The sequence below is a fragment of the Geotrypetes seraphini genome, chromosome 12, assembly GCF_902459505.1.
Source record: "Geotrypetes seraphini chromosome 12, aGeoSer1.1, whole genome shotgun sequence".
Lineage (NCBI taxonomy): Eukaryota > Metazoa > Chordata > Amphibia > Gymnophiona > Dermophiidae > Geotrypetes > Geotrypetes seraphini.
Genome location: NC_047095.1, coordinates 92,210,983 through 92,497,786, shown reverse-complemented (window position 1 = coordinate 92,497,786; position 286,804 = coordinate 92,210,983). Strand labels below are relative to the sequence as shown.

Here is a 286,804-nt window from a genome sequence, read left to right as displayed (position 1 = left end):
ATGATTTTAATACTTATTTTTGCTGAATTATAATGGATAAATGTTCTAGCTTCATTGTTTGAGAGCATGGAGTATGCTACAAAACTGTGAGTAACAGGATTATATTCAGATTCTGTCCCATCCTCCATAGTCTCCAGACTTCACCTCCATTCAGAAGAATTCACTGAAACATGTTATCGTATAATACAGGTCCTCGTCGACTTACAACCTATGCAACTTACAACGGTTCGACTTTGTGATGCGTTTCCCCCATCTCCCATCCCAGCCCATACTAACTATTTTTTACCCCTCACTGCTGGACCACCAGGAAAAAGGTATGTGGGGAGGGATAAAAAAATACTGTAGTTAGTATAGGCCGACTTACGTCCAGATCGACTTGCGACCTGTCAGTCGGAACCAATTGTGCTCGTAAGTCGACGAGGATCTGTACTTAATTTACTGGGTAGCTGAAACTGCTTAAGTGGTTTCTAAGGCCTTTGGAGAGTCTTCTAGTATCTTTTCTAGCTAATTTGAAGGTGGGGGAGAGGAGTGCTGTGATGAGCAGAAATGGCACTTTGGCTTGCTCTCCTTCTCCCCCCACCCACCAAATTTTGTTTAATGATGCTGCTCCCTTTGTTCTTCCACCAGGTGGCAGGTAATAACTACAACTCCCTGCCTCTTTATTTGTGGGGGGTGTAAATGGTATACCTCATGGTATACCTGAGTAGGGTTACTATATTCTGAGATGCAAAAACCCGGACACATAGCCCCACCCTGTTCCGTCCTGATCCCCGCCCAATTCTACGTCAAGCCCCGCCTCCCAGAAAACCTCATCTTTTCTTCCCCAACCTCCAGGCCACATCTGGAGGGCCTTGAGCATGTGCGGATGTGTGTGATATCATCTGCACATGCTCAGAGGCCCTCCAAATGTCAGGGCTTTCTAAAACACGGACTGTCCTCTAAAAAGAGGACATGTCCGGGTTTTCCCGGATGTATGGTAACCCTATACCTGGGGAGAAGGCCCCACTAGGGAATTTAACTTACATAATAGGTCTTTGAAGGGCAGAGATAAACTACAGTTACTACTACTAAAGGGCGTTTTGTTTTTGATTGAGCTCCACTGTCTTCATGTCCATTTGCAGCCTATTATTACTAGACATAAGCAGTGCTGTACATCAAAATGTAGAAGAGACAGTCCCTGAAAGAGCTTACAATCTAGTCAAGACAGACAGAGAAACTGGACAAGAAAGTGCATCACACAGTACATAGAGAATAAGACAGATATTGATGCTTGGCAGGTAGGGGAATTACAAACAAGGGATTTTCTTTAGGATTCTTGGCCCCAGACAGAAACAGAATTGTCATAGAGCTTGATTTCAACAGAGATATTTTTCCCCTCTTATTGAGAAAGGTGCCAAAACAACAGCAAAGTGAATACAAGACTGAAGGCCAGAGGCACAAAGCTCACTGTGTGTTTAACGATCGTCACTAAAGTTTTAGCGATGAACTATTGCATCTGTCAGTGCACAAAATGGCAAATCGTGGTCTTTTCCGTGGTTTGCAGCAGCCTCTGATAATCGTAGGTAAATACATTACAAGCGAGCTCATCGATATTAAAATGAGCACTTCAATTGATGCCCACATGATGCACAAAATGAAGTGCTAGTTTTTAATGCTCCGAAATCTTCAACAGGTCTGGAGGTGCCGGTAGCATTAAAAAAGCCAGTTAAAAAAAAAAGAGCATAGATATGTGTGTGTTACACATGCACAATATCTGTCCCCATTAAAAAAAAGTTGTTCTGTCTCCCCCCCCCCCCCCGACGACAACCCAAATAATTAGCTTAGGTTCTTGATAAGCTGATGGTAGTTCATTAATTTTCTTGCTCTACTTTACACAGGTGATGGAGAGTGAGGAGTTCATGCTGCTTCCAGCCAATCAACTAATTGATATAATATCCAGTGATGAACTAAATGTGCGTAGTGAGGAGCAAGTATTTAATGCAGTGATGGCCTGGGTCAAGTACAGCATCCAGGAAAGACGCCCTCAGCTGCCACAGGTAAAATTGCCAGAGATTTTCTTACACATGCACTAAACTGAGTGATGGGAAGAGGAAGAAATACCAGTGTTTATTTGGAGAATAAAATCAAAATGTTGGTATTACAAATAAATATAAAGCAATACAATAAAACTAAATTTCTATATAACACAATATCAATACACAATAATATAGAAAAACCAGTCACTTTTTTTGCGAGCTCGTGGTTTTAACCTCCTTTAAAACCCGCGGGTTAAAACTACAGGCTCGCACTGTCGGGGGAGGGGGAGAGGAGGAGGCAAGGAGAGTCAGGCTAGAAGCAGGGCGGTGATCATGGCAGAGAGCAGGAGAGTTGGGGCAGAAGCAGGGTGGCAATCGGGGCAGAAGAACACTTCAGAAAAGGACATTTTAAGCATCTGACAAGGGAGACAGACTCTGGGGAAAGGCAGGATTTCAGGGTGGCAGAGAGCAGGAAAGGACAGTTGGGGCAGAGAGCAGGGCAGTCGGAAAGGGCCTGATCGACTGGTCCTCAGCAGTCGCTTATTTTTTGATTGGCCAGCCCAGTTGGTGTCCCTCTTTTTTTTTGTGAATCGCTGCCTGCCTATATTTGTACGCCGTTCCCCCTCATTTGCATATGTGGATTGGATCAGACACGAATCGGATCTGGAGTAAGGTTAGTGAATTGGGTCGGCTTGAGACTTGATCGGTGGGCTTAGTGAATCTAGCCCATAGTCTCCAGGTTTCAGCATACAAAGGGAAAGCTGGAATTTAACAGATATCTAACCTGCAACAGGACTATGGACCTGAATGATTGTCACAGAATCTGTCTGCACTTTCTTGATCAACTCTTGACCAAGAAAACTGCTACACAGGTGGATAAAATGTCTCTGAGAGCCCACTCAGTTCACAATCACAAGCTTGCAGAGCATTTGGTGGTGCAAAAGAATCCGTCAAAACCTAGGTAGGTAATGAATGTTCCCCATAGAAAACAGGATAAATAGTATACAGCCCCTCCTATTTTTCTGACAGGTGATGCTAAGTTGTGATAACTGAGGTACCTGTGCCAGGGGTTCAATGTGATACACATGTTCAGAAGTTGTTTCCGGTAGAGTTCTAAGAGAGCTAGTTCATCCTGTTGCCATTGGATGATATCATCCACTTTATTTTGTCTAATTTATCCTGCTATCTATGAAGAGCAGGATAAATTGCTACAGGCAAGTAATCAGTGTTCATCTTAACAATCCATTTATTTCATAGTCCTCAGATTGTCTCTTTAAAGAGGAGCAATATTTAATTAAAGTGTAATTACATTTTCTCCCCTGCCTGGATCATCATTGCAAGGAGTATGGGAGGCCTGGCTGTTATCAGCATAGTTCTGGCATTCATCTCAAATAAGTTTGGAGACAAAAATTGCAGATCCCTTCGATCTCTATCTCAAGATCTATTATCAGTCCCTTCTTTAAAAATAATAGGCACAAGAAGAAACAAAATGTTCTCCCTTTTAGCACCTCAAACTTGGAATGCCTTGCCCCTCTATATAAGAAAAGAAAAAGACCTCAATTCTTTTAAAAAATCTTTGAAAACCTTTTTATTTAAAGATGCTTTTATTATTTAAATATTTAAAATTCTGTTTAAAAATTTCTGTTTTTCAAGCTCAAAATTTTAATCTTCTAAACATATTTTGCCCCTTCCCTATATGTTTACCTTTAATGTTTCTTCCATTTTAGACTGAGAAAATTGTAACTATGCCCCGTTTTCCCACTGTATCTAGTTAGTGATGTAACCCCTCAAGTTCTAACATTGTATGTTATAAATTTTTGCTTTTTAAAAATTTGTTAAGAAGTTTTGTTTTTAATATTGTTTGTTATCCTATATGATGTTTTAAATTGTACATCGCTTAGAAAGTGTTATAGGCGATTCATCAAATAAAATTGAACTTGAACTTTTGAGAAAAAGATCGCTAAATATCCAAGATGGCTACTGCTAAGAACATGGGGGGACATGTAGAAACATTCAAATGTGTGAAGTTCAGACCCCCCCCCCCCAATTCAGCCTTTATTCACTATGACCTGTGCTGAAATGCTGGAAATGTGCTGCAGCCTACCACAGCTCTCTTATAGTAGCTGAAATCAGAGAACCACTGCCTCATGCTTGGAATACCTCCATGATACTGATCTTCAGGCTTCCAGTCAGACTCCATGCCTCGCTGCACTTCCACCCCTGCGGATTGACAGACATACTCGGGAACAGGCGGAGGCATGGAACACAGCCAGCACCCTACAAGACATTGCCAAGTCTCCTAGGTATGCCCAAAAGCCTGTGCCGAACTTTGTTGGCAGTAGGAGAAACTGGGTTGGCCCGAACGCCTCAGAAGCAGATGCAGACTGGCTGACAGGGGCTTACTGGGATTGGCCTGTCACCTGCAGACCAAAGTCTGTGTGTTCTCCATGCAGGCAAAGCTGAATAAGCACTCCGAGCACAAGAAATCTTGAAAAAAGGGACAAAAAACACTGAATAAAATAATAAAAAGGAGGGAACAGAACAAACACATTCCTGCTGGCACTCATGCAGAAGGAAAAATATGTAGGTGGAGCTAGAGAGCACACTGAAGTAGAGCAGAGTCATAGAGAAAAAAATCCGGATTGGATTCCTTTGGCATATGGCACGCAGCCATTGGGATACTACCCACTTGTCTAGAATGTCTCCCCTATCCACTGCTGCAATACTGTGTGTGTGTATGTATATATATATATATATATATATATATATATACAGTGGTGCCTCACACAACGAACTTAATCCGTTCCAGGAGCAAGTTTGTTATGTGAAACGTTCGTTGTGTGAAACGCGTTTTCCCATAAGAATACATGTAAAACAAAATAATTCGTTCTGCAGCATAAAATATGCTAAGATGACATAAAAAAAGATAAATTTTTGGTTATTATTTTTATTTAGATACATCTAAAAACATAATTGTTTTTTAAAACAACACACATTTTTTAAATTTAAAGACAGACTAAGTAGAGTCTAATTTTACAGTGAGAGGGCAGAGTCTCAGCGGCAAAAACTGGGACTTAACTGTTCATTTTTTTTTTTTTTTCTACCGTGTTTCCCCGATGATAAGGCAGGGCCATCAAATAAGACAGCCCCCCCTTTTTAGAAAAAAATGTAAAATAAGGCACCCCCCCGCAAATAAGCCACCCACCGATACCTGCGCTTACCCGAATCGGGTGGTACGGTGGGTGACTCCGTGTGGTCCCTGGCACCCCCGACACGATCGGGGCAAGAGGGAGCTCAAGCCCTCTGGCCCCCCCGACTCCCCGACACGATCGGGGCAAGAGGGAGCTCAAGCCCTCTTGCCCCCCCCCCCGACTCCCCGACACGATCGGGGCAAGAGGGAGCTCAAGCCCTCTTGCCCCCCCCGACTCCCCGACACGATCGGGGCAAGAGGGAGCTCAAGCCCTCTTGCCCCCCCGACTCCCCGACACGATCGGGGCAAAAGGGAGCTCAAGCCCTCTTGCCCCCCCGACTCCCCGACACGATCGGGGCAAAAGGGAGCCCAAGCCCTCTTGCCCCGCCGATTCCCCAACTCCCCGACAATATCGGGCCAGGAGGGAGCCCAAGTCCTCCTGGCCACGGCGACCCCCTAACCCCACCCTGCACTACATTACGGGCAGGAGGGATCCCAGGCCCTCCTGCCCTCGACGCAAACCCCCCCTCCCCCCAACGACCGCCCCCCCCCAAGAACCTCCGACCGCCCCCCCAGCCGACCCGCGACCCCCCTGGCCGACCCCCACGACACCCCCAACCCCCTTCCCCGTACCTTTCTGTAGTTGGCCGGACAGACGGGAGCCAAACCCGCCTGTCCGGCAGGCAGCCATCGACGGAATGAGGCCGGATTGGCCCATCCGTCCCATAGCTCCGCCTACTGGTGGGGCCTAAGGCGCCTGGGCCAATCAGAATAGGCCCGGGAGCCTTAGGTCCCTCCTGGGGGCAGGGCCTGAGGCACATGGTCGGGTTGGGCCCATGTGCCTCAGGCCCCGCCCCCAGGAGGGACCTAAGGCTCCCGGGCCTATTCTGATTGGCCCAGGCGCCTTAGGCCCCACCAGTAGGCGGAGCTATGGGACGGATGGGCCAATCCGGCCTCATTCCGTCGATGGCTGCCTGCCGGACAGGCGGGTTTGGCTCCCGTCTGTCCGGCCAACTACAGAAAGGTACGGGGAAGGGGGTTGGGGGTGTCGTGGGGGTCGGCCAGGGGGGTCGCGGGTCGGCTGGGGGGGCGGTCGGAGGTTCTTGGGGGGGGGCGGTCGTTGGGGGGAGGGGGGGTTTGCGTCGAGGGCAGGAGGGCCTGGGATCCCTCCTGCCCGTAATGTAGTGCAGGGTGGGGTTAGGGGGTCGCCGTGGCCAGGAGGACTTGGGCTCCCTCCTGGCCCGATATTGTCGGGGAGTTGGGGAATCGGCGGGGCAAGAGGGCTTGGGCTCCCTTTTGCCCCGATCGTGTCGGGGAGTCGGGGGGGCAAGAGGGCTTGAGCTCCCTCTTGCCCCGATCGTGTCGGGGAGTCGGGGGGGCAAGAGGGCTTGAGCTCCCTCTTGCCCCGATCGTGTCGGGGAGTCGGGGGGGGCAAGAGGGCTTGAGCTCCCTCTTGCCCCGATCGTGTCGGGGAGTCGGGGGGGCAAGAGGGAACCAGGCGGAGAGAGGGCAGTTAAGCGCAGTGCCTGCGCGGAAGGATGCAGCTCGGGCGACTTCGTTGTGTGAAACGAAGTTCGTTGTACGGATCAAGACATAAAGTTCGTTGTGCGCAGCGTTCGCTGTGCGAGGCGTCCGTTATGCGAGGCACCACTGTATATATATATATAGCTGCAATACTGTGTATGTATGTGTATATATATATATATATATATATATATATGTATATATATATATTTATATATACATATATACATACATATATATGTATGTATGTATGTATATATGTATACATATATGTATGTATATATGTATATTTATATATACATATATATATACAGTATTGCAGATAATGTCACAACCTTTATACAAACCAAGGGACAGTCTATGTTCGGTTAACACTCCTTCATCAGGGGTCCCTAGTTTGTAAAGGTCTGAAAGCAAACCACAACAAAAATAAACGTGAGGGAAGTGACGTCATCCCAGCGCATGGCTGCCTGAATCGGGAGCTCCGTATGGGCCGTTGAGAAAAAGAGCTTTTTCAGCTTCTAGCACTAAAACGCGCTTCTTATTAGGATCGCATTTCGCGGGTGAAGCCATGGCGACACGGAAGAAATTAGATAAATTTAAATATTTCGGCGATGGAGGAGAGAAAACAGCGAGTGAGACACAGGGGAGTGCGGGAGACGCGCTTAAAATGGCTTAAAAGGGCCGTCAGCACCGGCAGAGCTGATTGAAGCCGGGACTATTGCGATCTCGGGGGAGCTCAGTGAGACGGTGCACAAATCTTTCCAAATGTGGTTCCAGGACCTGAAGGATGAAATGGTAGGAGTGCGAGTGGATGTAAAAGCTGCCCTGGCGGAGCTCCGTGCGGATGTGGGGGAGCTGGGAGCCAGAGTGTTAGCCTCTGAGGAGCACGTGGAGGCCCTGTCTGCCACAGTTACTGGGGTCAAGGAATCCACAGACCATTTAACCTCTGAGCTACAGGAACTACAGGCGCAGGTGGAAAATCTTGAGAATAGGTCACGCCGGTGTAACCTGCGCTTTAAGGGAATCCCGGAGGGGGAGGCATATCGTGATTGCAAGGCAGTGGTGCGAGAGTTCTGTCAGAGCCTCCTAGGTGTGGATGGAGCTGAGATGCCTGAGGAGATTAAACTACAGAGAGCGCATCGGAGCTTGGGTCCTGTGAGAGGTCCTGGCTTTAAAGATATCATTGCTTGCTTTGTGGATTATTCCCTTAAAGAAAAGATTTTGCAGTTGGCACGGCAACACCCCCGGTTTCGTTGGAAAGAGTTGGAAGTGGGTGTCTATCAGGACCTAGCATGGTCTACACTACAGAAGCGCAGGGCGTTCAAAGAGGTCACGCAAGTGCTGAGAGATGGTGGCCACAAGTACCGCTGGCTGTTCCCCTTTGGGGTCTGGCTTACTGTCAATGGGAGGTCTCGAAAGGTGGCTACGGTCACGGAAGCCTGGTTAGCTATGAAAGAGCTGGGTTGTGTGAATGTTCCTGAGACGGTGCCAGTACCTGCTACAGCTAGCACTTCGGGAGTACCTGGTGCTTGGTCTACAGTTTTGCGCTCTGGCAAGCGAGCAGCTAAACAGGGGACCTGATGATAAAGAAGACTTACTATCTAGACTACTCTTTGACAGGGCCACTTTGATTGGCATGGACTGGGAGAGGTGCTGAGTGGTGTGCCGTCTCCGGTCTGGCTCTTGGAAAGAGACTCTGCACTTACTGATGTTTCGCTTTAGCTTTGTTAGCGGCTTGTTTTGCTGCAGTTTTTGGTTTTGTGTTGTTGTCATGGGGAGCTGCTTGGGCTAGTCGCCTGGGGTACTTTTCACTTTCTAAGGGTTGGCTACTTTACTGAGGGGGTCAGCTTTGGGTAAGGGGGGAGGGGGGGGTTGGGTGGGAGTACGAGTAAACTTCTCACTATTGGATCATGGAATGTAAACGGTCTAAACAGTCCGGGTAAACGTAGTATAGTATATCGTGAATTGAATAGATTAAAATGGGATATATGTATGCTGCAGGAAACCCATTTGAGACCCAGGCATGTGGGGGTCTTGCGGTCCTCTCACTTTGAGAATGTATGGACGCATCAAAGTGCCCAGTCTGTTAAGAAGGTGGGAGGGCTGGCAATACTTATCCGCAAGGGCTTGGGTTTTACTGTTCAGAAGGTATATAGAGATTCTGGGGGAAGATGTCTGGCATTGCAGGGTACAATACAGGGCCGTCCTATCACTGTTATTAACATTTATGGTCCTAGCGGGGGTCAGGCGGCCTTCTATGGTTCTCTTACAGATGATTTAGTCAACTTTGTTGGAGGGTCTGTATATTTGGGGGGGGACTTTAATGTCACTCCTGATGTGCTGCTTGATCACTCTCAGGGAGGGTTTCGATCATCGTCCCGAGCTTCTCGCAAGGCTTTTCTTGCCCTGATGTCCTCCTTGGGCTTGATCGACAGTTGGCGCTTACACCACCCTTCCCAAAGGACGTATACCCATTATTCATCTGTGCATGGTTCTTATGCTAGGATTGACAGTATTTGGACTCATCGTAATCAGTGGGGGGGAATCAGAACTGCTGAAATTGAAGCTATACATATCTCTGATCATGCACCTGTCTGGATAGCTTGTGAAGGCTATTGGGATGTGGGGCATCATCGGACCTTTTGGAGGCTTAATGAATCACTGTTAAAGCATACGGAGGTGGACAGGGAGGTGGGAGAGGCTATTACCAATTATCTCCATGACAATGATAATGGCACGGTGGATGACTCCATATTGTGGGATGCCCTTAAGGCTGTGATTCGTGGGGTCTTTATTAAATGGGGGGCGCGCTTTAAGCGACAGCGGGAGCAAAGAACTATATCCCTTCGGGAGACTTTGATATCTTTGGGGAGGCAACACCAGTGCTCTCCTGACCCAGGAGTGTTTGCACAGCTTCTGAGAGCGCGACATGAACTTTCTCTTCTACAGATGGAAGAGATTGACTTTTATAGACTAAGATTGCGCCAGACGATATATGAATATAGCAATAAAGCGGGCTCGCGACTTGCTCGATACATTAAATTGAAACAAGCCCGAACTGCTATTACCCGAATTAGGGATATGGAGGGGAAAATGCAGTGTACTGATGGGACCATTAAGAAGGTTTTTCTATCCTACTACACCAAATTATATGGGAAAGTGGAAGGGGTACAATTGGACTCTATCACGGCGTATTTAGATAAAGTGACGTTGCCACACCTGGGAGACTCTGATATAGTATATCTTAATAGTCCTGTTTCCTTGGGGGAAGTAATGGGGGTTATCACCAGATTGAAATTGGGAAAGTCCCCAGGTTTAGATGGGTACACTGATAGTTTTTATAAACAGTATCGGGTTAATCTAGCTCCTCTATTGGTACGGGTTATTAATGGGGTGAGGGAAGGGAATTCAATACTGCCATCGATGGGAGACGCGGGTATTTCGATATTGCTTAAACCGGGGAGAGATTCTGATAGTTGTGGTGCGTATCGGCCCATTTCATTATTGAACACCGATGCAAAAATTTTGGCTAAAGTTTTGGCCCTCAGGCTGGGGAAATGCTTGCCTAACCTGATCCATATGGATCAATCGGGGTTTATTCAACGACGCCAGGTTGGCGACAATATTCGAAGAACGCTGCATCTTCTCTGGGAGGCGCAGCACACTTTGGATAAAGTAGCTCTCTTAGCAGTTGATGCGGAGAAAGCTTTTGATCAGGTGGGTTGGGACTTTTTATGGCAGGTCATGGAGCGGACGGGATGTGGGGATTTCTTTCTGGCTTGGGTGCGAGCATTCTACCGGTCACCGAGGGCGACTATTAGGGTGAATGGGGACTACACTGTGTTTTTTTCAATTGAACGGGGTACACGTCAGGGGTGCCCTCTCTCTCCGCTTCTGTTTGCACTGTATATTGAACCCTTAGCTATCCATATACGGGATCATCCAGACTTGAGGGGTTTATGGATTGGGGCTCAGGAACATCGGCTTGCGTTATTTGCTGATGATGTTTTGTTATATGTGCGTGATCCTGAACTTTCCCTCCCTATCTTATTAGACATTTTTGCTGAATTTGGTCTGGTGTCCGGTTTTACGGTTAATCCGGATAAGTCGGAATTGTTGGGAATCACCTTGACTGCCGATGAAGAAAGGGGATTGTCGGGGAGATTTCCGTTTCGTTGGGCTTCTGGGGCGCTGAAATATTTGGGGATTCATATCTCTCGGGATCTGTCTCAATTGTACGCTTTAAATTATACCCCCATTATTAGGCAAGTCAAGGTGGACTTGCAGCGGTGGTCTGGACTGTGGTTGTCTTGGTGGGGACGGATAGCGGTTATTAAAATGAATATTTTGCCTCGTTTATTATTTCTTTTTCAAACACTGCCTATACCGCTCCCGACTGTGGTGTTAAAAGAACTTCATGCTCTCTTCTTCCGGTTTTTCTGGAAGGGGAAACCGCCTCGGATCTCTCGTCAGTGTTTGTGGTTGCCTCGTGAATCTGGGGGACGAGCGCTTCCCAATCTGTTCTGGTATTATAGAGCTGCGCAATTGCGAATTTTGTTGGATTGGGATATAGCGGAACAAAAATGTGTAGTACAATTGGAACAGCAATTAATGGGTAACCGGGTTTTACGATCCTTGATTTGGTCCTCTTTATCTGAATGGGGGTTTTTAGAACTTTGAGAAACCCTATTTTGACTCACCTTTTGCGGATATGGTGGGAGACGCGGAAGAAATGGGGAGCAGGGATGGTGCCTTCGCTGTTGGGGGCGTTGGGGGATGAACCATTTTTTCCGGCGGGTAGGGAGAGCTCGGTTTTTCAGCGCTGGGAGCGTCAGGGCCTCCGGACGTTCTCGGATGTCCTTCATAAGGGGATCCTGGTGTCCTTTGAGGCTTTTCAAAAGAGTGCAGCTTTGCCTAAGGGGGATTTTTTAGCTTACTCCCAAACCCGACATTTTATTCAATCACAGGGCTGGACTGGGGAATCGATCAAGACGAGGGCTCCCTGGGAACATCTATGGCTTACACTTCGTAACCTGCCCAAACCCATTTCAGTTCTCTATCAATATTTCAGGGGCTCAGTTGTCTTTCACCCTAAATACAAAGGTCTTTGGGAACGGGACTTGGGGTGTTCTTTCTCAGAGAGGGAGTGGACCCAACTTTGTCTTGAGGTGGGAAAGGCATCCTCTTGTGTTCTTATATAGGAGAATGCCTACAAGGTGTTTACCAGGTGGTATTATACCCCTGCTAGGTTACATAAAATGTTTCTGGGATCTTCTGCACTGTGTTGGAGGTGTGGGGGGGCCGTTGGCACCTTTTTGCATATTTGGTGGGATTGTCTTCCTTTACAAATCTTTTGGAAACATGTTGTTGGCTGTTTATCCCAATTGTTACAAATTGTGCTCCCGTTGGTGCCAGTGGAATGTTTACTGGGCTTCCATAATGTGTGTGAACACACTTGGCAAACTAAACTCCGACGGTGGGGATTGGCTGCAGCTAAATGTTTAATTGCTAAATCCTGGAAAAGATCCGAGGCACCTGTTATGTTAGAATGGTATTTGAAGTTTCATCAATTGTGTACTATGGAACTTTCCATTGCTAAACGACATGGGCACTATTTTTCATCTATCCGAACTTGGACTGTTATTATGGATAAGATTGATACTTTGGTTTAAGTTTACTGGGGTTGGGGGGTTTGGGGGGATTGTTGATGTGGGGACAACTGCCTGAAGGAACAACAGGGAGGTGTCCACTTTGAATATTTCAGTTTCCTTGGGAGGGGTGGGGGGATTTGTGATTCATTGCAGGGGATATCTGTTTGGCAATGATGTTTTCTTCTTGCTGTATTGTGACTATTATGGAGTGCTTGAGCCTTGATATCCCTATTTTGCTTGTATAATACAAAACTTTTAATAAAGATTTTCAAGTTAAAAAAAAAAAAAAATAAACGTGAGCCTGTATGACACCAAAGTAAATCACCGAGAAAGTCTCTTGGTAGAAAAATCCAGCTTTTCAACTAGGGACAGATAAAGTGCTTATACATAGGCTAACACAGGAATTCAACTGCTGGATGAGGAGGGATGTTTGAAAAGCATTACAACCCTGCAGGAAAATTACCCTAATCTCCTCTGGATAGCTTTGGGTACTTCCAACTGAAACATTATGTGCATGCACTTCCCCAAGCAAGCTTATCAGAAGTAAATGAGGCTCTCAATACAACATATACATATAACTTGCAAAATCGAGTGCTTCTAACTACCCTAGTGGGCCTTGCTTGCCTAGTGGGATTTGGACTTGTATCCCACCTTTTTGTAGTTTTACAACCACATTCAAAGCACAGGTACTTCAAGAATTTTTCCCTATCTGTCCTGGTGAGCTCACCTGGGACAGTGGAGGATTAAGTGACTTGTCCAGGGTCCCAGGGAGCAGCGTGGTCAGCGGAACTACATATTGAGATAACAGGATCACCTCAGAGAGTGCTTTGGGATTATTGCTTTGGTTTCAAGCAGCGCTCTCCTTATGTCTTTCCACATATCACTTTTTCCATATATCTACCACCATAGGACTTTCAGGGACCCCTGAAGAAGACTATCTTGTCGAAATGCAGATCTGTTGGGTCCTACTCTTTCAGCAGACTAGGTCCGTTAGATTTTTATGTGGATCATTTTATTTTCATGTGGCTTGCTCAGAATGCAGAGGAGAGTTAGAAGGTGAAAATGAATGACCAGTTAACCAGCATGCAATGATCTAGTGTAGTAGTTGTCATACCTATCCTGAGGGTCCCCAGTCAATAGGGTTTTCAGGAGATTCATAATGAATATTCATGAGAGAGATTTGCATGCATTGGAGGCAGTGTATACAAATCTCTGTTATGAATATTCATTGGGAATATCATGAAAACCTGACTGGCTGGGGTCCCCCAGGACAGGTTTGAGAACCACTGATCTAGTAGAAAGGAGGATGGCAAGACAGTAAAGAGTTAACCAGCAATTACACAGGCCAACAAAAAAAACTTTTTCCTGGTGTCTTGGGTTTTGACCTGTTCCTGGGATTATTTGGGGCGCTGATTCAGAAAATTTCATTGGATAGACCGCTTCGGCTCTAGTTTCTTAGATATGGTTGAATTTATGCCTTTGGGATAGTAGAGCCAAACATGAACATTGGCAGCCGAGGGAATATATGGTGGGTGGAGGACAAAATGTAATCAATGAACCTTTGGTAGCACAAGAGAGAATCATACTACCACCACTACAATATAAAGCTAGGCCTGATGAAGCAATTTGTAAAGGCTTTGAATAAAGACGGTTTGTGCATTGAATACATAGCGCGTATGTTACCTGGACTTACCATGGAAAAACTGAAGGCAGGAATTTTCGATGGTCCACAGATCAGACAACTTATAAATGACCTACATTTCATAGCATCAATGAATGAAATCAAATCATGTGCCTGGTCTTCATTTGTTCTTGTGAAAAACTTTCTTGGCAACAAGAAGGAAGACAACTACACACAATTAGTAGATGATATGTGCTTTCATTTCAGCAGGCTTGGCTGTAACATGAGTTTTAAAGTCTATTATCTGCACAGTCACTTAGATCGCTTTCCAGAGAACCTTGGTGACTTAAGCGAAGAGCAAGGTGAAAGATTTCACCAAGACATAAAAACAATGGAAGCCAGATACCAAGGAAGATGGGATGCACACATGATGGCAGACTATTGTTGGAATCTTATGCAGGATTGTCCTGGCAGATCCCACTCTCAAAAGTCTTACAAAAGGAGCTTCTTGTGTGTCAAATGACTGGAAACTTTGTATCATAAACTTGTGTTTTTGGTATGAATTAAGTAGATTTTCATGTTATATACTTTTCTTTTAATTTTAAATATGTTTTCCTTCATTTATCCTGATTTTTTTAATGGGCAAGCAGTGAAGAGTGGTATATGGCACATGTTCTGTTTCTCAAAAACTAGATGTGATAGGAGAAAACTGCTTTCTTTGGGATCATCGAGTGAAATACACCCAGAAACAGATCTGGGCACCAAAATGAGTGTTGGCCAGTGTTATTAAAGAGGTGATAAGGAACAATGCCAGATTCCTCTTTCAAAAATCTTGTACATGGTATTTTATCCTTTTTCAAATGATGGTTCTGAATTAAATGCAGTTGTCTCCAGTGACATCAACTTGGTGACATCAGAAGTTTTGTCCAGCTTTGCTTTCACTTCTCAGCAGGTTTTCTTTGAAGCTGCACCTTCTTCAGGGTCTTGTTGTTGATAATCTGTATACTTTCTCAAATGTTCTGCACTAAACACATCTTCTCATACTGCTGATGGGCATATTCTACTGGTATAATATAACAGCAAATGTGAAATGCACATCTTGAATGTGTTTATCTGATTGCTTTCAGCGGCTTGATCATGGCTTGTGGGTCCCTTCCTTCCTGAGCATTGCTCATTTTCCCTTTCTTCTGTCCTGTTACCCCAGCTATCTTCTCTTCCTCCCCCTTCTAACTTATTTATTTAATTTATTTATTCACAAAGCTTAATATTCCGCTCAAGACTGTGAGTGGTTTCTAAGTAGCTTACAGAACAAGAGCATCCTCCTGCTCTGGTACCTGGCTACCTACCTATCCCCCTTTCACTCTTTCCTCCTACCTTCTCTCCCCCTGCAAATTCACACTCGTACATCCATTACTGTTTCACCTTGTTTTCTATTCTGTTTATTCTCAACTATGCTTTTCATTCACTCTCTTGCCAGGCCCATCCACCTCTCTCATACTCGCATCCACACTCGCACTCTATTCTCATTCCAGTCACAAGTTACTATTCCTTCCTTTCAAGAATTTGAAGAAAAAAATGATTACAAAGACTGACAAGGGACAAATTAACAAACACACTCAAATTTACTCCAAACATACAAAAAAGACAAATAGAATGGGATAAAAATAGGTAACACAAGCACAAAAGGCATAGCACTCAGGAATCAAATAAACCTCTTCAAGTCTTCTTTCAGAAAATCACCTGTAACATCTCTAATCTAGCAGATAATTGCACTCTTAGCACTGATAAAATACTTTCTGCATGATAAGAGTGCTGGTTTTTTTTTTTAAATTAGGAATGGGCTTGGGGTGGAGCCTGACGAACGAGTCGAGCAGATGCATGCAGTGATTGCTCCTTCGCAACGGCTTCTAAATAAAGATTATAGTTGTGTATTCGAGCCGATTTCTACTGTATTCCTCTTCAACATCATCGGATCTTATCCTACCTATGACTTCGCCGAAAACTGCAAAAGGAGAGTCTTCGGTCTTTTACCACACTCCAGTGATAAAAAAACGAAGACCGATCCCTAACGCCTGAAAAAATGGTGCCTAAACATGAGGAATTGCAGCTCGATACTCTCATCAAAGAGCTGCACTCGGTTAAACATGTTTTACAGGAGCAAGTTGAAGAAACTAAATTGCTACGTGTTGAAATTGAAGTTATCAATGCTCAATTCGTGGATGCCAGACATTGACTCGACAAACTCGAGGAACAGACAGCCTCACTTCCACCTAAACTTTTGATTGACTAACATGAAAAACTCATCTTAGCTCTGCAACGAGATCTTGAGGATTTATCGAACCGTAGCAGATCCCGGAGACTTCTGAGGGCCCTGATATGATCAAATTCCTCACTGACTTCCTCCCGAAAGCTTTGAGTCTATCTTTTTCAGCGCCCCTAGAATTTGAACATGCACACCGCGTTCCTTCTTGGCCTTCTCCACACCTAACTACTCCAAGACCCATCGTTGCGAAATTGCTGCGTTATCAGCATGCTTTCCAACTCATCTCTGCAGCAAAATCTCATCCACAACTTTTATATCAGGGCAGGAAATTTTTTATAGTTCCTGACCTAGCCAAGACCACCGCATTGAAGCGCAAAGAATTCCTTTCTCACCGCCAAGAATTGAGGGACATAGGTGCGACATATGGTCTCATGTACCCGGCCAGGATGAGGGTAACGTATAACAACAAAACCTCTTCATACACTAATCCGAATGACCTGAAAGTTTTCTTGGACTCTTTAAAAATGCAATGACTTATTTCTCTTGGAATGGCTCTTTGATGTTCTTTTTATATTCTGCTTGAATACATGATAGAATCATTACTACTTATATTGTAGAGCTGCTGCACGCTACTTGTGTTTCTCCCCTGTGTTCTGCAGGTACACCCACAAATTGTGTGTCTCTACCTCACTTGCATGGCTTCTTTCACAGCCCTGCAGTGGGTTCTTTTCTCTGATTTTCTGTCTCATCTTTTGTTTTCTTATCTCTTCTATTTATCTATCAGAAGTGGTCTCCTATACACTTGGTATTATATACTCATTTTCACTGATCATTGCTCTGATTCATATTTTACAACATCTTATAATATGAACCATGGCTGATTTGCATATCATATCTCACAATGTTAATGGGCTTAATCATCCCATTAAACGTCAGAAAATATCTCATTATATCTCTGCAAAATGCCCTGATGTCATCTTTTTACAGGAAACCCATCTTCCCTCCGCAGCTGCATCTAAATTCCACATTCAGGGATTCACATCCCACTTGTGTTCGCCAGCTACCCATAGAAAAAAAAAATGTTGTCTCCATTTTTTTTAACACCAAATTACCTATTCGAGCACATAAAACAGATGCAGAGGGCAGATAGTGTTTGGTACATGCTGTGTTGCACTCAGTTGAATATGTTTTTTTGAATATCTATGCTCCAGTCTCTGATGACCCAGACTTCTTCAGGAATCTCCAACAAATTCTCTTAGATTTTGACTCTTGCCTCCTTATTATAGGTGGTGATTTTAATCAAATTCAAGATTTATTGTTAGATAGAACATCACTATGTAAGCTTGCCAAATCCAAAACTTATCTAGAACTTCATAACCTCATAGACAATTTCTCCTTAATCGATCCATGGAGACTCCTCAATCCCAAAGGTAAGGAATATTCCCACTATTCCTCCCCCCACAACACATACACTAGAATCGATTACTTTATCCTCTCTTCTCCTCTCATTCACTCTGTGACGGATGTCATCATACATCCAATCACCCTCACTGACCATGCATCCATTTCCCTTCTTTTCACAATATCCCCTTAAAAGACACAAACTACTTCTTGGAGATTTAATAATCACCTTCTTCTGGTTGATGATATTGTCAGAAAAGTTTGAGATTTCACTGCGGAATTTTTTACCTTTAACACTAGTGATCCGGAGATCTGCCCCTCCACTATCTGGGAGGCCTATAAATCTCCCTCTGCGGGGAAGGCTTTCCCTCTGCGGGGAAGGCTTTCTTCTTGGAAGAAAAAAAAAAATTAATGAAGAAGGAAAAAAAACTAGAAATGACCATCAAACAATTAGAATCGAAACACATCCTCGATCACTTCCGACCCTCTTGCCTACCAGCATCTCCTGAAACTTAAATATGAACACAACTCCCTCTCATCCTATAAAGCTAGACAAGATCTTTTTTTACATGCATCTGGTCACTATTTAGGAGACAATCTTATGGGTAAACCTCTTGCTAGATATCTTAAAACAAGATAAAAAAAACAGAATATCTCTTCCATACAAACCTCCTCTGGTCAAATTGTAACCTCTAATGCAGATATTGCTTCTCAATTTGAATTCTTCTACACTAACCTATACAAATCTGAAGCTACATCTTCTGATTCTGACATTGACTCATTTCTAGCTAACATCGACCTGCCTCTTCTAAGTGATTCTTCCAAATCGGACTTGAAATCTCCCATATCTTTCTCCAAAATTCTCCTCGCCATATCTTCTCTAGCCAATAATAAAGCTCCTGGTCCTGATGGATATACCAATGAATTCCTAAAAAAATTTAATGACCTCCTGACCCCTCATCTCCTTGACTATTACAATTTCATCCATAGCTCCCCTGAAAAACAGCTTAAATTTGCTGAAGCTACTTTAGTGGTCTTTCTGAAACCGGACAGAGACCCCACTTTTGTTAAAAACTTTAGACCAATATCCCTCCTCAATTTGGATTATAAAATTTTGGCTAAAATACTCTCACTCCGACTTAACAAGATTATCTCCTCTCTAATCCATAAAGATCAAATAGGATTAATTAAAAATCGTTATATTGGTGATAACCTATGGCTCTTTCATCACATTAATGCTCATGTTAAACATCTCTCAGAACCCGTCTGGCCATTGATGCTGAAAAAGCCTTCGACCGTGTTGAATGGCCATTCCTACTATGGGTTTTACATAGATTTAATTTCGGTACTATTTTATCAAATGGATCAAAACTATTTACTGGCAACCTTCTTCACGTATCCTCATTAATAATTCCCTTTCTAATAGTTTTTCACTCTTCAGGGGTACCAGACAGGGATGCCCCCTTTCACCACTCCTATTTAATCTCACACTTGAACCCCTTCTAGCATCCGTTCGAGACTGCACTTCAATCTCAGGTATACCTTCTCACCCCAGACATATCAAACTTGCTGCTTATGAAGATGATGTCCTTCTCTTCATCAGGAATCCTTTCACCTCCCTTTCTGCCCTCATCAATCTAGTCGCACACTATTCCCCTTTCTCAGGATACCTTGTCAACTGGGATAAATCGGAAATTTTCCCACTAAATAACCTCATCACCATGACGGACTTGTCTCTTTTTCCATTTACATGGTCATCTAAAGCAATTAAATATGTAGATATACTGATTCACAAAGATCCGTATTACGTCATGGAGCTCAATGTGGATAGGATTAGACATATTATTACCAACTCTACAACCAAATGGCCCCCTCTGTTCTTATCTTGGTGGGGTAGAATAGCATCGGTTAAAATGACTCTTGCCCCACAAATTCTATATATAATGTCCATGTTACCCTTTCCGATGTAAGAAATTTCTATTTGAATGGATTAATGGGAAATTGTCTACCTTTATTTGGAATAACAAAAAACTTCGTATCATTTTATCTAAATTGATGGCCTCCAAATTAAACGGTGGTATGAATCTTCCTGACTTTTCTTTATATCAAACAGCATCTCTGGCTAAATACGGCGCTTATTGGATCCATACCCCACCCCCTAAGAATTTCCCTACCTGGCTGGAATTTGAGACATTTATATGTGCTCCTTATCCTCTACGCATTTTAGGCACTATGAACATTCCTAAAAAACTTAAGACGTATTCCTTACTGAGTGCAACACAGCAAGTTCTTCGTATTGTAGATGCAATGGCTGATGTTTCCTTTTATAATTGCCCAGATATGTCTCTTTGGGACAATCATAAACTTAAGCATAATGGAAAAACTTTCTCTTGAAAGAAATGGCAGAGGGACGGTCTTTGGTCTGTATCTCAGCTCTTTTGTAACGACCAAGTGACTCCTTTCTTGCAATTAAGTATTTAATACCTCTCTCTTCAAGCTCGTCATCCACAATGGATCACTCTCACTACGACTCTTGCTACTGTGACCTTACTCCCACACAACAAAATTTTTGAGTCCTCTTTAGCCCATTGGACTACCTTAGTCGTCTCTTCAGGAAAAGCGATTTCCACCTTCTACCATATCCTGAGAGATGGTCGCCATTCTTTCTCGTCTCAATCTATGCATCACTGGGAAACCTTGCTGACCATTCCTCCCTCGGAAGTTGATTGGAACTCTTTTTGGTCCACGACTAACCGTCCTCTCCTCTCTGCCAGAGTTTCACAATCACTATACTTCCTCATGTGGCATGCAATATGGACTCCCCTTCGTATGTGGAAAGCCAAGTTAAAATACAATTCGAAGTGCTGGCATTGTTCTGAAGATGAAGGTTCCTTGGATCATATGTTATTTTCCTATTGGCCCATTCGACTCTTCTGGTCTCGCATTTGGACTACTATCTTGTACTGAAGACATTTCATTAGACATTGTCATCCTTCGATCCCAACATCCTTGTTTTGCCTCATCGATCTGCCTTTCACGATTTATAGTTGTGATGATCACCACTGCCATTATGCACATACTCAAGAATTGGAAATTGGCCGATCTGCTGGATTATACCTTCTGGTGGAACTCTCTTTGCTTATATCAAAAATATGAATGCTTTTGAAAACCGATGTATATCCAAATTATCTTCATACTACTCAAGTCCCTCTTCACCTTGGAAATTTCTTGACTAATTTATTCATTCTACTTAGCTGACCACTTCTATTTTTTCAATTCTTTCCTTTCAGACTTTCCTCTCTCTCCTTTTCCTTTCTCTTCTTCATTCTTTTCCTTTCCTTCTCTCCTATGCAAATACTGTTGTTCCTATACTTCCTTTCTGACCTTTCCTTGTTATGAAGAGCATTTAGTTTGATTTATTGGATCGTTTATATTGACACTTAAGGAAATTCACTTTATCTATGTATATGAACAGAAGTTCATTGTTTCATTTTATATTCTTATTTATGTTCTGTTCATTTATATAAAACCTAATAAAAATCTTTTGAACTAAAAAAAAAAAAAAGGAATGGGCTTGTCCAGGAAGGATGAGTGAGTAGCAAAATCCTCTGTCCTGGTATATTGTTATATTTTAATTACCATATATATTCAAATATAAGCTGAGCCAAATATAAATGGGGGTGGGATTGTTAATATTCAAGTGCCCTCCCCTGGCAGGCTCTGCACCCTAGCCCCCTCCCTCCCTCCCTAACAGGCTCTGCATTCTGTCACCCTTCCCTCCTGGCCCTGTACCCTGTCTCCTCTCCTTCCCTCCCTCCCAATGCCTTGTAGGCCTCCACTGGGCCTGCTGTAAGTCCTGGTGGGCCAGTGGTGGGCCAGGACAGGAGGGATACTTCCCGCCTCCTGTCCTGGCTGACTGTAACAACTTTTACCTCCCTCCTGCCTCTCCAACATACCTTTCAATTCCCTGGAGACAGGAGTGATCTTTCCGCATTCCTGCCCTGTGCAGATCCGCTCTCTGAATGGCTGCCATGAGTTCTCGCGGCAACCGCGAGACCACAGGAACTTGCAAAGTGTATACAAACTCCAAATTAGATAGAATTGTGTTTGGTTTCCTAACTCTCAGCCAGTAAAAATCAAAGGCTTTTAACGCAAAAATCAATTTCACTTTCTTTTCAGCATACAATTCCAGTGTATGTGAGGTTAACTTCAAATTTAAGCAGAAGTGAAAAATCTGTCACTAACCCCCCCTTTTACTAAACTGCAATAGCGTTTTTAGCACAGGGAGCTCCTATGAGCTTCTGGAGTAGCGTGGCTCCCTGTGCTAAAAAAACGCTATCACGGTCTAGTAAAAGGGGAGGGGGTAAATATTTAAATGCATAGTTATCAATATGAGCTACAGTTAAGACATTCTTATTGTGGGCTTTAAGATGTAACAAGGTCTCAGTGCATAAAACAGTAGCCCACATTAATAACTTCCTCACCTCAATTAATATGTTTGCCACATTCTTATTTACATTGGCCTGATTTGTTTTGGACTCATACCCATCCAGTCTCTCCTGAGTTAGCATACAATATACTTTGATTCTCAACACCACATGGCTTTCCCACTTCTGGACCCAACATGATTTTTGCCTGATTCTGGTTCAGGTTTCCTAAAATAATCATAGCTTTAATGCATTAACCAAATAAGAATCCAAATGTCTCTTCAGGCAGTTGTTCATGAGTCACAATTAAATTTAAAAGAGGTCTGAGGACACAAACAATACTAGAATTTTATTTCCTTCTTCCCCACTCCCTAGCCATGGTACTTTAGTTGAACAAATAATATATAATCTTTATATCTAGAAAAATGTGAGGATATAAATGTAACAGATAATTCCTTTTGTATCTTAGGTGCTTCAACATGTTCGTCTGCCACTACTTAGTCCTAAGTTTCTGGTTGGAACAGTCGGCTCCGATCCTCTCATTAAAAGCGATGAAGAATGTAGGTATGTTTGCCCGATCTCTGAAAATCATGTCTTCACATGATTACAGTTTGATAAGATCTGCATCAGGACTGAACTTTGTAATCCTCATCCACTTGGGAATCACTGTTTGCCTGAAATGACAAATTTTGGTTGGAGAGGGGAGTATGGAAAATAATTTTCTTTACTGAAAGATGGTGCTATTATTGTTTGTTGTTCAATGTGGGCACCTATCAAGGTTAGCTGGTTGTGAGGCAGACTCTGGGAATTAATTGGAATTAATTACATTCAATGTGAGGGATGACTTTAGTATACAAACCTGTTGAAAGCCTGAGCCAAAAGCCCAAACTAGTTGTTTAGAGAGAGCCCAAATATCTGAACATAAATTGAACTTCAGGGCATTACTGCTTCAGTATTATATGCTCCTAGCAGGAGATAGCATAATAGAAAACCACATTCTGTAGAAAGTGGTAATAAGAACATAAGAATTGCCGCTGCTGGGTCAGACCAGTGGTCCATCGTACCCAGCAGTCCGCTCATGCGGCGGCCCTTAGGTCAAAGACCAGTGCCCTATGAGACTAGCCTCACCTGCGTATGTTCCAGTTCAACAGGAACTTATCTAACTTTGTCTTGAATCCCTGGAGGGTGTTTTCACCTATAACAGCCTCCAGAAGAGCATTCCAGTTTTCTACCACTCTCTGGGTGAACATAAGAATTGCCGCTGCTGGGTCAGACCAATGGTCCACTCACACGGCGGCCCCAAGGTCAAGACCAGTGCTCCAAATGAGTCCAACCTCACCAGTTAGGCATGAATATGTCCAACTTTGTCTTGAAACCCTGGAGGGTGTTTTCCCGTATAATAGACTCCAGAAGAGCGTTCCAGTTTTCTACCACTCTCTGGGTGAAAAATAATTTCCTTACGTTTGTACGGAATCTATCCCCTTTCAACTTTAGAGAGTGTCCTCTCATTCTCCCTACCTTGGAGAGGGTGAACAGTCTGTCTTTCTCTACTAAGTCTATTTCCTTCAGTATTTTAAATGTTTCGATCATGTCCCCTCGCAGTCTCCTCTTTTCAAGGGAGAAGAGGCCCAGTTTCTCTAATCTCTCGCTGTACGGCAACTCCTCCAGCCCCTTATCCATTTTAGTCGTCCATCTTTGGACCCTTTCGAGTAGTACCATATCCTTCTTCATGGATGCAGTACTCCAGGTGAGGGCGCACCATGGCCCGGTACAGCAGCATGATATGTATAATTGGATGAGTGAAGCTTTTTCAATACCTGATGCTGTATGTAAGATTGAGATTCACATTAGACTTTCTATAATGTAGCAGAAACATATATAGTAAAACCTTGGTTTGCGAGCATAATTCGTTCAAGAAACATGCTTGTAATCTAAAACACTCGTATATCAAAGTGAATTTCCTCATAAGAAATAATGGAAACTTAGGGCCCCTTTTACAAAGGTGCGCTATCGTTTTTAGCGTGCGCTAACCCCGCGCTACACAGAAAATACCAACGCCAGCTCTATGGAGGCGTTAGCATCTAGCGCGCATGCGGCATTGTAGCACGCGCTAAAACAGCTAGCGCACCTTCATAAAAGGAGCCTATAGACAATTCATTCCACAACCCAAAAACTTTAATACAAAATACTGTATAAAGTAAAAATATATATAGTAAAACAAATTAACCTGCATGTTACTTTTGAAAAGAATCGTGGCTGGTATGAGGGAGACTAGAGGGAGGAGAGATGAGGTTTCTTCATAGGGGCCATTGTTGCAGTACAGTTACAGTACTATAGAACAGTCACTACTCTCGGATTAAGTACAATCCCACAGCGTCAGAGAGAGAAGAACCATTGGCACAGTTGGGATGATGTGATGCATGTATACTGTACATACTCATATTGCAAGACTTCGCTTGTTTATCAAGTTAAAATTTAATAAAACATTTTGCTTATCTTGTAAAACACTCACACACTAAGTTACTCGCAAAATACAATGTTTTACTGTATCTTTATACCAAATATCCCTGAATTCCACAATAAATGACATCCAGTGGCAACACCGAGCTCTCTCTTACTTTCTCAGTGACCTGTCTCTTTACAAAATATCATATTTGTTAGCTCTGTTGTTCTCAACTGGTGTATGTGTGTGTGTGTTGCAAGCACCCACAAGATATGTCTCAGTGCCAGCACCCAAAGCAGTGGGTGGAGGTGGGGGGGGGGGGTTTACCCAGCATCTACTTTTGCCCTCAGCCCCCTTCTGGACTCCAGCACCTCACCTACTTCTGCTCTCAGGAATGCAGCCCCAGCACTCCCTGCAGATCCAGAGCTTCATCCTCTTCTGACCTTAGCTCCTTCTCCCCCAACATCTTTGCCAGCCCCTTCCACCAGTGGTCAAACCTTACCTCTTCACTGGCAGTGGCAGTCATAACAAACTGCCTGGGTTGAGCCGTAGTTTTTCCTCTGCAGCTGTCCCCACCCTCTGACACAATTTCCTATATATGTGAGGGCAGGACACGCTTCAGCTGGCCCAGGCAGTTTGTTATGACTGCTGCTGCTGGCTAAGAGGAAGAGTTTGACTGCTGAAGGAAGGGAACTGGCAAAGGAGAGGTTCTGAATTTGTTGTGGGGGGAGGAGCTGAGGTCAGAAGAGGGTGAAGCACTGGATCCATAGGAGGGGCTAGGGCATTGGAGTCATGGGACGGGGGGCTGAGGGCGGAAGTAGGTGAGGTATTGACAATGTCCCTGTAGTGGGAAGAAAGAAACTGGGGCCTGTATGCTTTGAAAAAGAAAAATTCCCAGACCACAAAGGTAGAAAAAAGTTTTATTTTAAATTTATTAGGTGGAATATATTTAAGTTTAGGAAATGTGTATTTTGTTTAGTAGAAGTGGAAATGCATTTCTGTTTTTATTTCTCCCAAGTTGTGGTACAAGGGACGTTCAATAATTTATCTACCTGAGTATGAAAAAAAAAGTAGTAAGTGTGTTGCGGCTCAGTGTGAGTCTAACATTCCAAGAAACAGGATGTCAGAAGAGTCCACATGCGAATCAAGTAAGAAACTACTAGATTTGGCGCACCATTCAGTGATAAAATTTCACACAAAAGAAGGGAAAAAGCCAAAGGAGATCCATTACTGAAAATTATGGCAAGTCTGTCCCTTCACACTACAAAGTAAAATGTAAGTTTAAGTGGGGTAGAGAGTCCATTGAAGATGACCTGTGGAAGCAACTTCCATAGAAATGTTGCGAGAAAGTCAAAGATTTCATTTTGTCAGACACAAATTCTCGGCAGGTACAGTTTGGAAATTAATTCATGAAAAGTTGAGCATATCCAAAGTTAATGCAAGATGGGTTCAAAGAATGTTGAGGCAATGTCAGAAGGCCGTGAGGCTCCAGTATTGTAGGAAAACGTGGAGATGCTCTGTAATAACCAAGTGAATTTTTTTTCATCATTTGATGATTGGAGATGAGACTTGGGTTTATTACATAGATCCTGAGTCCAAAATGGAGTCAAGGCAGTGGAAACTCAAGTCATCCCCCACCCCCAAAAAGTTCAAGACAGAAAACTCTGCAGGCAGGCAAAGTCATGGCAACTGTCTTCTGGGATGATTACATTAGTGAAGACTTTTGCTTCTGGATTTCACACAAGACAACCATACCTGGAGAGAGTTATGCCAATACAATGATCGCTTTGTGGAAGTCAAGGTGAAAAGACGAGGAAAACTCACAACAGGCATGCTGCTGCTTCATGACATAAGAATTGCCGCTGCTGGGTCAGACCAGTGGTCCATTGTGCCCCACAGTCCGCTCGCGCAGCGGCCCTTAGGTCAAAGACCAGTGCCCTATTTGAGTCTAGTCTTACCTGTGTACGTTCTGGTTCAGCAGGAACTTATCTAACCTTTTCTTGAATCCCTAAAGGGTGCTTTCCCCTATAACAGCCTCTGGAAGAGCGTTCTAGATTTCTACCATTCTCTGAGTGAAGAAGAACTTCCTTACGTTTGTACGGAATCTATCCCCTTTTAACTTTAGAGAGTGCCCTCTCGTTCTCTCCACCTTGGAGAGGGTGAACAATCTCTCTTTCTCTACTAGGTCAATTCCCTTCAATATCTTGAATGTTTCGATCATGTCCCCTTTCAGTCTCCTCTTTCAAGGGAGAAGAGGCCTAGTTTCTTTAGGTTCTCCTTGTATGGCAACTCCTCCAGTCCCTTAACCATTTTTGTCACTCTTCTCTGGACCCTTTCGAGTAGGACGGTGTCCTTTATCATGTACGGTGACCAGTGTTGAAAGTAGTATTCCAGGTGGGGGTGTACCATGGCCCGGTACAGTGGCATGATAACCTACTCAGATCTGTTTGTGATCCCCTTCTTAATCATTTCTAGCATTCTGTTCGTCCTTTTTGCCGCCACGCATTGCGCGGTCGGCTTCATTGATTTGTCTACAAGTACTCCCAAGTCCCTTTCCTGGGGGCTCTCTCCGAGTACAGCACTGGACATCTTGTATTCGTGCATATGATTTTTGTTACCGACATGCATCATCTTGCACTTATTCACATTGAACTTCATTTGCCATTTCGCAGCCCATTCCTCGAGTGTGTTTGTCTCATTGTAGGGTTTCGCAATCCTTCTGTGTCCTCGCTACTCTGAATAACTTTGTATTGTCCACAAATTTAATCACCACACTCATCATACCAATTTACAGGTCGTTTATAAATATGTTGAAGAGCACCGAACCCTGCGGCACTTCACTCGTGACACTTTTCCAGTCCGAATATTGTCCATTTACCCCCACTCTCTGTTTCCTATCCGCCAACCAGTTTTTAATCCACGTGAGTATATCACCCTCGATTCCATGGCTCACAATTTTTCGAAGTAGACATTCATACGGGACCTTGTCGAACGCCTTCTGAAAATCTAAATAGACAAGGGTGACCTGGTTGAGATTGTATATCTGCCTGTTTACTCCCTTGAAGAAGTGCAGTAAATTTGTCAAGCAAGATCTTCCTTTGCTGAAGCCATGCTGGCTGGTTCTCATTGTGTCCATCAAGGTGATCAATGATGTGGTTCTTTATCAGCGCCTCTACCATCTTTCCCGGTACTGAAGTCAGACACACTGGTCTGTAGTTTCCTGGATCTCCCTTCGAACCTTTCTTGAAGATCGGCGTAATATTTGCCACTTTCCAGTCTTCCAGAATCCTTCCTGATTTGATCGACAGATTGGCTATTAGTTGAAGCAGTTCAGCTATAACCCCTTTCAGTTCCTTGATTACCCTCGGGTGGATGTCATCTGGTCCTGGGGCATCGTCATCTGGTTTCGGGGCATTGGTTCACATGTCATGATAATCATAGGCTGCCATCCAAGAATGTGAGTTTCAGCAGCTTAACCATCCACCCTACAGTTCTGACCTGGCTCCCTCGCATTATTTCCTTTTCCGAGTTTTGAAGAAATCTCTCCGTGATTTTCAAGTGATGAAAAAGTCAAGGAAGCTGTGACGTACTGGTTTGATGGACAAATAGAAGAATTATTTTCAAAGAGGTTAAAGTCATGGCAGGAAAAATGGATGAAGTGTATGGAGCTTTCGGGAGACTATATTGAAACCCAAACTGTTTTTGAAAACTCTTTTCTTTCCTACTGAGGTAGATAAATTATTGAACGCCCCTCATACATGCCTAGTTTGACTTCTTTGGATTCTCAGTTCAGTTTTTTGTATTTCATATTTGTATTTCAAATTTGTAATTCCTTGCTTTTTATTTGTTGTGGGTTTGTCTGTGTTTTTTGTGTTAAGGTGTGATATTCTGTTAGTATGTAGATATCTGTAGCAGCCACACTTTTTCCGATTTACTTGTAGTGGGTGTATTCATATTCTAAGGCCCTGTGTAATATTTGTAGTGCTGCTTGTTCTTAGGTTAAGGTTCATGTTGTTTTGAATCATAGAAATCAGTGTTATTGCTGTATGGTACATTTGCTATATAGTTAGTATTTTTTTCAGGATTTATATTTCTCAACGTGCTTGGTTTTGGAGAAAAATTGCTATTACACTTCAAATGACGTACAAATCATTGTTTTATTTATTTCTAGATGGTCACTTTCCTGGAGAAAATGTGCTAATTATGATCTGTACCAGTTATTTTGGGTAGATAGAATATCTGGGGGTGCAGAACATGTTTACATTTAATTCAAAGGAATTGCCTTACTGTATCAAACCAAAGTCTATGATGGTCATATATGCAGTGTGTTACATATGTGAGCATCATCAGGTCTGTCCCTACCGAAAAATGGTTGAGAACCACTGGTTTAGCTGTAGTGGCAGTTTATCTGTAGAAGACTGGAATCTTGGTTTTTCCTGCTTGGGCAACTGATTGTTAAAAGGCTTCATAGCTGAGGAGGTCAAGCAGTCTCTTTAGACAGTTGGTCATCACTTGGACTCATTGAGATTCATTAACTACCCCAAATAACACCATGGAACTGTCACAGCTCCAGTACTTTGGAGCCATGCTATGCATTTGAGCCAATTAAGAGCTACCACTCTGGTAGCTATCATCAGAAATCTTATGAATAGATTATGTTCCTTAGCTCATTTTATCAATACATTGCTTAGACATGTGCTTTTTAAAGTGTATGTCATGCCTCTGTATTTGTTGGCTTAATGGATACTGAGATTCCAGTGTGATCAGTTAATATACTCCCTCTGTCAACAGATTACAAGGGTGCTTTCTTGTAATTATTCAAGATCTCATTTCATTAGCCTCAACACCAATTAATGCTGACCTTAGTTCTTCTAATATGGAATACGATAGGAAGCGTGTGCTTTTTTTGTAAGGGAGTAGAGGTAGGGGAGTAAAGAGAGATAATAAAATCCCTTCATTTGAAGGGAAAATTGTCTGCTGAAATTACATCTGAGTTAGACACAGTATATAGTGATGCGTCTCCTTCATTTTCAATGGTGAAAGCGTCCGAGTTTAAACGTGGCCGGACAAGCATTGTTGGTGAAGGATGCTCCGGACATCCAAAAACGACAACAACCAATAAAATGGTTGATGAAGTTCATTGAATTGTGATGGGAAATCACCAATTGACCCTAGAGGAGATTACAGAGGCTGATGGCATTTAATCTAAACATGTACACACCGTTCTACACAAATATTTAGGCATGAGGAAGTTGAGTGCATGATGGGTGCCGCGTGTCTAACCATCAACCAAAAACTAGTTTGACTGAGCATTTCAAAAACATGTCTTGAGCGTTTTAAGCGCAATGAGAATGAATTTTTGTTGTGTTTTGTGGCTGCTTATGTGTGCACATACTCACAAAAATGTCTATAATGTGCCTAAGCACTGTTCTGTAAATACATGAACTATCTTGCATAGCATGTGTTTCCAAGTGGGGATGGAGCATGGGTAGAACATAGGCAGGGATCCCAATTATACAGGTAACTTACAGATATTATTAAATTGGGTGGGCTGATGATACCAGGTTATATTAATATTCTATAATGGAACTTTGGATCCATTATAGTATAGACTTCTACCACCAGCATAAAATGATATTTGCTTTTTTTTGGTGCCTCTGAAAGGATATAGACAGAGTAGAGGCAGAATGAGGATGGTTTTCAGTGGAATTGGCCTGGATAACTAAGCAATAACCTTGGCAAATTCTCCAATTTGAATTTTTCTCTACTCAGTGGCTAAAAGTGTATGAGTAGCTTTTACTACTCATGTAGTTGTGGTGAAAAAGGCAATTTCAGGAAATTACCCAAAACGCTGTTATTTGTAAAAGCTTTTTTCTAGATATTGATCCCCCATGACTGCTGACGTTTGAAAATTTTTTCATGATTGTTTGTATAAGCTTTATCTGGCTTTTATACTTTCACTGCTGATTTTCTGAGGATTATTTGTTTTATAGAATTATTTATGTAACATTATGTAAACCGTTTAGATTTTAAACAGTATAGAAATTTTAAAAATAAAATAATAAATAAATAATTTCTTTTGTGATATAATCTGGATTTATGCAGCATATCTGAATGTATAGTTTTCTGACTGAGAAGCCTTGATTCCTGGTGTGGGTAATGTTGATGTGAATTTTGAAAACATGAAAACATTTTGAGCAATGCCTAGTATTGGTATGAACTTTAAGAAAAACCATTTATCCTTCCATACAGAGACCTGGTGGATGAAGCAAAAAACTACCTCCTCTTGCCCCAGGAGCGCCCTCTGATGCAAGGACCAAGAACCCGCCCACGTAAACCTATCCGCTGTGGGGAAGTGCTGTTTGCAGGTACATCAATTCTGCATTTAGAGCAATGAGAAATGTTTTTATTACACCGTTTGAGCAACCACATTAGCTCTCACAAAAAATCACGGTACTGCCTGCAATCACAATAAACATCACTCCTTATAAAAATGAAATCTTTTCTTCCAGCAGACTGCAAATGATCCATTAAATGTCTTTCCTGTTTCATTTTACTCTCTTATGATTTACTGGCTTCCAGTGGCTCAAAACAAATATTGGTAAAGTTTTATAGGTCACTACTGATAAGCCCAAGGGTTAAAAAGGTACAGTGTGGGGAGGCAGTTCTATATTGAGTTCTACCATTTAGGCACCCCGATTCCTGGTGAAAGCCTATTCTGTAATGATATCTTGACACCTAGATTCCATTATAGAAAGCTAACTTAACCCAGCATTGACATATCTGCAGTTACATCAGCCACTGACCTGGCAAAACAGCAGTCATGTAAATGTGGCAGGTACACATGTAATATGCATATAAGTTGGAGCTCTATCCAGGTATACACTCCTTGCATTTCCACACTATATACCACTTACATGCACTCTTACGGCATAGCACTTAAGTGTCCTGCCCCCCCCCCCCATCTTCACACGCTTCTTCCCCACCAATCTCCTGCTGCGCGCGCCACTTCCCTTCCTCCATACCTCTGTAACGTTCCTGGCGTGAGCAGCAACCCCCAAGCTGCAATCACGCCAGTGTTGGCTCTTCCTCTGATGTCACTTCCTAGGCACAGACAGGTCCAGGAAGTGACATCAGATTAAATATTGAACTAAGGCCAGTACTGGGCAGACTTGCACGGTCTGTGTCTGTATATGGCCGTTTGGTGGAGGATGGGCTAGGGAGGGCTTCAATGGCTGGGAGGGTGTAGATGGGCTGGAGTAAGTCTTAACAGAGATTTCGGCAGTTGGAACCCAAGCACAGTACAGGGTAAAGCTTTGGATTCTTGCCCAGAAATAGCTAAGAAGAAAAAATAAAAAAATTTAAATTGAATCAGGTTGGGCAGACTGTATGGACCATTCGGGTCTTTATCTGCCATCATCTACTATGTTATGTTACTATGTTATCAAAGGAAGAGACGTTGCGGGTTGTTGCTCACACCAGGAACATTACAGAAGTACAGGGGAAGGGAAGTAGCGCACTTGCACACCAGTGAGGGGGAGTGGATGGAGCATGGGAGGTGGTGGAGGACAGGTACCAGCGCCCGGGGTGGTCCGTCCCCTCCTTACTACACCACTTCATACCAGGGGTGTGAAATTGCAGTTATAGCATTGCCTCTTATAAGTCTACTCTGTGATTTTCCAGATCATAGATTACCTGTGGGCTGTTTTTACAGTCAGATTATTACATACTAAAATTCTTCCATTCCACAAAATTGTATAATCATTCTAAATTTTTTGCTAGCTTTGACCTTGTTTGTCATTCTATAATATAATAAAGCATAATGTACCTGAATTTTATTCCTGGGAGAATTTGGACAGTTAGATCAAAAGAAGCATAAGCCAAGAGGTGGGAGGAGCCCTCACCAGTTCATTTGCTCCCACATTGCTGCACTGCCATGGAACAGCTGATAAGTTCTATCAACAGGTGTCTTCATGTTGGAAACATGGGATGCCTCTTATTTGGTTCTGTTCTCATGAAAGTGAGATTGAAAGCTTGGCACTGCATGGCTCAAATTCCCTAAGAAGAATACAGTGCTGGAATATATCTGCTGTGCTGGAGCAATGCAGGAAGATTGCTGCTGTTATAGGAGTTAAGAGTGGCCACCTCTCTGCTTTGGGTGGCCAACTGGGTGTCTGCATATTTGGTTGCTGGGAGAGAGACAAACTGACTGGCTGCTTGTGTGAATGGGGAAGCAGGCTGGCTGGCTGGATGCCTGCATGGTTCCTACCCTTGCTACACCACTGCAAGTTTCATCAGTATTTTAGAACAGAATACAAAAGAACTTCACTGCATGCATACAGAATAAACATCCATGTTAGAAAAATAAATATATAATATCAATGGGTTCTAAGCCATCAAATAACAAGTTATATGCCAGTAGATCACCATTTATGTTACACAATGGCAATACTGGTTAAAGAAATGTGGTAGCAGGAAAGGGAACAGTGCAATCTGAATTTGCTGTAACATACATGTGTATCTGTATTTTTCTTAATTTCATTTTATAATTGTAAACCGCCTTGACTTGCCCTGCAAATAAGGTGGTATAGCGAATTTTAATAAAGGATAGCTTTGTGACCTTTGAAACATAACTGGTTATTATCCCAATGCTGCCACAAGTTCCTAGAGAAAAAGTTCATAGTCTGCTATTGAGTCATTCATGGGGGAAGTCACTGCTTGCCCTGGGATCAGTAGCATGGAATGTTGCTACTATTTGGGATTCTGGAATCTTGTTACTCTTCGGAATTCCAGAATGTTACTACTATTTGAGTTTCTGACAGGTACTTGTCACCTGGATTGGCCACTGTTAGAAAAAAGATACTGGGCTAGATGGACCATTGGTCTGACACAGTATGGCTATTCTTATATTCTTATGTTGCAGTTGCACATGGTGCAAATATCTGCTCCAGCACAGATGGTCTCAGCCCAGTCAGAGCAACTTCCTAAGGCTTCATCGAGGGACCATTCTTGGACTCCACACCATCAGTGTTCTCCGAGGAGATATCCTTCATCCTCCATGGAACAGAATTCTTCACATTCTCGGCATTCTTCTAGAAGATCACATTGACGCTCTCCTCCATTCTGTGCCCTGATGCTCGGCCTTACACCTGTCTTGATGCTCTACATGTCCGAGGCCTGATTTCAAGAAGCATGATTCTGATTTATCTCCTCGTTCATTGTCTGATTACCTAGAAATTTCTGCAGAATCCTTCAGACCTGACTACCTCCTCGTAGAAGATCCCAACCAAAAAGCCTGTCTTTCATAATATACATCAGACAAATAGGGCATACTCTTCCTATAAATATGGAATTGTAGACGGAGCCTAGAGCAGAGCTAATGGAAACTCTGGAGTACAAAGAGTAGCCCAAGGATTGTGTCATATTACCTCTTCATAATTTAATGACAGAGGCCTTGTTTAAAAATTGAGAGTAACTACTCTCCATTCCAGTAGCCCCACACAAATTAGACACCTTATATAGGATCTGATCTTGCCCAGGCTTTGACAAACTACAATTACAGCACCAGTACTTGGTTGTGGAGTCAGCATTGAAAAAGGCAAATAGTTCCAGAACTTATGCCGGCACTTCACCAGGAAGAGAGGGTAGAACTCTGGATAGATCCTTAGAATGCTTTACATTCGAATTTGTTAGCCAAGAAAATTCTGAATTATAATTTCTATATGATATTCTACATGAAATCTCTTGTTTAGAAAATCTCTCTATGAGCAATATATTATCTCAGAATATCTAATTTCCTACCAACATCTCTCCAATGATCTTATGGAGACAAGGAAATACATGGTGTGGTCTATTTTTGACACTTTTGATTTATCCATTTTCATGCATTGACAAGGTATGACTTAGAATCTCTGACCTTGATGCCAGTGACAGGATTGCCTTTTCAACATCTCTTGCTTAAGAGATAATCTCTTTGGAGACCGTATAGAGCAGGGGGTGTCCAACTTGTCCCTTTCAGGTGGGATTTCAGGATTTCCACACTGATCATTCATGAGATCTATTTGCATATAATTGAGGCAGTGCATGCAAATGGATTTCATGCTTATTTTTTTGGAGAAATCATGAAAAACTGATTGGATTATGGCCCTTGAGGACCAAGCTTGGACACCCCTGGTATTGAGGAAGCTACACAGAAATTTAAAAAAACATATGGATTGCATGACTACTCTATCCTCTTCTAAGTCCACGTGAACTCAGATGTGTAAGAAATACTCCACCAGCTCCAGATGTCCCTAGTATTATATCAAGTGTGGATACACCAACCTTCCATGTCCTCTTGAGCACCTACTCATAGATGCCCCAGGCAGCAGAGAATGCAAAAGCCTCAATCACAACTATAGTCCAAACAGCAGCAGTCTTTTTGACCCATCCTACAGATCCTAGCCAGTGTTTCCTAACCTCTTCTTCAAGCTCTCCCCATAGGAGGTCAGATTGCCCACTATTGCCATCACTGGTCCATAATAACATCAGACCACTGGGTCCTTCAAATATTGAAACAAGGATATGCCCTTCATTTACAGAAAAATCTCCAAGAGATTCCTGTTTCAACTCTCATCAGAACACCTTCTTTCACCAGGAACTCTCATCCCTCCTGCTCACTGTCTTAGAACCAGTACCTCTGCAGGAGAGGGCCTGAGGATTCTACTTAAACTATTTCCTCATACCGAAAAATACTGGAGGAATTAATCCAATTTTAGACCTCTGCGCAATTGGTAAAGGAGAAATTTTGAATGGTCTTCCTGGGAACCCTATTACCACTGTTGGAAAAGAACGACTCTAGAGTTTGAAGAAGCCTACATACACATTCTCATCCCCCAGAGGAAATATGTACCTTCACCTTCAAATGGGAACATGCCACTTCCAGTACAAGGTACTTCCATTTAGGCTAGCATCAGCACCCAGATATTCACAAAATGTTTAGTGATAATGGCTGCAACCCTCTGCTCATACAGGTTCCACATCTTCTCTTATTTGGATGACTGATTGATCAAAGCTGCAAAGCCTCATCAAGCTCAACAGGCTGTGACTTCAACAGTAGAGATAACACAGTGACAGAATTTGTCACCGTCCCTGTCCCTGTGGATAACCTCGGGAAATTATCTGTGTCATTCTTTAGTGTCTCTCTCAACCTCAGTCCTTCTACATCAGCATTCTTCAAATCAAGGCTTGAGGGTCAATGGTTGTGCCCATTCATATTCTGATTCTTCCCTCTCTCCTTAAAGAATTACATAGGGATGGTTTCCCGCAGTGACAAATTCTGTCACCATGTCATTCTCTATTAACAGTAAATCTACTAGCCCTTCTTGGATTTGCAATCAATTACGAGAAATCCCTTCTCCAACCCACTCAAATTCTAGAGTTCATTGGAGCACTTCTGGACACAGCTCAGTCTTGTGCCTTTCTACCACAACAAAGGCTCCAAACTCTCTAATCCAGATCTGCCAGAAAGTCTTCAGAGCATAACTGCATGTCAAATGCTCCGACCTTCTGGGCTACATGGCATCCACTGTTCATGTGACTCCATTTGCCCTTCTTTATCTCAGGGAACCTCAGTGAACATTCTTGACCCAATGGTCTCAAGCCACCAGAGCACTTTCCCAATGCTTACAAGTGACCTCAGATCTTCATCAGTCCCTTCAGTGTTAGTTATCACAGGCCATTCTATCCAGGGGCCTTCTATTCCATATTCCACCACATCAAAAATATTTACAACGGATGCTTCCATGCTCGGTTGCAGAGCCCTTCTTGATGTTCTACATACACAGCTGGAATCCTCATAGGAAAGCTGTCCACATCAATCTCCTTGAGCTTTGAGCATTCGAGCAATCTACAATGCTGTATGCACATTCCAAGATTGCCTTCTCAATCAAATTCAAACAGACAACCAAGTAGCTATGTATAGACAGACAACCAAGTAACTATGTGCTTACATGAACAAAAAGGAGGAACAGGGACTCACCCATTTTACCAAGAGGTGTTTCGAATTTGGTCCTGAGCGATACCTCACAACATATTTCTGAAAGTGGTTTAGCTTGCAGGGAAACAAAGTATCTTAGTGGACAATTTGAGCAAACTTCTATAACCTCACGAGTGGTCACTCAACTGTTCTACGCCAGATATTCAAGGACTGGGGGGACTCTATTAGTGGATTTCTTTGCTTCCAAGTTTATTAAAAATATACTATCCCGTACCTAGTAGGTTGTCTTCAGGCTGGCTTACAATCTAAAATCCTTATATAATAAAGCAAAATTCAAATTCACAAAAATGACGGGAAAAGGAAATGAACTTCAACTTATGATAGAAAGCACAATCGCAAACTTCCAGTCTTCTGTTCCAGACTCTACATTTCCAGTCACTTGGAATCAAATGCCTTTCTCCTTGACTGGCAATACACATTTCTTTATGCTTTTCTTCCAATACCTCTACTCAGAAAGACTTTACTCAAACTTCATCAAGAACAGGCCACCATGATTTTCACAGTATCTCAGTGGCCGCTTCAACCCTCTACTCCTACAATTCTGTGTAAGGGGAACTCATCACACTGCAAGTCTTCCCAGTGTTGCTCACACAGAAGGAAGACTCTCTTCCCCATCCCAATCTACATTCATTAGCTCTCACAGAGTGGTAGCTCTCTCTGTTAATAGATGCTTTTCAACTATCTATACCAGTGTCAGATATTATTGAAGCCTCTGGTATTGCTATTATTTCAAGTGGACACATTTCTCAATCTGGTGTAATCTTAACTCACTCCAACCAATCACTTGTCCTCTCCCATTGGTTCTGGATTATCTTCTGCATCTCTCTATCTATGGTCTCAAAACTACTTCAGTTGGAGTTCATCTCAGTGCTATAAGTGCTTTCCATACAATCCAACCTTTACGTAGTTTCAATGTGGTTTAACAGTTAAAATTAGCAGATTGTTTTACAATAACCAACACATTTAATAACAATAAACATGATATATTGATTTACTTGAACAGTAGGATAAGCGGGGAAAGAAACAATTAGGGTAAAAACAGAAGGTAGGATAAAATAAAAAAATTAAAAGAGGTCTTAAAAAAAGACAGATCTCAGTAGGTTAAATAAATACCAAACTACCAATCAAGCCTCCTCCATTTACATGAGATCTCAATGTTATCCTTTCTGCACTAATGAAGCCTCCTTTTGAACCAGGGTTGTGGAGTTTCTGATACCCATGACTACGACTTCTTTGTATTTAATATGCTACTGTATTTTCCACATTGATTGAAGGAAGGCAACATACATGCCATTTAACAACAGAACTACTGGCTAGGAAGCTGACGCTCTACTGTATTGGCCAGTTTAAACAAATGACAAAAAAATGAAAACAATAAGGTTTTATTTATTGTTTTTTATCAAGTGGCTATAAAGTAGTAGTATAGAATGCATAAAAATCAGGAACAGGAACTTTACCAGTTTAAAAATATGAACCACATTCTTTGGTAGTTTTAAAACAAAAACAAAAGCTGGAAAACCTAAAACATATTAAATATATTAAACTATAAAATATATTAAACTATAAAATATAAAATATATTAAACTTGGAATATAGTTGTAGAGTAGAATAGCTGTTAAAATGCAATCCAAAACTAACTCGATGTAGTGTTGTTCTAAGAAACAGAATTGTTTCTGCCAGATCCTCTTTCATAGAAGCTCTTAAATCTGACTTGATTATTTTTAGAGCTGAAAATAGTCTTTCAACACTGACTTGCTGTTACGGTTCTAGCCACATCACTGATAATCTTGGGATAAACAAGGATGATTTCTACTGTCAGTTTCGATGAGTGTTCATTTCTACTTCTTTTAATTCTTAAAAAAAACTCCTGCTGGAATCTCTTTATTTGGACATTTTCTGGTCATTTATCTTTCATGCATATGCAACCTCACTTGATTGAATTCAATATAAGAAAAAAACCTAAAAGTTTTATTCAAAAATAAGCAATGGTTCAGAAGTTATATCTATTTTATGTGAAACGTAATTTCCCATGCAACATTTAAAAAATTTGCCCAGTTTTCGGCATAGATCGGCAAAAAATGCTCGCAAACAATGTGTTACTTGTGACTATTGTTTGTGAAATGGGAATTTGAACTTGCTGTATTTTTTAAATTATAATTTAAATTTATCAGGCGTCAGAGTCAGTACATTTTTATCAACTCTGACTCCAGGTATCCAAAATTGTCTCCGACTCCACAGCCCTGTTTTGAACTACTCGTATCTTCATTTCTCAAACATCTCACTTGGAAAGTAGTATTTCTCATATCTATCACATCTGCATGCCTAGTCCATGCACTTCAAGCACTTGTGTCAGATCCACCTTATATAACATTCTACCATGATAGGGTAGTTCTTTGCACTTATCCCAAATTCCTCCTAAAAGTTGTCTTGGAATTTCATATTAACTAATCTGTAGTGCTTCCTGTCTTATTTCCATGACCACACTCTTACCCTAATGAAGCAGCACGTCACACTTTGGACTGTAAGCATTCTCTTGCTTATTACTTGGATTGTACCAAACCTCACACATGTTCCACACAGCTGTTCCTGTCATTAATCCAAACAGACTAGAAGCTTCTGTCACCAAGAGAACCATCTCCACATGGTGGACTGTATCTCCTTTTGTTCTGCTTGGGCAGGGCTGATGTTGAAGGTCATGTCACTGCACATGAAGTTCAAGCATTGACAGGAGGGTACAATTGTTAATATTTGTTCATCTGTGTTTGTGTTGCTTATATGGCTGCCTTGTTGTTCACTGTTGAATATAAATAAGCAATTACAAAAAAAGTTCAAGCGATAAGTTCCACTCCCATTGAGGACATCTATAAAGCAGCCATCTGTTTCTTAGTTCATACATTCACATCACATTATTGTTTGGAGAATCATTCCAGATGGGCTAGTCCAGGGGTCTCAAAGTCCCTCCTTGAGGGCCGCAATCCAGTTGGGTTTTCAGGATTTCTCCAATGAATATGCATGAGAACTATGTGCAAGCACTGCTTTCAATACATATTCATTGGGGAAATTCTGAAAACTCAACTGGATTGCGGCCCTCAAGGAGGGACTTTGAGATCCCTGGGCTAGTCAGTTTGGTCAAGCAGTTCTACAAAATTTTATTTTCTACTTAAATTCCAACTTCCTTACCAATCCATTAGTTAGCCAGGTTCATGGTCATTATTAGTAACCCTCTTCTCAGAGACATGACCCTGGCAGCTAGGGAGTCCCATGTGTGAGAATAGGGTACCTACCTGCTTGTCCTTGGATAAATCATAGTTACCTGTAGCAGTTGTTATCCGAGGACAACAGTCAGATATTCTCACAACCTTCCCACCTCCCCTAGTTGGCTTCTTAGCTTTTTTACTGAACTGACGGCAGGTGGAAAGGAACTGGCATATGTGGTATGAACGACCTTCAAAAGACTTAAAAGTTACAGCACACTTTTTGACTGTCTGTACCAGGGCTCCATACATGATGTCACCCATGTTTCAAAATATATGCCTACTGTCTTCGGATAATACTTACTACAGGTGAGTAACTAAGTTTGGTCAAACTTACTATCTTTTAAAACCTCTGCTGACATCTGTGTACATCTGCTGTCTCTACAGAATGAGAAGCCTTTGCCTTCACTGCTAATGTCTCTCTTAGGATCTAAAGCACCCAGCACTATTCCAGTGCTCAGTCCTTATCTAACTCTTAGACACACATGACCTGGTTCTGGACCTTCAGCACATTGCTACCCAATCTTTGGCTTAGCATTGAATTATTTTCTGATTTTAGATCTGAGGTCTTTCACATGTCTGCAGTGTTGCTTGCTCTGAACTGGGTGTTCTCCCTTAAAATCCCTTTTATAAATGTTGTGTAATAGTATAGCATTTTACAGTCAGTAGTACTGCTGCCCGATACAGGAAAAAAATTTTTGATTCGATTAAGCCTATTGAATTGATTTTCCAAATTGATTTGATTCTCCTGCCCAATTGGGTATATTTTCAAACATCCTGGTGGGTTTATTTTATAGACTTTTCACCCACCCCACCCCCTTTGCCCTTTCCTACCACAAAAAAAAAAGACTTCTCCTCTCTGTAAAATCCTAGCTCATGTTTGCGGTCTAATGTGTACCAGCTCGGGCAGGGTACACATTTCAAATCTGACATAGTCATTATTCAAATCATGTTGGTCCCAGGCTCTGCGACAAACATCTTCTGATAACTCGCTTGTCAGGGTCTCCTGCCCATTTGTTGTTTTCTTCTTTCTCCGTGCTAACCATCCATCTTCTGTCTCTGTCCTCCCCTTCCGTTTCCCTTCCCTTCCCCAGAGGTCTGGCATCTTTCCTTTTTTTCATCTCCATCCCCACCACCCCAGGGTCCACCATCTCTTCCTTTCTCTTCCCAACTACCCTCCTATCCAGTATCTCTATCCCCTTCCCCAACCATCCCATGTGTCCAACTTCTCTCCTGTTGTCCAACTTTCTCCCTCTCTAATGTTTTTAGATCCATTATTTCTTTCCCCCCTCCCCCCCAGTCCGCCATATGCACATCTCTTTGGACCCCCCTCCATGTACTTCTATACCAGGGCCCCCCCCGAAGGCCTGCATATTCTCCACTTCTTTGTAGCGTCTTCCAGCCTCACTGTTTCACCTTCAGCTAATTAGGGCAGCCTGCAGAGGATTGCTGGTGCTGTAGCGATCCTAGCAGGCTGCTGTCAGCCTCTGCAGCACGTTCCCTCTGCCGCAGTCCCGCCTCTCCTCTGACCTCAGAGGCGAGATCGCGGCAGAGAGAATGTGCTGGGGAGGATGATGGCAGCCTGCTAGGATCGCTGCAGCACCGACGATTCTCTTCAGGCTACTCTAATTAGCTGAAGGTGAGTCAGGGAGGAAGCCGGAAGACACTACAAAGAGCACCTATGCACTGCAGCACTTCCTGACTGACCCTCCCCCCTCACCCCCTAAAGCAGGAGCAGCAGCGGCAGTGGAAGGCCAGCAAGAGGCAGCACTGCTGCTCCTGCTTTAGGAGATTGAATGAATTGACGAGCCCAATTAAAAAAAAAACAACAAAAAAAACCCCCTGAATCAATTAAAATTGGCAAATCGGGCAGCACTAGTCAGTAGATGATAGGGTCAATCTCTAGCTGCTCTGAGAGTGGTTGACATCTGGAATACTCTCCCAGGGGAGATTATTGCAGAATCGACAGTCCTAGGCTTCAAGGGCAAACTAGATGCATATCTCCTTGAGAGAGGCATATAAAGATATGGTTGGCTATAGGGTAAGCCAGGTGTATACCTGGCAGGGCCTCCGCGTGTGCGGATCACCGGACTTGATGGACCGAAGGTCTGATCCGGAGATGGCGCTTCTTATGTTCTTATGTTCTGAGATAGTGATGTGATGCTGAGAGACAATTCAGTTGCAGTTAGAACATAAAAATAGCCTTACTGGGTCAGACCAATGGTCTATCAAGCCCAGTATCCCGTTCTTATGGTGGCCAATCCAGGTCACTAGTACCTGGCCAAAACCCAACGAGTAGCAATATTCCATGCTACCGATCCAGGGCAAACAGTGGCTTCCCCCATGTCTTTCTCAATAACAGAGTAGGGACTTTTCCTCCAGGAACTTGTCCAAACCTTTCTTAAAACCAGCTACGCTATCCGCTCTTACCATAACCTCTGGCAATGCGTTCCAGAGCTTAACTATTCTCTGAGTGAAAAAAATTTCCTCTTATTGGTTTTAAAAGTATTTCCCTGTAACTTCATTGAGTATCCTCTAGTCTTTGAAATTTCTGATGGAGTGAAAAATTGATCCACTTGTACCCGTTCTGCTCCACTCAGGATTTTGGAGACTTCAATCATCTCTCTTCTCAGCCATCTCTTTTCCAAGCTGAAGAGCCCTAACCATTTTAGTCTTTCCTCATATGCACCGAGTTAACTGGGCACCAATCTGAATATCAGCCAGTGCCCTGTTAACTTCTGGATCGGGCCACATACCCAGATATTCAATTCTAGGAGCTTCACATGACCCAGTATTGAATATCTGGAATTAGTTTAGCCTTCAGCTGTGAGCAGCTTACAAGTCGCTTTCCACCCCAGGCTGGATATTACACCCTATATTGTTTGCACTGTGTTGATTTAGTGATCCAAATGAGATTCTCTTTGTGATCTCAGGCTTTTGGGTGTGTGGTCTGAGTGCCTTTTTTGGGATCTGTTTGAGGTCAGGTTCCCCATAAATCATTATAAAATAGCTTATGGGAAGGGTGTTTGCCCAGAAGTAAGCAGCAGTCAGTGGAAGTGTGGCTACCAGGACAGACACATGTGTAGACATTGCTGGAAGGTGATGCCTACACAATGTTTGTCACCACTTTCAAGTGGCAAAGGGTGTTGGGGTAACAGAGGTATTAGATGACAAGATTCTTGGAGATACGGTAGAAGATCAATGCTTCTTGTGTCAGGCTCTGCTGTACCAGTGCTGGGGTTCCAAAGTGTAGGTTACTGTTGACCTACAGCATCTTTATATATATTCTAGCCATGGGAATACTTTGGATCAGTAAAATGTGCTGTAAAAGAGACACTATAATGAGAGTACATATTTATCTTAATTTTTATTATTTTTATATTCAATAAACTGAATGCAACACCCAACTATAGTGCATCAAAATGACTGTAAAAAGCACTAAACAAGTGGAGAGAGGACCTCAGCAGAAATCACAGCAGCTTAAAAGGACATATGACATCATTGGTTCAAAAAACTCTATAATATACTAATCCTTGATTTTAATAAGTTTTCTCAAAAGACAATTTTTAATAATGCATTTTCAAAACATGGTCACTCACATCCTATGCCTCATGTAACAAAGCATCATATTAAAAAAAAAAAAGCACTTAACGTGAAGAGTTTCCAGATATGTGCAGCAAAACAATGGAGCCAGTAACTTCCAAATCTCCAAAGAGAGCAGTCCCTACCAATGTGGTTGTCATTATCAAACAGTCTTTAAAGAAACTCATCCATTCCTGACTTTAAAAAAACTCATCCATTCCCGACAAGGGTCTCTTGTTTTCTCAATTATGGCTGCTTCAGGGGATGTATGCTTTAGTTCTGCAAATGGTTCCAGCTGGATGGCCCTATATCTATCAAAAGCTAGAGCAGTGGTAGATGATTTAGATCTTAGTGCCATAAGCAGATTTACTTTGCAAGATAATCCACTCTGAATATGCATGAGATGCATTTGCTTACACTGCGTCTACTCTATAAAAATGAAGGTCATACATATTTATTGTTGATATGTTGAAATCTTGTGACCCACATGTGATACTCAGACTGGACTTGCCTGCCCTGGACTTATATAGTTCCTCTAAACTTTTGTGTCTTGAACCAAAGTGTAAGTTACTCTAGGTAAACTACTTGGAGTTTTTCAGTTTTAAGAAACTAGAAGGATTCTACTATCCAAGCACTTTAGGCAGTGGCATGGATAAACCAGTAAAAACATTCATAGCCCCTCCCCCCCCCACACACATACACACCAAAAGTGATCAACAAAGCTAAAAATGTATTTTATCACAGTTGATGGGTTAGGTATTTCTTGGGTAGGCTCTGCAATGGAAAGAAAACACATTAATATTTCCAGTTGTGTAGCTATCAACAATCATTAAAGTCCCAAAAATGTTTTCCCTGCTAAAATGGATATAAGTATCCCTTTTAAATCACTATTTTGTTGATTTCTGTAGTAGGGGGCTGGTGTAGCGGTGATGCCATTTCTAGTGTGGAGCGCTATGACCCACAGACCAACGAGTGGCGGATGGTGGCTTCCATGAGTAAAAGGCGTTGTGGAGTTGGAGTCAGCGTCCTAGACGACCTGCTGTATGCTGTCGGAGGCCATGATGGTTCGTCCTACCTTAACAGTGTAGAAAGGCAAGTCTGTGACTGGCATCCTTCACTACCACCCTACCAAATATTGCTTTCTGACTAATTTACAAACAAATAAACTGTGAAAATGGATGTAAGCATATGCCATCTGTATGATTTGCTTCTCATTCCTGCATAAAATTGTGGGAATTAGCCCAGATAAGTCAATTTTATAGACAATATTTTTCTAGTTTTTGTTGATTATAATTTATGTAGAGATTAGGTGGTATTTTTTTCTAGAGTTTCTGAAGGAAAATAATTTCTTGAAGGCAGGAAGGTGACATGGGGAGAGATTATTGTGGGAAAAAATGTCAAGTTTGAGACCTTCATTTATTAGACTGTGGTTATGGAAGCTTAACCTGCTTTCCTCCTTTTTTTTAAACCATTAATCTGTAGTTCTTTTTGACTTGGGTTTCTTCCCTACCCACTTCTCATTGCTCTATGACTTGCAAGACATTACTTTGTTCTTCATTGCTTTAGTTTCTATTCTATGGGCAGGCTGTGATCTGATTATATTGTTCATTTCTAGCTGAGGCCACTCTCTTTTTGCCCATGAGATTGACTTATTTATTAATTGATCAGCTATGCTGCATTATCCCTCAGCATTTCTGACTAGTGGAATGATCTCTACTGGTCACTGCTGCCTTCTGACTACCATTCAAAGGTATACCTGCTATTGTGGGATTTCCAATTTTTTTTTTTCGTAGGGTGGCACTGGCTTTGTGAGGAACAAATTAGGTGTTAAGAAAGTTTATCATTTTTTATTCTGACTTAATCAGCATTAAATTGACAAATTACACAGGTTCCAATTTTGGAGCCAAATGGAAGAACAATCAAACCTGGGACATAGTAAACAACCAAAATAATTTTTCAATTTTACCCTTCTTCCATGTCGTCTTCCATGCAAGACCTCAAGGAGGACTGGAGTTTCTTTGACTCCATACTTGAAATGCATAATCTACTAACCACAAAACTAAGTTTGCCCCTTATAGCACCTGTACACGCAGTTTGTACTTTTTAACTAGTAGCAAAGCTTGTCATTTGTCTTGTGCCCATTAGACTTCTTTCCACCTACCCAGTAGTTTCTTAGATTTGTTTTCACACAAGTTATGAGAGGAAATAATATGTGCTGTACTGTCTAGAACCTAAATTGAATAGCAGTTTACAACCACAGTCCATGGTTATTTTTGCCTGTTTTCTCTCTTTCTCCAAGATCTATACTTAGTATCTGCATTTCTCAAAATTTTGAAATCAAAATAGGGAATCAAAGATTTTAGAGAAAATAAGTAAGGTAGTATCTATATTCTCTTGTGAAGAACTTATTTCTTCTCTATCTGTTGGAAATTTGGCTCTGAAATAAAGAAGCGAGAGACAGCAAAAGGTGAGGGACATTGTGCTTGACTAAGCTTCAAAGTAACAGTCTGACAAACCATTACAGGTATGATCCAAAGACGAATCAGTGGAGCAGTGATGTTGCTCCGACCAGCACATGCAGGACCAGTGTTGGCGTGGCAGTTCTTGGTGGGTACCTGTATGCTGTAGGCGGCCAGGATGGGGTCTCCTGTCTCAACATTGTAGAAAGGTATTTATACCCCCCAAAATTTTACAAATGAAAAAACCCCCAATACAAATAAGAATTTTAAAAAATGAGCATACCATTCTGTTAAAAAAAATCTATAAATTTAATCAAATGATGAGTAAGTCCAATGCTATGAATGCCCCTGCAGTTCACAGATGGTTTCCTATAACATTTGACAAATATGTGCAATAGAGTATCTATTGAGTACCCATGTTAATAGTGTTGCAATGCAAACTTGTGTCTAGCAGTTAATTTTACCTGTTCTTTTATTCATATAGGTTCTGCGCTTCAATCTGTAATTCTGTTAGTAGGTGCTAAACTTTAGCAAAAGGGCCCCATCGCCAGCACTAGAGGCAATTAGCGCTGCTGTTATTCTGCAGACAGTGTTCAGAGAGGAACAGCATGGGCGCTGAATATCAGCGCAAATAGTATATAGATGTAGTCAAACAGATGTAAACAAGGTACTTAGCTATTCCCTCCCATTGCTTCAACACAGCACACAAATCAAATTCTGCCCTTAAGCAGGAAACCTAATGACAGCTCAGAGCGGTTTGGATAGTATTTCCAGGGAACATGTGTGTTTAACAGCTGCAGCTTTAGGAGCCCGTTATAGTCACTCATCAATATTTTATTTTATTTATTTATTTGGTTTTATATCCCATCCTCCCAAGAGAGCTCAGAATGGGTTACAAATTTACATACATAACAAATCCTGGTAAAATATAACATGACAAATGTGGCACAGTGTGACACAGCATGACAAACATAGGATGGCAACTTAACATGGCAGACAGTCATATATACAAGCAGAGCATGATAAGCATAGTATTACAAGTGTGGCAAACATAGCATGGCAGACATAGTAAACTAAACTAAACCTTAAGTTTGTATACCGCATCATCTCCATAAAGATAGAGCTCGGCACGGTTTACAGGTAATTCAATAAATGAGGGAAGGACATAATAAGAAATTTAAGGTTATGAAGAGGATAGCTAGCTTTGCATTTTAAATAGATAGCTTTACATTTTGGAGAAAAGCCAGGTTTTCAGATGCTTTCGGAATAATTGGAATGAGCCTAGGTTACGCAGCGGGGCAGGGAGGTTATTCCAAAGCTCAGTGAATTTGAAGAAAAGGGATTTCCCTAATTTACCTGCATACATGACCAATGTTCCCTCTAAGGATTGATGAGGTGTGTGCAAAAAAAAATATGCATGAGCGACAAGTTACATACTCCACAAATTTATGAGCAGGCACGGAGGATGCATTTTTAAACAAATGTAGTTTATCCTTGTACTCCTTATGTATTTTTAATTATCTATGGATATGTTTGTATGTTTATTGTCCAAATGGTTTTATTTATTTCCCCAAATTTATTTTTGTTATACGCATTGAAAATATTTGATATTGCGTTTAAATCAAAATCTCAATAAACTTGAAACGAGTGCCCATGAGATTGTGGGAGGGTTAAATACTCAAAACTTAGAAGAATAACAATTTACTTAAAGTTTTTGCTTCGCCAGCTTTCTGGTATCTTTACATACATTGGCGTACCTAGCATATGTAACACCCGGGGCCCATCATTTTTTGGCACCCCCTCCACCATCTGTATGAAAAACATGATTTTTAGTAACAAGCCACACGTCGCACATGAGTACCTAGGAAAAGGCAGCAATCTTACATATTGCAGTGAGCAGCACATCAATACACCCATTGTAAAACTAAACAAGCCAGACCAGCACAGGTCAATCCTACACCGTCAATCCTAAAAGAAAACTATGTCTTTCGAACACACAGAATACAGAAAACACCTTCGCCTAATATGGAATATGTCGTCACAAACTAACCCCTCCCCCTTTTACAAAACTGTAGTGTGGATTTTAGCCACGGTGGTAATAGCTCTGACGCTCATAGAATTCTGAGCATCAGCGCTGTTACCACTACGGCTGGTGCTAAAAATCGCTCCACAGTTTTGTAAAAGGGGGGATAAAATAGAAATACACAGTTTCAACGCTCTAGCTCAGGGGTGCCCAAACGTTTTGGGCTTGCGAGCTACTTTAAAATGACCAAGTCAAAATGATCTACCAACAATAAAATTAAAAAACACAAAGCACACTATACGCTGAGAAAATGTTAATTATCATTCCTATTCTGGGTTTTTTTCAAAGAGGTCAAGGCAGATGACTCTATGCATTGTCACCTCAGTAACAACCATACAAAATTAGACAAATATACCCCCCTCCCTTTCTATTAAACCACAATAGCAGTTTTTAGCACAGGGAACTGCGCTAAATGCCCAGCGCTGCTCTTGACGTTCATAGGCTCCCTGCGCTAATAAACATTATTGCAGTTTAGTAAAAGGGGGCCATAGTGAAAAATATAGACAGCATATATAAATTCAGACACATTTTGATCACTAAATTTAAAATAAAATCATTTTTCCTACCTTGTCTGGTGATTTCATGAGTCTCTGGTTGCACTTTCATCTTCTGACTGTGCATCCAATCTTTCTTCCCTTCTTTCAGCCTGTATGTTTCCTCTCCTCCAGACCTCATTCCCTAACCCAACTTTTTCTTCCTCTCTCCCTGCCCTTTCTTTCTTTTTTCTCTCTTGATGCCCCCTTTCTTTTTTTCTGTTTCCCTTCTGTCTCCCTGCCTGCCCCCTTTCTTTCTCCCTACCCTCCACAAAGCTACTGCTGCCACCATCGGGGGAAACAGGCCCCAAAGCCACCGCAGCAACCATCGGGGGGAAACAGGCCCCAAAGCCACCGTCGCGGCTGCCCCAAGCTCTCTCTGCTTCCCACCGGGCCGACCAGCAATCCCCCAACGTCAGTTCTGCCGTCGGAGAGGAAGTTCCGCCCAGCCAGGCAGCGATTGGCTGGCCCGAACTTCCTCTCCGACTGCAGCCTTAGGGCGGGTGCACAACCGGGGCAGACCGCCCCCCCCCCCCCTTGATACGACACTGAAGACATGGCAGCGGCTCCTTTCACGAATCCCCACCTGCGTTAGAAGTCCGATGCAGTCGGGGATCTTGAGAGGAGCCACCGCTGCATCTTTCAACTTTAAAATACAGGCCGCCGCCGCTTCCTCTCACCTCCGCCCGCCCTCGAGTGAGCGACAGGAGAAAGCGTATGAGCGACGCCACTGAAAATAGTGAGCGATCGCTCATGCACTCACCTTAGAGGGAACACTGTTAACATGACGCCTTTTAACGAGGGGAAAGATAGTTTAAGTTTGTGGGCGGATCTGATATTGTCAGGTCTCGAAGAATTCCAGGATAGTGGAATTGGGGGAGGAAGAGTGCCATGTAGGATCTTGAATATAGGCAGGTACATTTTAAAGTGAATCCTAGAAATCACCGGAAGCCAGTGAAGTTTTGACAGAAGTGGGGAAAAATGATCAAATTTGCTTTTTTGCGAAGATATATATACTAGCATGACCAATGAAATAATAGTGGGAATGAGCCAAACCTGCAGGGAAATGAATCACGACTGTACAGCTGAAGAGGGGCTTGTGAGTGCATTATGGGAGTGACTGTCTTCTTCTGTCTCCCTGCTCGCCAGTTTGGGCGTGTGCAGAACCGTACCATATATTTTCTTCTATATCGCAAGTTTCAACAAGGATTCAATGCAGTTTACAGTAAGATTTATAATCAGTGGTCATGAATAATGAATTACACACTGAAGAAGTAGAATGTCTGCATTTTGACTTATAGGTTCAGAGAGAAGAGATGAGTCTTCAGCATTTGCCTAAAGTTGTAATATGTGTCCGGTTGGCGCAGATGCTATGGGAGGCCATTCCAAATTTGGGGCCTTGGAATGCGAAAGTGGATTCTTATAACTTCTTTCAGTATAAATGCAAAGGTGAGGGGAAAGCTACATACCAGGCATGTTCCTCCTCACCAAAAAATAACTTCCTAATGCTTAAAACTAATAGTGTATATATGATTTGCATGCTGTTAATGTTGAACTTTAGGAAGTTATTTTTCAGCACCGTTCCCTATTCTATGATATAGAGAACAGCAAAGGAGTTCTGAGCATTAGCCTATTAGTACACTAAATGCTAAGAAGTCCATTATATACCTAATGGGCTTCTTAGCATTTAGCAGGCACTAATTCTACTAGCATGTACTAAGCTTTAATAAAAGGGTCCCGTAGTTGGTAACATTGAATATTTGTGTTACGTTTACTTCTGTTCACTGCACATCTTATAAATTCATACAACCTATTACAATAAATCTCTTCTTAAACTTGCGAAGTTCCTTTCTCATGTACATCTGCTTTCTGAAACCATTTTGTTGACTGATTTTTGGGTGGGAGAGTAGGTGTAAAGGAGCAAAGAAATATTTTAGGAAATTATATTTTGAAGCCCATTCTAGATAGAAAATCAGTTTGGTTAAAGGTGTATAAAGGATTTAAAATAAAAAAAAATTAAACAAATTCATTCTGTACATTCCTGGCTTGTGAAACTGTTCCACCACTGGAACAATAATTGACCAGTTTTAACTGTAAGACAGAAACAGGCAAACTTGTCGACAAAGTGGGTCATTGAGTTTACACTGTGTTCTCGTTATCCATGTGTTCCATATTTACAGATTTGTTTATTCAATAAAAATAAAGTGTAACCCATTTTCTCTATTCATGTGCATTTTTGCTTAGTTATGGTCATACACAAGTGTGTTCCCATGAAGATGAAGATATTCATAGAGCTGTTCATGAGTACTGTTACACCAAAAGACTGTTTTTACAAAAAAACAAATTATAGATGATGCTGAACTGTTCAAAATTGTTAAAACGCATGCAGACTGTAAAAATTGCAGGCAGACCTTAAGAAATTGGAAGTAGAAAATGACATGGGGACAAATTTGTTCCTGTCCCTGTGGTATCTATCTTCATCCCATACCCACGAGTTCTATCCTGTCCCTGCAAGCTCTGTCTACATCTTAACAAGCCTCAAACACTTATGATTTTAAAGTGTTTCGATGCTGATAGGGACAGAACTTGTGGGGACTGGATGGGGATGGAGATAGATCCCACGGAGACAGGGACAAATTTGTCCCCGTGTCATTCTCTAATTCTCTATGGGCATCCAAATGACAGATGAAATTTAATGTGGACAAATGCAAAGTGATGCATATTGGGAAGAATAACCCAAATCATAGTTATTAGATGCTAGGGTCCACCTAGACAATATGACAATAGGCTGAAACCTTCTACCCAATGTGCGGCAATGGCCATAAAAGAAATCAATATGCTAGGAATTATTAGAAAAGGGATGGTAAATAAGACAAGAATGTTAGTCTCCATGATGCAATCTCACCTTGAGTATTGCGTTCAATTCTGTTCACTGTATCTCAAAAAAGATATAGCGGAATTAGAAAAGGTTCAAATAAGAACAACCAAGATGATAAAGGGGATGGAATTCTTCTCATATGAGGACAGACTGGAGAGGTTACGGCTTTTCAGCTTAGAAAACAGACAGCTGAGGGAAGATATGCTTGAAGTCTACAAAAGTGAATAATTTTTTTTACTACATCAAAAATTATAAAGATTAGAAGACACCTGATGAAGTTACAGGGAAATACTTTTAAAACCAATAGGAAGAAATAATTTTTCACTCAGAGAATAGTTAAGCTCTGAAAATGTTGCCAGAGGATGTGATAACAGCAGTTAACGTAGCTGGTTTTAAAATAGATTTGGACAAGTTCCTGGAGGAAAATTCCATAGTATGCTATTGAAACAAATGTGGGGGAAGCTATTGCTTGCTCTGAGATCCATAGCATGAAATGTTTACTCCTGGTGGAATTCTGTGCAATTGTGTAATACAGAATTTGTGCGGAATTCCCCAGGCACGCAGAATTACCTGTTTCTGTGCAGAATCTGCGCAGGCTCTGCAGGCTTCTCTCTACTGTTTTCCTGCCCTCGATGATGTCACTTCTTATTTCTTCAGACGGGACCATGGTAGATGGAAGCTTGCAGAGCTGGTGGCATGTTGCCAGAGGAATTGGCATCGCTAGTGACTGTGGAGAGAGGGTAGGAGATATTGACTACGGAGGGATGGGGTAATAAATGCTGGCTGGTGGGGTCGAGTGAGAAGTGCTGGCTGGTGGGTTACAGAGTTGAGAGAGATGCTGTATCGGGAAGGATAGGGAGAAGGCTGCTGGCTAGGGATGAAATCCTGTATAGAGTTGAGAGACATGTTGTCTCGGGAAGGATAGAGAGAAGGCAGTGCTGGCTAGGGATGAAATCGGAGAGAGATGCTGGCTCAGGGAGCAGGGTGTAAGATTTTGACTTGGGAAGGATAAAGGAGAGTGAGAGGGATGAGTGAGCAATGCAGACTTGAGAAGGTAGGGGAGAGAGGCTGGTTCAGGGGTGGAAGATCCTGTACACTGAGAGGCACAGAAACGAAAAGAAGAAATCCTAGATGGGGACTGAGTGTAGAGACAAGAACACTGAAATAATGCTGGGCACGGAGAGGGAGAGAATGCATTGAGTCAGGGGCACAGAAGTACTGCTAGACACAGGGACGTTGCTTGAAAAGGGGTGATTCTGAGAGAGAGATGATGGATGTAAAGGAATGGAGAGGGACACAGAGGGGAGAAGCTCAGGGGGAACAGATGCTGGGTAGGACAGATAGGGGCAAAATGTAAAATGGACAGGCAATCTTGGGAAGACAGTTAGAACCCCCCCCCCCACACACACACACACACACACAAATACGGAAAAGGGAATCTGGGACCTAAGTGAATGGAAAAATAAACTGCTCAGACAACAAAAGATAGAAAATAGTTTTTTGTTCCGAATTTATTGAAATATGTCAGCTTTCAGAAATGTTTTTTAACAACATAAAGGCAAAGTGAAGTACTATAAAACAAACCAACCAAACTTCATTAAGGTGGGCTTTTACAAAGGTGTTTTCTCTAGAAGAAAATCACTAAGTGAGAAAAACTTGAAGGCTCTTTGTTTTCTCTAGTATAATTTAATGAAAATACTGAATTGTACTGAAATTCTGGATAATAATTTGCAAAATTGTTTAATATTGTCAAATAATCTTGCAGAATTTGCAAATTTTGTGTGCAGACTTTTGAATTTTTTGCACAGAATTCTGCCAGGAGTAGATGTTGCTACTATTTGGGTTTCTGCCAGGTACTTGTGACCTGGATTGGCCACTGTGGAAATAGGATACTGGGCTAGATAGACCATTGGTCTGTCCCAGTAAGGTTATTCTTATGTTGTTATGTTAATAAGCAAGCTGATCTTTACAAGAAAGGTACCCAAAATGACGAATTTATGGTGTTAGCTAGCAAAAGTGTACAGTAAACAGGGAAACACAGGAACCTAACCCTCTTTTTCTCTTAGGATTAATGGTTCCATATTTGTGCTTTTTGATATTCATAGGGTTTTTTAGGCATCTAACCCTAGCAAATAACGAGAACACACTGTATTCAGTTGGTAAAGAATGTACTTTACAATAGTGAAAACCTATAAGGTTGCTGCAACAGATGGTTTTGGTAGTTTTGGCATTCTTTTCCAACTTTGATATTTGTAAATCACTTTAATCAGCCTTCTTGAAAGTGGCTAGTAAACATAAGATATAAAGAAGAAAATCTGTGCAGAAATCTAAGACAAAAGAAGATGAAGTAGAAATGACCAAGGAGAGAGATGATTCAAGATTCAATTGTCCACATAAGACATATTTATTACACCTCCAAGCATTATACTTGGGACTTTGCAATAAACTTGTATTTTATGGATAATTGAGTCTTACGTCATCTCTTTCCTTGGTCAATTTTCACTTCATCTTAAATAAACATAAACAACAAAAAGCATAAGTTCCTAGTATCGGAGAAACAGAAAGGTAGAGGTCTGAAAAGTTAAGAGGGTCTCTGTGCTGAATCATATGCACCTTGCAGGAGGCATGGAAAATATAAGGAATTTTAGCACTTGGCTAAAAAAAAAAAAAGCTAGAAAAGTTCCCTGGATTGAGCTGTGGCTTGAGGGGTGCACGTGGAGTAAAACTTAGCCTTCCCTCAGGGATTGATGGGAACAGCAACCATTTTATTACTGCTTTGTGCCAAAAATATATAAGTAAAGCATGCTCGGTCCTTTTTTCCCTCATTTCTCTAATAACCCCCCTCCCCTTTTTACAAAACTGCAAAATCAGTTTTTAGCGCAGGCTGGCACTCTTGACACTCATAGAGCATCGGGAGCAGCGCTGAGCATTTGGCGTGCCGGCCTGCGCTAAAAACGCTTCTGCGGTTTTGTAAAAGGAGGGGAGGGGGGTATGTTAATGTCACGTGTGTGTCAGATTTCCTTTCTTCACTGTTTCCTAGGTAGGAGTGCAATGGTAAGAATAGCCTGTGGCTTCCCAGAATGCTGAAAAATACAAAGGATAATAGTCTCCATTTAAAATCACTCTTGCAACTGAAAAAGGGTAAAAGGAAAAGCATACATTTTCCAGCTCTTTCTTTAAAAAACAAAAGATAGTACACTCTAGCAACCTCTTGCAGTGAATCTGCTTACCCTGATCACCTGCAGTTTTTAACACTTACTTCAAGAGGTCAGAGGTCACGAGGAGCATTCAATAAGATGTACAAATCTGAGTTTTATTGCCAAAACTGTCCATCTGCCCTTTTATGCCACAGTTTGGACATTTTTTTTCTTTTTTGAAAATGAGCCTCCAAATCTCATAAAATCATTACTAACTTTTTTTTTTTTTTTTTTGCACTACAGGAATCTGTACTAGGACCATTGCTATTTAGCATATTTATAAATGATCTGAAAATTGGAACAAGTGAGGTGATTAAATTTGCAGATGATATGAAACTATTCAAAGTTTGTTAAAACACATTTGGACTATGAAAAATCACAGGAAGGCCTTAAGAAATTGGAAGACTAGGCAGATGAAATGTAATGTGGGAAAATGCAAAGTGATGTACATCAGGAAAAATAATCCAAATCATAGTTATCAGATACTAGGGTCCATTCTTAGGAGTCAGCAACCAAGAAAAAGATATAGGTGTCATTGTAGACAATATGCTAAAATCTTTTGCCTAGCCAAAAAAGCAAACAAGAATCATTAGGAAAGGGATGGTAAATAAGATCAATAATGCCTCTGTTTCTCCATGATGCGACCTCACCTTGAGTATTACTTTCAATTTTGGTCACCGTATCTCAAAATAGATATAGCGGAATTAGAAAAGGTTCAAAGAAGAGCGACTATTCAGCAGTCGTAGCTTTGATATAGGATACTTAGGAGCTGAAGGTAGCACTAGCCCTCTATAAGGGGAGTAGTTAGCTGAGAACTGTGTTTGTCTGGCTTCATCTGCTGGCAGGGGGACATTGCCTACTCATTTGGAAAATAACAGGTAAGTCCAACTTTCTCCTCATCATCTCTTCCCCCCCCCCCCCGGACGCAGAGCATATCCATTTCAGCTAGTTAAGAAGAGAAGCCTGAGGGAGTGGACAGATGATTCAAAGTGGGAACTCCTGCACATGTCTAGTAAACCTTGTCAAAATTTTGGACTTAGGGAGGGCAAATTTCTATCTCTGGAGCTATTGTGAATATCACTTAAGGTGTGGCTGTATTATCTACGTTGTCAATGAATGTTAAATATAAATGGAGTCTTCTGTAATGTATGGAGTAGCACATAGCTCATCCAAAGGTTTTGCTGTTGGCATTAAAGATAAGATTTCTTTATATGCTGATATGTTTAAATTTAAACCATTAAAAGCAATATATATGTGTGTGTGTGTGTGTGTATATACAGTACATTGTGAACTGAAAAGAAACACCAAAATGTTTTTTGTCATATCTTCCACAGAACTTGGCCAATTCTTACAAAATTTAGTGCGTCATATCCTAAATGAAGTTGATGTAAAATGTTGTAAATATTTCCTGCCACACCAAGTTTCAAGTTTCAAGTTTCAAGTTTATTCAATATTTGATCAATCGCCTATCAATAATTACTAAGCGATGTACAAAAAATATTAATATTGGGTAAACAAGAACAAAATTGAGTAAAAAGATAAAATCTTTAAACATAGACAAAATACTACATGATACATTAGGATGGAGGGGAAAGAACTACAATGTCTGATAGAAAAGGAAGAACAATTAAGGGTAATATACAAAGGGTAGGGGAAAATTAGTTTATTGGGAATAAAAAATACATAATTAAGTAGAATGAATTATTACTATAAAGAGCAATTGGCTTTTCAATTAAACACCGACATGTGAAAATGAGTTGTTGCTATGGGATATATGCAGAAGCAGATGATAGTTTGTAAACAGTCTCTGTATCAAAATGATTTTCACTGCAGACCGAATTCTGATAAAGAACTTAGTTATAGCAGTCTAAACTAAACTAAACCTTAGGTTTGTATACCGCATCATCTCTACATTCGCAAAGCTCGACACGGTTAACAGGTGTTAGGGTAGAAAGGAACTCCAGAGGAGGGAAGGATGAAGAGGAAATTTAGAAGACTAGAATAATCAGAGAGGGAGGAAGAGTTACATTTTTGAGAATAACCAGGTTTTCAGATGTTTACGGAAGAGTTGGAGGGAGCTCAGATTCCTAAGAGGGGAGGTAAGGTTGTTCCAGAGCTCAGTGATTCTAAAAGGGAGGGAGGAACCTAGTTTTCCTACAAGGGAGACGCCTTTTAGAGAGGGAAAGGAGAGTTTCAGTATTTGGGTGGATCTGGTGGAATTGGATTAGAGGAATTCCAAGAAAGAGGAATAAAGGGGGGGGGGGAGGATGCCATGTAGGATCTTGAAAGTAAGGCAGGCATATTTGAAGTGGACTCTGGAGATTATCGGAAGCCAGTGGAGCTTGGACAAAAGCGGTGAGATGTGGTCGAAGTTGCTTTTTGCGAAGATAAGCTTAGCAGCGGCATTCTGAATCCGCTGGAGTCTTTGAAGGTTTTTCTTTGTTAGGCTTAAGTAGATAGAGTTGCAATAGTCCAGTCTGGAAAGGATGGTGGATTGGACAAGGACGGGAAAGTGTTTTTGATGGGAACAGGTTCTCACTTTCCTCAGCATGTGAAGGCTGAAGAAACATTTTTTTATTAGGTAGTTGAGGTAATCATTGAAGGAAAGTGTAGAGTCAATGATGACTCCCAGAATTTTCTTGAGTATTCAAGATGCAGAGTGGGGCCAGAGGACAGAGGGATGGCGGTGGGCAGTTGGTCCAATTTTGGGCCGAGCCAGAGAAGTTTTGTTTTGGATTCGTTCAGTTTCATATGCACAGTGTGGGCCCAGGATTGAAGGTTCGATATACATGAGGACATGTTCGCAGAGAGGTTGGTGAGGTTCCGGTCGGTCTCAAGGAGGACAAAGATGTCATCTGCGTAAGTGTAAAGTGTTTCAAGGGGGGAGAGATGGAGGAGTTTAAGGGAGGACATATAAATGTTGAAAAGGATAGGGGAGAGAGGTGAACCTTGTGGGACTCCACAGATCGGGTTCCAGGGGGAGGAAGAAGTGTCCTTCATGTTGACTGTGTAGGAGCGGGAGCGTAAGAACTTCGAGAACCAGTCAAGGACTGTGGAATTAATGCCTATCTCGGTGAGTTTGTAAAGTAGGATATCATGATGGACGACATCAAAAGCTGCAGAGAGGTCGAATTGAAGAAGGACAGCAAACTTGTTGCGAGAATGGAGATATTGAACTTTTGAGATTAAGGCGGTCAGAAGGGATTCGGTGCTGAAGTTGGGACGGAAGCCGTATTGGTAGGGTAGCAGAATGGTGAATTTTTCAAGGTAGGAAGATTGTTGAGTGGATATGATGGATTCTAGCATCTTGGTAAGGAGAGGAATGTTTGCTATTGGGCGGTAGCTGGAAGGTGTAGAGGGGTCTAGATCAGGTTTTTTCAGTAGTGGGGTTAAGGAGATATGGCCCATTTCTGGGGAGAATAGACCCGAATGGAGGGCGGAGTTTATGAGAATGGTAAGAGATGAGATGGCCTGAGGGGGAGTGTTCTCGTAAAGGTAGGATTTCAATTTGAGGCAGAGATTATGGACCAGACATTCAGAAACAAGTTCGAAGGAAGACCAGGATCTGTCAGCTGGGATAGGGTAGGAGTCTGTAAGGATAGGGTTGGGGTCGATTGGAATCAGAGATTTGTAGGAGATTGAAGGAGGGAAGGAGCGCCTCAAGGTGGAGACCTTATCGCTGAAGAACTTTGCCAGAGAATTGGCTGAAGGGGAGGAGGGGAGGATGGAGGCATTTTTGGAGGTTAAGGAAAGCCAGATGTTAAATAATGTGCTAGTCTGGTTGTTGGATTTGGAGATTTTGTCACCGTAGAATTTTTCCTTGCAACAATTGTTGAAAGAGTTTCCACAGAAGGATTGGAACAGAAATGACCTTGATGTGCTGCTACGCAAGATTCGAGCAACGGGCACTGAGGATCATAAGCCAGGCAGTGGAGGACTACGCTTGATTGGCACACAAAAGCACATTGACATTGTACGCGATCTTGTACTGAGCCAGGAGGACATGCTGCAAACACACATATAGCAAGAGAAGCAGCAATAAGCCAGACAACTGTGGTTAGGATAATTCATGACAATCTGAAATTAAAGTGTCTTAAAAAGCGTCATGCCTAAGAGTTAATGTTATACAACAAAGACACATTCCGGAAATGGTGCAAGCAGGTTTTGATCAAGTATCTGGAGCACAGCGTCGGCTTCATCTGGTTTACAGATGAAAAGATATTTAGAGTAGCTCCACCGATTAACACACAGAATGATCACCTGTACGTGCCTTCAACAACACTGAAGCGTGAGGTTAATGCCAAACTCCTACAAGGACCCGCCTGGCCTTTAGCCAGTCGGTCTCAACTCGGATTCACAGATCTGTTCTTCATTGATCCTGAGGTTAAGATCAATGGCACATACTACTGGGTCATCCTGTTGATGCAGAAGCTGTTGTCAGCGATCTGTTGCATGTTGGGAGACAACTTTTATCTTCCAAAAGTACAGTGTCCCAGCACATCAGGCATAGGACACTGTAGAATTGCTACATTGGGAGACCCCAGACTTCATTGGTTCAGACCTCTGGCCTATGAATTCACCAGACCTAAATCCAGTTGTCTACTGGATTTGGAGGCTAATACAGGAGTGCATCTATAGACAGCGATATCTGATATCAAAGACCTTAAACAGTGCCTCATCTCTGTTTGAGCTAAGCTGAAGCAGAGTGTCGTTGACAAGTCCTTAGATCAGTTGCAACCAAAGTTCAGGGCGTGCCTTCGTGCAAAAGGAGCGCACTTCAAACATCTACTTAATTGAAATATTGCTTAATTGAAATATTGAAATATGCCATGAAACCTTTTGATATGTTTTTATTCAGTTCATAATTCATTTTCACAAGGTATTATTATTATTATTCTTTATTCTTATATACCGCCATACCCAGAGAGTTCTAGGCGGTTTACATCAATTAGCAAATGATCTGCATTGAATAGCAGATTTACAACAAAATTAGAAGTAGGTTTACAAAATTAGAAGCAGATTTACAGCATAATTAGAAGTATTTTTAACAGCAAATTGCAGGCTGAACTACGATAAATTACAGTGATTTGCCGCAGTCAGCCGTGAAATTACAGCGATTCTTAACTGTTTGCAAAGAGTGCAGGTTTACAACAATATTACAGAAATTGCAGGTTTGATCGAGCTAGGTAGGGGAGGTAGAGAGTGGGGGAGGGAGGGACTGGTGAAGGCGGAAGGGGGCAGGGGTGGGGTAAGTGTCATGTGAGGTGAATGGATTATTAAGGGTCGTGTTTGCTGAAAAGGTACGTTTTTAGTAGTTTTCTGAATGATAGGTAAGTGGGGGCCTCGAGTATCATCTGTGCTAGCCATGGGTTCGACTTGGCTGCTTGGAAGGCAAAAGTTCTATCAAGGAATCTTTTGAGAGGACAGTGTTTAGGCGAAGGGAAGGCGAACAATTGAGTTCTCCGTGATGTCCTGTTGCTGCAGTAAAGGTTAAAGTGTGTGTTTATGTAACTTGGGGAGGAGCCGTTAACCGATTTGTAGCAGAAGCAAGCAAATTTAAAAAGAATTCTAGATTCAAATGGTAGCCAGTGTAGTTGGTGATAGAAAGGGGTGACATGTTCCCATTTCTTTAGGCCAAAGATGAGGCGCACCGCGGTATTTTGGACTATTTTTAGTCTCCTGGTAGTTTTCTTAGTGGCGTTAAGGTAGATGATATTGCAGTAGTCGAGGATGCTGAGGATGGAGGATTGTACAAGTAGGCGGAATGCATTGTCATAGAAGTGTTTTTTTATGGTGCGAAGTTTCCAAAGTACCGAGAAGCTTTTCCTAATTATGAGGTCGGTATGGTTATCTAGAGATAAGTTTTTGTCCAGCGTGACTCCCAGAATTTTTATGGTCGGATCAAGGGGGAAGGTCTTTCCTTTTAGTTGAATTGTGGTTTCCTTAATTTTATCTTTGGGGGAGGCTAGGAAAAATTTTGTTTTGTCTGGGTTTAATTTCAGTCTGAATGAAAGCATCCAGAATTCTATCTGGTTGAGAGTGTTTGAGATGTGGTCGAGTAGTTCTTGTGAAAAGTTGGTTAATGGGATGGTTATTGTGATATCGTCTGCGTAAATGAAGAATTTGAGATTTAGGTTGTGTAAGAGTTTACCTAGTGAGGCTAGGTATATGTTGAATAGGATGGGGGATAGGGGGGAGCCCTGTGGGACCCCGCAGGTGTTGTCCCAGCAGTATGAGAAAGAGTTATTCTTGAGTACCTTGTATGATCTATTTTGTAGGAACCCCTGAAACCAATTGAGGACCTGGTCTGAGATGCCTATGTGCGCTAGGCATTCCAGGAGAATGGTGTGGTCGACCAGGTCAAAAGCACTGCTCAGGTCGAGTTGTATGATCAGGGCACTTGAGCCCTGACTGAAGAGTGTGAGGAGGTGGTCGAGAAGGGAGGCTATGATGGTTTCAGTGCTGTGGTCCGCCCGAAATCCTGATTGGTTGTCACTTAGAATGTTGAATTTTTCAAGGTATGCGGAAAGTTCCGCTTTTACCAATCCTTCCGCTATTTTGGTAAATAGGGGGATGCTGGCGATCGGCCTATAATTAGATGGGGAGTTTGGTGGTTCTTTCTCATTTTTTAAAATTGGGGTGATCATTATTTGACCCTGCTCCGACGGGAAGTTACCTTTGGATAATAGGTAATTAACCCATGTCATCATTTTTGCTTTAAAATGGGGGGGGGGCCGTTCTCATGATTTTTGGTGGGCATGTGTCCAGATGGCAGTAGGAGTGAGTATACTTGTTGTAGTAAGTATTGAAGGTTTGCCAATCGGTTACTGCGAATTGTTTCCAACTAAGGTCGACTTTGGCTCCCGGGTCTGGGTTTGGTGGATTCATGTCTGTGAGGATGGGGAAGAGCTCGAGGGGGTTGGGGCTGGCTGGTAGAGTTGTTCTTATTTTTTGGATCTTGGTATTGAAGAAGTCGGCAAGGGTGTTGGCGGTTAAGGTGGCTTCTTCGTGTAGGTTTGTGTAGGTTTCTATGTTGTAAAGATCGTTGACCAATCTGAAGAGGTTATTGCTATTGGTTTTAGGATTACCGATTTTGTGGGAGTAGAATTTTTTTCTTTTTTCACTAGTGAGGGTTTTGTACTGTTTTAATTTTTGTCTCCATGCCAGTCTGTGTTCTAGCGTTCCGGATTTTTGCCATGATCTTTCGGCTTTTCTGAGGTCCTTCTTGCATTGCAGCAGTTCAGAATCGAACCAGCCCTCTTGGTTGGGGGTTCTTATTCTGCGGGTTTTTTTGGGGGCAATCTCGTTTAGTATATTGGTACTATCTTGTATCCAGGAGGTCATGATTTGTTCCGTATCTTCTATTGGATTGGTGTTGATTTCGAAGTGGGACCAGAATTCCATTGGGTCAATCTTTCCTCTGGTATTGTGGGTTTTGACGGTTCTTGTTTTTTCGCTTTTAGGAGGTTTAAGTTGGCATCCAATGGTGAAGCTACATAGGCGGTGATCGGACCAAAGGGAGTCTGACCAGTTGCCTTGTTTCCAATAAAAAGTGGGATTGGTCTGTTCCTTGGAGGATAGAGTTACCAGGTCTAACTGATGTCCTCTTTGGTGGGTTTTGATCGGGGGGTGTTTGTCAAAGCCTAGTTGTGAGAGCAGTGACCAGAAGTCCGCGGTTTCAGGTTGGTCAGTTTGCTCGAGGTGTATGTTGATGTCCCCACACAGTAGGTTGTATGGGCTTGTTAGAGAATTGGTAAGAAGTGATTCAGCGAAGTCGTCTTTGGTCGTGGTCCATTTTTTGGGGGGTATGTAAAATAGAGTGATGGTTAGTGAGGAGGGCAGAGATGTTGATGCTAGGGCGATGGTTAGAATTTCGGAATTAGGTGAAGAGGTTGTGTTAAGAACGGAAGCATTGAGATGGTCTCGGAAGATTATTGCTAGTCCTCCTCCTCTTCCCCATGTTCTGGCTAGGGAGAGTATCTTGAATCTTGGTGGTAGACAATCTTTAATAATGATGTCTTTGTCTGAAAGCAACCAGGTTTCTGTGAGAAGGACAAAGTCGGGGTTGTTTTCAGTTAGCCAGTCTTTGATTAGTGTGGATTTATTCCTCATAGATCTGATATTCAGGTAAAAGCCCTGCAGGGACTGGTGGTTGGTGTGATTGGGTGGGGAGTAGTGGGAGTACGCCAGTTTTTTTAGGGTTCTTAGTAGTGTTGTGGAGTGGGAAATATTTATAGCATTTTACATCAACTTCATTCAGGACATGATGCACTAAATCTCATGATTTGTGCTTTGAACTTAAAAATGGATCCAGTGCTGGAGTGCTTTTCCTGCCAGTCGGATTAGAAGAGTAAGGAATCATTTATTTGTATGTCCAGAAAACCATAAAAAAGGAAAAAGATGAGATGCAGATTTTTGGGATGAGCATTTAACAGCTCCATAAATGTGCTGGTTGCACTTAAATAAGTGGCTGGTTTGTTCCACCAGGGTTTTTAAGCTGTTTTGTATTAACATTGTTCACTATCCCCCTCCTTTCCCAACGCATAGCGTGGGTTTTAGCGCCAGCAGCAGCGGTAACTGCTCTGATGCTCATAGGAATGAGCATCGGAGCAGTTACCACTGCTGCCAGCGCTAAAACCCACGCTATGTGTTAGTGAAGGAGGGAGCATATTTGTTACAGAGCAGAACAGAACTGTCTTGGCAGGGAGTTTCCCCGTGCCCTTCTTTCTTTTTATGTCTCCTATTAGAGTGATTGTTGAATGCTTTTGTGGTTTGGGGGATATAACCCAATTGTCAAGCCTACTGTACATGTATACTGGAAAGAAGATTATTGAAGTAAGAACCTAGTCTTTCCTTAATCACAATTAACCATTTTAAATCATCTGATTAATTGCTATTGTAAGTTTTGATCTGTCCAAAAAATTCTTGATATATCCAGATCCAGTTCCAGTGCAAAAGGCAAATGAGTCTTGAATTGATGGGTTATTCTTCTTTACTCATGAGTTTTGTAGAAGGCATCATCTTCATTTTTCTCTCGGCTCTGCCTCCTGCATCACTGGGCTGTTCTCTAGCTCTACTCTACAATTTTTCTTTCTACAAGTAAGTTGGAAGGTGTCTTTCTAATCTGTTCTGATTGGATTTTTTATTTTCTGAACTGTGAGGCTTGCAATGCTCCAGAGGTCCCCAGCGCTACTGGGGCAGCTCTGTCTGGGAGAAGACACAGACTCTCTGGTCAGAAGTCTAGCCAGGAGGACAACCCTTTTTCAGGGTACCTTCCTTGCCAGCCTGCCCTAACACTTTGGTGGCTTGGGGACTGTTCCCCTAGGAGCAAGGCTCACTCCTGGTTATTACTAGAGCTGTGGCTCACTGATTGAGCTACTGCCTCTGCACCAAGAGATGAGATCAAATCCCCCCCCCCCCCCCCCCGACAAGTCCCCTTCCTCCTTTCTCACTAAATTTGACTCCTGGCTTTCTGGCATCCTTGATTCATCTTCTTCCCTCCTTCTTGGGGATTTTAACATTCACGCTGACAATCCCTCTGATACTTGTACCTTAAGTTTCTTGCCTTAACCTCCTCATTCAACCTTCAGCTGTGCTTCACTACCCCTATCTTGTCTTCTTCTCCAACTGCTCTCTGACTTCTTTACCTCAGTGCTCCCCATCTCTGATCATCATCTGATAACCTTCACAATTACTTTTACAATCAGCTACACCCAGTCATCAACAACGGGTTTCAAAATCTTCAAGCCCTCAGTCCTTCTACTACTGTTTCACTTCTCCTCAGCTCCATTATGTTATCCAAGTCTGTCCACGAGGCTGTCTCATTGTACAACTCTATTCTCTCCTATGCGCTGGACACCCTTGCTCTCCCTGTTCCCTGCTCTCTCAGGCGTACCAAACCTCAACTATGACTCGCTCCCAGTATCTTCCATTTAATGTTCCTATACCCACTGTGCCGCCTTTGGCTCAAATTTCATACATTAGAGAAGACATCAAAGTTACTAAAATCACAGACATTAAGTATACGGGAGAATCCCTCTGGGTGAACCTTACCAGGGGCAATAACAAATGCCTGTATCTTGGTGTTGTATATAGACCACCAAGACAAAAGGACGATGCGGACCAAGAACTAATTGAAGACATTGAGATCATCACACTGCGAGGAGACACAGTGCTGTTGGGAGACTTCAATATGCCCGATGTGGACTGGACAAACTTTCAGCTACAACCAGTGACAGCAAGAGGCTACTAGCCTCCATACGAGGAGCACGCCTCAAACAGATGGTACTAGAACCCACCAGGGATCAGGCGATCCTGGACCTGCTGCTCACCAACGGGGACAGTGTCACAGAGGTGTCAGTAGGAGAAGCTTTGGCCTCCAGCGACCACAACATGGTGTGGTTCCATCTGAAGAAAGGAATCACTAGGTCAAATACATCAACCAAGGACCTACATTTTAAAGGGACTAACTTTCAGTGCATGGGGGACTATGTCTACAAAGCACTGCAAAACCAGAGCATGACGGACACTGTGGAGGTACTATGGTCAGCTCTGAAATCAACCCTGCAAGAAGCAACCAACATTTACATAAAAACTGTGGGCAAACGGCACAGAAAAAATAGACCGAAATGGTTCTCAGCAGAGATCTCGGAACTAGTAAAGCAAAAGAAAAAAGCATTCGTAATCTACAAACAATCACAACGGCCGGAAGCTAAAGAAACCTTTCTGGCGAAATCTACACATGTTAAAATGGCAGTCAGGGAGGCCAAACTCCGGATGGAAGAAAATTTAGCAAGACAAGTTAAAAAGGGGGATAAATCCTTTTTAAAGTACGTTAGCGACAGGAAGAAGAACTCAAGCGGTATTGTGCACCTAAAGAAACCTGACGGCAATTTCATTGACTTGGACGCGGACAAAGCAGAACTACTCAATAACTACTTCTGCTCAGTCTTCACCTGCGAAGCGCCAGGATCCGGACCTCAGCCACAGACAAAAGGGTGCTCGAGGGTCCATTCCGGGACTTTGCATTTACTGCGGGCATTGTCTACCACGAACTAACAAAGATAAAGTTGAACAAAGCCATGGGCCCGGATAATCTACACCCCAGAGTACTTCGGGAATTGAGAGATGTTCTGGCAGAACTGTTGGCTGAGCTTTTTAATCTTTCCCTAACCAAGGGAAAAGTTCCCTTGGTCTGGAAAACTGCCAACGTTATTCCGCTCCACAAAAAGGGATGCAGGTCAGAGGCCAAAAATTACAGGCCAGTGAGTCTCACATCAATAGTATGTAAACTCATGGAAACATTGATCAAAAACAGATTGGACATGATTCTGGAGGATGAAGGACTAAGGGATCCCCACCAGCATGGCTTTACAAAGGGAAGGTCTTGTCAGTCCAATCTGATAAACTTCTTTGCCTGGGTAACAAAAAAACTGGATAAGGGAGAATCCCTGGACATCGTGTATTTAGACTGCAGTAAGGCTTTTGATAGTGTCCCACACCGTAGGTTATTGAACAAGATGAACGCAATGGGCCTAAGAGAAACACTGACTGCATGGGTAGAAGACTGGCTTAGTGGTAGACTTCAAAGGGTAATGGTAAACGGTATTCCCTCAAAAGCGTCGGAAGTGACCAGTGGAGTACCGCAGAGCTCGGTCTTGGGCCCAATACTATTCAATATCTTTCTAAGGGACCTGCCTCAGGGACTTCAAGGTAAAATTACATTATTCGCTGATGACGCTAAACTATGCAACATTGTGGACAGCGCAGCAGAACCTGATAGCGCAACCATGCCCGGCACTATGGAGCAGGACCTACTTTTACTAGAACAATGGTCCAGTACTTGGCAACTGAATTTTAATGGCAAAAAATGTAAGGTAATGCACCTTGGTAGCAGAAATTCATGCAGAACATACACCCTGAATAGTGAAAACTTAGCAAGAACCACTGCAGAAAGGGACTTGGGAGTTCTCATCCGGGAAGATAAGAAAGCTTCCAATCAGGTGAAGAAAGCTTCAGCAAAGGCAAGACAAATGCTGGGTTGCATCAGAAGGAGCTTTATCAGCCGAAAGCCTGAAGTTATACTGCCGTACAGATCAATGGTGAGACCTCACTTGGAGTACTGTGTTCAGTTTTGGAGGCCACATTATCAAAAGGATGTGAAGAGAATGGAGTCGATTCAGCGAATGGCCACTAGGATGGTCTCAGGACTAAAAAATCTCCCATTTGAAGAACGCTTGAGCAGGCTGCGTTTATATTCTCTCGAAGAGTGCAGAGAAAGGGGGGACATGATAGAAACATTCAAATACATCACGAGCCGCATTGATGTGGAGGAAGAAATCTTTTGTCTTATGGGTCCCACGGCGACAAGAGGGCATCTGCTAAAACTCAGGGGGGAAAGATTTCATGGGAACACCAGGAAGTATTTCTTCACCGAAAGGGTAATTGATCGATGGAATGGTCTTCCACATCAGGTAGTCGAGGCCAGTACCACACTCGACTTCAAGGGACGATGGGACAGACAGGTGGGGTCACTCCAGAGGAATGCTTAAAAGATGGATTCTCGAAGGAGGGAGGGTTCTTGTGTGGGCAGACTTGTTGGGCCGTCAGCCCTTTTCTGCCGTCATACTCTATGTTTATATGTTTCCTTCACTTCATATCTATGCTGACCTCCTTTAATTCAGCTCTTACACAGGTCAAGCAAGACTACTGCATCCAGCTAACTAACTCCCTTTCTTCCAAACCCTGCCATTTCTTTGCCACACTGAATTCCCTCCTCAAAGTGCCTCCCTACTCCAACCCCTCCATCTCTCTCTCCTCGGACGATGACTGAATAGTTCCACACCAAGGTTCACAAGATCGCCCTTGAATTCGCTGCAAAGTCACATCTTCCCCATTCCACCATCTACTCTCCTAACCTTCTGGCTCACGGCAACCCTTCTTCCATAAGAACATAAGAATTGCTGCTGCTGGTTACTTCACCAAAACAACTCCCCCCTTGCCTGGTCCCACTCTCTCAACCCTCCTTCAACTCCCTCTAACTTTTCTTCCTTCTCTGAAATCATGGAGGAAGAAACCATACACCATCTGTCCTTGACCAAGCTTCAGACCCCATTCCCACCCCTCTGCTTGACTCCATCTCACACACTGTTATCCCTGCTATCTGTCTTATCTTCAACCTAACCATTTCCACTGCAATTTTTCCTGATGTCTTCAAACATGCGGTGGTCAAGCCGCTTCTCAAAAAATCTTCACTGGACCCCACCTGCCTGTCCAACTATTGCCTTGTCTGTCTTCATCTATTCCTATCCAAGCTACTAAAGTGTGCGGTCCCATGTTGCTTACTCGACTTCCTTTCATTTTGACACTCTTGATCTTCTACAATCTGGCTTTTGCCCCCTACACTCCACAGAGACTGCCTTCACCAAAGTCTGCAGTGACCTGCTACTGGCAAGATCTAAAGGCCTTTACTTGATCTTCATCTTTCTTGACCTGTCTGCAGCCTTTGATACTGTTAATCACTGCTTACTCCTTGGTAAGTTGTCTACACTTAGATTCCGTGAATCTGTCCTCACATAGTTTGCCTCCTACCTCTCCCAGGGTCCTCATCTTCTGCTATCCTACTAGCCAATTTCTGCTCCCACATTCCCAACCTCAGCTCAGTCCAAACAATACCTAAGAGCTCCATTGCATCGCCCTCGGACACCATGACGTCAAGGATCTACATAGAGGCCTGCATCGTCATCAAAGGAGCACAGTTCATCATCTCATTCTCGACACTCCTCTCAATGTTCATCACGACACGTGGATTATCATCTCAGCACTCGCCTGAGCGCTCATCTCATCAATCTCCTCAATGCTCTCCTTGACATTGATCTTGTTCTACAAGGCCTGAAGTCGAGGCTTATGACTTAGACTTGTCTAAATGCTCTTCTACCAATATATACAAAGTTATCAGCAAATGAGTCTTATGGAATACCTTTGGACCCATCTCCTTCACTGCCTTGTCGTAGGTCACCACCAGAAAGCCTGTCTTTTACAAAATTTATTCGACAGATGGGTCAAGCATTCCCAATAAACATGGAGTCTGAGGCAGAGCCTCGAGCAGAACTTATGGATACTCTCGACTACAAGGAGTGGCCCAGAGACTGCATTAAGATTCCTCTTCACTACCTCATGAAGGAGGCTTTATTTAAGGATGGGAATCTCCACTTTCCATCCCAGTGGCTCCACGTAAGTTGGACACTCTTTATTGAATCTAATTTTGTTCAGGATTTGTCAGACCACAACTGCAACATCAGTCTTTGGTCGTAGTGTCTGCCTTAAAGAGAGTAAACAGTTCCAGAACATCTGCCAGCACTTCCCCTGGGAGAGAAGGCAGAACTCTGGATAAATTTGGTAGCAGAATGTTCCAAGGCTCTATGCTGGCGAACAGTATCTTAAACTACAACTTTTATATGATGTTCTAAATGCAGTCTCTTATCCAAAAGATGTCCTTATATGATCAGCACCGAGTAATACACACTCAGGTAACTCTTATATTTAATGAGTATTGGGAGTTCAGATTCCACCAATTCAAACGAACTGGAATGGAGTGGTGCTCTTCATAATTCCCTTTTATAATTTTTGTTTCTAGTTTATAACTTAATTTTCTTTATAACTTATGTAGTTTAAAATTTAACTTATCTTTTTAGTCCTACATATTTTATAAAGAAAATTAAGTTATAAACTAGAAATAAAAATTATAATAGGGAATTATGAAGAGCACCACTCCATTCCAGTTCGTTTGAATTGGTGGAATCTGAACTCCCAATACTCATTAAATATAAGAGTTACCTGAGTGTGTATTACTGGGTGTTTTTCACTATATTGGTGTGTGAACAAAGTTAGGTTGATGGCTTATATGATCAGAACATCTACCTTTTCAACATCTGATGCATGATCTTCTAGAAACTAAAAGTATATGGTTTGCTCTACATTTGATGCATTTGATATTGCAGCTCGAACAGCTGCAGTCTCCATTGACATGCGGAGACAAACATGGCTAAGAATCTCAGATTTAGACTCTAATGTTCAGGACTGTCTCTCAAACATACCCTGTACAGTGGATGATTTATTTGTAGATTGTATAGAGGAGGCCAAAGAAAAAAATTAAACCTCACACTGATTGCATGACAAACTTATCCTCCTCAAAATCTCATCAGCCTCAGCAGCCAAGGAGATAATCAAATACCTCCAAGTGCTCCATTTATTATTCAAGGCATCAATACTGCCAGCCTTCTGTGTCCCCTTGACCAACCACTCAAAGACACCCCAGACAACAGAGGTAGCAGAAAACTTCTGCACCAGCTCAGGCCAAACAGCAACAGTCTTTTTGATTTTCTTTTAGAGAGCATGGTCAGTGTTACTCAACCTTCATATCAGACTCTATCCACAGGAGGACAACTCACCATTACCATCAGAGATGGTCCTTAATAACATCGGATCATTAGATCTTTCAAGTGGTGAATTGGGGCTATGCCCTTAGTTTACACAGAAACTCTGAACCATCCCCCAAAACAGTCTCTTTACAACTCCCAGCGGAAGACACTCCTTTGCCTGGAGCTCTCAGCCCCCCTCCAGTTACATTCCATAGAACAAGTTCCTTTGCAGAAGAACGGCGAGGATGCTACACAAAGTATTTCCTCATATCATTTAAATCTGGAGGTCTCAGTCCAATTCTGGATCTCCATGCTTTCAACAAATATTTGGTGAAGGAGAGGTTTTGTATGGTCTCTCTGGGAACCTTATTACCACTATTACAGAAGAACGACTGGCTATGCTCTCTCAACCTCAAGGAAGCATACATCCATATTTCTATCCTGCCTGCTCACAGGAAACACCTCTGATTTCAAGTAGGAACACTAAGATATGGAAGAGATCAGACCTAAAATTCTATCTTACCCAATATCAGCTATATAGAAAAAATGTGGGTAACATGATGTTTGTGGAAGACTTTATGTGCCATAACTTTAAGAATTTCTTGGAAGTGCTAAAAAAAATAGCTACTGCTTTAACCTTTTCCTATCATAATAAATTTTACGTTACGCTGGTTCCAATCGTAATTATTTTAGCAAAGTTTTGTATTATTCACCGTTATCATTTACGCCTATTGTAAACATAATGTAAATAAGTCATAAGTCTGTAAATTCAAATATTTTGTGTTCCTGGCTATTTATTAGTCCATACAGACCATCCACTGTCTATGTCATTTTTGGAATGTCCCGTTATCCGGGACACACGATAGGAAAAGGTTAATTCTGTTTCACACAAATTCTAGCAGGGTTTATCAAAAGATCATTTTATATCAATTAAATAGAGTTTCCATCTAAAATATCTGTATAAATTTCTCACTTGGGATTGGAGGTGAGCATATATTGGATGATCAGATCATAGGACTTCCTATGATCTATATAGCATTCCAGGTCTGCATCCTGAATTTGATATTGTAATCATTTATGCTCTAACCCTCCTTCCCACCATTTAAATTGATTATCCGTATGTGCTAAAATTGTTTGTGTTGTATATACAGAACCCCTTTTTTTGGTTTCATTCAATAAATATATCAAACAACCATGATGTTGTTTAAAAATTCCTTTAGGAAAGAAGGCAACACTTATCTTGGATGTAACTAGCCACGACCAATGCTGGTATGTTGGATACAAACTCCCAACGCCTGTTGGTGAGGGCGTTTCAATACTGCACGGATCTTCTTTGGGGGATTTGTTAAGAGCTGCTGCCTCTCCCTATAAATTGATCAAATGCAAAAAAATGCTTGTCTGGGAACTTCAATGATGCGACCAACGGTCTTCAAATCTTGATAGCATTGGTGGTGGCTGGTTCCACCCAAGATAAGTGTTGCCTTCTTTCCTAAAGGAATTTTTAAACAGCATCATGGTTGTTTGATATATTTCATGGAGCCCTCCCAGTACATGTAACTCCATTTGCCCATCTACAAATCACTTTCAACCCATTTGTCTCAAGCTACCGGACTACTATCCCAACGGCTGGAAGTAACCTCACATCTCCAAGAGTCCTTACATTGGTGGCTGACCAATCATTCCAGGGGCCCACTATTCAAAGTGCCACCACATCAAAAGATATTGATGACAGATGCCTCCATGCTCCGATGGGGATCCCACCTTGATAGTCTCCATACCCAAGGACTCATGGAGTCCTCCCAAAAGAGCTCTCCATAGCAGTCTTCTCGAGCAAGCAATCCACAATGTTCTGTACACATTCTAGGATCATCTTCTCAAGTAGTATTCATCCACACAGACAACCAAGTAGCCATGTACTAAGTGAACAGGCAGGGTGAACAAACAGGGTCTCACCGCTTCTGCTAAGAAGTAATCCAGATCTGGTCCTGAGCAATTCCTTACAACATTTTCCTGAAAGCAGTTTATCTAGCAATGAAACAAAATATCTTAGCAGACAAGTTGAGCAGACTTCTACAGCCGTACAAGTGGTCACTCAACTCTGACACGTTACATTGGATATTTGTGAATTGGGGAACCCCAGCAGTAGATCTCTTTACTTCCCCTTACAATCACAAATTTTTACTCTTCTGTTCCAGACTTTACACTCCCAATCATCTGGAGTTGGATGCCAATTCTCCTTGAGTGGCGAGACAATTTCCTTTTTGCTTTCCCTCTGTTTACATGGGAAAACTTTACTCAGACTTTGCCAAGAACAAGCCACCATGATTCTCACAGGATCTCAGTGACCACATCAACCATGGTTCCCTCTCCTACAGCTCAGCATAAGGGAACCCATCACACTTCAAATCTTTCCAACCTTGCTAACATAGAATGAAAGCTCTCTCCTCCATCCTAATCTATGTTCATTAGCTCTCACATCATGATATCTCTCTCCCAACCACTGAATGCTTTTGTAATATCTGCACCAGTGTCAACCATCATTAAAGCCTCTAGAAAACCTTCCACGCAGTGCTGCTATCATTTAAAATGGATTCATTTCACAATCTGGTGTAACAATAACACACTAGATCCAAATAACTGTCCTCTTCCATTGGCCCTAGATTATCGTCTACACCTCTCTGACTCTGGACTAAAAACGACTTCATTCAGAGTTCATCTAAGTGCTATTACCATGTTTCCCTCGAAAATAAGATAGTGTCATATTAATTTTGGGCCCAAAAAATGCACTAGAGTTTATTTTCGGGGTAGGTCTTATTTTTTTCATTTACATGATCATCCCTTTCTCTCCTTTACCCCAATTCTTCCTCTTTCCTTTCTCTCTCCCACGTGTGCAGTATCTTTCCTCCCCTCTCACCCATCCCCTTGTGCCTTCCCTTTGCAGCATCTTTTTATCCCTCCCTCCCCTCTCGTGTACGGCTTCTATCCCTCCCTTCTGTACAGCATCTTTCTATCCCTCCCATCCCATCCCTCGTGCAGCAGAATGCTTGCACAGCTTCTATCCCTCCTTTCCGTGCAGAACACTTGAGTAGCCCCCCGCAGCCGAACCCCCGCTGTCTCTTTCATCTCTCCCATCCAAACCCCGCCGACCGCGAGACTTACCTCCCTTCAAAGAGCATCATCGGCAGCACTCTAAACAGATTGCTTCGTGGCCTTCTCCCACTGGGGCCTTCTATGCGCCATGTTAACTGATGACATCAGTGATGCGGCAGAGGGAATAACCCAGCAGGAGAAGGCCAAGAAGCAGCCTGTTTAGAGTGCTGCAGACGCTGCTCTTTGTAGGTCTCAGGGTCAGCGGGGTTCAGACGGGAGGGAGAGATATAAAGATGGGAGGATTCAGCTGCGCAATGGGGGCAGGGGGAAGTGCTGCTGCCGATGAATCCAGGGACATTCGGTTTAGGCTTCCAGGGGTAGGGCTTATATTAAGACCTACCTTGAAAATCATGCTAGGGCTTATTTTCAGGGTAGGTCTTATTTTCGGGGAAACATGGTAGTGCTTTCATACTCAATTAAATAAAAAAACCATTGTGTGTATGTCCTTTGGTTACCAGATTCATGAAAGGCCTTTTCCATACTAGATCTTCAATCAAGTCTCCTTTGGTGACTTGGTACCTTAATGTTGTAATTTCCACTCTGAAGAAACCTCCATTTGAACTACTCTCAATTTCATCCCTCAAGCATCTCACATCTGCATGCAGAGTCAATGAACTTAAAGCACTTTGTTTCATATACACCTTATACAACATTCCACCACAATAAGGTGGTTTTTCACATTCATCCCAAGTTCCTTCCGAAGATCATCTTGGAGTTTCATCTAACCAGTCCATAGTTTTCTTGGCCTTTTTTCCAAAACCACTTTCTCACCCTGGTGAAGCTGTGCTCCACACATTTGACTGTAAACATGCACTAACCTCACAGATCTTCCACTCAGCTGTTCTGTCTCTCAATCCAAACAGATTTGATGCTCCTGTCATGAAGAGAACCATCTTCACATGATTGGCGGACTGTATCTCTTTTTGCAGTGCTTAGGCTGGGCTGACACTTCAAGGCTGTGTCACTTCACAAAGTTTGAGCAATGGTGACTTCAGTAGCTCATCTATGTTCCACTTTCATTGAGGACATCTGTAAAGCAGCCACTTGGTCCTCAATTCATACATTCGTATCCCACTATTGTTTGGAGAATCATTCCAGATGGGATAGTCAGTTTGGCCAATCATTTCTACAAAATTTATTTTCCATTTAGATGCCAGCTTCCCTCCAACCCTTTTTGAGTTCACCAGGCTCATGGTAGTTGTCAATAACCCTCTTCTCAGAGGCATGATCCTGGCAGCTAGGGACTCCCATATGTGAGAATATGCTGCCTGCTTGACCTCGGATAAAGCATAGTTTATTCACTTGTAGCAGGTATTATCCAAGGACAGCAGGCAGATATTCTCAACAACCCTCTCTTCTCTTCTTAGCTTCTTAATTTTATTACTGAACTGAAGTCAGCTCACCAGACCTTCAGTTCAGTAATAAAGACTTTTGAAATGATATTACACTTTTGCACTGTCCATGCAGGTCTCCATAAATGGTGTCACCCACATGTGAGAATAGCTGCCTGCAGTCTTTGGATAACAGCTGCTTCAGGCAAGTAACTATGCTTTTCCAGCATCATATTGGGTTAGAAAGAATAAAAAGGAATAGTCTTCTGTATTTTACATTATAATGGGGGGTGATGTCATAGAAAACCTTTAGTGAATGATGCATTGATAGTGCAAAAACATGCTTAACTGTTTCTTTGGTATTCATAAATTCAGATTTTCTTACTCAAGCACATTGGAACCATAATGTTTAATGCAGTGCTTCACAACCTAATCCCTGGGGAGCACCTAACCATTCGGGTTTTCAGGATAGCCACAATAAATATGCATGAGAGAGATTTACATGCACAGCCTTCTTGGTATGCAAAACTGTTATGTATTTTTTGGGGGGGTTATTCTGAAAACTTGACTGGGTTGAGAAGCTTTGGTCTAAGAAATGTATTTTTTAACTGGAATTCCTGTTTTTCAATTTAGTTTTATCATGCAAATTTGTTTCCATATTAATTTCTTGGTGATATGAGGATCTACATGAATGGTCTGCTGCCTTAATGCATCAGTGTATGTATTGCTGTCATTTGATGAACTACAGCTCTTCTAGGTCAGGAGAGCAGGGTTTCTTTAATGCCCTAGTCTTTTGTTCTTTGTGGGTTGGCTTCACCATTGATGATATACAAATGGCGATCTTGCATCAGTATTGACATCTACACTGATGGGGCACCAAGAGTACTAAAAAGTTTACTGCATTAGGTGCTCACTACTGTCAACTTCCTTCATGATATTCTACCTGAAGCTGTGTCCGTATATGTTTCTATGATAAATGCTGACACAATAAGAATGCTGTCGGGTTTTCTGTTGTGGGTTTTTTTGTTGTTTTTTTTAAATTTGATTTATTCAAGTGCAAAACATTTTTTAATCCAAACTTCTGCAACTCTACTTTTTTAAAACAAGGCACAACCTTAATAACCTTCAGTGCTGGAGGATATTTTTGTTTAAAATTCCAAGTTCTCTGTTGAATCAGTCAAGCACAAAGCCCTCCTTGTCTAATATTTTATGGATGTTTTCTCTATCTCGCAAATCACTATGGAGCTCATTTTCAAAGTACTTAGACTTACAAAGCTCCATAGATTACTGTGGTGCTCATTTTCAAAAAAGAAAAATATCCAAACAGTGGCATAAAGAGGCAGATGAATGTTTTTCTCACCAAACTCTTCCAATTCGCTATTTTCGAAACCTGTTTTCTAGATGGATTTCTATGGTGCTTGTCCTCAGTGAGTGTAAATCTCAAGAGGCTGTGCTAGAGGTATGGTATGGATGGGACTAGGGCAGGCTTTTGAAATAGACATTTTTCTGCCATAATCAAACATTGAAGAATACATCGAGGGAACAATTTGGACATCAGGGTCTAGACCTGTTTTAACAATGAATAAGTGCCAAAAAACTGGCCCTCAACTGGCCAAATGATCACTGGAGGGATAAAAGCATGACTTCCTCCACATATTCCCAAGTGTTTATGCTTCTTCAAAATTTGATTGATCAGCAAATCATGGCAGGACCAAATCTTAGCCTATATCCTTCTCTATATACTACTCTTGCAGGGGTCTCCAAAGTCCCTCCTTGAGAGCCGAATCCAGTCGGGTTTTCAGGATTTCCCTAATGAATATGCATGAGATCTATGTGCATGCACTGCTTTCAATGCATATTCATTGGGGAAATCCTGAAAACCCGACTGGATTCGGACTTTGGAGACCCCTGTACTCTTGAGTGACATATGTGAGCTCTAAAACCTACCCAAATCCCACTGTACCTACATATAGAATAGCACTGAGCACTGATTTTTTTTTTTTTTTTTCCCCTGGCACCATTTGCTGAATCCAGCCCTAAAAGGGCAATTCTATAATGGAGTCAGTACATATATATATGCATATATATGTACTGACACTGATGCATGCATATGTACATAAACTCTCAATTATTAGGAGGAACTGGAGTACAAGAAAACATACAAGCAAATACAAACTGGAGTTTGTTTTTGCTTATATGTATATGTACATACACATGTGATGTCCATATTCTGCCTAGGCATACCATTACAGTGCTTAACTTACCTAGCATGTAAATGCAAGGGGGCATATATAGAGACAAAACATGGGCAGGCCTCAATTTACTGTAAGTTACAAGGACAGCTTCTGTATTTAAACCCTCGCACTGAGCCCAGGTCTATGGCTGGGTTACAACCTAATATTTTATAACAAAATCATATAGGCTCCTACTGTGCTGCCCTGGGGTGCTTAAATGGAGGCATTCAGTTATAGAATTGCCTCCTAAGTTCAGATCCCATGCAGGAACTCCCAGCATAATAGATGCACTTTACTTCCCTAAGAAAATGAGAAATATCCACATAAACTGAATGTTAACCTCCCTGTATGAAACTCCTATCACAAGTGATGACCTCAACTTTAACCTTGAACTTTTCTTCTTAGAAGAATGCCTTTTCAGGTATTAAAGTACTTGCATGCTATATGGCAGTCTTCCAATGTGAGGAGAAGGAACAATATATCTTAATGCATATAGATAATTTGAAGTACCAAGAAGATACCGTATATACTCAAATATAAACTGAGATTTTGGGGCCAAACAAATGGCCCAAAAATGGTGGTCGTGGTTTATAGTCGGGTCAGTTCCTACCTGACCCCTCCTGTTGCAGGCTTCCCCTTAGTCTGTCATAAGCCCTGGTGGTCCAGTGGTAGAGACATATGTCTGTTCATTGAATTTTGCAGGCAGCTTTAACCTCATCTCGGCTTCAAAATGACCAAACATCAGTGTTCTGTTTGAGTGGAGACTAGTAACCAGTTCAACAAACAGATGTAATTTTACTGTTCCCATAGGCTATATTCTCTGAACAGCAAAGTTTAAGATGAGATGATCTACTATGTGTAATGAGGTTTGCAATAGCAAAATCCTGTTCCAGGTTTTGCTGTTTCATTTGATTTACTGAAGCATTGTCATTTATGTTTTTCTTCTGCTATTACTTTTTAATTTTGATTGCAAGGATGTAGTAACTGAGTAAAAATAGGTGTAATTATTACTATGGTAAAAGTAACACATTATTTTCCATACTTCTTTACTAGTAAAAGTGACAAAATTTTTATTTAAGCTCAGTAACTAGTTACATTTACTTACGAGTTGCAACACGACACACTGCATAATATACTACCAGACTAAGATGACTGGAATGTTCGGCTTTTTGTTTGTTTCTATAGGTATGACCCTAAAGAGAACAAGTGGACCCGAGTGGCTTCCATGAGTACCAGGCGCTTAGGTGTGGCAGTTGCTGTCCTAGGGGGTTTTCTGTATGCTGTTGGAGGGTCTGATGGAACATCCCCTCTCAATACAGGTAGGTCATTTTCTGACATCTTTGTACCATTATCTTTCAAAAAGGTATCTGGGAAAACACAAGGAACAAAATGGTTTTAACCTACACTTACGCTGTGCTTGACTGGTCAAATTTAGAGCTCTCTTGATAACCTGCAGCATGAAATATGAGCAGAACAGGAAATGTTTGCTGTCATCTGGATATGAGTTCTACCATTTGGTATTGAAAAGTAGCATGCAGCAAAAAAAGCACCAAGGGCCACCCAATATATGGACAATCATAGCAGCTTTATTGTTGGACCAGACAGGCCATGTTTTGGTGAATCAATGTCTACCTCGGGGGGGGGGGGGGGGTGTCTATCTATAATAATAAAACCCTAGAGCGCGCATGCGCTCTTGAAACTTTATGAGTCCTGGCGCCATGAGGTGTGCCTCCATGCCGAATTTGATTTTTAAACATGGAGGCAGGCCAGAACACGGAGCAACTCCCCTCTCGCCGTCACTCATCACCAGAGTGCCACCTTACTGCTGCCGCTGATTCGGAGGGGGGGGGGGGCACAGGCGCACGTGCCAGCATCTTCCCTCTTGCCTGCTCACCCGCCCGCCACGGCTCCTCTCTCGAATGAGCCGGGGACTATGGGCGGGCGGCCCGCAGACAGGAGGTTGCCGAAACGCACCAAGCTTCCCCGGGGTGGGGGGAGCAAGCGACGGCGAGGAGGGAGTCGGAGCAGGCCTCAGAGGCTGTCGGTGCCTACAGGCCGCGGCGGCTTCAGGCGGATGTCGGTGGAGGGCAGAGTTGTCGGTGTTGGCTTCAGGCGGATGTCGGTGGAGGTAAGGGTTGCTGCTGGACATGGGAAGAGGTGCTGATGGATGGGGGGGGGGGCAAAAAAAGGAAGGGAGGCCTACTGCTGGACAGGGGGAACAGAAAAGAGGTACTGCTGGACAGGGGAAGAGGTGCTGATGGACCGGGGGGGGGAGGGGAAGGAAGGGAGGCCTACTGCTGGACAGGGGGAGTAGAAAAGAGGTGCTGATGGACAGGGGCAGCAGAAAAAGGAAAGGAGGCCTACTGCTGGACAAGGGGAGCAGGAAAGAGGTGCTGCTGGACAGGGGGGAGTTAAAACAAAGGGAGAAGGGCTGCTGCTGGATAAGGGGAGCAGTGAAGGGGTGGTGGTGGACACAGGGGAAGAAAAAGGAAGGGAGAATGGACAGGGGGAGCAGGCAAGGGGTGGTGGTGGAAAGCCGAGGAAAAAGAAAGAAAGAAATACACAAATAGGCTAAGGAGAGAGAAAGAAAGAAAGAAATACAGACACACACACACATATTCTAGCACCCGTTAATGTAACGGGCTTGAAGACTAGTATAAAAATAATGCATATATACAAAATATTAGATGTATCCTGATGTAAATAAATAGAACAATCTTTACACAAAAGATAAAAACTGATTGAATAAATAAAAAATAAAACATACTATGTCACATGTAAGATAATAATAAAACATTCCGTATTACTTATAAAATAAGAAAGCCAAGGGGCATAACTGAAGAGCATAAGATAAACCCTAAAAGGTGTAAATCTATAAGATCAAAATGAACCCATGAAATAAATGAACCCATGAATGATACAAAAAGTGATAAATGATACAAAAGGTGATAAAATAGAAGAACAGTGAACTAGATATCTGGCTTATAATAATCCTAAGAGTGTGAGGAACTCTTGAAGTGAAAAAAAGAAGTAATGCTAAGATGTGCTAATGCTGAAAGAATCTTTTCTTATGACCGTACATACAGTTTAAAATGCAAAATCGTACCGAGAAAAATGATGGAACTTAACAATAAGCAATCACTTGAATATTTGATGAAACACCTGCTGACAGAATGAATGTATATATTATTGAATAAAAATGCCATGAATACTAACAGGTTGTAACTAAAATAAACTGGATCTCCGAAAAATGATGACAACCAAAACTATGCTATTGTAACATATGGTGTAATTTGCCAGTGGTCCCAAAAGTATAACCGTGAATATCTTCAAACTGTGACCAGAATTCATAATACCGCCAAATGGTGGTAAAAAACAAAAAGCAATAATACGGTATATAAATTTCATTAGAATGTGAATATGTGAAACATTTGAATGTGCCAGTAATACCAAAGGTGAAAGCATGAATGGAAGACCGACAAGAACAAAAACACCATGGAGAGGATGATGTTCAAGATGCAGGCTTTTATTTAAAAATACAATCCAATAATCCACATGAAGAAACATCTAGGACCCAGAGCATTGGGGAATATGGACCCAACATGGTCCATGTTTTGACAAAGCTATCTTCTTCAGGGGTCTCTGGAGGTCCTGTTACTCGTGGATCAGAGGCTAAAAACAATCCTAGGTGAAACTCTGCATGGATGAGAAATCCTCAAGAGTGGGAGAAAAAAAAATGGTGATGGAAGACCAACACTAAATAAACAATAAATTAGGAAGTTTGAGATCAGTCTTTAAAAAAATATATATTAATAGCAAAGCTATATAACTTACCAATCGTCCCCAAAATTAGACACACAGAACTAGAATGACACCATTAGTGTTTCTGCAGCGAAATGACTCCAAAAAGTGATAACGAGCACATGCTCAAAACTGAAAATCATGGTCATGGGAAGCATCAACAGTAGCATATAAGGGTTGAAAAGTCAATGGCAAAAAAACAATGCAGTGAGATTTAGGGCCTGATTCTGGAAATGGAGCCCTGCCCACAGTAGCTGCCTGCAAAACAGGCACCTATTGTATGTCAGTCACCGGTAGGCGCTGCGTCCAGAATTGTGCCTATTTTTAGTACAGACGCTTTAAACGTAGTGTTTTACAGGCCTACATTTAAGGCATCCTGCTTAGAAGTGCTTCTGATCTGCTCTGCAGTTTTCTTATTTTGGGGTATTTTTCTGAGTGTTTGTTTAGAGGCTCAGTGCCCAGAGGTTCCCACTTGTTAGGACCTCTACATGGGAGAAGACACAGACCCACATGATAGAAGTCTGCTACTAGCAGGATCAGTCCTTGGGGACACCTATCTAGCCATTCTGCTGTTATATTTTTTGAACCCTGTGTAGCAGCTTCTATCCCTGATTTACTCAGGAGCTTGCATGAAGGATGTTTGGCACCTTCCCGGCTCAGCCAGAACTAACAGTGGGCCAGCTATGTGGTCACCCCCCTATCTTTGCAGCATGGTTTTCCAGGGGTTGAGGCTCAGCTCAACCACAGTCCGAGTGGCAGCCGGAAGACCAAGTTCATCCAGCAAATCTATGAGGTAGAGATCTTTTCCATTTGTTCCAGCTGAAATCTTATGCGGAGGCAGGCAGGCACTGCATGGCACAGTGAGTAAGACTATTTATAGCCTATGGAGAAAATCAAGGGGGGGGGGGGTTTTCTCCAAATGCTAATTTTGAAGATTTCTGCAGCTAGAGCCGAGGTCCCCCATCTCAAACCCTTTTCCCTGTTTTATTGACTTTCAGGGAAGTCTCCATGGGCCATGTTTGGCGCAATTTTCCTGGCAGTGGCCATCTTAGATTTTAAACGGTCTCTTTTTCTGAAGCCTCCATCTACCTTAAAATCCATCAGTTCTGCTTAAAATCGACAGGGATAGACTCCTCAGGCCTTCTTACCCCTATATCATTCCAAGTTTACGCTGAATGGCTGGACAGGGAGTATCTATGTCCTACATGCAACGGAACATGCAGGAAGGGGCGAGACCCTTGGACTCAGCCTCCTCCAAGTCCTCCAGGGCTGGGGATCCACAGGAGGTGCACTTCCTGGGAAGGAGGCAGAGCTGAAAACATGATTGACCATTAGACACATTGCGCTAGAAACAGATTTGTCTGTATTCTTATGAATAAATTTTCTTTTTGCATTTTCAGTATCATTAATAGAAACTTCAGTACAGGTCCAAGATCCTTTATCTGAAAACTGAAAAGCTCCAAAAACCGAAATTTGATGCAACCAAATTAGTCAATTTCTCCGACGTGACATAGGCTGAAACCAACACAGGTGCCTGTGTTCCTCCTGTTCTCTTTTCAATTCAGGTTGGAGGGCTGGAATATGGCACAGAGAGATGCAGATTTTACTCAGAGTAACCCAAACAAAAATTGCAGACAATGTACACGATGCAGGCAAGAATTTATTGTACCAAAGTTAAAATGCAGTAATAAAAAACCTTTTTACCAACCAAGATATCAAAAAGAATTACATAAATGTGAAAAGATATATGGACACCAAAAGGCTAGAAGCTTAATATGAACACAGAACACTTTATTAAACTAGTTTTGACACACACCGGGTGAATTCAGTGAGGAGTGCTACTACGCTGATATTTTTCAGAGTAGTGTTCTGAGAGATCCCCTGTGTTCACATTATTTTGCTTAGTTCCTTGCATTCAAAGTCAGCATTTGGCAAGATAGCTTGTGTGTTTAAGAGTTTAATTGATCACTTGCCACATAGCCATTGATTGGTAGACTACACCACCTTAGTCAGCAGATTAACCATTCCTCCCTGTGTCTCCCCACACTAGCATCCTATTTGTCTTGTCTGTTTAGATTATAAGCTCTTTTTGAGTAGGGACTGTCTCCTTTGTGACTCTGTACAGTGTTGCGTACATCTAATAGCGCTGAGAAATAATTTATAATAGTAGTAGTAGTAGTAGTAGTAGTAGCAGCAGTGAGAAACAAAAAGGTCAGAGGGCTGGAATATGGCACATAGAGATACAGATGCCACTCAGAAAGATAAGTTGTTAAAGTTTTACAATGAGAGTGATGACCAGAAATTAATGAAAACCAGGAAAACATTGCATAGGGGAAAAAATGAACATTTAGATTGTATGCTGATTGAATGGGTTTGGCAAAGAAGGTATGAACACTTTCAATGACTGGTTTGATGGTAATGAAGCAAGCCCAAAAATACCATCAAAAATTGAACTTGGCCAAACCACCAGAGAATAGTTAAACTCTGGAACGCGTTAAGAACATAAGAATTGCCACTACTGGGTCAGACCTATGATCCATTGTGCCCAACAGTCCGCTCACACGGTGGCCCTCTGGTCAAAGACCAGCGCCCTAACTGAGACTAGCTCTAACTGTGTAAGTTCTGGTTCAGCAGGAACTTGTCTAACTTTGTCTTGAATCTCTGGAGGGTGTTTTCCCCAATGACAGACTCCGGAAGAGCGTTCCAGTTTTCTACCACTCTCTTGGTGAAGAAGAACTTCCTTATGTTCGTACGGAATCTATCCCCTTTCAATTTTAGAGGGTACCCTCTCGTTCTCCCTACCTTGGAGAGGTGGAACAACCTACCCTTATCTACTAAGTCTATTCCCTTCAGTACCTTGAATATTTCAATCATGTCCCCTCTCAATCTCCTGTTTGAGGGAGAAGAGGCCCAGTTTCTCTAATCTTTCGCTGTATGGCAACTCCTCCAGCCCTTTAACCATCTTAATCGCTCTTCTCTGAACCCTTTCAAGTAGTACTGTGTCCTTCTTCATGTACGGCGACCAATGCTGGACGCAGTATTCCAGGTGAGGACGCATATGGCATGATTACCCTCTCAGATCTGTTCATGATCTCCTCCTTTATCATTCCTAGCTTTCTGTTCGCCCTTTTTGCTGCTACCTGTATTCGTGCATGAGATTTTTGTTACCTACATGCATCACTTTATACTTATCCACGTTGAACCTCATGTGCCATGTTGATGCCCATTCCTTGAGCCTGATTATGTCATGTTGCAGATCTTCACAATCCCCCTGCGTCTTCACTACTCTGAATAACTTCGTATCGTTCGCAAATTTAATCACCTCACTCGTACCAATGTCCAGATCGTTTATAAAGATGTTGTGAAGAGCATGGGTCCAAGCACTGAGCCCTGTGGCACCCCACTGGTGACACTCTTCCAGTCTGAGTATTGTCCATTTACCCCCCACTCGCTGTTTCCTATGCTCCAGCCAGTTTTTAATTCACGTGAGTATTTCACCCTTGATCCCATGGCTCGCAATTTTCCGAAGTAGTCGTTCATGAGCAACCTTGTCAAATGCCTTCTGAAAATCAAGATATACAATGTCTACTGGGTCACCCTTGTCTATCTGTCTGTTTACTCCCTCAAAGAAGTGCAGCAAGTTCGTCAGACATGATCTGCCTTTGCTAAAACTGTGCTGACTGGTCCTCATCAGACCGTGTCCGTCAAGGTGATCAATGATGCTGTCCTTTATCAGTGACTCTACCATCTTTCCTGGTTCCGAAGTCAGACTCACTAGTCTGTAGTTTCCTGGATCTCCCCTCAAACCTTTCTTGAAGATCGGCGTAACATTTGCCACTTTTCAGTCTTCCGGAATCTTTCCCGATTCGATCGACAGATTGGCTATTAGTTGAAGCAGTTCAGCTATAGTCCCTTTCAGCTCCTTGATGACCCTTGGATGGATGCCATCTGGTCCCGGGGATTTATCGCTCTTAAGCCTATCAATCTTCCTGCATACCTCTTCTAGATTGACTGTTAACCCTGTCAGTTTCCCGTTTTCATTCCCAGCATATAGCCTGATGGGTTCCGGTATGCTGTGTAAATCTTCTTCAGTAAATACAGACTCAAAAAATGTGTTCAATTTGTCGACGATTGCTTTGTCCTTCTTTAGCGCTCCCTTTATTCCATGGTCATCCAGCAGTCCCACCGCTTCCTTCGCAGGTCGTTTCCCCTTAATATATCGAAAGAATGGCTTGAAGTTTTTCGCCTCCTTGGCTATTTTTTCCTCGTAATCCCTTTTGGCCCCTTTTACCGCCTTATGTCACCTGCGTTGATGTTGTTTGTGCTTGTTCCAGTTTTCACCGTTTTTTACCTTTTCCATTCTTTGAACGAAGTTTTCTTGTCTCTGATCGCTTCCTTCACCTCTACAGTGAGCCACGCCGGTTCTTTGTTCTTTTTCCTCTTGGATCCCTTGTTGATATGCGGTATATATAGATTTTGCACCTCATTGACTGTGTCCTTAAAAAGGGACCAAGTTTGCTCTAGCGTTTTTACAGTGCTTATCCTCTTCTTAATCATCTTCCCCACCATGAGTCTCATCCCTTCGTAATTCCCTTTTCGGAAGTTCCTTTATTCCATGGCCATCCAGCGGTCCCACCGCTTCCTTCGCGGGTCGTTTCCCCTTAATATATCGTGGCTGCCGTTTTGGACTGATGTTTCTCCCCTGCATCCAGATTTAAGCGGATCATATTGTGATCGCTGTGTCCCAGCATCCCTTCTACTTCTACATTTTGTGTCGGACCTCATAGGCCATTATTTAGAATTAAGTCCAGAATTGCATTTCCTCTAGTATTTTCTTTGACAAGTTGTTCCAGGAAGCAATCACCTACAGCATCCAAGAACTTGGTCTCCCTAACACAGCCGGAAGTGCCTAGATTCCAGTCTATTCCCGGATAGTTGAAGTTTCCCATGATAACTGCGTTGCCTCCCTTGCAGTTGCGTTTAATCTCGTCCATCATTTTTCCGTAAATTTCTTCGAACTCCCCTGGGGGTCAGTAGTAGATGCCGATCTTCGTTTCCAGGCCATTTGTTACCGAAATTTTGACCCATAGAGACTCTAGTTTATCCATCAGTTGTGGCGTGTTCTCTCCAGTAGATTCAATTCCCTCTGACGTATAGCAATGCCCCCACTCTGTCTCTGCGGTATAGTTTATATCCCAGTAGCACAGTGTCCCAGACATTTTCCTCAGTCCACCATGTTTCTATGATGTCAGTGTTATCTTTTTGTGCCATATCTTCTAATTCACCCATCTTATTCCTAAAGCTCCTTGCGTTCGTGTACATACACTTGAGTTTGCGGCCTGTTCCTTTCTTGCATTTCCTTCCCTCTTATATCCTTTTCGATCTGTCTTGCCTGTGATCCGGTGAGTCTTTCCCTCTGTCTTCTTGTATGGTATCCTCCGGATATACCGGTTCCTGAACCATCGACTCTCTCTCTTGGTCGACTGTCGACTTTCCCCTTCTTCCTAGTTTAAAAACTTCTCAACTTCTCTCTTGATGTTGCTTGCAAATAGCCTCGTTTTGTCTCTGCTGAGGTGGAGTCCATCCTTCCTGTATAGCTTGCTCTTCCCCCAGAACGCCGCGTACAGAGGATGTGGTAAGAGCAGATAGCATAGTTAGTTTTAAGAAAGGTTTAGATAATTTCCTGGAGGAAAAGTCCATAGTCTGTTATTGAGACAGACATGGGGGAAGACCCTGCTTGCCCTGGATTGGTAACATGAAATTTCGCTACTCTTTGGGTTTTTGCCAGGTACTAGTGACTTGGATTGTCCACCGTGAAGATGGGCTATTAGGCTAGATGGGCCACTGGTCTAGATGAGCCACGTGTTTCGGATCAGCAGTCTAGGCATGGCCAGGTGCAATGAAGCTACTAAGTAGTAGATTTAAAACCAAACCAGAGAAAATATTTCTTCACTCAACAGGCAATGGTCTTATCGAGGTTTGACTACTACAATGCCCTGTATCTTGGAGTGATTAAGACAAGGTACAAAATGCTGCAGCCAGATTGATTACAGGAGCATCAAAATATGCTCACATTACACCTTGTCTTCGACAACTGCATTGGCTGCCATTGGCATTTAGAGTACAATATAAGATTGTGATGATCTGTCATCAATTTTTGTATGGTATGATTCCATAGTATTTCAAGAGTAAGACGACCATTTATCAGCCCAAAAAATTGTTGCGCTCAAAATTCTGCTCTGTTAATAGCCAATGTTATTCCGAAGTATGTAGAAACTAGTGCAAATGACCTTTAGTTGTGCTGGGGTAAAGTTATGGAATTTGCTGGTAGGGCAATTAAGGAAATGTGCTGACAGAGGAACTTTCAGAAAACTCCTCAAAACACAATTGTTCGTTAATGCTTTTCTATAGGTTCTGACTTGTCCTGATCGAAGATTAACTGTGAATTTAAATTCTGATGTTTTGTCTCTCATTTGTACAATTTTTAAGTATTATGTACGTGGACATATTGAAAACTGCCTAGGAATTAGACTGTATAGAAATTTTTAAAAATAAATAAACCCTTGGAATTTGTTGCTAGAGAATGTGGTAAATTATTAAATAAATCCCATTGCTAAATCAATAGTATATCACATTCCTTATTAAACACAGAACCTCGGTAGTGACTTGTTTTACATGAAGTATATCACTCCATGATTTATGTCATCATCAGTCTTACTCAAATCATTACTTTTTACTCTTTAAAAGTTTTTGACTATTCAAATAATTATTAATTCACTTAGCTTTAGATTGTCAAATCAATAAGGTCCAATTGCCAGTAATGACCAAATTTTGTATACTAATCCAAATTTTACCAAAACCCAACCTTATACTTAAATACTAACAGAAATTCGCCATGCTCTCAATTCATATGGTATGTTTAAAAATGGTGCCCATCCCTAAAGAACATCCACTTTTCAAAACATCAAATGCATATCCCCAACCAATCAGAGATCAGCTATACTGAAGAAGCCCAATCCACTTCAACACCTGCTGACAGGCCAAATAGTACGTAATATGTGTATCCACCATTGCTCCTTAAAATTCAGTAGTCTATCTAAGTCCCTCCTTTCCAGCCAGCTCAACTTTTATCAATCACAGTCCATTGAATATCAGCAATAATATGATGTTTTTCCCGTCAGTGTTGTACTAGTGGGGCTGAAAAGCACTCATGTAAAATGTGGGATTTATGTTCAGTAAACTTCAATTTAACCTGTTGTGATATGTGACCTAAGTACACTAAAGTGTAAGGACTTATTATCATGTATACTACGTTCTTGGCAAGACAAGTAGTATCAGCTCGCAAGCAAATCCTACGATTCTCCCTAGAATGTCACTCGATAAGCCCTCAATAATGAGAGCACGCCACTGACAGTGACCACACCTACAATAACCTAACAATAGTAAATAGTAAAGGATTAGTGTAATCTGTTTATAAGATATCTGACCAATGGGATGGCCCCTATGATAAGCTATTAATGGGAGGTCTGAAAAACATGCATGTAATGATAATATCGGCCAATGTTTAAACAAGTTAGTCACCCACTTGCTCATTGTGTCATATGGTAGGACAACTACTAACCGTTCCTCCTCCACAGCTTGTTTGTATTGTAATAGGAGATCCTGCTGAGCATATTTATCTCTCAAACATGCTTTCCTAACAACTGCTCTGGGATAACCCGACTCTAAAAACTATTGTGTCAATTTAATGGCTTGAGCCTCAAAATACTCCAATGTTGAAAAAATGCATTGAATTTGTAAGAATTGACTAATTGGGAAACAAGTCTTTAGACGATAGGGATGGAAAGAATTAAAATGTAATAAGGTGTTACATGCCACTTCCTTCTGATACTGAAGAAATTAAATAATCTCCCTGATGTTGAATACACACATCCATAAGTTCATCTGCTGACACCTAAATGTAGTGAATAGTAAATGTGTATCTACCAAATTTAACCAATTCAAAAATTTAAATATTTGCTGCTCACCACCCTCCCATCAAAATCATCCAAAAATCAGACCCAAAGTTTTATAAATTTGAATCAATCTGATGCATAAACATGATCCTCTTCAAAAAGGACTACATAAAAGGGCAAATTCTATAAACGGTGTCCCGATTTTAGACAGCTGTAGGCATCCTACCACTGTCTAACCAGCAAATTGGGACGCATGGTTTTAGAAAAAACCTACTGAAGGCAGGCAGCCTACACTACTACTGAAGGCAGGCGTTTTCACAGGTCTAGGGAGACGGCTTAGTTTGCCCACGGTTGGGTGTGGGTGTGGTTTCACCCGAAAGTGACCATGGGCGAGTTTAAGTGGCCCTAGGCGTCTCCCTAGAACAGTGACAGATGTTTGAAATGTAGACCATTAAAATGCTGGCCTACATTTCAAATAGATGCAGCTGCTGAGCTGATTGCAGCAAGGAAATCTCCCTGCCGCAATCAGCTGAGTGGCTTCAGCAGGAACACACACACACACCCCCCCCCCTTGAAGCCGGCTAACAGGAGGGATGCTGAAACCTCTAAACCCCCATGCAAACTCGGACGGAAGGAGGGATGCCCACTCCTCCTGCTGTCACCCCCAAACTCCCCCGGCAGGAGGGATGCCCACTCCCTCTTGCCGGAACCCCTGAAACAACCCCTCCAAACCACAGTAGGCAGGAGAGATGCCCACTCCCTCCTGCCAGCAGGACCCCCAAACCCATGAGCCCTCCCCCAATCTATGATCCCCTCAGACTCGCAGTCTCCCACACGCCTTTTGTACTACGGCATGCCGGAGGGATGCCTATTACCTTAGGCTACCTCTTCACAGTGGTGGGTCTTCCCCTTCCCAATGCATCCTGGGATGCACTGGGGAGGGGCCTAAGGTCCTGATTGGCCCAGACGCCTAAGGCCCTTCCTACCTGGGCCAACTTGAGTCTTAGGCCTTCTTCCCAATGCATTCTGGGATACACTGGGAGTGGCATAAGACTCTGATTGGCCATCGCAAAGATGAGTCTCATAAGTCTTACTCCATCTGCTATACAGCCCAGACTTGGCACCATGAAATTTTTCATCTTTTTCCAAAATTGAAGGAATACCTTCAAGGGGCATTTGTTTTACTCACAGAGGTCAAAAGAATTGTGAGCAACTGGTTGAAGAGATGACATGTACAGTTCTTTTGCCCAGCTTTCAAAAATGTGTCCATCATTGGCAGAAATGTGTGGCACATGGTGTCAGCTATGTAGAAAAGTAAATACATGTAATAAAGCAAGTTTTAAGCATTATTTTCAATTTGTATTTATTACCGTGTCATCATTTAAAAATTATGGAAGTGGAGGCATTACTTTTCATTTAACCCTTATATATAAACTGACCGTCTAATGCTTGCTTTATAAAAATCAGTCATGATCAAGTGGTTGAATTTTCAGCTTAACCTAGGCTTTGTGGCTGATCATTTGTCTGTTTAAGCAGTCAAAATAAAGCCACCTAGATTTAGGTCTGCTATTATACAGTGTTCCCCCGGTTGTTCACGGTCTCGATCATTTGCGGTATTTTCTGACCGTGAACCGCCAACAAGGAGAGGGCTGCGGGAGAGGCAGGAGAGAGCAGTCGGAGCGCCACGAATGCAGGAAATCACTTGCGGTAGGCTCTGACCGCCTCTTCCTGCACTAAGTTGGGCCTTATCCAATCAGGAGCTGCTTTGACATGCAGCTCCTGATTGGATAAGACCTGACTTAGTGCAGGAAGAGGCGGTCGGAGTACTGCGAGTGATTTCCTGCACTCGCGGCGCTCCGGCTGCTCTCCTGCTGCCCTCTCCCGCTGCCCTCTTCAGGCTCCCCCATGAAAAACCGTATTTGCGGTTTTTCGAGATTCGCGGGGGTTCCTGGAACGGAACCTCCGCGAATATCAGGGGAGTACTGTAGTAACCTAGTTTTAAAGATCAACACTAGACACCTACTTTGCCTCCCTTGATGAAATCCTGATCTCAGGGCTACCCAGTTGCTTTCACTAGATAGCTTTATGTAGTTACTCAGTCCCACTCAGTTTTGGTGGGGCCAGTCTAGCCATCTAATTCTAGGTTGTTTGAGGAGTCCAAGTGTGTACTTGGGCTTCAAACATATTTGATTCTTAGCATTTGAGCCCTAGCTTTCCTGGTTCTAACCCTGCTGCTCTAACTACTAGGGTATAGATTGCCAATCCTATCCTGCAGGACCTCCAACTTGTGTTTCAGGATATCTACAGTGAGATAGATGTGCATGCAGTGGTTGCAAATCTATCCCATTACTAGGCATGTCATTATATCAAACATCCTGATTAGTTAATCGTATTCTAGTTTCTATTCATTAGCATGAAAAGGTTTTTCCCTGAGGTACATTTGTGATGAAAGGGGATGAATTGAGGGAGGGGGGGTTAGTAATAATAGATATTTATTTTTTTTGCATTGTTTTTTAGTTATTTTATATATAACAAATTTCTTGGTAGTTATTGGGGTTTGTTTGGTTATTTGAGAATCTGTAAAGCATCTTGAATCAATAATAGAATTTAGTTATAATACTGGTGATGTATGAAAGTGAAAAAACAATCTTGACTTTACCATCATGAATACTGACTGCAGTAGATGATAAGAACATCATAAAGTGAATATACAATGTTAATAACCTCTCTTGGCCTTATGAACTTGCATTACCAAATGGATGTATTGGAAGGGAATCGGGTGTCTGAGCAGCTGACTGACCGATATCAGTGTTACATAGAAACATGATGGCAGATAAAGTCCAAATGGCCATCTGCAGTAACCATTATCTCTTCCTCTCTCTAAGAGATTCCATATGCCTGTCCCATGCTTTCTTGAATTCAGACAGTCTCTGTCTCCACCACTTTTTCCAGGAGACTGCTAAAGACATTAGAACACAGAAGAGGGAACAGGTATCCACAGAAAATTTAAACTATTTATTATTTTTTCCACAGTGGAGCGTTACAACCCCCAAGAGAACCGTTGGCATACTATAGCCCCAATGGGGACTCGGCGAAAGCACCTAGGATGCGCAGTTTACCAGGATATGATCTATGCTGTGGGAGGCCGGGACGACACCACAGAACTCAGCAGTGCTGAGAGATATAATCCCAGAACAAACCAGTGGTCTCCAGTAGTGGCTATGACTTCACGCCGCAGTGGAGTGAGTTCTGCCCCATTTCCTGTTTCTGAAGTGGTATAGAGTTGGTAGTGGATTGGGGTCCTTCTTAGGAGGTCAAGTTTTTCTCTTTTTCCTTTTCCTCCTCCTTTCTCCCTCTACCAGAGGATATTTCTAAGGATTAAGTAGAGAATGTATACCAGCAATCAAATTGTTTATGGGTCTTTACCTTTTTACATTTGGTAAATAGATAAGCAAAATAAAAAATTATTTTTGAGCAGGTACAATAAGAAATATCTACAAACAGTTATGTGCAAGAGTAAGAATTTAGGGTATGCATGGTGTTGTAAATTGACCTATGCGTAACTGTTATGCAAGGACAGCCAGGGTTCTTTTTACACTTTTAGGCCCATACTCTATAAAGGACGCTTTAAGTTAGGCACTGGTCAGCCCTACCTTAACTTAAGCCCTAACTTAAGTGGAAAATGCCGTTAGAAAATAAAAAAGCATTTTTAAAAAGTAGTCACCTACTGGTCCTCAAAAAAAATCATGGCTACAGAGGCACTTTAAGATACCAAATGCCACTATAGGCGTGGCTAACACTGGAAGTGGCATTAGGTGTCGTAAAGTGCCTCTATAGCTGCGATTCACATGAAAGGTATGTGCTGGAAATGTAGGCCTATCTTTCACAAACCCACGTTTCTATAAATGGCACCATTGCATGATTGACACACGAACAGCGACTGTTTCTTAGTCATTTATAGAATCTGGGCTTTACAGGTAAAATAAAACAGTTCTAGATGGCACATGGGCACCCTGTCTATACATCTTGCAAGCAAAAGGTGCTTCTGTTCAGCAGAATAACTGCACCCAGCACTATTTCTACCTCTCTCTCTCAACTTAGCTTAACCGTCACAGTTAGTCCTTGACAAGGAGCCAAGAAACTGGCTAACATGAACCCTAAGTTTATTTACTAAGTATTGGTGTTTAGCATTAGCTAAAATTCACCCGCTGTGGTTGCGAATTCTGAGGGTGGAAAAACTGGGGTCCAGGCTTCAGACCTAGTTCTTTGACAGCATTTGCCATGGAGTCCCAGAAAGTGAACTGCAGCAACAAAAATTGCTCTCCTAAGACCAAATATTGAAGAAAATGCTAGTGTGACCCATAATTATCTTTATTTCTTAGATTATATTCTGAAAGAATCTGGGGACATGCTGAATTTGTTTTCTTTTTTTTCTTTGAAATTCTTGTTTGGCTGTAATGTTAGGTTTGCAAGGAAGGTATTTCTGAAGCTTTCCAAAATAATACAGGCATCTAAAAAAGTACAATTTTTAAAGCAAGTGGGATTAGCTGGCAAAGTATAGCTTATGGAATGCTTTCTAACCCTTCGTATACATGTCTATAGATCTGTGTGTATCTCTGACCTAAAGACGAGAGAGACAGCTTGAGTGGAACAGTTCTAAAACATTCCATTGATTTGGCAAAAATAATACAATGAAACTGTGTGAAAGTAAATACAGTCAAACCTCGGGTTGAGAGTAACCCGGTTTGCGAGTGTTTTGCAAGACGAGCAAAACATTCTCGCAAAACTTGTCTCACAAGCCGAGTGTTGACTCGATTTGCGAGCACCCCCCCCCCCCGATAACCGACATCGCCTCCCCCTGCTCAAACCGGCAAACCCCCCTCTCCCCCCCCTGCGTGAACCGGTACTCCCCGCTCGAACAACTTGAACTTACCCCACCGTCTGGCACCGGCACGCAGCCCACAGGATATGCCGGTGCTGCTAGAAGATCTTCCTGCCTCTGCCGGTCTTGAGCATGCATCTGCACATGCTCAAGGCCTTCTAATTCTCCCTCTCGCCGAGAATATTGGCGAGAGGGAGAATTAGATGGCCTTGAGCATGCGCAGATGCATGCTCAAGGCCAGCAGAGGCAGGAAGATCTTCTAGCGGCACTGGCACGTCCTGTGGGCTGTGTGCCGGTGCCAGACGGGGAGTAAGTTCAAGTTGTTCGGGCGGGGCGGTGCCGGTTCACGCGGGGGGGGGGGATTTTGCGAGCGGGGAGGGGGGGAGCAGCGCCGCTGGCCTCGGGGGTGGGGGGGTGGGAACATATCAAAGCGAGTTTCCATTATTTCCTATGGGGAAACTCGCTTTGATATACGAGTATTTTGGTTTACGAGCATGCTTCTGGAACGAATTATGCTCGTAAACCAAGGTATCACTGTTATAACCGTTAGATATCACAGATGTCAAAAGATATATTTTGCATTTTAACCAGAGGGTGCCACTGTTTTCACAGCAAGAGGTATTGCTGTGCTTCACAATCATAAGAAGACAGTATGCATTAGTGCTGCCTGATTCAGGAAAAAAAATTTGATTCAATTCAGCCTATTAAATCGATGATTCGATTTTCCTGCCCAATTGGGTGTTTTTTTTCAAACATCCTGATGGGTTTATTTTATAGCCTCTTCAACCCCTTTGCTTTCTCCTACCCACATTGGCGCTGTGGTGTAAACAAAATAAACAAAAAATCTTTTTTTCTCTCTGTTAAATCCTAGCTCACGTTAGCGGTCTAACAACACCGCTGGCAAGATACACATTTCAAATCTGACATATTGTAATCACAAAATAGAAAACAAAATTATTTTTTCTTCCTTTTGTTGTCTGGTCATTATTCAAATCATTTTGGTCCTAAGCTCTGGTTGTCTTCTGATAACTCCCTTGCCAGGGTCTCCTGCCCATTTGTTGTTTTCTTCTTTCACGGTGCTAACTATCCATCTTCCATGTCTGTCCTTCCCTTCCGTTTCCCTTCCCTCCCCTGGAGGTCTGGCATCTTTCCTTTTTTTGGCTCTATCCCCTGATCCAGCTTTTCTCAACTACCCTTTCATCCAGCATCTCTCCCTCCTTCCCTACCACCCCAGGGTCCACCATCTCTTTCTTTTCCCAACTACCCTCCTATCCAGTATCTCTATCCCCCCCCTCCACACCATCCCTTGTGTCCAACTTCTCTCCCTTTCTATTCCTTCCCTCTAAATCCCATTGTCTACCATCTCTCTCCCTCGCCTCTGTTTTTAGACTCATTATTTCTCCCCCCCTCCAGTCAGGCATATGCATGTCTCTTTGAACCTCACCTTCCCTTCGTGTACTTCTACACCAGGGCCCCCCCTCCCCTGAAGGCCTGCACCCCACTCCTGAAGACCTGCCTGTCCCCCCTGAAGGCCTGCCCCCACCCCCAAAGGCCTGCCTCCCCACCCCTGAAGGCCTTTGAAGGCCTGCACCCCCCCCCCCCCAAAGGCCTAAGTGCTCCCCCCTGGCCTCCCGGTCTTACTTTTAGTTAATTCCAGCAGTGGATTAGCCTGCAGAGAGGATCACTAGTGCTAGCTATCTTTGCAGGCTGCCATCGGCCTCTGCAGCTGTCTTCCCTCTGCCGTGGTCCCTCCCCTCCTCTGACATCAGAGGCAGGATCACAGCAGAGGAAACAACAGTTCTGGAGGCTGATGGCAGCCTGCAAAGATCGCTAGCACCGGCGATCCTCTCTGCAGGCTGCTCCACTGCTGGAATTAGGTAAATGGCTGTGCGGGAGGGTAGGGGGGAAGCTGGACACCGTAGCACTTCCCGACTGACCCTCCCCCCTCGCCCTCTAAATCAGAAGAGCGTTGCCACTCCTGCTTTAGGGGGCAAGGGGGGAAGGGTCAGTCACCAAATCGGGAGGCCAATTTTTTTGTCTTAAATAGGCGAATCCTATTCAAATCATGAATTGTGCAGCACTAGTATGCATAGCATCCAGAAACTAGTAGGGGGTGTAAATATTTCAAATTCAGGAAGCTGCAACATTATGGTGTAGTGCTCAAAGTTTGGAAAGTATAATACCATGCTGATAGAATTTTACTGTGAGGTGCACACAAACCACAATAGAACATAACCAGAGCTTGATCCATAATAATAACTAGATAAATGGTACATGGAAAAATGAGCTCTTACCTGATAATTTTCTATCCTTTAGTTCCAAAGGATTAATCCAGATGTGAGGTTGTGTCCATATACCAGCAGGTGGAGATAAAGAGTAAATTAGAACCGTTAGATCTCCAAACACACGTTTACCTCTAAACGGTAGCTTTGCTAAATGACGTTTACCTCTAAACGGTAGCTTTGCTAAATGTGACTTAAAAGCCATATCAACTGATCGGTGCTTAAGCAGAGCCATCTCCTTGCTGAGACTGTCAAGAAATGACTGGCATGGCTGTTCAAGAGATCTAACTAGTTTGGCTGAGAGCCAGAGCTAGATGATGTAGTAGTAGACCATGGCTGGATTGTACTATGATGCAGAAATAGTTCTATAATGCTAGCTGTCCAATACAATTAAAAGGTACAAAAGTGCAAGCAATGCATTTATAGACCCTATAGCTTACAGCTAGTGGCACCACTTAGATACAGTGGTGGCTGGAACTGATATGCAATAGTTATTGCTAATGTGCAATACTGGCGAGCAGAATTGCTGTGGAAAACAAACACCGCTAACCTTTAGCACTATAGGATAGTATTAGCTGTCCCAGCCATGCAATGGACTACTTGTTGAGACAAGCAACATGAAAGAGTGAAGTAAACTATGCCAGTTTGTAGTAGAGCTGAGTTCCACAGCTTCTAATATTATGCACAAACCAGCCTTGAACCTGAAACTTTCAGTTTGAAAGCCAGCCATTATCTAGGATAAGATATTTTATAGCAAGGACATAAGAGTCTGAATTCTAGGTGAATTACCTTTGGTCGCGAGATGCTTGCAGAAGGATGTCAGTCAAATCTTTCAGCTCCTCCTCCTTTACCAGTGTAGAGCCTTCTTCAGTTTTTCCTTCTGCAAGCAAACTGAGGTGTGTTCTGATCTGTTGTGTTTGGTTTTTATTATTATTATCATTTTTTTTTTTGAGGGGGGTTATCCGTTTCATGAGGCTTCAGTATCTAGAGGTCCCCAATTTGGGGTAGCTCTGCCTGGGAGAGGATGCAGATTTTGCATGGGCAGTCTGCAGCTCATAGAGCAACCTGGCCACCCTGCTTTTTGCATTTTGGAAGCTCAGAGACCATTCTCCTGGGAGCTAGCTCATCTTTTGAGTTATCAGAGACTACAGCCCAGGCTGTGGGGTCCATGTGTTTGTCCCTTTGGGCTTCAGGGATCCAGCTGCATTTTTTTTTCACTTTCCCCATCATGGCATGAGGATCCATGGGGGTTGAGGTCACAGTCTATACTGGTCTGATTGGCAGCCCAAAGATCTTCAGTTTTGGAGCCCTTCTGAAAGGATTTGAGGAGTGTCCTTAGTCTGTTCTGCCCCCATATCATGCCAGTTTTGTGCTGTTCCAGGAGACCCCCCACCGCTAAGGAATCGGACACCCAGCCTGAGTGACCAGGCAAGCCAAGACTGGGAGGATTGGACTTCATGCCTTCACTATTCCAGAGAACAGTTTCTTGCCCGGGGGACTCTGATTCCCTTGCAGGGACCGGAAGTGTGTTTCTACTGTGGCCAGTGGTGAGCTGGGTCATTCACAGAATTGCAACTCACCCAGAAGTTATGATCCTAGTAGCCCCAGATTGGCCTCATTGGCCATGGTATGCAGATTTAGTTTGGCTCCAATAGGACAAATGCATCAAGCTACCAGTTCATTCAGAGCTTCTCAGTCAGGGTCTAGTTCACATGGAAAATCCAGATCACTTTGATCTTACTGCATGGCTATTGAGTTTTCAGCCTTAGTATGCAGAGGATATTCAGAGGTAGTTATTATTTCTACTCTCCTTGGAGCTAAAAAGCCTTCAACTGTTGTGGCCTACGCTAAGGCCTGGAAGGCTTTTCGGCTCTGGTGTGCCAAAGATAATGTGGAGCCTTGAAAATGATTCTGGCATTTCTACAAACTGGACTAGAGAAAAGCCTGGCAATAGCATCTCTCAAGGTACAGGTGGTAGGCCTCTCATGTTTCCAAGTTCAAGTGGGAAAGGTTTCACTGGCATCCAGGAGTGGCCAGATTTTTGAAGGGGGGCACTCAAATTGTGGCCTCCACTACATCTCAACATTGTTTTGAAGGGACAAGCCTCCCTAGGAGAGCCCCTTCAAGAGGTATCCCTTCTAGTTCTCATGGTGAAGACAGTGTTTCTGGGGGCAGTATTCTCAGAAAGGTCTCAGAATTGCAGACACTCAGAATTGCAGAGAAGGGATTGGGATGTGTGTTCCACTGTAGTTATACATACACACTCAAAGCAGTTTACATACAGGTACTTTAAGCATTTTCCCTATCTGTTCTGGTGGGCTCACAATTTATCTAATGTACCTGGGGCAGTGGAGAATTAAGTGACTTGCCCAGGGTCACAAGAAGCAGCTCGGAGTTTGAACCCACAATCTCAGGGTATAGCTCTAGGGAAGTTGCAGCTCTACTCACTCGAGGAACGTAGAGAGAGGGGAGATATGATCGAGACATTCGAGTATCTCACGGGCCGCATCGAGGTGGAAGAGGATACCTTCTTTTTCAAGGGTCCCGCGGCAACAAGGGGGCATCGGTGGAAAATCAGGGGCGGGAAACTGCACAGTGACACTAGGAAGTTCTTCTTCACCGATCGCTGGAATAGTCTTCCATTTCAGGTTATTGAGGCCAGCAGCGTGCCAGATTTTAAGGCCAGATGGGACAGACATGTGGGATCTATCCGCAAAGATAGATAGGGAGGGTCATTGGAGTGGGCAGACTTGATGGGCCGTGGCCCTTATCTGCCGTCTATTTCTATGTTTCTATACTCTCCTCCCTCAGGATCACAGAGGTAGGAATTGTCCTATGCACGATACCTTCCTTTCTATCAAAGATTGTTTCAGCCTTTCACATCAGTCATGAAGTCCGGCTACTCACTTTTTAGTCTATGGTTTCAGTCAAGCAAGATAAGATATTGGAGAGATTGGACGAATGGAAAATTTTAGTCCACTTTTGGAACGAAACAATGACTTTTGTCTTTCTGACTGTCATTTTGTTCTAACCAGTCAGTCAAGACAAGGCAAACCAGCTTCCCAGGCATCTATTGCCAGATGGATTGATATGGTAATTTCGTTGAAGTACATTGCTTATGGCAAAGAGCAATCTATTGCTCTCAAAGCTCATTCGACCAAAAGTGTGACAGCTTCCTAGGTAGAGACAAGGCCAGTGTTGCCCAAAGAAATCTGTAGAGCAGCTACTTGGTCTACTCTCCATACCTTTACAAGATTCTACAGAGTGAATGTAGTGGTTCGGGAGGCCGCCACTTTTGTGTTCTCGGTTTTGCAGGCAGGCTCATCTGTTCCACCCTAGGCATTTACCGCTGCTTTAGTGTCACCTAGAGCAGTGTTTCCCAACTCAGTCTTGGAGTACCCCCTTGCCAGTCAGGTTTTCAGGATATCCACAATGAATATGCATAAACTTGATTTGCACACACTGCCTCCATTATATGCAAATTTCTTTCATGCATATTCATTGTGGATATCCTGAAAACCTGACTTGCAAGGGGGTACTCCAGGACCGAGTTGAGAAACACTGACCTAGTGTACAGACTTCTTTGTCCTTGCTACAGAATGGAAGATTAGATTTTTTTTACCTGAATAATCTTCTTTCTGTTAAAGGACATAGGAGTCTGTACAGTCTGCCCTGTCAGTTTTCAATGCGCCTACTTCCTGCTTCAGATCAATCTATAGTCCAGAACTGGAGTTTTTCTCCTGTTCAGTTGGAAGAACATGTAATCATATATGGCTAATAAAGCAATAAGTTATTGAGTTCCTGAGCACCATGTGTGTTTGTGTTAGTTGCATACAGCAGGGTGATTCGTTAGTACACCAATGTTGTTATTCATGCTAATTATTCTTCTTTTTCATGAGTTACAGAGCAGAACAGAAATGTATTGTTTTTTTCAGGGAAGGTCCCATGCCCCTTCTGCTTTCTTCTATTATAGTGGATATCAATTGGTACAAACTGAAGAAGGCACTATACTCCACTGGTGACATCCTTCTGCAAGCAGCATGCGACCAGAGATAATTCATTTATACGTATAAATTCTTAAGTCCTTTAACAGAAAAATTATCTAGGTAAAATCCTAATTTTCCATTCTGCCTCTCAAGATTTCAACCTGGAGAAAATCTCAAGAAAACATGGCAACATAAGTTCCCACTCTTCCATGGTTACCATTGTAACCAGTGAAACTAGCCTAAAAAAACTCAAGATACAAAACTTTTACAGAAACACGGAACCAATAGCACTAAGCTTGATTGTATACTAGACTCCTATGTAAAGGTGCTGAAAGAAGGAATACCTATGTTGCCAATAAAGGCAGAGTTCTGGTAACAAAAATGTTTCCACAAATGAAGTGAGAAAAATTTTAGTGTGTTTTTTTTGTGTGTGTATATGTGTTTAAGTAATTGCTTTGTCAAAAAATTGAGGGGACTTGATTTTTCTAAATGAAAAGTATATAAGAATATGTACTTTCAGAGAATCTAACATACATGGTTCACTGCCCTGGAGCTGTTCACCAGCTCTAACACCGGGAACAGCATTTAACTAACTGGAACCATAAGTAAAATCACCACAAAGAAACAAGCAATTTCTGATTCCCAGGTACAAAGCACTGCCATAAAATTTCTTGGCAAAGAATATTACCAAAATCAACTCTAAAAAAGAAACTGCATGCTCAGCCTTTTTTTTTTTTGTGGCAGGAGGAGGGGAGAAATGGTGGTGGGGAAGGGACTTTGCACCATCGGTTTACACCCAAAAGGTTAAGAGAGAAAGCCTTTGCCCCAGAAGCTCAACTGAAAGGAAACAGAAGTCCACCACAGGAACCTGAAAAGGAGCTGCACAGCGAGGTTTCCTGGAGATACTGACTAGAACAGTGGTCTCAAACTCACGGCCCGGGGGCCACATGCGGCCCGCCAGGTACTATTTTGAGGCCTTGGTGTGTTTATCATAATCGCAAAAGTAAAATAAACAGTTTTTTGATCATATGTCTCTTTATCTGTAAATGACAATATTATTATTAAGACTTAGCCAAAAGGAAAGATTTATAAACTATAAAGAGTTTTACCTCATGCAAAATTGTCATTTCTTTAATAAGACATTAACTATTTTTTCTGAGGCCCTCCAAGTACCTACAAATCCAAAATGTGGCCCTGCAAAGGGTTTGAGTTTGAGACCACTGGACTAGAACCTAGTGCACTGCAGCCTTAAATGGCAAAGTTCTAATTTATTCTCTATCTCCATCTGCTGGTAGATAGACACAACCCCATAACAATGGACTAATTTTTAGAGATGCTAAGGAAAGACTGAATATTCATTGCATGTCATCTTTTATGAATTTGGATGTACTATAGCATCTTAGATATGACAGGATGCAATAAAGTTTGTTTTGTATACTCTCATTTATCACTTGATAATTTAAGGGTGCTGACTATCTTGCAAAAATAATACTGCCACCTTGCACATAATCCTGTTTGTACAGTGTCAGGGTCTCACCTGGCTGTTTTCCTTCTGTTTCCATGTTCTTGATATCATGGGTGACTGTTGGTGGTCTGTGCTGTCCTTTAATGCTTGTGGGCTATTTTTGCTACAGGTTGGCCTTGCGGTGGTGAATGGGCAGCTAATGGCAGTAGGAGGTTTTGATGGAACAACATACTTGAAGACAATTGAAGTTTTTGATCCTGATGCAAATACTTGGAGGTAGCTTTTAACTTTCTTTTGCATGCAAACTACAAACATCTACTTGCCAAGCTCCAGGGAATCTTGAACATAACATAAGACTTAACAGTTACCCTACTGAGTCCATCTAGCCTAGTATCCTGTGTCCAACATAGCTACTTAACCTCAGGGATAATTGGCTTTCCCCAGACCTACCTTGATATTGGTTTATGGACTTTTCCTTCACGAACTTGTCCAAATCTTTTTTAAACCCAGCTACATCAACCGCTTTTACCACTTGTTCTGGCACTAAAGTCCAGAGCTTAACTATACACTTAGTAAAAAAAAATGTATCCTATTTAATTTAAACGTGCTACTTTAAAACTTCATGGAATGTCTCCCAGTTGTTCCACTTTTTGAAAGAGTACAGTAAACAATTGTTTCTTGTTTACCTGTTAAACTACATTCAGGATTTTATAGACTTGTGTCGTATTTCCCTTCAGCTGTCTCCAAGCTGAATAACCCAACCTCCCTAGCCTTTCTTCATGAAAATTGTTCCATCCCCTTAATCATTTGGGTCTACCTTCTCCATTTCCACTCCCATTTGTAGAAACCATGGTCCCCTCAGAAGCATGACACAAATTCAAGTCCTTTGTCTTGAAGAGATCTCAGAATAACAACTTGATTTCAGTTCTTAGCACCCAACTTGAGGAGTCATCCATTGCCCGACAGCAACAACTGGTGACCAGATTTAAGATGCCTATGCATCTGCTGCCTGAAGGAGCCATGATCTTTAGCCCCTGGTTTGTAGAATTATAAAATGTGGGATAAACCCCTAGATACAACCTTCAGTCACATTATAGCTTCTCCATGGACAAGCAGTATAAGTCAGCCCCACTTTTGGTGATGTCATCTACGTTCCCAATTCGGATTTGCTCTCCCAGAGCTCAGGTGAGGCTTTAGGAGCCTCATCTGAGCATGTGCAGGTAGCCCTATATATACCTGTGCTGTCCCTCACTAATCCAGTTTAGTTAATCCACCCTTCCCAAACGGACGGATCACAGCTCTCCATTCAAAACAAAAAACAACAACAACAAAAAACCCAGAAAGAAAGAAAAGAAGAAGAATGGCAAAACAAAAACAAAAAAACGAAAAGCCTGCAGGAAAACCAGGTTTCAAGAAGTGCCCGGACTGCAAACGAAAAAGGAGCTCCTTGGACCCCCATGAGGTGTGTGTCCATTGCCTAGGAGAAGCACACCTCATGGCAGCCTGCCCTCAGTGCCTAAAAATGTCTCAGAGGGCTAGAAGAAATCGGCTCCAAAAGCTGCATACCATGGGGGAAGACCAGCGAAGGAAGAGAGAAAAATAAAAAATAAAAATAATAATAAAATGCAGCCAAAAAGCAGCCCCTGCTTACCTGCTGCCTCAGGAAGCCCAGCAAAAACAGAGTAGACTGCTCCTGAAACTTTCCGACTACAGAATAGCTCCCCGACGGCTGCTCCATGGCCTAGGGTAGAGCATAGAAGTGCAGACAGTGGCAAAAATGGCCGAGGTTCTCCTATCCCCTCCGCCGGCTATTCCAGCTGTACCAACTCGGGACTGCTCCGATTTCAAAATCGAAGCCATGCGGCCATTAAAGCCATGCTATGCCTGCAGCCCCGAGATTCAAACTGCCTCGATCTCATCCCAGGATGATATCAGTGCACTGGGCCCCGCCCCCTTAAAGGCACAGACACAGCAAAAAGGCAAGCCTGGATACAGACAGTGCCTTTGCAAGCATGGAAAAGAACTCTGCACACCTAAAGGCACAGAACAATGTGCCTCACAGGAGCCAACACACCAGAACCTGCAAGGAGGGAACATGAAGGAGACAGAACATCTTCCTCCCCCTCCTCTTCATCATCATCAGCAGCCTCACCAAGACGGCGGAGGTGCAGAAGGTCGAAAGATCGCGGGACCAGGAGCAGGGGCAGACCCCATCAGCCGGCTGACCACCCACGTGCATCGGCCGCAGATCCCAACATCCAGCCACGCCAACTGACCACTCCTACCGCTCACAGACAATTATTAGACTTTTTCAACAGATTCATCGCACAGCAACTCTCAGGGAAAAGGGCGCAGAGCAAGAGCTCAGCACCGAATGCAGAACAGATACTGCAACCACCGGCAACATGGAGGCAGGGAGCAGAAACAGCCGCATCACACTCTCCAGCCACAGACGGCTATGCCTCCGAACGCAGTGGGCGCTACCAGCAAAGCTATGCTTCAACACGGGGCAGCCCACACACATCAACAACCCAAGACACCGCAGACACAGAGCACGCGTCTGGGACAACACAGTACAACATGCCGGCGGAGGACCTCACTTATCCAAAGTTCCTCCAGAAGGTAGTTTCCAAGCTGGCACTCACCCCAGTACAGGTGCTAGAGGCGACAGAAGAAGCACCGGGACTGCTGAAATACCTAAAGTTGCAAAAGGCCATAGCCGCACTACCAGCTCACAGAATGCTACTAGATTGCCAGGACCAGATCCGGAAAACCCCACGGTCAGGCCCGGCTGTGTCCAGGAGGCTAGACCAAAAAATACCAGATCAGCGAGGCACTGGGTTTTGACAAACCACAGCTCCCTCACCAGTCCATCATAGTAGAAAGTGCCCTTAAGAAAGCTAAGAGCAAGCGCCTGCAGGCCAACGACCCTCCAGGCAAAGAACACAGGACCCTGGATGCTACCGCCAAAAAGGTCCACCATGGCTCCATACTGAATGCCAAAATTGACTCTCACCTGTTCCACCTTACCCTGTACAATGATGCCCTCCGGAGGAAAATAGAGGAAACCCTAGACACACTACACCCCGAGGGAAAAGCCTGCATAGTCCCCATATTACAGGATATGGAGGAATGCGGAAAATACATGATAAAAGCGACTTTTGATGCATTTGAAACATCTGCCCGCACGGCCGGAGTGGCCATAGCATCCAGACGCCTGGCATGGCTGCAGGCATTGGGCCTATGCGAGGACACCCATGAGCGTATCGCAGATGCACCCTGCTCAGGGGAGAACTTATTCGGAGACAAAGTCACGGAAACAGTGGACATAATGAAAGCCAATTGCACAACTCTCCAAACCCTCTCCTCAGATGGCTTCGTAAAAAAACCCCGGCATCAAGGCGGCTTAGCACCAACCACTGTCGCCGACAAAATAACACCGTAAGGCGCTTCGACAACCAGACAAGAGGGTCGTCCCACAGACAGAAAGCACAACCCTGCAGCGCCCCTTACCAGCAAAGGCAGCGCCAGAGGGAGGGAAAACAGCAGAAGCCAGCTACTTCCACCACTGCTTTTGACTCATCAACAAGGCCCTCCACCCCTGTTGGGGGCCGCCTCTCCGCATTCAACAAAGCCTGGGAGAAGAGAACAACAGAAAAATGGGTGCTACACACCCGCCAGCCAACCCACCAAAGAACTCATCCTCAGAGAAATCAAAGCTCTCCTTCAAGCAAGAGCAATAGAACCAGTATCCAAGTCACAGCACAACCAAGGGTTCTACTCCCGCTATTTTCTCATCCCCAAAAAGACAGGAGGGTTCAGACCCATCCTAGACCTACGAGGCCTAAACAAGTATGTAACCAAGGAGAAATTTTGTATGCACTCCTTAAGAACAATCCTACCACTAATTCAAAAGGACGACTGGCTGGCTTCACTGGACCTCCAAGATGCGTATTCACACATCCCTATGCACTCCTCCCAAGGAATGTTTCTGCGGTTCAGGATCCAAACCCAGTACTTCCAATACAGGGTCCTGCCCCTTTGGACTCTCCTCTGCACCGAGAGTCTTCACAAAATATGTCATGGTAGCAGCGGCACACCTCCGCAAGAGCGCCATATGCGTGTTCCCTTACCTGGACGACTGGCTGCTGGGGGGTCCAACAGCCTGGAAAACGACAACAGCAGTCAATACAACGATGTCACTCCTGCAATCCCAGGGGTAAACACCAAAAAAAAAAAAAATCCGTGCTACAACCAGCATAATCAATAGAATTCATTGGGGCAAAGATCTGCACGCCCCTGAATGCAGCTTTTCTGTCCCACTCAAGGGGACAAGCAATACAAAAAACTGGTTCAGCAAATATCAGAGACACACACATTCACAGCAAGAACAATACTACGCCTCCTGGGCCATCAAGCAGCCTCCATGCATGTTGTCCCACGCACCAAACTCCACATGCGACCCCTTCAGTGGTTCCTCAGAAAGAATTGGAACCAACACACACAGCCTCTGTCTCAGAGTCCCAATGGATCAGAAAATTCGCAACAACCTCAAGTGTTGGACACAACAACAGAATTTGTACACGGGCAAGCTTTTCCAGCAGCCACAACACCAACTGACACTCACCACAGATGCCTCAAAACAGGGGTGGGGAGCCCACCTCCTCCATCTGAGAACCCCTGGTCACCCTCCGAGGCCAAACAACACATCAACCCGCTAGAACTCAGGGCAATTGGGAATGCCCTACAAGCCTTTGCTCCCTGGATCTCCAACAAGACCTTACTGATCCAGACAATCAGGTGGCAATGTTCTATATCAACAAGCAGGGAGGCACGGGCTCACTCACCCTCTGCAGGGAAGCCCAAAAAATCTGGACATTTGCTTTATCAACCAATATTCTCATCCATGCCACCTACCTCCCGAGCCTGAATAACGCCCTGGCGGACAGCCTCAGCAGAAAGCTGGATCCCCACGAATGGTCCCTCTATCCGGAGGTAGCCCAGGATCTCTTCCACAAATGGGGCCTCCCAGCCGCAGAGGACAACAAGAAGTGCCCTCAATTCTGCTCCAAAAGACCGGCACAATACCAGTCAAACCAGGGACGCTTTTCTCCATACATTGGGGGGAACGCCTGCTCTATGCTTTTCCCCCCATACCACTCATCCACAGTGTGCTACAGAAGATCAGGCAGGAGGCAGCCACAGTGATCTTCATTGCGCCCCACTGGCCGAGACAGGTGTGGTTCCCCTGCCTATACCAGATGTCGGCACACAGCCGCCAATCAGTCTACCGCTGCGACCGGACCTCATCACCCAGGACCAGGGACAAACTCTGCATCCCAGATTGAAAGCACTAACACTGACAGCATGGATGTTGAAAAGCTAATCCTGGACCCTTTCCATATGTCAACCGGGGTGACCGAGGTACTGCGAGCAGCCAGACGCTCGGCAACCAGGAAATCATACAGGCGCAAGTGGAAAAGATTCCACATATGGTGTGTCTCGAAAGGAGAAGAACCACTCACCTGCCAGGTCCCAGTAGTATTCCAATACTTACTTGACTTATCCACAGCAGGCCTGAAAACATCCTCCATAAGAGTCCACTTGAGCGCTATATCAGCGTTCCGCAACCGCATTGAGGACAGGACCCTAGCCACACACCCACTAGTGTCCAAATTCATGAAAGGGCTTATAAACCTGCACCCCCCCGCCCACCGCCAGCGTGGGACCTGGGCATCATCCTCCGCAGGGTAACAACACATCCCTTCGAGCCATTGGAGGATGCGCCAATCAAATTCATCACCTGGAAAGTAGTCTTGCTCATTGCCATCACATCAGCAAGGCGTATCAGTGAGCTACAGGCCCTGGTGACATACCCACCAGACACACAGATCCTTCATGATCACGCAGTGCTGAGAACTCATCCAAAGTTCCTACCTAAGGTAGTCTCATCTTTCCATGTAAACCAAATTGATAGTGCTCCCCTCCTTCTGCCCGGGACCACATACCAACAGCACGGAACAACTCCTACACATCTTGGACTGCACCCGTGCACTTTGCCTATACATTTAACGAACGCAACACTGGCGAAAGGCAGTACAATTATTTGTCTTCTTTGACCCCAACAAGCCAGGAACACCAGTGGCACTATATCCAACTGGATCTCAAACTGCATTGCCTCCTGCTCCGAGCAAGAGGGAGTGTCCCTTGAGAGAAAGACCACAGCACACCAACTAAAAGCCATGGCCGCAACATTGGCAAACCTCAGCAACACGCCACTTCAGGACATTTGCAGAGCAGCCACATGGTCTAACCCACACACCCTCACCAGACACTATTGCCTGGATCGCCCGAAAACAGACCTCCAATGACTTTGGTCTCAACACACTACGAATGGTGACCAAAACAGACACAGCAAAAGACACCAATACCTGGACTAGATGAACAGGACTATCTGATCTGTCTGAATCAGACAGAAGAGATTGTTAGACAGCTTATATTCTGCTATGTTGGCACAATTTGCACAATCAAAAAAAAAAAAAAAAAAAGTTACTCAAACACCACGTTATTGATATATATTTGTTATAATCGCTATCTGTTATTGAGATACATACTCTACCATGTTGGTAGATTAAAAAAAAAAAAAAAAAAAGAAAGGGAGTGTTGGTCCAGTTCTAAGGACCAACATAAAGTTCCTATTGTTTACAACGCATAACCACTGACTGGTCTCAGTAACTGGGGCTTTGTCTCTGTCCTTCACCTGACATTTATGCAGCCTCACCCTACCGCAGCGAGGTAGCGGAGACGCAGAGGGGACCATCCCCGACGGGGACCCCGTCCTCTTACACCCTCCGCACCTGCAACTGGAGAGTTCCCAAAAGTGGGGCTGACTTATACTGCTTGTCCATGGAGAAAGCAAAGTTACTTACCTGTAACGGGAGTTCTCCGTGGACATCAGGATAAGTCAGCCACACTGACCCTCCCTCCTCCCCTATGGGTGACACTGCAATAAGACTCAAGCTAGGGGAATCACTGGATTAGTGAGGGACAGCACAGGTATATATAGGGCTACCTGCACATGCTCAGATGAGGCTCCTAAAGCCTCACCTGAGCTCTGGGAGAGCAAATCCGAATTGTGAATGTAGATGACGTCACCAAAAGTATGGCAGACTTATCCTGCTGTCCACGGAGAACTCCCGTTACAGGTAAGTAACTTCGCTTTACCCTGGTTCCATGGGAGTTAGAGCAACCTGCCAGACAGGTCTTATTTCAACCATTTAAAGAAAGTAGCTTTAAAATAATAGACTCTAGTTTACAGGTGTAGTGTTATAGAGCAGGGAGGCTTGTGCTTATCTTCAGAATGAATTATACTTTTGTTTCTGCAGATTGTATGGTGGAATGAATTATCGCAGACTGGGAGGTGGAGTTGGTGTAATCAAAATGACACATTGTGAATCTCATATATGGTAAATACCTAAGAGAAGTAAAGTCTGTTTTCCCATACGTACTCTAAGACTGAGAGAGTATTGGATTTCCCACTATTTTCGTTGGGACATAAATCTAAATCAATTGCCAGTGCCTCTTCTACCTGGAAATACATGCAAATAACTTTTAAGGTACATTTGAGAGAGAAGCATTAGACTCTTTGCTCCCACTGAAACTTCACTTGTGCTTTTTAAAGTTTGTCTTCATTTCAACTGGCAATTTTAAAAAGAATGCTGGCAAAAGAATGTAACATTTGTAAACTGTATCATGCTAACTAGGTCTAAAGGAAAGACCAGAATCAAACCAAACCATATATCACCACCAGGAAATGGAAAAATATAACAGTAAAAAACAGTCTTGTTGCAAAGATTGCTGGAAGCATTTGTCTTCAAGATGCCATCTTCATGCAAACAGCTTTTAGGACTATGCACATAAAAGTATTTATTATTGTACTGCAAATCTTATTTTTTTATTATGTACTCAGCTTCATCTGCCAGTCTCATTTTTGTTTTGAATAGTTCAAAAAATTCAGAGTATTGGCAGATAAGGTTAAGTAAAAAGTGTACATAATGCTCTTAGTACTCCGTTTATGTAAATTTATTGAGACTGCCAGTATTCTGAAGAGTTCAAATGGTTCTGGTACATGTAGAATGAAAATCTGGACCTCTTATGTGCCTGAAGTTGCAGCTATTTAATAAGATGGATTGGGAAAGATTCATAGAGCAGATTAGGCACAAGGTAAAGGGACTTGTTCATTTAACAAACAGCAGAGGAAGTGTTCGATTAGAAATGGCTTATGTATCCATCTATTTACTTTGCTGGAGTTGAACCTGAATGATTTTATAAGTTGAGGGAGGGAGCTGCTACTGATTATCTTTTTTTTTTTAATCTCCCCAAAACTTTCGTTCTTGTTACTACATCTTGCCAGTAATAAAACATTCTCACATGTAAACAGAGGTTGGCTGGGATGGAAAAAGTGTTTTGTTTGGGGTTTTTTTTAACCCAAGTGCAAGCAAAAATCCTACACAGTTCATAAAAGTTTTTATTATTTCCACATTTTGTGTATTTATGTTTTCTCTTCCATCCCACCAACCTCTGCCCTATGGTGCAAGTGTTGAATTATGGGCAATTGGGAATTTTATACCCATGTAATCTGTACATGGCTTGTGTTAGAGCTGCCACCACCACATTGGCTATTTAATGTGGTAAGAATACCGGGTGCCAAAACTCTATCTTTATCATGAGTGGATTATCATTGTCAAGCCACAAGCTAAGATGAGTTAGTGGGGTGATATGCCAAGTACAAATCTTGGGGTGAATTAAAAGCAAAAGGTTCTAACTAAAGTTCATATATAGGGGTTTTGTCTCCAGACCAGCTCTTGAAATAGGTGTGGTGATGCTTCCACGTACTAGCCCAATTAAACAAATTCCTCACACAGTAGTTTTAGCACTGATCTGATGCAAAAACATAGCTCTTCCTCCCTTCATAGCTTCCACCCCCCCCCCCCCCGGGGAAAAAAGGGGGCTTCTTTGGAAATGTTCACTTGGCACATTCAATATATATCCTAAAGGTCAAGTGGTAGCCATCGGTCAGCTGTGTAGATACTAAACTTCTGATGAAAATGTTAAAAATAATTTTAAAATGAACAAAGAATTAAAAAAAAAAAATTTTAAATGTCATACAAATCTAAATTTGCACAGACAATGGAATGATTATTAGATTTTAAAATATGAAAGTGGAAAATACTCTTACCTTTTCCACTTGTGCCTCTTCAAGAATATTGGTGTGGTGACTGCACTAGGATGCTCAGTGTTAACTGATTGGAAGATACAGATATACAATAGACAGGTGCATTTTGAGGAAGGTGACTTACCTTGTCTTTTGATGAAAACTAGTTGTTGCTATCTGAACCAGTTCTTCTGCAGATTTGAGTGTTTTAAGTTCTGTAGCATTAGGAGGCCCAGGTCATAGGGAACTAGTGTCAAAGTCGAAGCTGCTCAGACAGGAATACCATGCCTATTGTATTGGCCTGTTACTTAATCATTAGGGATTTTAAGACGCCTTTTTTTTTTCTTTCATGTGTTACACTTGCCCCATAAGTTAGAGTTAACCGGCATAGAGCAAATGGCAACCTACTTGTCCCATAAATTTTTCTCCCAGCTTAAAGTGTAGATTGTTATATTTTCTAATGTGATGTATAGCAAAGCTTTTGCATTAGAATTGTATATTTTTCTCCCCTCCTGTGTGGTATTTCTTTGATTCCTCCTTAACCTAACTGATAGACACTTTGAGATGGTATGATCTTCTTCTACAATACTTATCTTCTTTGACACTAAGCCCCTCTTCTATTAAACTGCGCTAGCAGTTTGTAGTGTAGAGAGCCGCGCTGAATAGCCTCTGTTGCTCCTGACGCTCATAGGAACTCTATGAGCATCGGGAGCAGTGCAGGCCATTCAGCGTGGCTTTGCGCTACAAACTGCTAGTGCAGTTTTGTAGAAGAAGGGGTAAGTATATTGATAGTTATTATCTGATAAGAATTTTATAAGTAAATAGGGAAAAAGGTGACGGCATTCAGATTTGCCATTAGCATCAGACCTACACCAGGAGAACAAGCACCCCTCCGGGTGGTTTGGACATCATAATAGCGAGTGAAAAGAAAGGCTTCCAATACCAGCAATCAGTCTAAATTGCGGGTGTTGACATACTCCTGAAGAAGCTCTGGTTAGAGTGAAACGGGGACGCTCCGTTGAGCGCAGTAACACATGTCTATAGAATACATGAGGAATCTGAAACTTATCAGCTGTATGTAAAGCTTGGAGAAGATTACATTCTCAAACTATGGCAAAGTCTAAGCTAAGTATGATACTGAATAAGTTACAGAGAAAAGCTTTGCAATCCCTGGAATATCACCATAGATGAAACAATAAATTAAAGACACTTTTGTTTAGTTTGGAAAAAAATTTTATTAAGTAAACACAACTGGAAATAAAAATATAAAAACTAAAAACAAAAGGGAAAAGGGAAAATATAAGGGGCTAATGCTAGCTTGCCCTAGGCTTTTATGACAAGATTTGATCTAAAATCATACAGCCACAAGCTCTTGAGGTCTCCTTTTTCCCTATAAAATGCTTATCAGATAACTATCAATATATTTACCCCCTATTTTACAAAACTGAGATAGCAGTTGCTAGTGCGGGGAGCCATGCTGAATGGCCCACGCTGTTCCCGACGCTCACAGGAACTCATTGAGCGTTGGGAGCAGCGCAGGCCATTCAGCGTGGCTCCCCATGCTAGAAACTGCTATCGCAGTTTCATAAAAGGAGACCTTAGTATCAAAGAAAATAAGTATTGTAGAAGATCATATCATCTCAAAGTGTCTATCAGTTAGGTTAAAGATGATTAGTCAATGACATTTCTTTGATTCCTCCCACCTATCTGCTCCTGTGAGCTGAGCTGGCAGCTTCACTGTAGTTGTTCACAACTTATTGAAATGAACCATTACAAGGGAAGTTGTATGAAAGCTGGAAAACAATTACTGGCTGAGGCTTCTGAAATAAGTAGCAATCCAAATTTGCCTTTTTAAAGTGGACTGGAATGTACTCCCAAGTCTACAAAATATGAAAAGTCAAGTTTTTCTAATATGGATACAAATTTCAAGATTTGGTAAAAATAAAGCAAATATATATTGTTCATTGCTTCCATACAGTCAATTACAAACATAAGAAGGTGGTTAACTAGATATTTCTCAGCTATTGCAAAGAGGAAAATGATTCTTGCACTCTAAGGGCCTCTTTTACAAAGCCACAGTAGCGATTCCCACACGATAAATAAGATGCAGCCCATTCATTTCCTATGGGCTGTACCACACTTGCCATTCTGGTATTCACTAACACGACTTTGTTAAGAAGAGCCCCATCTGCACTATACACCTTATAAAATCGTAGAAGCAAACATTTTGACCCAAAGACCAAAGTTAACTTACATATTTGAACATAATTTTTTGCAGATCTGCACTGGAGAAAATCACTTTAAAGTGAAAAGGAACCAAGCAAACCATTAAATAGAAAGGAATGCCAACCAACAATGACGTTGCTAGTATGCTGCTTTTTAAGTATTTTTAAGAAGCAAATGGCTTGGTTCCCTTTTCATTGTCCCAACTTCTCAAATCTTTAGGATTACCAGTTTCACAAAATAATAAAGGCTGAGACAGTATGGTGTCTTCCATCACATCTCCTCCCTGGCTTTCAGCTCCATTACCTTCAGTACTGTAGTAATGAATTCTGTTTAGCAAGAGGCTCTTAGGACCTTTTGCTAAGCTGCAGTAAGCAGTAGTGCTGCCCGATTTCCGATTTGAATCGATTAGTTTTTTAAGAAGTCAGCCTCCCAATTCGGTGATCGACCCTCCTCCCTGTGCCTTCCTAAAGCAGGAGCGGCAGCGCTGCCTCTTGCTGGCTGTCTATTGCCGTTTTAGGGGGCAAGGGGGGAGGTTCAGTCGGGAAGGCCTGCCCCCCCCCCCCCCACCTTCCCCACTCTTACCATAACATAATATGGCAGCCTGCAGGATCGCCAGTGGCACGTTCCCTCTGCCGCTGTCCCGCCCCCTCCTTTGATGTCAGAAGCAGGATTGCTACAGTACCGGCGATCCTGCAGGCTGCCGTATTATGTTAAGGTAAGAGCGGGGAAGCTGGCCGAACATGCAGGCCTTCGGGAGGGGGGTGGGGGCAGGCCTTCAGAGGAAGCTGGGAGAACATGCAGGCCTTTTGGCTCTGGTATAGAAGTACACGGAGGGAGGGAATGGGGGGTTCAAAGAGATGTGCATATAACAGGGGGGGGAGAGATAATGGGTCTTAAAACAAGAAAGGGAGAGAGATGCTGGATGGTTGAGAAAAGGGAGGATGCCAGACCTCCAGAGGAGGGAAGGGAAATGGAAGGAGAGGACAGAGATGAAAGATGGATGGTTAGCACAGAGAAAGAAGAAAGGAGACCTTGATCAGAAGAAAACCAGAGCCTGGGACCAACATGATTTGAATAATGACTAGACAACAAAAGGTAGAAAAAATAATTTTATTTTCTGTTTTGCGATTACAATGTCAGATTTGAAATGTGTATCCTGCCAGGAATGTGAGCTAGGATTTAAGAGAGGAAAAGTCTTTTTTGTTTACACCATAGCGCCAGTGTGGGTAGGAGAGGGCAAAGGGGGTGAAGAGGCTATAAAATAAACCCACCAGGATGTTTGGAAAAAAAACCAAAACACCCAATTGGGTAGGAAAATTGAATCAAAAAATTGATTCCGTAGGCTGAATCGAATCAAAATTTTTTTTCCCTGAATTGGGCAACACTAGCAAGCAGGAGCACTTACTGCAGTTAAAATGGCATAATATCTGCTCAAGTGTCATGTAGTAATAGCTAAATCGGCACATGCAAAAATGGATATTTTTGTATCTTATAATTAATGCACATCAACTGTTCAGCAAATGAGCCCCTACTATCTACAAAAAGGTGTACGTGCATTGCCACTAATGCAAAAATCAGCCATTTTACTGCCTACTATAGCCACTTCATACAGCAGCTTAGTAAAAGGATGCATTAGTCTCGATACCAGAAAAACTAAAATGTTGCCCACAGTAATTAACAAAGTAAGTCTCAAACCATTCTTAAGCTACACCTTTTATAGCTGAACTATAGTAAAGGAAGATCTCTGCTGAGATCCCTTTCAGCAGCAGGGCTGAGGAGCAAACACAAGATATTGCCATCTTTAAAGACCTGTAGTTTTAAAGGAATGCTATTGTGGGCATAGTAAAGAAGGCAAATGAGATCTGTCCAGGTGCTATGAGATCTCCAATGTGGAAGTTTTATGAATTGTCAGCTAACATGTTGCTGGTTTAAATGGTTTGGTCTCTATAATATACAATAGACAATCCTAAAGAGTAGAATAGTAAGAGGTAAATGTACAAAGCACTGTCCTTGGTACACATAGCCCTAACACTTTGGAATCGGTGCTTGAAAATGTTTGCTTTTTATAAGTTAAATGCATAAAGTTTGATTTTACATATGAAAATCATTTGCACCTATTTTTTAGTATTCTGTAAATGTTTACATTTTTGTAGCATGAGGAACTTGTAAAACAATGAAATAAATATGTACATGACTTTGGCTTATGGTGTTCTGTGTTACTATATTTAACCACAAAAGAAATCAAGAATCTGTACAGTTAGGTAACCTATTAAAGTTGTTTTGTTTTTTTTAAGAACTGATTTCTGGACCAGCAACGAAGTGTAAAGCAGTGTTTTTCAACTAGTGTGCCGCGAGATGTTGCCTGGTGTGCCGCAGGGCCGCCATCAGGGCAGTACTACCAGTCCTGCATTCAGGGGCCCGGAGCTGACAGGGGGCCCGAGGCAGGGGCGCCAGTAGCTCGCCAAGGCAAAGTGAGTCGATCACCCAGGACTCACTTTGTCTTGGCGATCTAATCTATCGAGCCGATAAGTCTTCTTCTCCCCGACGTCAATTCTGCAGTCGGAGAGGAAGTTCGGGCCAGCCAATCGTTGCCTGGCTGGGCGGAACTTCCTCTCCGATTGCAGAATTGACGTCAGGGAGAGCATGCGTCGGCGTCGGCTTTGGGGCCTGTTATCCATTGGTGGGTCCTGTTCCCCGATGGCAGCGGCAGTGGCTTGGGGAACGGCAGGGAGAAAGAAAGAAAGGGGACAGGCAGGGAAACAGAAGGAAAGAAGAGAAACAGAAAAAAAGAAAGAAAGGTCAGGGAGGGAGGAAGAAAAAGTTGGGGGAGGGAATGAGGTGTGGAGGAGAGAAAGCATACAGGCTGATAGAAGGGAAGAAAGATTGGATGCACAGTCAGAAGAAGAAAGTGCAACCAGAAATCACCAGACAAGGTAGGAAAAATGATTTTATTTTAAATTTAGCAAAGTGGAGGCAGTATTACCACAGTTTTCAAAGGAATTTGCCCAAATAACTTAATAGTTAACTGGGTAAATTCCCAGAGATGAAAACTTCCCTTCACTTACTATGCACAGTTCTGAATTTATATCTGCTGTCTATATTTTACAATATGGTCACCTTTTACTAAACCGCAATAGTGGTTTTTAGCGCAGGGAGCCTATGAGCGTCAAGAGCAGCGCTGGGCATTCAGCACAGCTCCCTGCGCTAAAAACTGCTATTGTGGTTTAATAAAAAGGATGGAGGGTATTTTTGTCTATTTTTGTATGCTATAAAAACCAAATACAGAGAGAGACTGAGAGCTGTTGACGAAGAGCTACGTGTGTGTCTTTCTTCAATTCCAGCCAGAATATCAGCTTTGTGTTCAGCCAAACAGGCCCAGGTTTCGCACTGAATAAAGTATTTTATAATTTTTCACTATTCTGTTTACTTAATATTTCATAATAAAGTAATTATAAAATACTTTCTTTGTGTTTATTTGATTCCTATTCAAGAAAATTACTTTATATATAGTCAATATAGGCACAGAGTTAAATTTTTTAACATTTTCTAATGGTGGTGTGCCTCGTGATTTTTTTCATGAAACAAGTGTGCCTTTGCCCAAAAAAGGTTGAAAAACACTGGTGTAAAGGATCAACTAACTTGATACATAAAGCAGTGACTAAAGTGATACAATTTTTCTAAACAGTAACTAGCACATGCCTCATATCCTGCCTATTTTTCCTCTCTTATGTCTTAAATCAGGGATGTCCAACCTTTTGGCTTCCCTGGGCCGCATTGGCCGAAAAAAAATGTTTCTGGGGCCACACAAACACGCAGACGCTGCAGCAAGACAGAGGAGGGAGCCGGCAAGATGGTAAACACCCAGGGGCAGCAGAGGAAAACACTGTATCGCCCTCAACCGGGGCTGCACAAAATACTTCACGGGGCCACAGGTTGGATACCCCTGTCTTAAATTTTCTTTGACTTTAGGAGCCAGCAGCTAAGATATCTGGCTTTTTCCTCTTATGAAGATTTTGGAAGAGGAGAGGGAAAGGAAGGGCTAGACCAGGGCTGCCCAAGTCTGGTCCTCAAGATCTACTGGCAGGCCAGGTTTTCAGGATATCCACAATGAACATGCATGAGAGAGATTTGCATACTAAGAAGGCAGTGCAGGCAAATCTCTCTCATGCATGGGTCTGGCCTCCAATCAGACCCCCCTCCCTGGGTGGAGCTGGTTTCTCTTGCCCACAGGCTCTCCCACCGCAGCAGTGGCAGTCAGCCAGCAGCAGCAGTACTATAAACAGGCTGCTTGTGGCCAGCCCCACCAGCGCCTTTCCTCTACTGCGTTACTTCAGACATGGCAGAGGATAGGCTCTGGCAGGACTGCCTGCAAGCAGCCTTCTTACAGGACTGCCTCTGCGGGAAGGACTGTGGGTAAGAGCTACCGGCTCCACTTGGTGAGAGTTGATAAGAGGCCAGAACGGTGAGGGAGATATAGTTGGGACAGGAGCAGGACAGCAGGGATATACCATTGGGGGGGAGGGAGGAGAAGACATGAATGCTGATGGGGTGAGGGGACATGGATGCTGGACCTACAAGTGGTGAGGGGGCATGGTAGAGAGAAGGGTGGTGGAAAAAGAGGAAGAGATCCTTGACTATGGACAGATGAAGACAAGAGAGGTGGGGGGGAAGGGATGGTAGAGAGAAGAGTGTTATCCAGACCAGAAAGGGGGTGGGAAGGGATGCAGAGCTTCTTAACCAGTGACATGAGAGAGACAGGGTGCTTGAGAGGTGGGATTTAGAAGGAGACAAACTGCAGTTGGAGTGAGAGGAAAGGGAGGAGGGCTGGAACTTGAGAAAGGAAAAGGTAGGAAAGAATTTCAGGTCATAGGATATGGAAATTCTAAGCAAAACACTACAGCTAAACTGCAGATTTTGAAATAGTGTGCCAAATTTTCAAATGTGTGCAGAATTTTCAATTTTTTTGCACAGAATTCCACTAGGAGTAACTAAAGCATAAAGTCCTTTGTGGTCTTTGCTGTAAAGGCCTGGTACAAGGGGCATTCAATAATTTATCTACCTGAGTATGAAAACATAGCAAGCATGTTGAAATAAGTCTATGTATGTTGTGATTCTCATGCACAGTTGCGCTCAGTGCGAGACTAACATTCAAAGAGACAAGATGTCAGGAGAGTCCTCATGCGAGTCAGAAACTGCTAGATTTGAAAAATAAAAGAAGGGAAAAAGCCAAAGGAGATCCATGAACACATGACTGCAGTTTAGGGTGAGTCTGCCCCATCATCCTACAAAGTAAAATTTTGGAGTAAGTAGTTTAAGTAGGGTTAGAGTCCCCATTGAAGATGACCCTCACACACTGAAATGTGCAAGAAAGTCAAGGATTTAATTTTGCCAAAGATGAATTAATGTTTCCCAAATAGCTGAAGAAATGGGCATCTCGGCAGGTACAGTTTGGAAAATAATTCATAAAAAGTTTGTTGGGCATGTCCAAGGTTCATGCAAGATGGGTTCCAAGAATGCTGACATCATATCAGAAGGCCACGAGGCTCTAGTGCTGTCAGAACGTGGAGATGTTCCGTGAAGACCAAGTACATTTTCATCATCAATTGGTGTCTGGAGGTGAGACTCGATTCTATCACAGAGATCCTGAATCCAAAATGGAGTCAATATAGTGGAATCACAAGTCATCCCACACCCCACACACACACGACAGAAAAATCTGCAGGAAAAATCATGGCTTATGGAGTTCATGCCACACAAACCAACCATAACTGGGGAGAATTACGCCAACACAATGATCGCTTTGCCAGTCAATCAAGGAGAAAAGATGAGGAAAACTCACATTAGGCATGCTGGTGCACATGTCATGACAGAGGCTGCCATCTGAAAATGTGTGTTTCAGCAGTCTACGGTCCTGACCTTGCTTCCTCGGATTATTCCCTGTTCTGAGTTTTGAAGAAATCTCTGTGGACAGCGGTTTTCAAGAGATGAAGATGTCAAGGAAGCTGTGATGTCCTGGTTTGAAGGTCAGACAGAAGAATTCTTTTCAAAGAGGTTAAAGTCATTGCAGGAAAAGAGGATGAAGTGTATGGAGCTATCAGGGGACTTGTACTAAAACACAAAACAATATTTTTTAAACTCCTTTCTTTTCTACCAAGGTAGATAAATTATTGAACATCCTTGTAATTTGAGTTTATAGCAGGTTTCAATGTCTGTCTTCCTACCCTCTTAACTGCAGCAAGCACAGGCCCTAACATCCCCCATACCTGCTTTTCTCTAGACTAGGCCCACTTAGAGCAGCTTGTCACTTTCATGATAGCAGTTGTTGCCTGTTTTCCCATGCACTTTTCTTCATTCAGGCCTTGACCAGAAATGTTCTCAACTATCGCAGAGGAAGAAGTAACCTCTCACCACCTCCAACAGCAGGAAAAGAAGGCAGAGCAGGCCAAAACTCAAGGTGTAGTTCTGAAAAATAGGATCATCTACAACTCCAAATTAAAAATACATAGAAAAGTTTATTCTGTTTTATTAAGAGGATAACAAAGCATTTTTTTAAATTCCATATTTTCACATAAAAATGGTGCATGTAAGGCAAGAACATGATCTAATTTCAGCCTGCAGTGTAGGATCCCTGTTGAAGCATGATCTAGTAAGGAGTGATTAATACTGGATCTGATTGGTAGCCAGCTCTGTTAGCAACGCCAGCACTCTAATCACATTTTCCTTAGATAGGAGCTGTCGAAATAAAAAAAAAAGAGAAAAAAGTAAAAGCACAAGATGAGTACTTTACAGAATGTTGATAGTGAGGCTTGCTCCATCACCAGTACCAAGTGGTAAAAGCACTACTTAGGCAAGATATATGCCAGTTCTATACAAACTTAACTGTTTTTACTGAGCAGTAAGGCACCTGCAGGATCAATGATAGTAAGCTAAGGTCTTAAACCACTCTAACCATTTCATTTAAAATAACCAATACATTTAATATACTATTTTCCATTTTGGGAAACTTGAGGGAAGTACAACTAGTGTTGACACCTAGATCTCCCTCCCCACACACAAAAACAAAACATATCCTTGGTGTCTATGGCAGTGTTTCTCAACTCGGTCCTGGAGTACCCCCTTGCCAGTCAGGTTTTCAAGATATCCACAATGAATATGCATGAAAGAAATTTGCATATAATGGAGGCAATGTATGCAAATCAAGTTTATGCAAATTCAATGTGGATATTCTGAAAACCTGACTGGCAAGGGGGTACTCCAAGACCGAGTTGAGAAACACTGGTCTAGGGCATAACTCCCTACTACAAAAAGAAAGCTCCCTGGTGACTAGGGTACCCACTTCCCACCTTCCCCATACACTATATATATCTTGACAGACAGGAGGGATGCTTACTCGCTCCTATCTCATTACCACCACCTGATCCCAATGCAACATGTAGGGATCAGTCAGTCTGCCAAATGGTGAAATTTAGTCATACCTGTTAAATTTCTTTTATACTAGTTTGTTAAAACCATGCACTGTAGAGCTCACCCTCACCCAGAAACATTAAATATATATATTTTTTAATCTTGACAGTCTAGAGCAGTGGCTCTTAACCTGGGTTCGACCGAACCCCAGGGGTTCGGTGAGTCAGTCTCGCAGGTTCGGCGGAGGTCAAAACACACCTCTGACTCATATAGCGCGCAATCCTTTGAGGATGCTGGACATAAAAACGAAGAAAAGAAACAGACTGTTGCGAAAATGACATGAGTGGCACTTGCCAAGGTAAAGCTGCGCATTTCTGAACTGGTCTCAGAGGCAACAGCAGAAGTCACACTGATTTGCAGTAAATTTCATTATTATGTTATTATTCGAAATATAGGAGAACTTTTTTTGTTTTCAAAATTGATATTTTTTCCCTCACTGTATACCTATGTTTTGAATTTAAGGGTTCGGTGAACACGCATATGAAACTGGTGGGGTTCAGTACCTCCAACAAGGTTAAGAACCACTGGTCTAGAGCCTATCCATATTACACAATTTGGGTTTTTTGTTGTTTGTTTGTTTTTGTAACCTGTGCCTAGTGTGCTTGCTTTTCTACAGAGATTAGTGAGCCCCACCCCAATCACTGTGGTCCAAGAAGACCCTGCAGAAAACAGTCACAGGGAGTGCTCAAACACTTCAGCACTCAGCAGCTGCCAGAAGAGCAAAAAGGGATTGAGCGGCTCTGGCTCCAGCACTAGCCTGACTCCACTATGGCTCCCCAGCACAGAATTGTGTTATGGTGCTTGGATGCTGCAACTGCATTCTGTGGAGTCTGAGCAGAGATTGGGCAGACCAGGCCTGCCTTAGCTACGCCACTGACTCTATGGCAGGTCCCAGACTAGTACAGCAAGACCCAAAGAAAGGAAATTAACAGGTATAATTAAAATTTCATCTTCCTTACCTTTTCTGCTATACCAGTCTGAACAAGCAGAAATATACTGAGCAGGTGGAAGACAAGGCATCTAAGCTAATCTTTAGTCTTATATACCGGGTCATTCCCAGAAGGACTCGAATCGGTTAACAAAACGTAATCTTAGGAACATTGATAAGGAGAGAGTCAGTGAATGTCAACATACAGTTGTTGGCTAAGGAGTTCTATCAGTAAGATATTTTGTAAATAGATATGTTTTCAAGGATTTTCTAAAGCAAGTCAGTGAAGAAAGAGTTTTAATAATTGGCATCCTGCTTTATTGAGAACACCGAGTCTGTAATTTTTTTTTTTTGCAAAGGAATGTAACACCAGCTCACCACCCCGCAGATATCCCCAGGCAGAGTACTTGGGCTTCCACTCAGGAGATTACTTGTGCCCAAGTAAACCTTCAGTCCTCTCAGCATCTGTTCAAAAAAAATCTCTCACTTCCATGTCTGTCTTGATCCAATAAGCAAAAGAACACTGTGAGGCTGGAAGACCCTACCAGGGTACTACTTACTACTAATTACTATCACATAGTTTTACACACAAGGTTTTCAAATAAATATTTGATGAATTGATAAATATTTTTAAAAAATAGTAAAATAAACTAGTGATTAGTCTTAAAAGACCTACCATGGGCCATAGAAAAGCCTGAACAAATAGAGGAAGAGAATACCATAGACATTCAATTTGTGGAGTTTTTGTACTGAGCCTCTGAGCTTCATTCTAGAAAGGAAGGCAAAGATTCCTTCCCTCTCACTTTCCCTCCCAACTTTCAATCCCCTATTACACTTCCCTACACTACAACCCTTTCTTCTGTAACTTCCCCTCATGCATTTCTAATTCACTGAATGTCCAGCCTTCTTTTGATGTTGAACCACCTAGAAGTCGTCTGACTATGGTGGTATAGAAAAATAAAGTTGTTGTTATTATTATTACTCCTGATTCATGTAGAATGGGGGAAATCACTAACATGAGAAATGAGGGGACTCTCTGAAAAACACAGTCTTCTTGTGGCAGACCAGGTTTGTTGCCCCAACACCCTCCTCACTGACACAATCACCACTAACGTCCCTATCTTCAGCATAAGGTCTTTCAAGGAGGTTGCTGCAAGCAGCTCAAAGGGTGGCCTTGACAACACAATAAGGATCAGACTGAGGGCAGGATGCACAAATGCTCCATCACCATGGTAAAAAATACTGTAGTAGGAGCGATTCATTTTTACTGAGTGATGCTGAACACAATAGAATGCAAATTATATGCATGCTATTCTGCTGGAGTAGCACCAGTAAAAAGGGGAAGGAATTGTGCCTGGCACGTGCTTAGAAGAGCAATCACTAGGCAGCTTCTCCACCCTTTCATTCTGTCAAATTTCTTCTGTCCCTCTGTTGCTCTTGTGCCAATTCAGCTGATTGTTGCAGGGAAATTCCTGATCAGCTGAGCCAGGGAAGGGGCCTTATACACCTCAGCCAATCAGAGCCTTAGGCCTCTGCCCAGTGCATCATAAGATGCACTGGGATGGGCAGGGCTGCCATTTTGAAGAGGCGGGCCCAGAGACAGGAGGGAGTGTGCCGATTTCAATTAAAGGTATGGGGGGCTGTTTGGTGTGTGTGTGACTTATTATTTTAAATTTGTCAGAGGCTATCGGGAAGGATGAATGGGGAGGTCACTTCCTGCCAGGTTGGGTACTGTTGAGGGTGGGAGGGCAACTTTGGGGTTTAAAACATTTTTTTTATTTTAATGGGCTCAGCTGTCATGCATGTGTTATGTGAGCCTGAAGAGTGAGCCCAAAACTCTTGGCTGCAAATACATAGAGATGGTTTATGAAGAAGTCCCCAAACTGTTAAAGATTTCCTGCTTACAGGTGTGATAGTTGTCACCGATATGAAAACAGATTGTAAATGAATCAAAATTAAATGAATAAATTAAAAAGCAGTACCTACGGAAACTAAGCCTTGAGACCTTGTATTCAAAAAATTAAGTTCACAGATTGGCATCCCTTGTCTAAATTGCTGATTTTACATTTTAGCTAATGCTACGGAAGTTCAGGTTGATTTTGTGACTTTTAAGACATAAATTTATGTACCATTCTTCATATACATCGATGGTGATAAGGTTCTCAGAGGAACAGGACACATGGGTGTTTTACTGAGAAAAATCTGTTCCTTGTAGATTAGAACATACAATGCTAATTGGGAGGTCATTATGGATGCCAGGATGTAGATGTCTTTACTGGCATGATTGATATTTGAAAAGGTCAGAGATCAAAAGTGATTTAGAAAGAAAAACTGACACACTGCCAGGTTTAAAAACTTAATAGAATGGACTTTTAATGTTTACAATGATGTAAGGCATTTTTGGAAAGGAAGTCATATGATCAACTGTGCCATTGTATTCTAAAGCATGATAATTATTACAAATGATGTCACATAGGGTTTAAATCTGTTTGTCCTTGGTTTCTCCCTTTGAAGAGTACTGAAATTCTGATGGCTTGCTCTTCCCAGACAATGGGAGCACTGATGATAAATTCTGATTGTTTATTACATGGCTTTTCCTCATGTCTGTTGTTTGAATTCACAGAACAGAGTCTCTAACCCAGTCATGCGGGAGAGAGAATCCATTCTGGCAATTCTTTTGACCTCAATGTTCAAGTCTTCCAGCCTGGCTTGGACAAAGGGTATTTGCTGGAAAGGTATTGGGTTGGGGAAAGGGGGAATAGGAGGGATTGGGAGTTACTGCAGCACTGAGTACCCCTAAGCTCTAAGCAGCAAAGATTTTGAAATTGATACTTTATTGGGGTTTTTTTTTTAGTTCAATCTTTATTAAGTTTTAACATCTCACAAAGAAATGCAACACAAATATATTATAAGCATATGTAAACATGTAGCAAAAAATTTTAACAGAGTCATGTCCTTATCTATCCATCCCTCCCTCATCCAAACCCTCACCCTTCCTCCTTCCCATTTGCTTGGCAGGTCAATCATACTATCACACATACTGCTTAACAAAACCTAAGGGGCTCCAAACATCCTTAAATGAGGCCAGACCTTTCAGCTAAATTAGCTTCATTTCATATCTCCCACCAAAATTGAAAATTAGGAAGTGTTAAGTCTTTCCTTCTTATTGATTGTATTGCCACTCCAGACAGTATCAAGAACAGCTTATATTTATTAGCTGTCAGTAAGGTCCCTGAAGTAGCACGTGTTCCAACTATTGCTATGCTATATGAAAAAGGTATACGAATTTCCAATATATTCTGTATTTTATTCCACACTTCTTTCCAGAATGTTTGAACCAATGGGCAATAAAACAAAAGATGGTCAAATGTACCCACTTCCTTTTACAGCTCCAACATGAATTAGATTTATTAGCATCCAACATTTGTGACTTGACCATTGTCCACAATGTTCTATGGAGTACAAAATAAAGTTTGTTGTAATGAAGCAGAAGCTGTGCATTGTGTCCTCTGAATCTTTATCCTCTTCCAATTTTCAGGTGAGATAGAACATTGCAGTTTTCTAGACCAAATAGACTGAAGTCCAGAAAGAGGTTTCTTAATAGATGTGAGCACTGGAGTTTATTTCAGCTTGAAGCCTCATGACCTTGAATCCCCACAATATAGCACATATTAAGCAAACTTGGTTGTTCCTTCAAAGTGTGAAGCGATGGAAAGCCAGCCTTAATAGCATGTTGAAGCTGTAGCCATTTAAAACATTGTAAGAATGGCAAGGCAAAGTTACATAGAAACATAGAAGATGACGGCAGATAAGGGCCATAGCCCATCAGGTCTGCCCACTGTTGTAATGTCTGAAAAGACACCAAATTTCTTTGACTCATCACATCTTGCAAGGTTCTAACTCCTGCTTGCATCCAGATTTTCCAAAGGATTGTAGAACCATTGATGGTAATCGCAGGGTTCAGCCATAGAGATTTGTGTAGAGTTTTTAAATGGAGTAATAAGCAAATCATCCAAAAACAACAAAGCTTGCATGTAGACTTAAAAATTTAATTATTTATATACGTACACCTATCAAATAATTAAGATGGAGCGGTGACATTAAAGCAACCAATCAGGCGTCTGTTCATATATTTCCATTAATATCCAATTCATTCATTGTCTTAAAATATAGGCACAATGCTATAATTTAAAATTAGGAAAACTGACTCCCCCCAACTCTTTGACTTTCTGTAACTTTGCCAGAGCAATTCCAGGTGTTTCCCCCAGCCATATAAATTTAATGAGTAATCTATTAATCTGTTTATAACATTTTTCAGAAAAGAAGATTGGTAACATACTCATATAATATTGTATGACTGGAGCTATCATTTTCACCGTTTGGATCCTGCCCCACCAAGAAAGATACAAGAAGCTCCACTTCTCACACAATTCTTGAATTATCCCAGGCAAGCAGGCAGCATATTCTTAACTGATGGGTGATGGCACCGACGGAGCCCCGGTACGGACAATTTTAGAGTGATTGCACTCTAAGAACTTAGAAAGTTCTAGGTAGGCCGCACCACGCATGCGCGAGTGCCTTCCCGCCCGACGGAGGCACGCGGTCCCCAGTTTCTTAGTTTCCGCGGAGCTAAGACGACGCGTTTTTTCAACGGCCATTGAAATACTTTTTCTCTTGCCTTCCCGCTCGCGCGTTTTTGTCTTGGAAGCTTCTCTTCCTTTTTGTTTCTTTAAAAAAAAAAAAAAGTTCTTTTTTTCTTTTTTCCGGCTCGCCCCGGCGGGGCCTGTTGCCACCATCGAAGCCTCAGCCTTCGATTTAGCGGAGGCCATTTTTACCTTCATGCCCCCTCAGCCAGGATTTAAGAAGTGCCAAAGGTATGCGCACCCTATCTCTTTGACCGACCCGCACAATTGGTGTCTCCAGTGCCTGGGTCCGGATCATAGGGCTTCCTCCTGCACCCGTTGTGCTACTCTTAAAAAGCGCACCTTGAAAAATCGACAGATTCAGCAAAAACTTCTTTTCGGTGCTGCAATGGCTGATCCCTCGGCATCCACACCGACGTCAGCGGCTTCTAAGCCGGCACCCATTTCGTCGACGCAGCACATCGCTCCGGCGTCGCACCCTTCAGGTAAGCCGGCTAAGAAGCCTTCCTCCTCCCTGGAGGGCCCTCCGGTCGCTGTGGCACAGAGTCCAGTCCTGGCGACCTCGAGGCGCCCCCATAAACGCTCCGCTCCTATAGAGGCGAGTGCATCCTCGTCGGCCTCCTCATCCTCTGGGCGTCGAGCGGCAGCAAAGGTACCGCAGAAAAAGAAAGTGATATCGGTGCCTTCCTAGGATTACCGTATTGCGGCTGTTCTTCAAGTCCAACTTAAAGAGCAATTACAGCAGCTCCTCCCTGCTCTGTAGGCATCAAACCTTCCAGTTCCGGTCCGGTCTGAGTCTCCGGTATCGGTCGTGGAGCAGCCGCTATTGTCGGCTTCCGCTCTATTGGTACCGGTCCACTCTGCCTCTTCGATCTCCATGCCGGTCTTGTCCGCGGAACCAAGAGGCCTCCATCGTGCTGTTCAAATGACCGAACCTGCACTGATATCTGATCACTCCCGGCACCGGCAACCTATTACTTCCCCGGGTACCGCATCTTTGCGATCTGGGAAGTCGGTACGCAAAACCCGGCATACTGAACCTTCAACACCGGACTCCCGGGGTTGCGGTTCTCAGGTACCGGACCCTGATCTTTGGGATGACTCCGAAGAGCCTTTGATGTCTGATGACAAGGTTTCTTCAGCTGAGGAAGACCCCTCTGTGCGGGAACCTTCTTCTAACCCTGACCCAATCCTCCTTTACAACTTTTTTAAAGGAGATGTGCGAGTCTCTTTCTATTCCTTTGGAGGCTGAATCTAAAAAGTCTAAGGCATTTCTTGAAGCTTTAGACTTTGATCACCCTCCTAAGGAATTTCTCAAATTACCCCTCCATGATATTTTACGAGAGACTTTCTATAAAAACTTGGAGACACCTTTAACCATCCCTGGTGCCCTTCGCAAATCAGACACTTTATACAAGGTTATTCCCATTCCAGGCTTTGACAAGTCTCAACTCCTGCATGAATCCTTACTCGTGGAATCCACTTTGAAAAAGACTGCGGGAACTAGTGTCTATGCTTCTGTCCCTCCTGGCAGAGAGGGTAAGGCCATGGATAAGTTTGGCAAGCGTCTATCAAAATGCTATGCTAGCCAATCGCTCAGGTAATTATGCCTTTCATTTCTCATTTTACCTGAAGCATCTTATCCAACAACTTTCTTCTTTTGAGAAATATCTCCCTGATCGGAAGCTTCCCTTTTTCACCAATACACTTCTAGTTTATTACAGCTTCACAAGTTCATGGTGCGTTCGATTTATGACACCTTTGAACTCACTTCTAGGGCTACGGCAATGGCTGTTGCTAAGAGACGTCTAGCTTAGCTTTGAGTCTCAGAACTCGATGTCAACCACCAGGACCGCCTTGCCAATGCTCTGTGCTTAGGTGACGAGTTGTTTGGTGACTCTGATTCTACCACTCAAAAGCTGTCTGCGCATGAGACTAGGTGGGACACATTGCTGAAAAACAAAAAGAAGCAGCCTCCACCTCCTCGTCCTTTTCGCCAGCAGTCATCTTACCAACGTCGCTACTCTGCTCGTCCTCTTCCTCCTTCTCAGCAGCAACCTTGGCGTCAACGTCAACAGCAACGCCAACAATTTTGTGCTCAACAGCAGCAATCAGTAAAACCACCTGAGCCCACTCAACCCTTTTGACTTCCTTCTCCAGGACATAGCCAGTCTTCCTCCATCCTCTCTTCTGCCCCAACCTATCAGAGGACATCTCTCCATTTTCCTCAGCCGTTGGGAACTCATCACTTCCGATCAGTGGGTTCTAAACATCATTCGCCACGACTATTCTCTCAATTTCCAGACTCTTCCCTCCCACAGTCCTCCAAAAGAGTCTGCTTTGAACACCTCTCAGTCCTCTCTACTTCTTCGGGAGGTTCAATCCCTTCTTCTTCTGAACACCATAGAAGAAGTTCCTCTAGATCAGAAGGGGCAGAGATTTTACTCCCGCTATTTTCTGGTCCCCCAAAAAACCGGAGACCTCAGACCCATATTAGATCTCAGGGATCTCAACAAATGTTTGGTCAAAGAGAAGTTCAAAATGCTCTCTCTAGTCACACTTTATCCTCTTCTCTCTCAGGACGACTGGCTATGCTCCCTCGATCTCAAAGAAGCCTATACCCACATACTGATCAATCTGGCCTCCAGACAGTATCTCTGATTCATGATCAATCGCTGCCATTACCGTTCTGTTATGCTCAGACCGGACTGACACTGGAAGGTTCTGTCACGGCCCATAGGGTTAGAGCTATGGCAGCATCTGTGGCTTTCCTCAGATCAACTCCTATTGAGGAAATCTGCAAAGCTGCTACTTGGTCCTCAGTTCATACTTTTACGTCTCATTATTGTCTGGATACATTCTCCAGACGGGATGGTCACTTCGGCCAATCTGTTTTACAAAATTTATTTTCCTAATGGCCAACCTTCCCTCCATCCCTCTTTTTGTTAGCTTAGAGGTCACCCATCAGTTAAGAATATGCTGCCTGCTTGTCCTGGGATAAAGCACAGTTACTTACCGTAACAGGTATTATCCAGGGACAGCAGGCAGATATTCTTACGTCCCACCCACCTCCCCGGATTGACTTCTTAGCTGGCTTATCTTAACTGGGGACCACGCGCCTCCGTCGGGCGGGAAGGCACTCGCGCATGCGCAGTGCAGCCTAACTAGAATTTTCTAAGTGCTTAGAGTGCAATCACTCTAAAATTGTCAGTACCAGGGCTCCGTCGGTGCCGTCACCCATCAGTTAAGAATATCTGCCTGCTGAACCTGGATAACACCTGTTACGGTAAGTAACTGTGCTTTTTGGAAAGGCTTTCCTCAGTAGTTGACATAGTATCACCTACATTCTGCAGAAGCATTACTCCTAAATATTTAATACCCTTAGGTTTCCAAATGAAAGGATACGAGTCTAACAAAGATTTTACACAGTGTACATTTAAGGGCAATACCTCAGATTTACTCCAGTTGATCTTGTATCCTGAGAAGGATCCAAAGGTGTCAATCAACTGTAGTAAGGCTGGTACCAATGTTTCTGGTTCTGTAAGATATAATAAAAGATCAACAGCATAGGCCGAGATCTTGTACATGCCATTCTGTAAGATATTCCCTTAATGCTGTCTGACTGTTCAACAGCCAGAAGAAGAGGTTCCAGTATAAGATCAAATAGTAATAGGGATAGTGGGCATCCCTGTCTAATACCTCTATAAAAAGAATTTTTCTATAAGGATGTTATTGATGCGTATTAGGGTGGCTATATAATGTTTTGCTCATATGCATAAATCCTGCACCCATATCAAACCGCTGCATTACTTTATACATAAAAGACCATTCCACCCTGTCAAATGCCTTCTCTGCATCCAAGCACACAGAGAAGGCCGGTTCATCCATTGTCTCAGTCAAGGACATAAGTTGCAACACCAAGTGCCTTCCAGACACAAAACCCATTTGATGCATTCCTATTATTTTTGGTAATACTTTAGCCAAATGAAGTGCCAAAACTTTGGCCAATAGTTTACCATCTATGTTTAATAATGAGATAGGCCTATAATTTGGCCCCTAAAACTGGGTCATTCCCTGGATTAGGGAGAACCACCATGAGTACCTCAGCCATTATACTTGAAATGTACCCTTCTGATACCACAAATTTATAGAGATGTAATAATTCTAGCAACAAATTGTCTTGAAAGGCTTTAAGAAATTCCACCGTATATCCATCATTTCCTGGTGATTTCCCATTTTGCAAAGACCCCAATGCTGCCCTGAGTTCCCTTAGCGTTATGGGAGCTTCCAAAAATTCTGCTTGCTCAGCTAACTTTGGCCTTTCTAACTTAACCAAAAATCCTTCATCTTGTGAAGAGTCATATTCTGAGGAATATAATTTTTGATAAAATTGTGAAAACTGGTCCATATCTTTCTGATTAATCATTATTGTATCCTTATATTTAATAGATGATATCCTTTCCCTATTTCTTTTAGTTTTAAGATGATTTGCCAGTATCTTCCCAGCTTTATTGGCACCTGCATAATATATAGCATTACTTACAAAAAGATTTTTACGCACTCTATGGCTTAAAGCAGTGTTATATTTAAATTTTACCCCCATAAGCCTATTCATCACCCTCACATCCTATTTTGCAACCAATTGTGCGTCCAGATTTGCTAAATCCTTTTCCAAAGTTCCCAATTCAGCTAAAGCTATTTTATTTTTATATGTCAAGTAAGCAATAATATGACCCCTAATAATTGCTTTAAATGCATCTCAGATTATTTCAGGAGACATATGCTCTAAATCAGTGTTCTTCAACCACTGGCCCATGGACCAGTGCTGGTCCACAGAAATTTCCTGCCGGTCCATAGGGCCGGCACGTGCATCATACCCAAAACAGTGTTCTTCAACCGCCGGTCCACAGTGCGATCGATGCAGCGTTATCTTCGAGCCAGCTCCCTCTTCCTGATTCAGTGCACAAAGCCATGGACAGTGACTCTACACGCGTCCTGTGCGTTGCAACATCAAAGGGAAGGCTTCCAGATGAGGAAAGGGACGTGCAAGGTGCAATTAGTACTATTATGGGGGCGGGGTCTGGGGTGGAGATTGGGTAGAGATGGGTGGGGTCTGGCCCACGACTTAGCCCTGTGTTCTTCAACCGCCGGTCCACAGAATAATTTTTTTAAAATTTCTGCCAGTCCATAGGTGTAAAAAGGTTGAAAAACACTGCTTTAAATTATTCAATTGGAAAAATTCCTGGATTTTCCCTTGCATTTCTTCCAGAAATTGAGGGACTGCAAGTAAAGTGTTATTAAAACGCCATACAGGAGAGGAATTGGAAATTAATGCTACCTGAATAACAATCCAAATACCAGCATGATCCAAAAGGATATCATCTATTTCCACTTGCAAGATTTGATGTAATAAATGGCTTGATATCAAAAAGTAATCAATCCTAGAAAAGGACTGATGAACATGAGAACAGTAAGGGCTCCTTTTACGAAGCTGCGTTAGCGGTTTAATGTGTGTAATAAACATAGAAACATAGAAGATGACGGCAGAAAAGGGCTACAGCCCATCAAGCCTGCCCACTCTGCTTACCCACCCTCTGTCTATGCCCTCGCAGGGATCCCACATGGGTATCCCATTTATTCTTAAAGTCTGGCACGCTGTCAGCCTCGATCACTTGCACTGGAAGCTTGTTCCAATGATCAACCACTCTCTCTGTGAAGAAATACTTTCTGGTGTCGCCATGAAATTTTCCGCCCTGAGTTTGAGCGGGTGCCCTCTTGTGGCCGAGGGTCCCTTGAGAAAGAAAATATCTTCCACTTCGACATGTCCCGTGAGGTACTTAAATGTTTCGATCATGTCTCCCCTCTCCCTACGTTCCTCGAGAGTGTAGAGCTGCAATTTGTTCAGTCTCTCTTCATATGAGAGACCCTTGAGCACCGAGATCATCCTGGTGGCCGTCCGCCATTACATCTTTATTGTAATGTGGCCTCCAGAATTGCACACAGTACTCCAGATGAGGTCTCACCATGGCCCTGTACAACGGCATTATGACTTCAGGCTTTCGGCTGACGAAACTTCTATTGATACAACCCAATATCTGCCTTGTCTTAGATGAAGCCTTCTCCCCTTGATTGGCAGTTTTCATGTCTGCACTGATGATTACTCCTAAATCTCGTTCTGCTGAAGTCCTAGTTAAAGTTTCTCCGTTCAAGAAGTACGCCCTGCATGGATTTCCGCTTCTGAGGTGCATGACCTTACATTTCTTAGCATTGAAGCCTAGCTGCCAGGTTGAGGACCAACTTCCCAATGTAAGCAGGTCCTGCGCCATATAATTCTGTAAACTGCATTCACTTACTATATTACATAGTTTGGCGTCATCGGCGAATAGTGTTATTTTACCTTGAAGCCCTTGAGTCAGATCCCCTATGAATATGTTGAAAAGAGTGGACCCAGGACCGAGCCCTGAGGCACTCCACTGGTCACCTCCGATGTTTTAGAGAGGGTACCATTAACCACCACCCTCTGAAGTCTGCCACTCAGCCAATCATTGACCCATGCAGTTAGTGTCTCTCCTAACCCCATCGATTCCATCTTGCTTAGCAGCCTGCGGTGTGGGACACTGTCAAAAGCTTTACTGAAGTCCAGGCACACGACGTCCAAAGACTCTCCCAAGTCCAACTTTCTTGTTATCCAGTCAAAGAAGCTGATGAGATTGGATTGGCAGGACCTACCCTTGGTGAATCCATGCTGGCTGGGATCTCGAAGATTCCCTTAAGAACATAAGAACATAAGAACTGCCATCTCCGGATCAGACCCATGGTCCATCAAGTCCGGCGATCCGCACACGCGGAGGCCCAGTCAGGTATACACCTGATGTAGTTTTAGTCACCCATATCCCTCTATGCCTCTCATAAGAAGATGTGCATCTAATTTGCCTTTGAATCCCAGCACAGTGGATTCCTTGATAACCTCCTTTGGGAGAGCATTCCAGGCGTCTACCACTCGCTGCGTAAAACAGAACTTCCTGACATTTGTCCTGGACTTGTCCCCCCTTAGCTTCAAACCATGTCCTCTTGTCCGTGTCGTGTTGGACAATGTAAATAATTTATTTTCCTGCTCTATTTTATCGATGCCTTTCAGCATTTTGAACGTCTCGATCATGTCCCCTCGCAGCCTTCTCTTCTCAAGGGAGAACAGTCCTAGTTTCTTGAGTCGTTCCTCATATTCCAAGTTCTCCATACCTCTTATTAACTTCGTTGCTCGTCTCTGCACCCTCTCTAACAGTTTTATATCCTTCTTTAGGTTGGGAGACCAATGTTGGACACAGTATTCCAAGTGTGGTCTGACCATTGCTCTATAAAGCGGTATTATGACTTTCTCCGATCTACTCGTGATTCCTTTCTTTATCATGCCTAACATTCTGTTTGCTTTCTTTGCCGCTGCCGCGCATTGTGCCGACGGCTTCAGGGTCCTATCTATCAGTACACCCAGGTCCTTTTCTTGTTCGCTCTTACCCAGAGTTGCGCCTGACATTCTATACTCGTATTCCTTATTCTTACTACCTAAATGCATTACTTTGCATTTCTCCACGTTGAACTTCATCTGCCATTGATCTGCCCATTTCCCTAACTGATACAAGTCGCTCTGGAGTTCCTCGCTATCCTCCTGCGATCTGATTTCCCGGCATAGCTTTGTGTCGTCTGCAAACTTAATGATCTCACTGGATATTCCGTCTTCCAGGTCATTGATATAAATATTAAATAGGATCGGCCCAAGCACGGAGCCCTGGGGCACACCACTAGTCACTTTCTCCCAGTCTGAGAACTTTCCATTTATGCCCACTCTCTGCTTTCTGTTTTCCAACCATTTGCCTATCCACCTTTGTATATCTCCCTCTATTCCATGGCTTTGTAGTTTCCTGAGAAGCCTTTCATGTGGAACTTTGTCGAATGCTTTCTGGAAGTCCAAATATATTATGTCCACCGGCATTCCACTATCAATTTGCTTGTTCACGGTCTCGAAAAATTGAAGTAAATTCGTCAAACATGATTTCCCTTTCCTGAACCCATGTTGACTGGGTTTCATCAAGTCGTGTGTATCTAGGTGCCGGACTATGCTATCCTTGATCAGTGCTTCAACCATCTTTCCAGGGACAGACGTAAGACTCACAGGTCTGTAGTTGCCCGGTTCCCCTCTCGATCCTTTTTTGAAAATTGGCGTGACATTCGCTATCTTCCAGTCTTCTGGTATCTGTCCAGTTCTGATTGTCAGATTGGCAAGTTTCTGCAATAGCTCTCCGATTTCAACCTTCAATTCCTTTAAAACTCTCGGATGAATTCCATCCGGTCCAGGGGATTTGTCACTTTTAAGTTTGTCGATCTGGTAGTATATCTGGTCCAACTCCACTTCAACTGTGGTGAGGCTGTCTTCTATTACTCCACTAAACACTTTCACTGCTTCTGGTATTTTAGCGGTATCCTCCTCCGTAAAGACGGACGCAAAGAAGGAATTTAGTTTGTCAGCAATTTGTTTATCTTCCTTGATGTACCCTTTCCTTCCCTGGTCGTCCAGGGGTCCCACCGCCTCTTTTGCGGGTTTTTTTCCCTTTCACGTATCTAAAGAAGGGTTTGAAGTTTTTGGCTTCTTGCGCTATTTTTTCCTCATAGTCCTTTTTGGCATCCCTCACCGCCTTGTGACATTTCTTTTGATCATCTTTATGTATTTTCCATGCTTTGGTTGTTTTCATGTGTTTCCATTTTTTGAAAGAGTCCTTCTTTTCTTTTATGGCTACCCTCACCTGTCTGGTAAGCCATGCCGGTTCTCCCTTACCTTTTGTTCTCCCCTCTTTGGAGATCCTTGGAATGTGGAGATTTTGTGCTTCTGAGATAGTATTTTTCAGTAGGGACCATGCCTGGTCTACCGTTTCAAGTTTGTCCACCTTTTTCTTGAGTCGTTGTTTCACCATGGCTCTCATGCGATCGTATTTGCCCTTTTTAAAATTAAAGGTTTTGGTTAAGGTTTTGGCACGTTTTCTATTCCCGATGTCAAGCTTAAAGTTGATCACATTGTGATCGCTCGTCCCCAGCGGTACCGTAACTTCTACTTCTTTTGTCGGTCCCGTGAGGCCATTTAGTACCAAGTCCAGGGTGGCGTTGTCTCTTGTCGGCTCCTTTACCAATTGTTCCAGGAAGCAATCCCCTAGCACCTCCAAGAACTTGGCCTCCTTGCCGCAGTTGGAGGTTCCTAGTTTCCAGTCTATCCTCGGGAAATTGAAGTCTCCCAATATTATTACATTGCCCGTTTTGCTTTCTTGTTTGATTTCCTCTATCATTTCTGAGTCAGTTTCCTCCGCCTGTCCTGGGGGACGATAATAAAGGCCAATTTTCGTGTCTGCGCTGTTTTGGCCAGGAATCTTGACCCAGAGGGACTCTAGCTTCTCTTTTGTTTCCGTTGTAGCCACTTCAACAGATTTTATTCCTTCCTGAACATATAGGGCAATACCTCCACCTTTCTGCCCTACTCGATCTCTTCTATATAGTTTGTATCCCTGCAGTACGGTGTCCCATTTGTTTTCTTCATTCCACCATGTTTCTGTTATGCCAATGATATCCATGTTCTCATGTCTTGCTATCGTCTCTAGTTCTCCCATTTTGTTTCCTAGACTTCTAGCATTTGTATACATGCATTCAAGATCGTGTCCAATTTGCTTTTAATTAGTGTTTCCATAAGTTTGCACACTATTGATGTGAGACTCACCGGTCTATAATTTGCAGCCTCTGCCCTGCAACCCTTTTTATGCAGAGGAACGACATTAGCTAATTTCCAGTTCAGGGGAACTTTCCCCTTACTTAGGGAGAGATTGAATAGCTCAGCCAACGGTTTCGCCAGGACATCGCTCAATTCTCTGAGCACTCTTGGGTGCAAATTGTCTGGTCCCATGGTTTTGTTCACCTTGAGTCTTGCCAGTTCACTGTAAACTTCACCTGGTGTGAACTCAAAATTCGGAAACAGGTCTTCTGTGCTTTGTGTTGCCTTCAACTGCGGACCGTGTCCCGGTGCCTCACAGGTGAAGACTGAGCAGAAATATTCATTCAGTAGTTCGGCTTTATATCGGAATCTGCTTCCACGTAACTTCCATCTGGTCTTCTAAGGTGTACTATCCCGCGCGCTAATTTGCCAGCCGCACTAGCCGCTACTGCCTCCTCTTGAGCACGCGATAGTTTTTAGGCTAGCGCACGCTAAAAAGCTGCATGCGATAAAGCTGCTAATGTGGCTTCGTAAAAGGAGACCTAAGTGAATTCTCTGTTGGATGCAAAATTCTCCATACATCTTTCAACATGTTTGCATCAATTGTATCACATTCAAGAGTAAGTATGTCATAGTTGTTATAAATGATGTGAAACAATGCACATAAAGTTATCGACCCTGGAATAAATATCCTGCACCAATACCAGAGATTGAGCGGGAATCAATGGTGCTGCAGGGTGTTGAGGAGTGAGAGACCTTAAAGAGGATGCACGCCCAGTAGAAGACTCAACCTGCACAGGAAAGCACTGGTTTGTGGAAGTATTCCTCGATTATGTATACCCATATCCTTGGATCTAGGACAGGTACCATCGGTGTAGATGCCGCAGTACTGAAGAAAAATCTGCTACTGCAAGAAAATACTGTATTAAGGTACGATGATCATTGATGCAAGAAGACCTGGAGAAGATACTGTTGTTGGAAATGCTACTCTTAGCATGGATCGGTACCGATGCAGATCAATGCATGCAAAGGAGGCACCAGCACCATATATCATCAAGTGGTATCAAAAGTGCTACAGTTGTTGAAGTGTGGATGCCAGAAAAGGCAATGCACTCTAAATCAACATTCTGTATCGATGTTCATCGATGACAAGTAAGCACCAAGACCATATAACATCCACCAAGACCATATAACATCAAGTGGTATCAACAGTGCCACAGGTGTCGAAGCGCGAGTGCCTAAAAAGGCAATGCGCTTCGGAAACAACAACCTGCATCACTCAGAAAGTCATGCATCAAATGGACTCGATGCTTAATGGCAGGGAACTGTCCACTGCGATTCATCAGTTACAGAAGTCATGCATCAGATAGACTTGATGCTAATATGCTACCGACGCAAGTAGATGGCGGTATTGATGTCTACCAGTACCGGCAAGTCCCAGTTCCTGGAAGTCTGACTCCAGACCTATATGTTGAAATAAAGAAACAAGAGAAGAAAAACTTTGACATTATTCAATAGTGTTTGTCGTCTTCTTCTAATCTATAGCCCTGCAGTTAATACAGTTGGAGAGGGCAAGCTGGAGTGGAGTAGAAACAAGGCCGAAAATCCATCGATGATCACGGAGTAAGTCAGGATGGAAATTTGTGTGAAGGCCGCTAAACTACGTCCAAAATTTCTTTCCTTTCCTACTTTTCTTGTTTTCAAAAGAAAAGTACTAGAGCAGAAAGAAGAAATTTTAAATACTTGAAAAAGATTTATAAAAAAATAAATAAATAAATGGGAAGGCAACTTGATGGAGTAACAAGAGATACGTCTTCTTCACTCTAAAGAAAAAGAAAAATTGATAACCTCACTAGCTGGCGTCGGGCGGGAAGGCACTCATGCATGCGTGGTGTGAGCAGTCTAAAAGCTTGCAAAAGCTTAAAGTGATACCAGTGTTCTCCCTAGAGCCTTTTAGCCGTGTGCTCTATCCGGCCAATTTAGATGACCGCCCGGCTGTCATCTCTGTCATGAATCCTGCTACTGCCGCTCAAACATTTTTTTTTTAAAAACCCTCTTACCGGCTTGGGGATTCCCTGGGCTGACTTAGCACAGCCTGAAGAGCTGCCGGAAGTTCAATGTTTGACTCTGCCTCAGCCTGACTTTTTTTTTTTTTTTTTTAAGCACCAGCAAGTGACCCATGCTTCAGGGTTCTAACGGTAGCACTGTACATGCCAAGGGCTTCCCTTATTCCCCTCTGAAACCGGAAGTTACGTCCCGAGGGGGGGAGGGAAAAGAAGGGAAGCCGGCATGCAGAGTATTACCGTTAGAGCCCTGGAGCATGGATTTAATTTGCTACAGGCTAAGGTGGGAGATAGGGAACTTGCTGCCGGGTCCTGCCTACTTTCTGTTTCCGCGAAGGCAGCGAGGAAGGCCTGAAGTAAGCAAGAGCAGCAAGTTGTAAGCTTCCCTTGTCGCTTCCCTATCTCCCGCCTTAGCCTGTAGCAAATTGTGAATGCTGCACTGCAGGGGGGAAGAAATTCTGCTGCACTACCGGGGTGGGGGGGGGGAGAAGTGCTGCTGCTGCTGCACTACGGGGAGAAAGGGGAGAGAAGTGCTGCTGCTGCACTATGGGGGAGATAGAAATGCTGCTGCTGCACTCAATTGGGGTGAGAGGGAAGGAGGGAGAAGGAAGACCAGGGAAGGGAGGAGAGGAAAGAGAGATGCCAAGACCATGGGAGGGAGGGAAAGGAGATACCAAACCATGGAGGGGGAGGGAGAGATGTTAGGGCATATGGGGGGGAGGGAAGAGATAGATGCCAGACCAGGGGAAAGGAAAGGAAGGAGGGAGGGAGAGGAAGAAAGGCGAGAAGATGCCAGATAATGGAGGGAGAGGAGAGAGATGCCAGTGCATGGGGGGAGGGAAGGAGATAGGGATGCCAGACCATGGGGTGGAGTGGGAAGGAAGGAAGGAAAGGAGAAGAGAGGTGCCAGAGCTTAAGGGAGGGGGTGGAAACTGAAAAATGGAGAGGGGGTGAAGCCGAGATGAATCATGTACAAAGGAGAGAAAGAACACAAGATATACAGTTTATTGAAGGGACATAAAGAGGGAAGATGCCATATGGAAGAGAGAAGGCAGACAGTGGATGGAAGGGGTAGAGATAGAGAGGGAAGAGGCTGGGTGGAAGGGGCAAAAAGAGAGGGCAGAAGTTGCATAGAATAATAATAACTTTATTTTTCTATACCGCCATAGTCGGGCAACTTCTAGGCGGTTCACATTGAAAGAAGGCTGAGGAGCCTAAAATAGAAAAGTTACATAAACAAGTTACATACTAATTTAAGTTCCATGGATAAAGGATACATGAAAATTGGAGCTTCCTGAGAGATTGAATAGCGTTTATGGGGGGTTTGTTTTAGTTTGAGGGTGGTCTGTTTTGGTCAATGAATTTGTCGAATAGGGCAGTTTTTATTGCTTTTTGGAATGCATTGTAAGTCAGTTTGGGTTCGTTTATGCAGTTTCGCAACCAGACTTGTTGTCTATTCGCTTGGAACATGAAGGTTCTATCCAGGAAGGATTTGTATCTGCAGGCTGAGATCTTTGGTAGGCAAAGATGTTTTTGTTTCTGGTTGTTTGTGTGGGGTTGTGCAGAATGAAGTGAGTTTGCAGGTAGGAAGGTGCTAGTCCCCAGACTTGTTTGAAACAGATACATGCAAATTTGAATAGTATTCGCGCTTCCATTGGTTACCAGTGTAAGTTTTTTATAGTAGGGTCTGATGTGGTCTTTTTTTCTCAGACCGAAGATTAAGCGAACAGCAGTGTTTTGTACTGTCAGCCTAGCTATCGCTACCATTCAGCATTTTTAGTTGGCATTACTTATGTCAGCGAGGCCTATGGGAAAATTATATCAATCTGACTCTGGCATGGGAATGCAGATAGACCCTGAGGACAGGGAAACTGTTTTAAGTATCCCTGATATGTTTTAAGTTGCCCTGATTGAATCATGACTAGCTAAAAGGTGTTAAGAGGGTGCTTAGGACAATGGCCTGCTTAAATGGGACAAAGAAGCCAGAGACTAATCCCATCACCATGCTTGCAAGTATCACACCCTCCTTAGCAATTAAATTAACCATTGTTTCAAACAGTTTACAAATTCTACACAGAAAGATACTGGGAGATACAATAATTTCTTTATTCAGAATAAGATTCCAAGGTATAAAAGCCTGCTCTCTGCTCTATCAATCTATCTCTCTTTCTATCTAGCTATCTCTTGGCTTGGCACTCTGGTTCTGTCTTGGCTCTCCCTCTCTCTGTCTATCCTTCCCTTTATCTATGGAACACGAAGCTTAGACCATCCCCCTGTTCTCTCTCTCTGGCTCTTCCTAGAACTGCAAGCTTCTATGTCTCTCTTTGTTTCTAGACTATGTAAAGCAGGGAAACTGCTTTGCTCTCTATTTAATTGTAATGATTATAAATATTGCTTTTCTGTAAGTCTATTTCTATAATATATTCTTTATGCAATCACCTCTGGCTATGCCTTCTTTATTCTACTTCCTGGTGAGTCTTCAGTGAGGGAACTGAATCTGGGACCAGTGTTGGTCAGTACGCCTTTTCACTTAACCCCTACTACCATACATTGGGGGGGCCACGAACAAAACTGACATGTACTAATCTCAATATTTTTACTGTTTTTTGTGGGATACCCAGGTAGATGATGTTACAGTAGTCAAGGAGGGAATGGATCAGCGATTGCACTAGCAACCTGAAGGATGTTGGGTCAAAGTATTTTTTTATGGTCCTTAGCTTCCACAGCGTGTAAAAACATTTTTTCACCAGTAAGTTTGTGTGGTCAGCCATGGTTACCCGGTAGGTGTGTATCTAGAGTGATACCCAGTATTTTTATGGTATTGGATATTAGGTATTCGTGGTTGTTGATTTTTAGCGATGTTCTCGTAATTTTGTCATTGGGGCTTGCCAAAAAGACTTTTGTTTTCGCTGTGTTTAATTTCAGTTTGAAGGTGGTGGTCAATTTTTCGATTTCTGTCATTGTGTTTGAGAGGTTGTCGATAATTTCATTTGTGATGTCGGTTAGAGGGATTAAGATGAATATGTCGTCTGCGTATATGTAGTGCTTTAAGTTTAGTTTTTGTAGGAGATGACCTAAAGATGCGACGTAGATGTTGAACAGAGTGGGCAATATGGGGGAGCCTTGGGGCACGCCCAATGGGTTATTCCTTGGGTTATTGGTTGGAGTGATGTCCATTGCTGGTTACTCGATAGGATCTGTTTGTTAGGAATTCTTGGAACCATTTCTTTACCTTTCCCGAAATTCCCATTGCGTCAAGGCACAGTAGCATGATCTCATGGTCTACCAGGTCGAACGCACTGCTGAGATCTAGTTGTAGGATCAGTGCGCTTTTACCTTTGCTAAAAAGATTATAAAGGTGGTTTAATATGGAGGCTATGACGGTTTCTGTGTTGTATCCTTTTCTGAATCCTGATTGGTGTTCACTAAGGATGTTAAATTTGTCTAGGAAGTTTACTAGTTGTAGGTTGACCAAGCCTTCCTGTATCTTTGTGAAAAGGGGAATACTTGCTATGGGTCTGTAGTTGGATGTCAGCGCTGTAGAGGTATTCTGATCTTTGGGGATAGGAGTGATCAGTATGTGTCCCATGTTCTTGTTTAATGTTCCGTTTATAAGGGCGGTTGATAGCCATGTGAATAGTTCCTTTTTGAAGTCTAGAGGGGCAACTGTCATGATTTTGGGGGGACATGCATCAAGTAGACAGTTTGATTTGGTGTATTTGTTGAATAATTTTAGGAACTGGTGCCAGTCTGGGAACTCGAAGTGGTCCCAGATCATGTCTGCTCTGGAGTCTTGGTCATGGTGTTCCAGGTAGTGAATTGTGTTTGTGGGTGTGGGTAGGGTTGCTCTTAGGTCTGTGATTTTATTTTTTAAAAGGTTGGCTAGGATCTGGGTAGATGGGGTGCATTCATTGTCCTTTTTCAGGATTTGTGTTGTATCTGTTAACGTTTTTACTAGTTTGAACAATTCTTTACTGTTTATTTTTGTAGTACCTATTTTGTGTGCATAGTGCTTTGTGCGTTTTTCTTTGATCAGATTTTTGTATATTTTCATTTTTTGTTTCCAGTTTGTCTTGTCTGTTTCTCTGTTTGTTTTTTGCCAGGTTCTCTCCAGTTTTCTTAGTTCTTGTTTGTTGGTTAGTAATTCTGCGTCAAACCATTCATTGGTGGTCTATCTGTTTTTATGTATGTTCGGTATGGGGCTATTTGGTCTAAGAATCCTTTGCTGAAATTTTCCCATCTTGTTGGGAAGTCCTGAATTTCTTTGGTTGTGGGACTTAGCTCATAATGAGTCCAGAATTCAGTAGGGTTTATAGTACCGCGACTGGTTATTGTTTTCGTGTTGTCGCTTTTGTGTTTAGGTTGTGTGCTCTGTTGTTGCCAGCATAGGCTGACCTTGCCGATATAGTGATCTGACCAGATGCATTTATCCCAGGACCCTGGGTAGCATTGTATTTTAGGGTCTATTGTATCTTTGTGGGAGAAGGTGATTATGTCTAGTTTTATGTCCTTTTTCATGAGTTATTTCTGTGTCTGGATTTGTAAAGTCGAGTGACTTTAGGAAGTTGGCGATTTCGGTTACTTCTGGTTTTGTCTTTTGTTCTAGGTGTATGTTTATGTCCCCCAAAAGTAAGTTGTATGATCCTTTTAGGGTAGTTACGATTAGGAATTCAAAGAATTCTTCTTTTGCGTTTGGCCATTTTTTGGGTGGGATATAGAATAGAGTTGTGATTAGTGATTCTTCTAACTGAAGGGAGAGAGGACAAATGCTGTATAGAAAAAAAAAAGAGAGCAAAGAGAAGATGATTGAAGCAGAAACGACAAAAGGTAGAAAATTTTTTTTGTTGCTTTATGTAGAATCAAGTAGTATTGTAACTGTATTGATAAGTTTGTAAATAGGAAATGGAAATAAGGCTTTTTTTTTGGGGGGGGGGAACTAAACCTCTTTCCTCAGATCAGGACAGGACACCATAACAGCAGTATACTGTACTGTCTTGAAGAAAAATTTGACCTCTGAAAGCTAATTGAAAAATGGATTAGTGCAATAAAATGGTATTTTCTTATTTCTTGTCATTTGTTTTATTTCTATTTGTTAATTTGTAAAGTGGTGATTGTTATGGATCAGTTTGTTTTCAAATTTACATCTACTGTCTTTATATTTTGCACAGTATTAAGGGACATGTGTCACTGTTTCTGTGGTGTTGCATTGTATGTAGAGTGGTTTCTTGGCGTTTCAGTTTAACTTTTGTCTACATATTTCTATTTTTAGTTTGTGATTATTCCATATTGGGCGAGGGTGTTTCTGTGTTCTGTGCGTATGAAAAGGACATGGTTTTCTATTAGCATCGACTGTACAGGATCAGTTGACTGTGCAGGATCTGGCTTGTTTAGTTTTACAATGCATGTGTTGGTGTTCTAGTGCTCACTGCAGTGTTTAAGATGCTGCCTTTTCCTAGGTGCATCCTTATTGTGTGACTCATGGATTATTATTAAAAATAACTTTTTTTTAATAGAGGAGGGGGTTGTTAAAAAATGATAAGGACTGGCTGTCATATGAGACCAAGAATAATGAAAGATAATAGTGTGTGGCACTAATTGAAGTTTATATATACTAGGTACGCCACTGGATTTATTGACCCTATTCTAACCAAATTACCCTATCCCGCCCCACCCAACTACTTTTTCATTCTACCAGGCTGGAAAAAATTTCTGGGGAGAACACTGGATACTTCACTTTTCACTGTCCATACTGGGGCTCCATGGATGATGTCACCCACATGTGAGAATATGCTGCCTACTTGTCTAAGGATAAGCTCTAGAATGAGAGGGCATAGGATGAGGTTAAGAGGTGATAGGTTCAGGAGTAATCTAAGGAAATATTTTTTTACAGAAAGGGTGGTAGATGTGTGGAACAGTCTTCCAGAGGAAGCAGTAAGAGATAGAGACTGTCTGAATTCAAGAAGACATGGGATAGGCATGTGGGATCTTCTTGGAGAGAGGAAGAGATAATGGTTCTATTATAAAACTTGCCTGCAGTCACCAGCGTTAATGCAGGGATTCCCTCTGGCAGCCTTGTGCATTTGCTAGGCCAGGCCCGCCTCTGAGGAAGTTGCATCATCGGAGGTAGGTCTGGCCTAGCACACGCCCCGAGGCTGCCAGATGGAATCCCTGCACTAACGCTAATGGCTGTGCAGGAAAGTTTTTAACAGTTGAGGGTGGGGGGTAGAAGAGAAAATAGCAGCAGTAGAAGAAATATCAGTACCACATACACCAATCTCCAGGAATTCACACAGAACCGCAACTCCTCCTAGTGGCCTGTAATATAATGTGCTCAGGAGAGCCATCTCCTCCTGACTCAATTTGTGTCAAAAGGCAGAGGCCAACTGCTGCAAACCCAATTTGGCAAACAAATTCCTGGAGAAAAGTCCATAATCTGTTATTGAGAAAGACATGGGGAAGCCACTGCTTGCCCTGTATTGGTAGCATGGAATATTACTACACCTTGGGTTTTGGCCAAGTACTAGTGACCTGGATTGGCCACCATGAGAACGGGCTACTGGGCTTGATGGATCATTGGTCTGACCCAGTAAGGCTATACTTATGTTCTTATGACACCTAAAGCACAGCATCAAATAGAGGCTTGCTATCCTTGCAGATCCTCTGAGGCTATCCTCTGCAAGCTCACTCAGTTCTGTCAATAGCTCCAACCAGGAGTCTTCCCACCTTGGATACTGTGAATCCCCTAACACCTGCAAACTGCCTCCCATGAGGACAGTAAACTTGAAGCTGCTGGATTCACTTCTCTCAGTAGTTTAATTTTTTATGAGAAGCCCTGATGACTAAAGGGGGGGGAGAACCCCCCCTACTTACCTCTGGCCAGGAATGGTCCCACAGGACCCTTGCTAGCTCTTTAAATCCCATGGTGAAGGCCCAGAGGCCAAGACCAGAGTCCCTCACAATCCTGGCAACCCAGAGATAAATTCCATGGGTTACACTACTGCTACTACTACTCATTCTATAGACTTATGCAGCACTCTGACACATTATATGCAGATACTTTCTCTGTCCCTAGTGGGCTCGCAATCTAAATTTTTTGTACCTGGGGCAATGGAGGCATTAAGGAACTTGCCTAGGGTCACAAGGAGCTGCAGGAGGAATTGAACCCAGTTCCCCAGAATCACAGTCCACTGCGTTATTAGGCTGCTCCTCTGCTCTATGCTGACCAATGTCTCACTAAGTCCCAAGGTCCACAGGTTAAGGAATGGGAGCTAAGTAACCCCCTCATGCTCCACCAGGCCAGATCAACTCCTGAGAAACCACTGATGTGTAGGGGAATGATACCCCAGACCAATGTTCCCTCTAAGGATTGATGAGGTGTGTGCAAAAAAAAAATATGCATTAACAACAAGTTACATACTCCACAAATTTATGAGCAGGCACAGAGGACGCATTTTTAAACAAATGTAGTTTATCCTTGTATCCTTATGTATTTTTAATCATCTATGGATATGTTTGTATGTTTATTGTTCAAATGGTTTTATTTATTTCCCCAAATTTATTTTTGTTATATGCATTGAAAATATTTGATATTGCGTTTAAATCAAAATCTCAATAAACTTGAAACTTGAAATGAGTGCCCGTGAGATTGTGGGAGGGTTAAATACTCAAAACTTAGAAGAATAACAATTTACTTAAAGTTTTTGCTTCGCCAGCTTTCTGGTATCTTTATATACAGTGGCGTACCTAGTATATGTAACACCCGGGGCCCATTAGTTTTTGGCACCCCCCCATCTGCACGAAAAACATGATTTTTAGTAACAAGCCACACGTCACACATGAGTACCTAGGAAAAGGCAGCATCTTACATATTGCAGTGAGCAGTACATCAATACACCCATTGTAAAACTAAACAAGCCAGACCAGCACAGGTCAATCCTACACCATCAATCCTAACAGAAAACCATGTCTTTCGAACACACAGAACATAGAAAACACCTTCGCCTAGTATGGAATATGTTATCACAAACTAACCCCTCCCCCTCTTACAAAACTGTAGTGTGGATTTTAGCCACGGTGGTAACAGCTCTGACGCTGATAGAATTCTGAGCATCAGAGCTGGTACCACCATGGCTGGCGTTAAAAAACGCTCCACAGTTTTGTAAAAGGGGGATAAAATAGAAATACACAGCTTCAACGCTCTAGCTCAGGTGTGCCCAAACTTTTTGGGCTTGCAAGCTACTTTAAAATGACCAAGTCAAAATGATCTACCAACAATAAAATTAAAAAACACAAAGCACACTATACGCTGAGAAAATGTTAATTATCATTCCTATTCTGGGTTTTTTTCAAAGAGGTCAAGGCAGATGACTCTATGCATTGTCACCTCAGTAACAACCATACAAAAATAGACAAATATACCCCCCTTCCTTTTTATTAAATCACAATAGCAGTTTTTAGCGCAGGGAACTGCGCTAAATGCCCATCGCTGCTCTCGACGCTCATAGGCTCCTTGCGCTAAAAAACACTATTGCGGTTTAGTAAAAGGGGGCCACAGTGCCAAATATAGACAGCATATATAAATTCAGACACATTTTGATCACTAAATTTAAAATAAAATCATTTTTCCTACCTTGTCTGGTGATGAGTCTCTGGTTGCACTTTCATCTTCTGACTGTGCATCCAATCTTTCTTCCTTTCTTTCAGCCTGTATGCTTCCTCTCCTCCAGACCTCATTCCCTCCCCTAACTTTTTCTTCCTCTCTCCCTGCCCTTTCTTTCTTTTTTCTCTCTTGATGCCCCCTTTCTTTTTCTCTGTTTCCCTTCTGTCTCCCAGCCTACCCCCTTTCTTTCTTTCTTTCTCCCTACCCTCCACAAAGCCACTGCTGCCACCATCAGGGGAAACAGGCCCCAAAGCCATCGCCGCAACCATCGGGGGAAACAGGTCCCAAAGCCACCGCCGCAGCTGCCCCAAGCTCTCTCTGCTTCCCCGACGTTAATTCTGCTGTCGGAGAGGAAGTTCCGCCCAGCCAGGCAGCGATTGGCTGGCCCGAACTTCCTCTCCGACTGCAGCCTTAGGAGGGGTGCACAGCCGTGGCAGACTGCCCCCCCCCTCTTGGTACACCACTGAAGACATGGCAGCGGCTCCTCTCACGAATCCCCACCTGCATCGGAAGTCCGATGTAGTCGGGGATCTTGAGAGGAGCCGCCACTGCATCTTTCAACTTTAAAATACCCCGTAAGGCCGCCGCCGCTTCCTCTAACCCCCGCCCGCCCTCGAGTGAGCGACAGGAGACAACGTATGAGCGACGCCACTGAAAATAGTGAGCGATCGCTCATGCGCTCAGCTTAGAGGGAACACTGCCCCAGACCCCAAACTCAATGAAAGGCTGCACCTGCTCTAGCTGTAAAAAAATGAGGAAATAATGACAAAATGGCCTCTGTTCCTCCCAAAACCATTGAGACCTATAGGTCTCGGAGCTGAGGCTGAAGACACATCAGGGACCCCCTGTCATGCCTTCCCAAGCCTCTTGTAGCTGTTTCAGCCCACTGTAGGTCAGGCAGCGATAACCAACTTATGCAGCACCAGCTGGTAGGCATGCCTGCCCACTGCTCTTGCCCACCTGCTGAAAGGGGTCCAAGGTCTCATCGGGCTCCCAGCCATCCCCTGGTGGCTTCTCTGGATGTTTCATCTTTCTCTCCTACCTTACTTTTTTAAAATTAGCTCTACTTCCCAAACATGGAAAACAAGCCAAATTCCAATTCCCTCCCTCCGAACTGCAAAAAGAGCCCTGGGGGGCCACTCCAATTGGAGTGGGGAGGGGCAATGGGATCCCTATACCCACTATAACCTCCACAACCCTGAAATGTAATGTCTAAATTGTAAGCTCTTCTGAGCAGTGACTGTGTATTGTATGTTAAAATGTACAGCGCTGTGTACGCCTTTCAGCTCTATAGAAATAATAAATAGTAGTAGTAACCCACATCCCTCCATAGGCAAGAGTGCCATAGGGTTAAAGCCTGAAACAGATGCTGACTTGGAGTAAGGTCCTTGGACCAAATCTCAGGAGTAAGGCTGTTGTGGTTAAACCTAAGAAACATGACTTAGCCTGCATTCTGGGGAGCTAAGTCTGGTCCTGCTACACCAGCCTACACAACCTTACCATCTGCTGGAGGTAGAAATATCGAAGAATTCCAGAAGGCCCAATTTATATACGGAAAAATTATGTCTTACCTGTTAATTTTCTTTCCTTTAGACGCAGCAGATGAATCCAGAGACTAGTGGGATAGCAGCAGGTGGAGGCAGAGAACTGATTAACAGGTGGTCGTCTTGGATGGAACGTCTCCTTCAACTTCAGTATTGCCCTTTGCCCAAGCATCCAGAACCATAAAATGTCTCAGAATGTAACTTCTTTCCCATAACAAATTTCAAAGATATGAATGCAGAACACAAACCACCAGCCATAACAAAACCATGCGAAAGATAACCCATCAGACAATACGCAGAAAGGGCGGGGCTCTGGATTCATCCGCTGCATCTAAAGGAAAGAAAATTAACAGGTAAGACATAATTTTTCCTTCCTTAGCAACGGCAGCAGATGAATCCAGAGACTAGTGGGATGTAGCAAAGCAATCCTCAAACCGGGTGGGAAGCAAAAGTCGCCTCCGCGAGGACCGAAGCACTGAAAGCAGACTCCGCATGCGCTGCCACATCCAACCTGTAATGTTTAGAAAAGGTATTCTTAGAAGACCAAGTAGCTGCACGACAAATCTCCTCCAAGGAAAACCCTTGAGACTCAGCCCAGGAAGGAAAAATTATGTTCTTACCTGTTAATTTTCTTTCCCTTAGACGCAGCAGATGAATCCAGAGACCAATGGGATAGCTCACATCTACCAGCAGGCGGAGATAGAGAAACTGATTAACAGGTGGTCCTATTGGCTGGCACTCCTCCTGTTTATCCAGTATAGCTCCTTGCCCAAGCATCCGTAACCATCAATAGGCATAGCATGTAAAAAACTTCTTTCCCAGAACAAATCTCAAAATGCAATAATACAGAAAACAACCTGCCATAATAACAAACTGCGAAAGTTGCAAAAGAAAAAACCGAGAGACAATATCCAGAAAGGGTGGGGCTCTGGATTCATCTGCTGCGTCTAAGGGAAAGAAAATTAACAGGTAAGAACATAATTTTTCCTTCCCTAGCAACAGCAGCAGATGAATCCAGAGACCAATGGGATGTAACAAAGCAATCCTCAATTTGGGTGGGAAGCAAACGCCGCCTCCGCAACAACCGAAGCACAAAACGCCCCTACAGCATGCGCCCCCACATCCAAGCAGAAATGCGGAGAGAAAGCACTCTCGGAAGACCAATTAGCCGCAAAACAAATCTCCTCCAAGGAAAAAACCTCTGGCCTGAGCCCAAGAAGTAGCCATCGCTCCGGCGGAATGGTCATGAAGTTCTTTCGCCAACCGCTTCCCTGCCAGCAAGCAAGCATAAAGAATGTCCTCCTGGATCCATTGAGCGATGGAGGCTTCGGACGCCGCCATACGTTTGAGGCGTTCCTTGAAGAATACAAAAAGGAGATATAAACAACTAAAAGTCGTTAGAAACCGAGCTCGCGGAGAACGCTACGTACGTATCAAAAAATGCAGTGAATAAAAGCACTGCTCCCAATTTCTCCTCCCAGGAAGAAAGAAGGAAAAGCGAGCATGACATAAAAGAAAGGATGACACCCCCCTAGAAAGAAATAGTGGTACCATCCGAACTGATACCCCATATTTTGGAAATCAGAAATAGGAAACCCCGTTAAACAAGGCCTGCAACATAGAAAACTGCAGAGCTGAAGCCATGGCCACAAGAAACCCCATGTTCAACGGCACAGCCCTTTAGAGTCCCAAAAGACAAGGATGAAATGAAGCCTTCGGTAAACTGAGAAGAAGTACGTGAAGATTGTACTCCAAACCGGGCTTTCTAAGAGGCACATGAATATACCGCACTCTGTTTAGGAACTGAACTACATTAAGCTGAGAAGTAAGCGAAGAGCAATATACCTAGCCCTTGTAACAAGCCAAGAATGGCACTAGAAGCTGAAGGGAATTGAACGCTAAGCCCTCGGCAATACAATTGCGCCAAAAAGGAACTCTGGAGTGGTTCAAACGTTAAGAAGCACCCAAGAAAGGAAAAACCTCCAAAAGGAAGCAGAAGCCACAGGAGAAGACGTCCGTAGCACCTGGATAAGAGAAGAAACAACCTGCTTCGCATAACCCTTACACGTCAGCCAAGATTTTTCAAAAAACTAGGTCGTAATAATAAAGTAGTACAAATATCCATGTAGGCGAGCAAAGCCGGAGATACCAGGAAACTTCTTAGTCCGGCTGTCGAAAGACTCATCAAATCCGCATAGTAAGGATGGCGCCGCCAATCCAGAGATTCTACAAATATTGTGCCCGGAAAGCGAGCTCGAGATGGCAAATCCAAGCCATCATCAGCCAGCGGAAAACACTGAAAAAGAGAAGGCAGAGGCGAGAAAGGATCCGTGCAGCTACCCCGTCTAACCCCCACTCCCTGGGCCTGCTGAAGAAGCTAGGAAGCTTAGAATTGAGAGACGAGGCCATGAGGTCTAGGTCAAGGAGATCTCACGTCCATAAAAAGAGCTAGAACGCCTGAGCCACAAATCTCAATATCCAGGATGCAGAAGATTACACTATTACTAACATGCACACTTTCCAGAGCGTACACAGAAATGGGCCATGCTCAGATTTCGCGGAGAGAAAGTCTATCCAAACTCTTATCCTGATCCATAAAAGGATCTGCCAACAGAAGACGAAGATGAGAGTCCACCCATTGAAGCAGACCAACTTCACCTGCCAACTGAGTACAACACCTACTGCCCAAGCTGTAGAGAAATACCCCCATCCTAATACTGACCAAAAGGACCCTTAGCGGCAATCTGGAAGAATGATCTGAAGCTCCAGAAAGGTAGCCTGACCCTGCTCAAGAGTAGAAGAATGAACAAGTACTGAGTCGCCTCTGAAGACCAGACTCCTGGAGCTGAGGATGGAAGCCACCGAGCCCCCCAACCCGACAGCCCGGGATGGTCGGTGGTCATGAGCTAGTCCAGCAAAGACCGAGGCATGCCTTGAAAAGAGAAATCGCGCTGAGCCACCAAATCATACAGAGCGATGCAGGAAGAGCATACCAAATAATTGGAGCCCTGAGATACCGGGAACCACCGGAACAAAAGTGACTGCTGTAGCGTAAGAAGGGGAAAGCAAGCCGAAGTTCCCAGTGGAGTCAGCAATATGGATCCCAGAAACTGTACAGAATCCCATACTCTTGGTCATGGTAAGCGAAGAAGAATACCAATCTGAGACCGAGACCGCACGCCCAAGTCTCCGGAAAGAAACACATGTCTCTCCTATATGAATAAAAACATTACCCCGATATACCTATAAATAGTACAGGAGAAAAGAGCGCTGTGCAAATTCGAAGATGCACGTGTAAAGAACTGAGGAAAAGATACCACCCTTTTCGTGTCAGTCAAATGGCCCGACTGGAAGTCGTCCGAATCAAGCAGGCAGTCAAGAAGAAATTAGATGAATCGCCTGGTAGCGCCAAAACGGTACCACCGCCCACATCACCTAAAACGTTCGTGAAGCCTTGGGTAGGCAAAATGGCATGTGCCAAAACCGAAAGCGCTGCTCCAAGAGAGGCAGGTATACCAAGTGCCGATTCAGAGTCCACAGAGAAAATGTAAATATACTCCCAGGTTGTCTGCAGAAATGTGTAACCCCGAGAAACTAATTCAGCAGAATGGGATCCAGCCTGCCCAATGCCCCCGTCTCAGGCACCATGCAGTAAGTGGAACAACGTCCCTTAGTTCCCGAAGAACTACAAGAACTGTCCTGAGGACCAGTAACACTGAAAAGGGAAACACAAAACATAGAAACTCCAAGAAGAACTGGAAACCTGAGGAGAATGCAAAGATGCAAGCATCCTGAAAAATCTTCACAGCCCCCTGACCTGACATTATAGCGTCTTCTCCCTCATGAGAAAGCCTGAAGAGTCATTGGAAGAAGTCAAGATCCCCTCAGAATGAAGTGCAGAAGGTCAGGGAATGGCAGGATGAGACTGTAGGATCTGCAAGAAGATTCTCTTAGGAAAAATCAAGTTTCACAATGTAAAGAAGAATATACTGGAACCATGAAAACAGTACTAACCCCATGCAACATGAGCGAAATACGTATGTCCTTTAAAGTGAATACGTACTAGACTCAATCAAGATGCTGCATCTACCGCCCCGTGGAAAACAACAGCATCCTTACAGGTATCAGACAAAGCTCACATCGCTAATGAGAGCTTCAGGGATGAGGCTAACAGCCACATAGCGCGTGATCCTCCGCGGGTTTGATAGAATAGGTAACTGGCTCCTGGTTAAAAAGGAGCTGTACAGCCCTTCCTGTCTGGTCGGGGGGCCCGTCTAACATGTGCCATGAGAAAATGGTGACAGGAGAAACCAGCGTGATAAGCATGGAAATCTGAAGTCCAGGCCCCCTCAGAAATAGAGAAAGAGAGTCCTGGCCGCAGGAAGATGCGCAGTGTCATTATGCCCATAGAGACAGCCCGAACTTGGAAACTGTTTGTACTACCTTTAGGCATATATATCCTGTGCCACTACTAGACACATGCAGCTCAGCACAGAGGCCCAAATAAGGACAGTTACCAACAGACAAAGGCTCAATCTGCAGGGACCCCAAGAGAGACAATGTGAAATACAGGGCACTATCTTACTGCTGATCTCACCGTGCCGTGAGTTGCCTTATGTTGCCCCAGTCCGGAGACAAACTGAGACTGGGTGACCTAGCCCAGGTCAGAGTCTCTCTGGTAAACCCCTTGAGTGCTAACCCCAGAGTCCGATTAAACAAACAGCTTCCTTCAAGGGAGTACAGCAGGAACACAGACATAGACATATAAATCTGCCCAAGCTTGTCCCAAAGCTGGAGAAACACATACAACTTGTCTGAACCGGAAAGGAGAGAAGCCCCGGCATACCCTGACCAAAATCAGCTGGAAACAAACTACCGGAACGCTGCAGCTCTCCCGCCATCACCGGAGACCCAAGCGCACGCCTGATTCTCGCTGACACGTGGTTGCTGCATCAACGCTCCTAGAAACATAGTCGGATTCGAGCCCCGCAAAATTTACCCTGCCGCGGCTTGCAAAGAAAGAAAATCAGACTCGGGGAATAACCAGAAGAACGGCCTACAGCGCCAGAAAAAACATGTCCTATCTCATGCGCGCTGCTATAAACCGGCAACTGCACAATCAGCTGCACATGGCCGTGACAAACACCTATGAAAGAGAGCCTCAGAATAAACAGGACTACTGCTGCACTGAAACCCAACAATGAGAATAAGTACGAGCATGAAATCGCATTGCTACTGCCGCGCTGTAACCAACAAGGAAACCAAGCGCGTGCATGCAAAGGGCGGGAAGCCCCGGCTCCCTCCACGGATTTCTAGTCATAAAACTTAGCCTCAATAAAATATCCATACCTTAAATGTACTAAGACTCCCAAACAGAACCTGAAGTTCAAACAACCGTAAAAGCCAGACAATAATCACAAGCTTGTTGTTAGGGCCGGTTGAAGCCAGTTTGCAGCAAAAGCATGGCAGAATGTTGAAACGTTGTTCTCTCTCTTTTTTTTTTTTATAGAGGAGGGAAAGAAGAAAAAAATTGAGACCCAGTCAGACCCTCTAGCAATGGAGGGAGGGTGAGGCGGGGGCCCAGGTGTAACCCCTAAAGCCAGCACCGTTCAGCCGGACACCCCTGTCTCACTGAAGAGAAAATCAACAGGAGAAATAGCATTGCCAGCTCACTGAAGAGAAACCTCAACAGGAGAAACAGAATGGCAGTCTCACTGTAGAGAAACCTCAACAGGAGAAAATAAAGTTCCAGTCATAGTCAGAATTCAGGAGCTAGTTGAATAGCGACCTTTTCCTGCTGGGAGATAGAAAATACTGGATAAACAGGATGAGTGCCAGCCAATAGGACCACCTGTTAATCAGTTTCTCTATCTCTGCCTGCTGGTAGATGTGAGCTATCCCATTGGTCTCTGATTCATCTGCTGCTGTTGCTAGGGAAGTAGCAATCGCTCTAATTGAATGAGCATGAAGGCCTTCCGGTAACCGCTTCCCCACTACCAAATAAGTGGAAGCAATAATCTCCCTGATCCACCTAGCAATGGAAGCTTTGGACGCCGCCATACCCTTGTTGCGTCCCGCAAATAGCACAAAGAGGTGATCTGAACGTCGAAAGTTGTTAGTAACCTGGAAATAGTGGAGAAGAACCCTACGTACATCCAGGAAACAAAGCGAAGAGAAGCGTGCTCCCCAATCCTGCTTCTGAAAAGCAGGAAGGAAGAGAGACTGGTTGACATGGAAGGAAGATACAACCTTCGGAAGAAACGAAGGAACAGTCCGAATTGAGACCCCTGAATCCGAAATGCGTAAAAAAGGGTCTCTGCATGACAACGCCTGTAACTCAGAAACCCGTCGGCCTGAAGCCATAGCTACAAGAAACACTGCTTTCAATGTGACATCTTTTAGAGTCGCAGTGGACAGAGGCCCAAATGGAGCCTTCTGTAAACCTCCGAGGACTACCCTAAGGCTCCACTCCGGACAGAGCTTCTTAACAGGCGGACGAATATGTTGTATGCCTTTCAGAAAACGAATGACATCAGGCTGAGTCGCAAGGGAAAAACTAGACATGCGGCCCCTGTAACAAGCAATTGCCACCACTTGAACTTTAAGAGAATTGTAAGCCAAGCCCTTGGCAACTCCATCTTGCAAAAAAGATAGAATGTTAGCTAAAGAAGCATGGAAAGGAGAAATATCCTGATCAGCGCACCAAGATTCAAACACTCTCCAGACTCTAGCATAAGACGCAGAAGTAGATCTCTTTTTAGCTTAGAGCAGAGTGGAAATAACTTGCTCAGAATATCCCTTACATCTCAGGCGTGACTTTTCAATAGCCAAGCCGTAAGACCAAAGTGAGACGGATTTTCCATGTTTTTTGGACATTGGAAGTAAATCTGGAGTCACCGGAAACCATACCTGTTCGCCCGTCGAGAGGCTCATCAGATCTGCATACCATGGTTGGCGTGGCCAGTCCGGAGCTACCAATATCACCGAGCCCTGAAAGCTAGCCACCCGATGGAGCACACGACCTATCATGGGCCAAGGAGGAAACACATAAAGAAGATGACAGCGAGGCCAAGACAGAGCCAACGCGTCCACACCATCCGACTCCCGCTCCCTGTGTCTGCTGAAGAACCGAGGAAGCTTTGCATTTCGAGACGATGCCATGATATTTCTGGAACGCCCCATCGCTGCATCAGCAGCTGGAATGCTTGAGTGGCGTTCTCATTCTCCTGGATCTAGAAGATTTCAGCTGAGGAAGTCCGCCTGTCCTGCAATGTGAGCTGCTGAGAGGAGAGGAAGATGAGCTTCGCCCAGTGAAGCAGAACCATCGCCTCGCTTGCCAATTGAGGACTGCGGGTACCCCTCTGTCTGTTTATATATGCCACTGCTGTGACACTGTCTGAAAAGACCCTGGTTGGTCGATTCTGAATCAAGGCCTGAAACGCCAGTAGTGCCAGCTGGATCGCCCGCAACTCCAAAAAGTTGATGGAGCACTGAGCTTCGTCCTGAGACCAGACCCCCTGCGCTGAGGACTGAAGGCACTGAGCCCCCCAACCCAACAGACTGGCATCTGTAGAAATTATGACCCAGTCTGGCGACTCCAGCGGCATGCCTTTGAACAGATTGGTCCCGCAGATCCACCAATGCATGCTGAGTGACACTTGAGGAATCCAGCGAAGACGACGATTGTAATCCTGAGACACAGGGGACCACCGGGAGAGAAGTGATTGCTGCAGTGGTCTCATGTGAAAGTGAGCCCAAGGCACTACCTCCAGAGCCGCCACCATCGAGCCGAGAACTTGCACATAATCCCATACTCTCAGAGCGGGTGACTACAGAAGGAGACGCACCTGAGACTGCAACTTCTCTCCCTGAGCTCTGGGTAGGAAGACTTTTCCCAGTATCGAACAAGACCCCTAGATGTTCCAATGACTGGGAGGGGATAAGTGAGCTCTTTGGATGAAGGGAAGGAAAGGGAGGGTAGGTGCAAGCGTCGGCTTTGAACAAGCGCACATAAGACACGCCTTAAATACACGTGCTCGAGGTGTGCTTTTTGAGATCTTTCCCCCCCCCCCAACTTACTATAATTTATGTGAATGGTATATTTTAAAAATAATTTTCTGATGAGCCACAGCCAGAAACACATGCCTGAGACACGCTTTGCATAGTAGTGGCACCTCTAGACCAGCTGGTAATTTTGGGTCATCAAAAGCCAGCGCCGCACTGAGGAGTCACCCGGTAATGATAGAGAATTGCCCGGAGTGCTCCTTTAAATATTTGACTACCACGTAAATGTTTATGACCTCATTGTAAATCATTTGCATGGCAGAGGCATTGTTAAAGGCACGGTAAGTTTTGAGACTCCTCCCCTTAGTCTTTATCTGCAGGGGTGTCTGTTACTGGTGTGTTTATCCCTGCTGTTTAGCAATGGAAAACACCATAGTTAGAAGCATGTTTCACTGTGTCTGCAGTCTGGCATTCTGTGCATCCTTGGCTCAGTGACACAGCTGTTCCACTTTAGCAGAACCCCTAAGACGGTAGGTGGAGTGGAGGGAAGGGGTGCCTAAGGCTTAGGGTAGGCACAATTAAATGCATTCCCGAAATGCCGGTGAAGCAGAATGACCTACAGCTGGACACACCTACGACTACTTCACACCATCTAGATATTTTTGGGGTGAACCTGGGCTTTAGTGTACAGAGACCTGGAGGAAAATGCTGGAATAAGGACATCAACAGAGCTCTAATACCCGCTGTTTATTAATATTTCTAGGACTGATTTTGATCCATCTACAGAACGCCCACAATAGGAAATAAAAGAGTCATTCTAGAGATGAACACAGTGACAGAAAGGGATAATAACCACAGGAAACCATCTCTATGTCATTCTTTAAGGAGAGAGGGTAGAATCAGAATATGAATGGGCTCAGCCACTGACCCTCAAGCCTTGCACTGAAGAATGCTGGTACGGTACTGGGGTTCAAGAAAGGATTGGACAAATTCCTACTGGAAATGGGGATAGAGGGGTATAGATAGAAGATTACTGCACAGGTCCTGGACCTGTTGGGCCGCCGCGTGAGCGGACTGCTGGGCACGATGGACCTCGGGTCTGACCCAGCAGAGGCATTTCTTATGTTCTTATGAAAGTTGACTACCCATCCCACAGATTGAAGAAGTGAAATCGCTCTTTGGGTCTCCTGCCGCAAAGGGGCCCGAATTAACCAGTTGTCCAGGTAAGGATGAACACGAATGCCCTCCTTGCGAAGAAACACTGCCATCACTACCATCACCTTCGAAAATGTCCTGGGAGCCGTGCAAGGCCAAATGGCATTGCTGGCTGAGAATGGCAAAGCGAAGAAACCGCTGATGCGGGGGCCAAATGGGAATGTAAGTAGGCCTCTTTGAGATCTAGAGCTGTAAGGAATTCTCCAGGCTGAACCGCTGCAATAACTGATCTTATGGTTTCCATGCAGAAATGTCTGACGCGGAGAAACTGATTGAACCCGCTTGAGATTGAGCACCGGTCTGACCGAACCTCCCTTTTTGGGCACTACAAAGTAAATGGAATACCTGCCCTGGCCCCTTTGCTTCGGAGGGACTGGAGTTACTGCCCTAAGTTCTAGAAGCATCTGAAGGGTGATTCGCATCGATTCTCTCTTGGCCGCCTCCGAACACAGGGACAACAAGAAAGAATCTGCGATAGGAGAAGAAAATTCTAATTTGTAACCTTCTTGAATAATGTCCAATACCCATTGATCGGACCTGATCCTTGCCCACTTCACCAAAAAGGACAGCCGACCCCCTATGGGAATGGCGGAGAGGGCCGAGTCCCCATCATTGAGCATTACACAAGGCTGGTATGGGCTGGTTGAGCAGTTGAGGGTTTCGCAGGACGAAAGGAATTCTTCTGTGGAAACCTCAGCTTGGAATTATAAGAGGACCCATAAGATGCCGGAGAGAGCGGTTTCCCAGGTCTGTATCTTCTAACATCCCTGAAGCGGGGCTTGGGATTCATAGGCCCCTTAGGTCTATCCTCTGGCAATCTCTGTTTTGGAATCACCAAAATCTTTGACCAACTTGTCTAAATCCTCACCAAACAAAAGGCGACCCTTAAAAGGAAGCCTCACGAGCCTAAATTTAGAGGCTGCATCCGCAGCCCAATGACGTAGCCAAAAGATTTGCGAGAAACTACCGAAAGAGACATTTGTTTCGCAGAAGCACGAATAATATCATGTAATGCATCCGCTAAATAAGCTAAACCGGATTCCATATCCGGAAAGTCAGAAGGAACAGTCAACCCTGACTCCAAAATGGCATTCGCCATTCGCTGCGCCCACTGCAAACAAGCTCTTGCCACATAGGAACTACACACAGAAGCCTGCAAGGTAAGCGCCTCTACATCAAAGGAAAGTTTCAGAGTAGATTACAGTTTCCAGCTCCTCCTGTGCGACCGGATACAACTGTCGCATAGCCTTTGCCACACGAAGACCTATCTCTGGTGTGTCCCATTGGGCTGATATAAGTTCCGTCATAGCTTCATGGACCGGAAACGTCTTATGCGGTTTCTTCGTGCCCGCCATTAAAGGGTTAGCCAATCCAGAGGCCTGCGGATCCACTGGAGATATATTCAAACCTTGCAATGCCTTAGAAATAAAGTGTGACAATTCCTCCTTATGGAAAAGATGGAGCACTGTGGGATCATCCACCTCCTACCTAGCGCTTCTTCTAACTCCAAATCTGTGGTATCCCTATCTGCCAGAGATTCAGGAGGAGGCAGAGATAAAGTGGAATAGAAAGGATCCTCCCCTCCATCCATAGGGGCCACTCTGCGACGTTTCGCAGCTAGCAAACCCTGCTGAGATGGAGCAACAGGGAGTTGAGGAAAGGCAGTTAAATTATCTGTCCCCTGAAGTGCAGGCTGGGCGCTCTGCAACAGGAAGGCTTGATGCAAAAGCATTACAAATTTGGGGGAAAATAGCAAATGCTGAATTGGAGCAGTCACAGCAGACAAAGCCCTTGCCGTGTCAGCTGGCTGTAGCCCCGCTGCAAGAGCCCTATTCCGCTATCCATCACAGCAGACTCCTGCTCCGCCGCTAAATCCGGCACTTCGCTGATTTGCGAAACTGCAGACAGAAGAGAAAGCTCCCCATTCTGCATCTGCCCGCTTAGAACTGCCAAGGTGGCCGCAACCGCCGACAGCGCCGGGGAAAACAAACTCACGTCTTTCGGGCGGGAAAGTGCCAACTGAACCGGCGCCATATTTATCTCTTCCCCCGCCGTGTCCGTGCACCCTGAAGAGCACAAACCCAATGGTGTTCGCCGCTTCCCACAGTGGGAACACTGTTTAACAGCTTCTGCTTCCATAATGCACCAAAATGAAAAATAAAACGGCTCACCCACCGCACACCAGAACAGTCAGCTAACGAGCACCAAAACCCGAAGAACAGAACTAAAGAACCAGAGTCTTACCCCGACAAAACTGCTGCACACAGGAAGTTTTGCAGAGAGTAGTTGTAGCCTGCATACAAAGTAAAACACAGCCACAGCAAATTGAAAGCTCCCTGTTTTCTTACATAATTTTTAAAATATTACAGAATATTAATTTGTTATGAAATGTTATACTTAAAGCATATATGAGAGTTAATCAAGTGTGTATCTTTAAGTTCATATGAGTTTAACTGCTACACTTGTAACATGCAAAAATGAATAAAGAATTTAAAACCGAAAACCGAAAGCTCCCTGTTTTTTGTTTGTAAGGGAAAGAAGAAATACAGGGAGTAAATCCCCCTCACTGGCTCGGAGGGGAGGGTGAGGCAGGGAACTAGGGGGGGGGGGGGCCCAGATATAACCTCTAAAGTTGGCACCATCCAGCCGAACACCCCTTTTTCACTGAAGAAGATTCTCAACAGGAAAGCAGAGGACCATAAACAGCCAAAATTCAGGAGCTATTAGGATAGCGACCATGACCTGCTGGGAGATAGAACATACTGAAGTTGAAGGAGACGTTCCATCCAAGACGACCACCTGTTAATCAGTTCTCTATCTCCACCTGCTGGTCGATATGTGCTATCCCACTAGTCTCTGGATTCATCTGCTGCCATTGCTAAGGAATGGTGGTATTAATCTCTCTACCTTTATCTGCTGCGAGGAAAGGGACACAACCCACTTGTTCAGACTGATAGAGCTGAGAAGTAAATTCTGTGACAAACCCAAAATTTACTCTACCATATTAAGCATCTGTATTGTTTCCACTACCAAGTTTTTCTTCATTGGTATGAGTGCTACGCTAAGGGTTGCTGGGAAACTGTGAATGAATTCAAACAGTTGCTTAGCATCTGGGTAGAGCAGGTTAGCCTCCCATGGGCACTATATACTTCTAGGTTATGGTGAATGGTAATTATTTATTAGGATAGACAGATGCTGTTCATCTCAACACAATGCAGCATAACATGCCCTCCAAAACATACCTTAACACTGCTTCAGCAATGCCACCATTTTCCTTCTTCAATGCCCATATGCCTAAGCAGGTTTGTCATGTGGCACGACTTGAAGAATGGCACTGCATCTACCTTTTCAGGAAATGAATGCCTTACTTGCTCTTCACTTCACAAAAATGCTCCTGAATGGGATTACTTTGTTTAAGGCAGCCACCAACCCATAAATATGAAATATCAGTACTCCAAGAAGAAAACATTTCCTTACCGTTACTTTTCCATCACAGTGAGCTGAGGCTACAGCTGTGGATACTTTTACCAGCCTGGTAGCTGACAAGTAAATCTTGAAGTGACGAAAAAAGTGCGAGTAAAGGCAGTTCATAAACAAGTTCACCTCTTCCTCTGTGACTTCATCCTGACTCTTGTGAATACTTTCCCACAGTGCTCTGGCATCTTCGGGATGTATAGCATAAGAAATATCCAGATTATATGGACTACTGGGCACAGAAAATAAAAATTCTGTTGCAGCCATATGATTTTCCAATTTGCATCCAGTCCACATAGCTGCCATCCAGGTAAGGTCACGAGCATTAATAACCAGGCGGCTGAAACAACAGTCAAAGGTTTTTTGGAACCAAGTGCCAACCATAGCTGTCAGGATCTCCCTTCCATTGACAAGAAACAGAGGAAGGCAGGTAAATTCCTTTAGTAAACATGATAAAATCTCCGTATCTCCAAATGTACAGCAGAGCCAGCCTGTCCATAATACCGTCTCTTCATTGTTTGGAGTCGAGAACTCTGGTCTTGATGTAATCTACTGAAACAAAACAAAAAAAAGTTGTACAATACTACAGTAGAACTGTTGATCTTGAGACACTGAATGCATTTGTAAAGAGAACTTGAAATCTATCCATAACTAAAGATGGAAAAGGACACATTTTCCCTGAACTGCGGAAGGTATTTTGCCAGCTTATTAACACACAAATAATAGCAGAACACCTTACCTGGATAAAGACTGCTCTTTGGTCATTCTCATTTCCTTTCAGCTCAGACAGGGAGGAGAAAGTCACTTTCACGTTTAAGTCAATGCCCACCTCCACAGCAAGTCCCTTCTGCTTTTCAGCAGTAATATAAGCAGACAACAGCTTTGAATAGTCTTTGAATTTGGTATAGGAAAACTTGTACAAAGGGGTCACACTGTACAATGTCCATTGTTTACGCAGAAGGAAAGATACTTCACTGTGTTCCTAAAACAAACATTTAAAAAGTATCAATACTATAAGGTGCTATAGGAAATATAAAGCTAGTCTATTTAACTATAGTTTTGTTACATCCAGATTAATAAAATATAATAAAGTATTTACACTGCCTGACAACGCAGCATGAATTTTGATTAATTAGTAATTCAGAATAAATGATGTAATCAAACACAGGGAAGGGAAGATTAAGTACTTATGGGGACTCTCTCTGAGAAACAAGTCTGTTCTGCTCATAGTACAACATTTAACACGAAATAATCATGAACCATTTATAACATATAACGAGGTGGAACAAACAAGCAATCTACTTGGGTGCAACCTGGAATTGGAGTTCTGGAAAATACCCCATGGTCTCTTAAAAAAATAAGTGGTATCCCCTAACCTTGCTTGCCCTTGTAGGACAGAGGAAAGAAACAAGATATCTGGCAATATGGCCATTTCAAACAGAAAGCAGGCTAAATGTACATCTGCCAGGGTAGACTTCAAGAATGATGTGCCTATTTACTAGAAAGAAGATTATCAAAGTAAGTACCTACTGTATATACTCAAATATAAATAAGGATTTTTAGGCCAAAATATTGGCCCAAAAATGGGGGTCCTGGTTTATATTCAGGTCAGCACCCACCTGCCTCCCTCCCAGACTTATTGCAGACCTCCGCCAGGCTGCAATGCTCTGCACCCTGTCCCCCCTCCCTGCCCTGTACATTGTACCTCATCTGCCGCTGGAATCCCTGGTGGCCCAGAGGTGTAGCAGGCAGGAGCAAGCTTTCTGTGCTCCTGCCCCGCTGATAACCCAGTCGGTTACTGCTGAGAGTATGGCTTCAGCCGCTGAGCGGTACCGAAGAGTGCATTTTGGTGCTACTCGGCTTCCTGAATGGCTCCCGTGAATTCTCGCAGACAGAAGAACTGACACAATGATGCAACAATGGAGGACCCTGAAAAGGTATAGAAAACCCATTGGCAAAACCATTCCTCCACCAGGGCTGCCTTTAATACCTGGTGGGCCAGGAAAGGAGGGATCCCTCCCATCTCCTGTCCCGGCTGACTGTGACAACTTTTACCTCCCTCCCACACCTTTGAAATCCCTGGTGGTCCAGCAGTGAACCGGGGCAGAAACGATCTTCCAGTGCTCCTGCCCCATACAGAGGTGCTAGCTGAATGGCTGCCACAAGATCTCGTGAAAATTAAGAGTCGGCCAGGACAGGAATCAGGAGGGATCCCTCCTGTCCCGGCCCACAGCTGGACCACCAAATCTTACGACACACCCTGCAACAGATGGGTGGGCGCTGACCTAAATATAAGCTGAAACCCCCATTTTTTTGGCCCAAATTCTCGGCTTATATTCAAGTATATTCGGAAACTCTTTCTGCCAATACCTAGGTGTCCAGACATGTTCCAGCCATTGAAAAATATTTTTGGCACCGATTAATCCACTCAGAGCACATTAGTTGATCATAGTTGCAATTTCATTTGGAAAGAAAAGCAAAAAACAGTATCATATCAGCATATACATTACATAATCAAGTAAGTATGAAATGACTTCTAAAAGGGAATGTTTACCCAATATTTTTAGATATATATTTAAAAAAAAAATTACTTCTGGTATAATGTCAACATTTTGCATGCTGTCAAAAATGAAATAATTTTAAAACACACTTTGCCAGTTAAAAGTTTCTGTTTAATCCATTTAAGAGATCAGCCAATAGAAGGCAACATACAGTGCATACAGTATATATAGCACTGCAATACTGTTTTTAACATTCCATCATGCTGTATGCCACTTTACATGTTTTTTAAACAAAGGAACATCTGTGATTTTCAAATACTGCTGTGTGACCTTGAGTAAGAATACTAACTCATTGCTGTTACATTAAACAAGTTATTAGGTTTATATTTCTTGATATACCGCCATTACTGAAAACATGTCAAAGCCAAGTACAAATCAATCTATCTTTGGTTACCACTATGTGTCTTTCTAAATGCTTTCTCATTTAAACCTTGCTTTTCCTATGGACATTGGGGCCTAAATTCACATTTACAATGCCAAAACACTCCTGATTTCAGAGCAACAGACATAATTTTAGATAAAAACCAAGGCATAGTTTTAGGTATGCACATAACCTGTATGTTGACAATACCAGGTAATGTATTTTTCTACAAAAAAAATTTCATTATAGTGGTTTGTAAAGCTCTCACCTCCAAAATAGGAGTATTTGGTGGAATTTTTCTTTTAGATGGGACCTGTCGAAAAGGTGTATTTCTGCGGGCAGATGTTATACCATGCTGGGTTATAAATGTAACATTGCGCCTTGTAGTTGTTGCTGCTGCTGTAGGGGTATCAAGCCGGTCTTCATGTATCTAGAAGCAGGCCAGAAAAAGAATAATTCATACACCTCGCAACATAAAGGTTGCATTTTTCACAACAGACTGATGGTATATTATAGATCAACCAAGCTGCAGTAAGAATGTAAAATTATGTCCTACCTGTTAATTTTCTTTCCTTTAGATGCAGCAGATGAATCCAGAGACCAGTGGGATAGCACATACCTACCAGCAGGTGGAGATAGAGCCCTGATTTTCAGGAGTATATCTGGATGGAACTCCCTCTTGCCAATCAGTACTTCTCTTGCCCAAGCATCTGGAACAATTCAAGAAAACTTTCCCATACGAGAACCAGAACAACAGTCAATAGCCAATGTAACACCAATGTACTCTCCCCTCCCCGCCAGGGGGGTGACCGCAGAATCTAGCCCGGGTGGGGCTCTGGATTCATATGCTGCATCTAAAGGAAAGAAAATTAACAGGTAGGACATAATTTTACATTCCTTAGCGCTGGCAGCAGATGAATCCAGAGACCAGTGGGATGTAGCAAAGCCAATTCATACTGGGTGGGACTAAGGTGCGGCCTCTGCAATGACAGAAGCCCTGAAAAACGCCTCTATTCGCTCAGCCACATCCAAGCGGTAATGTCTAGAGAAAGAGCTAGAGGAGGACCAAGTGACCGCCCTGCAAATTTCCTTCAGAGAAAAACCTGGTCAAGTGAGCATGGAGGGCTTCCGGTAGCCGTTTGCCTGCTACCAAATAAGTAGAAGCAATAGCCTCTCGGACTCACTGAGCTAATGAAGATTTTGAGGCCGCCAGGCCTTTCCTCGGTCCTGAAAATAGAACAAAGGGATGATCTGACTTCTGAAAGTCATTAGTAACCTGAAGATAGTTCAAGAGAATTCTACGCACATCCAGCAAATATAAAGACGGAAATCGTGACCCCCCACTCTTCTTCCCTAAAAGCCGGAAGGAAGAGAGCCTGATTGACATGAAAAGACAAAACTACCTTAGGCAGAAAAGAAGGAACCGTCCGAATCGAGACCACCGAGTCCAAAAAACGTAAGAACGGATCCCTGCATGACAGAAATTGTAACTTGGACACCTGCCTTGCCGGGGCCATAGCCACCAGAAAAATCGTCTTCAAGGCAACATCCTTGATCATCGCCGAACTCGAAAGGAGCTCCTATCACCCCCCCCCCCCCCCGAAACACCTTCAAAATCAATCTGGACATGGCTTCCGCAGCGGCGGCCTAATCCTGTTGACCCCCTTAAGGAACCTCACATCTGGCTGAGACCCTAAAGAAGTATTAGACACCTTACCTCTGTAACAGGCGATAGCCGCCACTTGCACTCGAATGGAATTGCACGCTAATCCTTTGGAAACCCCCTTCTTGCAAAAATGAGAGAATATGAGACAAAGAAGCCTGAAAAGGTGAAATCCCCATTTTACAACACCAAGAGTCAAACACTCGCCAGACCCTAGCATAAGCCGTAGAAGTAGACTTTTTCTTCGCCTGCAGCAGAGTAGAAATAACCTGCTCGGAATACTCCTTCCGCTTCAGCCTTGACCTTTCAATAGCCAAGCCGTAAGACCAAAGCAGGAGGGATCTTCTCTCTGCACTGGTCCTTGTGTGAGTAAGTCTGGTGTTACCGGGAACCGAAGTGGAGGGCCGCGACAGCTTCATCAGATCCGCATACCACGGATGATGCGGCCAATCCGGGGCAATGAACACCACTGATCCCGGGAAGTATGCAATCTGATTTAATACCTGGCCTATCATCAACCAAGGAGGAAACGCATACAGCAGACAGTGTGGAGGTAATGGAAGAACCAATGCATCTATCCCTTCCAAACTCTGTTCTCTGCGCCTGCTGAAAAACCTGGGAATTTTGGCGTTGCAGCCCAAGGCCATAAGATCTATCTCTGGGAGCCCCCACTTGTAAACAATGAGCTGGAACACTTGTCGAGACAGCTCCCATTCTCCGGGACCCAACCAAGTCCTGCTGAGGAAGCCTGCTTGAATGTTGTCCTTGCCCGCAATATGCGCCGCTGACAGAAGCGTTAGAAACTTCTTTGCCCACTGCAGAAGAATATTTGCCTCTTGCATCCAACAGCCGGCTCCTCGTGCCCCCCTGTCTGTTGATATAGGCAACTGCCGTGACATTGTCTGACAGGATTCTGGTTGGTTTGCCCTGAATCAGTGGCTGAACCACACTGATCGCCCTCAGCTCCAGAAGACTGATAGACCAGTGAGCCTCCTCTGGACTCCAACTGCCCTGTGCTGAGGACTGGAGACACCGAGCCCCCCATCTTTTCAGGCTGGCATCTGTTGTAACCACTATCCAGTCTGGAGATGCCAGCGGCATGACTTTGAACAGGTGTTCTTCCTGTAGCCACCAATGCATAGCACCCAAGGCTGAATGGCTCCTGCCTAACTGGCACTCGAAATCCTGAGACATCGGAGACCACCTGGACAGGATGGACTGCTGTAACAGTCTTAAATGGAATTGAGCCCAAGGAACCACCTCTAGAGTTGCTACCATGGAACCTAAGATCTGAACATAATCCCAAACTCTTGGTTGGGGATCCTGTAACAGAAGACGGATCTCGGCCTGCAATTTCTCACCCCTGACTGGAGGCAAAAAGACTTTCCCCTGGACTGTATCGAAGAGGACACCCGGATGTTCCAACACCTGCGACGGAACCAAGGAACTCTTTGGAAAATTTATCACCCAACCTAGGGACTGCAAAACCAAAATCACTCTCTCTGTGACTCTTAAGCTTTCCTGATAGGATGGAGCCCGAATCAACCAGTCGTCTAAATATGGGTGAACCTGAATGCCCTCCCTGCGAAGAAATGCTGCCACTACCACCAATGCGGGGTGTGCATTGGTTGAAACTGAAAATGCTGACCTAGAATCGCAAAGCGAAGAAACCGGTGATGGCCAAATGGGAATATGTAGGTACGCCTCCTTGAGGTCCAAAGCTGTGAGAAACTCCCCTGGCTGCACGGCTGAAATGATTGACCTCACTGTTTCCATTCAGAAATGTCTGACATGGAGAAACTGATTTACTCTGTTGAGGTCTAGCACTGGTCTGACCGACCCTCCTTTTTTGGGAACCACAAAATAAATGGAATAGCGACCCAGGCCCCTTTGTCCAGAGGCACCGGGACCACTGCCCCCAAGTTCAAACAACCCCAGGGGTGAACTTCTCACTGCCTCCATTTTGTACCCTGAACACTGGGACTCCAAGAAAGAATCTACGACGGGACAGAAGAATTCCAACTTGTAACCTACCCAAATAATATTGAGTACCAATTAATTTGACGTTATGTTGGCCCATTCCGCCAGGAAGGAGGACAACCACCCCCCCTCCTCCCCATATGACCAATGGAAGGAGCCAACATCCCATCATTGGCTCGGACAAGAGGATTGAGGACGGGCAGGCTGGGAAGAAGTGGGCTTGACAAGACGAAAGGACTGCTTTTGAGAAAACCCAGACTTTGAATTATAAGACGCACTAAATGAGGCTCTGTACACCTTCCCTGGCCTATATCTCCTGGCATCCCTAAAGCGTAGCCTAGCACAGGTGTAGGAAATTCCAATCCTTGAGAGCCGGAGCCAGGTCAGGTTTTCAGGAAATCCACAATAAATACGCATGAGATAGATTTGCATCTCAAGGGACTTGAACAAACTAGGGGAATGGGCGACGAGATGGCAGATGAAGTTCAACGTTGAGAAATGTAAAGTATTGCATGTGGGACGCAGAAACCTGAGGTACAATGGGAGGGATGTTATTAAATGAGAGTACCCAAGAAAGGGACTTGGGGGTAATGGTGGACATGACAATGAAGCTGACGGCACAGTGCGCAGCGGCTGAAAAGAGAGCGAATAGAATGCTAGGTATAATCAAGAAGGGTATTGCAATCAGGACGAAAGAAGTTATCCTGCCGCTGTATCGGGCGATGGTGCGCCCGCATCTGGAATACTGCGTCCAATATTGGTCGCCGTACCTTAAGAAGGACATGGCGTTACTCGAGAGGGTTCAGAGGAGAGCGACACGTCTGATAAAAGGAATGAAAAACCTTTCATACGCTGAGAGATTGGAGAAACTGGGTCTCTTTTCCCTGGAGAAGAGGAGACTTAGAGGGGATATGATAGAGACTTACAAGATCATGAAGGGCATAGAAAAAGTAGAGAGGGACAGATTCTTCAAACTTTCGAAAAATAAAAAAAAAAGAGTGCATTCGAAAAAGTTGAAAGGGGACAGATTCAAAACAAATACTAGGAAGTTCTTTACCCAACGTGTGGTGGACACCTGGAATGCGCTTCCAGAGGACGTAATAGGGCAGAGTACAGTACTGGGGTTTAAGAAACGATTGGACAATTTCCTGCTGGAAAAGAGGATAGAAGGATATTAATAGAGGATTACTGCACAGATCCTGGACCTGTTGGGCCGCCGCGTGAGTGGACTGCTGGGCACGATGGACCTCAGGTCTCCGACACAGCAGAGGCATTGCTTATATTCATTGTGGATATCCTGAAAACCTGACCTGGCTCCGGCTCTCGAGGACCGGAATTGCCTACCCCTGGCCTAGCAAAAGACAATCTACCTGCTCCCCAAGGCCTGTCCTCCGGCAACCGCTGGGATTTGGCATCATCAAAATCCTTCACCAGTTTATCCAGTTCTGTACCAAACAACAACTGGCCTTTAAAGGGGAGCCAGCGCGGCACACGCGGTGCCGAAGAGAGAGGAGAGAAGGGAAGCAGGAAGCAGAGGAGACAGGCAGCGTTGGTGCCGGGCACCGAAGCAAGCAGGAGGAGGAAGACAGTAGGCTCGGGGTAGCGGCGAGAGTTCGCTCCGCCCCCCCCAAGCGTCACAGGCAGCGCCGGACTCCCCCTTGAAAAGGGGAGGAGCCAGCGCGGCACACGCGGTGCCGAAGAGAGAGGAGAGAAGGGAAGCAGGAAGCAGAGGAGACAGGCAGCGTTGGTGCCGGGCACCGAAGCAAGCAGGAGGAGGAAGACAGTAGGCTCGGGGTAGCGGCGAGAGTTCGCTCCGCCCCCCCCCAAGCGTCACAGGCAGCGCCGGACTCCCCCTTGAAAAGGGGAGGAGCCAGCGCGGCACACGCGGTGCCGAAGAGAGAGGAGAGAAGGGAAGCAGGAAGCAGAGGAGACAGGCAGCGTTGGTGCCGGGCACCGAAGCAAGCAGGAGGAGGAAGACAGTAGGCTCGGGGTAGCGGCGAGAGTTCGCTCCGCCCCCCCCAAGCGTCACAGGCAGCGCCGGACTCCCCCTTGAAAAGGGGAGGAGCCAGCGCGGCACACGCGGTGCCGAAGAGAGAGGAGAGAAGGGAAGCAGGAAGCAGAGGAGACAGGCAGCGTTGGTGCCGGGCACCGAAGCAAGCAGGAGGAGGAAGACAGTAGGCTCGGGGTAGCGGCGAGAGTTCGCTCCGCCCCCCCCAAGCGTCACAGGCAGCGCCGGACTCCCCCTTGAAAAGGGGAGGAGCCAGCGCGGCACACGCGGTGCCGAAGAGAGAGGAGAGAAGGGAAGCAGGAAGCAGAGGAGACAGGCAGCGTTGGTGCCGGGCACCGAAGCAAGCAGGAGGAGGAAGACAGTAGGCTCGGGGTAGCGGCGAGAGTTCGCTCCGCCCCCCCCAAGCATCACAGGCAGCGCCGGACTCCCCCTTGAAAAGGGGAGGAGCCAGCGCGGCACACGCGGTGCCGAAGAGAGAGGAGAGAAGGGAAGCAGGAAGCAGAGGAGACAGGCAGCGTTGGTGCCGGGCACCGAAGCAAGCAGGAGGAGGAAGACAGTAGGCTCGGGGTAGCGGCGAGAGTTCGCTCCGCCCCCCCCAAGCGTCACAGGCAGCGCCGGACTCCCCCTTGAAAAGGGGAGGAGCCAGCGCGGCACACGCGGTGCCGAAGAGAGAGGAGAGAAGGGAAGCAGGAAGCAGAGGAGACAGGCAGCGTTGGTGCCGGGCACCGAAGCAAGCAGGAGGAGGAAGACAGTAGGCTCGGGGTAGCGGCGAGAGTTCGCTCCGCCCCCCCCAAGCGTCACAGGCAGCGCCGGACTCCCCCTTGAAAAGGGGAGGAGCCAACGGCGCCCAGCCGTTCGGCGCGCGGCGAAGGCGTGCGGTAAAGGCGCTCGCCTTAGCGAGAGCGCCTTTGCGAAGGGCCTTGCAAGGGACGAGCGCTACTCTCAAGAACACCAGAGGAGAACAGACCGGTAAGGAACCGACAACCACAGAAGGTAAGGAAGAGACAGACACAAAAGAAACCAACCCGCACATACAATCAAGGTGAGGTAGAGCAGAGACAGCACACACGAGAGAGACAACAAGGCAAGCAACACAAGGAAGCAGCAGGCAAGGGACACAAGCACACAAAGGCACAGGCACTGTAACACAAACAGACTCACTCAAATAGGAAGCTTGCAGTCAGGAAGTCAGAAGGTAAGGGGGAGGTAGGATCAGTAGGAAAAAGAGCAGCAGTAGGTCACAACAAATCACTCAGACAACCCACGAGTGAAGCACGAAATGGAAGCCCAAAGAAGTCAGAAGATGAGCTTTCCTGTCTTCTGCATCGACTGCAATATGTATGACTACCTCCCTTCGGGGATCCAGGCATACATTTGCGATCGATGCATGGAGATGGATAGCTTGAAATGTCAGGTAAGACTATTGGAGGGAACAGTGATGGAACTCGAAGACAGAATCCGAGCACAAGGGAAGATTCTAGTGGAGTACAGCCCAAACGACGAGGTCAAGGATCTAGAAACGTTCATAGAGGAAGCCCATCAGCACCACGTAGAGATCCCAGGGCTGGAAAACTGTACTCAGGAAACACATGTGAGGAGAGAAGACATCCATGCAAACACAGAAGAAAACGAAGACGAGATAGGAGACAACCGCACAACAGGAGGAATAGTGAGAGCACAGGAAGATGTCCCCCCACCCAAAGAACAGGAAACAATTTCAAGAGTATCATTGGAGGAAGATGACTGGCCCTACTCCAAGGACGTGGACCTACGCCCCCCAAGGAACTCCCGAATAAAGAAGATGGGGATCATCGTAGGCGACTCCATTATACGACACGTGGACAGCCACACCGCAGGAGGAAGAGAGGACAGAGTCGTCACCTGTCTGCCTGGAGCAAGAGTAAAGGATGTGACCAGCAGGATCTCCAGGATCATAGATGGCGCACGGGGAGTGGACACCGCTGTGCTTATCCACGTGGGAACAAATGATGTGAGCGGGCGGAAGTATGACAGGGAAGAGATGAAGGGCCAGCTCCGCTCACTCGGAAGACAATTGAAGATCAGGGAGGTGAAGGTGGCCTTCTCTGAAATCCTCCCTGTACCAAGAGCAGATGGAAAGAGACAAGGGGAATTGCAAGTGATCAACGCCTGGATGAGACGATGGTGCGAAGACGAAGGCTTCGACTTCGTGCGCAACTGGACGGCGTTCTGGGGAAAAAGCAAGTACTACAGAAGGGATGGACTACACCTCAACAAGGAAGGAGCAAGAGTTTTGGCAGGCAACATGAAGAAAGCAATAGAGAAGGCTTTAAACTGAAGGACAGGGGAAAGCCGACAGTCGACAACCGGTCGATGGCACGGACAACAGGATGCCCCGACGTAGGAACAAAGGACCACTACTCATACACAAGAGAGGTCGACCTCACAGCCAACAAAGGAGAACAAGCAGGAAAGGACAACTCAGACACAGGAGGGGATGACCACACAGCAAACATGGGAGATAACACAGGAGCAGTAAAGGATACCGTAAATGAAACTGTAAGGACAGCCAAGAGTAGAAGGTCCAAAAAGGTAACACGAAGGGAACTTAGATGTATGTATACAAATGCTAGAAGTCTAGGAAACAAAATGGGAGAACTAGAGACGATAGCAAGACATGAGAACATGGATATCATTGGCATAACAGAAACATGGTGGAATGAAGAAAACAAATGGGACACAGTACTACAGGGATACAAACTATATAGAAGAGATCGAGAAGGGCAGAAAGGTGGAGGTATTGCCCTATATGTTAAGGAAGAAATAGATTCTGTTGGAATGAGTACAACAGACAGGAAAGAGAAGCTGGAGTCCCTCTGGATCAAAATTCCTGGTCGCAATGGCGCAGATATAAAAATTGGCCTTTACTATCGTCCCCCAGGACAGGCGGAAGTCACTGACTCAGAAATGATGGAGGAAATCAAACAAGTATGCAAGACAGGCAATGTAGTTATATTGGGAGACTTCAATTTCCCAGGAATAGACTGGAAACTAGGAGCCTCCAACTGCGGCAAGGAGGCCAAGTTCCTGGAGGTGCTAGGGGATTGCTTCCTGGAGCAAATGGTAAAAGAGCCGACAAGAGGCGACGCCACCTTGGACTTGGTCCTAAATGGTCTCACTGGACCGATAACAGAAGTAGAAGTCATGGTTCCACTGGGAACGAGTGATCACAATGTAATCAACTTTAAACTTGACATCGGGAAAGGGAAACATGTCAAAACCTTAACCACCACCTTAAACTTTAAAAAGGGTAAATACGATTGCATGAGAGCCATGGTAACAAAACGACTCGAGAAGATGGTGGACAAACTTGAAACAGTAGATCAGGCATGGTGCCTATTGAAAAATACTATTGCAGAAGCACAAGATCTCTACATTCCGAGGATTTCCAAAGATCGGAGAACTAAAGGCAAAAGAGAACCGGCATGGCTTACCATACAGGTGAAGGAAGCCATAAAGGTAAAGAAGGACTCTTTCAAAAAATGGAAATGCACGAAGACAACCGAAGCCTGGAACAAACATAAAGATGAACAGAAGAAATGTCACAAGGCGGTGAGGGAAGCAAAACAGGACTATGAGGAAAAAATAGCCCGGGAGGCCAAAAACTTCAAGCCCTTCTTTAGATACGTGAAAGGGAAAAAACCTGCAAAAGAGGCAGTGGGACCCCTGGACGACAAGGGAAGAAAAGGGTACATCAAGGAAGATAAACAAATCGCAGACAAACTAAATTCCTTCTTTGCGTCCGTTTTTACGAAGGAGGACACCTCAACAATACCTGAAGCGGAGAAAGTGTTTGCAGGAGAAATAGAAGACAGCCTCACCACAGTTGAAGTGGACTTAGCCCAGATATACTATCAGATCGACAAACTTAAAAGTGACAAATCACCTGGACCGGATGAAATTCACCCGAGAGTCTTGAAGGAATTGAAGATTGAAATTGGAGAGTTATTGCAAAAACTTGCAAACCTGTCAATCAGAACTGGTCAGATACCAGACGACTGGAGGAAAGCGAACGTCACGCCAATTTTCAAAAAAGGATCGAGAGGAGAACCGGGCAACTATAGACCTGTGAGTCTTACGTCTGTCCCCGGCAAGATGATTGAATCACTGATCAAGGATAGCATAGTTCAGCACTTGGACACACACGACTTGATGAAACCCAGTCAACATGGATTCAGGAAAGGGAAATCGTGTCTGACGAATTTACTCCAATTCTTTGAGACCGTGAACGAGCAAATTGATAGTGGAAAGCCGGTGGACATAATATACTTGGACTTCCAGAAAGCATTTGACAAAGTTCCACACGAAAGACTTCTCAGGAAGCTACAAAGCCATGGCATAGAGGGAGATATACAAAGATGGATAGGCAAATGGCTGGAAAACCGAAAGCAGAGAGTGGGCATAAATGGGAAGTTCTCCGACTGGGAGAGAGTGACTAGTGGTGTGCCCCAGGGCTCGGTACTTGGGCCGATCCTTTTTAATATTTATATCAATGACCTGGAAAACGGAACATCCAGTGAGATCATCAAGTTTGCAGACGACACAAAACTCTGCCGGGCAATCAGATCGCAGGAGGACAGTGAGGAACTCCAGAGCGATTTGTGTCGGTTAGAAAAATGGGCGGAGAAATGGCAGATGAAGTTCAACGTGGAGAAATGCAAGGTAATGCATTTAGGCAGTAAAAATAAGGAATACGAGTACAGAATGTCAGGTGCAACTCTGGGGAAAAGTGAACAAGAAAGAGATCTGGGTGTACTGATAGATAGGACCCTGAAGCCGTCGGCACAATGCGTGGCAGCGGCAAATAAGGCAAATAGAATGTTGGGCATGATAAAGAAAGGAATCTCGAGTAGATCGGAGAAAGTTATAATGCCGCTTTATAGGGCAATGGTCAGACCCCACTTGGAATACTGCGTCCAACATTGGTCTCCCTACCTAAAGAAGGATATAAAACTGCTGGAGAGGGTGCAGAGACGAGCAACTAAACTAGTGAAGGGTATGGAGAAACTGGAATATGAGGATCGACTTAAAACACTGGGATTGTTCTCCCTTGAGAAAAGGAGACTGCGTGGGGATATGATCGAGACCTTCAAAATACTGAAAGGAATTGACAAAATAGAGCAGAGAAGATTATTTACAATGTCCAATTTGACACGGACAAGAGGACATGAAATGAAGCTAAGGGGGGGCAAGTTCAGGACCAATGTCAGGAAGTTCTGCTTCACACAGAGAGTGGTTGACATCTGGAATACTCTCCCAGGGGAGATTATTGCGGAATCGACAGTCCTAGGTTTCAAAAGCAAACTAGATGCATATCTCCTTGAGATAGGCATATAAAGATATGGTTGGCTATAAAATAAGCCAGGTGAATACCTAGCAGGGCCTCCGCGTGTGCGGATCGCCGGACTTGATGGACCGAAGGTCTGATCCGGAGATGGCGCTTCTTATGTTCTTATGTTCTCACTAAGTAAGATTTAGATGCGGTGTCTGTTGCCCAATCTCACAGCCACAAATGTCGTCTGGAGACCACTGATAGAGCCATTTGCTTAACTGAGGCCCTGACCATATCATATGGGCATCTGCCAGATATGCCAGCCCTGACTCCACTTCCAGGAAACCCTTGGGGCAACAAGTCCTGACGCCATCAGACCATCCGTGATCTGCTGGACCCACTGAAGACAAGCCCATGCCGTATAAGAACTGCACACGGCTGCCTGTAGAGTCAGGGCTGCCACTCCAAAAGATGCTTTCAAGGAAGCTTCAATTCTCTTATCCTGAGGATCTCTAAGTGCCACTCCACATTCTACAGGCAGAGTGGTCTTCCTAGCTATGGCTGCTACTAGCACATCCATCCTGGGCAGCCTGAAGTTCACTAAATCCTCCTCAGCTACCGGATACAATTATCTCATAGCCTTGGCTACCTTGAGCCCATATTCTGGTGTGACCCATTCCGCAGCATGGCCTCCTGCACTGGAAACGATCTAGGAGGCCTCCTAGTGCCCGCCATTAAGGGGCTGAGTATTGTCGCCACCCCTGGGTCTGGCTGAGAAATGTGAAGGCACTCCAAGGCCTTAGAAACATATGCAGACAGTTCCTCTTTATGGAATAACCGCAAAACTCCCGGATCATCACCCTCAGCTACTACCAATTCATCCAACTCTGGGCCTCGGGCCCACTGGAATCTCCAGTGACCCCAAACAAAGTGAGAGCTAGATTCAGGCGAGAATCCTGCTCTTCCTCTGTCTATCATAATCTTGCACTGCTTGGCCCTGTCTTCCCCTGCATCAGCTTGAGGCTGGATCTGCCTCAAGCGCCGGAACCGAGGCGTCCCCTGCCCCTTCTCCCTCTTTACCAGAGTTTGCCTTCTGTAACAAAAAGGCTTTGTGCATTGCAAAGATAAACTCCGGGGAGAAAGGCAGAGAATCAGACTGCCAACCTTCCAACCCTGGTTTGCTCTGCACCTCCCCCCCCCAACCATCGAACTCGCTCTGGCTAACAACCATCTCCGAAGAGGCCTGCTCTTGCACTGAAGCTTTCAAAACTGCAGCAGCTGCGTCGGATGCGTGGGAAAAAGATGCGCCCTCTAGCGCTGCCAAATTCAACCCCGTGTCCCCTGCACAACCAGCCACACAAATTCCCGCCGGCGTCCACTTCCCACAGTGGGAACATTGCTTAACTGCCTCGGCTCGCAACCAGGCACAAACAAAACCAACAAAAAAGACTCAAAATACTCACGCACTCCTTATCTTACCGGAAGGCAAAAGGGAGAAGCTTGCACTGCAGCAGCCTATGGATGCCTGCACCCAGGGTGGGTTTTTTAAACAAAATATGGGAAAGGAACCGCAGCCGCCCCCCCCCCCCCCATAGCTTCTCTACAATGGTAGGGAGGGTGGGGAAGGGACCTGGGTGAACCCAGATGTTGTCCCAAAGTTGGTCCAGCCCGGCCAACACCCCAAGGCTGAACTGAAGCCGCAGCAAGCCTTCCATCCTCCGGAGCAGGAACCAGAATGATAGACACCATCCAACCTGCTGGAGATAGAGCATACTGATTGGCAAGAGGGAGTTCCATCCAGATATACTCCTGAAAATCAGGGCTCTATCTCCACCTGCTGGTAGGTATGTGCTATCTCACTGGTCTCTGGATTCATCTGCTGCCGACGCTGTGTATGGCCGTTTGGTGGAGGATGGGCAGGGGAGGGCTTCAATGGCTGGGAGGGTGTAGATGGGCTGGAGTAAGTCTTAACAGAGATTTTGGCAGTTGGAACCCAAGCACAGTACCGGGTAAAGCTTTGGATTCTTGCCCAGAAATAGCTAAGAAGAAAAATTTAAAAAAAAAAAAAAAAAATTTAAATTGAATCAGGTTGGGCAGACTGGATGGACCATTTATCTGCCGTCATCTACTATGTTACTATGTTTCCTATGTGCTAAGGCTATTTATAGTTCAGTTATCAAAAATGGCGTCTAAGCATTGCATCATTTTCTCATGGTCTACCAAGTCGAATGCAGAGCTCATGTCGAATTGCATGATCAGGGCGTTGAGGCCTTTACTAAATAATAGGCGCAGATAGTCTAGGATGGCAGCGATTACTGTCTCCGTACTGAATAGGGTTCTAAAGCCGGATTTAGTTTCATGCAGGAAAGAGAATTGATTAAGGTAGTCCATTAGTTGGGTGTGTACTAGTCATTCCATGATTTTTACAATGAATGGGATAGATGCTATTGGTCTGTAGTTTGTTATTAGCGCTGAGGATTCTTTTCTATTTTTTGGGATGGGGGTTATTATTATGTGGCCATTGTTAGTGAGGAAAGTCCCAATTTTTAGGTTGTGGGTTAGGTAGTGTAATAGCGATATTTTGAATTCTGGTGGTGCCACTTTCATATCTCCGGAGGACACGTATCTAGGATGCAGTGAGATTTAGAGTATTTGTTGCACTGAAGCTAGAAAGGAACTCCAGATCATGTCTGTAGGTATTTCATTGTAGTAGGCAGGTGAACTCCAGTCTGACAGGGTGGGGTGTAGGACTCAAATACCCTTATTCCAGAAAGATTATTGGAGTTATTTAATCTTCCTTTCTGGTTCAAAGGGCATGAGTCCTGACAATAGGTGCATCAAAGCAGTCTTCTGATCCTAAGGTGGACAGATGAGCATGCCCTTAACACCAAAGACCCAAAAGCGGTATCCTTCCTCGCTGCCACATCTACACCATAAAACTTTGTAAATTTATGGAAGGTAGACCATGTAGCTGCTCAAAAAATTTCTTCAAGAGGAATTGCTCATGTCTCCACCCATGAAGACGCCACACCTCTAGTAGAGTTTGCTTTCAAAGAAATTGGCAGCTGTTCACCACAGCTAATGTATGCCATTGAAATAGCCATACAAATCCATCTGGAGATGGTCACCTTAGATGCTGGCTTGCCTAGTCTAACAGCACTGGTAAAGACAAAAAGATGATCTGACAAACAAAACTCATTGGTTACTTCTAGGTATCGAAGAAGATTTCTCCGTACATCCAGCAATTCCAAAACTTTATCCCTCTTCTTGGAACCTATGGTCTGAAAGTGGGTAACCTGACTTCCTGATTGACTTGGAGTGTCGACACCACCTTCAGTATAAACAAAGGGCCTGTATGACTAAAACTCCTATGAAAGTGCCTGTATTTCCAAGACTCTCCTTGCAGAGACAATAACTACCAGAAAAACTGTCTTCCCTGTCAGATTCAGGAGTGATACCTCCTTTAAAGGATTGAAGGGCACCTTACTAAAGCCACTCAGGAAAATTTTAAGGTTCCAAGAGGGAAATAGCTGACTTACCGGGTGCCTCAATCTGAGTGTCCCCTTTCAAAAATCTGACTATATCCAGATGCAAAGCCAAGGAACTCTGATCCACTCAGGCTCTGAAACACGAAAGACCTGCAACTTGTACTTTAAGGGTAGACAATGACACAATGACAGAATTCATCACCATTCCCGTCCACATGGATAACTATGGAAAATCATCCCATACATTCTTTAGTGTATCTCACCTCAGTCCTTCCACACCAGCATTCTTTAATACAAGGCAGATATGCAAAAGCGGAAGCGTGATGGTGATGGGAGACTTCAACTACCCTGGGATAGACTGGAGTATTGGACACTCAAACTGCACAAGGGAGACCAAATTCCTGGAAACCACGAGGGACTGTTTCATGGAACAGCTGGTCACGGAACCAACACGGGGGGATGCAACTCTCGACCTAATCCTCAATGGACTAGGGGGACCTGCAAAGGAGGTGGCGGTGCTAGAACCCCTAGGAAACAGCGATCACAACATGATCCAGTGCAAGCTGGAAATTGGACCATCAAAGGTGAAAAGATCCACAACGACAGCACTCAACTTCAAAAAAGGGAATTATGATGGCATGAGGAAACTGGTGGGAAAGAAACTCAATGGTAGCGAAAGGAAGATGGAGTCTGTAGAAAAAGCCTGGTCCCGACTCAAGGGCACGGTGCAAGAGGCACAGAACCTGTACATCCCCAGATTCAGGAAGGGGTGCAAAAAAAACCGGACAAAAAACCCAGCGTGGATAACAACTGCAGTGAAAAAGGCGATAAGTGACAAGAAAGCATCGTTCAAAAAATGGAAAAAGGACCAAACAAAGGACAACCAAAAGGAACACAAAGAACACCAAAGGAAGTGTCACCGTGTGGTTAAAAAAGCTAAAAGGGAATATGAAGAGAGACTGGCGGGGGAAGCAACAAACTTCAAATCGTTCTTCAGATATGTGAAGGGGAAGCAACCGGCAAGGGAAGAAGTGGGGCCATTGGATGATGGAGACAAAAAAGGAGTGGTAAAAGAGGAAAAAGAGATAGCAGACAGGTTAAATAAGTTCTTCACGTCAGTCTTCACGAGAGAGGATACATCCAATATTCCGGAACCGGAGGACATCGTAAATGGGGATCGGGATGAAAAGCTGGTCCAACTAGAGGTAAGCCAAGAGGATGTCCTCAGGCAGATAGACAGACTAAAGAGCGACAAATCGCCAGGTCCGGACGGCATTCACCCAAGGGTACTCAAGGAACTAAGGAACGTAATAGCAGAGCCACTTCGCCAAATATGTAACATATCCTTAAAAACTGGAGAGATCCCGGAGGATTGGAAAATTGCAAATGTCACACCCATCTTCAAGAAGGGTTCAAGGGGGGACCCGGGGAACTACAGGCCGGTGAGCTTGACCTCGGTCCCGGGAAAAATGATGGAAGCACTGATTAAGGACAGTATCTGTGAACACATAGAAAACAATGGACAGCTAAAGTCGAGCCAGCACGGCTTCTGCAAGGGTAGGTCATGCCTCACAAACTTATTGTACTTCTTTGAGGGGGTAAACAGACAGGTGGATAAAGGGGAATCCATTGACATCATTTACCTTGACTTTCAAAAAGCCTTTGACAAGGTACCGCACGAAAGACTGCTTAAAAAGCTGTGGAGACACGGGGTGCAAGGGGAGGTCCACCGATGGATCAAAAACTGGCTGGCAGACAGGAAACAGAGGGTTGGAGTGAAGGGCCATTACTCAGACTGGCATGGGGTCACGAGCGGAGTTCCGCAGGGGTCGGTGCTGGGACCGCTCCTGTTCAATATATTTATAAATGACCTGGAGGCGGGAACAAATTGCGAAGTTATTAAATTTGCGGATGACACCAAACTCTACCGCAGGGTTGAAACCAAGGAAGACTGCGAAGATCTGCAAAGGGACCTAACGACGCTAGAAGAATGGGCCAAAAAATGGCAAATGAACTTTAATGTAGGGAAATGCAAGGTCATGCATGTAGGGAAAAAGAACCCGATGTTCAGCTACAAAATGGGAGGGTCATTGCTAGGGGTAAGTAACCTTGAAAGAGACCTGGGAGTGATGGTGGACACGTCTTTAAAGGCGTCGGCACAGTGCGCCACAGCCTCAAGAAAAGCAAACAAAATGTTGGGTATCATTAAGAAGGGTATCACGACCAGGACGAAGGAGGTCATCCTGCCACTGTATCGTTCAATGGTGCGACCGCATCTGGAGTACTGTGTCCAATATTGGTCGCCGTACCTCAAAAAGGACATGGCGGTACTTGAGGGAGTCCAGAGAAGAGCAACTAAACTGATAAGAGGTATGGAAAACCTCTCATATACTGACAGACTGAAAAAGCTGGGGCTGTTCTCCCTGGAAAAGCGGAGACTTAGAGGAGACATGATAGAAACCTTCAAGATCCTGAAGGGTATAGAAAAGGTAGACAGGGACAGATTTTTCAGATTACGGGGAACCACAAGTACAAGGGGGCACTCGGAAAAATTAAAAGGAGACAGGTTTAAAACAAATGCCAGAAAGTTCTTTTTCACCCAGAGGGTGGTGGACACATGGAACGCGCTTCCGGAGGCTGTGATAGGCCGGAGCACGTTACAAGGCTTCAAAGAAGGTTTGGATAGGTTCCTAGAGGATAAAGGAATTGAGGGGTACAGATAAGAGTAGCGGTAGGTTATAGGGATAGTCTGGGACCATTGCTCAGGCAATGGGCCTGATGGGCCGCCGCGGGAGCGGACCGCTGGGCGAGATGGACCTCTGGTCTGCCTCAGCGGAGGCAACTTCTTATGTTCTTATGTTTCTTATGTTCTTAAGACTTGAGGGTCAATGGTTTTGCCCATTCATACTCTGATTCTTCCCTCTCTCCTTAAAGAATGACATGGTGATGTTTTCCCACACCTATCCATGGGAACAGGATTGGTGATGAATTCTGTCATCATGTCATTCTCTATTTAAAAGATCCTACTGCCAATCCCTTTTCCAGGTCAGTCTGTAGAAAAGCCAAAACCATCAACACCAGAACTCTTACAGGATCCTCTTGATCTGTCGTACAAAACTGCTGAAACAATCACCAGGCCTTAGCATATGCCACAATAGTTTCTTAGCTCTAAGGAGGATAGTGATAACCACCTCCGAATAACCATTCCGAACTAGGGCTACGTGCTCAACAGCCATGCCTTAAGACCAAAGTGTTCTAGATTCTCCAGAGGAATTGGACCCTGAGACAGGAGATCTGTATGCACCGGAAGCACCAAGTCCCCATACCACAGCCAATGCAGCCAATCTGGGGCCACTAGGATTACTTGATCGTGATGGTCTATCCAACATATGATCCAACCTGCCATGGTGGAAACATTTATAGCAGACCATGTGCTGGAAACAGTTGAACTAAGGCATCTAAGCCTTCATTTCCTGGTTCGACCCTTCTGCTGGAAAAAAGAGCCACTTTCCTATTACCCGCTGATGCCATGAGGTCAAGCACTGAATGTCCCCAGCGCCTCATTATGTAATCAAATGCCCACTCAGACAGTGCTTGTTCCCTCGGTGTAGGGTCTTTCTGCTGAAATAGTTGATTGCACATTGTCTACTCTTGTTAAATGCGTCATTGACAATGCTTACAGATGGAGCTCTGTCCAACTGAACAGCAGCTTGGCCTCCAGATTGAGCGAAGCACTCCTAATGCTACCCTGATTGGCATAAGTCACCGCTTTTGCATTGTCTGAGAAAATCCTGACTGCTTTGCCTTCCAGATTTTCTCCAACATCTGTAAGGTGAGCCAAATGGACCTTAGCTCGTCAGTTAATGGACCTCTTCCTCTGCAATGGAGTCCTTTGGCCTTGGCCTGGATGCCCACAGCAATATCCTCTCCAGTCGAAGAGGCTGGCATCACCCAAAAGAGGATGCAGAGCGGTATACCTCATGCAGCCACCAACGTAAGCTCCTCCAAGCTTCCACTGTCCATGTCAGATGCTTCCAGAGCGAATCCGTCTGAGGAAACCAGTGGGACAACAGAGCATGCTGGAGGGGACACATATATGCCCTTTCCCAAGGAACCACCTCTATGGTTGCTGTCGTGGTACCTAGCACCTGGAGATAGTGCCACACCATAGAAGCTGACACTGCCAAGAAGTCTGCGATCTGTTTCATTAGTTTTCATTTCCATGGCTTGGGAAGAAAAACATGGCCTTTCACAGTGTTAAAACATATGCCCAAGTACTCCAAGTTCTGAACCAACTCTAAGTGACTCTCAAGTGGAACTGGACAATTCCTGCAACAACTGGACCACTCGAGTCACCACTCTCTCTCCTCCCATCCATTTTGGACAGTGCCCGATCAGTCAATCGCTTAAGTAGGAATGTACTTGAATTTCTGTCTTTCTAAGCTGGGCTGCTGCTACAATTACCTTGGTGAAGGTATGCAGCACTGTTGCAAACCCAAAAAGGAGTACAGAGAACTGAAGTGTCTCCCCAGAACACGGAATCTCAAGAATCTTCTGTGTTCTAGATAAACTGGAATATGGAGATAGGCGTCCATCAAATCCAGGGAAGTCAGAAATTATCCTGGAGCTACCACCACACAATGACTGACCATACAGTCTCCATGTGGAACCTCGGCACCTTCAAGGTCACATGATGATCTAGAATCAGTTTCCAGTCTTCTGAATCTTTTTGGGGCACTATGTAAAGTATAGAATATCTGCCCAAGCCCGATTCTATGGGCAGAATGGACTCTATGCTCGAATGCTTAACAGCCTATCTAATATTGCTCGGATTTTAACTGCTTTTCTGGATGTCTGGCCAATGAATTTACAAAGCGGTCCACCAGAGGGTAGCTGATTCAAGTCGATATCCAATTCAGATTATGTCCAGCATACAGTGGTTCAACCTGATCCATGCCCAAGCCCCCTGCAGTCCTTTAGCTGCCCTCCTATGTCTGTGGGTATCCAGCTTCTTCCCTAGTGTCATTAGACTTGCTGGATGGTGTGAATAATGAAGACAGACCTAGCGAAGCTTGAAGAATGGTCTGAAATTTGGCAGCTAAAATTTAACGCTAAGAAATGAAAGGTCATGCTTTTGGGCTGCAAAAACCCAAAGGAACGGTACAGTTTAGGGGGTGAAGAACTTATATTTAATTTTTGTTACAGAGCTAAGTTTTAATCATGCGAGCTAACTTTCCCCAAATTAATAGTTCTTCATAATATACGTTTCTCTAAGCCAGAGAGTAATATAGCTCAGCGTTCTCCCTAGCGCCTTTCAGCCAGGCGCCCCGCCCGGCTAGATTAGGTGACCGCCTGGCTGTCATCTTGGCTGCAAATTCGCCTCCGCCTGACTTTTTTTTTTTTTTAAGCGCCAGAAAAAGGGTTTTCAGCTTTACTTTTTTAAACAATTTTCCTACTGCTGGTCGATTTTTTACAGTCGCAGTTGGAGGCAGGGGCTGCAGGCTCATTATGACCCAGTGCACAAACAGGAAGAACCCCGACGTCGTGTTTACTTTTGTTCTGCAGCTTATCGCACAAGACGCTTCTGCACAAAGCGAAACCAATCGGAAAGAGGAGAGGCGGAAGCTCACACCTGCGTGCTTCAGTAACTGCTGCTGGCTAACGGAGGGAGAAGGTACCTAAGAGAAATGAAGTAGGTCCGAGAAATAGATTCGCTACAGGCTAAGGCGGGAGATAGGGCAGGGAGGAAAGCTTACAACTTGGTGTTCTTGCTTGCTTCGGGTCTTCCTCGCTGCCGGGTCCTGCCTACTTTCTGTTTCCATGAAGGCAGGACCCAGCAGCGAGGAAGGCCCGAAGCAAGGAAGAGCTCCAAGTTGTAAGCTTACCTCTGTCGCTGACCTATCTCCTGCCTTAGCCTGTAGCGAATCTGCAGACTGAGGCGGGGGGGGGGGGGAGAGAAATGCTGTTACTGCTGCACCCAATTAGGGGGGAGAGAAATGCTCCTGCTGTACTCAATGGGGGGTGGGGAGGAAGACCAGGGAAAGGAGAGGAGAGGAAAGAGATGCCAATACCATAGGAGGGAGGGAAAAGAAAGGAGATACCAGACTATACAGGGGGGGGAGAAGGAGACAGATGCCAGACCAGGGGAAAGGAAGGAAGGAGGGAGAGAAAGGAAGGAGTGGAGATGCAAGATAATGGAGGGTGTAGGGGAGAGGAGTGAGATGCCAGGGCATGGGGGAGGGGAGGGAAGGGAAACTAAGGAGACAAATGCCAGACCAGAGGGAAAGGAAAGGTGCCAGAGCAAGGAAGCAGAGGGAGACATAGGAGAGGAGAGAGATTCCAGGGCATGAGGGGAGGGATGGGAAGAGAAATGCTGCTGCAACATCCAATTGGGGAGGGGGGGAGAGGAAGAGAAGTGCTGCTGCTGCTGCTGCTGCACACAATTGGGGAGAGAGAGGGGAGAAGAAAGACCAGGGAAGAGAGAGGAGAGAAAAGAGATGCCAAGGCCATAGGAGGGAGGGAAAGGAAAGGAGCTACCAGACCATGGAGGGGGGAGAGATGTCAGGGCATATGGGGGGAGGGGGAGGAGACAGATGCCAGACCAGGTGAAAGGAAGGAAGGAGAAGAGATGCCAGATAATGGCGTGGAAGGGGGAGATGGAAGGAGAGGAGAGAGATGCCAGGGCATGGGGGGAGAGAAGGGGATAGAGGTGCCAGAGCATAGGGGAAGTGGTGGAGACAAAAAAAATGGAGAGAGGGTGAAGCTGAAATAAAGAGAAAGGGCACAGGAGTACAAAGGTACAAAGGAGAGAAAGGGCAAAGGATATACAGTTTATTGGGACATAGAAAGAGGGAAGATGATATATGGAACAGAGAGAGGGCGGACACTGGATGGAAAGGGCAGAGAGGGTGGACAGTGGATGCAAGGGGGAGAGAGAGAGGGGGCAGAGGCTGGGTGGAAGGGGCAAAGAGAGAGGACAGATGTTGCATGGAAGGGAGCGAGGACAAACACTGAATAGAAAGAAGAGAGTGAAGAGAAGATGATTAAAGCAGAAACGACAAAAGGTGGAAAAAAAATTTGTTGTTGCTTTACGTAGAATCAAGTAGTATTGTAACTGTATTGATTAAAGTTTATCAATAGAAAATGGAAATAAGGCAGTTTTTTGGGGACTAAACCCCTTTCCTCAGGTCAGGACAGGATACCATAACAGCAGTATACTGTACTGTCTTGAAGAAAGATTTGGCCTCTGAAAGCTAATTACTACTAATTGAAAAATGGTCCAATAAAATGGTATTTTCTTATTTCTCTCTTCCCTGTTTTATTTATATTTGTTAATTTGTAAAGTGGTGATTGTTATATAGCAGTTTTTTCAAATTTACATCTACTGTCTTTATATTTTGCACAGTATTAGGGTACGTGTCACTGTTTCTGTGGTGTTGCATTGTATGCAGAGTCTGGTTTATTGGCGTTTCAGTTTAACTTTTGACTACATATTTCTATTTTTAGTTTGTGATTATTCCATATTAGGCGAGGGTGTATCTCTGTTCTGTGTGTATGAAAAGGACATGGCTTTCTGTTAGCAATAACTGTACAGGATCAATTGACTGTGTAGGATCTGGTTTGTTTAGTTTTACAATGCGTGTGTTGGTGTTCTAGTGCTCACTGCAGTTTTTAAGATGCTGCCTTTTCCTAGGTGCACCCTTGTTGTGTAACTCATGGATTATTACTAAAAATAACTTTTTTTATATAGAGGAGGGGGTTATTAAAAAATGATCAGCACTGGCTGTCATATATACTAGTTACGCCACTGGATTTAATGACCCTATGCTAACTTTACTGTTGATGTAGGTGTTGTGTACCCCCCCCATACACACTATAATGAATTAAATTAAAGCTGTATTAACATCAAACAACTTTCAAATGACATTATAAGCAAATAAAAATAAAATATTTTTAATACATTGCTAATTACCTGCATTTTTACCTAAACTGTTTTGCCTAGCTCTCACTTTGATTTTTATCTGCTACTTTTTTATTTTGCTGTAGTGCGATCACACAGGTCTCCTTCAAATTATGTGGAAGAGGTTTGGAAGTGGGGATCGCATCTATTTCATATCCTCAGTGAGACCTCAGGAAGGAATATAGTGATCAAAATATTATTAGAGGTGCTGTAGAGATGTTTCTTGTATGGCTGGATGAGCTATATTTATCTTTTTTTTTTTTAGTTGTTTAAATTCATGCAGAAATAAATGGCTAGATTGAACCTAATGATTTCATTAACGCATTTCCCTTTTTTAAACCTCTATACCAGTGGTCTCAAACACGCGGCCGCGGGCCACATGCGGCCCCCCAGGGACTATTTTGCGGCCCGCAATCTGTCCTTGCCTAAAGCAGGGGTCCCCAATCTGCTTCCCTTCCCCACTGCCCTCCCCCAAGCCACCGCAATCGGGGAACAGGTCAGCGCCCGAGGTCTTAGCTCTCCCTACATATCTTCCCCAGCTCGGAGCCGACCAATTCTCGCCACCCGACGTTCAATTCTAATGTTGGGGAGAAAGTTCTGGGCCAGCCAATTGCTGCCTGGCTGGCCCGGAAGTTCCTCCCCGACGTTAGAATTGGTTGGCCCGCGCTGGGGGAAGATATGCAGGGAGAGTTAAGACCTCGGCACTGGCCTGTTCCCCGATTGTGGCGGCGGCAGCTTGTTCCCCGATTGCAGTATTGGTGGCCTGTTCCCCGATTGTGGCGGCGGCAGCTTGTTCCCCAATTGCGGCGGTGGCAGTCTGTTACCTGATTTCGGCGGTGGCGGCCTGTTTCCCAATGGTGGTGGCTTGGGGAAGGGCAGGGAGAAGTAAAGAAAGAAAGGGGGGACCGAGAGACAGAAAGAAAGAAGGGAAACGGGACACAGACAGAAAGGGGCATGGAGAAAGAAAAAAAGAAAGAAAGGGGGCACGGAGAGAGAGAGAGAAAGACAGACATATAGAAAGAATGGGGGCATGGATAGAGAGAGAAAGAAAGAAAGAAGGGGGCAGGGTGAAAGAAATAAAAAGTTGGGGGAGGGAAGGAGACAGATGCCAGACCAGGGGAAAGGAAGAAAGGAGGGTTGGAGAGAAAGGAAAGAAAGAGATGCAGACCATGGAAATAGGGACAGAAGAAGAGAGAGATAGAAGGGAAGGTAAGACATGGAAACATAGATTTTGAAAAGAAAGCAGAAAAATTGAATATTAAGTTAATGCCAAAGATGGATGCAAGGCAGAAAGTGAAGACGGAGATAAAAACAGTCAAAGGACAAGAAGACACTGGAAACATAGTTAAATGGACAGAAAAATAAAGTCGATGCACAAAAGGGAGAAAAAGTCCAACGTAGTCTGCAGTAAACAACAGCAACCAGAAAACAACGAACAGACTGCAGATAATGTACACGATGCAGGCGTTGTTTATTAGTAAATGCAGTAACATATACACCTTATAGCCAACCAAGGGACCCGACACGGTCCGTGTTTCGGATAACACACCTTCCTCAGGGGTCCATGGTGGTTAAGGTATAAAGCAAACTGCATAAAAGATAACAAACACACGCCAATCACGATCAAATGGCATTGTGTAAGATTGCTTGACCCCATTTGATCGTGATTGGCGTATGTTTGTTATCTTTTATGTAGTTTGCTTTATACCTTAACCATCATGGACCCCTGAGGAAGGCGTGTTATCCGAAACACGGACCGTGTCGGGTCCCTTGGTTGGCTATAAGGTTGTATATGTTACTGCATTTACTAATAAACAACGCCTGCATCTTGTACATTATCTGCAGTCTGTTCGTTGTTTTCAGAAAAATAAAGTCACCAGACAACAAAGGTAGGGAAAATGATTTTATTTTCAATATAGTGATTGAAATGTCAGTTTTGAGAAAGGAAAGATATTAAACTTTAAATGTGAGGGCTGCAGAAAAAATAGGGTACTTGGAGGGCCGCAGAAAAAATAATTAATTACAATTTTGCATAAGGTAAAACTCTTTATAGTTTATAAATCTTTCCTTTAACTGTTAAAGGAAAGATTTATAAACTATAAAGAGTTTTACCTCATGCAAAGTTGTCATTTCTTTAATAAGACATTAACTATTTTTCTGTGGCCCTCCAAGTACCTACAAATCCAAAATGTGGCCCCACTAAGGGTTTGAGTTTGAGACCACTGCTCTATACCATTTGAAAGAGGGCGAATATCTAATTATTCACTTCTAGAATTGGATACTTCTTAAATTTAGTAAAAATATTCTGGCACAAGTGTCAAACCTTAAAAAAAGGAAGCAATAGTGAACATTGGAAAATAATAATTAATAAAAATAGTACACATTTAGGGCTCCTTTTACAAAGGTGCGCTAGTGTTTTTAGCGCACACACCGGATTAACGTATGCTATCTGAAAAACTACCGCCTGTTTAAGAGGCGGTAGCGGCTACATGCGCGGCAATTTAGCGCACGCTATTCCGCGCATTAAGGTGCTAACGCATCTTTGTGAAAGGAGCCCTTAATTTTCCCCACCATCAAATTTCCCTGTCTCGCCCACCCCACCCAGCTACTTTTTCATGCCACCTGGCTGGAAAAAATTTCTGGGGAGAACACTGTAGCTTATTGGTGGAGTTCCATTCATTTAATAATAATTTTTATAACAGAGACAGACTGTGTCTGAATTCAAGAAGGTGTGGGACAGGCACATGGGATCTCTCAGAGAAAAAGACTTCCTGGAGGTCTGTTGAACTAGGCACATCTAGTTGCCAAACCTTTGTCTGGAACCCTAAAACATTCTCTTAGTGGATCCTCAAAAATGCCTAGTCACGAAAAGTACTTCGAGTAGACCTTTGAGAATTCTGAGGTCTGCTATCTGGAAGTGTCCTTGGTCAGCGATTAGCCACACTGACTATAACAAAATGCAGCCAGCACAGTGACCACCCTGAAGGAACACTACTAGCGCCTAAATTGCCTGCGCTCCAGTCCATGACCAAGTCAAAGGAGTGAGCAAACACCAAGAGAATGGACCCTGAGATCCACTAATCTTCAGCAAGCTGGCTGAAACAGGACCCCGAAGGATACACCTGCTAGCTACAGATTTAAAAATCTGCTCCTTTGAACAGCAGGCAGAGTAAACCCTTATCAAAAGGGAAGTCAGATCTCACAAAAAAATGACAGTAACTAAAGCAAAAAAAACCCAACAACAACAAACCAAAAACCAAACCAAAACTATTGCAAAATAAATCAAGCAGATCAAAAAACACCATCCATATTTGTCTGCATAAAGAGAAAATGAAAGGAGAAAGAGGGCATTTCAAAGTTGTGATTGACATCTTTCTGCAGTATGCTTGCAATAATGGACAGAGTACCCTAAGATTCAGCATACTTAAGGTGACCATACGTCCCGTTTTGAATGGGACTGTCCCGTTTTGGGATCCCCTGTCCCATTGTCCCCACACACAGCTTCGGGATGCCAAAAAAGTCCCGTTTTCAGGGACAGCGTCCCGAAGCTGTGCACGGGGACAAAGGGACAGGTGATCGCTTCCTGTCCCTCCCTGCCGCGCAAAAGGAAAAATAAAAAAAAAAAAAAGCCTCCCTCAGGGCTGGATTAAAGGGTCCTAGCAGTCCGGCCATTTCAAGTTTCAAGTTTATTGACTTTTTAATATACCGACCATCACAAAGTATCTGGCCGGTTTACAATAAGATTTATAAAAGTTTAAATATAAAATATAGTGAGTGAACATTAAAACATAATTTGACTAACATGAACGTGTGGATAAGAGGGGAAGGGAAGGGAAAGTTACATATTTTAGAGAAGAAAGGGAGAAGTAGGGATGGGAAAAAACAGTTTGGGTAGGGTCGCTTTTTTAAAGCGGTTGGATATAGGAATTGGATTCGGACGAGTTTATGAATAAAGTGGATGGGGAGAAGAGGGAAGAAGAAAAAAAACAAAATAAAAAAAGATAAGACTATGATAGAGAAAATGCATCCTGAAATAGAAATGTCTTCAAATGGATCTTAAATTTATCTAAATGTTGTTCTTCTCTAAGTTGTTGAGGTAATGCATTCCATAGTGTAGGGGCAACAACTGTAAAATTTATTTTTCGAGTATTATAGTATTCTTTGATAGAAGGGATTCGTAATAGTTTTTGGTCGGTGGACCTCAGAATTCGTGGAGAGCTATGGGGGATAAGAAGTTTATGAAGGAATAGAGGCTGGTTTGTGAGATTTATTTTAAAAATAAGCAGGATGACTTTATAGGTTATGCGGTGCGCGATTGGTAGCCAGTGTGCATCTTTCAGTAGTGGAGTAACATGATCATATTTGCCTATTTTATAAATGAGTTTTATTGCAGTATTTTGAATTAATTGTAAACGGCGGGTTTCTTTTTGTGGGAGACCAGTGTAGAGTGAGTTACAATAGTCTAAATGAGAGATGACAAGGGAATGTACTAGAATTGTAATTGCTTCTGTTCCTAGAATCGAGGTTAATGAGCGGATAAGACGGAGTTTAAAAAAACATATTCTTACAACTGAACTGATTTGGTCATGAAAAGTGAGATCCTTATCAATTATAAATCCCAATAGTTTTATTTTTGTTTCCATTTGTATAGGAGTGGATTTAATAGCAATTTTATCTGGCAAAGATTCACTGTTTTTAATTGGTAGAAGTAAAGCTGAAGATTTTTCGATATTGAGAGATAATTTGTTAGTATATAACCAGTCGTGTATAGTGTCAAGTTTATGATTTATATCTGATACGTCTGTAGTATTGGAAGTGTTGACTGGGTGAAGAAGTTGAATGTCATCTGCATAGGCGAAAATGGTGAAACCAATAGATTGAGCTAGTGTGAGGAGAGGAGACAGGAAGATATTAAATAGTAGTGGGGATAGAATAGATCCTTGAGGAACTCCGTAAGTCAGTGAGATAGGTTGAGAAATTTCATTTTTTACCTGTACTGAAAAACTACGTTCAGTAAAGTAAGAGATGAACCATTGATAAGCTGGACCTGAAATACCGCAGTCTTTGAGTCGATTTAGAAGAAGTGAGTGATCAATAGTATCGAAGGCTGCGGAAAGGTCAAGAGAAATAAGAAGAACCGATTTTTGGTGCTCATGATAGTAGTGAATAGTGGAGATGAGGCCTAGCAGAGACAGTTCAGTCGAGTGTGAAGAGCGAAAGCCTGTTTGACAAGGGTGAAGAGCATTAGTTTTTTCAATGAATTCAGTCAATTGGGTATGGATGATTTTTTCTGTGAGTTTAGAGATGAGGGGTAAGTTGGCAATGGGACGGTAATTTTTTGGCTGAGAAGGGTCTAAGTTGTGCTGTTTTAATTTTGGAATTATAAGTGCAGTTTTCCAAGAAATAGGAACTATACGGTCAGAAAAGGATTTAGAGATCATTTCCCAGATAAATGGACCAAAGAAGGAAAAGTATTTTTTGAGGAGGAGAGGGGGTATGCTCTCTATTGGATTATTAGAAGTGTTAAGCGATTGAAGAATAGGAAGAAGATTAGTTAAAGAGGGCATTTTGAAATTTGAGCAGATGCTGAAGGAGAGGCAAGAGGAATCGTCTATAGTGTATGGAAGGGGAGGAGTAGGGGAAGGTCCTAGGTTAGACCTGATGTTTTTAATTTTGGTATCGAAGAAGAGTGATAACTCTTTTGCTGAGGGTTGTGCAGCTGTAGGAGTGGTTTTCTTTTTAGAGTAATTGGAGAGAGATTGTACTAGATTGAAGAGCAATGATGAGTTACGGGTAGTGGAAATGAGTTTAGAATAGTATTCTTTTTTTGTTTGCTGTATGGAAATTTTGTATTGAGATGCTTTTTCCTTGTAGAGAGTTAGAAAATTGTTGAGGCGTGTTTTGCGCCATTTTTGTTCGACAGAGCCGACTCCATCGCTGGAATTGCCGGCAGCAGCACTCCTCACTCTCCCCGCGCAGCTGACCCTCCCACTGCGAGATGCCTGACATACCTCCCTCAATAGCAGCGTCGGCAGCGCTCTAAACAGGCTGCTTTGCAGCCTTCTCCTGCCGGGGCCTTCCCTACTTCGTGTTGCTGATTACATCATCAGTGATGCGGTAGAGGGAATCGGTGGCGGGAGAAGCCTGTTTAGAGCGCTGCCGACGCTGCTGTTGAGGGAGATGTCAGTCGTTTCACGGTTGGAGGGTCGGCTGCGTGGGGAGAGTGGGGAGTGCTGCTGCCAGCAAATCCATCCAGTACTCTGTACGACTGCAGGCAGGATCTTTGAAGACACATTTAAATGGCTTCCAGAGCAATCTCTGATGGACAGACTGAGGTTTTCAAACTCTTTCTTGCCGGCACTGGACCCAAAGGTGTAGCCTGTGATGAATTACCTCCCATACAAACTTCTGCACTCAGCCTACTCACTCCTACTGGGAATAACACATAAGGCAATGCCCTAGAGCAGGGGTGCCCACACTTTATGGGCTTGCGAGCTACTTTTATAATGACTAAGTCAAAATGATCTACCAACAATAAAATAAAAAAAAACAAAACACAAAACACACTGAAAGGCAGAGAAAATGTTAATTATTCATATTCCGGGTTTTTTCAAAGAGGTCACGGCATATGACTCTATGCAATGTCACCTCAGTAACAAAATACAAAAATAGACAAATACACCCCCTCCCTTTTTACTAAACCACAATAGGTTTTAGCACAGGGAGTTACGCTGAATGCCTCGTGCTGCTCTCAATGCTCATAGGCTCCCTGCACTAAAAAACGCTATTGCGGTTTAGTAAAAGGGAGCCATAGTGCAAAATATAGACAGCAGATATAAATTCTCAAAACCGACACATTTTGATCACTACATTGAAAATAAAATCATTTTTCCTACCTTTGCTGTTTGGTGATTTCATGAGTCTCTGGTTGCACTTTCTTCTTCTGACTATGCATCCAATCTTTCTTCCTTTCTTTCAGCCTCCTGTATGTTTCCTCTCCTCCAGACCTCATTCTCTCCCCCAACTTTTTCTTTCTGTCTTCCTGTTCCCCCTTCTTTCTGTTTCCCTGTCTGCCCCCTTTCTTTCTTTCTCCGTGCCCGCCCCCAAGCCATCGCCGTCCCAAGCTTTCCCTGCAGAAGCGTCACGCTGACCAACATTCCGCTCCCTGACGTCAATTCTGACGTAGGAGAGGAAGTTCCGGGCCAACAAGGCATTTCTCCTCATTCCATCCAGCCTGAGCCCCATCTCTCCTTGATCCAGCATTTCCCTTCTGTGTCTGTCAGAATTACCATTCCACCTATTTTCCAGCATCACCCTTCTTTGTGTCCATCTCATCTATATCCCTATCTCACCACTTTTTCAGAATCTTCATTTGTCTCTGTCCTTGTCTTTACCCCATGTTCACCATTTACCCTTTCAATGTCTTTATCTCCCCCCCACACACACACACTTTTTCAGCATTACTTCTATGTCTCTATTTCACCTCCTCTTCATGTCCCCTCTGTATCTCTATCCTTATTCAGTAGGTCCTGCTTACCCTTTCTCTTCTTTGTGTCACTATCTCCATTTTCAGCTTTCCCCCCTTTTCCTTTGTTAATGCACCCTGTAGCCAGAATCTTTCCACCCTCCCTCCACTCCGGCCCAGCCCAGTATGAAATATTTCCTTTTGTTTCCCTCCCCTCTCTCTTTCTCTCTCTCTTCTGCTCCCTCACCCACGAGTCCTGTATCTGGCCCTCTCCCTTCTACCTGCACCTGGCAAAAAAACCCTGCTCCGCGGCTCTCTTAAGCAACTCGTCAGCAGCGGTGATCAAGACAAGCTGCCGACATCGAGGCCTTTCCTCTACGAGTCCCGCCTTTGTGGAAAAAGGAAGTTGAAACAAGCGGTACTCGCAGAGGATAGGCCCCGACGTCAGAAGCTTGTGTCGATCGCTGCTGCTGAGTTGCCAAAGAGAGCTGCGGAGCAGGGGGTGTGGCCAGAAGCAGGTAGAAGGGAGAGGGCTGCTGGAAGAGGTAGAAGTTCCGGAGTATGACACCGACCCGGGCCAGGATGATTTCTTTTTCAGGCTGTTGCTGCTGCCGCCGCCACGCCACCATGCCCCCCCCCCCCCGAAATGACAAAAACAGCCTAATGCCCGGCGTCGGCGTCTTTGACTTCGGGGAGAGGAAGGCTGATAGGCCCAGTAGATTGGGACGGCAACACGAGTCTATCACAGAGCCCGGGATGGGCTCTGAGATCGACTCATGTTGCCTTCCTGAGCTACCGGTCGATCACGATCGACGCGTTGGGCACCCTTGCCCTAGAGGGTTCTGGCAAAGGTTCAATTCTAGGATGTAGGGGAGAACTAGGGCCTGCTTGGCCAAGTGTACTTGTGTGCCTAGGGGCCCTCAAAGAATTAATCCTGCCCTGGCCTCCCTCCAGCGCCCGATTTAACCCCCCCCCCCGGGTCGACCGCCGCTGCTTACCTCCTTGCTGCTGCTAATCACGGCCTAGAAGCCTTATTCCCGATGTCAATTCTGACGTCGGAGAGGACATTCCGGGCCAACGTCAGAACTGACATCGGGAATAAGGCTTCTGGGCCGCGAATAGAAGCATCAGGGATGTAAGCAGCAGCGGCGGCAGACCGGGGGGTTTAAATCGGGCGCTGGAGGGAGGCTTTTTTTGTGTGCGGCAGGGAGGGAAGGAGGTAGGCAGGAAAGCAGGCTGGCTTTGGCGCAGGAGGTAGGTAGGTAGGCAGGTAAGTAGGCAGGCAGGCTGGCTTTGGGGGGGGGGGGGACAAAGTCTGGAAGGCAGTGAGGGGGACATGGGAATGAGGCACTGGGGGCACTAAGGGCATAGGAAGGAAGGAGGGAAGGAGGGAATAGAAAGGGACAATTGTTGGGCCTGAGTGCAGAAAGAAAGAAAGAAAGAAAAGGATGCAGTCAGAAGGAAATGCAACCAGAGACTCATGAAATCACTAGACAGCAAAGGTAGGAAAAATGATTTTATTTTCAATTTAGTGATAAAAATGTGTCAGTTTTGAGAATTTATATCTACTGTCTATATTTTGCCCTATATTTGTCTATTTTTCTATAGTTACTGAGGTGACATCATTGAAAACCCCCCAAATATAAATAATTAACATTTTCTCTTCGTATGGGGTGCTTTGTGTTTTTAAAAAAATTTTAGTGTTACCATTATGAAATAATAAGATATTGTATGTACATGAAAAATGAATGGAAGAAATCGGGGCGGGGCTAGGGCAGGATTGGGGTGGGGCTAGGGCGGGACTAAATATTAATAAATGTCCCATTTTGATGAAAAAAATAAATGGTCACGTTAAGCATACTATGTCTATTGCATTGGAAAAGCACAGTTACTTACCGTAACAGGTGTTATCCAGGGACAGCAGGCAGATATTCTCACATGTGGGTGACGTCATCTACGGAGCCCCAGCGCGGACATCTTTTCAAGCAAACTTGATTGAAGTTTCAAGTTTGCTACACTGCACCACGCATGTGCATGCCTTCTTGCCCACTAGAGGGCGCATCCCACCTCGTGGTCCTCAGTTCCATAACTAGCAAAGAAGCCATCCTCGGGGAGGCGGGCGGGTTGTGAGAATATCTGCCTGCTGTCCCTGGATAACACCTGTTACGGTAAGTAACTGTGCTTTATCCCAGGACAAGCAGGCAGCATATTCTCACATGTGGGTGACCTCCAAGCCAACCAAAAAGAAAGGGCAGGTGGGAGGATGGCAATTTAAGAAAACAGATTACGTAACACCGACTGGCCAAACCGGCCGTCGCTTCTGGACAAAGTGTCCAGACAGTAGTGGGAGGTGAACGTATGAACCGAAGACCAAGTGGCAGCTTTACATATGTCCTCCATAGGAGTGGATCGGAGGAAAGCAACCGAAGCTGCCATCGCCCGGACCTTATGCCCCGTGACTCGACCCGGGAGCGGGAGACCAGCCTGAGCGTAGCAAAAAGAAATACAAGCAGCCAACCAATTGGACAAGGTGCGCTTGGAAACAGGATGTCCTAAACGATTGGGATCAAAGGACAAAAACAATTGAGGAACCTTCCGATGAGACCTGGTACGTTGGAGATAAAATGCCAACGCCCTCTTACAGTCAAGCGTGTTAAGCGCCGTCTCGCCAGGATGGGAGTGGGGCTTAGGAAAGAACACAGGAAGGACAATGGACTGATTGAGGTGGAAATCAGACACAACCTTAGGTAAAAATTTAGGATGGGTGCGGAGAACCACCTTGTCATGATGGAACACAGTGAAAGGTGGATCCGCAACCAAAGCTTGCAACTCACTAATCCGTCGAGCAGATGTGAGAGCAATCAGAAATACCACCTTCCAAGTAAGGAATTTCAGGAGAGACTTGTCGATAGGCTCAAATGGAGGTTTCATCAGTTGAGCTAAGACCACATTCAAATCCCAAACGACAGGAGGGGGTTTCAGAGGGGGACAAACATTGATTAGACCCTTCATGAAACACGTCACCAGAGGATGAAGCGAAAGAGAACATCCATCCAAGTGCCGATGGAAAGCCGAAATGGCACAGAGATGTACCCGGACAGATGTCGTCTTCAGGCCGGAATTAGACAAATGTAACAAATAGTCCAGTACCGAAGACACCGGGACCGAATCTGGATCCAGATGACGCGAGGAACACCAGGAGGAAAACCTGGTCCACTTCTGGGAATAACAAAGCCTGGTCGAGACCTTGCGCGAGGCTTCCAAAACTTCCCGCACCGACCGTGAAACCTGGACCGAAGTCAAGGGGAAAGGAACCAAGCGGTCAGGTGTAACGACTGAAGATTGGGATGTAACAGCGAACCCCGACTCTGAGATAGCAGAGAGGGAAACACAGGCAGAAGCAGAGGCTCCCTGACACTGAGTTGAAGAAGCAGGGAGAACCAGTGTTGACGAGGCCACCGAGGCGCAATGAGAATCATAGTGGCTCTGGACGATTTGAGACGAACCAACGTCCTCAAGATCAGGGGAAAAGGAGGAAACGCATAAAGGAATCTCCCTCCCCAGTCGAGAAGGAAGGCGTCCGCTTCCACACGGTCCCTGGAGTACATCCGAGAACAATACAGGGGTAGTTTGCGAGTCTCCGGGGAGGCAAACAGGTCCACTTGCGGAGTCCCCCAGCGGTCGAAGACCTCGCGCAGGACTCTGGAGTTGAGTGACCACTCGTGCGGCTGGAGAAGCCGACTGAGTTTGTCTGCCAAGCAGTTCTGTTCCCCCTGTATATAGACCGCCTGTAGGAAGATGTTCTGGGAGATCGCCCATTCCCAAAGGCGCAGAGCTTCCCGGCAAAGGGGCCAAGAGCCTGTCCCACCTTGCTTGTTCACATAATACATGGCTACCTGGTTGTCCGTTCGCACGAGGACTACCTGGTTGCGGAGCAGGTGGCAGAAAGCACGAGCCGCCAGAAAGATGGCGCGAAGCTCCAACACATTGATGTGACAGCGTCGGTCCTCCACCGACCACAGGCCTTGGGTCCGCAGACCATCGAGATGGGCCCCCCACGCGTACTCCGAGGAGTCCGTGGTCAGAACCTTGCGAGGCGGAGGGACGAGAAAGAGCAAACCCCCGGAAAGATTCGAAGAGTCGGTCCACCAACGGAGCGAGCGTCTCAAAGAAGGAGTCACCGTTATGCGAGACGAGACCGGATCGCACTCCTGGCGCCACTGAGAGGCCAGAGTCCACTGAGGAATTCTCATGTGCAGCCTGGCGAACGGCGTGACGTGGACCGTCGAGGCCATGTGGCCCAGAAGCATCATCATGCGCTGGGCTGAGACCAGCGGCAGCTGGAGGATCAGCCGACCCAACCGACCCAAAGCCTCCAACCGCGGAGGAGGAAGGAATGAACGGAGGCGAACAGTGTCCAGCACTGCGCCTATAAACTGAAGTGATTGGGACGGGCATAATTGGGACTTGGGAAAGTTCACTTCGAACCCCAGGCGTTGAAGGAAGGCGATAGTCTGTAGGGTCGCTGAGATAACACCTTCCCTGGTCGGGGCCTTGATCAGCCAATCGTCCAGGTAAGGAAAGACCTGGAACCCCCGAGACCGTAGTGCTGCAGCGACTACCACCATACACTTCGTGAAGACTCGAGGGGATGAGGCCAGGCCGAAGGGGAGGACTCTGTACTGCAGGTGCAGCTCGCCCACCTGGAACCGTAAGAATTTGCGGAAAGCGGGATGCACCGGAACATGGGTGTACGCTTCCTTGAGATCCAGGGAGCACATCCAGTCCCCTGCCTCCAAGAGAGGATATAATACCGGAAGTGACAACATCCGGAACTTCTCCCGGACCAGGAACTTGTTGAGCTTCCTGAGGTCTAGAATGGGGCGCAAGTCCCCGGTCTTCTTTGGGACCAAAAAGTAACGGGAGTAAAACCCCCGCCCCTGCTGGTCGGAGGGAACAGGTTCCACCGCCCGAAGCCTCAACAAGGCCCTGGCCTCGGCCATGAGGACGGGGAGCTGGATCCGGTTGTATGGGCAAGCCCCCGGTGAATGTTCCGGCGGCGCAGAGCAAAAGTTGAGAGAGTAGCCCTCGGAGACGGTCCGGAGCACCCAAGCGTCGGATGTTATCTCGGTCCAGGCCGCGTAAAAGGACCGGAGTCGACCCCCTATGGGAAGGGGGTCCGGTGCGATGGCGGAGGGGGGCCGGCCCCATCCGCCTATCCCGTCAAAAGGACGGCGCAGGCTTGGCAGGACCCTGCGGTGGAGTCTTGGTTTATCCCCCTCTGCCCTGTCTAGGGGGGCGGCGAGGCGGTGGCCTTGAAAAAGCCGGGGTCGACTTTTGAGGGTACCTCCTCGGGGGAGGCCGGAAAGGTTTCTGCGGCGTGACTCGAAGTTTCGGACGGACCAAGGAAGCTAACGAGCGCTCCTGTTCCGAGAGCCGTTTGGTCGCCGCCTCCAGGGATTCATCGAATAATTCGGACCCCACGCAAGGCAAGTCCGCAAGGCGTTCCTGCAGGTTTGGGTCCATATCGAGGGTGCGTAGCCACGCCAACCGGCGCATAGCTACCGCAAAGGCCGACACCCTCGATACCAGCTCAAACGTATCGTACACCGCATGGAAAAGGTACAACCGCAATTGAGACAGGTTGGACACAAACCTGTCGAACCCTTCCTTGCGGGAGTCCGGCAAGGCCTCACGATATTGGGGCAAATCCTTTACCATACCACGTAGATAGGAGGAAAAGGTAAAGGCATAATTTAACGCCCTGGTTGCCATAAAGGAGTTGGCATAGAGGCGACGACCAAACTTGTCCAGGGTCCGACCCTCCCTGCCGGGCGGAACCGCTACAGAAACCCGGGAGGGTTGCGTCTTTTTGAGCGCAGACTCGACCAGTAGAGACTGGTGGGAGAGTTGAGCCTTCTCAAACCCCTTGGGTGGTATCGTCCTGTACTTTGACTCCATCTTAGACGGCACCGCTGCGACTGTAAGAGGTGAAGTCAGGTTTCTAAGCAAGGTCTGATGAAGGACCTTGTTCAGGGGTAGCCGAGGGGATTCCCTAGGGGGAGCAGGAAGGTCCTGCTCCTCGAGGAACTCCTTAGTATATTGCGACCCAGCCATGAGGTCCAGGCCCAAGGCACGCGCCATGTCCTGCACAAAGCTAGAGAAGGAGGACTGCCTGGCCGGCGGGGAGGGAGTTCTCAACCTCTCCGCCGAACAAAAGGGGGAGGGCTCGTGTGAATAACGGGGCTCCCTACCAGACCCCGAGCCCCAGGAGGCCAGATCTAATGGTCTCGAGGGGGTCGGGGAACGTCTTCGCCTCGAAGAACCCATGGGAGACGTCCCAGGCGTCCGAGGGACCGAGGTATGCCCCCTTTTCCTCGGCGAGGAGTCGCGAGAACCCCCTCTCGCAGGGGAACGGAGAAGCCTCGGGTTATCGAGACGAAGCTCGGAAACCCGCAAGGCCTCGCCCCCGAGCGGCGAGGAGCGACCACGTCGCCGAGGAGAGCCTCGCGAACGCTTCGGTTTCCTCGGGCGACGCCTCGCCCGAGGCCGGCCCGAGGAACCCCGGGAGGACCTCGAGGAGGAGGAAATCCGTCTCACTCGGCGCACCTTGTCCCGGGGCCGAACGCTGCTCTCAGGCGGGGCCCCCGAGGTCGAGGTCGAGGGCAAGGTCAAGGCCGAGGTCGGTGGTGCCCCGGCCGCCGAGATCAAGGGAGTCGAGACCGAGGTCGCGGAGGTCGGAGCCCCCGAGGCCAAAGCAGTCGAGGTCGCAGCCCGCTGCAGTTGTTCGAGGGCGCCAGACAGCTCCGAGAAAATCAATGCTCGGAGCAGGTCCTGGAACACCGGGATCCCAACCATGGTAGGCAGGTCCGAGGCCGGGGGATGCTCCCTGGAGGGCGACCTCGGTCTCGAGTATTCCCTCGGGGCATTAGTGGCCGGAGTCCTGGACGGGGCCGAGGACGACCCACCCACCGCAGAGGAACTCGAGGATGGCTTCTTCGACGACCCTGAAATCGGGGATGGAAAAGAGGACTTACCCGAGGCAGGTTTGGTCGGGGCCGTCGGCTTCGAAGTCGAGGTCGAGGCACGCGGCGACGCCGAAGGCGCCGAGGTCAAGGCCGGGGCCGACGTCGAGGCCTTTCCGGGCGCAGAGTCAACTTGAAAAAGCTCCGCCATTCTGCCGCGGCGTCGACGAAGCGCTCTAGCCTGAAGAGTGGCACACCGATCGCAGGAACCAGTCGGGTGCTCGGGCCCAAGGCAGAGCAAGCACCACCGGTGGGGGTCTGTGATGGATAGTAACCGCTCACACCGGGTGCATTTTTTAAAGCCCGTCGAGGGACGGGACATGAAAAGAAAGTGGCCGGGAATGAACGAAGTCCCGCGGCCGCGGCTCCCGGGAGCCCCCGGAGCCGAACGGAGGAATTTTTTTTTTTTTTTTTTGACGAAAACGACGAACTAAATCGAAAAAAACAATAAAGAAAGCACAGCGACCGAGCTAAACAACCCAGACGCGGTGTCAGAAGGCTGAAAAAACAGAGCACAATTTCCACAGGGCTTCTGGCTCCGCGGAAAAAACTGAACTGAGGACGACGAGGTGGGATGCGCCCTCTAGTGGGCAAGAAGGCATGCACATGCGTGGTGCAGTTTAGCAAACTTGAAACTTCAATCAAGTTTGCTTGAAAAGCTGTCCGCGCTGGGGCTCCGTAGATGACGTCACCCACATGTGACAATATCTGCCTGCTTGTCCTGGGATAAAAGGCATTATGTCCCTTCTTTGACCGTTCACTTCTGTATTTGCTGCTGGGAAAGGTTTCTTCTCTGAAAGTTACCCAGTGGCTCACTGTTGATACATCTGAACTGTTAGTTTAATGTAGGTCTCCAGTAATACTCAAAACGGATATTATAGGGACAAAGAGGAGACTCCAGCAGTTCAGTAACATTTAAAAAAAAACAAGTGAGTGGTCATAAAGAAACACTTTTCATGGCAACACTCACCCCCTCCCAAAAACAGTTCATCAAAATAAGATAAGGCATCACGCTAATCTCTCCAGTTCTCTGGCTCAACTCTAAAATGTCTAATATGTAGCAACATTAGCACCCGAAAATCAGCAGCTACCGGTGGTCTTGGCTGTCTTGTCACTTATAATTACCATTTGTCGCCGCGAAGAACTCTCACCAGAGACCCGAACCACAGTTTTCCGCCGTTTCACATTGCTAGCACCGGACATGATAAAATACTAGAAAAGGCCACAGCTGCACAACAGCCGCACCCCTCCGCGCGCCAAGCTATTCGAACGCTTTTCCCGGCGTTCTCAGCGCCTGAGTGTTTCAAGCCTCGCTCTGACTCGTACTTATGCCCTTCGGTGAAAGCTGATTTAGAAAATTGATTGGTTGCATATGTCGCAGCCTCTCTTCAGTCCAGGGAAACGTAAGACATAGCACATCAGAGCAGGGAAGAGGATTAAAATACTTCGGGGGTGGGTGCGGGGGCAGATAAATAGCGGAGTAATCTTGAAGGACTACTGTCCTCAGCAATCTTGCGATTTAGGAAGATGATTAGGAAACACAAATTGTAAAGCTAAGGTTTTTGGGTAATACTGTACTCATTATCCAATCCATTTAATCTTGCATTTTGTGTAGTCTCGGTCACTTATAAATAACCTGAACTGATGAGAAAAGTCTATTCTTGCTAACCCCGAATTCGTACTAGAGAAGTTTTCTAAAAGCCGCGTAAATCTGTGATTGATTGCTTGTGTCTAAGTATTCTAGGGGTTAATAGGCTAAACTGCTTCCGCATGTCATAGAAAACGCTTGCTTCTGGTCCGGCTTGTGTCTGATCCTGTCCAATGCTCATTGAAAAATCAATGCTGCAGCTTTCATAATACACTTAGAAGGTGGCCAGAAATCCAGACCTGTACAAAAATATCCAGCCTGGAACTAGGTAACTTGGCGTCTCTGGGCAAGTTTTGTGATCCCATTTGTGGCCCCGACCGTTTGGGAAATCTAGATTACTGCTACTACTTATTCCTATTTCACAGCTAAACTTATGCAGCGCTGTACATTAAGTATGCAAGAGACAATTCGTGTTCAGTAAAGCTTACAATCTAATCAAGCAGACAAACAGGAGGGTTACCATATGGCTCCAGAAAAAGGAGGACGGATTGAGATAGCCAGGTTTTACTTCCATTGCTTTTAATGGAAAAAAAAAACTAAAACAAAACAATCCTGGATGTCTTAATCTTTCCTCCTTACTTCCCTTGTTTTTAATGAAAGTAAAACCCGGATATCCCAGGCCATCTTCCTTTTTCTGAAGCCATATGGTAACCCTAGTAAGGAGCAGAGAAAAGGGACCTAGCCTGGAGTAGGCGGTTAAGGATGGTTTGGGAAGGCATTTCAGGAGTGTTCATAAATTAATGAATATTTTTTTTTTTGTTCAAACATTTTATTAAATTTTGGTAACAGGCAAAATTTATTTTATTAGTGCTGCCAAGTTACCCAGTTCCAGGAGGAAGACTTTTGGGACAGTCCTGGTTTTGAACTTACATCTCAAAGCAATGAGGTATTTGTATTTTCTTGATTGCCCCTTTGAAATTAGTGTTGCAGGTCCCATAATGCACCAAAATGAGGTTGTCAGAAATCCAGGAAAGCTCCATCATCTTATAACTGGGTAACTTGGCAATTCTGAAATTCATGCACTTGGGGAGGGGGTGCAAACCTTTCATTGGCTGAAGTCACCAAGAAATGTGTAAAGTAACATCATTAGTGTACTGTGTTTGTCGGCCTGAATTAATATAAAGCTTTATTTTGTTTATGCACATTAGAGATTGTTTATTTTTAACTGTATTTTTATTGTCACTTAACTGTTATTGCAATTGTTATGTATTTTATTTGTAATCCACTCACAACTAAAAATGTAGCAAGGTGAAATATAAAATGCAATAAATAAAATCAAATAATAGGAATAATAGAATATTCAGTAGACAAGAAATAGTACAGTTTTTTTCTTTTAGCTTTGGTAGCTCTGAATTATCACAGCACTTGGTGGTAGGACTTGGCAGGAGGTTAGAGTATTGGATTAAGTTTGAGACTTGTAGGGAACAAACAAGCAAAAAGAAAAGACCTGGAATAAATGTCCTACCTGTGGAGGTGGTAAAGGTCAGTAAGTTAATGAAATTCAGTTGTGCTTAAGACAGATCCAGAGAGGGTAATGTATGGAACAGGTGAAGAATATGGAAATTGGAAATGATTTGCTCATCTATTCAAAGTGACAGAGAACTAGAGAGGATGTTTGGATTGATTGATGTGATTAGTTCTTATTTGTCCTTATCTACTGTGCTGCTGTTTTACAATGATTAACTTCTACCTATTGTGCTAAATAATCATTGATCACAGTTCCCAAAGATTGCTGGAGATCCGTTTATCGTGACAGAAAATAGGTTCCAAATTGAACTTTAAGCTGTGGTCACTGTCAAAGAAAGATTGTTATTACAATAATTGACAAATTGGGGAAAAGGAGGAAGTGGAAGAGGTGAAAACAGGATGTAATGTGTCATTTGTATTCCACCAACTCCCTACAGTTCAAAGCGATAGCATCAGAAATGAGAAAAGAGTGAGAAAGGTTACTTTCTTAAATCCATCTGCAAGCATTTATGAAAAGAACGCAAGGAATTCAAAGTTATTAATTCTTTTGGTAGAGAGGACCTTATTTGAATACCCTGATAAATTGAATTCACTGAAAGGCAGCTTCTTTTAGCGAATTCTGGATATTGAAGGAAAGTAAATTATCAAGAGTTACAGGCTTTAGATGAACTAGTGCCCCTAGGGAATGAAAATAGGCCAATTAAGTAATGACTGGTACCTTCGAAAAATTTGTAGACCATACAAGCCAACTTAAAACTAATATGAGCCTGCATAGGCAACCAGTGTAAGTGAATCAAGGTAGGACTAGCTCTGTCAAATTTCTTTAAATGAAGAATTAGTTTTGCTTAGTATTTTGAAGTATCTGAAGTTTAGAATAAAGTTTATCTGCAGTGATTGAGTATAAGCCACTGCAGTAATCCAAGTTCGACAAGTGTCTGAACCAATAAAGAAAAATGTTCTTCAGTAAATAGAGGATGATTAGGGCGAAGTTGACACAGTTTTAAGAAAACGGTACTCACAATATGATTTACTTTTAGTTCAAAGGATAATGTTGCTTTAATTACAGTTGATTAAAAAAATAGGAGAATCAAATTGTCTAACTGAACAAATTCAGATAATGGGCTGTTTTAGAGCATAGCTGATTTTCCTATCATGATGCTGCTTACCTCTCACTTTCATTAGCCTGTTGTACAAGAAATTAAAGTGAAGTGGAAGCAATGCATTTCCTCTATTGGTCTGACATTTCACTTCTGTTTGTCTTGTGGAGAAAACATTGTGACAACCAGGGCACCTATGTGTGAAGACCTTGTAAGCATCTATTTTGTAAAAACAGATAGGGTCCCTTTTACTAAAGCGTAGTGTGTGCTAAATACTAAGAAGCTCATTTCATATATACGGGCTTCTTATCACTTAGGGGGAAATTCTGTAAAAGGTACCTATAGATAAGTCCAAAAATATCAAAAAAGTATATATTACTCACCAGAGGTGGGCTAAACACTCCCAATAAACATTTCAAAAAAGGTGGAGAAAAAAGCCTCAAAATTCAAATAACAGCAGCCAACAATCAAAATGATAAACGTTCAATACTGCTTCATTTCCTATCATAGGCAGAAAACTCCACCACCATTGAAATGAATTTATCAAAGGATGAAAAAACCCATCACTGTGCACAGGAAAAGATAAACCAAAAAGTTTTACTTAGCTTAGGAAACATGGTCCAGAAAACAACGTAGATGGAAACGTCTAGCCAGACAAAATAATGATGGCGCTCACAAGATGAACACTCCACGGACCATGTCCTCTTCCAACAAGTCCTTGTTTCACCTCTCACGAGGCTTCAAAACTCTGCTTCCATTCCGATTGGCTGATTAGACAGCTGTAGGACACCTACAGCTGCCTACAATCATGAGTACTTTGCAGAATCAGGGCCTAAGTGCTCATGCATTTGGTTTATTTCTTATTTTTTTTCCACAAGTTATGCCCGCTAATTGAAAAATTATCATGAAACTTGCAAAACTAAAAATAGAAAATGCCGTATTTTACTGCTGGTAAATTAGTTTAGGACACAGGAAAGTCTTGTGTTAGGACATACTAAGCTCATGTTTTTACCACAGTTTAGTAAAAGGGTTCCTCAAATTGTAAGCTCTCTGGAGACAGGAAAATACAGTCCCTGAATCTAACTCACCTTGAGCTATTACTGGAAAACGTGTGAGAGAAATCCAAACAAATAAAGCGCCCTAAGTTGCGCACACAAATTGGTGCACATAGCTAATTTGCATGTGCAACTTAGTTTAACAAGCCAAGCATCGCTGATAATTGGCAATTAATGCTTGATAATTAATGCTAATTGTTGCTCATTAGAAATTATGCTTACATCTTTGTAGATGCATTCTATAAAATGGTACAGGTCATAGGTGTCATGGGAAAAGCATGGGTGGATTGTGGGCATTCCTTAAAGTTAGGCCTCCTGTTATAGAATACACCCAATCCGTAAACAACTTAAGCACAGGTATTTAGGCCTGGTTTTCCATGGCCTAAATGGGTGTGCCTAAATGTTATGTCATTTACAGTTTTATATATAGTGGGTACCTCTTATAAATTCACACTAAGCACTGTTCTGGTCAGCACTGATTTTTTTATTTATTTAGAATTTGGACCTAAGGCACACCCAATCAGGAATCAATATCATAGGCACTGAACATGACAGGATGAATATACTGATAACTGAGATAATAAGTCATGTCATCCATTTGTCAATATTTTAACTTGCTCTTTCAAATGTTTGGTACCAGGCTAAAGTTTCCATGGCTTGGCGAACACCACTTCAACTGTGCTTTAAGCTGATGGTTGATAGTTCACATCTTGGTCGAAGGACAGTGCCAGTCCAAGGGGTGCACCTAATCCAGAGAAGATGCATTTCCAGGGACCCAGCACCCTCGCCAGATAAGATGGTACCAAGTGAGGGCAACTTGCCAGTCTTATTCTAATTTCATATTCTTTATGATGAACCTAACTCATGCAATGAGTGACATTTTCTGGGAGTAAATTGTCATGCTTTGAAAGCTTGACTCGATGTGGTTCCTTTTACTGGTATTGCCAGACCTTGTGGATTCTGGTTCACAAATGAAGAAGCTTTTGTAATTTTGCTTGACTTGGTTACAGAGTTTCTCTGCATGTACTTGGATGTAACACTTTACAGCCTGCAAAATAGACAGGATTTCTAACCAGCAGGAACTCCCCCTGTCTGTCTCTTGTCTAAACTCTTTCCTTTCACACTGTCTTTACCTAGTTGAAGGTTGCAGTGTAGATGCAGAAGCCCTTACCTTTTTCAGAGTTCTTTTCTTTGCAAGGGTTTGTTGTTGGTTTTTTTTAGACTAGAATCTAGTCATTCATGTTTCTTAGATGTATTTTGTAGTAATTTTATAAAGCCTTTTCTACTGTATATGTAAAAGCACAGAAAAATAAAGTCATCAGACAACACAGGTAGGGAAAATGATTTTATTTTCAATATACTGATTGAAATGTGTGAGTTCTGAGAAAGGAAAGATGTTAAATTTTAACTGTGAGGGCTGCAGAAAAAAATAGGGTACTTGGAGGGCCGCAGAATAAATAATGTCTTATTAAAGAAATTACAATTTTGCATGAGGTAAAAAACTCTTTATAGTTTACAAATCTTTCCTTTAACTGTTAAAGGAAAGATTTATAAACTATAAAGAGTTTTACCTCATGCAAAATAGCTATTTCTTTAATAAGACATTATTTATTCTGCGGCCCTCCAAGTACCCTATTTTTTTCTGCGGCCCTCACAGTTAAAATTTAACATCTTTCCTTTCTCAGAACTCGCACATTTCAATCAATATATTGAAAATAAAATCATTTTCCCTACCTGTGTTGTTTGATGACTTTATTTTTCTGTGCTTTTAACTATGTTTCTAGGGCCTTCTTGTCCATTGACTCTTTCTCTCCATCTTCACTTTCTGCCTTGCATCCATCTTTGGCATTAATTTAACATTCAATTTTTCCATTTTTCTGCTTTCTTCTCAAAATCTACATTTCCATGTCTTCCCTTCCCTTCCTATCTCTCTCTCCTTCCCTCCCTATTTCCATGGTCTGACATTTCTCTCTTTCCCTTCTCCCCTCCCCCCCCCGTGTAACATTTCTCTTTCCCTTCCTTCTTTCTGCCCCCTGCAGTCCATCTCCCTTCCCTTCTTCCTTTCTGGCTCCCCTTCGAGTCCATCATTTCTCCCTCCTTTCCACTAGTCCAACATTTTTTTCTCTCTTCCTCCTGCATGCTTCCCCTCTGGTCTTCCTTCCCTCCCCCAACCAACATCTCTCTCTCTCCCTCCATGAGTCCAACTTTTCACTCTCTGCCCTCTCCCCCTTCTCCAGAGTGTAACATTTCTCCTTCCCTCCTTTCTGTCCTCCCCATCCATCTTGCCCTCTCCATGAGTCCAACATTTTCTGCCTCCTGCACACTTTCTCTCTCTGTCCTTGCCTCTTCCCTCTGTGGTATCCCTCTTTCCCACCCCCCAACCCAACATGCTCTCTCCCCAGCACCATATCACCCTCTCCTTCAGTGTGTAGCACCTTTCCTTTCCCTCCCTTTCTGCCAGGTCCAGCAGCACCTCTTCTCCCTTCCTTTTACCTCCCCCTTGTCCAACAGTACCCAACCCCTGTCCAGCAGTACCCCTTCTTCCTTCCCTGCTCCCCTTGTCCAGTAGTACCCCTTCTCCCTTCCCTGCTCCCCTTGTCCAGCAGTACCCCTTCCTTCCTCCCCTCGTCCAGCAGTACCTGTATTCTGCAGCCGCGGTCTTGTACACAATCTCGCACTCTGGGCAGGAAGAGAGGCACCGGCATCAGCATAGCTGACTTGCAACTTCTTGCAGCCATCACATATGCCGTGACTCCTGCCTTTGCGTAGGATACGTGAAGGCAGGAGTCCCGGCATATGTGACGGCTGCAGGAAGTTGCAAGTCTGCTAACACCGGCACATCTCTTCCTGCCCAGAGTTTGAGATCTCGTACAAGACTGCGGGCTGCAAAATAGCACCCGGGGGGCCAAGAGTTTGAGACTACTGCTCTATACAAATAGTATGAGATGCATTTTTGCATTTGCCTTCTTGATTTAGTTGTTTGATACTTTTGCATCTCTTCTCCTTTAAGTATTGATAGTGATCTAACTTTGGGTGCCATAAACAGAATCTGGCCAATAGAGTACAGTCACATAGCTGCACCTGTATGAGAACAGTTGTCCATTACTGGAAATAGGGAGCCTATTTTTATGAAGTATATAATCACTTATACAAGGACAAACAATCCAGCCACTTTACATTCTGCTTACCTCTGCTGATGGAATAGAGTACACAAAGGTTAGAGAGCATTGCTAACTTTTTCTTTCCCCCCTCTGTAAGACCTGAACAGCTTTGTGGTCCGGACTCACACCTGCGGAGAGCTTCGTTCTGCCCATGTGGGTCAGGAAGTCACCTTATGTGGGTGGATTCAGTACCAACGGTAAGTTGAGCCAAAGAGACTTAGAAACTTCTGTGCCAGGTACAGTGATCTTTTCTGTTACTTCTCTTGCATAAAGGACCAGATTCTATAAATGGCTTTCAAAATAAGTGCTGGAAAAGATTGGTGCTAAGTGCTGTTCTATAAAGTATATGTGCCCTGTATAGAATAGCGCTTAGTGCCGATTCCCACACCAGACGCCAGAGTTACACCTACTGAAACCTGGTGTAAATGCTGGCACCCAAGTTGGGCGTGGATACTCATTATTCAGAAACAGCGAGCAACTTTTGGGAATGCCCCTAACCTGCTCATGCCCCTCCCATAGCCTCATCCCTTTTTGGGTTGCCCATTTTGGGACTGATTCTATAAAGGTCACCTAACTTAATGGGCAAAATTCCCGTAATAGCCTCAATAATTAAAAATTTAATTGAGTGATAGATGCCTATCGCATGGCGCCTAGCACCTAACACCTAAGAGGGCACTTCAATGGGCGGAGCATGATTCTCCAAAAACTTAGGCGCCTGAACTGTAGGCCTTTAAAACCCTGGCCTACATTTCAGGCGACTAAGTTTTTACATAGGCACCACTAGCCGTGATTCTGTAAACGACACCTAAGTGTGATTGACATGTGGCCGGCATCATTTTTCTAGGCACCGGCCGATTTAGACGTTGTTTGCAGAATCCTGTTCCTTTGGGATTTAGGTGCCCAGCATTATAAAATAGTACATGTGCAAATCCTAATTAGTGCCAATTAATGTCAATAATTGGTTGTTAGCAGCCAGTTATTGATATATAATCGCTCGTTAGCTAATTAAGTTGTGCGTGTAACTCTTGAATGTGCCATATATAGAATCCAGGGGCATGTGTGCTCCCCTTTCCTGGGACTTTAGTAAATTTATAAAAGATCTTCTACATGGCAAGGCTTTTTTATACAAGTGAAGGGGCTTTTATGGAATGTGCATAAAAGTAAGCACAGACAGCTACTTTTGCATGACCCATGTGTAGGCGTGTTTGGGGGCGGAGTTATTTATGCACATTGGACCAGATTCTATAAACGGTGCCCTAGTTAGGTGCTGCCTAACCTAAATTAAATCAATTAGCTCAAATGGCGTGGTAATTGACTGCACCATTGAAGTTATTTAAATAATAACAATAACTATTAATATTAAAAAGACTAAAAAGGAATGTACATACAAATTTACTGAACTGTTTGTCTTTTTAACATTAATAGTTATTAATAATTATTATTCAAGTTTCTTTTCTTAAGTATTCATGTATTCATTTATGTACAAATTAAAATTAAAAGTTAGGTGTGGAATTCCACGAAGAGCATAGTGACGCCTAAGTGGAGGCGCTTAACGACACCTACCTGAAAAGTAGGCATGGTTTAGGGCCAGATAATAGGCATGGTTAAGTTAGGCGTTGCTAGTTGTTTGAAATGGGAACCAGTAAATTAGGCCAGTGTAAATTTAGGATGCTTAGGCACTGCTAGGCATGATTCTATATAGGATGTCAGTCTACGATTCTCAGCCGCTTCTTAGGCGGTGGCTGAGACCGGCGTCCTATACAGAATTTCCCCCTCAGAATGTACTATTTGTGCTTTGTATGAATGCCATTTTTTTTTTTTTTTTAAAGATGTTATAGTAAGTCTAACATAGCTGTCTAAAACAGTGTTGGTTTTGGAATTCCTAAAAAGATTTTGCTTCCCTTTGTATCAGGCAAGGCTTTTTCTTAGTCCTACGAGATTTTCATGGACTCACCCAGATCATTGTACCGCAGGATGAGGTATGACTTTTCTATACCAAATCTTTTAGATTTTGTACTTGTAAATGCAGAGAATGTTCTGAGGCTCTCTCTTGTTTAGGATAGGTGCAATGGCTCTGAGAACTGGGACTGGACATCCCAGATTCAGAGGCCTTGCAAAATTGGGATTGGGTTACCAGCTTATTTCATATGAAAAAAGTCCTGGTTTTATTTCACGGCATCTATGGACTTGTAGTCCTGCTTTTCTTCTGGAAACTGGCTTAACAAGTCTAATGGTATCCTGGGGTGATTCAGTTCAGCTCTTATGATATAATTTATTGGCAGCTGTTGCAAAACTGCTTGCTACTTCAACACAGAAATGTGGTGCAGTAAGGCAGTAGCTGCTACAAATGTTCACAAGCATTTCCCCTTTAGCCTTGCCTACTAACTACCCATAGCAGCAGAAAGAAAAGAGAGAAAGACTAAACATATACTGTTAGCCTGGGCTCTTTAAAGGATCTGGGGTCTGATTCAGGCTTTCATAGCTGTCTATGTTTTATCTGGGGGGTTTTCTTGTTATGTTTTTTGGTTAAAATAGGAATGCATAGTTCTAGTCACACCCTGCCTTCTGGGACTCCAACTACTATTCCCCCAAATCGTAACGATTCATTAGCATCAGTAACCAACTATAGACCAGTAGCATCCATTCCATTTTTTGTAAAAATCATGGAAAGATTGGTATATACCCAACTGATGGAATATCTTGACCAGTTCTCTCTTTTACATGAAACTCAATCCAAATTCAGACCTATGTTTAGCACTGAGACAGTAATTGTGGCCATCTTAGATAATTTACGTTTCTTGTTTAGTAGGGGCCTTAATGCCCTGATTATGCAATTTGACATGAGCTCTGCCTTTGATCTAGTGGACCATGGGAAATTGTTACAATGCTTAGATGCAATTGGTATCAGAGGAGAGGTGCTAGACTAGTTCCGAGGTTTCCTTATGTCCCACACATATCAAGTACGTTTTAATTACAATCTCTCCAACACCTGGAGTAATCCATCTGGCGTTCCGCAGGGGTCACCATTATCCCCATTGCTTTTCAATGTTTACATGTCATCATTAGGTGCGACTTTACGATCATTATCCCATTCGCTACCTCTCTCTCTCTGAAGTTACTCCAACGGCAACAGAAGTACTAGACTTGATGGAACAATGGATGACTGAATTTAGACTGAAAAAACAAAATTCTTTGTAGCTTCATCTCACCCACTTGATACAAAAACATCACTGTGCATCAATAATCTTAGCTACCCTATTCAACTTACTATGAAGGTTTTGGGTGTAATACTGGACCAGGGCCTAACCATGAAAGACCAGGTGGACTCTTTGGTTAGAAAGGGTTTCTTTACTCTCTGGAAGCTTCGATCCATCAGAGCATATTTTGATGCTTCATCATTCAGAATTCAAGTTCAATCCCATATACTGAGCCAACTTGACTACTGTAATATCGCCTATCTGGCAATGCCCAAAAGAATATGCAGCGATTACAACTGGTACAAAATGCAGCGGTCAAACTGATCTTTGGGTTGAAGAAGTTTGACCATGTAACTCCTTCCTTCCGACTCCTACATTGGCTGCCGATGGAGGCATTTGTGAAGTTTAAGTTCAGATGTTTCTGCTTTAAGGTACTGTTCAGTTTAGCCCTAAATGACCTTTTCTCCTTCCCAATCAACAGACATAAGAGAAGCTCACACCTGAACTTTGTATCTCCACCGGCTAGAAGATGTAAATTCAAAAATCATCATCAACATCTTCTCTCATATCAAGCAGCATTATGGGGTAAAGACCTGGAACAATTACTTATGCTTGCTAATACTTATGGGGAATTTAGGAGACACCTAAAAACATATCTGTTCCTGACGTACTTAGGCAGTTGATTTGTACAATCTTTCCCACAATAACTGATCTCTAGAGCCGCTATTCACCAGCTTTAACCTGCCAGTTCTACTCAATTTGTAGCATTTTTAATCATTGTAAACCGCATAGAACTTCATGGTCCTGCAGTATATAAACTGTTATTATTATTATTACTACTAGTACCTCACAGAAAATGGTCATGTAGAGCCCTATGTACCTCCTCTTTTGTAAGTTTTCAAACATCTGGACTATGGGTAGCAGGTCTGGAGGAAGAAGAGGATGGAAAGTGGTTGCTTTTGATCAAACACTCATATGCAGAAAAAACTCAGGAGTCAATTTCGAAAGGGTTTAGATTCCTAACTGAGGCCCAGATTCTCAAAACTTTAACACCATTGCTAAACTGTTTTCCGGTGGTTTATCAAAAGGGATTATCTCCCTCTTTAGCGAGGATTCTAGCAGTCTCTGACACTGACATGCAAGTGGGCTCTTCAACACTGAAATGAGCCCTCCGGTTAGATTCTTAAAAAATACCGAGCCATTTTTTAAAAAGTGGCATCGGCTTTTGGTGGCTAAAAAAAGTGACTGGTCCAGGGGTGCCGGTCAGTGTCAAGGCTGCTAGAAACCCCTGTGTTGTGATGCAGCAAGAGAGATGGCCATTTTCTCAACTGCATCACAACACCCTTCCCTGCAGCAGTGGCGAAAAACACCACCCTCCTCCCAAAATGGCAGCGCCCCCCCCCCACACACACACACCTCCTGCAGCGGGAGAGATGCTCACATTCTCCTGCAGCACTAAAAACCTTGCCCTGACTCCCCCCCCCCCCCCCCTGCAGAGGGAGAGATGTCTACACTCTCCTGCACTAAAAACCTTGCCATGACTAAAACCGACCCCCCCCCCCTCTGGAGCGGGAGAGATGCCCACACTCTCCCACTACACTAAAAACCTTGCCGTGACTAACCCGACACCCCCCCCCCCCCTTGCAGTGGGAGAGATGCCCACACTCTCCCGCTGCATTAAAAACCTTGCTGCTTCTAACACAACACCCCCCTGCAGCGGGAGAGAAAGCCTCTGTTGAAATTTCACACTTTCAGATGAGTGTATTTCTTCCTTAATTGTGATTGTTGTACTCCGTGCCTCCAAAACGACTTACACAATTGAAACGGAGCTGTAGCCTTCACTACTAATGTAGTCAAGCTTGGGGTTCTGGTCACCAATGGTTGACATGTATAATATATAGGGAATTGGGTGTTTATAGCTGTCATCACACAAAAAAGTTCTTGAAAAAAATGTGACTTTGTATGAATGGAAGCCCTATTTATTTCTATGTATGCGGAGTTTTTTTATAAACCCGTGATGATGTGTTGAGGGCTGGGTACTTGTGTAGTCCCAACCTCTCACAATTGAGGTTTATTTTTCTCCGATTTAATACTATTATTATTTTTTATGTTATGTCAACCGCTTTTATGTACATGGCCTGAATGAATCCCTGCTAGTAACTATATTCTACAATACGTATTTAATATATATTTAATAATTTTTAGTCACCCATATCCTTCTCGATCATATCCCCTCGCAGTCTCCTTTTCTCAAGGGAGAACAGTCCCAGTCTCTTTAAGTCGATCCTCGTATTCCAGATTCTCCATACCTTTTACTAATTTTGAGACAAGCAACAAAATTAGTAAAGGTATGGAGAATCTGGAATACGAGGATCGACTTAAGAGACTGGGATTGTTTTCCCTTGAGAAAAGGAGACTGCGAGGGGATATGATCGAGACCTTCAAAATACTGAAAGGAATCGACAAAATAGAGCAGAAAAAACTATTTAAATTATCCAATTTGACACGGACAAGAGGACACGGAATGAAGCTAAGGGGGGGACAAGCTCAGGACTAATATCAGGAAGTTCTGCTTCAATCAGAGAGTGGTTGACACCTGGAATGCTCTCCCAGAGGAGATTATTGCGGAATCGACCATCCTAGGATTCAAAAGCAAACTAGATGCACATCTCCTTAAGAGAGGCATAGAATGATATGGGTGACTAAAAATTACGCCAGGTGTACACCTGACAGGGCCTCCACGTGTGCGGATCACCGGACTTGATGGACCGAAGGTCTGATCCGGAGATGGCGCTTCTTATGTTCTATGTAAGTGGTGCTTCCACTCTACCTTTCTTAATGTTGTGTCTGTGTTCAGTCTTTCGTACTCTAAACTCTCTGTCTTGCCGACATAAATCTTGTTACAAGGATAAGAAACAATATATTATGGACTAAAACTGAAGGGAGACAGGACCAGGACAAATGTCAGAAAATACTGTTTCACACAGCGAGTGGTGGATGCCTGGAACGCACTCCCGGAAGAGGTTGTGGCGGAAACTACCATTCTAGGATTTAAGGGCAAGTTGGACGCACATCTTCTTGCAATACACAATGAGGGATACGAGTGACCAAGGTCCTCGACGGGGAACACCTAGCTGAGCCTCCGTGGGTGTGGACCACCGGACTAGATGGACCCACGGTCTGATCTGGTGCGGGCATTTCTTATGTTCTTATACTGCAAACTTGGTGCCACGGTTGCTCACTGGTACTGCAGTATTCTCTTTCTCCACAGACTGAATATATTTATAGCACAACACTGCTGTTATAGAATACTAGCTTAACGCCTACTTTTTGGGGGGCATCTAAACTTTATTGATCTATACTGAATTTACCTCTAGATGATGAGTTTTGTTCAGCTGGCTAGATTTAGGACAATTTTCTACTGAAAACCTAGCAGAATAGGTTCAAAATTAATTTAACCAGCCAAAATTGGCTGGCTAGGCCAGGCTGTCAACACCTTTTGAAAATCGACCCTTTAATTCTTGAATGAGTTACATAGGCACACTTAATACATTCTACTCATGTATTCTATAGATCTTGTCACACTCTGCTACTGATAACATTTGTAGATAAACATTTCCAATACTCTTTCTTCTATTTTGTGAGAAGAAATCTGCTTTTCCAGGATGAGGGAGAGAGTAAGAATCTTCAGTTTGGGGGGAGGAGGTTGCTATGTGATATTTCTGTGACAGAAAGATAGGGTCTAGACCAGTGGTCTCAAATAGAGAATGACACGGTGACAAAATTCATCAGCGTTCCCGTCCCCGCGGATAACCGCGGGAAATAATCCCATGTCATTTTTTAGTGTCTATTTCAACCTCAGTCCTTCTATACCAGCATTCTTCAAAGCAAAGCTTGAGGGCCAGTGGTTGTGGCCATTCATATTCTGATTCTTCCCTCGCTCCTTAAAGAATGTTATGAAGATGGTTTCCCGCGGTTATCTGCGGGAATGGAACCGGTGATGAATTTAGTCACCGTGTCATTCTCTAGTCTCAAACTCAAACCCTTTGCAGGACCACATTTTGGATTTGTAAGTACAGTACTTGGAGGGCCTCAGAAAAAATAGTTAATGTCTTATTAAAGAAATGACAATTTTGCATGAGGTAAAACTCTTTATAGTTTATAAATCTTTCCTTTTGGCTAAGTCATAATAATAATATTGTAATTTATAGCTAAAGAGACATATGATCAAGAAACTGTTTTATTTTACTTTTGTGATTATGATAAAACATACCAAGAGCCTCAAAATAGTACCTGGCGAGCCGCATGTGGCCCCCGGGCCACGAGTTTGAGACCACAACAGTATTTAGACGACTTCTGTAAAGTGTTGGTAATCCTGTGTCCATCTTCCATAGGCTGCCTCTGATTTGAAGAAGCTTCTAAATGAAGCTCCCTTGGAGTCGGTTGTACAGGTAACAGGAATGGTCATTCCCCGGCCTCCAGGACAGGAGAACCCTGTGAGTTTCTTTCAGTACCCATCACTTTGTGTTTGGTTTGTTTGGGTTTTTTTAAACAAGTAACAGTCTCTTAGCTTTTCTGGGAATTCCATTGTGGCAACATCATAGACAATGCTTGGGTTAAATACAAAGGAATCCTGTATGGAAGGCATGTTGATTAAATGGCAACACCAGTAAATGAGAAGCAAAGCCAGTGCTGGGCAGACTTGGATGAGATTTGGATGGACTGGAGTGAGTCTTCAATGATAGCTTCAGTAGTTGAGAAACGGCTAGAGCCGAGCAGACTTCTAATCTAATCTAAACCTTAGGTTTGTATACCGCATCATCTCTACATTCGTAAAGCTCGACACGGTTAACAAGAGTTAGGGTAGAAAGGAACTCCAGTGGAGGGAAGAGGCAAAATGAAGAGAAAACTTTTGAGGACTAGAATAACCAAAGGGGGAGGAAGAGTTACATTTTTGAGAATAACCAGGTTTTCAGATGTTTACGGAAGACGACATACTTATCCTCCTCGAAACAGACCAGAACCTCACAAACCTCCAAGAGAATATCACTTCATGCATAATGAGACTTCACGCCTGGTCCCTCTCTGTACAGATGAAATTAAATGAATCATAAACAAAATTACTCTGGCTCGGCACAAAATTATTACACCTGCCCACCCTCTTCACACTGCCCACAGGCCCTGCTCTGCACCTTGAATTCTCAAGCAAGGTCCTCGGCATCACTATCGATTCCTCCCTCTCCCTCAACGATCACCTGAATTCCCTGGCAAAATCATGCTTTTTCAGCCTCCACATGCTGAGGAAAGTAAGATCCTATTTTCACCAACAACATTTCACCGTCCTTGTACAATCCATCATCCTATCCAAACTCGATTACTGTAACGCCATTTATTTATGCCTAACAAAAAAAAAGTTTTCGCAGACTCCAACTTATCCAGAATACTGCAGCCAAGCTGATTTTTGCTAAACGCAAATTTGATCATGTCTCCCCTCCAGTGTTCCCGCTAAGCTGCGTTGGCCTGCGCTCACGCACAAAATATTACATCGCAGCGCACAAGTTTCTCTTCACAGCGCACACACGCGTCGCAAAGGTAAGGGGAGGTAAGGTAAGGGGACGCATTGGGGGGATTGCACTTCCCCACAATTGCCATGCTTCGGTTCCTCTTCTTCCTTCCTTCCTCCCCCCCCCCCCCCGCGGGACCCTGCGGCACCATCAACTCTTATTCCCTCTAATGTCGGCCCTGCAGCTCCAGACTTCCTCGCACCTTCTCCCCTCCCCCTTTGGATCGCTATTATTTTAAATGTTATAGCCGCGGAGCTGTATCCATCAGTGGAGATGTCTAACCTCGGCCTGCCCCGGAACTCTTACTGCAGCAGCCGCCCGTCTAGGCAGGAACAGGAAGTCACTGTTGCAGTAAGAGTTCCGGGGCAGGCCGAGGTTAGACATCTCCACTGATGGATACAGCTCCGCGGCTATAACATTTAAAATAATAGCGATCCAAAGGGGGAGGGGAGAAGGTGCGAGGAAGTCTGGAGCTGCAGGGCCGACATTAGAGGGAGTAAGAGTTGATGGTGCCGCAGGGTCCCGCGGGGGGGGGGGGGGGAGGAAGGAAGGAAGAAGAGGAACCGAAGCATGGCAATTGTGGGGAAGTGCAGAGCTGCAGGGAAGAGTGTTGCGGTACCCAGCTGGAGGGAGAAGGAAGATGAGGGAGGGAATTAAAGGAGATGCCAGGGCTTGGAGCGTAGGAGGAAGGTATGCCAGTCTAAGGGAAAAGGAAGGGGGAGATGTGAGAGCATGGAGGGGGAGCGAAAGATGGAAGAAAAGGAAAGGAGAGAGATGCCAGAGAATCAGGGAAGGGGAGATACCAGACTATGAGGAGAGGTGTGGGAGAGGGAAGGCGAGGAGAGAGATGCCAGACCAATGGGGTGAAAGGAGAGATGGAAGGGGGAGGCATACAGTTTCTGGAAGGGGCATAGAAGGAGAGAAGATGCCATATAGGGGAAGAGAGACGGCAGACAGTGGATGGAAGGAAGAGAGTTACAAGAAGATGAGGAAAGGAGAAACCACAGAAGACAAAGGTAGAAAAAAATTTCTATTTATTTATTGCTTTAGGAGACATGTGTCACTGTTTCTGTGAAGCATTGTATGCAGAGTCCAGCTTCTTGCTGGTTCAATTTAACCTTTGTCTATGTATTTTTATTTTATCCCCCCTTTTACAAAACTGTGAAGCGTTTTTAGCACCAGCCTTGGTGGTAGCAGCTCTGATGCTCAGAATTTTATGAGCATCAGAGCTGTTACCTCCGTAGCTAAAATCCACACTACAGTTTTGTAAAAGAGGGAGGGGTTAGTTTGTGATTACATATTCCTTACTAGGCGAAGGTGTTTTCTGTGTTCTGTGTGTTTTCTGTTAGGATTGACGGTGTAGGATTGATCTGTGCTGGTCTGGCTTGTTTAGTTTTACAATGGGTGTATTGATGTACTGCTCACTGCAATATGTAAGATGCTGCCTTTTCCTAGGTACTCATGTGTGACGTGTGGTTTGTTACTAAAAATCATGTTTTTCTTACAGATGGGGGGGGTGCCAAAAAATGATGGGCCCCGGATGTTACATATGCTAGGTACGCCACTGTATGTAAAGATACCAGAAAGCTGGCGTAGCAAAAACTTCTAAGTTTTGAGTATTTAACCCTCCCACAATCTCACGGGCACTCGTTTCAAGTTTATTGAGATTTTGATTTAAACGCAATATCAAATATTTTCAATGCGTATAACAAAAATAAATTTGGGGAAATAAATAAAACCATTTGAACCAGTGTTCCCGCTAAGCTGCGCTGGCGCACAAAATATTACATCGCAGCGCACACGTTTCTCGTCACAGCGCACAATCGGAAGAGGCGTACGGCAGATGGCAGGGCGGCGAGAGGAGAATCGGGCGAGTTGGCTCATAACTTGCTGGCGCCCGATATTTTTGGCTCACGGTGAAAAAAGTTTGCTCACAACACCCGCCCGCTTAGAGGGAACACTGCTCCCCTCTACTTACCAATCTCCACTGGCTCCCAGTACTTTCCAGAATTCATTTCAAATGCTCCTGCCTGGCCTTCAAGATCATTCACGGCATCCTTCCGCCCCTAATCCCTCTATCCTTCCTCGTCCGGACGCCTGCTACCACCAGATCCGCTCACAGATATAAACTATCCTTCCCCTCTCTACACGGCATCCTCCACGCTGGCAAACTGGGAAAATCCCTTCTCTCCAAAATCACAGGCCTTTGGAATGATCTCACTATTCCGCTGCGGAACCTGGGTTCCCTCCAACTATTCCGAAAACAACTGAAAACCTGGCTTTTCTCTAACATCTCTTCCCCTGTCCACATCCTCCTCTATTCACATGGTCTTGTAAATCTCTCTCCTCTCTCTTCCTATATTTTTAAACACTGTAAACCGTGTCGAGCTCCACTTCCGTGGAGATGATGCGGTATATAAACTTAAGGCTTAGTTTAGTTTAGTTTAGCTCAGATTCCTAAGAGGGGAGGTGAGGTTGTTCCAGAGCTCAGTGATTCTGAAAGAGAGGGAAGAACCTAGTTTTCCTACAAGGGAAACGCCTTTTAGGGAAAGGAAAGTTTCAGTTTTTGGGTGGATCTGGTGGAATTGGGGTTAGAGGAGTTCCAAGAAAGAGGAATGAAGGGAGGGAGGATGCCGTGTAGGATCTTGAAAGTGAGGCAGGCACATTTGAAGTGGACTCTGGAGATTATCGGAAGCCAGTGTAGCTTGGACAAAAGCGGTGAAACGTGGTCAAATTTGCTTTTTGCGAAGATAAGCTTAGCAGCGGCATTCTGAATCCGCTGGAGTCTTTGAAGGTTTTTCTTTGTTAGGCTTAGGTAGATAGCGTTGCAGTAGTCCAGTCTGGAAAGGATGGTGGATTGGACAAGGACGGCAAAGTGTTTTTGTTTTAATCAATTTTTATTAGAATTTTATAATGAATATAAACAATACAGTCACCATTTGTACACCAATTCGTAGTATTACAATCCTACATAAAGCAAACCAATATAGTCAATAATAACCCCCAACAAATTAAACACCATGAGGAAGTCCTTTCGTTGTTCCTTCAAAAAGACTCCCAATTAACCACACCTCTCCTCCCCCTCTATCCCACCCTCCCACCCCACATGAGGAAATAATTAAATGTACTGAAATATTTTGTCCCAAGTCCGCCTTTGTAAGTCATAATAACCATAATGCTTAGCAGCTATACATTCCATCTGTGCAAGTTTTTGCAATTTCTCTAACCATTCCCCTTCAGGTGGAGCAGCTAACTTCTTCCAATATAATGCTATTAAACATTTGGCCGCCGCCAACCCCTTTCTGACCAGTTTTGTCTGCCAAGGAACATCTCTAACATTATGTAACCCTAACAGACAAACTTGAGGTGAAAGTTGCAATGGATCCTGGATCCACAATGTCAAAGATCGTGTAACAGTAACCCAAAATTTCTGAATCACCCCACAGTCCCACCAAATATGCATAAAAGTTCCAGGGCCCTTACCACATCTCCAGCAAGAGTCTGAAACTTGAGGGTACATAATATGCAACCGTGCAGGTGTGAAATACCAGCGTGTTAAGATTTTATAAGCATTTTCTTGGACCAATATACAATGAGATGCTTTCTGTACCTCTATACAAATACGGGACCAATCATCCGCAGAAAGATGCAGCTGGAGGTCCTGTTCCCACTGTTGTTTAAAAGGAAAGGAAATCACCACTCTACCGCGCAAGAACTTATAAAGAATGGAAATCGGTCTCGGTACTTTACTCAACAAAAGCCATAAGTTTTCCAAAGATTCAGTCCCCTGGGGATTCCCTTTATCCCAACTTTCCGAGATCATAAAATGTCTCAATTGCATGTATGCAAAAAATTTGCCTCTTAACCCAGGCTTCTTAGTCACCAATGCATCAAAAGTAGGTAAGCATCCCCCAACAAGTACATCTCGAAAAGTAAGAATCCCCATAGATTCCCATTTCCGAAACGCCCCCCTTTCCAAACCTGCAATAAACCGCGGTTCCCCCTTAATAGGAGCAAGCGTGGAAACTCCCCTACCACTTTTTTCCCTTTGACATAAAGAACCCCACATCCGTACTAAATGACAAAAGAACGGGTTCCCTTGCCCCTGCAATCGCTCTGATAACGAGAAAGAGATCCACAGCCAATTATTCAGTGTACAATGCGGAACATAGCTTTGTTCTATTTGAACCCCAGGTTTAAACACCGCAATCTTCCAATCCAAAATAAAACGGAGTTGTGCAGCCTCATAATACCAGTGCAGATTGGGCACTGCCCTTCCCCCATCTTCCCTAGCAGACCAAAGTACTTGTTGACTCAACCTGGGATGTTTCCCTTGCCAAATAAAATATCGAAATTCCTTATGCAATAGCTTCAAAAGTCCCCTCGGCACCGCTATGGGAAGCGTTTGGAATAAAAATAACAGACGGGGTAAGATATTCATTTTGACAACAGCTATACGCCCCCACCAGGACAACCACAAACCCTTCCAAGCTTGCAAATCTCTCCGCACTAAACGCACTATCCTAGAATAATTGAGATCATAAAGACATGATAAATCAGATGGAATCAAAATACCAAGATACCTAAGATGCCCCAGTACTCGCCTCACCGGAAAGGTGTCCGCCAACCTCTGCGCTCCCCCTCCTCTAAAGAAATATTCAAAAATTCGGACTTGTCCATGTTGATCGTAAAACCAGACAGACCTCTAAATTTCCCAAATACCTCCAACAACTCAGTAAGAGTAGCCTCCGGGTCCGTCACATAAAAAAGAATATCATCAGCAAATAGCGCCAATTTATGTTCCCGACCTCCTATATGAATTCCCCTAACTGCCCCCAAATCCCGAATATAACAAGCCAAAGGTTCTAAATACAAAGCAAACAGTAAAGGGGAGAGTGGACAACCCTGTCGGGTCCCTCTTGTAATAGAGAAGAAATCTGTATAAAGCCCATTAATTTTAATACAAGCCCTCGGTGTCAAATAAAAATTCCTTATCCATTTTTCATACATTCCCCCAATTCCCATCCGTTCCATTACTGCCCATAAAAAGTTCCAATTGACCTGATCAAAGGCCTTTTCAGCGTCTATGGATAATAAGACCATTTTACTATGTTGTTGCTGTGCCTCCCAGATCAAATGTAAAGTTCTACGTATATTATCTCCCACTTGACGCTTTTGGATAAATCCAGCCTGATCAACAAGTGTTTTTGATGGAAACAGGTTCTCACTTTCCTCAGTATGTGAAGGCTGAAGAAACATTTTTTTACTAGGGAGTTGAGGTGATCGTTGAAGGAAAGTGTAGAGTCAATGATGACTCCTAGAACTTTGCTTGAATATTCAAGATACAAAGTGGGGCCAGAGGATAGTGGGATGGAGGTGGGCAGTTGGTCCAATTTTGGGCCGAGCCAGAGAAGTTTTGTTTTAGATTTGTTCAGTTTCATCTGCACAGTGTGGGCCCAGGATTGAAGGTTCGAAATATATGAGGATAGGTTCGCCGAGAGGTTGGTGAGGTTCCGGTCGGTTTCGAGGAGGACAAAGATGTCATCTGCGTAAGTGTAGAGCGTTTCAAGGGGGGAGAGATGGAGGAGTTTAAGGGAGGACATATAAATGTTGAAAAGGATAGGAGAGAGAGGTGAGCCTTGCGGGACTCCACAGATCGGGTTCCAGGGGGAGGAAGAAGTGCCCTTCATGTTGACTATGTATGAGCGGGAGCGTAAGAACTTCGAGAACCAGTCAAGGACTGTGGAGTTAGTGCCTGTCTCGGTGAGTTGGTAAATTAGAATATCATGATGCCCTGAAAATGGCAAGAACAATTATGCATATGTAGTATTGCACCATACTTATGCTATGAATTTATCTTGTTGGGCAGACTGGATAGACCATACAGGTCTTTAGCTGCTATCATATACTATGTTACTATATTACTATCTTCTATCTAATATAATAAAAGCCTAAGCGCGCATGTGCACTCTTACCAGCGTGTTCCCGTTTTCTGTGCGCTATAGGTCCCCGCAGGTAGGAATGCGAATGCGCGCTTCCACGCATATATATCTCTCTCTCTCTCCCAAGCCGGACGTCGGCTTCAGGCGGCGCGGAGGCTGTTGGCCACGGCGGCTATTGGCGCCTGCAGGCCGCTGCGGCTGTCGGCGCCTGCAGGCCGCGGCGGCTTGAGGCTGCTGTTGGCGGAGGGCAGACGCGAAGTCATGAAGGGTATAGCGAAGGTAGAGAGGGACAGATTCTTCAGACTGGCGGAGGCAATAAAAACTAGAGGGCACTCAAAAAAATTGAAGGGAGATAGGTTCAGAACAAATGCTAGGAAGTTCTTCTTCACTCAGAGGGTGGTGGACACCTGGAATGCGCTTCCAGAGGAGGTGGTAGAGCAGAGTACGACTTTGGGTTTCAAAAAGGGACTGGATGAGTTCCTGAAGGAAAAGGGGATCCAGGGGTACAATTAGAGGGCTACTATACAGTACAAAATGCTTTAGAGTAATAAATCACTACAGGTCATTGACCTGGGGGGGCCGCCGCGGGAGCGGACTGCTGGGCATGATGGATCTATGGTCTGACTCAGCAGAGGTGATGCTTATGTGCTTATGTAAGGGGTGCTGCTGGACGGGGGGGGGATAAAAAGGAAGGGAGGCCTACTGCTGGACGGGGGAGCAGAAAGAGGTGCTAGGGGGAAAGAAAAAGGAAGGGAGGCCTACTGCTGGACGGAGGAGCAGGAAAGAGGTGCTGATGGACAGGGGGGAGATTAAAAAAAAAGGGAGAAGGGCTGCTGCTGGATAAGGGGAGCAGTGAAGGGGTGGTGGTGGACACATGGAAGGTAAAAGGAAGGGAGAATGGGTGGACAGCCGAGTAAAAAGAAAGACAGAAATACAGAAAGCAGCTAAGGAGAGAGAGAGAGAGAAATAAAGACAGACACACACACATATATTCTAGCACCCGTTAATGTAATGGGCTATAAGACTAGTGTTTCTATATAACTCTGCATTATGATATTCTGAAAAGAAAATATTCAAATTTATATTATTTGAAAAACAGCCAGTCTGGTTATCCCATGGTTACCCTAAGTATGCTTTCTGGCTATAGCTATAAGCAGCCTTGGGTACTTCAGGCCAAATGAGGCCCACTATTGAATTTTTTTCAACTTGTGAGACCATAGGACATCGCTGAAGCCAGGAGTGAACAGGGAGGCTTGCCGGTGTGGGAACGCACTCCGCCCCTCCCCCCACCCGACGGGACAACGCTGAGCCAGTTGGAGGCTTAGTGAATCTCCCAGCATCAGTTTTTTTTGTTCTGTTTTTGTTGCTTTTGAATTTATTTAACTCACTGGCCCGACATCGCTGGAGCCAGGAGTGAACAGGAAGGCTTGCCGGCGTGGGAGCTACTCCGCCCCTCCCCCCACCCGACGGGACAACGCTGAGCCAGTTGGAAGGCTCAGTGAATCTCCCAGCATCCGGTTTTTTTTGTTTTGTTCTGTTTTTGTTGCTTTTGAATTTATTTAACTCACTGGTCCGACATCGTTGGAGCCAGGAGTGAACAGGGAGGCTTGCCGGCGTGGGAGCGCACTCCGCCCCTCCCCCCACTCGACGGGACAACGCTGAGCCAGTTGGAAGGCTCAGTGAATCTCCCAGCATCCGTTTTTTGTTTTTGAATTTAAGTTACTCACTGACCCGACATCGCTGGAGCCAGGAGTGGACAGGGAGGCTTGCTGGTGTGGGAGCGCACTCCGCCCCTACCCCCACCCGACGGGACAACGCTGAGCCAGTTGGAAGGCTCAGTAAGTCTCCCAGCATCCGTGTTTTTGTTTTTGAATTTAATTTACTTACTGGCCCGACATCGCTGGAGCCAGGAGCGGACAGGGAGGCTTGCCGGCGTGAGAGCGCCCTCCGCCCATCCCCCCACTCAATGGGACAATGCTGAGCCAATAAAAGGCTCAGCGCCTAACGGCGCACTGACGTTCGGCACACTGTCGAAGGCGCGCATCTAAGACACCTTAGTGAGCGCCCTACGAAGAGACCAAGAGGTGACCCACTCCCATAACACTACCAAAAGTAAAAACCAACTGAAAATTAGCAGCCAAACCACCAAAGACCCTTCCACCAACTATCTCCTACCACCAACCACCAAAGAAAAAAAAAAAATGAAGCTCACCTCACGAGCCCAGCTCTTCCTATTGTTAATCCTTCTTTTAACCAGCTGGAAGACAGCAGCAAAAAACCTTCTCCCAACACCCGCTACTGATATAAATAAATCTCTCTTCCAAAATAGGAGAACGTCAAGTGACAGAAACTCAAACTTATAATCTAACACTCTACACTCCATTACCACAGCATGGGGAAGAAGACCAACACACACTAAGACTAAACCACACTGGCACACCAAATCACTTATATATCCAAACACAATCCACAACTATCACACAGAGATATCCACACTCAAATACGCCTACTTAAATATCAGAGCGCTAGGTCCAAAAACAGAGCATATAAAAACCTGGATAACACATGAAAACCTGGACTGTCTTTTCCTCACAGAAACCTGGCTAACCTCCGACACAGACCCTAGAATAACTGAAGTCTGTCCACAAGGTTATAAAATTACAGTGGTCTGCAGAGAAAAAAAAAGAGGTGGAGGCCTAGCAATCTTAATCAAACAAGACCTAACCCTTAATATAATTGAAAAAACATCTAACTCATACATGGACCTATTAGCTTGCCAACTCTCAAGCACCACACTAAAAGACACACTAAACTGCATGCTCTGCTACATAGCACCGGGAAACTGGTCTTCAGCAAGAACCAAAGTGGAAAACTTCATATACCAAAACTCACTAATAGCAACCTACAACCTACTACTAGGAGACCTAAATCTACACCTAGAAGATCAATCATCCAAACAAGTAGACAACTTTCTCTCATTCCTCAAAGCCCTATCCTTCCAAATGCTAAATCCACAAATAGCTCATGAAAAAGGCCACCAACTTGATATCGCAGCCTTCATGACCCATCAGCCATCCTTATCAGAAATTCATACAATCTAACGGAACATGGTCTAGATCCATCTAGTCAGACCACTATACTTACTCTTTCAACATCATCTGGACCAAAAACAAAAAAACTATAACAAAACTCAATAAAGTAACATACACCTCACGCAAACACATCGAAACCTCCATATTCTGGTCTAAAATAGATGAAAATATTCTAGAAAACAACCCCGAAAACTTCATCTTACAATGGGAAAGATTATGCTCCAACACCCTTGATGACCTAGTCCCACTTCAAACCAAAACCAGAACCTGCAGAAGATCAGATAAATGGTTCGACTCCGAACTTCTATAACTCAAAAGGCAATGTAGACAACTAGAAAGGAAATGGAGAAAATCGAACTCAGATCATATAAAATCTGCCTGGAAAAAAATCAACAAACAATACAAATCACAATTAAAGGACAAGAGAAAAGCACATTACACCAACCTAATAGGCACTGAAACCCAAGACACCAAAAAACTATTCCAAATTCTAAAAACCCTAACTGACACCAAACCCTACCTGACCTAACTATTACCCCCTCAGCCATGCTATTAGCAGAACACTTCCAAAATAAAATTACTAATGCAAGAGCTACCCTCAATGACTCCACTACCCATCCTAACGAATTCACAATTCTCCCCACAGATAGAGATTCCACTGCAGCAGACAGAATATGGTCTCAATAACCCAACATTCAATGGCCCGAATTCAACAAATACTACAAAAAATACAGCCATGCATCCTGTGACCTCAACAACTGTCCACCATATCTCCTAAAAACATCCAGCACAAAATTCCGCGCTCTTCTTCTGAACTGGATACAAATCTCGCTCATAAATGGCCACTACCCAACCAACCTCAGCGAAATCATCATCACCCCAATCCTCAAAGACCCCAAAGAATCGATAGACCAAACAACCAACTACAGACCCGTTGCCTCTATTCCACTCTGTGTCAAAATAATAGAAGGACTAGTTGCCAAATTCCTCTCCAATTACCTAGAAAACCAAAACATACTCCATCCCACGCAATCCAGCTTCAGAAACAACTTCAGCATAGAAACACTGTTAGGATCTTTCCTGGACACTGCCAGGCAACACCTCAGCTCAGGAAAAAAAATGATGCTCATATAACTCATATGACCACTGCTTTCGACTTGGTGGATCATAACATACTACTACAAATCCTAGATACAATAGGTATCACAGATAAACTATACTCATGGTTTGAAGGATTCCTTAAATCAAGAACCTATAGAGTAAAATCTGACAAAGAAAAATCTGAACCTTGGTCAAACCCCTGCGGAGTGCCCCAAGGATTCCCTCTATCACCGACTCTATTCAACCTCTACACTGCCTCCCTCAGCTCACACCTGGACAAACAAGGCATAACTTCCTACAGCTATGCAGATGACATTACCATTCTCATACCCTTCGATCAACCAAAACTCTCCATGACAAACACAATACACCAAGCACTAAAATCAGTAGCAACCTGGATGAAAGATCACAAACTGAAATTGAACCCAGATAAAACTAAATTCATCTTCCTAGAAAACAACAAAATACCAACCACAACCAACATTGAAATCAACGCAATCAACTACCCCATTCAAGCCACCCTAAAATTACTAGGAATAACAATCGACAGATGCTGCACCATGCAACCGCAAATTAATAAAACAATACAAAAATCATTCTCAATCATGAGAAACTTAAGACAAATTCGTAAATTCTTCGAAAAAACTCAATTCCAGCTCATAGTTCAATCCCTAATACTAGGCCTACTTGACTACTGTAACATCCTCTATCTCCCTTGCCCTGCAACTATAACAAAACAACTACAAACTATCCAAAACACAGCACTAAGACTCATCTACTCATTGAAGAAACATGACCACATTACAGAAGCATATCTCAAATCACATTGGCTTCCAATACCAGAAAGAATACAATTTAAATTCTACTGTCTACTATTTAAGACTTTATACGGAGACAGTCCAATCTACCTGAATAATCGCCTCATCCACAACACCACAACCAGACATAGGAAAACTCACACCCCTTTCTCATACCCCCCAATTAAGGAGGTCAAACGTAAAAAACTATATGATGGCCTCCTGGCCACTCAAGCAGCCAAACTAGACAACCAAATCGCCAATCTACTGACGGCATCCCTCGACTACAAGACTTTTAGAAAAGAAATAAAGACCATACTCTTCAAGAAAGCCCTGAAAAAAGAAATAACACCGCAAGTTTCAATCACCACCTCTCACTAAAGCCAACTACCCAAACAAATAACCATACACAATTCTTACTCTTTGAAAATGTCCAAATTGTTTTTTGTTTTTTGTTTTTTTTCTAGTAAGTTCTTGTTGTAATACATCCTTGATAATTCTTTTATGATCCGCCTTGAACTGCAAGGTAATGGCGGAATAGAAATCCCTAATGTAATGTAATGTAATACAGATAAAGCATTAACCAGAGTCATGGTGATTTTAAATATAGTATTTTGCAAATAATTTCTGGATAGCCACTTTTGCAATTTGTTTTCATTGTTTATAGCTAAAGTTTTACTTTATTTATCATGGAAGGTCTATGATAAAATCTATAATGTTGCAGCCCTCTAGGGGTGGTATTGACATTTATGCGACCATCTGTGTGTAAAGGTTATCTACCCCTGGTGTACTGCATTAAGATAATGTTGATGACAGTCTGGTTATCTGATTTTTGACAGCATTGAAAACGTAGTGAACAGGAGTCGGATACAGCGAGTCTATGCTAGAAAATAATTCTGAGATGAACAGAGCAAAGAGTACAAAATATTCTCTTTTCCCTTGTGTTTCAGAGAATGCCAACAGGGCACATTGAAGTCCAGGCAAAACGAGCAGATCTTCTTAACTCCTGCAAGAAGCTGCCATTTGAGATGAAAAACTTTGTGAAGGTACAGTGTCGCATGTGAAACCTGTCATTGGTTCTGGTGATAATGACAACATTTGCACTTTTGCTTCAGGCAGGTAAAGAACTCCAGAGGAAATATTCTGTAAGCAAAACTTTCTGCAGGGAGGATTCCGCACCAAGGTCCTCAGGGTGAAAGTGTTTGATCTTAAAATGACAAAACAGTGTGAAAAGATAGTGGCTAGAGACAGATTCTAGGCTGCTTGGAAAGAGACATAACCAGCAGAAAAATAGGAGACAATCATGCCTCTGTGTAGGCTGTTAGTGAGACCTTGCTTAGAATTCTGTGTTCTGTTCTAGAAGCTGAGTTAGGTTAGAGGTGGTATGAAGAAGGACAACCAAAATGATGCTGGGCCGACACCAAAACAAAAAAAGAAAAACGAAAACTATGGCTTCATGTAAGTCCACACAGAAACTATAGAAGAGTAGGGTCCAAAAGATGACTTCACCTCCGAGTGCAGTATCCAGTAAGTCAAATTTGTTATATCATCCTGGAGTGATTGTAAGGGCGACAAACCTTTTTGTGAGGCAAGTAAGTAAAAAGTAAGAGGAAAAGAAGGCCTCATTGGTTCTCAAAAGTAATAGCTGAGAAGGTAAGGAATAAGAGGTTACCCTTCATAAACTACAAAAGAACACAGAAAGAGGAAGACAGGCAAAAATATCTGGAAAAGTTAAGAGAGGCTGGCTTTGTAGTCAGGAAAGCAAAGATACAAATGGAAGAAAAAATAGCTGACATGGTAAAACAGGGAGACAAGACATTTTTAGATATATTAGTGTTAGGAAGAAGTGCAAAAGTGGCATTGTGAGCCTCAAAGGTGAAGGGGAGGAATGTGTAGAAGCTGATAAAGAAAAGGCCAAATTGCTTAACAGATACTTTTGTTCTGTGTTCACGGCTGAAGCGCCGGGAGCAGAACCACATATGACAAACGTGAATAGGGATGGAGAAGTAATAGACCCTGATCGATTTTTCAGAGGGTTGCTCATGAGGAGCTAGCTAAAATAAAGGTAGACAAAGCAATGGGGCCGGATGGTGTACATCCTAGAGTGCTGAAGGAACTTAGGGAAGTTCTGGTAGCTCCGCTGACTGACCTTTTCAACGAGTCTCTAGAGTCAGGAGTGGTACTGGAGGACTGGTGAAGGGCGGATATGGTCCCTCTCCACAAAAGTGGAAGTAAGGAAGAAGTAGGTAATTACAGGCCGGTAAGTCTGACTTCTGTGGGAAGCAAATTAATGGAAACACTTTTAAAACAGAGAATGGTCAAGTTTCTGGAATCACTAGAGGTAGGTCTTGTTAAACAAATCTGATCAATTTCCTTCACTGGGTGACCAGAGAATTGGATAGAGGATGTGCGCTAGATGTGGTGTATTTAGCCTTTGAGAGTGTTCCACACAGACGTCTAATAAATAAACTGAGTACCCTTGGGATGGGTTCCAAAGTTACGGGCTGGGTCAAGAACTGGTTGAGTGGAAGGTGACAGAGGATAGTGATCAGTGGAGATCGCTCTGAGGAAATGGATGTTACCAGTGGTGTGCCTCAAGGATCTGTTCTTGGGCCTATTCTTTTTAACATTTTTATAAACGATATTGCTGAAGGGTTGGGTAAGATTTGCCTCTTTGCGGATAATACCAAAATCTGCAATAGAGTAGACATGCTGGATGGTGTGAATAACATGAAGAAAGACCTGGCGAAGCTTGAAGAATGGTCTGAAATTTGGCAGCTAAAATTTAATACTAAGAAATGCAAGGTCATGCATTTGGGCTTATGTGCATGACAGAAGAGCAGGACTTGGGTGTTATTGCATGTGATGATCTTAAGGTGGCCAAACAGGTTGAAAAGGTGACGGTGAAAGCTAGAAAGATGCTAGGTTGCATAGGGAGAGGTATGGCCCCTGTATAAGACTTTGGTGAGACCTCATTTAGAAAGAAATCTCAAACTATAGGCCAATAGCTAATCTTCCTTTTATGGCTAAATTGACGGAAAAGATTGTTTTCAATCAAATTTCTGAATTTACTGAAAAACCAACGTTCTTCATCCGAACCAAACAGGATTCCGACAACACCATAGTACTGAGCATTCATTAATAGGAATGACCTCTTCAATACATTATTACTTGGATCATCACCAATCGGTTTTATTAATATCCATCGACCTTTCTGCTGCTTTTGACACCATAGATCACCATCTTTTATTAGACAGACTTTATTCAATCGGTATTACTGATCAAGTATTGTCTTGGTTCAAATCTTATTTTACTGATCGTACTTCTACAGTTATATTTAATAACTCAAACTCTAAAAGCTCTTTAACTTCCCATGGTATTCCCCAAGGATCTATTCTGTCCCCCTTACTCTTCAATATCTTTCTTGCACCCCTGATGACTGTCTGCCAATCTATAGGTTTTCATGTATTTGCATACGCTGATGATATTCAACTTCTGCACCCTTTGGATCCTAATAACTCTTTGGATATCACAGCAATTAATAATAAACTTGAACAAATCCATCAATGGTTAGATATAAATAGGTTGGCTCTTAATATTGCTTTTTCCATGGAAAGAAACTCCTAAACTTATCGCCCCTATCACTATAAAAAATATTCCTTTGCAATTAGTTGACTCTATTAAAATCCTAGGAGTCATATTTGACAGTAAACTAACTTTTCATGAACATATAGGTAGTATCGTAAAATCATTATTCTATAGACTCCGTCAAATTCGCTCTCTTTCACAATATCTTTGTTCTAAATCACTAAATATCTTGATCCACTCTTTAGTAATCTCTAGAATCGATTACTGCAATGCCCTTTATAAAGGAATTGCACAGAATGAAATAAGACGGCTTCAAATAATACAAAATACTTCCATTAAACTAATAACAAAGACAAAAAAATTTGATCATGTAACACCACTTCTCAAGAACGCTCATTGGCTTCCAGTATCCCATAGAATAACATATAAACTAAGCCTACTCACTTTTAAAGCAATGTTTTTTAAAACACCTGCATTTATTTTTAAAACACTAATCCCTTACTCCACAAATAGAATATTGCGATCCAACGAACAGCATTTATTAACAATTCCATCTCTCAAAATCATTAATACTAGAAGACAATTTATCTTCTCTTGTCACTGCTCCACAAATTTGGAATTCCCTGCCAATCTACTTAAGGAAAGAACATGATATCGATAAATTCAAGATTAACTTAAAAACATTCCTTTTTAAAGATGCTTTTGATTAACAAGTTTTTCCCTAGAATTCAATAATGCTGTTTTTCGACAATTCTTTTGAACTCCCATCCTTATGTTTTTCCCGACCTTCTTTTCTATTATAAATTGTAGTTCATTTCCCCTTTTCCTCTTTACTCATGTTTGTTAGTTCGTATATAGTTCTTTTTATTTTAATGGTTAAATATATATTAATTAATGTTTTATTTTTAATTTTAAAATTGTAATTTTATTTTAAAATTGTAATTTAAATATTTTCTTTTATGTATGTACATCGCTTAGAAGCAAGATTAAGCGATTAATCAAAAATTTTAATAAACTTGAAACTTGATAAACTTGAAAGATATAACAGAGGAAGGCTACTAAAATGGTATGTAGTCTTCATCATAAGGCATATGAGGACATACTTAAAGATCTCAAACTGTATACTTTGGAGGAAAGGCGGGAGAGGGGAGATATGATAGAGACATTTTAAATACCTATGTAATGTAAATGCACATGAGTCGAGTCTCTTTAGTTTGAAAGGAAATGAGAGGGCATAGGATGAAGTTAAGAGGTAATAGGCTCCGGAGTAATCTAAGAAAATACTTTTTTACCGAAAGGGTAGTAGATGCATGGAACAATCTCCCAGAAGAGGTGGTGGAGACAGAGACTGTGTCTGAATTCAAAAAGGCCTGGGATAGGCACGTGGGATCTCTCAGAGAGAGAAAGAGATAATGGTTACTGTGGATGGGCAGACTAGATAGGCCATTTGGCCTTTATCTGCCATCATGTTTCTATGTTTTTGTGAATTCAGATAGGATGATATAATAAATTTGAATGGTTGAATAATGCACCCGGGGTGAATTCATCTTTTGGACCCTACTCTTCTATTGTTTCTTCTGGGCTCACACCAAAAGACATGAGATGACTTCAGGACCTATGAGAAGAGACTTTATGACCTGAATATGTATACCTTAGAGGAAAGGAGGGTTAGGGGAAATATGATTCAGTCATGTAAATACATGAAAGGTGTTAATGAGTAAATATATCATTTCTTAAGATCCAGAAGCTATAAAACTAGAGATATTAAATGAGGCTGCAAAGAAGTGAACTTGAAAGCAAGATCAGGAAATTATTTTTCACTAAAAGGGTGGTTGATGCCTGGAATGCTCTTTCCATGGAGATAGTGGGAATAAAATCAGTGATGGAATTCATAGAGGTCTTGAGATCCCTATATAGCAACTGTGTGGAATCAAAGGATTCTGGATGGAATCTGGCAGTATTCAAATCCAGACTCAAAGCCCACTTCTTTAAAGATGCTTTAAATTCCAAACAATCCACCTTTTAAGCACAAATATCTGTCTTAACATTCCCTCTGTAGTTCACCCACCTGAGCAGTGTATTGATGCACCTTCTTGTCCAATTTGTCTGTGTTGACTAGATTGTAAGCTCTTTTGAGCAGAGGCTGTCTCTTCTGTGTTTTGATGTACAGCGCTGCATATGTCTAGTAGCACGATAAAAATGATTAGTAGTATAAGATAGATTATGTCCACCAAGAACAAAATTTGAATTACTTTCACACTTCTAAAAAGGCATAGCTAGGAGCAATTTACACAGAGCTGCACATACAACCCTAACCACCTTACTAGGCAGAATGGATGTGCCATTATGGTCATTATTTGCCCTCATCTACTATATAAACATGTATACCGGAGAGGAGAAGCAAGGGAAGTTCAGATCAGATATTCAAATACCTAAAAGGTATTAATGCACAAAGTACCTTTACCAAAGGAAAGGAAACAGCAAAATTAGGGATTGCAATATGGAGTTCTAAGGAGGTAGACTCAGGATCAATATCAGGAAATATTGTTTCATGAAAAGAATAAGAGAAACAAAAACACTGTGGAAAGGTTATGTTCCTGATAAGGACTTTATTGCTAAATCAACATAGTAATCCACATAAAATCCTCTAGGACCCAGGTCACTGGGAACATTGGACCCGGAGCACGGCTCACGTGGAGCTTCTGCGAATTAGTACATTTGGATTGTTTAGTTTTTCCACATATCTTCAACTCAAGGACTAGCAGGGCCCCCTGAGGAAGACATTCTTGTCGGGTCCTAGAGGTTTTTATGTGGATTTCTAAGTTGATTTAAAGTCCATATCAGGATCATCACCTTTCCACAGTGTTTTGTTTCTCTTGGACTTTTTCTCTGTGGATTCTACAGGGTCAATTTCTGTGCTCATGAAAAGAATGCTTAGTGCCTGGACTTCTGAAGGAAGTGGTGGAGGCAAAATGATAAAAGGTGCGGGGTAAACACAAAGTATTTTTTAAATTCTCTTACCATTAACTTGAAACGAAACGCAATTCACCCTAGATTATCATTCTGCTTCCCAAAAATACGGCGGGAAGGTAATTTCTACAGAGCTGCAGATATGACCCTAAACACTGTGGTGGACACACTGAGCAGGTCATTTCAATATCTGTCATCATATTACTACTACTACTTATCATTTCTATAGCGCTACCAGCATAAAGATTGCTGTATACCAAAATATGGAAGAGACAGTTCCTACTTGAAAGAGCTTACAATCTAGTCAAGACGGACAAACGTGACAAAAAGGTACAGCTACACACTAGAGAATGACACGGTGGTTGTTACCCGTGGCTAGCCGCGGGTAACCTGCCGAAACAGGGAGAGAATAATTAGTGGTTGCTGCGGGGACGGGGACAAGGCCATTCACTGCCACGTGGAGTGGTGAATGGTCTTGTCTCCGCAGTAAAGCCACCACGGACCGCATGGTCCAGCATCCCTACCTGATCACCGCATCCCGTGTCCTGCTATCTCCCTCCCTCCACCTCACCTTAGGTGCTGAGTCCGACTTTAATTCTTCTCCCAGCCGCATGCTTTCAATAAGCCGCACGTGCACGGCTGCTTTAATCTATAATAATAAAATGGTAAGCGCGCATGCGCACTCTAAAGCCGTGTTCCTTGATCCGTCGCGATGTGGCCACAAGAGTGCGCATGCGCGCTTATACGTCACCATACAACAGACGGACTGCACCCAACCGTAACTCTCCTCCTTTTCTGGTCCGGCCCGCTGAGAGGGAGAGCGGCGCTGGCACTGCCGCCAGCTCAGCTTGTCCGTTCCATCTCTGCCAAGGTTAACAGCAGCAGCCCCCGAAGCTCCTCAGCAGCCTGTCCCGCTCCCTTGAGAAGGGCTCCCGCAGTGTCCGGAAGTGGAGATGGTGGCGCTGCTGCTGGTGGCGCTGCTCCCGCTGCTGTGCCTTTGAGCAACGCACCGTAGCTGGACACCGCCTGTCGGCAGCGGCTCGACCAGATGGCGAATGGCAGCGGCTGACAGGAGGAGACAGAGGGGAGATGCTTGGTTGATGGGAGATAGAGAGAAGGGAGATGCTGGACTGTTGGGGGGATAGAGAAAGGGGGGGGGAAAGGAAGGGAGGCCTACTGCTGGACGGGGGGGAGCATGAAGAGGTGCTGATGGACGGGGGGGAAGAAAGGGAGGCCTACTGCTGGACAGGGAGAGCAGGAAGAGGTGCTGATGGACACGGGGGGAAAAAGGAAGGGAGGCCTACTGCTGGACAGGGGGAGCAGGAAGAGGTGCTGATGGACAGGGGGGGAAAAAAGGAAGGGAGGCCTACTGCTGGACAGGGGGAGTAGGAAGAAGTGCTGATGGACAGGGGGGAAAAGGAAGGGAGGCCTACTGCTGGACAAGGGGGAGCACGAAGAGGTGCTGATGGACAGGGGGGGAAAAAAAGGAAGGTAGGCCTACTGCTGGACAGGGGGAGCAGAAAGAGGTGCTGATGGACAGTGGGAGAAAAAAGGAAGGGAGGCCTACTGCTGGACAGGGGGAGCAGGAAGAGGTGCTGATGGACAGGGGGGAGGTAAAACAAAGGGAGAAGGGCTGCTGCTGGATAAGGGGAGCAGTGAAGGTGTGGTGGTGGACACAGGGGAGGTAAAAGGAAGGGAGAATGGACAGGGGAAGCACGCAAGGGGTGGTGGTGGACAGCCAAAAGAAAGAAAGACAGAAAGCGGCTAAGGAGACAGAGATAGAAAGAAATAAAGACAGACACACATACACATATTCTAGCACCCATTAATGTAACGGGCTATAAATCTAGTTGTTGAATATTCTCCTCTGACGCAACCGGAAAGAAGAAGTTGGGTCAGAGAAGATTCAACAGCTCAAGCAGCCGTGCGCGTGGCTTATCAAAAGCGTGCGACTGGGAGAAGAAGAATTAAAGTTGGACTCGGTACCTAAGGTGAGGTGGAGGGAGGGAAGATGGCAGGACATGGCGATCAGGCGGGAGGGGGCTTCTGGACCGCGCGATCTGTGATCGCGCATGTTCCCTCACACTAGGAAGGAGGGAGTAGACAGTAGTTGCGGGGATGGGGCGGGGACAGTGGTCACGGGGATGGGGCGGTGACGGGGACAAATTTTTTCCCCCTGTCATTCTCTACTACACACCATGCTCAAGTGGTGGATTTACAGAGGGAATGATAAGACTGGTATTGGATGCTTAGCAGCTGGACTGCAGTTTGGAATGGAAAGCAGCTTCAAAGAAGTGGGCTTTGAGTCTGGATTTGAATACTGCCAAGGACAGAGCTTGACGTACTGAGTCAGGCAATTTGTTCCAGGCATACAGTGCAGCCAAATAGAAGGGATGGAGTCTGGAGTTGACCATAGAGGAGAAGGGAACAGATAAGAGAGACTTGCCCGATGAGCAGAGTACCTGGCGCAGCGTATAGGGAGAGAGGAGAGATATTACTGAGGAGCTGTGAAGTGAATAGATTTGAACTGTATGCAGAAATGGATAGGAAGTTAATGAAGTAACTTCAGAAGAGGGGTTGTGTGGGCATAGCGACATTGGCAGACTATGAGGCGTGCAGCGGAGTTCTGAACAGAGTGAAGGGGAGAGAGATGGTTTAACAGAAGGCTAGTGAGAAGCAGGTTGCAGTAGTGTGATCATGTGATCGGGCCGAGTCACACACTTGTCCCCAGGCACCTTTGTTCTTCTGTCCTGCTTCAGTCAGGCTCTGTTAAAACCAACGCAACACGGTTAAACACACTTCATTAATACAGTCTAAACACGTAACCAGGTCCCTCCAGTGTGCTCTGTTCTTCTCCTCCAGGTTCTTCAGCAGGAAGAAGGGATATTGATAGTCTAAGAAAACATTTTTGTGCATGTGCCCACATGTTATCTCTGCTGCCCACACAGTAATGGCTTTGCTGAATGTTATGCCATGTTCTGTTGCTCCAGCTTCATGTCTTTGATTTGTGTTTTCTCTTAAATGCTGTGTTTTACCTCTATGGTGTAATATGGTACACACGCATAATGCATGTAATTTTAGTAATTATCTGCTAGTATTGTTATTCTTATATTTATTGTATTATTATATTCTGTAATATTGGTTTAAATTTATATTTCAGCTATGCTATACATTAAGTGCCATATTTCTTGATTTTATCTTTATGATTTGTGACTTTTATCCATTTTTTGTCTCAGTCTTTTGTGTGGTGTTACATACAAAACTTTTTTCTATTTTTAAGGTGAAGGGAAGCAAAGAGGTTAAAATGAGACATTGTAAAGTTAAATAATATATTAAAACTTGTGGCAAAAATGTCTAGTCTTTGTAGATTGGCTTACAGTGATAACCCAAGTTTCTAACCTTGGTTTATATTCGTGTCAACTAGTGCTGCCCAATTCACGATTCAAATCGATTCACCGATTCAAATCAGGTGAATTGATTCAATTTCCCCAAAAAATCGGCCTCCCGATTCAATGACTGACCCTTCCCCCGTACTTTCCAAAAGCAGGAGCTGCAGCGCTGCCTCTTGCTGGCCATCTGTGCCACTCCTGCTTGAGGGGGAAGAGTCAGTAAGAATGCCCCCCCCAGCTTCTCCGCTCTTACCTCCTTAAGGCAGCTTGCAGGCTCGTTGGTGTTATAGCGATCCCTGCAGCTGCCCGTCGTCCTCAGCAGCACGTCTCTCTGCTACGTCCTGACCCTGCTCTGACGTCAGGGACAGGATCGCAGCAGAGAGAACGTGCTGCTGAGGACAACGGGCAGCTGCAGGGATCGCTATAACGCCAACGAGCCTGCAAGCTGCTGTGTTAACCTAAAAGTAAGAGTGGGGGAAGCTGGGGGAGGATACAGGTTTGCGGGGGGAGCAGGCATTCGTGGCGGGGAGCAGGCCAAAGAGTGCCTTCGCAGCAGGAGGGCAGGCCATTGGGGGGAGCAGTCCGAAGAGTGCCTTCACGGAAGGAGGGCAGGCCATTGCAGGGGGGGGCAGGTCTTCACAGCGGGGAGCAGGCCAAAGAGTGCCTTCACAGCATGGGGGCAGGCTTGTGCAGTGGGAAGAGGAGGAAGAGTTCCTTTGCGGTGGGGAGGCAGGCCTGTGCATAGGGAGGAGGAGGAGGAAAAGGGGAAGGAAAGCAAAGGAGAGGTGCTGGACTAAAGGAGAGAGGAAGAAGAAATACAAGACCACAAGGGGAAGGGTACAAGAGGGACAGATACTGCTCCAAAGTAGGTGGGCAGGGTGCAGGATGGCAGGAGAGATAGGAGAAAGCCTGTACCTGGGGAAGGGGATACAAGAGGTAAGGAAGAGAGAAAGAAGAAGCTGGATATAGGGAGAGATAAGATGCTGGACATGGAGGGAGTATAGGAACAGCTAGTTGTTCGGGCCAGGAGGGAGCCCAAACCCTCCTGGCCACGGCGACCCCCTACCCCCCACCCCGCACTACATTACGGGCAGGAGGGATCCCAGGCCCTCCTGCCCTCGACGCAAACCCCCCTCCCCCGAACGACCGTCCCCCCCTCAAGAACCTCCGACCGTCCCCCCAGCTGACCCGCGACCCCCCTGGCCGACCCCCACGACACCCCAACCCCCCTTCCCCGTACTTTTGTGTAGTTGGTCGGAGAGACGGGAGCCAAACCCGCCTGTCCAGCAGGCAGCCAACGACGGAATGAGGCCGGATTGGCCCATCCGTCCCAAAGCTCCGCCTACTGGTGGGGACTAAGGCGCCTGGGCCAATCAGAATAGGCCCGGGAGCCTTAGGTCCCTCCTGGGGGCGGGGCCTTGGGCCCATGTGCCTCAGGCCCCGCCCCCAGGTGTGACCTAAGGCTCCCGGGCCTAAAATGGCAGGGTAATAAAATCCTTGAGTCAGTAATCTGAGGAGGAGACTGCTTTACAGCTCTTTTCTACTTCTTTGGCAACATAAGCTGGCAGTGTATTTTTCATTGTTTGGAAAAAGTAGCCATATTTCTCTTTAGATGTTAGAGGCAATGGCTCAGATTCTCTAAATGGCACCAGTTTTTTAGGTGCCCAAGCTCAGTGAAAAACACCATTTTAAACTGATTTTCAAGGTGCCTAAAATATTGGCGCCGGAATCGCACCTCTGTAGGTGCTTTACGGTGCCAAACATCACTGTGGGCGTGGCTAATGTCGGAACCGGCATTAGGCGCCATCAAAGTGCCTACAGATGCACGATTCACATCAAACGTAGGTGCTAGAAATGTAAGCCTGGAAAACCCTGGTTTACATTTCTGGTGCCTACCTTTGCTGGAGGCGTGATTCTTTAACCGCTGCCGTCGTGTGATTGACATCCCACTTTTAAGGCAGCTGCCAACAACGGTGCCGCTTAAAAAATCCAGACCAATGTGTTTTCGCCTTCATCCAAACGATCCACCTCTTTGCATCAACATTTCATCTCGGCTCAGTTTGCTCCATTAGTCCTCCTTTGTTTGTTTCCCATTGCTCAATTTCTGTCACTCCCTTACACATCTCCCTCGTTATTCGCGGGGGATAGGGCCAGAGCCGGACTGCGAATAGGGAAATACCGCGAATATCCGGCTCTGTCCCACCCTCACCTCCCTCCCGCCTTCCCACGGCATCCCGGCCTTACCTGGTGGTCTAGTGGGCTTTCGGGGCAGGAGCGATCTTCTTATGCTCCTGCCCCGTGCAGCTCGCCAATAGGAAATGGCTGTGGGGATTTCCCGTAGTCTCTCGAGACTATGACGGGAACTCCCCACAGCCATTTCCTATTGGCGATCTACATGGGGCAGGAGCGTAGGAAGATCGCTCCTGCCCCGAAAGCCCGCTAGACCACCAGGTAAGGCCGGGATGCCGGGGGGAAGGCAAAAATATGGGTTTGTTTTTTTCCCCCTCCCCCCCAAAAATCGCAATTATGTGAAATCGCAAGTGCGGAAACCGCGAATGGGGAGGGGGAAGTGTATTTGTTTCACTCATGCTATTCTGTTATTTTTAAGTAAGTACCCAAAATTAATTAGCCTCAAGAATTCAACAAATGTAGTAGCAGTTTATTTGATTTTTCCCTGCCAGTAAGAAGACTGATACATTAAACCAGCAGAATTTCAGCAGGATCTAGCTCAGAATTTGAGCACTTTCTTAATGCCAGAGTGAAAATTTCCACCAGAACATTTAGATATTTAAAAAATGGGTGGCCCTGAATGGGGCGTTTGATTGCTGGAGAAAATTTTTTTGTCTTAGTCAGCTAACTTAGCTGGCCCAGAATAATCACTGCAGTGGCAGGCTTAAATCCACCGAAACCTAGTCAACTAAGTGAGATGCTCTGCAAGAGCTGGAAATAGACCACAAAGTGCTGCTCTTAGCTGACACTAGTTTGAGTTACAATGGAAGGGATCTGATTTAATAATAATGGCCTCCTGTTCTAAGATCTTTAGGGCAGGAAGTGCCTTTCTCGTTGGTCATTATTGCTGAGATAATATACAAATTAGTTTATTAAGAGCTATCAAGATAGTATTTATCATAGAGTCTCTTACCTTGCTTCCTTCTCTTTAAATGCTGGAGAGGGGATGGCAGGTCGCAGGGTAATTTCAGTTTTTTGCAGCACTGGTCCTGTGCTGGCTATCATCTGAGATGAGAAAACACCAGGCAAACCAGCAGTGTTCTAATGTAGGCTTTATTTTATCAACAAAGAATTGATTCACTTGACTCAACACAAATCGTGTTTTAGCTAAAGAGCCTGCCACTTTCTAATTGGGTGTCATGTCTGTGTAGAAGCTCGAAATGCTTCGCATGCAGTATCGTTACCTGGATCTGCGTAGTGGCCCGCTGCAGTCGAACCTGAGGCTGAGATCAGAGATTGTGATGAAGATGAGGGAGTATCTCTGCAACCTGCATGGTAAGAAGGCAGTCGAGCCACTGGCTTCATTCTTCTATTTGTCAAAGGTCATTGTAGCACAGTGGGGTTTCTCTTCAGGTGAATTGCAGGGTCTTTGAGATATTCAGCCAGTACTTGGGAGATGCAGGGCATTCATAATAAGTAAACTAAAAATGACAGCAAAAGTCCATTCAGAGCTGTTTAATAAGGGCCTGGGCAAAAAACAATGCTCAATTATACAATAAGTATGGGAGAGTGTGGTGCAGTGGTTAAAGCTACAGCCTCAGCACCCTGAGTTTGTGGATTCAAACCCACTCTGCTCCTTGTGACCCTGGGCAAGTCACTTAATCCCCCCATTGCCTCAGGTACATTAGATAGATTGTGAGCCCGCCAGGACAGAAAGGGAAAAATGCTTAAAGTACCTGAGCTCCACTGGAAAATTTAATAATTAAATAAACAGCATATACCAAGGCGCCCTCTGCACCTAACAATGCTTACCTGAAAAGTAGGCATGGTTAGGGGGCAGAGAATAGGTATTGCAGCCTCCTGTCACTGCTGTCAGGGCCCTGCTAGCTTTTTTTTTTTTCTTCTCTCTTTTTTTATTTTTAATAGGACGCAAAATATCAGGCCTATTAAAAAGAAAAGAAAAAAAAGCCTTCCCTGTGCCGAACACCTCCCCATGCGCGCCCAAATCGGCACACATACCCCAACCGGCATGGCCCACCTTCTCCCCGTACTGTTAAAACTTTTGGGAGCAGGGTGGAGGAGCTTAAGCAAGATGGCGCCTTGAAGTCTCCGCAGTAACGCCATTGTGCTAACAATTGGAATATGGTGAAAAGGAAGTCTAAGATCCAGGTGTTTCCGTCTGGACCCGGGTCAGGGAATTTACCTGGCCCGATGGATCGTTTTGTGGAGCATGGATCCTTGTCAGTACAGGAGGAAAATGCTTCGGCGGGAGGAGAGATCCAGACGGAGGATTTCCAGACCTCATTTGAAGCTATCAGCTTCTCTCCTGAAGTTTGAAGTCCTCCGACGCAGCTGCAATTGCACTCGTCACCTGACCAGTCGTCGAGGAGCGAGAGTGAAGAGTCTTTGCTTGGTGGTAGTGGCTGACAGAAGGATTCCGCGGCCCCAGCAGAGCCTCTATTACTATCTATTGAATCAGAGAGGAACGGCTCAACATCGGGGGTTGATGGGAAAGAAAAACTACCTGCTATTCCTACAAACTTGAACTCTGTGAGTAGAGAACCTTCGGGCTCACAAGCTCCATTAACTTTGTTACCGAAACCGGCTGTAGTTAACCTGGATACTATTTGTGACACCATAGGAGCGTTATAGCTGACATTAGGTAACCAAATACAACAAATTTCTTCCCAATGTAAAGAAATACTGACTGATTCGAGTGAAAGAAAAGAAAAGATTAAAGTATTGGAAAATAAAGTCAGTGAACAAAATAATCGTTTAGAAACAGTAGAGGCCAAGGACATACTTGGATTAAAGACAGCGGGAATATTCACTATAAATTAGAGACTATGGAAAATATTGTCAGACGACATAATTTAAGGATAATAAACTTTCCTAAAATGATATCTATACCAGCAATTGACATGTTTAAGAGATATTTATCTGAAGTGTTAAAAGTTCCAGAAACCTCATATCCACCGATCTCAAAAATATATTATATCCCTTCGGGGAAGAAGAAAAGTACCCCAGCCCAGCAAGGTCTATCAGCAGACAGTCTGGACTTAACAAATTTCCTTGAAAGATCGGAGATTGAGGCAGTTGTTCCAGCAACATTGTTAATTCAACTGGTACTGGACTCTTGACAGGGAATGGCTACTGAAATTTTTGTTCAAGTATCAGAAAGTTCTATTTTTAAATCAAAAAATTTGTATGTACCCTGACGTAGCTAGGGCTACCCAAAAGAAGAGAAGACAATTTTTATTGTTACGTCCTCAAGTACTACAGTTGGGTGCTAAGTGTTTTCTATGATACCCCTGTAAATGTTTAATTATATTTCAGGATGTAAGATATGTATTTTTGGAACCTACACAATTGTCTAAATTTGGCTCTGGAAAAGCGGTGGTATCCTCAAATACTCCCCTCAATGTTCAACTGAGTACTTCAAAGTAATTAAGAAGGATCCACGATAGGCACCGTTTTCTTTTTTTTCCTTAATAGTAATCATATGAAAAGTAAATCCGTTTTATTTTAGCACTCCCCCAATTTGTGGACTAATTAGCAAGGTGATAATTGGAAGATATTTCCTGTTTATTTTTTCTTCTTTGGAAAATATTTGTACCTTGCTGTTTTCTGAATGATATGCATATTTCATCATGTAAAATTTAAATTTCAATAAAAATATAAAATATAAAAAAACCCAAAACTGTTGGGAGCAGGAGGGGTACCCAGTACCTCCTGCTCCGCAGGCCTTCGCACCTCCCGACCGGCCCACTGCTGCACCACCTCGGCCGGCCCAGCCCGACACCTACCCCTGTACCTAAAAAGTTGGGAGCAGGAGGGGTGCTCAGTCCCTCCTTCTTTCTCCTTAGGCCTCCAGCGAAGTCTTCAGGGAGCAGGAGGAACCGCAAAGTCCTCCTGCTCCTGTCCCTCCTCGATGACGCACTGCTAATGTGGGCCTTAGGCCCCACCCCGTTGCATCATGTGAAGCACAGGGAGGAGCCTAAGGCCCTGATTGGCTCAGGCTCCTCCCTTGGGAGGGGCCTGGGTTGCTTGAGCCATCAAGGACTTTCTTAGGGCTGAGCCTAAGGAAGTCCCTGATTGGTCAAAGCAATAGCCAATCAGGGACGTCCTAAGGCTCAGCCCTAAGGAAGTCCCTGATTGGCTCAGGTGTTCCAGGCCCCTCCCAAGGGAGGATCCTGAGCCAATCAGGGCCTTAGGCTCCTCTCCGTGTATCACATGATGCAGCGGGGCCTGAGGTCCACATTAGCAGTGTATCATCGAGGAGGGGTAGGAGCAGGAGGACTTTGCGGTTCCTCCTGCTTTCCGAAGACTTCTCCGGAGGCCTAAGAAGCAGGAGGGACTGAGCACCCCTCCTGCTCCCAACTTTTAGATATAGGGGGAGTTGGTGGGCTGGGCCAGTCGGGAGGTGCGGTAGGCTGGTTGGGGGGTGGTGCAGTGGGCTGGGCGCATTCGTTTGTTGGCAGAAGGGAGTTGGCATCCCTCGTCATTCTTGCCAGTAGCATCGGGTGGTATGGTTGGGGTGTCGGGGGCGCAGTAGGGGAGGCTGTTTTTTCATTTCAGCCATTTCTTGACAGGTCTGCCTATCTTTTCATTTTTTTTTTATGGGGCAGATATTTTGCGTGTGTAACACACGCAAAATATTTATGCCATTGAAAAAAAAAATGAATAAAAAAGACAGACGGGCCTGTCAAAAAAACTGCAGACCTGTCGGTAACTCAGTTACCGACAGGTCTGCAGCAGTCGGGTTTGCCAATAGTAAAACCCGATTCAAAATAGCCAAGCAATTGTTAGTGAATCAATCGCTTGGCTATTTTGCATGGGGTTTTACTAATTTGCATGGGAGGATCGGGATCAGATCGCTACATGGAAGGAAATCGCATCGTAAAGGGCTCGCAAACCAATCGGTACACGATCGGTTTGCTTAGTGAATCTAGCCCAATGTATCTCTAGGGACACCTAGAGACTTATAGTCTCTTATTGAGACTTATAGAGACGTATTGAGACTCTATTGAGACTTATAGAGACTTATTGTATCTCTAGGGACACCTAGTGTGACTATAAGTGGTACCCAGGGGTTGATTGACAGCTACACAGAACAGTGCTTACAAGTTAGGGGCCGTTTTTAGAATCAGGCTTACTGTGAGCATACGTCTGTGGGACCCAAGAAGCGTATTTACTTTAGAGGTAATAATTAAACTACCTGCATTGGTATACATCCTGTGGGCACTATTCACTTCCGGTAGGTGATTTGAACTAATAATTGGGATAATTTTGGTGTAATTATTGCCCCTAGAAAAAGTAACTTCAGAAACCATACCTACTTTCTCTGTCAATACTTTTTCTGGTAATTTGAAAATCCACAGCTACATTTGTTGTTGCTTCCCTTGATCTAACTCCGCCTGCAGGGAAAAGTATGCACATCACTGAATAATATGTGAAATTTACTTGTATTTGGTGTGGACTCAGTAAAATGCCAACTTACCTCTTAAGAATGCTATGAAAGATGTTCTCGGTAGCTTTATTACAGGTACGTTTCATTTGGAGGAAAGGCGGGAGAGGGGAGATATGATAGAGACGTTTAAATACCTACATAATGTAAACGCACTTGAGTTGAGTCTCTTTCATTTAAAAGGAAACTCTGCAATGAGAGGGCATAGGATGGAGTTAAGAGGTGGCAGGCTCCGGAGTAATCTAAGGAATACTTTTTTTGCAAAAAGGGTGGTCGATGCATGGAAGTCTCCCAGAAGAGTTGGTGGAGACAGAGACTGTGTCTGAATTCAAGAAAGCATGGGATAGGCGTGTGGGATCTCTTGGAGAGAGAAAGAGATAATGGTTACTGCGGATGGACAAACTGGATGGGCCATTTGGCTTTTATCTGCCATCATGTTTCTATGTTTCTACTAATGACTTCATTTAAATCATTTAGATTGATCATTTTGTTTAGAAAAAATTGAAAATATAAATGGGTAACCAGTGAGGACTGCCAACACTAACGGCCTCTTTTACAAAGCTGCGCTAGTGGCCCCGAAGCCCATAGAGATTTAAAGGGCTTCAGAGCCATTGCCGTGCGGCTTTGTAAAAGAGGCCGTAAATGGAAGATAGTAGCTAGAAGAATATAGTGAAAAGGCTGCTTGGAGTGCATTAAAAATGTGACTTTGATCCACTCCTTAAGTTCAGTAGAACACAATTCTTAATCTCATTGTTGAAGCAGAAAAGCTGATGTACAAATCTCCCCAACCTGGGAATCGAGGGAAACCTGCTGTAGAAATCCGCCATTGCCCCCATTTCCTCATCTTTCTGGTCAAAGCAGAGAAAGCACACTATTAGTTCAAAAGCATTTCTCCCAAGTTTGCTTTTACTGGCATTCCCTGAAGAGAAGCAACATGGTTGGGGCTCCTGTTGGACTGCTTTTAAGTTCTGCCCCACTGTTTCCCTTTGTTTCAGGATTTGTGGATGTGGAAACACCAACACTGTTTAAGAGAACTCCAGGGGTATGTGTGCTGAGTCCATATTACTCTGTCTCAGCCTTATCTCCATTCACTTTCTGTATTTGTTATTTAGAAGTGTGTGTTTTCCAAATAATTTAAACTAGTAAATAGCTACTAAATATTGATGAGCGTACTGGGGAAAAGTTGGCAAGAGAAGGGAGGGCCCATTACCTAACTGTTTTTTACCGATTTCTGTAGTGCACCTTATTTTCTGCATGTATTCCTCATACCCAGTGGCCTCCTGGAGTCTGACATGTGAAACGTTTAGCCATCAGCTCCTCAGTCCTGAGTAAATGAGCTGACATTGAAGTCCAGAGAAATGAATTGAGAGTGGGGTTCTGGAAAGTGTGACCTGGATGATCCCTGGACACCTTTCTTACCTGTACTGTAACCCTCTAGCAGTGCATGGAGGCTCTAGCTATAAGTTTATGGGCATCTCCTCTCAGTTGCTGAGGGAGTTGTGCTCTCCGCTAAACTCTCCAAGCAGACTCTTCCTTGCCGTGGCCTTGCTCCAGGGCTATGGGAGGGGGTGCAGCACGCCTCCTCTTTGAGGTACAACAGGCAACACAAATGCTAAAATGTGTTTCTGAAGTGCCATCTTTGATAGTGGTATATACAGAACATAACATAACATAAAACTCACTTGTATACCACAAATACCATTAAGTTCTATGTGGTTCACAAAGGCTAGTAATACAAATGAATAGACATCCGATTTCTAACTTCCAGAGTTTTCCCTGAAAAGATACGTTTTTAAGGCACTTCGAAATTGTTGATATGAAGTTGATATAAGTTAAATCCCTAGTCCATGAGGCTGCTCCTGTATTGCAATATGTTGCTTTCTCTCACCTCTCTTTCTTTTTTTTCCTCTTCTTGTCTCCACGGCTCATTTCTCTTTTTCTTTTCTTTCCTTTTATTGTTCCCCTATCTTCTTCTTTTTCTATTGGACTGAATGTACTAGGGTGCAAAGGAGTTTGTGGTGCCCTCTAAGGAGCCTGGGAAGTTTTACTCCCTACCACAGAGTCCACAGCAGTTTAAGCAGCTCTTGATGGTTGGGGGCCTGGACAGGTAAGTGGTCCCTCAATTTATTTCTTTTTGGTTCTTTTAGAGCACAGGTGTCAAAGTCGGTCCTCGAGGGCCGGAATCCAGTCGGGTTTTCAGGATTTCCCCAATGAATATGCATGAGATCTATGTGCATGCACTGCTTTCAATGCATATTCATTGGGGAAATCCTGAAAACCCGACTGGATTACGGCCCTCGAGGAGGGACTTTGACACCCCTGTTTTAGAGGGTGGGAGGGGAAAATTCATTTTCATTCCCAGCAGTCTCTGCCAGTCTTTCCTCTCGCCCAAGTAGACAGTCTGGATGGGACTCATGATCTTTGCTTTTCTTGAGGTTGGAGGGTTATCGGCTCAAAGACAAAATCCCTAGTTTTACTGGTTAACTGATATACTGGTAGAATTGCATTCTCTCCCTTCCCAGGCCTTGGCACATTACCTCCACAGCATGCCCAGGTTCAACTGCCTTGTTAGATGGCATCGAGACCCAGAACCACTTTCTGATGGACAAATCACTGCAGTCTGTCCTTCAGTCTAACCTGTTCTTGATGGTTGTGGACCTGGACAAAAAAAATCTCCATTCCAATTACATATCACAAAGATTAACATCATTTTCCTAAAATAACGAAATGGTTCAACATTGTTAGACAATTTTAATAAAAATGATTTGCAAAAGATGTTTTTGTTCTTTCACGATTAAGGGAACCCTCACAGCAAACACAGCAGAGAATTTAATAGACTTTGAAGTATGTCTCCAGGGTCACGATCCTAATAAGATTAAAACAATTTGAAAGTATCAGGGAGGAAGTAAAGGGAATCAGTGGAGAGGCAGGGAAAAATGGTGTTTAAAAGAGGACATGCTGTAGAGCCAGTGGTGTGCCTGAGGGGGTCTTTTAGTAAAGGTTAGTGCAAGTTATTCTTTGGGCCTTGCTGCAGATAACTTGCCCTATCTTTAGTAAGAAAAAAAATCCTGTTTGTTAATGAACTGTTCAGATATATTGGATGGGGGGGGAGAAGGAGAGGGGGAATTGAGGAAATAATATGAGCAAGGGGTGAAGAGGTCTAAGGAATTGTGGAAAGGTTTGTGGAGTATTTGAGATTTGTACTTGTTTTGATATTGTTACTTGGAAAATATTAATAAAAATTGTATAAAAACATCAATTTAGATGTGTTCTTTAGTGTAAGGTTTAGAATAGTCTTCTCGGTTGTCTCTTAGAAACAAGGAAGTTCTGTGGATTTTAAAGTGGTCTGTTTTGTGATTTGTGTTGGTGTTAAACTGTTCACAGAGAGACATAGATTTTTAGTTCAATATGATTTCTGTTTCAGGTACTTCCAGGTTGCCCGCTGCTATCGGGATGAAGGTTCAAAGCCAGATAGGCAGCCCGAATTCACCCAGGTAACCAATTCCCATTTGGTCACAGTCTTATTAATGACTGGTTCATCGAGGTCTTTTTCCAAGGACAAAGAATGGGAAAAAGCCTTTAGTACATTTGGGCCCTTAGGTTCCCATGCTCTTACTAACCCTCCCTTCACAAGGAGATGACTAGGTCTTGAATCTTCACTATAACACAAATGGTAGCATAACTTCGCCACCATTAGAATACCCTTATGTATTGAACACTTTTAGCCAGTTTCAAGGATCCTCAGCGGCACCACTTGGAGCTCAATAACCTTTCATAGCTCCAAGCTTTATGTGTCTACTCGTCATCGGGTCCAGTTATTTTTTATTTTATTTTTTTTTAATTTTATTTATTGAATTTTTCAATTTTTACAATAGTTGAAATTCAAGTGATATAATTAATTACTATATATCATTGTATCTATCATTAATACAACTTAATTTATAAACAGTATATATTATATATAATCAAAAGTTATACATCCCTCCCCTTTTTCCAATTAATGATTCTAAAAATTATACATATCCCACCCCTTTTCTATATAAGTATTATAATTGTGCTAAGAAATCTAATCATTAGAATAATTAGTCAATGGTTGCCAAATTTTATTGAAATTATGAATGTTCCTGTGTTGCAATGCTATTACTTTTTCCATTTTGTATATATGACAGACAGAGTTCCACCAGAACGTATAATTTAATTTGGTATAGTCTTTCCAATTCTGAGTTATTTGTTGCATGGCGACTCCTGTCAATATTAATAGTAGTTTATTATTGTTTACTGAGATCGGACTCTGAGTTCTCATTGCAGTTCCAAATAATACAGTGTCATATGAGAGTCCTACATGATTTTCTAGTAATTTGTTAATTTGGGGCCAAATCATATTCCAAAAGGCATTTACACAGGGACAAAAAAAAATTAGATGATCTAACGTCCCTATTTCTAATTTACAATGCCAGCATCTATTGGATCTAGTATTATCTATCTTTTGCAAGCGCGTAGGGGTCCATAACACTCTATGTAATAAAAACATCCATGTTTGACTCATAGATGCTGACTTTGTAGATCTTAATCTCCAGGACCAAAATCGTGGCCATTGAGACGCAGAAATTGTCTGTCCAATCTCAATACTCCAAATATCCCTAAGACCAGTTTTCTTTTTTTTATTTAAAAATCCATATATCAATTTGTACCATTTTGCGGCTTGGTGACCCAAGAAATCCGCCTGGAAACATAAAACCTGCAGACTATATTGAGTATTAAGATTTTTCCATTCAGGGAACCCTACCTGAATGGCCTGCTTCAATTGCATCCATTTAAAATATTGTGATTTATTTAAGCCAAATTTATTTTGCAATTGTGAAAAACTAAGCAGTGAACCTTCTGAAATGACATCATTTAATGTTCGTATACCTGCACTTATCCATTGTTTCCAGACGATCTTAAATCCGCCAATTTTGATCCTGGAATTTACCCAAATAGATTGATTTAGTGATTTACAAATTGGATCTGGTGATAGGTTATTTATATATCTTAATGTTTTCCAAGTGTCTAATAATATTCTGTTTTCTTTGTATCTTCTAGGCATTGTTATACTAATTAAATGATCTAAATGTAATGGGAACAGGAGCCGCCATTCTAAATATAGCCAATCTGGTACATTCTCCATGAGATCTGGGAGGATCCAATACATACCCTGTCTTAGAATATAGGCTTGATGGTACCTATAAAAATTTGGAAAATTTACCCCTCCCTCCATAATTGGTCTTTGTAAAGATACTAAAGCAATTCTGGGTCTTTTCCCAAACCAAACAAATTTTGTAATAATATTGTTTAATTTTTTATAAAAGGACCCCTGAAAAAATATTGGTATCATACTCATTTGATAACAAACCACAGGCAATATCATCATTTTAATTGTTTGAATTCTTCCCCACCATGAAAGATGTAAAGGATTCCATTGTTCACACATTTCTGTAATTTTTTTCAATAAAAGTTTTTCATTTTCTTTGACTGTATCATCAATTGTATTTTTGATCATAATTCCTAAATATTTTAATCCTTCCTCTTTCCAAATAAATGAATATGAATCAAATAATCCTTTGGTGCAGTGAACATTAATTGGAAGAATTTCTGATTTACTCCAATTAATTTTATATCCAGAGAATTTTCCAAATTCCTCTAGAAGATTAAGTAAATTTGGAATAGTAATCCCCGGTTCTCTCAAATATAATAAGATATCATCTGCATATGCAGAAAGTTTATATTCCCAGTAAGAAAATGGGATTCCCCTTATCTCCTTAGTTTGATTAATTGCAATTAACAAGGGTTCTAGAACAATATCAAAAAGTAAGGGAGACAATGGACATCCTTGTCTAACTCCCCTTTGCAAATTAAATTTATCTGATAAATTGTTATTTATATATAATCTTGCACCAGGAGAGCTATACAATGTCTGAATCATTTTAATAAAACCGGGTCCTATTCCAAACCATTCTAGAGATTGATACATAAATTTCCATTCTACTCTATCAAATGCTTTTTCTGCATCTAAAGATAGCATAAAAGTTGGATCATTCATATTTTTTGCTAAATTTAAAGAGTGAAATGCTAATCTGGTGTTATGTGATGAGTGTCTTTTAGCAATAAATCCTGTTTGATGTACATCAATAATGAAAGGAAGAGCTTTTGCCAATCTTATTGCTAGTACTTTAGAAATTAATTTACCATCTACATTTAATAAGGAAATAGGCCTGTAATTTGAAACCAAGGTAGGATCTTTGTTTGGTTTTGGTAAGACAATAATTAATGAATCAGCCATAGTACCTGATATATTTCCATTATTCATTTGATATTGATACAATTTTAATAGATATGGTAAAATAATGTTTTGAAATGATTTATAAAATTCAACCGTATAACCATCACCACCCGGAGCGGATCCAACTCTAAGAGACTTCAATGCTGATTCTATTTCTTTTAAAGATATAGGTTCTTCTAAACTTCTTTTTATATGATCTGGAACATTTGGTCCAATAAATGAATTTAAAAATTTTTGTCCATCTTGTTCTTTATTTTCATAAGATTCAGAAGAATATAAATCTTTATAAAAATCAAGAAATTGTCTTAAAATGTCTTTATTGTTAGTGTGTGTATTACCTTGTATATCTTTAATTGCAATAATCTTGGTTTTTCTTTTTTTTTGCTTTAAGGAAATTTGCTAATAATTTTCCAGCTTTATTTGAATTTCCGTAAAATTGAACTTGTCTATTAAATAAATCTTTTCTCACAAATTGAGAAGAAATCTCATTATATTTAACTTTTAATTTTAATAAATCTTGTAATGTTTTATTTTCCCATTTTTCAATTAATTTATTTTCTAATAATTTAATTTGTTTTCCTAATTCAAGAAATTGTTTTTTATGTTGTTTATTAATATATGCTGAATATGAAATAATATTCCCTCTCATTGTTGCTTTAAAAGCGTCCCATAAAATCTCAGCATTAATATTATCTGAATCATTAATTTGAAAAAATTCTTGTATTTTTAATTTAAATTCTTCGAGAAAATTTGAATCCGCTAAAAAAGTATTATTAAATCTCCAAATTGAATTTAAATGTTCAATATCATAATTTTGAAGATTAATCCACACACCAGCATGATCCGAAATTATAATAGGATCTATAACTGCTTTTATCACACGCTGCGCTAGGTTATTAGAAACAAATATATAATCAATTCGTGAAAAGGATTTGTGGACCTGAGAACAAAAAGAAAATTCCTGATCATTAAAATGAAGAATACGCCATATATCTACTAAATCACAAGATTGAATCAAATTATCTAAGCCTAATGATTTCATAATTCTACTTGGTTTTTTATCCAAAATTGGATCCATTACAGCATTGAAATCTCCTGCTACTATTAAATTAGATGTAGCCAGTGGTAAAAGTAATTGTTGAATTTGTTTGAAAAACTCCATTTGATTCGTATTAGGAGCATATAAATTGAATAAATTCATGGTTGTATTTCCCAGATCCATTTCGACATGCACCCATCTACCTAAGGGGTCATAATTTATTAATTTGAAATTCGCATTGCATTTTTTGTTTATCAGAATAGCCACTCCAGCTTTTTTCTTTAAAGCCGGTGCAAATAAACATTTAGAAATCCAACCCACAGATAATTTTTTAGATTCAGTTTCAGAAAGATGGGTCTCTTGTATGAAGTAGATATCCGCATTTTGATTTTTAAGGAACGATAGTATTTTTTTTTTCTTAATAGGATGATTTAAACCATTGACATTCATAGAATAAATTTTTATATCCATCTTATTTATCATTAAATTTTAACCAATATTCTATGATAATATACATGATTAGATCTCAGCACAATTAATATATATTGCTTCCCATTCCCACCTTCTATTTTCCCTCCCGACCCTCCCACTATCAATGTTTGTCCTGGAACACACATTGGTCATGCAAAACCTAAATCCCCTCCCCCAGGCAACTAATCATTCATAAAAATATTCTCTAATTCAATACATTTCATATTTCTTTATCCACCTTATTATTCATTTAAACCTTCATTAAATCCCCTTGTATATTATAGTTCATATCAAATTTAATTTGATAAATCATATTAATCTTTTCAAGTCTTAGATATAAATAATATATTACCCCTTCAATATATTAAATATATTTCATACATAGTTCTAATTTCATATATTCAAATTAGATATATCTATTCCTATATATATAATATATATAATAATAAATATTTTAGTAAATCATTTTATATATTTGAAAATCATCATTTATAGTATCGTAATATGTATAGGTAAATATTTATATCAAAAAGATTTTATAATTAATACCTATGTTATAATAATTTCCCTTTCATTTAACCGAATCCAAAAAAATTTTTCCATTAATATTAGCAGTATTAAATATAGATGTAGTAATTCATATAAATTATAATTGGATAAATCATCTTAATATTTTCAAGTCTTAGATAAAAATAATATATTATCCCTACAATAAATTTAATATATGTAAAATATAACTCTAATTCCATATATCATATTGTAATAATAACATTTTTAAACATCATCATTTATAATAACCTAATATGTATAGGAATTAAATATCTATGTTATAATAATTTCCACACTCATTTAATCAAATCTAAAATAATTTTTTTTCAATTAATAATAGCAGTATTAATTCTATAATTCTATAATGCAATAATTCTATAATAGTATTCAATTCAATTATAATGTAAATTTATCATAACATCCAATATATTAATAATAATTGAATCAAAAATTATAAAAATTTTTTTTTTTAAATGGATGGAATAAAATCAAAAATTAATTTAAGTCATAAAATTCAATATATTGTAATAAAATTTGAATCAAAAATTGTCATTCTTATTTTATCTTGCATTTTCTATATCCTTTCTTCAGATGAAACTTCCATTTTATTCTGATTATATGTAGACATTAGTTCCTCTTCTTTTTTCTTTCTTTATTTCCATCTATTTCATTAGATAAATTTGCTTTATTCTGCTTTATTATGTAGACATTGGTTCTTCTTGTGTCAAAAATTCTTTCAGTTTAGCAGGATCTTGAAAATACAGTGGTGCCTCACACAACGAACTTAATTGGTTCCAGGAGCAAGTTTGTTATGCGAAACGTTCGTTATGTGAAACGCGTTTTCCCATAAGAATACATGTAAAAAAAAATAATTCGTTCTGCAGCATAAAATATGCTAAGATGACATAAAAAAAGATAAATTTTTGGTTATTATTTTTATTTAGATACATCTAAAAACATAATTGTTTTTTAAAACAACACACATTTTTTAAATTTAAAGACAGACTAAGTAGAGTCTAATTTTACAGTGAGAGAGGGCAGAGTCTCAGCGGCAAAAACTGGGACTTAACTGTTCATTTTTTTTTTTTTTTCTACCGTGTTTCCCCGATGATAAGGCAGGGCCATCAAATAAGACAGCCCCCCCTTTTTAGAAAAAAATGTAAAATAAGGCACCCCCCCGCAAATAAGCCACCCACCGATACCTGCGCTTACCCGAATCGGGTGGTACGGTGGGTGACTCCGTGTGGTCCCTGGCACCCCCGACACGATCGGGGCAAGAGGGAGCTCAAGCCCTCTTGCCCCCCCGACTCCACGACACGATCGGGGCAAGAGGGAGCCCAAGCCCTCTTGCCCCCCGACTCCCCGACACGATCGGGGCAAGAGGGAGCCCAAGCCCTCTTGCCCCCCCGACTCCCCGACACGATCGGGGCAAGAGGGAGCCCAAGCCCTCTTGCCCCCCCCCCGACTCCCCGACACGATCGGGGCAAGAGGGAGCCCAAGCCCTCTTGCCCCCCGACTCCCCGACACGATCGGGGCAAGAGGGAGCCCAAGCCCTCTTGCCCCCCCGACTCCCCGACACGATCGGGGCAAGAGGGAGCCCAAGCCCTCTTGCCCCCCCGCCTCCCCGCCACGATCGGGGCAAGAGGGAGCCCAAGCCCTCTTGCCCCGCCGATTCCCCAACTCCCCGACAATATCGGGCCAGGAGGGAGCCCAAGTCCTCCTGGCCACGGCGACCCCCTAACCCCACCCTGCACTACATTACGGGCAGGAGGGATCCCAGGCCCTCCTGCCCTCGACGCAAACCCCCCCTCCCCCCAACGACCGCCCCCCCCAAGAACCTCCGACCGCCCCCCCAGCCGACCCGCGACCCCCCTGGCCGACCCCCACGACACCCCCAACCCCCTTCCCCGTACCTTTCTGTAGTTGGCCGGACAGACGGGAGCCAAACCCGCCTGTCCGGCAGGCAGCCAACGACGGAATGAGGCCGGATTGGCCCATCCGTCCCAAAGCTCCGCCTACTGGTGGGGCCTAAGGCGCCTGGGCCAATCAGAATAGGCCCGGGAGCCTTAGGTCCCTCCTGGGGGCAGGGCCTGAGGCACATGGTCGGGTTGGGCCCATGTGCCTCAGGCCCTGCCCCCAGGAGGGACCTAAGGCTCCCGGGCCTATTCTGATTGGCCCAGGCGCCTTAGGCCCCACCAGTAGGCGGAGCTTTGGGACGGATGGGCCAATCCGGCCTCATTCCGTCGTTGGCTGCCTGCCGGACAGGCTGGTTTGGCTCCCGTCTGTCCGGCCAACTACAGAAAGGTACGGGGAAGGGGGTTGGGGGTGTCGTGGGGGTCGGCCAGGGGGGTCGCGGGTCGGCTGGGGGGGGCGGTCGGAGGTTCTTGGGGGGGGGCGGTCGTTGGGGGGAGGGGGGGTTTGCGTCGAGGGCAGGAGGGCCTGGGATCCCTCCTGCCCGTAATGTAGTGCAGGGTGGGGTTAGGGGGTCGCCGTGGCCAGGAGGACTTGGGCTCCCTCCTGGCCCGATCGTGTCGGGGAGTCGGGGGGGCAAGAGGGCTTGGGCTCCCTCTTGCCCCGATCGTGTCGGGGAGTCGGGGGGGCAAGAGGGCTTGAGCTCCCTCTTGCCCCGATCGTGTCGGGGAGTCGGGGGGGCAAGAGGGCTTGGGCTCCCTCTTGCCCCGATCGTGTCGGGGAGTCGGGGGGGCAAGAGGGCTTGAGCTCCCTCTTGCCCCGATCGTGTCGGGGAGTCGGGGGGGGCAAGAGGGAGCCAGGCGGAGAGAGGGCAGTTAAGCGCAGTGCCTGCGCGGAAGGATGCAGCTCGGGCGACTTCGTTGTGTGAAACGAAGTTCGTTGTACGAATCAAGACATAAAGTTCGTTGTGCGCAGCGTTCGCTGTGCGAGGCGTCCGTTATGCGAGGCACCACTGTACATAGATTTATTTCCTGTAGAAATTCTCATTGTAGACGGATAGTAAAGACCATACATGTAGCCCTTTTCTTTTAATTGTTGTCTGAATGTAAGGAATTGTTTCCTTATATTTGCAGTATCTTTAGCAAAGTCAGGAACAAAAATCAGTTTAGATCCTTTATAGTTTAGGTTTTTATTTGCTTTTGCCACTTTTAAAATCTCAAATGCTTGTTGGTATCTTAATACTTTGAAGATCAGAGGTCTAGGAGCTGTCTGGTTTGTTTGTTTTCTTGTGGGGATTCTGTGGGCACGTTCTATCTCCAACGGCCATTTAGAATTCAGCTGCAGCAGTTTAGGCAAAAGATTTTCCAAGAACTGTATAGGGTTTTCTCCTTCAATATTTTCAGCTAAGCCAAGGATTCTAATATTCTTTCTTTTTCCTCGATTCTCCATATCAATTAGTTGATTTTTTAAAGCTGTTACATTTTTCTTTTCCTCTTCACACTTTTGTGTGAAAGTTTCCAACTGACAGATTCTTTCCTCCATCACAGACATTCTTTGTCTGTCAGTTTGGATTTCTTGTTTCAGGTTAATCAACTCTTCCTTCACTTCTGATAATTTGTTGGCATTATCAGTCAGCATTATTTTGATTTTAAATAATTCCGCCATGATGTCAGCTTTTTCATTAATTTCATCTGCTTCCAGCGGGATTGGTACGCTGGACGGCGATACAGGGGTTACCTTTGACCTTTTTGCCGACACTCCCGAAGTACAAGGTTTTTCATTTTTTCCTTGCCTTATCGCTGCCATTTCCGCCGTTGATTTTTATTATTTTTAAGTCGGACAAGTGAAATAAATAGTTTTATTTTATTCAGTTGTTGCCTGGGACTCAGGAGCTCCGCGGTTAAGCTGCCATATCGTGCGCGCTCCAAGCCACGCCCCCCCCCAGTTATTATATTTAATATTTAAGTACTATTCTTCACTCTTGCATTTTTTAGAATTTTTAACTTTTTAAACACACTTAAATAATATTTAAAAGCTGTTACTTAGCTTTTTCATGTGGTTTCTGGCAAGGGGAATGTCATACCGACATGTTTCGCTGTAAATAGCTTTATCAAGGAATAACCCCCCAATAGTAAACCGCCAGCGCATAAGACCACTAAGTCCTCAGAGATAGACACATAAAGCTTGGAGCTATGAAAGGTTATTGAGCTCCAAGTGGTGCTGCTGAGGATCCTTGAAACTGGCTAAAAGTGTTGAATACATAAGGATATTCTAATGGTGGTGAAGTTATGCTACCATTTGTGTTATAGTGTTGATTGAGGACCCTTGTGGAATATATAGATTGTGTTATTGCAAAATTTATTAGGTCTTGAATCTTAACATTTGGAGCTAATACTCTGCCACAGATCTCCGTAAGCATTCTGTATTCTCCTCTTTCACATAATAGCTCCTTTTGGACCCTCTGGATGAAGGGACCAGCTGCTGCTGTTTTTGCAACTAGTGTCCATTTTAATACCAGTGTTTTTGCTTTGTTTCAGCTTGATATTGAGATGTCCTTTGTAGACCAAGCAGGGATCCAGAGACTGATTGAGGGTTTGCTTCAGTACTGCTGGCCCGAGGAAAAAGGAGTCATAACTGCCCCATTCCCATCTTTGAGTTATGCTGAGGCGATGGCCAGTTATGGAGTTGACAAGCCAGATACTCGATTTGGCATGAAGGTGCGTGTATCTTTCACCTATACAATATACTTGTTGTAATACTGTTTATGCAAGCATTCTTTAGGGCAAAACAACAAAATCCAAGTAGCATCAAAAGGTTCCACAAAGGAAATGAAGCAGCAAAATAGCAAAAAGATTGTGGATTGGCAGTTTTTAAATATAAAAACATAAAGGTCACAAAAAAATCCAAGTAGTTAAGAGGCTATAAATAAACAGCACAGCACACAAGCTTGTGACTTTTTATGTTTTTATATTTAAGACAGCCATGGACCCAGTAAGACCCCTGAGGAAGGCATTTTTATTTTGCTGAAAAACGGCCTGTGTTGGGTCATTTGTATTTTATACATTATTTGTTTTTTATCTTGTGTGTCACTTGTGACTGTATATACACCCTTTGTTGGTTTTTTTTAATAAGATTATTGTTTTTAAGTTATTTGGACACTTATTAAACTACAAACTGGTACATCTGAACATTCTTTAGGACTCATTTTCAAAACAGAAAAACATCCAAAAAGTGACATAAACGGCCTCTTAAAAAGCCGCACGGCAACAGCCCCGAAGCCCTTTAAATCTCTTTGGACTTTGGGGCCGTTAGCACAGCGCAGCTGCTAGCACGGCTTTGTAAAAGAGGCCAAAATGGCAGATGGACATTTTTTTCTCAAAAATATCTAAATTGCTATTTTCAAAACCTATTTTATAGATGTTTTTCTATGCTTTTCATCTACAGTGTGTCTAAATATCAAGGAAGCGTGTTGGGGGGGGGCATGTTTTGGGCTGGACTAGTGCAGACTTATGATTTGGACGTTTTTCTGCAATAATAATGGAACATTGTAGAAAATGTCTAGAGTAAAAATTGTACATTTGAGCCTAGACCTGTTTCAATAATGAATAAGTACCAAAAAAGATTTATTTATTTAAAAAATTTATTATACTCCTATATCTAGGCAGCATTACAACAATAACATGCACAGAATATAACAGACAAGACTTTTACAAACATGTTGGTTTACAGATGACCAGATTATGCTGGAGGGATTAAGGCATTATCCTGACCTTATTCCCCCCAGTGGTCACTGATCCTCTATCACTGCCCCTCCCCCCCAAAAAAAAGATGTGTAAGAAACATAAGTACATAAGTAGTCGCCTCCGCCGGGGCAGACCAGAGGTCCATCCTGCCCAGCGGTCCGCTCACGCGGCGGCCCATCAGGCATATTGCCTTTAGATGGTATCATTGCGTTTACGCAGACTGAGGTAGGACTGACGGACCTCTTCAGTGTTCTGCTGTATGTAATGGGATTTACTTTCTCGCAATTGTTTAGCAAGCGATACCAGTTCAGCAGTCCTCTTCTTCCGCTGGTGAACTGTGTTTGCTATAATACAACCCGGGAGGTAAGCTTTGGCAACTTCCCAGAACACAGTATCAGAAGTCTCACCCCCCCCCCCCCCCCCATTGGACTGATAGTACATGGTCAATTCCTCAATTGAATATCAGCTTGTATGATAGCTTCAGATGTTATGGACAGTCCTGTGAGAGCAACAAGCAAATTCCTGGGGTAGCCCAGTATTTGGTGCAGTGGACTGTAGAGATGGGGACCTAGGCCCATATCCCATTTTTAACTAGTGTACACTCACGGTTTGGGAACATGTGAGTCCTCCGAAACCTACCCAAAACCTACTGTACTTACATATAGGTGATACTTGTAGGCATAAGGGCTATTGTTGTGGTGTACTGTTGGGTACAGTAGGTTTTGGATGGGTTTTGGAGGGCTCACCATACGATGGAAAGGGGTTATGATGATATATGTACCTGCTCTGCTGGGATATCTGTTTGGTCAGTCTACTAAAAGAATGCTGGCCCCCTCCTACATCCCAATGGCTTGTTTGTATGCGTTTTTCTTTTGGACTTTTTTTTTTAAATTATTCAAAAAGATAGATGCACCGAGCACAAAAAAAATCTAAAAAATGGCCTTGTTTGAAAAAAAAAAAAAAAAAGATGTTTTCTTGTTTTGAAAATGGTCATGTTCGCTACTAGATTTTTTTTGGCATTTTCCGCAAAATGTCCTAAATCGGTTTTAGATGTAATATCAGAAATGCCCCTCCATGTCTCTTAAGTGCACAGAGTTGCCCTCTGCATGCTTCATTTTTAGGCCTGGGAGTTTTGCTCCTTTTCATTTTCAGCTCAGTCAGAACTAGCTTCTACCTCAAGGGTAGGGAACTCCAGTCCTTGAGAGCCGTATTCCAGTTGGGTTTTCAGGATTCCCCCAATGAATATGCATTGAAAGCAGTGCATGAAAATATATCTCATGCATATTCATTGGGGAAATCCTGAAAACCCGACTGGAATACGGCTCTCGAGGACCAGAGTTCCCTACCCCTGTTCTACCTGCTATAAACATAAATACCCTTTGTATTATTATTATTGAAGAGGAATGACTGAGGTGAGAGGGGCTTCACTGAAGGGAGAATGATTGCAGTTAGGTATGGTAGACTGAGGGAATTATTGGGCCTAGGGCAGGTTGTCACCAGGTAAGGTAGATTGTGAGCCTGCCGAGACAGATATGGAAAAATGCTTGAGTACCTGACCGTAAAAACCACTTAGACAATCTCCATTGATAGGAGGTATATAAGTAATAAACTTGGAGGAAACTTGGCCTGCTTCCTATTGACAGAGGGGTGAGTTAAATTTGTATTTTCCTTTCTGTTTCGCCTCCAAGATCTCTGGTATTGACCACTTTAGATTACGTCATTTTCCTGCGGTAATCCTTCACTCTGTTATCTGTTGTTTATCCCTTCAGATTACTGACGTCAGCAATTTGTTCCAAAGCACAGAGCTTGCTTTCATGCAGAAAGCTCTCAGTGAACATCGGGGCTGTGTTAAAGCCATCTGTGTTTCTGAGGGTGCGGTAAGTGCCATTAAACTGTCTTTTGTCATATACGCATTCCAGTGTTGCACACTTGCAGAGAACTGAACAGGTCTGGGGAGGCTGAGCTGTATTCATAGAAAGAGCTGGGTTGGGAGCTCCTCAGGCTATCTGTAAAGATAGTGTCACAGATTAACATCAAAGAGGGGTTCAATTGGTGTTGTACTACGAGTGATACATGCAAGATAGCTTCAGGGCGGCATTAGAGAGACTCTTTCACACATAGCAATATACAGTATGATATAAATTCCCCAATAGGTATCAGTATATATAATAGTGAGGACTCTGGTGTAAGCATGTTCTGGGGCTGAGCATGGGTGGGGCCGACTTGTGCATGTATTTGAGCATATTGTACATCAAGTTTCAAGTTTTATTAGGATTTTATATACCGCCTATCAAGGTTATCTAAGCGGTTTTACAATCAGGTACTCAAGCATTTTCCCTATCTGTCCCGGTGGGCTCACAATCTATCTAATGTACCTGGGGCTATGGAGGATTAAGTGACTTGCCCAGGATCACAAGGAGCAGCGCGGGATTTGAACCCACAACCCCAGGGTGCTGAGGCTGTAGCTTCAACCACTGCGCCACTGGTTTAAATATAGTGGGTTCAATTTGCCCACGATCTGTGCCTTGGCACAGTTTGAGAGACACTGGCGCAGCCTATTCTGAAAGAATGCACCCTTATGGCACAATCACATCAACCCGATAGTTGGTATAAATGCCCACACGGAGATGTTAGAGCACTCTCAAATTATAGAATATTATAATTTGTGTGCATATTCACCCAAACTCTTCCCATGCACACACCGACTGGCAAACTGCCCAACTTCAGAAAATAGTGCACAGTTTTCTGTTAATGGATATTCAATAAGAGGTCATTTATGTTAATTTTTGCCACTGTAAACTAGGCAGACTTGTTACAGAATGACTTACACAGTGACCCACCTGCTCCTGGGCTCTGAGTGGGAGGCGGAGTCTGTGAGCATTTTAATGAAATAAAATCTAATGCACCTTTCAAAATCCAAGCTGAGAGTGAGTTATAATTTCAGGTACAGTTAATGCATTCCTTCTCTAGAATAGGCCACATCTACTAAGGGGGTGAGTTGAAGTTTCAGAGGTTACAGAAGCCCTTTTCTTACTCAGGAGGGGGGTGACGATAACTTTGTTCCTTGAGGAAATGTGCTTATTTTCCATCTTTCCATACTTTCTGTTCTGACTTGTGTTGCATTTTTTATTAATATTAAACCATTTTAAATGAACTTGTTTCTCTAGTCTAGGATGATATAGAAAATTTTAGAAAGAAATAAATCTACTTTAATACTTGAATGTACCTTTATAAAGTAGGTCCCCAGAAGCCATCCCTGTAGCTCGTGTATGTTGACACACACATTTAAATTTACTATGACATGGGGACAAATTTTCCTTGTCACCGTGGGATCTCTCTATCCCTGTCCCGTTCTCGCAAGCTCTGTCCCTGTCCCTGCCCCATTCTTGTAAGCTCTGGCCTCATATTTACAAGCCTTGAACACTTTAAAATCATAAGTGTTCGAGACTTGTGTGATTAAGGCAGCGCTTGCAGGAATGGCACAGGGACAGAACTTGCGAGGACAGGGATATTGAGATCCCACAGGGGCAGGAACAAATTTGTCCCCGTGTCATTCTCTACTGCAGCAAATATAAAATGTGAGCTTGTACTCATGTATTTTATAAAATATGTATCCTGCCCATGCTGTGCCCCAACTCTGTCTCCAGGAACACCTCTACATGGTGCATGTGTATAGGTACTTGAACACCAAATATCAGACTTTGATGGACCAATGACTCAATATTAACGAGAAACTTGTTTTATTGGGCTCAACAGAGCTGTCCATTTCACTCTACAAGCTTCTTTAGCAGCAATTTCAAAAATATAAGAATCCACTGCTGACATTGCCCAACTACTGAGGTGAAAAAGCTTAATGCTGCTATGGACCCATAATGGCGGTCAGGTTTAGGCTAGAGAATGACACAGTGATAAAATTCATCACCATTCCTGTCCCCGTGGATAACTGCGGGAAATAATCCCATGTCATTTTCTAGTGTCTATTTCAACCTCAGTCCTTCTACACCAGCATTCTTCAAAGCAAAGCTTGTGGGTCAGTGGTTGTGGCCATTCATACTCTGATTCTTCCCTCTCTCCTTAAAGAATGACATGAAGATGGTTTCCCGCGGGGACAGGAACGGTGATGAATTTTGTCACCGTGTCATTCTCTAGTTTAGGCATTGTTTCAATACTTCTCCTTCTACATATGTATACTGCCACACAACTTTATAAAAGGTTTTTCCCGCTTCACACATAAAAAAACCTTTATAAAATTACCTTCACACAGTAAAACCTTTATAAAATTACCCAACATAGATGTATGTATGTGACTTATTAAATTAGGTTCCTAAGTAGGCCCCCAGTAGTGCACAGACTTTTCTACCTGCTTTAAAGAAGGTATAGGTATGTGCATGCATTCTAAAAAAAAAAAAAAAAATAGTGCAGTTTCTGGAATCCAGTGGACTACAGAACCCAAGGCAACATAGATTCACTAGAGGCAGGTCTTGTCAGACAAATCTGATCAATTTCTTTGACTGGGTGACCAGAGAATTGAATAGAGGGAGAGCGCTAGATGTGGTGTATTTTGATTTTAGCAAAGTCTTTGACAGTGTTCCACACAGGTATCTAATAAATAAACTGAGTGCCCGTGGTATGGGCCCCAAAGTGATGGACTGGGTCAGGAACTAGTTGAGTGGAAGGCGACAGGGGGTAGTGATCAATGGAGATCGCTCTGAGGAAAGGGATGTTATCAGTGGAGTGCCTCAAGGTTCTGTTCTTGGGCCTGTTTATAAGTGATATTGCTGAAGAGTTGTCGGGTAAGATTTGCCTCTTTGCAGATGATACCAAAATCTGCAATAGAGTAGGCACCCCTGATGGTGTGAAAAATATGAGAAGGACCCAGTAAAGCTTGAGGAATGGTCTGAAATTTGGCAGCTAAGATTTAATACTAAGAAATGCAAGGTCATGCATTTGAGCTGCAAAAACCTGAGGGAACGGTACAGTTTAGGATGTGAAGAACTTTTATGCACAAAAGAGGAGCAGAACTGTCATTTATAGCTAGAGAGACATATGATCAAGAAACTGTTTTATTTTACTTTTGTGATTATGATAAACATACCGAGGGCCTCAAAATAGTAGCTGGAGGGCCGCATGTGGCCCCCGGGCCACGAGTTTGAGACCACTGATGTAGACCATCAACCATTTTAGTTGCTTTCCTTTGAACCAACTCAATCCTGTTTATATCTTTTTGAAAGTGCAGTTTCCAAAATTGTACATAATATTCTAAATGAAGTCTAATCAGAGTTTTATATAGGGGCATCAATACCTTCTTTTTCCTACTGGCTATTCCTCTCCCTATCATTGTAGCTTTTGATGTCGACTTTTCAACCTGTTTGGCAACCTTAAGATCATCGCATACTATCACATCCAAATATTATTATTAAGACTTAGCCAAAAGGAAAGATTTATAAACTATAAAGAGTTTTACCTCATGCAAAATTGTCATTTCTTTAATAAAACATTAACTCTTTTTCTCTGAGGCCCTCCAAGTACCTTCAAATCCAAAATGTGGCCCTGCATAGGGTCTGAGTTTGAGACCACTGCTCTACATCATAAGGCATATGGGGACAGACTTAAAGATCTCATTATGTATACTTTGGAGGAAATGCGGGAGAGGGAAGATATGATAGAGATGTTTAAATACCTATGTGGCATAAATACATATGAGGCAAATCTCTTTCAATTGAAAAGAAACTCCTGAGTGAGAGGATATAGAATGAGGTTAAGAGGTGATAGGCTCAGGAATAATCTAAGGAAATACTTTTTCACAGAAAGGGTGGTAGATAGGTGGACTAGTCTCCAAGTAGAAGTGGTAGGGACAAAGATTGTGTCTGAATTCAAAAAAGCGTGGGGCAGGCACTTGAGATCTCTTAGGTAGGGGAGGAGATAGTGGATGATTAAACTCGATGGGCTATTTGTCCTTTAATCTGCCATTGTGTGTGTATGTTTCATTTTCTAGGCATTTTCCACAGACTAAGCGTGTTTTACATCTGGCAAATGGCTGTTATAAAATTGCACTGTTGAATTGGTGTGGAGGTGCGATGTTCATGCAGATTTTATTTTAAAATGTGTTTATACTTGCACCTTTGAAGCGGGTGTAAATTGTGTGCTCTATTAAGGATAATTCTAGGGCCAACATTATAAAAACATGTACGTACTTATGTTGCCTTTATAAAATACTGGTATTCAAAGATATCTCACCAGCATATCTGAAAAGCAAAGCAGATTGGCATGGCACTGTGGGCATCTCCAAGAGGATGATCCTTTGTACAACTTTGAGTAAAAAACGATTTCATATCAGGTTAGAATTCCCCTAGCTGACAGTGAAAGAAGAGTATATAATTCCTAAGAGGAATATATAGTTTATATGAGAAGTTGGAACTCTCTGTTGAATAGTTTGTAGTCCTTGAAGATTTTATAGACATAAGAAATTTGTATAAATAAAGATTAAGGCATGAAATAGCTTGACTTATGATGATTATGGTGAATACCTCTTGGTGACAGTCATTTTATATCCAAATGCCACCTCTGAAAAGGGCCAGCTCAACCTATGATCTAGGTGAGGCAATAATAGAGGATTCAAAAATCCCAGTCTAGTCTACCTTCAGACTCTAAAAGGGATAGATGCCAGACTGGGATTTTGGTGCCCTCTATCACCAGCATCCTGGGTCAGTGCCTCACCTGGTACATAGGTTGAGTTGGCAAGGGATTCAAGACAAAGTTAGACAAGTTCCTGCTGAACCAGAAGATACGCAGGTAAGGCTAGTCGCAGTTAGGGCACTGGTCTTTGACTTAAGGGCTGCTGCATGAGCGGACTGCTGGACACGATGGACCACTGGTCTGACCCAGCAGCGGCAATTCTTATGTTCTAAGATCCTTAGTGGGGCAGGGAAAATCTCATGGAGGAGGAAGAAAAGAAGTAACTAGAGTCCAGGATAGGGGCTCACAAAAGTATGGGGCCTACTATAGTATTAGTCTCTAGTCTACTATAGTATTGTCCATGGTGCCGCTTGGGACATGAAGTGTGGTACTTTAGGTAGGTCATATAAAATCTGAGGATGCTCCAGTATACAGTAGCACACACATTGGCTCCTACTGTTGACATCTTGGAACATGCTGTAAAATGCCTCCACCTTCTTTTATTGCTTGTTTCTTCCTTTCACAGAAGTACCTGACAAAGAAAGACCTGCTTTCCCTACAAATACTTGCAAGAAGCCAGTTTAACCAGGTAAAGAGTGTTAAGCTGCTAGTCTCTTCGAATGGAGTTAAGTCTGGTTTGGAAGGTAGAGTGAGCAGCTGTGGAAATGATACAGCACTGGAGGGAGAGAGGGATTTGGGATTAGTTGATGCTTTTTGTCAGTTTAGTGTAACATGAGTTACTTTCAGGTTCAGCAGTTATTTTCCTGTTACCGGAAGACTTAATCTTGTTTATACCTGAGGCAATGGAGGGTTAAGTGACTTTCCCGAGCTGCAATGGGATTTGAGCTGGGCTTCCCTGTTTCTCAGGATGCTGCTCTAACCATTAGGTCACTCTTCTACTCCTGGTCTTTCAACAAAGTTGGAAAGATGTTAGTAGTACACAGGGGCTGATGCAGAAAGCCATATGGTAAGAGCCAGCTCAGCACACAACTTCTATTGTGAAATTATTAATGATTTGAAAAAATTATGCAGCTATACAATAAGTTCAAGCAGTGAACATGCAAATTAAAATCACAGCAGTAATCCATAATTCATTAAATGTCCCCCTTCCTGTCAGTAAGTGAGCTGTGATTGGCTCACACATTAACAGGAAGGATGATATTAAAATAAAAAAAAGAAAGCTGCCAGGTCTGCACCCTGACCCAACTTTCTGCCCCAGTCCATTTAATCCTTGGTAGTTTAGCAGTGTTTTATACTGCTCGGTGCATCTAGGGATGCACAATCGGGGTTGGTCTGCCAAATAAGAGCATTTCTTCCTTTATTGGTAGACTGACCTCAATCATTGATTCCCAGGATGAACTTGACAAAGAGTCATCTGCTTCCATTTTCCAAGATGGCAACAGAGGCAGGAGCATGTGGGCATTGCTCCTGCCTTTTTTCAGGTATGCCCTAGATGGGGATCCGGTGGGATGTGACTTACCAATAAGACACCAGGGAATTTTTTTGAGTAGGGAGCGGGGTGTTTTAAGTTAGGAGACTTAGTTGTTCAATTCTACTCAGGGATGGGGAATGCCACTAGACACCAGGAATTTCTTTTAACATTGGGGGTCAGAGATTTAGGTTGGGAGAAGGGAGGGAAGGGGCCACTAGACTACCAGGGATTGGAGCTGATACAGAAAAGGGGAGTGATTGGGAATCCGGGTGGGGGCTTATTAGCTTTTTTGACTCTGATGTAGAGATCGAGCCAATCTTTCTTATATGACCTCAAACCTGGCAGTATTTTTTCGTGTTGTGCTTGCTTAAAAATTTCTCTGCATTGTGTCAGAAAAGCTAATAGCCTGTTTTATATTTATTTTGATATGTACCGTAAATTGAGCTCTAACATGCAAACTACTGCACCGACCTGTTTCTGCATCGTCTGCCAGCTAGTGTGTGCATCTATCCTTCATTAACTGCCCACTGCTGCCCACAGTAGCGTTCTGAATCAGCCCCAAAGTGCTATTAACTTATCTCATACATGTGTGGTGGTTTCTGGAAATTTCTGTGAGTCCACTTTGGCTAGGTTTAGCAGCACTCTGCTGTCGTCCTAGATACCTGTGATTCTCCCCTTGTCTGTTGTCGGTACAGGGCAAAATGATAGAGACTGTTATAAAGAACAAAATTGCTGAGCATATACATATGCATGGATTAATGAGACAAAGCCAACATGGATTTAGTCAAGGGAAATCTTGCCTCACCAACTTCTGAAGTGAATAAAAGTGAGCTGGTTGATATGGTGTATCTGGATTTGATTTGATTTATTTATTTTAAAAACTTACAGACCCCTATAACCTAGGTGGATTACAATCAATATAACACAATCTCCCAACACTGAAAACTTTTAATAAACTTTCCACCCATAGAAAGATAGCTACACTGCATAAAATGCTGGTACAAAAAAAGGTATTTTTAAAAGTCTCTTAACATTTTGTTTTACTACTTCATAGCCATGAAATTCCTGGAAGTGCATTCCGTAATAATGGACCCACTATAGAAAGGCCGCAGCATAGTAGTAAAGTAGGCATTGTAGGCCTCGCATATCCCTTGGATAGATAGTCACTTAGCTAACTCAGATTGTAATTGTTGGCTTGGCTTGTAAAGTAAATACGAGAAAAAAGAATCCAAAAGAACTGCAGTAATATGTCAAAACAGCAAACAAAAAAGAGAACTGCAGAGATGATGTACAAAAAGACAAGTAAGCAGTTTGTATCCAAAGAATATGGTCAACATAAGGTAATAAACCAGGACCTGACACGATCCATGTTTCATAAAATGCTTCTTCCTCAGGGGTCCTATTGTAAAAATGTAGTAAAATCAATGTTGTGTATATATTACCAAAACAAGTGTGCTGTTCATGGAAATGTGCCAATAGTGTGTGACAATAGTGAAGCTACCTATAAATAGTGTGACCTGTGGTACTAACCGACATAGCGATGGGTCTGTGAATCCGCATTAAAAAGTCTGATAGATAAAGTATAGTACAGTGGTACCTTGGTTTACGAGCATAATCCGTTCCAGGATCATGCTCGTAATCCAAAACGCTCGTTTATCAAAGCAAAGTTCCCCATAGGCCTTAATGCAAACTCAGAAGATTCGTTCCACAACCAAAGTTTGCAATGGTGGCCCAGGGGTGAGTACCTGCCTGCGGGTGCTGCAGCGATTCCAAAGTGGTGCCTTCCTTCCCTCGGGGTCCCCGTGCGGCTGCCCTCCCGCTTCGGCCGATGCCTCTGCTGTCCATCAGCGCCTCCCAGCTCCCATCTAAGCCAGCCACCATCCTGAATGAGCATGCGCACGGCTTCACCTCTCTCCTCTCCTAAGTCAGCCACTGCCCCGACAACACGCTCACCACGTACAAGCACCTTGAGGTTTTGGGTTCAAACCCATGCTGGTCCTTGTGACCTGGGCAAGTCACATAATCCCCCCATTGCCCCAGGTACATTAGATAGACTGTGAGCCTGTCAGGACAGACAGGGAAAAATGCTTGAGTGCCTGAATAAATTCATGTAAACCGATCTGAACCTCCTTGGGAGAACAGTATAGAAAATTGAATAAATAAATATGATCGTTTCAGCACCTTCAATTGTTATGAACTATTGACTCAAGTTCAATTTTTGCTGGTGTAGTTGTACAAGAAAAACATTTTGAGGGCCATTTTCGATAGCGCGTACAAGTCTGAGTTTGGATATTTCCCACAAGACATCCAAAAGTCGGGGCAGAGAAACGTTCATTTTCAAAACTGCTAGATAGCCAATTTTTTTTCTCTTTTCAAAAATTGTCTACTTAGACATATTGGCCATTAGAACATCCAACCTTAGGATGCCTAACTTTTCTGCCATTTTCGACCACAAAAATGTCCAAATCCTGGCGATTAAGACATCCAAGTACCAGTTTATGCCATTTGTTTGGACGTCTTTATACTTTGAAAATGAGCCCCTTTGAACGCAAGTTGCTGAACATGTGAAGCACAGCCTATTTTTACAAAAAAAAAAAAAAATCATGCGCACAGTTGTTAGGCATGTGCACTTCCTTTCTGACCCATGTGCATGCATGGTTTAGAGCAGTGGTCTCAAACTCGCAGCCCACCAGGTACTATTTTGAGGCCCTCAGTATGTTTATCATAATCACAAAAGTAAAATAAAACAGTTTCTTGATCACATGTCTCTTTAGCTATAAATTACAATATTACATAAGAACATAAGAATTGCCACTGCTGGATCAGACTAGTGGTCCATCGCGCCTAGCAGTCCGCTCACACGGCAGCCTCGAGGTCAAAGACCTGTGCCCTAACCGAGACCAGCCCTACCTGCATGCATTCTGGTTCAGCAGGAACTTGTCCAATCTTGTCTTGAATCCCTGGAGGGTATTTTCCCTTATAACAGACTCTGAAAGAGCATTCCAGTTCTCTATCACTCTCTTGGTGAAGAAGAACTTCCTTACGTTTGTACGGAATCTATCCCCTTTTTATCTTTAGAGAGTGCCTTGTCATTCTCTCTACCTTGGAGAGGGTGAACAACCTGTCTTTATCTATTAAGTCTATTCCCTTCATTATCTTGAATGTTTCGATTATGTCCCCTTTCAATCTCCTCTTTTCAAGGGAGAATAGGCCCAGCTTCTCTAGTCTCTCACTGTAGGGCAACTCCTCCAACCCCTTAACCATTTTAGTCGCTCTTCTGTGGACCCTTTCGAGTAGTACCATGTCCTTCTTCATGTACGGTGACCAATGCTGTACGCAATATTCCAGGTGAGGGCGTACCATGGCCCAGTACAGCGGCATGATAACTTTCTCTGATCTGTTCGTGATTCCCCTCTTAATCATTCTATTTGCCCTTTTCGCTGCCGCTGCACATTGTGCAGACAGCTTCATTTACTTGTCGACCAGTACTCCCAAGTCCCTTTCCTGGGGGGGGTCTCTCCAAGTACCGCCCTGGACATCTTGTATTCATGTATGGGATTTTTGATACCGCCATGCATTACCTTACACTTATTCACGTTGAACCTCATTTGCCATGTTGCTGCCCATTTCTCGAGTATGGTTATGTCGCGTTGCAGATCTTCACAATTCCCCTGCGTCTTCACTACTTTGAATAACTTCGTATTGTCTGCAAATTTAATCATCTCACTCGTTGTACCCATTTCCAGATCATTTATGAATATTTTGAAGAGCACGGGTGCAAGCACTGAGCCCTGCGACACCCCACTGGTGACATTCTTCCAGTCCGAGTATTGTCCATTTACCCCCTCTCTCTGTTTCCTATCCGCTAGCCAGTTTTTAATCTACGTGAGTATTTCACCCACAATTCCATGGCTCTCAATTTTTCGAAGAAGTCGGTCATGCGGAACCTTGTCGAACACCTTCTGAAAATCCGGATATATAATGTTGACTGGGTCACCCTTGTCTATCTGCCTGTTGACTTCCTCGAAGAAGTGCAGCAAGTTCGTCAAGCAAGATCGTCCTTTGCTGAATCCATGCTGACTGGTCCTCATCAGATTGTGTCCTTCAAGGTGATCAATGATGCGGTCTTTTATCAGCGCCTCTACCATCTTTCCCGGTACCGAGGTCAGACTCACCGCTCTATAGTTTCCTGGATTGCCCCTCAAACCTTTTTTGAAGATTGGCGTAACATTCGCTACCTTCCAGTCTTCCGGAATCTTTCCCGATTTGATCAACAGATTAGCTGTTAGTTGAAACAGTTCAGCTATAGTCCCTTTCAGTTCCTTAATGACCCTTGGATGGATGCCATCTGGGCCCGGGGATTTGTCACTCTTAAGCCTATCAATCTGCCTGCATACTTCTTCTAGACTGACCGTCAACCTTGTCATCACCTCCAGCATATAGTCTGTTGGGTTCCGGTATGTTGTGCATATCCTCTTTGGTAAACACAGACGCAAAAAATGTGTTCAGTTTATCAGTGATGGCTTTGTCCTCCTTTAGCACTCCCTCTGTTCCGTGATCATCCAACGGTCCCACCGCTTCCTTTGCGGGTCATTTCCCCTTAATATATCGAAAGAATGGCTTGAAGTTTTTTGCCTCCTTGGCTATTTTTTCCTTGTAGTCTCTTTTGGCCCCTTTTACCGCTTTATGGCACCTGCGTTGATGCTTATTATTAAGACTTAGCCAACAGGAAAGATTTATAAACTATAAAGAGTTTTACCTCATGCCAAATTGTCATTTCTTTAATAAGACAATTATTTTTTCTGAGGCCCTCCAAGTACCTACAAATCCAAAATGTGGCCCTGCAAAGGGTTTGAGTTTGAGACCACTGGTTTAGAGGGAACACTGGATCCTTTGACCTCTGCTATATTTCATACAAGAATCCATTGCATGTTTCCTGCTATTATGTGGATATCTATTGTCACCTTCAAGTCTACTCTGTCCTAGTATGGCAATATTTATGTTTGTATGCTTATGTTCTTATGTAACAGGAAGTGATATCTTTGATTTTGAATTCTGACGGTACTTGGAAATCTCATCTGAGGAAATTCTTGAGTGAGGAGCAGCAGCTGGAACTTGCAAGAGAACTGGGAGCTGAAACAAATGACATGCTTTTGTTGGCTGCGGGGACACATGAGGCAGTGGTAGGAAAAATGTTTAATTTAGAAGCTTGCTAATTATTCTTCTAGGAACTGTTTACAATAATGTGCAGCATTAGAGAGGCAAAAATACATATAAAAATATATATCTGTATGTAATCACCAGTGTACTTCTCACAGAAAAAGTGTAGAACCACTGAGGAAAGATTCATACCCATTACCTTAGAAACATGGAACAGAAATTGTGTAGCAAGGTGCCTAAACAGGCAAGCCTCATAGGTTTGTGTATTGTGGTTTTTATAAAAGAAACACAACATGCACACACCTGTGTATCTTGCCAGTTTCAATTTGCTTATGTAGCTTTATCAAATAATCTTTCCCAAACATAGTTATATCTGCTGTAAGACTGAAGTAACTTTGTACATGTATATGCCTGTAGAAATCAGTGGATATACCATAGGCAGTGGAACGCTTTTTTGTTGGGGGGGCCCAAAATCTCTTCCCAGACTCCACCCAAGACCCATCTCTTTCCTTCCCACTCCATGCACCTATGCACAACAATTTTATTTTTCTATTCCCTCCCCCATTGGCAGCATCTCTCTTTCCCTCACTTCCCAGCACCCCATCCATGCATCCTCTGTCCTTCCCAACCTCCCTCCAGCCAGTGCAGAATCTATCCTTCCAACCATGCAACATCTGTCCTTCCCTGTCTCCCCCCAGCCTGTGCAGCATCTGTCCTTCCCAACCACCTCCCAGTCTGAGCAACATCTGTTCTTCCCTGCCTTCCCACCTGCCCTCCCATGCCATATCCTCTCCCTTTCCAACTATCCTCCTCCACACCACCCCCAAGTCCACCATCTCTGCCTTTCTCTTTCCGTCTTCCCTTCAAGTATCTCATTCCCCTTTATTTCACAGCACCCCACATCCAACTACTCTCTTTTTCTATTCCTCCAGACCATTGGCCACTAGTTCCCCATGCTTCTGGCCCTATAGGTCCTTCCCCTTACTCCCCACCTGGCACGTCTTTCCAACTCATTCTACTAAAAAAAAATAAACCAACAACCAGTCCTGGGGGCTTCCTGGCCCGGCATGTCCTCCCCCTTCACCTCCGCTCACGTTTTTACTACAGGGGAATGCCGGCTACTGCAGCGATTCTGAAACACAGCCTGCGGCCTCCCTCCCTGCGTCCCTTGTGCTGAAAAAGGAAGTTGCATCATTGGGGGGTGGAACACAGCACAAGGAACACGGGGAGGGAGGCCGCAGGCTGTGTTTCATTGTCTATGTTGAAGGCGACGGAACAGCACGTATAGCTGCCCTGTTCGTACCACCCCTCCTAACACCAACCCTGCTGCTCCAGACTTCCCCACACCTGCCCCCCACTCTCCCCCGTGTTGCTATTGTTTTAAATGTTATGGCAGCCGCAGTGCTGAATCCACCAGATGAGACTTCTAACCTCGGCTTGCCCCGGAACTCTTCATGTAGCAGCTGCCCACCTAGGCGGGAACAGGAAGTCGCTGCTGCAAGAAGAGCCTATCACCTCTTAACTTCATCCTATGCCTTCTCATTCCAGAGTTTCCTTTCAAATGAAAGAGACTCGACTCATGCATATTTATATTATGTAAGTATTTAAACGTCTCTATCATATCTCCCCTCTCCCACCTTTCCTCCAAAGAATACAGATTGAGATCTTTAAGTCTGTCCTCATACTCCTCTGGACCAATTCCATGCCATGTGTCAAAAGCACATGACATGGGCAGCCTATGATATTTTTGATATGTCTTTCAGGCCTCCATTATAGGTATGGATTTATACAGACCTGCCTGGCTAGAATGAGTGGTTTAGGAGGGAATGGCAGGCAGACATCCCTTGCCAGGGAGGTAACCTTTTTTGGTGACAAAATGGAGGAGGTCACAGATCTCATAAAAAAAAAAAAAAACAACAACCATGCTGATAGCATGAAGTTGCTTTCCTGGCCCACTCCCACTGCTGGGATGTTTTAGGGCAGAGGCCACAAGGTGATCCTACTAATCTCAAAGGCTCCCCTGCCTAGCATTCTTCCCAGTCTGCATAGAGTTCTTACTCCCATCCAAGGCAGCAGAAGGCTCAAAAGAGTCAGCTCCCCAGTAAAAGCCAGGGATAAGCTTTTTACTGGCTCCAAGAAAGCACTGCCACTACCAGTGAGAGGGGGGCTGAATTTGAATTTTTTTTCAAGAAAGATGTCCTCCAAAAGTTAACACAATATTCCGAATAGGGCCTAACCAGAGACTTTTTTCTTCTTCCTGTTATGCCTCTTTCTATGCAGCCTAGCATCTTTCTGGCTCTGACTACCACTTTGTCATATTGTTTCAATGCCTTGAGATACTCAAACATTATCATCCTCAGGATCCTCTCCCGGTCCATGCATATCAGTCTCCCACCCGTCAGCACATACAGCTCCTTTTAGTTTGTGCTTCTCAAGGTATCAATTTGCACTTCTTCACTTTCAATTTTAACCGCCAAACAATAGACCATTCTTCCAATTTTTGTAGATCCCTTCTCATATTGTCAAATGCCTCCAGGGTGCGTAGTCTGTTGCAAATCTTTGCCATCTGCAAAAAGGAAAACTTTTCCTTCTAACTTTTCAGCAATATCATTTACAAAGATATTGAATAGAATTGGCCCCGTTACTGATCAGGTTTCAGGTTTATTTAAAATTTGATAATATCGCTTATAATACTTTTAAGCGGTGTACATTTTAAAAACAGGGATATAATATTACAAATTAAGAACATAGACAAAATCAAATAAGGACCAACATGATACAAAAGGGTCAGGGGTAGAGCTACAATAATTATAGGAAAGAACAGGTATGGGAAATACAAGTTGGGTTAACAGGGAAATGTCTGGAGCCTCCTGTAATTTATATTTCTTTAGAAAAAGATGTTATTCAATTGAAGATTTAATTTTCAAAGGCATCTTTGTATAGGAAGGACTTCCGGGAGCTCTTGAATCTATCAAGATTTCGTTTTCCTCAGAGAAAAGAAGGCAAAGTATTCCATAACTGATCATCTTTCTTGCCTTAGAGTGAATTCTATTTACCTTCACCCTCTGTCATTTGTCAGTCAACCAGTTTCAAATCCAGTTCATCACTTTGGGTCCTCACTTCAGTCCGCTGAGTTTATTTATGAGGAACCATGTCAGAGGCTTTGCTGAAATACAAATAAACTACATCTCTGTATGCTCTTAGACTTTTTCTGCTTCTCTTTCTGGCAGTGTTCCGTTTTGGGGATGCTTCGACTGGAATGTGCCAACCTCTTAGAATCACATGGATTGGTGCTACGTGATCCTGCAGCATTTCACTTCCTCTGGGTTGTGGACTTTCCTCTTTTCCTTCCTCGAGAAGATAACTGGGAAGAGCTGGAATCTGCTCACCACCCATTTACTGCCCCCCACCCTGATGACACTGGTCTCCTCTATATTGAACCCAGAAAGGTAAGTAACATGAATGCTTCTTGGAACTTCCGGAAAAATCCTGAAATAGTAAATGAAGTTTCCTTTTCATCCTGCTAGACCTGTCTGGACCAGTTGGTTATGCGACCTTACCAGAAGATGAAGGCAGAGAATATGAACTTTCCATTGATATCACCATTATAAGGAATGGTGCAGCCTAGAATTTGTCAATATTTCTCTGCCTCCAGAAGATGGTACAGGTTAAACTGGTACAGCAGGAACTTTTGAAGAAGGGTTTCTCCCAAGGGTGCAGTCTATGGTTTGGTACTTTGTCCATGGACCTTTCCCTGGTGGAGCCTGGAGGATCTCATGCCTGCCATAACTCTGAGCCTCAGCCAACAGGCTCTCACTTGGTATAGCTAGCTAGCCATAGTTTCATGGGGTTTCTGCCAGGAGGGATGGGTGCCTTTCACCTCACAACACCCTTTCCAGGAGTACCTTTGCAATTAAAAAAAAAATATTAATTTACATTAGCTTTAGTTAGTTTGTCTTCTGAGAAGCAGGCACTGTGGGGCATATAGGGATCGGCAAATCAGTAGTGTTACTGGCTCCTACTGTTCAAATGCAATAGAGAAGTTGCAGTGCTTGAATTTTGACAGTGCCAGCTGCAGCTGTGTTAAATCTTGCGGGAACTGCAGCCATGTTGGGACCACTATGCTGTGCTGCAGGAATGAGGGCCGTTTCAGGTGGGGCTCAGGGTGCAAGAAAGTCAAGGTCTTACACTGGAAATGGGGCCTCGAGTTTACCAGGTTATTGTTGAGGGTCTTGGAAAGGCATTTGCAGATCTACAGGGACCCAGCCCTGCAAGCCCTGTGGCGGTCCAAGGTGTGATACCATCTATAAACCAATTTAATGGCATTTTCCTTGAAAGTCACTGCCACAGAGGATTTCAACAAGTCCTGTTCGATCGCTGTTCATGCTTTGTCCCCTAAAACCACCCCATCTCCTGTTCCCAATTACCCCTATGTAAGGGGAAGAGGCCAAATAACAATACAGACAAGAGATAAGACCCTTAGTGCTAAGAGAGGTAGCACACAAGTCATCCTGCTTAATTTTTTCTTTTCTTGACAAAATTTAATCCAAAGGAATCAACATATAAAAACCTAAGATTCTGATCAGAACCAAGATCTAAAACAAGCATAAACAATACATTGCACTAAACAATTTTAAATTAGGGAATCGGCTGCTGTCCAGTATAAATAAAATTAAACCTCCCAATACTAATAAAATGGCTAACTCCAGATAGGGCCAGATGAACCAATAAATAATAGGGAATAGAGTCCTCAGCCAGTGTTCTCCCCAGAAATTTTTTCTAGCCGGGTGGCATGAAAAAGTAGCCGGGTGGGGTGGGGCGGGATGTGGAAATTTGTTGATTGGGAAAATTAAATGTGTACTATTTTTATTAGTTAATTATTATTATTTTCCAATGCTCAATATGAGTTCCTTTTTTAAGGTTTGACACTTGTGCCAGAATATTTTTACTAAATTTAAGAAGTATCCAATTCTAGACATGAATAATTAGATATTCGCCCTCTTTCAAATGGTATAGAGGTTTAAAAAAGGGAAATGCGTTAATGAAGTCATTAGGTTCAATCTAGCCATTTATTTTTGCATGAATTTAAACAACTAAAAAAAAAAAGATAAATATAGTTCATTCAGTCATACAAGAAACGGCTCTAATAACCTCTAATAATGTTTTGATCACTAGGTTCCTTGCTGAGGTCTCACTGAGGATATGAAATAGATGCGATCCCCACTTTTAGACCTCTTCCACATAATTTATGGAGAGGTGTTACTGAGTCTTGAAGGAGACCTGTGTGATTGCACTACAGCAAAATAAAAAAGTAGCAGATAAAGATCAAAGTGAGAGCTAGGGCAAAACAGTTTAGGTAAAGATGCAGGTAATAATTAGCAATGTATTAAAACTATTTTATTTTTATTTGCTTATAATGTCATTTGAAAGCTGCTTAATGATAATACAACCTTAATTTAATTCTTTATTGTGTGTGTGTGGGGGGGGTACAACACCTACGTCAACAGCAAAGTTAGAATAAGGTCATTAAATCCAGTGGTGTCCCTAGTATATATGATAGCCAGTGCTGATCATTTTTTAACAACCCCCTCCTCTATATAAAAAATATATTTTTAGTAATAATCCATGAGTCACACAACAAGGGTACACCTAGGAAAAGGCAACATCTTAAACACAGCAGTGAGCACTAGAACATCAACACACGCATTGTAAAACTAAACAAACCAGATCCTACACAGTCAATTGATCCTGTAGTCGATGCTAACAGAAAGCCATATCCTTTTCATATACACAGACAGATACACCCTCGCCCAATATGGAATAACCACAAACTAAAAATAGAAATATGTAGACAAAAGTTAAACTGAACCAAGAAAACAGACTCTGCATACAATGCAACACCACAGAAACAGTGACACGTCCCCTAATACTGTGCAAAATATAAAGACAGTAGATGTAAATTTGAAAAAACCGCTACATAACAATCGCAAGACCTGATATTGAAGACTGTTATTCATGCTGTTCTGCTGATCTGGCCTTAGAATCATACCAAATCAAGCAAAGCATACCTACTACATGATGACTTAATTTATACTAGCCTTTGGACAAGTCATTTAGGTAAATAGGTGGTGTGGTCAATTTAAAAATAAAGGGAACACATTTGATCTTTAAAAAAAGAAAAAGGGGAGTTGCAAGACAAAATGCATTAAACAAAAAAAAAACAGCAAAAGAATGCAGTAACAAAAAATTGTTACTTTGAATGCTGCTTGTTATAGGATATACCAGGGGTGCCCACACTTTTTGGGCTCGCGAGCTACTTTTAAAATGACCAAGTCAAAATGATCTACTAACAATAAAAATTTAAAAAACATAAAGCACACTGTACGTAGAGAAAATGTTAATTATCATTTATATTCCACGGGTTTTCAAAGAGGTCAAGGCAGCTGACTTTATGCAATGTCACTTCAGTAACAACTATACAAAAAATAGACAAATATACTCCTCCCTTTTTACTAAACCGCAATAGCGGTTTTTAGTGCAGGGAGCTGCGCTGAATGTCCTGCACTATTCTCGATGCTCATAGGCTCCCTGCACTAAAAACCACTATTGCGGTTTAGTAAAAGGGGGCCATCGTGCAAAATATAGACATCAGAAAAAAATTCTCAAAATGGACACATTTTGATCACTAAATTGAAAATGAAATCATTTTTCCTACCTTTGTTGTCTGGTGATTTCATGAGTCTCTGGTTGCACTTTCTTTTTCTGACTGTACATCCAATATGTCTTCCCATCTTTCAGCCTCCTGTATGCTGCTTCTCCTCAAGACCTCATTCCCTCTCCCAACTTTTTCTTCCTCTTCCCCTGCCCTCCTCCGTCTTTCTTTCTATCTCCCTGCCCCCCCTTTATTTCTGTATGTATGTCTGTCTCTCTCCATGCCCCCTTTCTTTCTTTCTCTCTCCCTGTTTTTCTCTCTCCATGCCCCCTTTCTTTCTGTCTCCCTGTCTTTCTCTCTCCATGCCCCCTTTCTGTCTGTCTCCCTGCTCTCCCCCAAGCCATCGCCGCCATTGGGGAACAGGCCGCCTCCACCGCAGTTGTCATCAGGGAACAGGCCGCTGCCGTAAAGAGGACACTGAAGCGCTGGGCCAACCAATGTTCCCCACCCAACGTCAATTCTAACGTCGGAGAGGAAGTTCTGGGCCAGCCAATCGCTGCCTGGCTGGCCCGGAACTTCCTCTCTGACGTCAGAATTGACGTCAAGTGAGGAATGTTGGTCGGCCTCCTTCAGCATCCTCTTTACAGGGTCGGGAAGCAGGTAGAACGGAAGACAACGCGAGTCTATCACGGAGCCCGAGATGGGCTCCGCGATCGACTCATGTTGTCTTTGCAATCTACTGGTCGATCGCGATAGACTTTTTGGGCACCCCTGGGGTATACGATCACTCAGCTGTAATCCTAATACAGTAAGACAAGATACCAACTTCCTCTGCCTCAACACTAGAATTCACTTATCACTATGTTCATGTACAAGCCAAGAAAATAGGTCGACAGACAGAGATAATACTTATGTCAATGAAAGAGCAACTGTATTAGGCACCATTTGCAGTTGTCTTCATGAAAGTAAAAAGAGCCAATGGGCAGTTCAACGGGTAGCACTATATTACAAGAATAAGCTTTTAAAGGAAAATATAATGCTCCCTCAAATCAGATATGATTTGGCAGAAACAATATAACACCTCCATTCAACCTTAATAGCAATACTATCATTTTGTTTTACAATATTTCACATTATCAGAGGCAGAAAAAAGTTCACCTTTCTCAATCTTCTTCTTCCCCTTTGCTTTATCTCTCTTTTCTCTGATAAAGTAATGTGGCTGCTATCAGCTCGTTACACATAATTAAGGACCAATACAAAGTAAATACTGTACAACAACTTCTTGAATTTAGTATAGTAGTACAGTACAGTGCTTACCACAGGCCAAAACTGGATTGGGTGTTCACTGCCGAAAACGAACGAACACATGTATTGTTAACCCAATAAGAAACGTGTTGAGTTTCTTTCCTTTTTTGGGGGGGGGAGGGAGAGAGGTAGAGATTTTCCAAATTTGAACATAAATTCCTCCAAAGGCTATTTCTCGTTTATAGAGCTTGTCATACCTCGAAGCCCCTTCTCCATAGGGGGGGGTGGATGGGCTTCTTTTGCATTGTTACCTTTTCCCTCCAGTTGTGTTTCGTGCTCACCTCCTGCCTACGCTGCGCGGGCCATCTCACTCAGTTGCGTGGGCCCAAGTAACAGCAGCAGTCACCCGACTTTACCCAGCGACATCGCGACCCCGCGCTACTCTACAGCAACACCACCTGCAACCATCCTCTGAGCACCTAAATCCAGCACGCTCCAGCGCCACCTTCCGCCGATTGGTCAGCCCGACAAGATACCTAACCCAGTAGCCAATCAGCTACGCCCAGCTTCTTCTAGGCCATACATGTGCGTCGCATCGCTTTACGTAAAAAGTCCAGTATGGGATACATACAGCCTAGGCTCAGACCGGCCCACTTTCTGTTTCTAACCTGCCGGGCGGTCATCTAAATTAGCCGGGCGGAGCGCCAGGCTAAAAGGCCCTAAGGAGAACACGGCTCAGCATTGACTTAAACAAGACTCTAATAAGTTTCAATGTGTAATGTACTATAGAGGCAGTCTGTTGGCCTCTTCGAACTTCCTGCTAGCACAGGGGTGGGCAACTCCAGTCCTTGAGGGCCAGAATCCAATTGGGATTTCAGGATTTCCCCAATGAATATGCATTGAAAGCATTGCATGCAAATAGATCTCATGCATATTCATTGGGGAAATCCTGAAAACCCGACTGGATTCCAGCCCTCGCGGACCGGAGTTGCCCACCCCTGTGCTAGCACCTACTTATGTTGCCATTAAAACACATCCCTGGATTCCTATCCAAGTTTATTTCCCATCCACTGCTCTCTGTGAGTCAAAACATGTCAATAAACCAGGTATAATTTATATCAAAAAGAATTATTAGTTCCTATAACTATAAATGAGATACATATTTATCAGTGGGTTATATATACCAATAATTCTTGCAGCTTGGCAGAATAAGGCGCTCAACAAGTTGCTCCTTTTCACTTTCTTCCTCAGGAACCCATGATGTTCTGATGATATGGAGATTTTTGTGCGATTTGTCCACTATAGTCACTTAGCATAAGCAGACAGCTTGGTAACAAATTATGCATTTCATTATTCAAGGTCCAGACAGGCTTCTAAATCTTTGTAGCATAGCCACTGCTCACACAGTCACTCTGGGATACAGTCAGGAAGCACAAGATTGTTGCATAACTCAGGTGCTAGCACAGGGGTGTCAAAGTCCCTCCTCAAGGGCCACAATCCAGTCGGGCTTTTAGGATTTCCCCAATGAATATGCATGAGATCTATTTGCATGCATTGCTTCCATTGTATGCTAATAGATCTCATGTATATTCATTGGGGAAATCCTGAAAACCCGAGTGGATTTTGGCCCTCGAGGAGGGACTTTGACACCCCTGTGCTAGCAGGATAGTGGAGCTTGCAACCTGACCCTCGTGTAAACAAATAGGATTACTGAATGATGGGTAAAGTAAGATACACTGCTTTACTTTATCCAGCAGCTCATGATGCTGAATATCTAGTTATATATCCCTTAACAAGATTTTTGGTTGGACTTTCTGCAGGTACGTGGGCAGCACTATGACCTTGTGCTGAATGGCAGTGAGATAGGGGGTGGCTCGATCCGAATTCACAAAGCAGAGATGCAGCATCATGTCCTTGAGAATATACTGAAGGTGAGAACTGACTGAAAACACAATTTTTTTGCTGGGCTGTGTCTCATTGCTGGATATTCTAAAATGATGTAAAAAAATCTATTCCATGTAATGAGAGAGGAAAAGAATGTTCCATTATAGTAATGAGTGTAAAAAGTAGAGTATGAATTCATGCTCTGGTTCATAGACCAACCCACATTTTGAATAGGAACCTGTGACCTTGGAGGAGAACCTGAAGCACTGAGAGGTCATTGGCCCAGGTGGTGAGTACAGTGCACTGCCATGTTGGGTCTTCTGCTCTTTGGGGTGGATGCTGCATTTGCAGCCATTTGGGAATAGGATTCAGGGCCCTGGGTTCTGGAAGAAGCCCAGCCTGGCCTAGAATTGTGCTGTAGACCAAGTGTGTTTGGGTTAGGGATAAAAGGTGGATATAAAACAGGGAGAAACCTCCTTTCAGCTTCCAAAGGAGCAGGAGGGGAACCATCAGGTTAATCACAAATTACAAACTATACAGCAGTGCCCAGAAAGGGCAACTATTTATATATAGCTGTTCTTAGAACATAAAGATTAAGAATAAATTTTTCTCAAGATTTATATTTTTGGTGCCATCTTCTCTGCTGTAACATGTTGCTGTTTCTGGATTTTGTTGTAACTTGATTTTCTTTGGAACCTATTACTTTGATTAGATGTCTTCTGAAAATCAAAGATGGCTGCCTAATCTGGCAACATGTGATAGCAATAACTTGGGAGTTTTTTTTGTAAATCTCTGCACGCCTTTGTCCAGTCAGCCAGGGCTGCTGGAGTTTGAGCTGGGAACTGAATCAAGAGGTGACCTATAGATGCATCTCTTTACAGAACCTCTTCCTAACTGTCAGTATTGCAAAGAGATGCCAAATGGTTCTAACCATCCAGTAACAGTTTTTAGCAGGCAGACAAGAAGAGAAACTCAGCATTTTTACTGGGGGGGGGGGGGGGGGGGGGGGTTTGCACGCTAAAGAAACACTGTTTCCCTGTTGTTCTCTTGCATTGATAGTGTTCATACCTATAGGAGCATTTCCTCTACAAAATAAAGGCAGAACCTCAGGTGAATACTTACCACTGATTTGTCAGTGAAGTCATATGTCTTTTGGAAGATTTTCCTTTTAACATTAGGAATGCTATTTTTACTAAGACTTTTCCCACATGCTCATAGATGCAGATATCCTCAGCCACATTCCTTGATCCTTGTGCTCTGTTATTTTCAGGAGGATTCTAGTCTGCTTTCCCACCTATTGGAGGCTTTGGAGTCTGGAGCACCTCCCCATGGGGGCATCGCTTTAGGTAAGCACAACAGGATCTTCTTTGCTTTAACAATGAGAAGTGCCACTGGCAGGAGTAGTGTGAGACAGTACTACATGCCCCCTTCAGCCCTTGAGTTTGATCATGGATAACATGGATGCCAGTTATGCCAGATGCTTATACTGTCCACTAGAAATTAGGCAGTTAACAGCAACTTATTTCACCTAGGACACAAAATAGCCTGTAGAAGACAGTCATACCATTCCATCACTACCAGCCCCAAATTTTGTAAGTGAACTGAAGGTAAAAATACATCCTTGTACCAAAACCCTGAGCCTAGAAAAAGAGCAAGGTAGAAGCACAGGCAGCAGGGTGACCTAGGCTCCAGTTGTCATTAATATTTGGCACTTAGCCTTGCATTCCATGGACTGTACAGCTTCCACTCTCACATTAAAGCAGGCTGGGATTCTATTGACCAGTTCAGGGAGCATGTCTGAGAGGGAGGGAGGAGATAAAAGGATCTCTAGCTGGTTGCACGACTCCTACTGGGGTAGTTGGGACCTGAGAAACACAAACACGCACATCTAGGGATGGATGGGAAAGACAGAAGGGGCACAGTAGTGCGGGGATCCCCAGCTTTTCAGTACTCTCTTGATTAGGTATCCCAGACATGCACTCAACTTTCTAGGACAATCTTGGCTCTTAGAAAAGTACCTTGTCTTGTAACTGTAGGTCTGGATAGACTGATCTGTCTCATCGTTGGAGCTCAGAGTATTCGTGATGTTATTGCCTTCCCCAAAACATATCGTGGACGTGACCTTATGTGTAATGCTCCAGATACGGTGTCCCCTGAAGAATTAGAATCATATCACATCCAGGTCAGCTGGCCTGCAGACTCTTAAGGAGGAGGAGGACTGAGCTGGAGTCTGTGGAAAGACTAATGGTATTGAGAGATGAATCTTAGCCCTCTCCCTCTCAGGCATCATCGATCAATGAGGAGGACTTCAGCCAATCTGGCATGTGAGGATCTGGGGCACAGATCTTGGAGGACATCATTTGCATCATGTAAGAAGGAAAAGTAACCAGGCAAAGGCAAGGTGATGAGCATAATGGAGAAATAAGAGAATGTTTATTTCAAGATATACAAGTATCTCATCTGTGGAGATCATCTAAATCAGTAATTAATAATTACCCATACAGTAGGTACCTACAGTAGTTCCTCAGAAGTTATCTGAAACTATTAAGTTCTTAGGATGAAAAGATTGGAGGCTGCATGTTCAGAGCTCTGACTCTGCCTACCCCAAAATCAGTTTTGTGATCTTTCGGGTGGGGGATGGGGGGGTTCCCTATGATTTTTACAGGCTTTTGGGTGGGGGAGGTTATGAGTTTTTTTTTCTTGAACACACACCATTTTTTCCCCCCAGGGTCAGGTACAACCTACATTCTTGTCTCTCACTGACTGCATTGAGTTCTTGTCCCTAGTGGAGGGATGGGGATGTTGTCATTTCTGCACTGGGCTTTTGAATCTCAGGCCCTCTTTTATTAAGGTGTGCTAAGTGTTATAGCGTGCGCTAACTGCTAACACGTCCATAGGATAACATGCACGCGTTAGCGTTTAGCATGCGATAATATTTAACGTGCGCTAAAAAGCATACCGCACCTTAGTAAAAGAGGGGGTTAGTTACCTAATTACTAGACTGAAAGATTTACTGAACTGTAAATAGATAAAATTGTGGACAGTTAACATTATGATCCCAACTTGGTAAATTAAATACGATTTTTATTACTTTTATGCTGCTGGATTCAATCAACTCCTTTGAGACCTGAACATAAGAAGCGCCATCTCCGGATCAGACCTTCAGTCCATCAAGTCCAGCACACACGGAGGCCCTGCCCAGTGTATACCAGGCGTAATTTTAGTCACCCATATTCCTCTATGCCTCTCGTAAGGAGATGTGCTCCAGTTTGCTTTTGAATCCTAGGACCGTCGATTCCGCAATAACCTCCTCCGGGAGGGCATTCCAGGTGTCAACCACTCTCTGCGTGAAGCAGAATTTCCTGATATTTGTCCTGAACCTGTCCCCCCTTAGCTTCATTCCGTGTCCTCTTGTCTGTGTCAAGTTGGACAATGTAAATTATTTTTTTCTGCTCTATTTGTATACTGTGTACCAAGGAGCAGCTCCTTTCACCATAAAATTCCTGTCAGATGCTTATTTCATTATTTTTCATTGTGAATACTGAGCATACCTGTGACTCTAGAATACCAAGACTACTCTCCTCATTTATTTATTTGTTCATTTTTATAGCCCGTCCTCCCCAGGAGCTCAGAACGGGTTACAAGGATACATACACAAAGTTTTCTGGATCAGAGATACATACATTACAGAGTCAATAATATGCTACAGGATCAAAACACTCATTGCCTGTTTTCCAGAATTAATACACACGAGATGAGCTGGCTTGGTAGCACTGCCCTGCACAGTGACATGGCTTTGATTCCCGGGTTGGCTGGGATGTAGAGGCAGTGTTCACAGCTGCTGGTATCATGCCATCACAACACCTAGTGGCTGGAATTTAGATCCATAATTGCAGACACCAGTACATTTATTTATCCCAGGACAAGCAGGCATGATATTCTCACATGTGGGT

General features: G+C 43.6%; 3 protein-coding genes across 16 annotated transcripts in view; 2 read left to right on the top strand and 1 right to left on the bottom strand.

Annotated features, from left to right (window-relative positions):
- The window catches only part of KLHL20 (kelch like family member 20), a 162,469-nt gene extending 51,727 nt beyond the window's left edge, over positions 1 to 110,742 (top strand). For all 4 annotated transcript variants that reach the window (XM_033915423.1, XM_033915421.1, XM_033915424.1 and 1 more), the window contains 9 exons: positions 1,878 to 2,036; positions 22,565 to 22,659; positions 30,791 to 30,906; positions 44,320 to 44,503; positions 45,936 to 46,079; positions 77,881 to 78,014; positions 91,485 to 91,693; positions 101,236 to 101,342; positions 108,452 to 110,742. In XM_033915423.1, the coding sequence (XP_033771314.1) occupies positions 1,878 to 2,036; positions 22,565 to 22,659; positions 30,791 to 30,906; positions 44,320 to 44,503; positions 45,936 to 46,079; positions 77,881 to 78,014; positions 91,485 to 91,693; positions 101,236 to 101,342; positions 108,452 to 108,536 (1,233 nt within the window). In that variant the 3' untranslated portion in view covers positions 108,537 to 110,742. The remainder of the gene's footprint in view (positions 1 to 1,877; positions 2,037 to 22,564; positions 22,660 to 30,790; positions 30,907 to 44,319; positions 44,504 to 45,935; positions 46,080 to 77,880; positions 78,015 to 91,484; positions 91,694 to 101,235; positions 101,343 to 108,451) is intronic.
- Positions 110,743 to 119,004: 8,262 nt separating this feature from the next.
- Positions 119,005 to 201,468, bottom strand: CENPL (centromere protein L). Its single transcript, XM_033917014.1, has 5 exons — positions 201,193 to 201,468; positions 163,436 to 163,597; positions 160,985 to 161,227; positions 160,249 to 160,794; positions 119,005 to 119,238 (listed from the first exon to the last, which is right to left on the bottom strand). The coding sequence occupies exons 1-5, from the start codon at positions 201,268 to 201,270 to the stop codon at positions 119,164 to 119,166; spliced, it is 1,104 nt and encodes a 367-aa protein (XP_033772905.1). The 5' UTR covers positions 201,271 to 201,468; the 3' UTR covers positions 119,005 to 119,163.
- On the top strand, positions 183,169 to 285,947 carry DARS2 (aspartyl-tRNA synthetase 2, mitochondrial). Of its 11 annotated transcripts, XM_033917003.1 has the most exons (19): positions 201,504 to 201,983; positions 202,524 to 202,601; positions 205,975 to 206,140; positions 208,593 to 208,692; positions 210,408 to 210,474; positions 216,087 to 216,188; positions 229,139 to 229,234; positions 241,516 to 241,639; positions 246,767 to 246,813; positions 247,772 to 247,878; positions 249,196 to 249,265; positions 258,598 to 258,777; positions 261,573 to 261,680; positions 267,005 to 267,067; positions 272,941 to 273,093; positions 276,301 to 276,519; positions 282,788 to 282,898; positions 284,122 to 284,197; positions 284,888 to 285,947. In XM_033917003.1, the coding sequence occupies exons 3-19, from the start codon at positions 205,987 to 205,989 to the stop codon at positions 285,055 to 285,057; spliced, it is 1,947 nt and encodes a 648-aa protein (XP_033772894.1). In that variant the 5' UTR covers positions 201,504 to 201,983; positions 202,524 to 202,601; positions 205,975 to 205,986; the 3' UTR covers positions 285,058 to 285,947. The 11 variants fall into 11 exon arrangements, with proteins under 11 accessions (XP_033772896.1, XP_033772897.1, XP_033772898.1 ...); XM_033917005.1 differs by lacking the exons at positions 201,504 to 201,983; positions 202,524 to 202,601 and adding an exon at positions 183,169 to 183,291; XM_033917006.1 differs by lacking the exons at positions 201,504 to 201,983; positions 202,524 to 202,601 and adding an exon at positions 183,270 to 183,309.
- Positions 285,948 to 286,804: the final 857 nt, after the last annotated feature.

Bases quoted from the DNA above. Each gene is read 5' to 3' on its own strand.
- CENPL (XM_033917014.1), bottom strand. From the start codon at position 201,270: ATGTCCGGTGCTAGCAATGTGAAACGGCGGAAAACTGTGGTTCGGGTC. The intron at 163,598-201,192 runs GTAATTATAAGT...GCCTGCTTCTAG, and splicing joins GTTCTTCGCGGCGACAAATG to ATACATGAAGACCGGCTTGA. The intron at 161,228-163,435 runs GTGAGAGCTTTA...TGTTTGTTTTAG, and splicing joins CAAATACTCCTATTTTGGAG to GAACACAGTGAAGTATCTTT.
- DARS2 (XM_033917005.1), top strand. From the start codon at position 205,987: ATGGCTTGGCGAACACCACTTCAACTGTGCTTTAAGCTGATGGTTGAT. The intron at 210,475-216,086 runs GTATGACTTTTC...CATCTTCCATAG, and splicing joins TCATTGTACCGCAGGATGAG to GCTGCCTCTGATTTGAAGAA. The intron at 276,520-282,787 runs GTAAGTAACATG...GACTTTCTGCAG, and splicing joins TCTATATTGAACCCAGAAAG to GTACGTGGGCAGCACTATGA.